A 288,358-nucleotide genomic window follows, 5' to 3' on the forward strand; every position below is an offset into this window, starting at 1 on the left:
ACCAAATATCTTGATGTTATTCATCCTCCCTCAATTTCTCTCTCGCGTAGTCATACACATGCATATTGAGTAAATGTTTACCAATTAGCATTTCAAAACAAAGGTGAATATATTAGATGCTTATCGTGGGTGTCTCATAATGGATTGTCATTTAGCTTATTCAGACAGTGTACACGCTGGTGTGAAACTGTTTAATTTCCCCACAGCGCAGTGTTGGGGTTGCATCTTTTCATAATAAAGCAAGGGGGTCAGTTAACATTCAATCAGCCACCGACCAGCCCTCATACTACTGTGCACCACCATTTCTGTTCAATAAATACCTGAGTTTTAATATCAAAACATAGCTTCTTGTTCTTGCAAAACACTTAGGTGCTTTCAGAGAGTGAGCGGTTACCACATCTGTCTACTGTTCTTTTGTTTGGCACTTTTTAAAACATGAAAATCAAGCGGGATATAGGATTCCATTTCTTACTTTACCATCTTTCTGTCCTTATCGTCCTTAGCGTTACCTATATGCAGATATGTTGGTGCATGATTCGGTTGCGGGGAAGATGACTCACTTCTCCCATTTTTCTGGGAGAGATCTCCTCCATATTCCTCGCAGAAAACATCACTTCTTCCATCACACATTTGGGAGTTCTGTATCTTGAGTGAGAGGGCTGCAGGGTGCAACTCCCCTGCTGCTTCTACTTGCTACATCTGATCTTACAACAGTTGCTGCCACCCACCTACTTCAATCACATCAAGTAGCCATATAGTGGGTTGTAGTTCAAAATAGAAGCAATGATTATACATTTGACAATAAATATTTATGGCGACAGCATCGTGCTTGCTCACTCAAAGTCCTTTACTTTGAGTGAAAACTATTTTTTTTTCTTTTGAGGCCAAAAAGAGACTTGTTGATGTAACTTGTATGCCTGTGCTCGACTAAGGAGATGTTTAATGAATGCATCTTCCAAATGTCTACACTCTTCGGTCTACCACAGGCACGGTGCTTCCTGCATTTGGGTCTGATCAAGGCCGGGACATATTCACACTACAAACAAACTGCACCAGAGTTTGTTTGGAAGCACACCGAGAACACCTCTTCAGGTGGGTCTCGGTGCACTTGTTTGGTCCGCCCCTGAGTGCGATTGCTGTGTTCACACCTGCCTGAAAGATGCGCACCGAAGGCAGAAGCGCAACTGAGTTTGTTTAACCGAACTAAACACGGCAGGTGTGACTACGCCTTTAGGGAGCTGGTCTCTCAAAACAGATTTAAATTGCTTCTTAATGAATTTCAAATGTCTGTAACCTACATGCTTTGTATATTGAAATGTTCTTGAATGTGTAAACAATGCTTTATTTTCAATATGTGCAACTGCCTATCTTCACCAGGGCTCTCTTGTAAAATAGAGTTTCAATCTCAAGGAGACTTTTCCTGGTAAATTAAAGGTTTGAATAAATAAATAAAATAAATTATCCAGTGCCTTCCATACTTTACAGTTCCCTACATTAACTGCTTACTCGATAACAATTACTCCCTAACCCTAGTTTATTAGCCATAAGCACAAGCTTTAACTAACCTTAACCATACCATAGTTCCCTTGTGCACATAACTATACTTTTATACTTACATTGGATGTAAATGTTAAATACATGTAATTAGGCCATAGGACACAAGGGCTTGGTTTGAATGTTTAAATGTCCTCTTATCACTCTTGCAGCCCTTCTCTACTACTTTTAAAATAGTTTAGTGAAGTTAAGAATTGGGACATCCAGCCAGGAAACGTTGGTGTTAATATTCCTCAATGATAAGCAGTGCCTGCTGCAGCGCATGTGTAGGGGAAGTACACATAATACACTTAAACAACTCACTAGTGAAGGTCAGAGTCATTACCGTGGCTAACAATTAATGCTAAGGTGACGATGAGGATACTGGCAGGCCCATATCTTATTTTATGCATACCAATCAGATAGTAATGGGAGGCCTGCGGTGCCCTTTCACTCATGCAGAACATTACTTGCAGTAATAAATTATTCCTCATACTGGTCGTGTTGATGCTCATATAAATGGACTGTTTGGTTCTTTAATTGAGACAAGAATTGCCTGCTATTTTGATTAGACCGGGCTAAAAACACTGACCTACCCGGATGAATCCTAAACACACAATCAAACATAGCACCTTGAAAAGTATACCCAGAAGGGGTCACCATCATTTTCTGACTTTCAAATTCATCTAACCTCGACTAGTTGGCACAATAAGTGGGATGGTTAGGGTGGCATTTATAACTATAATAAAACAATATTTTTTTTTATTATATAAAGAACACTGTAAAAGTTAACTTTTTGCTACACAGCTACAATTACCTAGCCTGGAAATCCAGACCCTGATATCTTGAACGATAGAGGGTCTGGCGACGATCAATAGTAATTTCCAACTCAAGGGGCGGCTCCTACTCGTGCATTTCAAATGCCACTGCACGCAGTTGGATAGCACTACAACCAATCAGAGCGATGCACAAGGCGACGCAAGCCCCTTTCGTTTAGCGATCAGCTGTTAAACTGTTAAATTAAACGTTTGCCGTTGTCGTCGGCAAAATAGAACATTCCACTTACTTGCTAATGAAATATTTGAGTGCCATCTTCCAAATCGTTAAGGGTCGAGGCCAAAGCAGTCTCAAACTCACACAACATATCCGCAGCCATCTCTGATGTTAACTATCACGGCTTCGACGTCGCATGCACGTCACTGTCGTCATCCGGTTACGTCCTCCCCAGAGTACCATATAAGGGGCTCTGGCGCGCCCGCCAGATTTCTGGCTTTCTTGATAAGCTTCAACGGAGCGTGTCCAGACCAACACGCGCAGCAAATTTAATTTGCCAGCGCCTAGTGGCAGGTCTGGGAATGCCAGGCTAACAATTACCAGCATCCTCATTTACATTGCCCATTATACTGCCATTACCACTGCAGCATCATGCCATTACTTAAAGCAATGATCTAAATATGTCCAGCATGTTACAGTCATTGTATTCAGGACCAGGTTTTAATGTTCAAACCAGGCAATACATACTGACATGTTTGTTTCAAATGGGCTTAAAACAGGTTCCTCCCATGATCCTCCACTTTCCCACTGTCTTCTGCATAATCGTGCTCGCATATGCGTGCCGGCACACTCTGCGAGAACCACTCTCCATCTGCTGCTTTTTAGGAAACGAACACAAGCTGTTTCCAGCTCAACACATCTAACTCTCGCACATGTTACTGTTAGACAGACTTGCAGCTCCCCAAGTATTATAAATTAGCTTACTGCTGCCTCCGCTAAATATAATAGGCTTTTTCAAGTTTACCAGGGAAATTTGCTTTACTCCTTAATGGTTCTCTGACTCTAGGTGATTGTGACCTTTACAGAAAATGGCTTGTCATTTTCGTTTTCAGCAACCAACTTTCTGCCATTTGCTCCTGGTGTGTGTTGTGCACCAAGTGAGCATGTCAGAGATCATGGAACCACATGAAAGCATTATTACCATGTATAAGGCTATTCAAACCCATAAATCACTTTCACCTTCAATGACAAGGCGAAACACAATCTCATCAAAAATGTTATGTATGCATCTATCAGCTTTACCTTTCTGTGGGAAACAGCCATATGTGACAACTGCTTCTCATGTTAATTCTGCCCACTGTTTCAGATCATTGCTATCTATTCTAATAAACCAAAGCAAGTGATGTCAAAAATAGGCATTTTCAATTCAAAGTAGTTTTTCAAAACAGTTTCACTCTATAAAGTTCTGCCCATGCATGTATTAATAAGCTTGTAGTGACCATTCAAATCAAATCAAATCAGTTTCAAAATCACAAATACATTTGTCTCAGTGGGCTTTACATTTCATACAATATGATATATGATACAATATGATACAATATGACACCCTGCCCTTACACCCTTAGCTCGGCTGAGAAAAAACTCCCAGTAAAAGCCCTTTACCGGGAATAAAAAAAAAATTTAAGAAATCTCAGGGAGAGTCGACACAGTAAGGGATCCCTCCCCCAGGACGGACATACTGCAATAGATGTCATAAGTAGAGAAAATCACGAAGGAATTTGATCATTGACCAGGTGATTACATGGTAATACTAAGTAAAGTGTGAATAGTGTGGATGCAGGAAAACTTCAGATGCTGCCAGAGAATCCACACCGTCTCGTCTCCACCAGGGAAAACTAAGGTTTCCATCGCCGGGATTACATCCCACGTCTCCAGGTGGCGTCCTTAACCACTGCAACATCTTTCGCATTGATGGTCCATTCTCAGATGTTAGCGGAGGGGGGACCAGATCCACACCGTCTCGTCACGACCAGGGAAAACTGGAAGAGGACAGACAGGCAACCAGTTGGGGATTGGAGAGCTCCTTGAAGATGTTCGAAAAGCATGATGATCATATCATACCATACCCGTTGGCCTGGCATCCATTGGGATCAGATCTCCTTATTTAGAGTAAAAATGCCCCAGTTGTAAGTAATTAATTACAATTGAGTCCATTAATGTGCCTTTGATGACATTGGAATATAATAACTCAATCAGTAAAATTGGAAAACCAACCTAAACAAACATCATTCATTATTTTGGTAAACTAATACATCAATATATAATGTGTATTTGTTTGAGGAGAAGGCTTCCTACATATTTTATTGATATATGAATTAATATATGAAGATCCTGAAGTTCCCAAATGATACCAAATATGCTGAATTTTAGGTTTGTATTAAACAATGCATAAGGGTATCTCGGATTTTCTAACTGACATAATGTTTGGCATAATAGAGTAGCCATGAACAATGTAGGGGAGAACTGGGTAGAGTAAAACACTTTTTACATTTGCTCCCCCCTTTCTCATTCATTCAGGATGTTTCCTAGCAATGGTTTTCTGACATTATCAGAATTTATTCAGGACAAAGGGCAGTGAAAATATGATTGTTTTAAAAAAAAGTTGTCTTGTGTCTCACTTTACCCCAGCTTAGGGGTAAATTGAGACAAACCAGATAAATCAAGGGGGTAAACTGATCCACTTACTTTTTCCACTCTGAACCTAACATAACAACACATGTTGTAACAGTAAGAATCCTGACAGTTTGCTTGAACTCCACATATTCCAGAACTAGTGTCGGACTAGTAACATAATCATGGGGTTTGGTCAATTAAGAGCTTTTTTTTTGAAACAGCTGAAAGTAACTCTGACCAAATACAACATATAATTCATAATGTTTTAATTAACATTCAAATGACAGATAGAACCAGTTTGATTAAAACACAGTCTGGGGGTCAGAGCACAGGACCCTTAGAGCCAGAAAGTGTCTGGGGATCAGAGCAAAGGACAATCAGAACCAGCTAGAACAGCCTGGGACTCAGAACAGCCTGGGACTCAGAACACAGGACTACACCAACCTGTCATTTTCCATCTTTTGAGTATACATATTTGTTTTATTGGGATCATTCATTGAATAAAAACATATTACAAGAGTCCATTGATGTTAAAGGTCACTCTCCTGTCCCCCATACATACCTGGCAAACCAGGCCATTGCTGACACCCCTTCAACTATTCAACCCCCACCTCCGGCCAACATTGTCTTTTGTCTTATTCAAACTAGTCTCCTTGCTACCTTAAATATAATGGATATATTCAAATAGGACACAGACACTATCTCACTTTACTCCACAGCAATTGTCTCACTTTACCCCACCGCCACAATTTGAGAAAAAAACTACCTCTCTTAGCAATTCAGGCTAATCTTCAGCAAGCATCATCACATCGTTTTATATGTTTATATGTTTTTATAAGTTTTTCTAGTTGAATCAATTTGCTTTGGCACAACAGTTGATTAAGTTGACAGCAAAAAAATTTACTTTATGCAAAAACAATATTTTTGTGAAAAAAATGCTTACAACAGCAACATGAGGTCCTCTCCTTCATGGCCAAGGGGAAATGAGAGGAGCTAGAAAACATAATTCTCAGATGACCAAAAATGTGTTCCATTACCTAGATACAGGGGGTGTCTCACATTACCCGATGTCCCATATTCCCCCGTTTTCCCCTACTTGGATTAGAATATTTCACTCACCATCTGCGTATGGAAGCATGGGAAGAAGCAGATGTCATTTGATTCAGGAGGTTCATTCAACTTCATCTTTGCACATTCAGCAAGAAACTAGCTTTGTAGAACCGGACAACTTAGCAATTAGCCGAAATGAAATGTGTTTGTTTTTTAGCTCTATAAAGCCAGTGGGAGCTTAAGATTTAGGTAATGATACTCTTGGAGTTCACATTGCTTTTAGATTGTGATTTTGTACCCTATTATTATAACAATTATAGCTGATTTAAACTCTGCACATGAAGCTTGTTCTTCCTTTTATCAACAAAAGACTAAATGCTTTCCTGCTATACTGACAGTGAACCCGAGAGCAAGATGGGCTCCGCTCTTTTATATTCATGTCACCTTGATGACGGGTACATGTTACTATTTTAAAAGTCTGTCAGTCCTGTTTTTTACATTTACTTGTCATTACTTTCCGGTTGAATCTGTCTCATCTGAGTCTTGATAGCCCTGCTAGCATGAGAGCACTCGTGTTTCTTTATTTTTCCCAAATTAATCACATTCATTTTTAGAACAGGCATAATTATTGCAGTGCAGCACAAACTTGTTATATTAGTTACACCTGTGTTTTACAAGTCTTCTGTGAGAAAAGGTCTATTCAACTTAAGTCACACTCCACATCCTCCTGTCCTGCAGTAGGACATCCTTACACTGAAGGCATGTATACAGGCTCGATAGGACTTGTGGGAGACGGTGTGGTGGATACATACAAGCCTGTAGAAATGCTTTGATAAGGAATTGCCTAATTTGAAGAGAAATTGTGTCTTTTACTTGAAGATGCCTTGAACAAAGATTATGCTGACGGATTTAGTTGATCTGTGGGTGTTGTCTGGAGGAAAATTAGGTTAACAACTAAATGGTCCAAATTAAAGACAAATATGTCTGTATGTTTTTTTCCCCTCATACAGTAGGGGAGAACGGGGTTATATGTAACACGGGTTGGTTGTCACAATCGTTATATTTCGGAACCAGAAGGCACTGTCTGTGAAATTTTGGTATGTAAATATCCAGAATTGGGATCAGAGTTCACCTACATAGTATTCTTTGGAGTTAGACTGCTGAATTTGAGGTGAGAGGACTGTGTTTTTCATGTCAAATTGAAAATATTTAGCTCCTCAGTATTTTTCTTCCAGGCTTTTACACAATGGGTTTATAACAAAACACTTGTTACCCATAAAAAAGTGTGAAGGGTAAACTAAAGTTTAGATTGTGGTTAGCAAGCTAATTAGGTGTCAGATGGTTGTTGGCCTTGATGCTAGCAAGAAGTTCAAGTTGGGGTTGGTCGTCACATTTTTTGGGGGGTTGGTTGTCACATGTTATCCAAAGGCTGCAGCCAGAAAAGGAACCCAATTAAGAAATAAATGTTCACACTCTATCCTCACTGAAACCCCAGAGAAGGACAGAATAGAGCAGGAAAAGGCAGCTAGCATGCAACATAAAAAAGGGCAACACAATCAAAACAACCCAGTGCATCACATACTAGACCAGATGCCAAGGCTACAGTAAGTTATGTAGGCCTATTTTCTCAACTTGACAATGCATTTAAACTTTCAAATTTAGTTCTGCTTTCTTGCCTTATTTTTAAGATTATTCCCATTAAGATAACATTGTGACAAACAACCCCATAGTATGTGACAACCGACCCCTTGATGGGGGTGGTTGTCACAATGTGTAAGTGTGTCTTTGATGATTAATTTCTTCTTTATTACAATAAGATATAACAAGTGAGGGGTACACATTTTAAGCCAACACCTTCAGCTTCAATTTAATGTAGGAATGAATATTGAAAGATTTTTAGGTGATGAGCAATTCTCACTAGAGTAAAAAGTGTGCCTACTTACCCCGTTCTCCCCTACAGCATGTGGTTATATTTGATGCACAGGAGGAGCAAAGCAAAGAATCAAAGGGTTTGTGTGGGTCATTTGAACCCTGGCACAGAAATGGACTCGCTAAAGGGGTCGACTGGACAGGAATCTGTCTCAGGTTATTACTGTCTTTTTGCCTAACTTGGTGCCAATTAGGGCCAATTCCTTTTTTAGTCAACATCAGACATGCAAACTTTTGCATCCAAGATGAAAATAATGGATGGTATGTCATAGAAACGTTCCGTTAAAGCTAATAGCAGCAACATATGTCTGCAATTATAAATAGCGCTTTGACTTGTTTTATGTCTGATTATAAGGAAAAATATTTTTTTTTCTTAAATCACTAACCTTAAATGACCTAATGGTATTCATAATTTACACAATATTGAATGTTATTCAAAAGTAATATATTATTAAAATGAAATGTATGTATCATGCTGACATGTACCTTTACTCTGTTTTGTTTTGCTTGAATGGTCTCTTAGGTCAAATAAACTAATAGAATCAGAATCAAATTTATTTGTCATTGCACATGTTACAGAACTACACAATTTAATTTCAGTTCGATAGAACACAGTTAAAGGAATAGTAGACATTTCTGGCAAAATAAATGTATCACTTTAATCTGCAAAAGTAAGATAAAATGATCGATACCACTATCATGTACGGTATATGTAGCTCGATTGAGTTAGCTTGTTAGCTAGTTCAACTTGAAGACTATGGAACTTCATCTTTGTTGTTGCCTTGAACAATAGACTCACTCGTGTTTAATAAACACCTTTAATTTTTTCCAGAGTGACAATTGTCTTTTTAAAAGTCAATGGAATAAGTTTCCCCAGAGAAACCTTTTTTCATCATTCCAATTCCTCAGCTTTGATGTGAGATAAAGCAATTGAGCATATAGGCTACTGTAATACCAAAACACTAGAAGATTTATATCAAGCAGCTAATGAGCCTGGGAAGGTTTCCAGTGCATAATCAAATGAAGAGGAAAATACAATACAATATTAGCATATAACAAATAAATCCTAAAACAAATCTGCCAATGCAGGTAAAAAGGAACAGGTTGAGAATGATAGAATTGGAAATATTAAATAGGATTTACAATGGCGTGTAAACACTAACGATATAAAATGTGTGTTACATTGATATTTATCGTAATTTGTTTCATGAAAACAAAAGAAAACAGCTTAGACAGTAGTTAAAGCTTGACATTCACTTTAGTGATTATTAGCAAGTATAAGTATTTTTATCTTATTTTTTAAAATTGGACGGGTCCACACAAAATGAGAGAGTCTATACCTGCGACTCTCCGAAGGGATGTTAGTGCCGTTACATGAAGAAAAATTATTTAAAAAAAAACAATAAATCAGCTGGCTAAGACATGGCACGTTTCTCTGAGTGGTAAAGGACCTTAGTTACTTCATCCAAAAAGAAAAATGTCCAAATAATTGACCTGAAAGGTAGAAATGCATTAGCCGATAACGTTAGCCGCTATGACGACCAGCAACACAGATGTGGAATAGAAAACACCCTCCATAAAAGTGCCTGATACCAAAGACGAGAGTAGAGAGTAACGCCAATACCATGTAATGGAAAAGCACCATTGGTTCGCAGATGTACTCAGACGTATTAAACCAGCATCGTTTTCAGGTACATGACCATTTAATTCATATTATTTGTAATATTGTACAGGTGTATACAATTGTTATTTTCATCACAACACAGCTAAATAAGTACTTCTCCTGATCTTATATTGATAGTTTTTTTATTTTAACAAAGAAAAGCTGGAAACCAAGAATACTTTGGCTAAAAGATTATTTGGATTGTGCGAAATGAAAGAAATCCCTGCTCATTATCATCGCCACAATTAGTTTCTCACACGTCACACTTTTAGGGTTGCAAAGTCACAGCATAGGCTTTAATGTAGGCCGTCACATCGCAGCTAACTGCCCGCTAAAGTGCAAAATATATAGCAATGATTAGATTAGTAACTATCTGAATTACAGTGAAAATGTGTCTTTCAGCCAAGCATCAAAAAGTTGCAGCCAAAACCTTCGGTATTGCAAACGACAGTGCCAATTAAGCTGTGGGTGTTGTGTGGTGCTAAAGGGTCTAAATGTAAAGCTGCTGTTATTCTACTGCCATCTTTGCACAGTGTGATTATCTAAAGCGGAGAATAGCAAATTAAAGTGTTTGTGTCGTTTGAACCAACCTGCCACAGAATTACACCGCATAGTTTATCTTGCATGAGCAGAAACAAGGAATGGATCCGTTCTTACTTTTTTTTCTGTTTCTGGTGCTTGATTAAAAAATTGGATGTGTGATTAATCTGAAAAATTCTCCCTGTGATTTATATCTCCATGTTCATGTCCCTTCGCTATATGATTCACAATTTGTGTATGGAACAAGAGCAAGATTAATGACCCTTGACAGTGAAATATTAAATGAACCAGATGCAAATACACTATATAGCTGTTGCCGCTTTTTGTAATTCAATTCAAGGGCAGAAATTAGACTTGCAAAACTTCTCCCATACACAGGGAACATTACACTGAGATCTAAGCTTGCTGTTATGGAAAACAACAGGGAAATGAAACATGCACCAAAAAGAAGGGACCATCAATCTAATGTGGTTCTATTGCAAATTCTCTGCATTTCAGTATTGCCAGCTCTCACTGGGGGATAGTCAACGGTGGAACAGCTTTCAGACACTCTAGCACGCACACAGGAGGACTGCAGCTCTGTGGATCCCGTGTAAAAAACGCCTTATTGCCTACAAAACTTTTCAATGAATATAGTTTTTTAGTTTGCCATAAAGAATAACTGTTTGGAATGGAAAATTGTGAAATCCACTCAAAACCAAATCAGCTTCATTAGACGCGCTAATAGCCTCAGTCACAATGACTGTGGCAAGCATTAACTCTGCTCATTAAGGAGATTTGAGCCTCGCTGTGATCAACACATGCCAGCATGAGATGAATGGCACATTATGACCCATTTATTTATGACATTTCTGTGCTACCCAGTAATTATGTTTTATTCCTAACCTTAATATGGTCATGCATCATTATGTGGCGCAGATATCGCACTAGGATTTATTCAAGGGAACTCTGGTGTCAGTTTAAAAAAAATGGAGGTTTGAGAAGCAAGAGCAGATCGCAGCGCTTCCTGTGTGCGCACAGAAAAAGAGAGAAAGTGGAGGGCTGGGTGACATATTTGGTAGAGGGAGAATGATTACAGGGACACTGGCATCATCACTTGTCACTTTTGCAAAGCTTCAAAATACAGCCATCCTTTTCCAAACTCCCCAACCTCTTACAAACTAGTGCACGATAGAGGATAATGAGTTACAACTGTTTACACATTATGAATGATGGTAATATATGAAGGTAACATTTCACCTTCTTACTACTTCAGAAGGTGGCTCGGTGCAGTCATGTCACATCAAGCAAGATGAAAGTCCAATAACCTTTGCATCATTCTTGCTCTCAGCTACAGAGATACATCCCGGGAATGAGATATCAGGGGAAAAGTGTGGATTGATGAGTGAAAAGATTCCACTGCAACTTGTTCAACAGAAACAGCTGTGAGATTAAGTGCAAACCATTTGGAGACTGCAGGGCTACAGCCTGAATCTGGAGCTGTGTTTCTAGCTCGAAATACCTGCTGATTTTCATTATTGTCAAAGGTTAGGTTAAATAAGAAGCTCACATTATTAGTTTCCCAAGTTTATTAATTGTTCATGCAATTCATATAATTGAAGGGTAAATTTAGATGAGCTACTGTTAGACTGACGGCACACCCCACCAAGACGGGATACCTGTGCCGTGTGTCCGAGAGAGCTGTTCGCATGCGATGGCTGTGGTCCAGCTGTGAGTACATTACACCTAACTCCCTAGATAGGGAAAATCGCACTCACCCAGGGAATCTCAGGCCCATGTTTAAAGTCTAACGCATTGAGGAGAGGCGCTAAGTTACGGGCTGGCTAACCAAGTCAGGTAAGTGTAGCAGCGTAACACAGAACAATTTTGTGTTTTCACAGATATTTGTCAGGAATTGGGACACAGTTTGAAACCAAGACTATCCCAATTCAACTGAAATGTCTGTTGACTGTAATTTAACCCTATCATTGACCCCCTGTGAGCATATTATTTGCTTGAAAGCTTTGATTTAAATCAGTGTTTGTTTCAGTGGAAAGTCTTTTTGTTGTGGTTTTGATGTCTGTGTTTACTTTTTATAGCATGTGGCTCTAACTGGAGGCAGAGATGTCCACGGATAAAAAGGAGTGAAATAAGAAGCCTTACATGCAAGGTTCTGTGTTAGAACAGCAAGAAAAAGACAGAAGGAAAATGATAGCTGCGAGCCTGAGCCTTCCACTCACCGTCCTTGTGCCGTGCTAGAGGGGCTTCTTTATTTACTTTTGGTCAGACTCTGAGACGAGTGTTTGGAATAATTTATGTAAAAAACATCTTTATTTGGAAAGATGTAGGAGGCTCGCACAGCTTGTCTGGCATGATTCCCCACATTTCTAAAGCGGAGTTGGTGAATCAATTGTTAGAATGATCCATAGAGCCAAAATGGCCACATTTAAGTGATGGGTTTGAACAGGAGCAGCAATCAGCCAGACAAACTTGTAGCTATATCAAAGAGGACAAAACTCTTTGGTCCTGCTTCCAGCAAATAAAGTGATTGTTCTCCGCTCCATTTATATCAACCACATGGCAGGATGTTCACGAAAAGGGTTAGTGTTAAAGTGTTACTTAACAGTGCATATCTTAAAGCGATTCTTACCTTTCCTGAATTTGAGAATTACAGCACATTCAAAATATCCCGCCTTCCTCCAATGCCCCACCCCCTCATTCCCCTATTGGTCCACGTCATTCCCATCCCCGGTGTTGTTTTGAAAAAACTTTATTTACACAGGCAGACATACAAGAAGTGCCCCGGAGCAAGCACGTGAGTTTTGTTTACCAAAGCAATGGATTCCGATTCAGAAGCACCGGTAAGTTATATACATAAGCCTACACATATATATTTTTCAGTTCTATGGTTGTTATGCAGTGCACTATTTACTTGCTTTATTTTTTTAGTTATCATAGGCTACATTTTTTTTGCAAACACGCTAATGTTATCTAATAAAGCGGTCTCAGCTGTTCTGTTTTCAGTGTAACGTCGGTTACGGTTTTGTCTGCTAACGGCTAGCGCGTGGTTAACTTTATTACTGTTCAAAACATTATGCTTCAATGTCGAAAGCTTGAAGCTTCTATTTCTAATGCTCCGATGCTCTATTCACCAATATGAAAGCTAGCTCCAGCTGAATACAACACTACCACTATTATTCCCGTATGACAAAAACCTATATAACCAGCAGCCAAATAATACAAAGCTATAAATACAGTGTGTTGTTGTTGTGATTTTGCTCTGCCTCACTAGGCTACATAATATTCAAACTTGGCAGAGACATTGGAAACACATTTTGCTATGCTTTTGATCTAGAATTTTAGCTTCATAAGCATAATTTCACAGAGATATGAGTTATAGTAAAACAATGAATATATGCAAAACATGTATTTTCAGAAAGTGTTCCTATGTCTCTATCTTCACCCTGATATTCTTATAAAGTAAAACATTTTCTGTCTTTGTTTTTACATGTTGGTGCTTCTAGGACGACAGTGCAGTAGATCCTGACTACAGCCTTGAAGTTTTCAAAGAGGGAGATGATGATATTGAGATGATGATGATTCTCCAGGCAAAGGCACCTCAAGTAGGAGGAAGAAAGCAAGGATTGAAAGTGGAGGCAGAGGAAGCCATGGCAGGGGAATGAAAGGCAGGGGCCGTGGTTTTCCACAACGCAAAAAAAAAAAAAAAATACATCAGGCCAACAGTGTACCCTGCCCTGTGAATTATGTACATAGTACAGTCTTATTACTGTATATTTGTCATAGTTATTGACCCATATTTTTAAATTAAAAATACATGCGTTTACTCTGTTGTGTTGATTTACATCTTTGAAATTTCATTTATAGTCAATTCAAGTCAATACAGTTTAAAAATGTCAAACTGCCATTTTCTTACATCATGTTTTTCTTATGCTTTGGTTACACTATGCAGAACATCACACACGACTTATTGCTGCTCCTGCGCTTCGTTCCCACCATTACATCTGATGTGCAGAAAATCTTAATATTATAATATTTATTTTCCCTTGATGCCAGCACAGGAAGTGTATTCTTTGAATTTCAACTGAATGCTTACAGAATGCCCCTTAGTTTAATTTCTCCACGTATTCTGTATGAACTTCAGAATCAATTTGATTTTAATGTTTTAATGTTTTCTTATGTTACCGAGGGAATTCAGTGATCCCAAAGACAAATATCGTACATTATGGAAACCAATGACATAAGGCAAAACTTTGAAAATATTGCTTTAGATCCAGAGTTCTCCGGTTATCCTTCCAGACAAGACGGCAGGTTTGATGCCAGGACAAGCCCTGGTTGGTGCGGGTTGTCTTCTACTTTTGCGGGAGTGGTTCACCTTGACAGAGAGTAATAAAAATCAAAATGTAACATTGGACAAAATTGCAAAGTCAGGTTACTAGCCAGCTGAAAAGATTTAACTTTATCTTCTACCGATAATGCGTTTATGGACACTTATAATCTAACAGGTTACATACAGTATAAGGAGAAGTTATGCTCCTTCTCCAATGAGAGATGTTATTACAAAAAACAGTAGGTGTCAATCACATGTCGACTCACCACGACCTCTGCTGCGTTGAGTCTCCAATATTTGTTCCGTTAATGGTGCAGGGACACCACTGAGAGTCCCAAGTCGTCGGGGGTCATCTGGTCTCATCGTTCTTTTCCGAGGCATGCCCTTCCCTGCCGCCAACCGGTCCAACTTGCAGCGTATGATGGCACACTGGAGGTCTTTTATGTACTCATAACTCTTCTTGGCCTTCTTTATGTACAGACAGTAGCCACCGCTTTTTTGTTGAACATTTTGTGGTAGCTGACAGAGGACACAAAAAGTACTGTTACTAACAAATAAAAATGTGGTAAGTTGATATTAGATGGGTTTCACTTTATAAGGAGAATAATCAAAAGATATATAGACTATCAAGGAACAACATAGTATTATATAGTGTGTATTTTGAATTCCTCTAATAATAAATGTTCAAACAGACTTCAGACTTAAACTCATTGTCATTGTACCCTCAACAACTATGTCACACCCAGTGGTGAATAAAAATTCATTATGACATGAGGTGGTAGGCCCTGTCAGCGGTCTACTGACTTTTTAGAGTGCAGCATGAAGTGCTGTAAAATGAAAATTGAATACTCCACATGTTCCTACTTTATACTGTTACTTATATTACAGTTATAATCAAAGCATTCAGTTCTCGACCCAGTAAACAACATGCAGTGTGTCTGATTGGCATGAAGGGGGAAAGGCTCAGACTTTCTGAAAGGGAAGTGATTGACTCAACAGGTGGGGAGGGGTCAACGCATAAGACACAAGACAATAGACAAGGCGTCGCCTGTCTGGAAGCTATAGAATAAGCTTTCATTAGATTGAAAGGAGTGCTGAGTATATGGGGGGGGGGAGTGAAGGTGGGGTGACAATGTGCTGATGTAACACTGCATTTAGGAAATCAGAAAGAGAAGTCAGTGTTACGTAATTCTAAGTTTGGATGAGTGAATAAAATGTCTGTTCACTTTAAAAAGATGTTATTTTTAAACATTTGATAACTGTACCTTGTTTGTATTGTGTGAAGTGAGGTCTCTGGTGAGCATAATGGGCATTTTTCACAACATTAGATACGTTGCTGTTGTTACCACACAGCACATGAGTAGAGATGATTTATAGTGTTCTGGAAACATCAGTTACATTTCTCATGTTCTGATGGGGGTAGGGAAACTGTTTAGCATAAGCTCTAGGCTTGATTACACACCAATAACGTATCACTTTTAACAATTTACTTGTTCACGTCATCATCGCAAAACAAAAAAACGTGTGTGATCCAAGTTGATGGGCAGACGATAACATTAACAAACAAGGCTTACCGTTCTGAAATTGATTCTGCAATGGTGGACAATACTGGCGGAGGAGGCCTCTTAAAACCACGTCTTATTGGCGTCGACGTTGTATTTCCGTAACTAAAACACAAACACACACACACACACAAATATTAACGTGAGTTGGCGGGTTGTAGCAGAAAGTTAAATTATGATAAACTGTGCGTACTGAACATGGAAACAGCGACAAACACGGATATGATATCACGTAGCCTACTATGATTTACACACATGGACAGTTAGCACCCTGCTAACTGCTGCCTTCGGTGTGTGAATGTGTGTGTCAATGAGCCAAAACAATTTAAAGCACACTAGTGCTGTGTGAAACGGTGAGGAAGACTGTAAGCGGAGAATATGTCTTTATTTCCCGAGCAAACTGCCTCATTAGCTGGAGCTAACGGTAGGTCCGTTAGCATTATGCTATACGTGATCCCGGTAAGTGGCTGCAACAAATGGTCAATCGTAAGGTTATATGAGGTTGTAGGTTAGGTTATGCAAAATAAAAAATACCTTTCCAGCACGAACTCCGCCACCATTTCGTCCGTTGTTAGCTCGGGCTGCTGCTTCATAAGTTCCCTCCATTTCACAAAAGCAGACCCGATGTTTATCCGAGTTTTTCCTCTTGCAGCATCAAGCTCCTTCTTTCTTGTGGCCTTTTCTGCTAAACTTGTCGTTTTTTCCTTCGGAGCGGCTGGTTCAGTACGCCGTGATCCACTTTGGTCTTCCATGTTCAGTCGCTACTGTCTGCCCTGCCGTAGAATCAAAACAAACCCTCTACCTGAGGACGCGCCTTGATGACGCGCGCAGAATGCGCCATACAGAAGCAGGGGAAACAGACAGGTCTGTCGGCCAATCAAATCGTTCGGTCCGAACGATTTGATTGGTTGTAGTTTTCACCTAATATTATGAGACTGAAATAATTGTTTCTTTTTATTCCTGGTGGGTCTACCATGCATTTTAGAGTGTAAAAACCTTATTTATACCATTTTAAAGTCATTTAAAATAAGTGTAAAAACCTTACAAAGGTAAGAATAGCTTTAATGTCTGAATGCAAGTGTGACTGCCATGACGGTTCTGGCAGAATACTGATTTCACATGTGAGCTAAAAATAAAAATAAAACACACTGTATTGTGTGTAATGTAAATGTATAACTTTCCATTTAATGTTGAATATAAAGTTATAGTTTCAGGCCTTTACAGAAACGTTTTTACAGTATTTTTCATAAAAAAAAAGAAACCAACCCTTTTTTCTCATTACTGTTTGGCCAGTGTGGGCTCCATTACTATGACTTTCTGTCAGCATCTGAGTCCAGCTTTGAATTCACAGCAAACTGCTGAAATGATGTCACCACCCACAGTATCTTTGAGTTAATTTGACAGAACTGAATGGAGAGAACGAGAGGTCAACTGGGGTATAAACATTCCTCCTCACAATTTAAAACTAATGAGTTGTGGTAGAAATGACTGTACAGCCAGCAATCTCATTGCATTGCTTATTTTTCCCCATAATTATGCAGAAATGTTTGACACATATTTCCAAACAAAGCAAATGCTGTCCATCAGCTGGGGTTCCATTGGTCAAAATATTGTGTGTTCAAAAAAGATCTTCTCTAGAAAGAATGTGTATATATATTTACATACAGCAGGGTTCTCTTTGCTGTGGCTCAGCATGTATCTACTAACCGGATGCTGCAGGTATGAATCTTAAATTATTGTTTGCAGATTATTTGCAAACCAAAAAGCTTTATGCTCTTCTTAGATAAGTGTAGAATTTTTGTAAAGAAATAGCTGATTGTTTTCACTTTGTGTAAACACTATCAATACATTGAAACGAGCTGGTAATTCATAATTTCCAAGAAAATAAGAATTTGTGCAAGTTATTAAAATCAATAAAACTAGTTTTAACCCATCCCAGAGATTGAATAACAAGTCATATCATGTCCTATAATTAACCTCACTTTTGTAACTTTTGAAAACAGAGTATGCAAAAGTCATATAAAAAGGGGAAATGTGAGAAACAGACAATAATCATTACAGACTCTCGCATTTTAAAACACTTCCAGATTAGTATGAGGTGCTAATTGTTGTTATACATGCATTTTGTCGGTGAGATGTATAACCAGTCACAGGAGATCGCATCCATAATTCATTATCTTAACCTATAAATTCAGATCACAAAAAAGCACAGACATACAGTACCAGTCAAACGTTTGGACACACCTTCTCATTCAATATTTTTAATTGTTTTCCTTTTTTCTCTACATAATAGATTAATATTGAAGACATCCAGACTATGAAGGAACACATATGGAATTATGTAGTAAACAAAAGTGTTAAACAAACCAGAATGATTTATATTTTAGATTCTTCAAAGTTTCCATGATTTGCTTTGATGACAACTTTGCACACTCTTGGTATTCTCTCAAGCAGCTTTATGAGGTAGTCACCTGGAAGGTTTTTCAATGAACAGGGTTGCCTTACAGCAGTACTATAAGTGTGATACGGTTGGGTAAAATGTGTCATACCGGAATGAACAACTGTGACCAAAACTGATAAAAGCGATTGTTTTACACTTTTAAAAGCTGTATATCGCAATATAATGTAGTAGTAGTAGTATAATGTATGTAGATATTCGTGTGTGTATCATGTATTACTAAATATCAGCACAGCTATCATACAGACTTAATGGTAGAAGCTGTAAATGTTGGCATGCACATCAATAACACATACACATGTCCACATTTTCTTACTACTACTTTGTTATTGTACGTCATGAACAACTTCTATATATGCCTTATAAACGCTAAACATGAGGTGTCAAGTGTTACTCAATATGTAATTGTAGTCAATCTAGCAACTGAACTTGATCTGACGGGGTGGATTGACTGTTGTTGGCAACATCCCCTGAAAATGTACATTCCCTGCCAATGGAGTCTGATCCCTCTGTTCATTTGTCAATATTAGCCATTTTTGCTTTCAAGGGCACATAAACGAAAGGTTGTGCACAGACATTGAACTTAATTATGCTGATGGTTGTGGGACTCTAAAAGCCGTGGGTCATTAGCTCTCATAAAGGTCTACATGACGTCCCCTGAGTGACGTTCTGCTGAGGACAGTGAGATGCATCTGATGCATTTTTATTATAGACTCCACAATGACTGTGGAGGGGAGGTTGGTCGATAAAACAAAGGCTTGGGGAGTGTCAGGAGTGTATTGTTTTTTCAACTGTCAGGCCTGACATCAAGCATTTGTATTGAATCTATGCTTTGTATGCAGGCCTGTATCGTATATCTGCAGAGTAAGCCACTATTATTGTTGCGGCAGAGCGCTGAAGAAATTCAATTCAGGATTTCTCCTGCGAAAGGGGCTCAAAAACTATATAAAATGTGTCTGTCTTCCTTATCACAAATATATTTATATTTCTGTTTAGGATTTTCCCTGAGAGTGAAGTTAACAAATGCACAGCATCAGGACAACAGGTTTTTAGAGAAACATGTTTCATTTATTGCCATTGAAGACTGCATCACTTCAAGACACTTCCTTTCATTTAAAATGCTTGTGCATGTTCGGAGCTGGCTGTTCTCCCACGGGACGGCTATCTATCTCCTGCACACAATAAAGCTTGATTTATTTTCAGTTTTCTCTGTGCATTGGATAATGTAGCTCAACCCAAAGGCAGAGTCCTGGCATCCAAGTAGTGAACACTTCTTGTCTACTCATGGATTCAGAACCATCTTTTTTCTCTGGGACCTAAAACAAAGCATGAGCTGGATGCGAGCCACTATACGGTAACACTTTACAATAAGGTACACAAAAAAAGAGTAGTTACCCTTTTGAAAAGGTTAGTTACCCTTTTCAAAAAGGTTAGTTACCCTTTTCAAAAAGAGTAGTTACCCTTTTGAAAAGGTTAGTTACCCTTTTCAAAAAGGTTAGTTACCCTTTTCAAAAAGGTTAGTTACCCTTTTCAAAAAGAGTATTTACCCTTTTCGAAAAGAGTAGTTACCCTTTTTGAAAAGAGTAGTTACCCTTTTGAAAAGGTTAGTTACCCTTTTGAAAAGGTTAGTTACCCTTTTCAAAAAGAGTAGTTACCCTTTTCAAAAAGAGTAGTTACCCTTTTGAAAAGGTTAGTTACCCTTTTCAAAAAGGTTAGTTACCCTTTTCAAAAAGAGTATTTACCCTTTTCGAAAAGAGTAGTTACCCTTTTGAAAAGGTTAGTTACCCTTTTCAAGAAGAGTAGTTACCCTTTTGAAAAAGAGTAGTTACCCTTTTCAAAAGGTTAGTTACCCTTTTCAAAAAGAGTAGTTACTCTTTTGAAAAGGTTAGTTACCCTTTTCAAAAAGGTTAGTTACCCTTTTCAAAAAGAGTAGTTACCCTTTTGAAAAAGAGTAGTTACCCTTTTGAAAAGGTTAGTTACCCTTTTGAAAAGGTACGTTTTTGAATTTTCTCCATCCACTTAGAATGGGGCTGTGGAGTCATTTTTGGAAAATAACATTTCAGATCCACATACATATTTTCATATATTTTCATATTTTCGGGGTCCTGGGGCCCATTCCAGAGGAGGTAATTTCAAACTCCTGAAAAAGTTGAACATTTTGAAAGTTATTAGAGGAAAAGCATTCTCAAACTCTCGACTTAGGCAAATTTCACTTAGTTCAAAAGGGTAACTAACCTTTTCAAAAGGGTAACTACTCTTTTTGAAAAGGGTAACTAAACTTTTCAAAAGGGTAACTAACCTTTTGAAAAGGTTAGTTACCCTTTTGAACTAAGTGAAATTTGCCTAAGTCGAGAGTTTGAGAATGCTTTTCCTCTAATAACTTTCAAAATGTTCAACTTTTTTCAGGAGTTTGAAATTACCTCCTCTGGAATGGGCCCCAGGACCCCGAAAATATGAAAATATATGAAAATATGTATGTGGATCTGAAATGTTATTTTCCAAAAATGACTCCACAGCCCCATTCTAAGTGGATGGAGAAAATTCAAAAACTTACCTTTTCAAAAGGTAAACTAAACTTTTCAAAAGGGAAACTAACCTTTTCAAAAGGGTAACTAACCTTTTTGAAAAGGGTAACTAACCTTTTGAAAAGGGTAACTAACCTTTTCAAAAGGGTAACTACTCTTTTTGAAAAGGGTAACTAACCTTTTTGAAAAGGGTAACTAACCTTTTGAAAAGGGTAACTAACCTTTTGAAAAGGGTAACTACTCTTTTTGAAAAGGGTAACTACTCTTTTTGAAAAGGGTAACTAACCTTTTTGAAAAGGGTAACTAACCTTTTCAAAAGGGTAACTAACCTTTTTGAAAAGGGTAACTAACCTTTTGAAAAGGGTAACTACTCTTTTTGAAAAGGGTAACTAACCTTTTTGAAAAGGGTAACTAACCTTTTCAAAAGGGTAACTAACCTTTTCAAAAGGGTAACTACTCTTTTTCAAAAGGGTAACTACTCTTTTTGAAAAAGGTAACTAACCTTTTTGAAAAGGGTAACTAACCTTTTGAAAAGGGTAACTAACCTTTTGAAAAGAGTAACTACTCTTTTTCAAAAGGGTAACTAACCTTTTTCAAAAGGGTAACTAACCTTTTTGAAAAGGGTAACTAACCTTTTTGAAAAGGGTAACTAACCTTTTCAAAAGAGTAACTAACCTTTTCAAAAGGGTAACTACTCTTTTTTTGTGTACCTTATTGTAAAGTGTTACCCACTATACAGATGAGTAGCTCAGGATATGATTTTCGGCATGCATCAATCCAGTGATGGTTCAGGTGGGGAGAGTGAATGGAGCTCGTCAAACAAAGGTGTCTGGATAGGTACTCTACGCATAGCTATGGGAGGATAACAGCATATGTTAAAATTAGCTTTATGGAGGAATGTACTGTATTTTTTAAGTTGTTTATATATATATGCAACATATTTCAAATATAATAAGTAGGCCACCATGTTTGCATATAAGTATGGAGCCACTGCATTAGACACATTGCATAAAGGTCACACATATATATTTTAATAATATTTCATTATTAGAACCAGACCCAAACAGAGATACAAGACCTTTTAAGGCACATAAAGAAGCCTTGTAATGGTGTATTGATGGTAGAATTGATTTCTTTCCTTACCTCTCCATAAGATATCCCATCTCTGTCATATACAGAAAATACCACAATATGCTGCAATCTCACACCTACAGTATGCCTGCAGGATGCCTTGAATGCCAGGTGACATATTGCACATAAAGATTGTTTCGCAGGTGTTCATGTGTTAGGAAAAATACAAGTAAATAAAAAATAAAATAAAATCGAAAAAGTACATAAACCTAAAGGTTCACGTTTCAGGCTTAATTGTCACATCAAAATAACATCCTTATTCGCAGGCCAAAGTTCTAAATGTCTCCATGGGATTCAGCTGAAGCTTAGGTGTTTTCTTTTTGTTGTTGTTGTAATTCAGATGACAGAGTATACCTCTGTGTAATTTGCACACACTTGTTTCATAAAGCATCACTCCACTGTCACTAAGAGCAAACCACATGGTACAGTAGGTCAGGAAAATAACAGATACCACAGAGTAAATAAGGGCAATATAAACATAATAGCAACACATTTAACAATTCATCTAAATGTGTCAACTCTGTCATGACCAGATCTCTCTTACAAATAGATCATTGGTCTCAAAAGGATTGACCTGGGTTACAGTTAGTAAAGTAAGTAGAATAAGTAAGGTAGTCTGTTATTTTTCTAATTTCCTTGCTTTAAGTGTGGAGAAATTAGCCTTCTGTGATATTAAATACATCTGACCTACCTGTGGGCTTGAGGTTCAAATGAAAATAAATGCAGGCGGTATAAAAGCAATTCGGTGGTCAGACATTTAGCAGTTTAGTTTAATTTACAATATCAGGCAGAGAAAAGATAGATTGTTCCATTATAAAAGTAAATAAATCTGATTCAGACAAATAAAATGCTGTAAGCAGTTTGACCTTGCTGCTGGGTTGTTTCTACTGCTAAGCACTGCCAAGCATAGCTACTGCTTGGAATCTATTCTTCTAACTTGATTGGGTCGATATAACCATGGACACTTGAGAGATATTCAAGTTAATCCTGCTCCACACAAACATGTGTACTTCCGACCAAAGGCATTTTGTTTCTTTTATTCTTTTATATATATTTTTTTCTTTTACATGTTTATGATAAGAATCGAGGACAATGTCACATTTTCCAATAGCAATCCTTTTGTTCATCTACATAACTCCAATTTTCATAATTGTATTGCTCAAATGGAACTCCAGGCACCCAGCGGCACTATTTGGCTCTCTTCCTTATGCTGCATTTAGATTCTGGCTATTGATTTTTCACGCTTGCGTTGGAGAGTGAAAATGTTTCTTTTATTTTTTTTAAGCCAGCTAGTAAAATATTCATCCCTCATATTCGCATAAATTACATCTCATTATCAGTTGTGAATACTGTACACTTGCATACATTTAAAGATATTATTAATGTTATAGCGCTTTTATCTGTGACTGCGTAATTCACTTCAAAATTCTGCACTGTGTTAAGTCTCTCGTGGGTACATTGGTACATTGTCTCAAACCTGGTTGGTACACACTAAAGATGGGTTCTATTATTTTAACGCTTTATGGCTAATTTTCTGAGAATTTCAAAAAAGGTGATGTAATGCACTTCCATATGTGGCTGGTGCAGGATAAAAATACAGGTAAGTGTTAAAAGAAAGAAACGTCCGCACAACAGATTTCAGCCCCACATACATTTGGCACAACGTAAGAGAGATTCACATGAGGAGGGTCATTTGTAGAGGAGTTGGTTAAGGCACTGGTAAAATCTCACTTCCAAAGGAGACAAACGTGTACAGTATGTACCTTGACTAAATAGATTTACACTTCAAGAGGTAGTTTTGTTCCAGGAAATATCAATAATAAAAAGAAAACATTGTTATTAATTATTTTTGCTGCTCATATAAATGAATACTGTGTGAACAAATTTGCATGGATGTTTTTTTTTCCGTATTGATTTAAAAAGGAAAAGTATGTGCAGCGTCAATTTGACACAGCAGAAAATCATTAATGGGACAAAAAAAGACAGAAAGGCACTTAAATAAAATATGATACAGTATACTGTATATGAATAGAGAGATGGAGCCACCAGGAATGACTCAGAGCCTTCAGACCTTCAGACTTGTTCCTTTTCATGAGGAACAAAAATCTGTGTTGGGTCATCTTTCCCTCCGGACCCACTGAAAGTAAAAGTACCTGCTGCCTTGAGAATATAAAATTTATTTCAATTTAGCAGGAAAAGGGCATACATTTCACTGCTATACCTCTACTTGAAATGTTAAAAATGTGCCCCTGTTTATTATAATACAATTCTGCATCCGGCCAACGCTTGCCACCTCAGCAGGTTTAATTCATCTTGGAATAAATTGTCTATAAATTTACTAATGGGATCCAACATCAAGTCGGTATTTGGTGTGATTATGCAGGTGAATAGAGACCCATTTATATGATTGGTTAAGGCAAGAGGACCCTTGGATATCATGATGTTCAGGAGAGGCCAGGGATAAACTGAAATACACAATAGAATTAATAAGGAGAGAGCTCAGAGGATCTCCACACGTATAGGAATTAATAGTTACATTTTTTCCGTTCCTGTAACTGTGCGTGCATTTTTTGATTTAGAAATTGTCATTGGTCACTCATCCAGATTAGCTGAGCTCAAATATTGGTAGTCAAGGAGAGCAAGTCAAAAGATAAACTTTACAACATCACTCAATGCTCCTCTATGCTTGTTGGGTCTTGGGACGGTCATTTACCACGTTATGTTGCGCTCGTCGCATGTATTTGATTCTAAAATGCGCTCAGTTACAGGAATGGAATTTGGAACTATTCCTTTAATGTGCACAGTTTTTAACACATCATACTTTGAACAGAACCACAAAACTAAAACGCTAATGCAGGATTTAACATGCTCCAATCAAGTCAAGGATGTGGTGTACAACACGGTGGAGGCAGTTGTCTGTAGCGGTGCTGACAAGATGATTTCCTTTATCGGGCCGCATTACTCTGACAGCTTGTTTTGTACAGCGCTGGGTGCCCATGTGTCCAAACATCTGCCAGCTCCAGCTCTGTGCCTAAAAAGACGCCAGCCAGTGCCAGGAGGGAGATAAACGCTGCAACTTCTGAATTATTGATGAAAGTCAGAGGTATCTTAATTTGAATGACTTTGGACCACGAGGGGAATTGGAGAATTGTCATTGCTCTTTTCAACCATAGCAAGGAAATAAAAAGTGTTGTCTCATTGAATACGGAGCCAACTACCAATGTTTTTTTAAAGCCAGTGGAGCACAGCAACTAAAAGCAAGGCTTAATGAGGAGACACGAAACAACTGTGTTGATTGTGGGGGATGACCAAGATGCAGCCGCCACATATAACTGTTACAGCGCTTGTTAAAAGACAATCAAGGTGAGAAATTGCATCAGCTGAATCATGAGAAACATAACCATATTGCAACCGACCTAGTTAGCATTTGTATTCAAATAGAAACCATCCATGAATGTATGTATGCAAATTCATCGAGCAACTCAAGAAATATTCTGTTATTCCCCCTTCAGGATTTTTCCAGCAGTTTTGCATCATTTGATAAACGGTGATAACTTTCAACGGTCCTCTGTGACTTGCAAATTAGCACAATTTGTCAGAAGTGAAATGAAAATGGATTCCTGAGCTTTGCCGATCCTGGTACAAACGAGAAGAAAAAGAAGAAGAAAAAATAATACACTGATGTTTTACTTCACACGTTTCTCTCACAGAATATGCTGGTATGATTGTCCTTCCATGTTGAAGGCAGTTAGCAGTTGCCATGTTCAGAACAGTTGCCATGTATTGAGAACACAGACAGACAGACAGACAGACAGACACACACACACACACACACACACACACACACACACACACACACACACACACACACACACACACACACACACACGGCAATGAATTGGTCTCTCAAGGCTTAATATCATGAAAAAGTCACACTGGGGAAGTAATCATGTTTTTCTCGTGTTTCAACAGGGGATGCACAAACACTCTGCCTTTATACACTGACGTCAAGTGAATTATTGCGGCTTCAGTACACAATATTAAACACAATGACGCTCTGACTCTATTTTATAGATTTCTCCGCTGTTAAATCATCTGTCCACGTTCTTTGCTGGGATTCGTCGCCCTCCTGTGACAAATGAATCCATTATATTCTTCAGGAGCTTCGCTGATGGTCCTAGGTGGTTTGAACAACTGCAGTGATTAATGGCAACATGAATTTTGCAGACACCCTCTACTGGCTTCAAATAGCAACTACTACAGCCTCAAATTCAAGTCATAACTCTCCTTTTGCTACGCTCACTTCTCCTTTATCCAACGCTGACCACCCAAATCTAAAACTTTGCATGTTTCCCTCGTTATCTCCGCATTACAGAAGATTATTCTCCATCCTCTAAAAATTAGGTCATCTGCAGCAACATATTAAATCATGATGGGGCCTCTCTGAATGTGAGGGTACAGTAGGGGAGAACAGGGTTATATGTCACACGAGTTGGTTGTCACAATCGTTATATCTCGGAACCAGAAGGCGCTGTCTGTGAAATTTTGGTATGTAAATATCCAGAATTGGGACCAGAGGTCACCTACATAGTCTTCTTTGGAGTTAGACTGCTGAATTTGAGGTGAGAGGACTGTTTGTGTTTTTCATGTCAAATTGATAATATTTAGCTCCTCAGTATTTTTCTTCTAGGCTTTTACACAATGGGTTTATAACAAAACACTTGTTACCCTAAAAAAGTGTGAAGGGTAAGCTATAGTTTAGATTGTTGTTAGCAAGCTTATTAGTTGTCAGATGGTTGTTGGCCTTGATGCTAGCAAGAAGTTCAAGTTGGGGTTGGTCGTCACACTTTTTGGGGGTGTGCTAGTCACATGTTATCCAAAGGCTGCAGCCAGAAAAGGAACCCGAAAACGAAGGAAAATGTCCAAATGTATCCTCACTGACACCCCAGAGAAGGAAAGAATAGAGCAGTAAAAGGCAGCTAACATGCAAAAGAAAAAAAGGGCAACAAAATCAAAACAACCCAGTGCATCCCAAACTAGACCAGCTGCCAAGGCTACTGCACCCCAGTGCACTCCACACCAGCTGGAGAAGAAGAAACAGTAAGTTATCTAGGCTGTTCCGCTTTCTTGCCTTCTTTTTAAGAATTTTCCCATTAAGATACCATTGTGACAAACAACCCCATAGTGTGTGACAACGTGACAATGTGTAAGGGTGTCTTTGATGATTAATTTCTTCTTTATTATAATAACTTAGAAAAAGTGAGGGGTACACATTTCAAGCCAACACATTAAGCCTCAATGTAATGTAGGAATGACTATTGAAAGATGTTTAGGTAATGAGCAATTCTCACGAGAGTAAAAAGTGTGCCTACTAGTCCCGGTCTCCCCTATTGCTCTGATGAATTAAGTAATTTGCACATAATATGAAACAACTGTATGATGTTGTACTGTTTTTTAAACATGGGGGGCGCTCGTGGTGTAGCGTTTAGAACGTCCCCCTAGAGGCTTTAACCTCATCGCAGCAGATCTGGTCCGAATCCGACCGGCGGTCAGTTCTCTGCATGTTCTACCCTTCTTCATTTCAATTATGTCTCTCCAAATGTACCCAATAAAAAGCGTAAAATCTTCAACAACAACAAAAAAAACCACTGTAAAAACAGAGTGGTTCTTTTGACAAACACGGTGCAAAAAGTTCAGAATTTGGGGTGATTTGTTTTAACACTGACTGCCAATTCAAGTATTTACATTGAGGGAGAAAGATGACAAATAGAATATCTTCAATAATCAATAGATGGGATAGAAGTTTCACAAAAACTGCAGAGGTTCCCATCTGCTTTTTCTCTTCTCCATCTTTGTTTTGATGGAAATAATCCATTTCAAACCCTTAATCTTTGAGAAGAAATGTGAGCAAATTCAATATCCAAGATTTAGCTAGCTGCTACAAAAATCACTTTTCACTTTGCAACGTCTACCCATTTGCTTGTCTTCACACCTTTCTGTCTGAATGATGGATGAAATTATATTTGGTAACAGACTTCTCACGGCACACAAATGCTTACTACAGGCAGACTTTTCCAAATAAATCCATGCGTTTAAACACAACAGTAACATAACTTAGATTAAAAAATGTACTCCGGCTTCATGTTATTTTCTTATGGATAAAGCTGTCTGTTGTACCATGGAGAAAGTAATGGAGACAGGGATTGCAAAGGGGGCATCAAACAACATGTAAACATTGGTTGTCAACTATATGCCAAATGCTGTATGTTAACCAGTTCAAAAAGAAGCACAATCGGCATGGTCAGTTAGTCTTCAAATCAAAACTCAGTTATTGCAATCAATCTGATATTATCATTAACAAAGTACCTTTTCAGATTTTGAGCCTGTTATCTGAGTGATGCCGAGATTCCTTATCGACCCGTGACAGCTGCAACTGTGACATTTGGTATGCCATTTCGCCGTGGTATGTCACTGCGCCCTATCGGGTTATGCCGCTAACTACATGGCATGCCCTTCTCTCGCACCAGGTCACAATGGTCACTATCGTTAGCCTAGCCAGTGGAGCCAGTCTTACTACTTGATAACTTGCCAATAGGCCAGGAAGAGGACGATTTATATTTCCAAATGTTAGGATTAGCCTTACGCTTGAAGGAAAAAACAGGGACATTGGCTAGGCTAATAAGGCTAGTTTTCAATCATTATTACATCGGCAGGGATTGGCAAAAATAATAAGTTAATTTACTGTCCATGGGGTAGTGTTGTGTAAATTTGATTGAATGGCATGCCATGTAGTGAGCAGCATAAACCGCTAGGCCGCAGTGACATAAGCCTTTGAAAATTCAACATACCATTCCTGACAGAAAGGTATGTCATGTATGCTAGTGAGCGACATAAACCGCTAGGTAGGGATGTTAGAACATATCGATACAAGTAAATACCGCGATACCTATCTTCGCGATACTGTATCAATACATAATTATACCATATACTATAAGTCCGCCTATGAATATTTTTCACTAATTAGTCAATCAAATTTCACTGTATCAACACCAAATTTCTCATGAATCCTCTGGGACAAAGATACACATGTCCATAAAAGATTAGTATGTTAGCTTTAAAAACATGGCCGCCATTGACCAAAACGTTTACGCAAGGGCAGAGTTTAGCAGCTAATTGGCCATAACACATTAACCATAGGTCCTATCATCATTAAACTTTCTGGATATGTGCAAAACAAGGATGGTAGCATTACAGATTAACCATAGGGGGCGCCACAAATGCGAAAACCTTAGCTCGGAAATGCAATGTTTGACAGGCCACGCCCCTTTCCCCCTAACTCTGATGGACTTGAAATCTACTACACTCGTACAGCTCCACAATAAAGCTCCACAATAAAGCCTCTTGGACCATAGGGGACAGCCATGATTTTTCTTCCCTAATTTGCATAAACTGAAATACAGTCATGGGACATTCACTTTATGGATTTCAAACCTATCATCACCAAATTGTGTACACATCCTTAGGGGACCATACATGTCTGTTTAAAGTTTTAGCGAGATAGCTCAAGAAAAATGGCCGCCTTTGACCAAAACGTCTTTACAAGGGCGGCCCTTTGCTGCTGATTTACCAAGTTGGCGGCCGTCAGATCGGCCCCACCTTGGGACTCGTCTTCAGAAGAACCGCGGCGCTGTTCGCAAGGCGTTTCCAGCTGGGTCGATGCAGGGCTGGCGGTCTGCGCTGGTGGGCCTGTACTTTTAAAATCTCCGCAAGATTTTCTAGTTCTTTTTTTTAATGATACAGAGCCAGGTAATTCCTTTGTTCAGATTGCACAAAAATTGTTTTATGTCAAATATTGCAGTGACCATGTATACTATTTATAACACTGTTTACAAATGTAATTTCTCATGTTTATCTTAGCCTTCCTGTATATGCAGGTTTGAGGTTTTCACTGAATGAGGCATATGTTTATTCCTCTGTTTAAACTGCACAATAAGTAGTAGGCTACTATGATGATTTAATAATAAATAAAGTTGAATCTATAACTGTGAAATACAAACGCAGGTCCAACTGTTCTGCATCTGATTGCTTGTAGATCTCTCCTGCATCCACACTATTCACTAGTCATATTTTAATGTAGTATTACCATGTAAACAGCTGGTCAATGATTGACTCCTTTATGATATTCTCTACTTACGACATTTGCAGCATGTCCGTCCTGGGAGAGGGATCCCTTACTCTGTCAACTCTCCCTGAGGTTTCACAATTTTTTAATCCCGATAAGGGTTTTTTACTGGGAATTTTTCTCAGTCGAGCTAAGGGTGTAAGGGCAGGGTGTCGTACTGTATGGAATGTAAAGCCCACTGAGGCAAATGTCTATTTGTGATATTGGGCTATACAAATAAACACTGATTTGATTTTGATTTGATCCCAATATATCCCAATATTTCGTATCGTTGCACCTGTATTGGGATGTCTGTCAAATCACAAGATTCTTGCCAATACACAGGGCGCAGTAACATGCCACGGCATATGAAATGGCATACCAGATTTCGCAGTGGCAGCTGCCACAGGTCGATAAGTGATCTAGGCGCTACTGTGTTATCTACTCCTAAAATTTGCTTCAAAAGCAGCTAGGTCACCTCAAAAAGGACAAGCATTTGTTTTTTTAAATGATGTTGTAAACCAAATATAAAAATAACCTACTTTTTGGAGGGAGTGTTTGGCAATTGACCCCATTCATCAAGACATAATAGATCACATTTTGTAGCTTGAGAGCATATTTTTCAAAAAGAAACGACAACTAAAAAAACAAAAAAAAACTCATGGCATTTGCTTGCCAGAGGCTCACTGTTGAAGTCCTCTTTGCAGTTTGAGAGTGTTAACCCTTTTTAAGGTTGAGTAGACCTGGCTGACAATGGACACTCTTGACACACGTCCTGAAAGTATATTCGGTGCACACACACGACACATTGATGTGAAAAAGTATAGAAGATGGACTAACAAAAGATAAAACTATTTGGGAAGAGTAATAATGGTAAAAATAGCTTTTGATTAAATAATTTAAGAGATTGAGAATCAGATAAATTATATATGGTCATAGCCTGAATTGCATTACATAATTGATGCACACAGTCGTACATTATGTACCAACTGTCAACATGTGAAATGTGTTTAAAATAATAATACAAGTGTTTTTCTCAAACCACTTAAGGGCAAAGAGGAGGGTGATGCGCGTGGGACAATGCGGGTGTCATGGCTGGACTGGCATGAATCATGTATGTCTCAATTTCTCTTTTCTTTTTTAATCTGAAACACATTTTAACTGTCGGAGAAAGTGTTGGGATGCCTTCAAGGTTTCCACTCCCAAAGGGTCAAATTAAAAGAAGAAAAAAAATAGAATGTCAAATGTCAGTGCACATAACAAATGCCTCGTGAAACTACTAGGAACCGCAGAGAAATAGTGTGGAGAGTGGGCTTGTTCTATTTTTTTTTCAAGGACTATAAGCTTTCCCTGATGCTTTTTAAAACACCGAAAATGTATGGTCATGATGAGTCATTTTGCACTTTAATTGCAGTGATTGCCTTTGTGTTGCAACAGTCAGAGAGAGAGAGGGGGGGGGGGGAAAGCAGTGGCACAGCATGAAAATGCATGACTTGGACCAATTGAATGCAGTGTCACCTGGGCGCATTTGTCAGACCTCGAGGTGGGATGCTATGAATGCAACTCACTTTTGGATGCAATGGAATGCATGCAGTAAGCTCTAGGAGAAAATTGAGTTTCAATAGGGGCTGAGTCTGAGGTGCAGTAAAAAAACACTCATCTGATGAAGAACTCCCAAGTCACATTTCCTTTCTAATATTCTCAGGTTACGTTTTATCATGAAAAATATGTCAAACATCCATTTTTATTATTGTTATTTTAGTGGTTTTTAGTTTTGAAATAAAATTAAACCCTGTGGAACACATCCATACTTTTTAATATGAGCCTGGATCGGGTCATGTTTGATTTCAAAAAAGTTGGATGGCAATGTTTCAGTCTCAGACTGAAAGGACAGGTTAGAGGCTTATTACTTAAATTATGAACACAAATTATGACCACAAATGATTCCCCGAATTTCTAATTTTAGCCTGTTTATTACTTTAATTTACGCTATTTGCCGACATAAAAGTTGCATATTCCGAAAAAGCAATTTTGTGAAAACTGTAGTGAGAAAGGATCCTCATGGGGAGACGCAATGTTAATGTTTTCACTAAAAGATCAGGGCAGTATTTGTAAATCCTGTATAGGCTACTTTCTAAATTAATTAATTGTTTGGTCTTTAATTGGCGTGAAAATAAATAATCCAGAGTCTGAGGAGACATCTTTAAATTACTTGATTTGTATGAGTGACAGTCCAGACCAGAAAGATATTCAGTTTAGCATCATGTTACACTAAAGAAAAGCAGCAACAATAAAGATGCTGGAACCACTGAATGTTTTGGAACTTTAAATTGATGAACGTTTATGTTTATGAAAAAGTGTAATTTTTCCCTGGAACATTCTATGTTTCCCGAAAGGTAGGCTACTAAAACAAAGTTTAATCTGCTTTACCATAATCATATAACCATTCTTAATATTACATAGTCTTTATACATACATTACCTCATCACGATGCATCTTGTTGACTCTCTTTCACTTGCGTCCTAAACAAATCCACGCACTGCTGGCAAGCACTTGCACTTGAGTCATGGAAACACTAACGCTTTTGTCCAAAGGTGCTGCTAGAATCAACAAAAACTGAAAGTCCTTCATAGTCTTTTTAAATAATGATAATGACCATTTTCTGTATAGATTGATTAATCGAGTCAGCTATAAAGGACCAAGGCTATATTCAACTGAGCCCACTGTGATAACATGTGGTTGAAAGCTCTGAACAAAAAAAGATCAAGTGGAGCTTTAGTTGAGATTTGGAGGAATCAGATTTGTTATATTATACGATTCTGATAAATGTATGTAACTCATTGCTTTTTCTGACCTGTTCACACAAGTATGATGGGTCAATTGCAGAAAGATTTCTGGAGTGTGCCTCATTAAATTCAAGGGCCATCCAGTTGTGTCACCTGACAGACCATAGCAGAGAAAAACAAAAGTGGAACTTTTTAGGTTAATTGCACTTGATCAGCTGGAATACAGCCAGGTCTGGAGTATCATTAACACAGTAGGGTTTTTTTTCTCTTTTTTCCAGTTTGTAGGTAGAGGTATTGCAGCCTGCGGGATCGTTCAAGGATCGCCCACGAGGCTGTGGGATGGGGAGGGGGCTTTGAAAAGGTAGGTATTTTGGAGAGGAAGCAGATGGCCCACATTAAAAAGCAAAGGGCCCTTGTGACTGTCTTCACTGGCCCTGCAGAGAACCCAGTAATTAAATGAGAAATTTAATCAGATTCCTCAAATTAAATGTCCAGCTGGATAGTTCTGCAAGAACACCACTAACTACACATTTACCTAAGGGAGTGTCAGTGGTGGATGCACAACTCTCCAATCAGTGCACACTCGTAGGCCACATGCTGTTCCAGGTGATGATTACTGCTAAAGTATTCCATTCACAGTTCTGCCAGCAGGAGGCAAAGGGACATCACTGTGGGGCCACAGGAGGGTCATTTTAATAATGGGGCCTGAGAGGAAGCAAGAAAACACTGCAAATGACAGGATGCGGCTTGGAATCAGTGGATCTAGCAGGGAAACTATTGTATCCCTTCTGTTGTTTTGAACAAGTCACTCAATCCACGGATGCTTCTGAAACATGTCCGACTCTATGGTAGCCAACTATTATAACATTGTTTCATTATGTTTGACGCAACATGTTTGATCATGCAAAATAAAAAAAGGGGGGAAAAAGAAAAAGAGGGAGCCCAATCCAGCCCGGACTCGGTGGCTTGAGCATGTGACATAAGCCACTGGTTTCTGGGGAGTCTTCCTTATCACAGCAGCAGCGTAGACTAGGGAGACCAGCCTCCGAGTCATTTTGCATTCAGCAAATCCCAAGAACCCGCCTCCCCTCCCCTCCGCTGTTCCCGTCCCTCTCACACGCAGCCTAGAGTGTCCGGTAGGATGGGAGCAGGAGCCAGATATCCATGCATGCCTGACCGCTAGTCTACTTCCTGGATGGAAGAATGGGACATTTCCAACACCACTTTTCCTCGCATTCTGCATTGCCCTTCGTCACGCCGACGCGGCGGATAATCGCTTAATAACGACCACGTGTGATCGATAATACTCGATCACTTTTCCCCACCCTCGCCTGTAGTTAAAAGACAACGATTGATCGCCGATTGACCCCTCCACACTTCGGGAATGTCGCTATCTGGAAGCCCGCTACAGGCACCATGGAGTCCGAGAGATCTTCAACTGTTTTTGCACGGCGGTAGTGTGCGCAGCGTTGTGTTCCTCGAAGCCGAAAGCAGCTCGGACTGGAGGCGAACAAATTCGTCTTTTTAAAAGAGAAGAAAGAAGAACAGTGACTGTCGCCTTACCGCTAAGCATTTCTTTGATGCTCTGCCTTCGTGGCTGCTGTGCCAACTTCGTTTTCAGCTTCGCTCGTTGTGATTTTCCCCCGCGAATACGAGAAAAGACTGAGAAACTTTGTCACCCGTTGCCTTCTTGTTACTCTCGATGAGTAGTCTAACATGCGGAGACTACGGGAACCGAGTTACTGGTGGATTTTATCCTTAATGTTTGTAACCTTGCCAAAACCAGACTGTCATCCTGGTAAGTACTTGGGGTTAGCTATCATGTTATGTAGCAGGGGCAGCGAGTGTCCACGGTGTTGAATTGGTCTTTTATAACCAGAGGCGGGGAGAAAGCGAGTTTCTGGTTGTCGAAATAAGAAATGTCTTATTTTCTCAGTTAAAGCGTTTAGACAGTAACAGGGCCAGTACGAGTTTGACGTCCAATGGGTTACGTTAACGCAGAACGTTTAGCCTCCTGATTTGTGTGCATGTTATTGATTAGGCAGCGGGACTATGGCGCAAACTACACCCCGCTCCTTTATTTTTACCGTTAGGTTCAATATATAGCCTAGGTAGCTTCTGTTCCCACAACTCCTCTTTGACCCTGTGTTTTTATTTTTGGAACGTTAGCTATACACGCACGGGCACGGGCTCCAGAATTCATCAAGCTCAGGAAATGTATCCGCTTTGACATTCACGTAGGCACGAGGACTTAATTGAGTTAGTATTTATATAGGCTACTTTTATCAACTGTGAAAAAGAGGAGGATTTCGCTGTTAGTTAAGCCTGAATGTTTTGCGCTGTTTTTAAGGTGTCCCAAGTTGTTTTACATGCTTACTTTAGTTGTGGTTGTGCTTTGTGTTGAGGTATAGTCTAATCAACAGGGTTTGCACGCTGTCATTTGCGTAGGTAGGAAGCAGGATGAGTACTTAGCGCTGTTGCCTCGCGGATGGATGTGCATCGATGTAGGCTATGGGGGGTGATTCATACCAGCGGAGCACCTTTTGTGATTCCCGGAGTAGGCTATTGTGATTAGGCCTATTACTGTTAATTGACTGGAATTTTTTACCCATAACATTCTATGCCACAGTAAATAATTAGTTTATATTTGTGATTCTTTTTGTATACATTTTTAAATGTAATTACATATTCAGGTGTCACATTGGGTGACCAGCAGACCCATGTTAAGGAGGGACAACCTGCCCTGGAGAAGAGGCACAGAGAACGTTTTTTTAAAGTGTTTAAATTTAAAACCTATTTAATCCAAAACATAAACAATAAATACATCTAAATGTGATTATTTGAGCAGAAGCCTTGTGATCGCTTGACAGCTTATTGGTTCTGGGCAGCTTGTGTATCTGACCGGACTGCACAGCAGATGCATAGGCCTAGGCCTACATCATGAGGGTGAGATGTGAAGTGGCAGGTAATAGTACATAGTAGCCTACAGAGATGAGCGGGCTCCAGCAAACCCTTCTGGTTGATGACGATCAGTTAACAAACTATGGGTATTAGGATTTTATTGTCTTTTTAACACAGTCAGGCCTACCAAATAAAATGTTCTTCAAACTCCTCCGATGCTTATAAAATACACATTACATTTTGGTTTTGAAAAAATAATCTCAAATAGGCCTTTGACATTCCATTCTCTTTATAGTGAAAAACGACCAAACAATCGTAAAAAGAACCAAACATTTCTGTGAAGGGTCCACTATATTTGTTTATTCGAGATTAGAAGAAAAGTTGCATACTACTGTAAACAAAATATTTTACACAAAAATAAACTTGTAAGAGCTCTCAGGTGGAAAAAAAAGGTTATGGCCAGACCTGTTTCTATGAATATTTTTGTAATTTTTGCTCTGCAAATTCTTATCACTTATAAGCCAACATACACGCTAATGATGTGAGTAAGTGCACCCCAAATATATCAAGTATTTTCTTCTGCGGTCCACCAATCAGCCTGTATAGAGAAGCAGTAGTGATGTAACACAGGAGAAGGGTTCATCTCTGAATCAACCCCCTCCTCCCCCAAATCCCCCAGTTTCATGAATCAGTCTTGCAGCAATATATATATTTTTGACTAGCAGCCCTGAGCCCTCCAAACCTATCCTGGAAATCCAGACCTAGAACGATGTAGGAGCGGCACCAACGCATGCATTTCAAAACGATGCACGCAATTGCATAGAACTACGACAAATCAGAGCAATGAACAAGGTGACTTGCTAATGAAAGATTTGGGTGCCGTCTTCATATCCATGTCAATAAGTGTCAAGGCCAAAGCCGTTTTAAACACAAATATATCCGCAGCCATCTTTTTTATTTACTATTACAACTTTGACGGCGCATGCGCAGCACTACACTGTCGTCATCCGGTTACGCCTGCCCTTATCAGATAGTACAATTTGATTGGTGACTCAGAATTTTCAAACATACCCAATGAGCTCCGATGGTTCGTGCCCAGAGTAAGCTGCAGAGCAAATAGAAATTTGCTAGCGGCGAGTCTGGATTTCCAGGGTACTCCAAGCCCCTTATACAGCGGAGTTTTCTCATGTGGCATGTCTCACCAGACCTTTGACACACACAGCAATCCAAGCTGACTGACGGACCAGCAATAAGGTGGTGGAGCATAAATCCAATTTAACTAGTAGTACACTGTCGTTACGTTATTTTTTTCATCTACCGGATGACCTCAATCTTTATGAACTAAGCTGGTGCTTAAAATAAGGATTAGAAATGTTTTCTTAAATCAGTGCATACCAGATTTAAAGGAGTTGCTGATACATAAGATGTGTACAATTTGAGAAAGTTATTGTGAAAAACCTGTTTTTCAGTTTATGAAAATGTTTTTCAGAGGCTTTTTTGTAGAGCACCCTCGTTTAGCTCTGTTGTCATGGCTAGAAGCAGAGCTTGTCATTAATTATACAAAATTCTCCTGATTGCATCACTTAAAGGCCTACTTCACCGGTTTGAATATGAAGGTGTATTGAATTCTGAGATTCTATGTAGTATAAATGTACAAAAAAAAATTAAAATCGGTTCATCCTAGCCTGAGAAAAGGCAGAAAGAGTGTTTTTTTTAACCCTATATTTCTCTTTCTCGTGACATCACAGAAAGAGAAATATAGGGTTAAAAAAACACTCTTTCTGCCTTTTCTCAGGCTAGGATGAACCGATTTAATTTTTTTTTGCACATTTATACTACATAGGATCTCAGAATTCAATACACCTTCATATTCAAATCGGTGGGAAGTAGGCCTTTAAGTAATGAGGAAAGTATTGCATGTTATGTGAATATGCTCGGCCATACAACAAAGGATTTAGGTGTAAAAGCCTTGTGATACAGCTGGGGAACGTTTGGTAGCATAGGCGATGGGACCTATATGAACAGGAGTTTGAAAAAAAAAAAATAACAATCACTTGTATCACTACTTCATAATTGTATCGTAGGGATATTCTTTTTCAAATCGCACCATCACTGTCAATTTCAAATAGGATATTAGCAGACAAACACGTTAATGCTATTAATGAGGTCCTGCTGTGCCAGCAGGATGCCAGCTGTCTGGACATCACTGATGTTGGCAACAGCATCATTATCATGAAGGTCCTTTGCCACCTTCTCTGGATAATTGGCTGAATATCTAAAAACTATCTTTCTCATGGTTTCAAAAATAGCTCCAGTAGCATATGCTTGGACTCGATCATGGATGGGCCCATCACACTGTTGTCTGTTGTTCCTCCACCAGCTTGCCTGTACTACCCACTAAATGCTCCGATGGGGAAACGTTGCAACTGTAATCACTTTTCACTCCTGAGCAGATAATTTGCTGTTTATCCTCTTTGCTAGTTGGGCTCATCCTTTGCTTATTGCTTCCAAATGTAATGACTAACTTATCTATCGGTCTTAATTAGACTGGATAGATTCACTTTTGACAACAATGCAGTTTTGTTTTAACTATGATGGATTTTCAACTAGACTGTTGACTTGAGGCTGTCGTCCTGTTTTGGAGAACATATGTGACTTAGTGTGTTGTTCATATTGTAACCATATTATGTAATATGGTGGTTAAACGGTGACTAATGTTACAGTAAGTTAGTTTCCTCCATAGATTGTAGTTACTAAACTAAACGTTTTGTTTATGCTTCAACACAGTTTTAAAAAATACATGCAATTATGTTAAATGCAGCCCATTGAAAGAACCTTTGAGGTAAATAAAAGCAATATTTTTTTAGGGCAGAGAAAGCAGTTTGCAAAATTAGACTACCTTTCACACACACTTGATTCATTTAAGGTTTGAAATGATTTATGTGAAGAGTAAATATTTTTTCAGAATATTCTATCCGATGGGAAGTGCTATTTAAAAATATTTTTTCTTCATAATTTACCTGCCGTAACCAGGGTAAGTGTAAGAAAATATTTGCAACCTTGTGTTCCTTTCAGAATTCATAATTCATTCCTTCACTTTTTCAAAACATATTTTATTTCTGATGTTTGGCTCTGACTCTGAGGCTGTTCACCCTGGAAATGTTTATTCATGTATTAAGCTCTTTAAAAAAGGCAAACTTGTTTACCTATGTTTCCATGCTATGTGCTCTGACATTTCATACATCTCAATCACTGTCAATGTATGATTACTTGGTCATTGCATAAGAAGTTGAAGTGCTTCAGGGTTGGGTAGTATTATAGAAGAAAAGTGTGTACGATGTTGTAAATCAGTAAAACTCTGGAATGCTTTGATTAAGTTAGACAACTTCAAAATTCTGTGGATTTATTTAACTTAGTATTTATTTGGCTGTGTTCAGAATCAGGTTGGATCAGTCAGAAGACAGAAGCACATACAAATCAAATATTCACCTAATTTCTTTCCCTGCAATACCTTTTGAGTAGTATTTGTTTTTTAATATGTTACATTTACAATGTAACATTTCTAACTTTGTAAAAAAGAAGAAAAATGTCCAGTGTGAACAGCGAACATTTTGGCGGTATTTTGCTCGAAGATGCCAATACGCACTAAAGAAATAAACAACCGTTTGTTCGAATACAAAAATATAACAGAGACTGACCTTACATTTGTGCAATTTTGTTTGCTATGTGCAGGTACAAATATGCAGACGGTACAAAAACAATTAATGAAAACTTCTACTGTGTCAGACACTAAATACAAATAATGGACCATACACTTAACATGTTTATGCATTTCGATGGGGGGTGTTGTGCGATTATTGTGGACAATAGGCCTACTGTGATGCGATGTACTATAATTCATTAATGGTTATTATTAGCCTACTTGCTTGATTTCTTTTTAAATACAGAGGTTATTAGTCGATTTGGAACATATATTTCCCAATTTAAAACATAAAAATAAAGCAGCATTGAAAATTCAGAAAATAAATATTGTAGGCCTACAGTACACCATGCTGTTTTACAAATAACTACAAATACAAATAGTTGAAATAAGAAATACAATGTGTTTTCCCCCTAAAATGACTGAATGCATTTCTCCAAAGGTCAAAAACAGTAACAGTGTGGAACTTCTGTAAACTTACTGAAATGTGCCTGCATGGGCCATCACTCTCATTCATTCATTAGACTTTTCTCTGCGCTGTCTGAGCTAATAGATAGGTTGTGTTGCCACGGTGATGTGGAGTCTTAAACTTTCCTAGCTTTGCACAGCTCTTCTTTCTGTTCAGCGTCCCTGAATTCTAAATCTCCCCATAGGGCAGCGCTGCATTTATTTTCGCCACCAGTTCAATGTCGGCTTGCTCCTGCTTGTTTACTCTTCCACTTGCATGCAGTAGCAAAGCCACACACACACACACACACACACACACACACACACACACTAGGGGTCGACTGATATGGTTTTTTCAGGGCCGATACCGATTATCGGTAGTCAAGGGGGCCGATAACCGATATTTGGAGCCGATAGTAAACATTTTGAATAATACAAACTCCAACACTTCATTTAAATTTAAATGCCTTTAAGAATAGTTTAATAAACACAACAGCTTATCAGATTTGCAACATAACACAATTTAAACAAATAAATGGCTCCCTAAAATGTTCCTGAACTCGTTGTGATTTACTAACCGGTTACACGTGTACCCTTGCACACCCCTAACTGGGATATTTATCACAATTTCGGGAGAGACTGCTGCCTTAACTTACCTCGAAACAAAACCAGACAGTGAGAAAAAGTTACTGTTTCTCCTCTCCGCCGTGTGTGTGTGTATGTGAGCACTGTGCAGGTAACTGTTTCTCTTCTTTTTGTTGTTGTTTTTGTCTTGTCTCTGACAGCTTGTCTTGTCCCAAACGTGTTCATGTAGTCTTGTCCCACACACAATGGTGTTTTTGTCATGTCTCGCACTGTTTTGTCATGTACGGCAAAAAAATAAAAATAAATGGCCGATGCCGATATGCGTCAAAATGCTGAATATCGGCGCCGATAATCGGCGATATTTTGCCAACATGAAGTGTGTGTCCTTGTAGCCTTACAAACACATTCTTCGTCTTTTCTTCCTCATAGAGTATTTGCCAATTATTTTGATTCCTACATTGGATACATTTGGATACTAGCTATCAATCATTGTCATCCCTGCCTTTGTGGTTGCATTGCTGTTGATCAGTGAAATAGTGTGGGACCAGTGGTAGGATGTGTGTCATGTTACCTGCATGCAAACAAAACAGGAAGCCCCTCGTAAAAAAAAACCTCTACTAGTGGTCAGAAACTCAACAGGGTACCTGTTACCACCTACTGGATCAAAGTACTTGACATCTGACCAAAGGCTGATCCACATCAGGGCAAACATGCACATACAACTAAAAATATAACCAACCGCCATCGCCCTGTTTCTTCTTGGTCATCAGTCTTATGTTATCCATAATTACAGTACAGGAGAATCAATACCTACTAATATTTTATGCATTTGTTACATCTGTAATCATCAGCCGAACATTGAAAAGGGGAATGGTTGACCCCTCGTGTCCACGGCCGCATCGATTTCCAGTTGTGCCATGGCTGTCACATCTCCTTTGTGATTTAAAAAGTGGAGCATTTTTGAGCTGCCTGTTCAGCAAGTTGTCTGGGGTTTCTTTTCTGACTTATTTCACATGCATAGTACGTGCTTGCAGCTCATGTATGAATGATCAATGTGGTTACGATGACTTTGTACCTGTTTTTCACTGCTTTTAATGACTGTACTGCAGCATGACGTCTTACATTTATTCACTGAGTATATGCCTGATTAGTGTATGTTAGCAGACGGTAACCAAGAAAAGCCTACCATCCTAGGCATAGGATAGGTCAAAGGTGCTTTGAAGAACTTTTATCATGTAACAGCAAACAAGACCATCAGAGCAAAGAATGCTATTTTTATGTAGTTCATCTCAGGGGTTTTCAAAGTGTGAGAGAGTGAGCCCCCCCTCAGAGAACAAATTTCAGCGGAGCCCCCCCCCCCCCCCCCCAATTAATTCTTTCTAAATCCCTTTGTGTTTTGAAAGATCTTTGAATTATTTTACAAATTTAAACATATTTTTGAAACATTCTAAAAAAATATATATTTTTTAATACATTTTAGCATCTTAATCCAGTGTTTTAATCCTGCTTTCTTTAAGCATGGATAGTAGTGACTGAGGGTGCAGCGGAGTGAGAAAGATAGGCAGACAGACTTGCCCAAATTATTGACTAGTTAAATGTCATTCACACACCCAGTGTTTTTTCGCTAGAGCCTCCAATGTCCTGATGGAGGAAAATAGTAGGGGTGTCTTTAAGAAGGTGCATTTCACCTTCTTAAAGTGAAATGCATGAATCTGGTGCACTTTGAGAGGATCATTAAGAGGCTAAATATGAGGAATTGTGTGTGAACAAATAATTTGGAGACACTGGGTCTGATGAATTAGAAGCTATTGAAGAAAGACACATGGATTTTCCATAAAAATAATAATTTAAAATAAAAAAAATTATGCAGGGTCCTCTGGGTTGGGCTTGGTGCTCTTTTTCTTTAACGACACCTATTTCTCTGTAATATAATGAATGCATTTAAATGCAGTGAGAGGAACGAAGCAGAAGAACTCTTGTCCAGCTATGCCGTGATTTTTCACATATTCATCCGCGCCCCCCCCCCTGCCATAACCCCGCAAACCACTGGTTTATCTTAATGCCCTTGTCATGGGTATGCTCACCCAGGAACATTAGCTGGCTTAGTAAAATTACATATTTAATAAACTTAATTTTTGCTATTATGTACGTAAAGAACTAGTAAATAACAAAACAATCCTCAATATATGCTCAGTACATTATGTGAGTTCACAAAATTAAGTTTCACACTGTAAGCTGGTCTGGCAGAAATGGCTCGGGTGTGTATGAATAGATAGCAAGTGACGGTCCGTTCACACATCTGGTGCACGTGGGGACACTGACAGCCTATCGTTTTCCTGGAGGCCGCAACTGAGCGTTCAGGACCAGCGGGCAACACGGAGGTCGTCCCGTCTGGGAGATGCAGCCATTAATAATGCAGTGGAATATTTCAGTTAATATGAGCACAACATTCCGAGAACAATCGCTTATTTTTTATTTTTTATGATGATTGTAGTAATTTGACATTAATTGTGATTAAACTGTTTTATTTGTGTAACTTATGGTAATCAAGGCAATCAGTCATCACTTCATTACTTGGTGTGTATGGTTGAGTTCACCCGCTCTTTCAGCCAAGACACTCCAAGCTGGTCACAGTAGCATTTTAATCATTTAGAGTGACTCACAGCCACTTCACTCCAAATCATTTTCACTCGGTGCTAGCAACATTCAACCCAAAACGCACTCGCATGCGCACACCACACACACACACACACACACACACACAAACACAAACACACAACACACAACGCACACGCACCAAAAAAGATTTCGACCAGGCTGGTTGAAACAACAGAGGGAAAATGCTGCTGAGGAAACTAGTGTATTTATTTCCTGTGCTTCATGACAATAGTGATTAATGTCCAGGCAATAAGGCACTGTCACTGAAGGACATATACTGCTGCACTCAAGGACTTGGCCATATCAATAAATGTCCTGTGTCCTTCAGTCACCACGTCCTCTTTCCCCTTAAACACTCTTGCGGCGATGTGATACTGTGTCAGCCTAACTTACAGCTGAACAGTCAGTCAACGCTACCCTGTGGACAGCAGACACAATGGACACTTCTGGCTCCTTTTTTCCCTTCTTTCGTCTACTGATTTGTGTTATTGTCGGTCAACAGAGCATGTGTTTGCTTTGTTCTCATTGTGTTTTTTTGGTGGGCTACACATTCAAGATTGTCTTTTTCAGAGGCTTGGGAAAAACAAAATTGAAAGTAGGCTATCCCATCCACCAGGCTTATTTTCCTGTCGTGAATTATGGCGACAATCATTGAAGATATAGGATTAGGCCGTGCGTGTTTTATCAAGCTCAAGGGGCTCCGCAGAATGCAAAATAAGCCGGATGAAAAGGATTTGTTGCATGTGATGAATGGAATTTTAACCATTGCATAAATTATACTCGTTATTTTGAGCAGCTGTATGAACTATACCTGTGTCTTCGAGCACATGACAATGATATTGTACTTTGGTTACAATGCATTTAGGTCACTTTTAGTTCAAAATGTAGTCACCACAGTCTTGTTTACAAGAAAGGATTCAGAATCAGTACCCAGCTCTTGAAATAAGTCACTTTATAGCATCACTGTCAGGACAGACAAGTGTTCTGTTTAAAATTAAGCAGCAGCAAAATGCTTAAATGAAATTTTAAATTAAAGCAATGGAAACCTGACACTCCTGACCTCCTGCACATTAATACCCTAGGGTATTGTGCAACTGGCAGCTTAAACTGTATTCTATTCTATATTCCTTTTCTGCGGTCTGCATTTAAATATTGACGTTTTAATTGTGTAAAAGATTTATTTAAATATTGGATTTTTAAAGGTCAAGTTAAAATATCTGATAAACTATGCAAATATGAACACCCATTTTTTAAAATGGTCCCTATGATTTGGTTTATAAAGAGTTGTGAACAACATATACTGAACAGTTGAAAGAAAAACCTGATCGATCTGACTACTATGTAATAGCAACTCTGTTTCTCGAGCACTGCAATCATATCTTTGGACTTTCTGTTCTCCAATTTCCTGTTCTATAAGATTATTTGGCATATGTGCAAGCACAGACATAGAAACTGGCTTACATCAGCCAGTTTTCCTTACATATAAATTGGTATGAAATGAGAACTGAAATATAGAAAATTCATTCACCTACAACAATGCTGGAATACAAACTTTGTGTTATAATGCAGCTGTGTTTTTGAAGTACAAAAGATATAGAGTTTAGTTTGGCTGTTTAGATAATTTCACAAAACTAATTTAGTCCTTTCAGATTGGATTGTTGGGAGAGAGCACACTATTGCATCCCAGTGCTGTTTAATCAGCCTTTACCTTTTTAAAATGTGTGTTTAAAGGTCACATATTATGCAAAATGCATTTTTTAAATGTGTTCTAACATATCCATGGGGCCATGGTGTGCCTAGAGACTGCCAAAATATCAAAAAAATAACAATCTCTTCTTTTCTCACTGTCCCCCTTTCTGAAACCCCCACCCCTCCCCCCCAATATACTCCAGTCAGAATTCTCGCCGACTATTACGTAATAGTCGGCACAGCCACATCCCCATATTTTCTTTATATGTCCATGCTTCCGATGCTTCCCCCCCACATTAGTAACCAGAAATTTCCACCGTGCAGTAGTCTATGATAACCCCCCCCCCCCCCCCCATTTCTTATTGGTCCACGGCCCCGAGATCCCGTGCCCGAGATCCCATGAGATCCTCTTGAAAATTTTCTGAGCGACAGCCATGTTGCTTTCCCCGCTAAGCGACAAGATGCCCATAGCCTACAGCCTGAATGTTACATACACCAACACAGAATGCGTTTGCTCATACTCCACTAATTTATCTTAACCACAGCAGTCTATGCCTCGTTTTTAATAACACAACGGATAGGAAGCTACTTGTGGGTTTTTGCAAACAGTGAAACTGAAAGAATGAATGCTTGTCCCAAAGCTATTTAGCTTTGGGACAAGCATTCAGCTTTTGCTCATAAAAACATAATTCTATTACCCACACCAGTCTGGAAATGCCTCGTTTTTAACAGGACAAATGATTGTAACTTAATAGTGTGGAAGTCAATTTTGAAGATATTTTTTTCACTGATGTGTGTGGTATTTTTAGCCGGTAGCTCACGGGCTAGCTTCGAGACAAGCACTGAGATTTTGGTCATAAAAACATAATTCTTTTACCCACACCAGTCTGGAAATGCCTCGTTTTTAACAGGATAAAGGATTGTAACTTAATAGTGTGGAAGTAAATTTTGAAGATATTTTTTTCACTGATTCGTGTGGTACTTTTAGTTTATTTTATCGTCTGAGTCTTATTTTTAGCGTTAGCGCCCATGTAGCTTCTGTTGTAGCACCAAGTTTTGCTCATAACACGCTGTTTATACTCCCCACAGCAGTCTGAAAATGACTTGTTTTTAACATGACAAAGGATGGGAAGATATTCCTGTTGAAATCAAACTTTGAAGCTACTGTTTTCACTGGTTTTAATCATGTCAGGTCATGTCAAACTGTTCTCTTAGCTTAGCTCCGGCCCGGAGCCTCCGGGTAAACACTCACGACTCACGTAGTGTCTCTCTAGTATCGCGAGAGCACGGCAGAGACGGTGGGAGAGCCCCATGGCCATATAAAGAAAGCCCGGCAGAGAGGTCAGGGTTCGACATAACGTATAGCCCGATGGCCCGGGGCCAGTAAAATCATATGCAGGGCAAGTTGATTGGCCAGTCACTGGCCCGGGCGGGCCAGTGACTGGCCAATCACAGTTCAGTATCTTTTTGTAGACTACATCATGGTTCATTGAAATGCGCGTTGAGAGTCGGAATGAAAGCAGTGTTTATTTAAGACTCAATATAATAAACCTAATATAAAATATATTTTTTTAATGAAAGGCCAGTTGACAACCGATGTGTGGGCGTTTTGACAGGCGGAGCAACAAGCGGGTGCACTCTCGCTCCGTTGGCAGAGCTGCCTACCGTCCGCCTGCGAGTCGACAAATCAATCGACTTGCTTTGCCCCCTTTCTTTCTTCCCACAGCAGAGGTTGAGGTGCAGAAAATGATAACTGCGCTTTTCCTTTATCTGCCGCCGTAATGTTGCAGTATTTGCATCCAAGCCCCAATGGTAATACAAATGAGAGGCTTTATTTAAACGCTGTGAATGCGTCTCCGGTGATTGTGTCGGTTGTAGACAGAAACGAACGGAGGGACTCCGCTCACTGTACAGTTCCTATAGTCGCGCAGTTTGGCACTGTGTTTTCAGGCTCGAGACATTCAATCAGATCGCGGAAGTCTTTCCCATAGAAATCGCTAACGGGGAGAATATCCCCGGTTATTATTTTAGCCACAAACCACAGTTCATCTGCGCGGCGGCTCACTCGCTGGCGAGATCACACGGTGAAACGCTGCTGTGATCGGACGAAGGCATTGTGTGTTTCTAAGGTGATTTAACGTCATAGTCTTAGACGAGCGTTTAACTTATGCTGCATATTTTGCACTGCATTGTTTTTTATCAATAGTTTGAAAAAAATGGTCCCACACCGGACTCTTATGTGAAGCTGACACTTCATGGAGAAGTGACACTCCTGCAGCGCACTCACGACCAGACGTGAACTCGTACACGGTGAAATCTCCCATTAAAAAAACGGCATAACCCACTGATTTTCGGATTTCTATTCTATTTTTAAAGTCAACTTGAGCGCAAGTGGAAAACCGGTCATTCGGTCGACACATTCACATCCCTAATGCATATAGAGAAAGTAATAAAAACAGCCTACCACACCACAAAGAATTATCAGACCTTCATCTCTTATTTTTTTTTTAATGTTTGAACATGACTTCTGCAGGTGAACTATTCATTAAACTGCCCAAATTCAAGAATAATAACAATCATCAAACTACTGGACTTTAAAATACTGGCCCACTCTTTCAACATACTTTCAGTTGTAGGCTTCAAATTCAATATGTTTGCCTGGTTTTATATTATGTGTATGAGCAATATCAACATTTCATATAATTAACTAAAAGAAAAATAACCAAATCTAAAGGGAATATCTATACTGTAACAGTATAGATATTCCCTTTAGATTTGGTTATTTTTCTAATACAGGTATTAAAATTAAATTATGAAGAAAAAAAAGTGTGTGCAGGGCCAGTGAAAATATACAAGGGGCCAGTAAAACTCGGATCCACTGGCCCGGCGGGCCAGTAGGAAAAAAAAGTTATGTTGAACCATGGAGGTGGGAGGGGCCAGCCAGATCGCACAAATATAGGTCATCCTGAGACCAGAGGACAATCGGGGTATAGAGGCTTGCTACAATAAATAATCTGAACGGGTTTTTCAGCAAACATCTAAAAAAATAAGTAATAGGGACTACTTAGACCATATGAAATTGACAGCAAAGTGCATAATATGTTACCTTTTTAAAAGCTGTTTGAAGTCTGTGAAGTGGCTCTGCTTAGGCGAGAAACAACGCCGCTTAACACAGGAGGATTTCTTAAAATGTTGCCAAATGAGTATAAGGGCCATGGCTCAGAAGTTTCCAATCACTCAAATTAGAAACAGGCAGTAGTAATCAAGGTATTTGGAGTCTAAAAAAACCTGAAGTATTGAAAGTTCATGGACATACATCAGCGCGTCATATTTAGCCGCTATTTTGTTTATTTCGGATGCACGCTATGCATATTATAGCCTAGAGGTTTATTATAGTTCACCACATAACATACTTGATAATGGGATTACAAATTAATGGTCGTTCATCATGAGCATATGACATTAATAGTAAGTAAATGACAATAGGTGTAATCATACAATATGACAGGCTATGAGATTAGCATAGAGTTGATATCCACTTTTCCACTCCAGTGCTAAACCCATTTCATTAATTCCTTGTCTAATGCGTTTTTTTCCCCCTGTCCCTAAATTACCAACACCCTTAGAGATTTGTCCCCAGGCCCTTTCCTGTGGGTTCAGAATGAGATTGGATTGATGTCATGTTTGTTTGTTTCTCTCACACACTTTGTCTCTCTGGGAGGTTTCTCCGTTTCCAGAATAAACTCTAAAAAGAAGACTGGAAGGGGGGAGGGAGGGGGGGGGGGAAGGAATTCATTGGTATTTAACCATGTTCCTAAAAAAGACAGCAAAGCATTTCAGGTGGTGCTTAATACTTTGCATCTGGAAGCTTATTTTGGGACGCGTTAAAGCAGTCTGTGGTATACTAAAAATGACAAAGGCAGGTAGTGTTGAGCTAAATGTAGTGTTAGTAAGTTAGTTGCAGAGAATTCAAAGGGAGAAGATGTGCTGAGCTAGATAGTTTTTGGAGGCAGAGCAGGAGTTTAGAGACTATCCTATCGATCCTGTTGACATGCTCCCCTTTGGGGAATGCAAATGTTTCTGTTCTTCAACACAAACATCCAAACCCTTAGCAGAGGCGGAACCCTAATTAACTAGGCATTTGAATACCATGGCCTTTTCCTTTTGACATTTTCATATTTCAGAAAGACGGTGTTTTACGCTTCCTCAAAAGAAAGAAAGAATACAACTTGTTTTTATGAGACAGCAAAAACATTTGTGCGACAACGTGGTCAACTGTTAAATTTGTCAAATATTACAAAAACATTTTTTTTTTAAATTTGAAAAGCTGATCCCCGGGTAATTCAAGACGTGCTGTCGTAGGTTTTCCTGCGTGTCTGTTTATCTGTCATATTCTGGTGTGAGCTGAAGGTGTGACAGCTGCTCTATATGTTGTTGTCACTACTAATCCAAACCTCACAACACAAGTGTTTTCCAGAGCAGACGAGACCCATCCCCAGGTAACCACTAATCATTCAGGGATTCCAGAGATCGTCTGCCCCACACACTTAACAGCCAGCATGAGGCAGCTGGGAGCTAGCAACTACTGTCTCTCAACAGCCTCGCAGTTCTCAAGACACTCATCTGTGCTGCTGTAATGTTAAAAAAAATGGTTGAAGCTATGAATAAAAAATGTCGAAGTTAATAGGTAGATTAAAGCATTGAGGATTTTAGCAGCTCTGGCAGGACTCAGTATTAAAAAAATAAATAATTCCCATGTCTGAGAATAACAGTGGATATATTAGCAGAGTTTTGTAATGCAGCAAAAACAAGTTGGTTGAGTAATCAATAATTGCGTGATTGACATAAAATGAATAGCAAACTATTTAAATAGTTGAATAATTGTTTTAACTGTTTTCTTTTTTTTAACCAAAAATGGTGTTCCGTTCCCTGGTCTCCGCTTTTCAAATGTCAAGATTTGATGGTGTGTTATTCGGTCTGATGTTTTATAGACAAATATAATCAACAAAACGTAGATTTTCAGATGAATCGATAATGAACGTAACTGTTAGTTCCTCCATGATTAACAGGAAACTCCAGAAACGTAAAGTTAATCTTGCACTTAAGGTTAATGAATCTAAGGCTTATTCCATTGTGTCTGTCATTTGAAGAGTGTCCCAATGGCCTCCATAATCATGACTCTGTTATGGTCAATTAACCTTCAACTGTAGTCAGGTCAGGCTCACATGAAGTGCAGTAAAACAATTAAAAAAAAGATGGAGCAAGGCAGTTGGCCATTTCTCATGAATGGAACCAGTTTTGGTGCACTGGGATGCATGCGTTTTCATCAGGGTGTCCATGAATGTTCTATGTTTTCTGAGCTGCTTTTTTCTTCGTGGCCCAAAGTAGAAAGCAATATAGATGAACAGATGCAGATGGCAGTAAACTGCTCACTCTAAGTGTTTTTTTGTTATATCAGTGACTCACATTTGATTGGGCAGTGTACCTAGGGGGCAAAACCCCTTTTTTAAAAAAAACAGACATGGGGCCTTGTAAAAGGTTGTTCACCAGAAATGATATCCAGGACCTTCCACGATCACAACCTGGGTGGACAACCTTGTCAACAAGCTGCTGGAAAGCTACAGCGGGCCGACATAGAGCAAATCAGAACCAATGTTTAAGCGAATGGCGGTGGGCTAATAGGGAATTTTTTAAACTTATATATATAATTATGAAACTTTGCAAGTTGATTACTGACATTAAAACAACAACTTTTCGTATTACAGTATTTTCCAAAAGGTTTGAATAAATATGAAAAATCATCAATATCTTACTAATGATGCGTACATTTGCATATCTGCAAAGCCCCAAAATCTAGATGTTGGAAAAAAACAGTCAATTTATTTTTAAATTTTGAAAACAAAACAAGTGTCCAACTGCCTGAAGCCTTTCCTAATCACAGTTCAAATTTGATCAATAACCCATAGAAAATGAATTTTTTACACTGTTTTTTTCCAAGGGAATGTCTAGCCGTTTCCTAAAATACCAGCTGGAGACTCCAAAAGGACACTTTAGGTCCATGGCACATGAAATGTAACTGTGTAAAAAACTCATGGCCAAAACTTTTTTGACCTCTTACGGAATGAAGGTTTCCTAAGGAATGAAGTAGAATTTGATATTTTTTCCCCCTTTTTGACTATGACATAACATGCAGTGTTTTGAACTGAACTGCGGTGAAACACCCTTGCATTGAGGTCTTGTAGCACGGTGTTTCTGTGGTGTTACTGCTTGATTAGCATCATTACCTTGAGTCGCAGCCAAGCACTGCTCAATTGAATGTTGATTTTTACTTTTTAGCCTGTGTTTTATTCGACTCCTGCTCTCATATGCATAAGATCTCATGTTTATTGGCCTTGAGGTTGTTTTTCAGAAAGTTTGACTACATGTGAGTGATGAGATCAGAGCCAAGGTGTTTTCAATAGTAGTTTGATGTGAAATTATTTGGTTTGCCTGCTGTTGATTATCCTGAATGGGATACACTTTTGCATTCAAATGGAATAGACATTCAAGGCCAAACACGAGTCGGAGTGTGAAGGTGGTTTGGTTGGAGAAGATGTCCTCATTTGTCTTGAGTTTTTATGTCTGCATAGATGATGTGATACTCTTTACAGTCTTGTGATCCTTTTTGGTTAATTAGCGGCCATCAGATTGTCACATGCCAATACATTTCCTGCGTCACACAACACCTTTTAAGTTAATCTGCAGGAGGATGTTCTTATTGTTTGTATTAGGCTACTGCAATTTCAACTATAAACTTATCCATGATTTTAAGTGTGAATTTTTTCCCATTGAACCAATTCAAAATACAGAACTGACAAATATAAGATTGGATTTTATACATTTTTGAGGTAACTTAATCCGAAGCGTGACAAAATGTAACTACTATCCTTGTTTTGTTTTAATATGTCTTACAAACAGTCATACATTTCTTGGCAAAACCAATTTAATCAGGTTTGAAATGCTGGAAAACAAATACTGTTATTTCAGTTGCTCAATGTTACACCAGTGGGAATAAAGTGAACTACAGGAGGCTGACTATCTTGGTGTGATATAGGCAATTATTTCATTTTCTAGGAATACTCGCTGTGTCATTGTGCATGATATCCACAAGAAACTTAGCAATTTACTGTGGTGAAATAAATGAATTGGGCATGCAGTAAATACACTTCTAATATCCAACTCATCACAAGGGAAACTGTTGCAGCCACATTAAATACTTTAATTTTTTCATGCACTTTATTCAATCATAAGAAGCTCTAACGCTATTGTTTCTTTGCACTAGTAATGCAATGAAAAATACAGGTCTTTGATGTCGAGCTTTTTTACAACATATACGCCTCATTACTTGAACAGATATTATACGTACACGCTGGTCTTTGTACAGTTCCTGAGACAGGGATAATGCAGTGCATACACATTACTAGCGAGGCAGTTAGAGGGGTATCAAATGCATTGCTCTTCTCAGTTTTATTTATCGTTTCTAAATTCAGCCTTCAAGTATTGATTAGAGTCCAACATCAAAAAGCATTTAAAGAGGAAGGGAGGAGGTCTGACTGCTTGTATGGCCCCGGGCAGGCATGAGGAGCCTGTTTGGAAAGTGATGCATGCTAAGTCCTAGTGCAGTGGTATTTTTTATGGATAACATTGAGTCACTTGGCCAGTGAGTGAGCTGCAGGTTAGGTATTTTTTCATCAGTACTAGGCAGATGTTGTCTACTAAAGCACATGTCCACGGGCATTTGATAGCACATATTTTTTTTTTTAAATTCAAGATTATTATAGTAGTATTTTACAACTGTACATTAGAACAAATTAAATTAACCTTACTGCAGCTCCAGTAACATACATACGTGCAGCCCAACAGCGTGTCCCCATATGTGTTCACTAGTCAGGTGGTGTCAGTGTCACGCTCTACCTGTTGAGTTAGATGAACCCATTATGCATTGCCAGTAATCAACCATAAGCATTCACTAACGGCAGTAATGTGTGAGGGGCGTAATGTATCCCACCAGAGGCAGCTGAATTTATTTCAGAATCAATAGCCAGACAATTCATGCAGGGCTGCACACCGTGTCCTGAAGAATGACTTCATAAGCCCCCGGCACTTAAGCCATCCAATTGCCACATATTGAAAATTGAAAACTTTACCCGGTAAATTTTCTTGCCACTGTCAGTGCTGTTCCGTGCAGTCCTGCCACTGTGTGTGGACACATGTTTAAGGATTGTTTATGGTATTCTGTGAAAGGAACAAGTCGTGGTGGGTCTAGGAAAGAGGTCCCTCGCCCTGAATTTGTTTAATCTTGTTAATGGTTTTCATCAGAGCTGCTAATGCACTCGATCAGCGAATGCTGCAGCTATTTATGCTCTGAATTCACTGTACCAGAATTGCCCTATTAGCACACTCAACGGCAAATGAACACAATTTAGATTTACTGTGTAACTTCAGTGTCCCTGAGAAGCAGCCATCTACCGCCTTATGTACGTGGCTGTGAAACATTGACTTCTCCACAGGATGTCATGCAGTTTTAATTCACAGAAGAGTCAGACAATAGAACAATAGTTGCGTTAGCAGCTTCTTATGAATAGAGATTAAATGCCAGGATGTGTGTTTAGCTTCCTCCTCTTCTGTTCTTTCTTTTTTCTATTGAAGGAAGACGGAATACACTGGAGACTTTCATCTAGACCTTTTCGCCCACATGCTCTATCAAAGTCTGACATTTGATGTACTGTGTTTCTCACTTATTCCTTGTAGTAAAAGGTTATGGAACAGTGTAACACATGGCACGCTGCACTGCTCAGGCCTCATCACCACCTGACTTCTGTGCTATTATATACCACATATGCTCTTTTTTTCTTTCTAAAAATGTTTTATCAGGGAAATACTGCATGGGATGTGGCTGTCTTAACAACCCTGTGAGTGGGTTTGAGAGTGGTGTTGGTGATTTGGATTTGACTATAATCAGTTGGTTTTATCCTCTTTTCACAAGATAAGTTTCAAGGAAGAGACTGCAGAGCAAATGTTGCATATTCTGAGAAAGTTGAACAAGCCTCCTTTTGCCCTTCCTCCTATTCTGCTTGTTTTGTTGTTTCTGTTCCCATAATGTGTTTATGTTTGAGAGGAGGTCCAAGGCCTTATTACACTCTGTGCCTACAATTGTGTGTGTGTGTGTGTGTGTGTTTGGCAGTTATTTTGCACTAATTTCAAAGTTAGTTTATGTGTTTGTGTAACATTACTTTTTCCGTGTATCAAGCGATGAATTTGTGCTAAGTGCCCTACATGACATTGGAAAAAAAACTTCACCTCAGCTCTGTTGTTGCGTAGTAACACTTACTTTTAATTAACATGGTGAACACCAGACTAGTCTTGACATGCACATAGACATGATCCTAGATGCAAAAGGAAACAAAGGGAAAGGAAGCGGTGTCAAGAGAAATGTTTAGTTTTTTTAAAATGTTTCTACTCATTGTATCAGTCAATGAACAATTTTAACTCTTGACTAATAGGCTTAATTTCACTGTAATGTGGCTATACTTCCTTGGCCCCAGGGTGCTGATGCCCGCTTTGCTGAAACAGCGCATTTGTTTTTTAGCTGTGTAGGCCTTAATATCTGCATTGGGATTTGAGTTGTTTTTTACATTTTTTTCCAAGCTTGATGTTTTAAACCCCGGATCCCTCTGTGTGCCGCATCTTTGGCTGATCTTGGCAGTTCTCGTTTTCCTGAAGTCCTTGGTGGGACTGGAACACTTCCGGGGAAAAAATCTAGACAAACACATGCACTCTCAATTCTGTCCCCCTTTTTTATGTACTGGTGGTAACCATGAAGAGCTCCACACACTGCAGAGTGTTTGCCATTTGAAATGGAACAAGCACTTTTGAAAGGTGTGCTTGTCATAAAATCACACGGTAGTAATTCACCAGCACAGACAGCTATAGCCAGATGCCCTTATGTGACAGTTGACTCCTTGCATTGCAGATTAGATTCTACAGACAGTAGCTGTCTCCTTCAGTATGCACACATTTGTTCCTTGAAATACATATAGCAATATCTGCATCAAGGGTCTGCTTTCTACTCACGCTCACGACGTGTGAAAAAAACTAAAACACAGCTCACTCCTGTTTAGTAGGAATTCTGACAGAATATTTTAGCAGAAGTTGTTAAGACATTGTAGTTTGTCTAATTAGAACATCTAATGACATGCATTCTCTTGCCCTCAAATTAGAGGACTAGCTGAGAAAATGGGGATGAGTAAGGTGAATGAGTTGTGCTGTCAAAAAAGTTTCTTGTGTATGTTACCGTGTGAAGGTAAAGGAGGCCGATGCTGGAGGAGAATGTCAGCGATGGTATTTTGCATTTCGCTCATTAGCCATATTAAAGTGGCATATTTAAAAAAAATTAAGGTCTTCTTCTTTGAGTTCTTATCGACATTGGTTGTGTTTTTGAGCTGCTGGTTAACTAGTGAAGGGAGGAACCATTATTCATTGTTGAAAAAGTGCAAGTGAGTTAAGTTGCATTGCCCTTGATAATTAAGTTTAAATAAGCTGTTTTCTTCTCAGTGATGCTGGCTGTTAACAACAAACCAAAGTATCCCCAGTGCTGTGTCACAACAAGGGATTCAGCTGTTCCACCTGCACGTGTTGTTCCCAGTTTAAGGTTAAAGAGCTTCTAATGATACTATAATTATCCTGTTTGCCCTTAAACTCTAAACTTTCTTAGTGTCAACTAATCCAATAAAAGGAACATGTATTGTCTTTATTTGCTTAAAGGCCTACTTCACCGGTTTGAATATGAAGGTGTATTGAATTCTGAGATCCTACGTAGTATAAATGTGCGAAAAAAAATGAAATCGGTTCATCCTAGCCTGAGAAAAGGCAGAAAGAGTGTTTTTTTTAACCCTATAGTTCTCTTTCTCTTATACTACATAGGATCTCAGAATTCAATACACCTTCATATTCAAACCGGTGAAGTAGGCCTTTAAGACCATTCCTCTGTGCCATAGATCTAAAAAAAAATGTGTCCATAAATGTACAAAAACACATAATTGAGCTCCACTATAGTTCCTCCATGACATGTTCCTTCATCATTACTGTTAACAAAGGCTTTGCAAATTGTATTGAGCCAATCTCACATACACAATTTTGCTTCCGCATACACTTGTGGCTAGAAATAGTCCCCAACTTTACTCCTGTTCCTGAATAATGTTTGCTACAACCTAGACAGCAGTTGCAAGTCTCCAGCTGTTTTTAGGTAATTATTGAGCCTTTCTATTAAATGAAAAAATGCGTCTTCAGTAGGGAATATATAAAAGTACTGTAGTCTTTTCATGGGATTTGTTGATTATGACGGAATATAGATTATCGTTAGCTTTATTTAAAGCTAAATGCCGTCGGTCAGGATGGGGGAAAATAATAATCAAGCTGATGACTACTTGTGTTGGATCCTGATTCTTTTTTGTTTATTTCCATAAAAGTTATTAGATGTAAGACATTGAGAAACCTCGCAATATAGATCTAAAGGAAGCCTCAAGGCATAGTGGCAAACTCTCCAGCAGCAGAATAGCCTATCTGCATGTGACCATCCCCAAAACATGTGGCTTTGCAAGTTCTTCAAAACAACTTTTTATCGTGACAACAGCCCCAGGGTTCTATTTTGTATTTTCAGTGTTTTTATTTTTTCATAGCCTTTAGGCACCTTTTGCTGTTTGAGGCGCACTCTGCTGGTGCAATGAGATTTGTGTAATTTTTACATGAATTGCATTTGTATGTTGAAACAATTATTATTATAATTATATTTTTTATTTCAATATATTAATAGTAGGCTAATCACTAACACATTATTGGTAGAAAGAATGTGGAACCGAACAGCAGGGTAATGACAACAATCTGAAATATTTCCACTTATTTATTTAGTTTGAATATGTATTTTGATGATCGCATGTCATTGTTAAGAAATTTGCAATGATACGTTATAATGCAAATTTATAGGAAAATGTTACTAAAGGAAATCTACCATCCCCAGCAACTTTGAGCTTTGAGCTGCATGAGGCAAACTCCTTATCAACAGCACACAATGTATAATCAACATATGAATTTTACTTTTAGATTGTACAAATCATCAGCATCATCTGACTGCCACTCATTGTTTACCCAAATGGTATGGACATTGTAACTCAGAAATGCATGATTTGGAATGCTGAATCCGTCCCCAAACAATCCCGCTGCTGACATGGACGTGCCGGCCCCAGCTTTCCTTCCCATACCTGACGTCAACATTGCTGATGAGATTGATATTTTAACTCCAGCCCCCAATGACTATTGCAAGTTAAACGCTCCTGTGGTTGTTGTTAGGCTGCTGTTTTTCAAGGGCTCTCAGGGGCTCTTGGCTTGTTGTTGAGTGTGATATTATGGAACAAATAGCAGGGCTTAATGGTGTTGTAGATGATTTAACTGCCCTCGGGGCAATGGAAAAAGGAAAATGATTTAGTATGCCTAGATATTGTACAGGATGTTTTTCTCTAGGTCTTATAAAGCCTTTTTTTACCCTCAGTGCTCCCTACAACCATATTGAGATGTTAAAATCTGAAAAAATTCCACAATGTCTAAATGTAAAAATAAACCTTTTTCAGGCGAAGCTCCCATAACGTCTTGTTTACAAATCACAGGTTGGCATTCATAATTGCTATTCACTTGTGTTTTATTGGATTCAAGATTTATGAATGTTGTTTGAGAGCATCGCGCGGCTCTCCTTCACGTCCAGCACCTAGTGTGATGTCTGCTCTCCTCTGGCGGAGACACGGTGGCTTTAATCCTTTTGCCCACAGGGGACTGCTGACATGGATGAGTGTAAACTGTTGACATGGTGCTGTCTCCTATGCTCTCTAATCAAAGACGGTGTAGCCCTCCTGTTTCACAACCTGCCTTCAAATGAGCTCCAAGTCTCTGCCATCCACACTCCTTTTTTCTCTCTCTCACTCACACTCTGTTTCGCACTGGTTGGAATCCATGTTTTCCCCCATATTGAATTGAAAGATTAGTAGATAGTAACACAGCGGCCATTAACGTCTTCACCCATGTAGCTTCTGTGACTGCCTATCGAGCAACGACGTATTTGATTTTGGAAAATGTTGTGTGCTGAGTGGCTCATACTGCAGTGGAGCATATTTGGAGACAGCAATGCGCTGACTTGTAAGTGCAAGGGAAAGCCTTGGCTCGGTATAGTACGCAGTTTAATTAATCCTTGGTAATGATGCAACTAATAGTAAGAGCTGAGCTTGTCTTAAGTGGCTTGAGGTGTGTGTGTGTGTGTGTGTGTGTGTGTGTGTGTGTGTGTGTGTGTGTGTGTGTGTGTGTGTGTGTGTGTGTGTGTGTGTGTGTGTGTGTGTGTGTGTGTGTGTGTGTGTGTGTGTGTGTGTGTGTGTGTGTGTGTGTGTGTGTGTGTGTGTGGGGAGATGCTGATCAGGCCAACTCCTCATCTAAAAAGGTTGGTTTAGTCTCTGTGAGTCCAGGGAGTTTTGCTGCTGCTGCGCTAAAGTTACATTTAACCCATGTATACAGTAGCTGCCATGGTCACAGACTTGCATTGCATGTGCATAAGAAGAGGAGGGTGCTGAAATAAACTACTTAATGAAAATAAAAAACATATTCTAAGAATCTTTATCTGACACAGAAAGCCATAAAACATAACAAAAGTCTTGGTTTCCTGGCTTATTTCGTGCTTGGGCACGGGGAAACTTTGCCTAGTGTGAGTGCGCCCTTAGTGTTCTTGTTGGTAAACGGCTCATCTTACTTGTGTGAGAATGAACCAATGCTGAGACACTTGTGAATAGATCTTTTAATGGGATATTTACTATTTGTGAGGACAATTGCGTGAAGAGTTTTCAGAACAGGGGAAAATAGAATTGAGTACATCGAGCTCCCCATATATATATTTATTTTACTCAATCCCAAATGGATTCAGAAACGCTTTTGCAGCAAGTAATGGTCAATTCTGCCTCCATTTTGAGTCGGGCAGATTGTCATCTCTACTTTTGTTTTAGTTTTTTCCTGCCATTCCCTTTTTACAAAAAAACAATCTGCAGCACACCCACTTGTTTGCATCCTTCTAGTAACAAGGAACTGATATTGTCCAATACATCCCCCGGGCTTTGAAAGCCACAGTGGGTTTTGACTGATTCAAGCAGCACAACATTCTTGTTTTGCTTGTGCACCTGACTGACAATGGCTTCAGCAAGACATTTTCTTCCCACCCAGCACAGGCTACATCCGTTGTGGATCTTTTTTCCCCCCAATGAGTTTGATTGTTTCACGTCTGGGACTATACATGCTCGAGGGAGCATGGTATGCTTAAGGACAATTTGTGCTTCCAGCAAACACTGTAATTCTTTTGACCATATTTGATTTGGCCAACCTTCCCCTGAAGAAGCTAGAGACACATTTGTGCCCTGAAGACATGGGGTCTACACTTCTGTTTACATATATTTGTATTGTAGTATATTTAAGTTTTCCACATTGTTGCATTCAGTCATATATTGACTGTCCAGTTTGTTTAAAAACAATGTGATACAGTATTTCCAATGCTAGCTGCTGCTTCACATCATTTAATTGATGGATGCCTCATGCCTGTGATGCAAGGCGTATCACAGGTGCTGTAGGAGAAGCTCCTCTTATATTTTTTTTTGCCAGATCCCTGATGGTGATGATCATTACAGCCCATTAAGGCATTGTGTCAAATGATGGCACCTGGACTGAAAGCAAGACGTTTTTATTTTTGGGTACACACAGTCACCCTGTTGCTCCTGCCTCAGTTTTCACAGGCTGGGGGTTTCAGGAAACCAACATTTGCCAGGCTGTTTGAGAGACCCAGAGATTTCAGGAGAAATAAGTTGTTGTTAAATTGTGTTTGGGTGGCTGTCATTACTTGAGGTTCCAGTCCCTCCACAGAGTAGCTAAAACAGCTGCAATTTGGGAGAAGATTTGAGGCACTTTGACTGAATGTTTATATTAAGGTACTTCAGCTGTAATCTACAATTTGGAGCGTGAATGTGTTTCCCTCATTATTTTTATGTAAATGGTGTATAGGGGAGAACGGGGTAAGTAGGCACACTTTTTACTCTAGTGAGAATTGCTCATCACCTAAACATCTTTCAATAGTCATTCCTACATTACATTGAAGCTTAAGGTGTTGGCTTGAAATGTGTACCCCTCACTTTTTCTATCTTATTGTAATAAAGAAGACACCCTTACACGTTGTGACAACCAACCCCATCAAGGGGTCGGTTGTCACACACTATGGGGTTGTTTGTCACAATGTTATCTTAATGGGAATAATCTTAAAAAGAAGACGAGAAAGCAGAACAAAATTTGAACGTGTAATTGCATTGTCAAGTTGACAAATAGGCCTACATAACTTACTGTAGCCTTGGCAGCTGGTCTAGTTTGGGATGCACTGGGTTGTTTTGATTTTGTTTTGCATGCTAGCTGCCTTTTCCTGCTCTATCCTCTTCTTCTCTGGGGTGTCAGTGAGGATACAGCTTGACAATTTATTTCGTTATTGGGTTCCTTTTCTGGCTGCAGCCTTTGGATAAGATGTGACAACCAACCCCCCAAAAAATGTGACGACCAACCCCAACTTGAATTTATTGCTAGCATCAAGGCCAACAACCATCAGACAACTAATTAGCTTGCTAACCACAATCTAAACTATAGTTTACCCTTCACACTTTTTATGGGTAACAAGTGTTTTGTTATAAACCCATTGTGTAAAAGCCTAGAAGAAAAATACTGAGGAGCTAAATATTTTCAATTTGACATGAAAAACACAAACAGTCCTCTCACCTCAAATTCAGCAGTCCAACTCCAAGGATTAAAATCATCAAGACCACAAGGGTTCCTATATTTTTGCACAGCCAGTTTTTCACATTTTATTTTATTTCATACAACCAAATACTGCTTTTCAAAAAATCTTTGTTTGGAAAACATCCCAGTACTTAGCTGTTCCTGGTAAATTAAAGACATACCACTTTTATATATTTTTTTGTGAAAGCAGAGTCAATTATAATGCCGGCTGAGAGGGGTTCCCAAACTTTTTCATATGACTGTATATATGACATTTGTATTGGATTGTTGAATAAATTGCAATAGCATTTGTTCTGGGTTTTTAATGAAACGTTTTTCTTCCCCTGTGGATTTTTCTGACCTCTTTTTCTACCTCCCACAGTTGCAGCGGATGGCCACCCTCACCATGCTGGACCGGTGCACCATGGGAGCACAGGCGTAATGAGGGCGAGGAGGGCAGCTGGTGACCCCTACTGGTCCTATTCAGGTGAGCTCTCATTTGTGCGCCGTCCGCTCTCGGTAGGAGGAGGAATGCATTTCCATGACTTGTTCACCTCTGCTCTGTCTTGCCTATCATCATTTTCCTATTTTTTCCGAACCATTTTGCCAGTAACCCCCATTGCCTCCACACTGCTGTAGCCAAAGGGCTGAATTAGGTATTTCATATACATTTAATTTAATGGTATACCTGTGCTGCATGTTGTTCATGCTTCTTATTGACTCTAATTAAACTAATGCACTTGAGAGAAGAGAAAACTGACATAAGGCAAGCATGGTTTGATGTTCAGAGTATGTTGCAGCCAACCTTGATTAACCACAGAAAGCTGAGTTTACTTGTATCAATTGTATTTATCTATTGTCAGGTTATGGATCAGACATACACATTGGATGAAAATAAAGATTCATTAATGTATGTGTATGTCATTTACAAAAGAAACAACAACTCAGAACTAGTTGTAAACCCTTACCTTATCTTTATAAATGATTGCGACAAATACAGTCAAGTCAAGCAAATGGCACATTTAGTTGTGCAGTTAGTGCAGTTGGCAGCTTTCTTCAGCATACCTCCATTTGTATTGTAGGATATTGTATCAGAAATACAGTCAGAAAAGCTAGCTATTAGTTTAAGTTTTATTTCTATTTTTTAAATTCCTGCATCTATTATTGATTACACGCATGCTCTTTTTGTCAGAAAAAAGTGCCTCTGGGAACATAGGCTTGCCTCCTCCTCTTATCTCACAGCCATCTCCCCAAACAAACTGGCAAGACGGACAGATATGGTGTAGCGCAGACTGAAGAGTCGGATATAGGCTCAAATGGATGATTCATTATGTGCTCTTTTACGCTTGTAAATATATTATCAGAGTGGTAAGTGTTTATTTGGGTGTCAAAGTTGTTGTGTGTGTCTTTAGTGAAAGTAGCAAATTGATGTTTAAAATCAAATGTCCACTGAAGTCTTTATGGGGCAGCAGTTGAGTTCTAAGCTTTAGAAAATAAACCCATATTCTAGCAATGTGGATAAGAATAAATCGTTAAGAAAAAAATGTAATATAATAATTTTTTTTTTAAATTTTGCCTGGGATCAGTTCTGATAAGCAAACATCAATGTTCATCCGGTGCACTGCTCCACATTCTGCAACGCATTCACGCCCTAGTGCAAACACAACCCTTTGTTGGCTGCTGAGCAGCTCCGGTGGGAAATAGGGGTTATGTGCTTTTTGTCGAGGGCACCTCATTGGAAGAGCTCAGAAAGTGAGCAGCAGTGAGTAAAATTATATTTACTGGTTCAAGGTCCAAAAACATCACCTAGCAAATAACTACCTGAGTCCCTCTGCTCTTGGAATGCATTGCAGCTCAGGAAATTGTATAGTGGTGTTTGGAGGAAAAAAAACAGTGTAAACTGTTTATGTGTGTATGTGTCTTTGTGTGTTTTTTTGTTTGTTCTTATTTTATATAGAGATGGTGGTGGACAAAAAAATCAGGTCAGGGAACTGGCTAACATGGGTTTATTTTGGACATTCATTTCGGGCCCATAGAGCACTAATTCGTACCAGTGAAGGAAGCTGGCTGACTCTACTGAGAAAAAGGGAAGCATTGAGGGAACACAGAAATGTCCATTGCTTTGGAAAGGTAATTAGTAGCTAAGGCTGTGAATGGGGGACCGACAAGCGTGCCTTAGCAGCTAAATGGTTATTAAGGGCATTTGCTCTGTGCGAGTGAGTGTAAAAGAAATGCACACAGAAGGGTTAGCCTGAAGCTAAGGAGTACTGGTGCAAGACAGACTTCAGCTCTAAGAGCTTGACACCCAGAGAGTTCATAACGTACATGAGGGGGGGGGGGGGGGGGAGGCATATCACCCATTGTTTCACACATACTTCCACGCCCTGCACTGTTTATTCTACAGTCTTCAGAGCTGTTTAAAGAATCTGGAGTGTAAGAAACTGGAGCAGTAGCGAAAAAATATTGAGTAACACTTTAAACAGTTTCTAAAATGTTGTCCTGATCAGATTTTCATTTCTAAGAAATTGTACAGCATTTTGTAATATTGGTGGGGAAATATACACATTGACCACATTGATTCTATGATCTGATTTTACGTTAAAAAAAAATATATATTAATATCACCCCAGTATCAAAATGCCTTTTATGCTTTTCATGATAAGAAACTAAAGAAAGATTAGTCCGTTGCATTGAAGAACGAGGATCACAGTGGGTGCAATGAGAGCTCTTATCGCATCACCTTCCTGTGTGCTTTGGTTATGAACCTCACTGTACGTAGCCTCAAAACCTACACCCTGAAATCTGATTAAAAGTTATTTAAGGTATGCTTTCTGTGTGTGCGAGCATGCTCGTGCAGGCGCATGGAGGCATTTTTCATAAGAGGGATGATATCATACTCAACCATAAGACTCCCACAGGAACAAGGCAATGCATCATTTTCCCCTTTTTATATCTCTGCACTGGTTTTTTACATCTTCTTTGTAAGTTCCTGTGGCTTCTTTTATCTGTTCTTGTATGTAGTTTGGCCAATATACTGTATAGGCGGCACTCGGCAGTTTGCTTTAATTGCACTCTTGTTGATTTATTGTTCTAGTTTAATTACAGCACAACAGTTGGAGGACCTTAATGTGCATTTGCAGAAGCATTATGCTTGATCCCGCTCCAAAAAAAGGGGGAAAAACAAGCAAAGAAATAATGATGTTAGATGATGCTAGACGATCTCTCCCTGATTTTTATTTTCCACGGCATTATGAGATTTCGTCAAAGTCCCTGAATTAACTGGCATGTCATTCTAGACTGATGTGATGCAATTACGCCTAATGAAAGATTTATGTTCTTGCTCTTCTCCCTGTGAGAATTTATGGAGTTGGTTGGGAGAAGAAAAAAAATTATAGCCTGGATGGAAAAATTAAAAATGCAGTAAAGAGTACATGCTACTGTAGCCCAAACCATTTAGACGACATGCTAGTCCTCAAGCAAATGAATAATGCAGCGATTAAAGCACTACATCTCTGTGATTTTTCACATTCATAACTTAGCTATGTATAAATGGAGCTTGTACTGTCTGTTTTCATCCAGCGGTCATGGATGTCTGGATAGAAGCCACTCTGACAAGCTGTAGCCACTAAACGAGCCTGCCATTGTATGTGGATTATATTCCCCCCTCTGCCTGACTGTTTTATTCCACTTCACTGAGGTTGCCTGTGATCATTAGCAATCTTTCCACTCATGTCGCACATAATGAAGTGAATGAAGTGTCATTTTCAATCAATTGCTATGTTGATCCAACTTAATTAGTACTTTAGAGGAGATAAAACAAGATTAGGTAACTCACTGTTCTTGATTGCCAGGGCTTTTTTGGCTTTGAATAACAGTCATTTCTACCTGTGGGCACACTTTCTGTAGCCTCCTTTTGTATTCCGTCACTACTTTTGGTCATTGATTTGTTAAAAATAGGAAACTAAAAATTGCACTGACTGATTTGGTCTTCAGCAGCTTTTGAGATATACATATCATATGATTTGTATAACCTTATATTGGCTTGATGCTTGTGAAGGCAGTGCACTTTGTCTCCTGTGGTTTGACACCTCCCCCCCAAACACACACACACACACACACACACCACACTGAGGCTGAGGCTGAGGGAAGTTAAGCAGTGCTATGTTGTCATGGTGCCCGCCCGAAGAAGCTCTGCCTCCTGGAGGTAATGAATCGAGAGGAGAATTGCTCCCGGTAGAGCTCCATGTATGAAAAGCACTTGACTTTAAAGCAAAGCTCCTGACTGTACAGGGGATATGCGTGGAGGCTAAAGTATGGACCATTCTATACAGGCCCATACTCCTCTGGGATTAAGTTAAAATACCAGCAATTCTTTAACAGGGGTTTTTTCCGATAAGAAAGATGGAGGTAATTTTTACAAGAGCTCCGGGGATCTTGCCACACTCTCATTGATGAAATTGGATTCATTGCGAATAATGATGTTTTGCTCCACATTGTTTTGAGAAAATCAAATAATGTTTTCTAAATCTATGTGGGATTTGTTTAGTATCATGAATCATGATACACACTTTTTGTGCCCCAATGGGAAACCTAAAATCGCAGCTAAAATTCACAGTTGTATTTAATTTCCAATTACATTATAGGCATCAGCCCAATGACATTACCATCAACTACTAGCCTGGTCCAACCAGACCATCGTACTTCATTTCATTTGTACAGAAGGTCTGGAAGTGCTGTAATTGGCAAACGTTCACTCACTTGGAGGCGGGTGTCTGTCGAAGTTTAAAACTATTGGATCTGCCCAGTGCCACTCTGGATTAGCCAACCAATCGCATCACGTTTGGTCGTCACGTGTGTCATGAGCTGGCTTCTGACGGTGCGTTCCAGTTGGACAGGGAACTCGGAAATTTCCGACTTCACTACATATTGTAGTCTGTGAATCTACCGGTACCTGGCAACAGTAACTTGTTAGAGCCTAACGTTTAGTTATTTGGACGAGAAAGGTTTTAGGCGTCCACACTTTCGCGAGCAGATGCACTGGAACACAGACAGGTCGGAACTCGGAACTACCAAGTCGGAAATCTCCTTCTTCCGAGTATAAAGGAACGCAGCATTCAACTGAAACTGGAGCGCGACTTCGACGTCATCGTTCTCAGCCACTCGCTCTGTTCGCTGATTGGACGATTGTAGATTCTCCGGTAAAACTGGGAAATGCACTGTACACCCAGACTGACTACTGAAGGGAAAAATGAAATTTGGCCGGAAGTAGGCGGGCGGGCGGCGCCAGGCTAATCAACTACCAGACAAACTTATAATACTATAATTTTGGTTATGTCAATTTTTAATCTTTAGCTAGACTAAAATATACATTACGTCCTTTGGTGAACATATGCTATTGTTATTATCAAACGCAATCCAGTTCAGCAACATTGCAGTCACCCTTTGCTTATTTCTGTCTGTCATGTGAGCACTGCATACACCAAACACATTCCATTGACATCAAATGTCAGTCTTTACAAATGGCCAAACCTTGATTCTTTCTTCACTATCTGATACATTCAGTATGCTGGTTCGTAAAGATTTGCCTCCACCCCCCAAACTCCATTTGCAAACATCTCGTTAAGCCTATAGAGAAAAACCAAACATCCAATTCACCATTTTTCTAAATGCTACACTATACTTATTAGAGTAAAGCAAATCTGCACCCATCATTTTCCAAATAAGGCCATACACCGACAGCGCAATAAAGAACATTATTGTAAGTTGACACATGTCAGCCCGCCGTCAAGAAAAGCAGCAATTTTATTCCTCCAGAACGTGACATCCTGGCTACTGTACCCTGGTTACTACTTCTGTCTATATTGTAAACTGGAGAGTGCTACGAGTTTGAGTTGACACAATGCTTCATGACAATGCTGACCGTTTTGCATTGCAATTTAGAATCCTTTCCCCTTTTAATTTTAGAATAGGAACTGTGTTCATTTACAGAGTCAAGCCCTTAGGATCTTTTGAACTTTGTTGTACTCACCCTGAAACATTCCTCTACTTCCTCTGTACTTTCTGGACTTGTTTAATTCCCTCCTCCTGGGAGTGGAGGGAGAGATTCATCCGTCTTACAGCCCCTACATTTGTAGTCACAGCCATTCTCCGTGATGATGGAAGCTTAACACAACATCATCTATATTCCTCCAGTCTTGCTGACGTGTTGTATCAACCTGTAGTTGTACCTGCACTCATTTTCTGATAAAATGAGAGGTGCAGGACTAATTGTTAAAAATGAATTTTGCCGGGCATGAAGATGACTCATTATTCATCTTGGTTATTGCTAGCAGTTTGAATCGGTCCTTGTGTGCCAGAATTGGTCCATTTGTCTCTGTCAGAGGCGGGCCCTTGACAGATGTGCCAATATGGCTGCTGAAGTTGTGTGCTGGGGGAGAGGCATCTTAATTCTCTGTGATGTATCACACTGGCAGCAACCAATTTAGCAGAATTGAGCTCCAAATCATCTTACTTCCCACTGCTTCTGACAATCTGTTTCCTTTCTCTAGATGAGGTAAATATATTAGAGATTGAAATAAATGAGGGATTCCTGCGCCATGAGCAAATACTATATTAGTGAGTTTGTGTTGGATTTGTTTGTTTGGATTGTCACATCAGCATTTCCAGAGAACAGTATCCTAACCCTGGCCACCAGGATACATTAAGCTAAAACCCAATGCACAGTAACTATGGTAAATATAGGCACATTTTCTGGGTTTCCTGTTTAGAGCAGATTGATGTATTGGGCCAACAGATTTGTTGTGTAAACCTAATTAATTTAATTTCAGGTGTCACATGGCGTTGGTCTGCCTTGTGGCAGCATATTAGGCCTAGTTGGTTGCTCAGGTCCAAAGTAATGGATGTGGACATGCTTGGCCTGCTGGGATTGAAATATTGAGGAAGTGTGAGATTGCCAGCCCACAGGTTTCCTCTCTAATGTGGTTATGCTGATGAGCTGGAATGAGCTAGCTAGCAGCTCAGCAAATTTTTAAACTCATAATCATGATGACTTACTTTGTAATGACTATATTTCACCCCCAGAGATGTAGAGTTAACTGCAGTGCATGACAAGGCTGAAATAGTGGCACAACAGCACAGTGTTGGAAGATGTGCTAGCTTTGCTTGACTTATCAAATGTGTTGTGGTCAAATACTGTGGGGAATGTTAGCACAAAAGTGCACTTAGACCTGCAAGCCATGGAGAATTATCTGTATCCAAGCAATTGATGTATTTATTAAGTACTGAATCACTTCTAGATCACTGTCGGTCCCAGACTTGTTGTATCGTTCATCCTGTGCTACTATCTGTAGTTTAGTGAATTACACAGCTAACTATCGATTCCTGTCTGGTTTCTAAATTATGAGGACACTTGCTGTGTAAACATGTAGCAATTGTTGTCCCTGCTTACCTTGCAGAACAACTGCAACATAGAAGAGTAATGGCTGCTGAGGGGTTGAGCTGAGCTTGAAGAGGGCAATAGCTCAGAGTGGTTCAACCTTTTTTTTTCTGTGAGCTATTTTGTGCGCTAATGATGTCTGTTGACATAAGTTATTGTTATCAAAATATATGGATACAATTTTGTGTAAATTATAGTCTTTAATATAACTTATCGTTTGATAGCTTCAAGTATGAAACACGTTGCTAACGTTGCTACCAGGAAATCCAAAACAACCTGATCCATTGACATTCTGTGAACCCAAATACATTTATGTTAATTTAGGTTGATCCAGCGTCATATTCCCACAGTAGCAGGCAGGAGGAAGATCACTCAGGCCTGCCATTCTTTGTCTTGTAGACTCTCATTACTCATTTAAGTGGGAGCTCATATACCTGCAAGGGGTAATGAATAATTTAGATGTATCATGAAATTATTGGGGTAGAAGCTGTTCTTTGCTTTCTAAAATGTGCCACTGTCTAAACCTTTTGTGCAATCTGCAAACTGCCTCCCGATAAAGAGGAAGCCGAAAAATGAGACTTTTCATTCATGGGTGGACCTTTTTTGATTATTCGAGCAAATATAATCCTCATGTTGGAAATTACTGTGAGAGTGCTTATGTGCCAACTTTTCTGAAATATAAAGAGCTATTTTTCTGTTGTTTCCTTCTTGTTTAGCCTCATGCTGCAGAGAAACTTTGAAGCCAGAGGCCAAACGACCACTTTGTCAGTCATTTATGTGCACATCACTGCCTCTGCTAGTTCAGTCGTTACGTGCTTTGGCAACATAAAAACAAGTTCATATTATAATTTCATATTGTTGGCACTCGCAGTAAGCCAGACTGATTCCTGAGAAGGCGAAGCAAAGGTGCAACAAAGGAAGGTCAGTGGAGGGGAATTAAGAATTTGTACTTTTTCAGATAACTCTTTTTCTAATTTTATGTCGCATATACCTAGTGGAGAGTGAGTCCTGCCCACAGCAACTTTAATTATGAAATGAATAACTGATCTTCACCAGCAATTACCTGTCCTCTGGAATCAATTTTCTGTTCATCTGTGCAAGTTCCCTCCCCTTCTGTCCTTCAATTTCTCTCCTCATCTAGGCTATCTCCCCCAAAGCTGGCCACATCTCAAGTCTGGGCAGGGGTCTGCATGTGGACACACCCTGTTTCCACCTGGCATTAATGTGGTTTTTAGGATCCGATCGCGCTAACTACAGGTGGAAACACGCTCAATGCGCATTGAATGCGCATTGAAATTATCCACATTCGGAGGTGGTTTGAGACCACATATCCACATACCCATTAACAGTGGAAACACGTATGTGTATCTCATACACATTAGGCCCCGCCCACTCAACTGCGGCGAGTGACTGGGCGGAAACTCGTACTCATTCACGCGACAATTCACGTCATAAAAGCGCACCGTTGCAGGTAAACACATAGACATAAAGGATCCTTTATAATGTCTATGTGTGGAACAACTGTGGTCAAGCCAGCGGTCTCTTGTTTTTGCTTGGTCAAACCAGCCGCTTCTTTATTTATTCCCCCCGTGTTGTTGAGAGCACAGAGACGGCTCGGTGCAACTGATAGAGACAGTGAGCGAACAGCTCTGGCTGCGGCAGCTTCGTGACATCGTAGCAGTCGGACACAGTGTAGCCAACTGATTCATTTAATGACGAGGAAAAACACCACAATAAACAGTGCCGCGCTCACATTTTCGCCAAAACACACTGACTCTCTTCACTCTAGCCGACGTGACTACAAGGCGGAAATGATTCTTTCGACCAACTGTGGTCAAGCCAGCGGTCTCTCGTTTTTGTTCGGTCAAACCAGCCGCTTTTTTATTTATTCCCCCCGTGTTGTTGTGAGCGTGTATTTACTACTATGGCGTAAACACACAGAGACGGCTCGGTGCAACTCATAATAGAGACAGTGAGCGAACAGTGCTGGCTGCGGCAGCTACGCAGTGGGACACAGTGTAACCAAGTGATTAATTTATTGACGAGGAAAACACCACACAATAAACAGTGCTGTGCTCACATTTTCGCCAAAACACACTCTTGCCGAGGTGACCATATGGTCGTGGATGGTCAACACTTCTTCTTCTTCTTCTTTTATTTCCGGCAGACTAGGCAAGGGCGGGGCACTGCTGCCCCCGCCGCTTAAAAACAACAGTATAAGCGGAAATGATGTACGAGCTGATTTCCATATAGCGCGGGGAATTCGAATCCGGATCGCAAACGCGCATAGAAGACGCATTGTTAAGGCCAGGTGTGAACAAGCATATCACATTTACATATAACGATCGGATTCCTCAGAACCACATATTAATGCCAGGTGGAAACAGGGTCTATGACACTATTGAGGAGGGTGAGACTCAGACTGGATTATGGCTGGATTTAAAATGGCCGCTTGCTGTGCTTAGCTCGACTCTCATCGGTGGCTGTGGTCATGTGCTATCTTTTGATTTGTGGTCTCATTAGCGGTTTCGGGGTACGGAGTGCTTAAACACCTGCGCGCTTCCTCTTTCAGACGCACTCTATTTTAATTTCTCCTACTTTAGGGATGACTCAGATGCCACACGAATAAGCAGCGGCTATAAGGGTAAGGGTTTAGTTGTGCTGATAGAGGCTCCTCAATACAGCCAATTTACCATCATCTGCTGGAGAAAAATAAATACATGTCTGTTCAGCTCAGGCCAAAGTGCAGAGCTGCAAAACGGAAAGATAATTTGGCTAAAGTTGATGCTCACCTCCACCAAGAAGGTTACGTTAAGTCCTCCTCTGACATATTTGGCTCTAATGGCTGGATTGACTTGGACGTTGTTGTGTTTAGCCGTGATCCCTTCTGAGAGTTCAGGTAACAAATAGGGAAAGCATCTATTAATTGTTGAGGCTTTGACCCTTCCAATACGATCACCATCATCTAAATTTTGGCTGTACAACAATTATTAGGGGGCCAAGCCCGAGTAGGGCTGGGACCGCGTTTTGCAGAGCAACGCGGTTCCCAAGCCCTGCGGGGCAGGGAACCCTATTGATCTTGCTGGGCCTTTTATTATTATTCTTTGGACTTACGTAAAAGTGGTGCTGCAGCCCAAACCGTAAAGGGTTGGGACATGCCACTTGCATGGCTGATCCAGGTCTGTGCCTGGTACGCAGACAAAAAAATTCAGACATCCCGGCCACTAGGTGGCGCTACAACAAAGGAAAAGGCGTTTTGGGCTATAACTTCCGCACTGAAAGTCCGACAGTCAAAAACTTTATATCCACAGATGCCCACAAGTCAGCTGCATCTTTTGAGATAGGCCACGCCCATTTGCGTATATATACATTTTTCGCTACATCGCAAAAACTGTGTCGGTCACCAAAACATACTCCTCCTACAGTTTTCGCCCGATTTGGACGAAACCAAAACCATTATGCTCTACCGACTCCCACGAGCAAAAGTTGGTCAAATAATTTTTCTACGACCATCGGAAGACCAAACGGTAGCGCTTTAAAGATTTGCGAAAATCCGTTAAAAAAAAAAAAAAGAGGGATTTTCTTGAAACTCAAGGGAGACTATCATGGGGCATACCTGAGCCTATGGCAAAAATATGGGCAATAAATTCCTATGTGGGCCGGACTTATTAAAAAAAAGAGTTTTTAATTTTTTTTGCCTGTTTTCGCCATTTTCTAAGTCTTTCGGCGGGAAAATGGGAAAATTCAAAAAAGTGTCTTTACAATGGAGAGGTTGATAATTAGGGGGCCAAGCCCGAGTAGGGCTGGGACCGCGTTTTGCAGAGCAACGCGGTTCCCAAGCCCTGCGGGGCAGGGAACCCTATTGATCTTGTAGGGATTATTAGGGGGCCAAGCCCGAGTAGGGCTGGGACCGCGTTTTGCAGAGCAACGCGGTTCCCAAGCCCTGCGGGGCAGGGAACCCTATTGATCTTGTAGGGATTATTAGGGGGCCAAGCCCGAGTAGGGCTGGGACCGCGTTTTGCAGAGCAACGCGGTTCCCAAGCCCTGCGGGGCAGGGAACCCTATTGATCTTGTAGGGATTATTCTTATTAGGGGGCCAAGCCCGAGTAGGGCTGGGACCGCGTTTTGCAGAGCAACGCGGTTCCCAAGCCCTGCGGGGCAGGGAACCCTATTGTTCTTGTAGGGATTATTCCTATTATTTTTCTCCGCGTAAAAGTGGTGCTGCAGCCCAAACCGTAAAGGGTTGGGACATGCCACTTCCAGGGCATATTCAGGTCCGTACCCCGTACGCAGACAAAAAAATTCAGACATCCCGGCCAGTAGGTGGCGCTACAACAAAGGAAAAGGCGTTTTGGGCTATAACTTCCGCACCGAAAGTCCGACAGTCAAAAACTTTATATCCACAGATGCCCACAAGTCAGCTGCATCTTTTGAGATAGGCCACGCCCATTTGCGATAGGATAAATTTTTTGCTACGTCGCAAAATCTGTGTCAGTCACCAAAACATACTCCTCCTACAGTTTTTGCCCGATTTGGACGAAACCAAAAGCATTATGCTTTACCAACTCCCACGAGCAAAAGTGGGTCAAATAGTTTTTCTACGACCATTGGAAGACCAAACGGTAGTGCTTTAAAGATTCGCGAAAATTCCTTAAAAAAAAAAAAAAAGGGGATTTTCTTGAAACTGAAGGGAGACTATCATGGGGCATACCTGAGCCTATGGCGAAAATATGGGCAAGAAATTCCTATGTGGGCCGGACTTATTAAAAAAAAGAATTTTTCAATTTTTTTGCCTGTTTTCGCCATTTTCTAAGTCTTTAGGCGGGAAAATGGGAAAATTCAAAAAAGTCTCTTTACAATGGAGAGGTTGACAATTTGATTTTGCTATAACTCCCCAACCGAACATCGCACATTCAAAAACTTGACATCCACTTGTTTGGTACATTGAGCTGCATCTTTCTATCTAACGTAGTTTTGCGAATGCCATCCATAGGGGGCGCCAAAACCAGAAAAAGCAAAGAAAACGCGTTTGGGGCTATAACTCCCACACCGAACATCGCACATTCAAAAACTTTACATCTCCGGATTCCGTGAAGCGAGGGGCCGGCGCCGCGGACGACAACGCCCGATCCCGAGTCGCGTGGGAGGCTTGGCCCCCGTTCACAACTGCTTGCAGTTCTAGTTCTTATTCTTATTATTCTTCTCCACATAAAAGTGGTGCTGCAGCCCAAACCGTAAAGGGTTGGGACATGCCACTTGCAGGGCTCATCCAAGTCCGTACCCCGTACGCAGACAAAAAAATTCAAACATCCCGGCCACTAGGTGGCGCTACAACAAAGGAAAAGGCGTTTTGGGCTATAACTTCCGCACCGAAAGTCCGACAGTCAAAAACTTTATATCCACAGATGCCCACAAGTCAGCTGCATCTTTTGAGATAGGCCACGCCCATTTGCGTATATATACATTTTTTGCTACATCGCAAAAACTGTGTCAGTCACCGAAACATACTCCTCCTACAGTTTTTGCCCGATTTGGACGAAACCAAAAGCATTATGCTCTCCTGACTCCCACGAGCAAAAGTGGGTCAAATAGTTTTTCTACGACTATCGGAAGACCAAACAGTAGCGCTTTAAAGATTCGCGAAAATTCCTTAAAAAAAATAAAAAAGGGGATTTTCTTGAAACTGAAGGGAGACTATCATGGGGCATACCTGAGCCTATGGCAAAAATATGGGCAAGAAATTCCTATGTGGGCCGGACTTATTAAAAAAAAGAGTTTATCAATTTTTTTGCCTGTTTTCGCCATTTTCTAAGTCTTTCGGCGGGAAAATGGGAAAATTCAAAAAAGTGTCTTTACAATGGAGAGGATGACAATTTGATTTTGCTATAACTCCCCAACCGAACATCGCACATTCAAAAACTTGACATCCACTTGTTTGGTACATTGAGCTGCATCTTTCTATCTAACGTAGTTTTGCGAATGTCATCCATAGGGGGCGCCAAAACCACAAAAAGCAAAGGAAACGCGTTTGGGGCTATAACTTCCACACCGAACATCCCACAGTCAAACACTTAATATCCACAGATGCCCACAAGTCAGCTGCATCTTTCTACATAACACAGTTTTGCGAATGTCATCCATAGGGGGCACCAAAACCGCAAAAAGCAAAGAAAACGCGTTTGGGGCTATAACTCCCACACAGAACATCCCACATTCAAAAACTTTACATCCCCGGATTCCGTGAAGCGAGGGGCCGGCGCCGCGGACGACGACGCCCGATCCCGAGTCGCGTGGGAGGCTTGGCCCCCGTTCACAACTGCTTGCAGTTCTAGTTAGGGGGCCAAGCCCGAGTAGGGCTGGGACCGCGTAATGCAGAGCAACGCGGTTCCCAAGCCCTGCGGGGCAGGGAACCCTATTGTTTTTGTTGGGCCGCCAAGCCCGAGTAGGGCTGGGACCGCGTTTTGCAGAGCAACGCGGTTCCCAAGCCCTGCGGGGCAGGGAACCCTATTGATCTTGTTGGGCCTTTTATTATTATTTTTCTCCGCGTAAAAGTGGTGCTGCAGCCCAAACCGTAAAGGGTTGGGACATGCCACTTCCAGGGCATATCCAAGTCCGTACCCCGTACGCAGACAAAAAAATTCAGACCTCCCGGCCACTAGGTGGCGCTACAACAAAGGAAAAGGCGTTTTGGGCTATAACTTCCGCACCGAAAGTCCGACAATCAAAAACTTTATATCCACAGATGCCCACAAGTCAGCTGCATCTTTTGAGATAGGCCACGCCCATTTGCGATAGGATAGATTTTTTGCTACATCGCAAAAACTGTGTCAGTCACCAAAACATACTCCTCCTAGAGTTTTCGCCCGATTTGGACGAAACCAAAAGCATTATGCTCAACCGACTCCCATGAGCAAAAGTTGGTCAAATAATTTTTCTACGACCATCGGAAGACCAAACGCTATCGCTTTAAAGATTTGCGAAAATCCGTAAAAAAAAAAAAAAAAAGGGATTTTCTTGAAACTGAAGGGAGACTATCATGGGGCATACCTGAGTCTATGGCAAAAATATGGGCAAGAAATTCCTTTCTGGGCGGGACTTATTAAAAAAAAGAGTTTTTCAATTTTTTTGCCTGTTTTCGCCATTTCCTAAGTGTTTTGGCGGGAAATTCAAAAAAAGTGTCTTTACAATGGAGAGGTGTACAATTTGATTTTGCTATAACTCCCCAACCGAACATCGCACATTCAAAAACTTGACATCTACTTGTTTGGTACATTAAGCTGCATCTTTCTATCTCACGTTGTTTTGTGAATGTCATCCATAGGGGGCGCCAAAACCACAAAAAGCAAAGAAAACTCGTTTGGGGCTATAACTTCCACACCGAACATCCCACAGTCAAAAACTTTATATCCACAGATGCCCACAAGTCAGCTGCATCTTTTCAGATAGGCCACGCCCATTTGCCTATGGGATTTTTTTTCCCTACATCGCAAAAACTGTGTCAGTCACCAAAACACACTCCTCCTACAGTTTTTGCCCGATTTGGACGAAACCAAAAGCATTATGCTCTACCGACTCCCACGAGCAAAAGTTGTATAAAGAATTTTTCTACGACCATCAGGAGACCAAACGGTAGCGCTTTAAAGATTTGCACATTAGCTACCTTGTACCAAACTGCTCCTAAATCCAAAACGATTCCTCCTATTAACACCAAACTTCACAAATGTGTTTATCCTATAGTTCTCAGGTTGTTTCTACTTTTTCCTTAAAGTGCTCCAAAAGGGGGCGCCAAAAACACCCTTGAGCATCTTTCTCTGCGTTTTCTTTGCGTTTTGGTCTATAACTCCCAAACCAAACATCCCACATTCAAAAACTTTACATCCCCGGATTCCGTGAAGCGAGGGGCCGGCACTGCGGACGACGACGCCCGATCCCGAGTCGCGTGGAAGGCTTGGCCCCCGTTCACAACTGCTCGCAGTTCTAGTTATCATTATTATCTACCCAGAGCAGGACACTGTTGATGATGAAGGTAACAGTTCAGTAACAGGAGATCATCAGGACCTGGTCGAGGTTAAGTGAGTTCATGTTTTTTCTTCTCCTTCCATATGTGAATGCTTCTGGCTTATTTGCACACCACTTTAAACTCTTCAGTGAGTGAAGGTTTTACTAAAAGCTTCAACTGCTACTACTACTACTACTGCTACTACTAATAACACTATTTTAGTGTTATTACTTCAGCTCAACTTCATTGAAGGTTGCAGTAACATTCCTCTGTTGACTCACTAATTTCATTTTGTAACGGTTCATCTTGTATCTTTCTTTTGTCAGTGAATCTTGTCCTAGTCTATGGAAGATTTTATTGGACTTTAATATCTGTGAAAGCAAAACAGTTTTGTAAAAGCACAGAAGACAATTGACAAGTGTGTATCATGATTCACACGTATTTCACTATCCACAAACCTGTAATTTTTGACTTGCAAATATGTAGAACTTACTCTGAAAATACAAAGTCATATTTACGCATTTACGGATCTGTTTCTGCTTGTGAAAAGGGTTTTGCATATTTGTGGATTGCCTCCTGTGAGTTTGTGAGCCACATTACATTTTTACATAATTTTGTCCAACTTCTACCACCGAGATCTGTAGAACAAGCTTTACAAATGTGAAGTGCAATAATTTGTATGTGTGTAATTGTGTTCTGTAAAGTTATATCCACACAAAGAAAAAGTGATTTGCAAATATGTAGAATTTAGGCTGTAAATGTGTATTTTAATTTTGCATAATTTTTTTAATTTTTTTTAATGCAAATAGTTTCACCACAAAAAAAGACATGTCAACTCTTATTTACACATTTACAGAACCATTTCTACATGTGAAACTGGCTCTGCGCATTTGTGGATTGCTTCCTGTGCGCTCACGGAATATTGTCCAATTCGTGCCGCAGGGATCTGCAAAATGAGACCTGTAAAATGAGGTCTGTATTTTTTAATTCTGTAACTTTAGGTGCAGTTAGACAGGTCCACCAGCAGATGGCGAACTCGCGGCGCAGCCTTTATAGACTATTTATGGGCGAACCACATGGCCCCCTTGACCAATCAAAGGAGCTTGTTTAGGGGCGGCCACCTCATTGGTTCATTTGGAGGCCTGTCACACAAACAGAGGAGGGAAAAAAAGCTGTCCACAGCTCAACGTCAGGCTCGAGTTCGTCGGACATTGTTCCTCGTGAATGAGCAGGAAAGCAGCTGGCTGCAGACTAGCGGAGCTGAGTACCGGTGATAAGAGAGGTATGTTGTGATGCTGACCCACCATTATACTATCATACAGTAGTTTGTGCGCTGGTCACCTGCGAGGGTAATCAGCATTTCTTGCTAGGCTATTTAGCGAGCTAGCTGACATGTTACACTAAGCATGATTATTTGAGTTTGTCGCCGTCATTTTTAGCACACAGACATGCCGCCGCGACAGGCAAAGCTTCTCCCTTTCACATAATATTTCAATTGTAATACAACAATATGCCAACTAATTAGATGGTCATTTAAATGCAGGCTATACATGTGTGGGGCAGTTACCTCTAAAGAAAACCGTTTTACTCTTAGTAATGTGTGTTGGTCACCTGTGTATCTAGTAACTGGTGTACAGGGTTAAAGTGATAGTATTGTGAGCTTGGTGTAGTTAAAGAATTGCAGTAACATTGCCAAAGTATTGTGATCAGATGAGTTTCATAATTATGCACTTCAGGGGAGATTGCCATTATAAGAATTTAGCATGGTAAAACATGATTAGCATCACTTTGTTTATTTTTATATTATCCATAGTTTACAACGTAACACAAGCTGTCAAAGAAAGGTACTACAAGCCTCCCCCTGTTATGGTGCTGTCAGCTGGACCTTCTTTTACATACAATAATGCTAAGAATACCAGGAGCCAGTACTGTAATGATATTTTAATTAAAACATGCATACTCATATGACACATGGTTGTGTAACCTAAAATGTTGTGGACATTGTTGTAACAGAATGTATCTTTCCCCATTTAGGAAATGCTGCTGAATCGTTTTCTGGACTGGCTGCACTACAGACCATCAAGCTCTGGACCTGGACCATCTCCAGTTCATACTGTCATGGGACCAAACCAACCTCAGATCCCTCAAGCACATGCAAAGCACTGGCTATGTTAAGGGTCATCTTTTTCATATCCCTGTTAAAAAGACCTTATAGAAATCACAAGCAAGGACTAATGACAGTGCACCAACCTAATGCTCATTAATTGGTTATCCATGAACATTTTGACTTTGTCTATTTTATGTAAGTTGGAAAATTACAGAACTAAACATGTGAATGTATTTGTGAACTCATAACTTTGTTGTACTACTCCTCAGTTGTAGTTTTCTAGAGTTATCCAACCCCACTGTCATCATGCAGTTTTATAAACGATTACTACATTCTCTGTAACTCCTATGATGACCGGCAAGCGCAGGTTTCATGTTTGCATGTGGATGAAATGGGATGTTGCCTTTGAACCACCTCCACTCACGTCAGCCATGGGAATCTCCCATCCAATTCAGAATTTGACAAGCTATTCTCAGCTGCTCTTGGGACAGTGGAAGTGAAAACGACTCAAGAACAACACTAACAATTATCAAAGCACTGGAAACAGATCATTTAATAACTGCATGCTACAGTAGACAGATGTTTTGCTAGTTTGAAAATATGGTAGAACAAAAGTTACTTGCTCTGACATGGCATTGTTAATGGGTGAAACTATTATATTGCACACTTGTATTTTATTTGTTTTAGGTGCTAATTCTTTTTTGCTGCTGGGCCCGTTTCACAGTGTTACATTGCTTTGTCGTGTACTCCTGCCTGCTTGTTTATTTGATGTATTTCTAAGGACCTATTTGTGAACCAAAAATAAAGATTGATTGATGGATATCACTTGAATGGTCACATACAGTATTTTGCTGGGAGTTCACTTAGTCAATTGGACAGACCACATATCAGTACAATCTGTGTGCTCAAATAATAATTGTGTTTTTTATATCCTATACATCCCTAGAATATGTATTGATGTGATAGACCTTTTATATTGGTAGCTTTTCAGTGGTTATCCCCTCTTACAGCAAAAGTATGGGCTACAGTAATTAAAAGTGAGACACTGAAGGGGAATAGGATTATATTTTCATCTAAAAGATATCAAGAAACTTTTTCAGTTGATTACTTACATTAAATAAACATTTCATGTATTACAATGTTCTCAGAAATGTAATACGACAACTTCATCTTTGAATGATGAATTTATTTATATATTGTGTAATTTAAAATCTTCATGTCCAAGTCCATCCCCGATATTCTCCATAATGGTCTGAAGTGCACCAAAATGTGCAAGATGCAAACATGTGACAACCAACACAGTGAGAAAGAGTCTGCTGCACAAATTAACCACAGAGTTGGATGAAGATGCTGATTTGTGTGCAAGCATAAGGAGTACATTACATACCAAGTTGACACATTTTGAATGCTGCTGTGCATGTTCATTTATGCAAGTAAAACATATTTTGACTGAAATATGAGCCAGTTTTGTAAATATTATAGTATAATTCTGTTTTACATGTTTTACTTGTTATACTATAAGTCAGTTGCCCTGACACAAGCAAGATATCAGATTGAATGAAGGAAAGAGGATCTCCACGGTAAACATTTTCCCGGTTATCTCAACAGTAGCTTTTTTACTTCTATACCAAAAATATCAACTTCTAAAACACTTCAATAAACTAAACTTTCCATAATCATTTTATTTTTGAGGTTATTACAGCATGTGTTCACATGTTGTTCATTGCCTGATTTATGAAATATTTGAAAAGGTATTTTTAAGACGGTATTTATTTAATTTAATTGAAGGCTTTATCCATACTGGCTTCATCCAAAATAAATATTTTGGTTTGATTTTGTTTTTTCAAATGTACGCATAAGTCATATTGCCCAACTGCAAATATTTCTGAGAACATTGTAATACATAAAATGCTTATGTAATGTAAGTAATCAACTGAAAAAGTTTCTTGATATCTTTTAGATGAACATATAATCCTATTCCCCTTCAGTGTCTCACTTTTAATTACTGTAGCCCATACTTTTGCTGTAAGCGGGGATAACCACTGAAAAGCTACCAATATAAAAGGTCTATCACATCAATACATTCTAGGGATGTATAGGATATAAAAAACACAATTATTATTTGAGCACACAGATTGTACTGATATGTGGTCTGTCCAATTGACTAAGTGAACACCCAGCAAAATACTGTATGTGACCATTCAAGTGATATCCATCAATCAATCTTTATTTTTGGTTCACAAATAGGTCCTTAGAAATACATCAAATAAACAAGCAGGCAGGAGTACACGACAAAGCAATGTAACACTGTGAAACGGGCCCAGCAGCAAAAAAGAATTAGCACCTAAAACAAATAAAATACAAGTGTGCAATATAATAGTTTCACCCATTAACAATGCCATGTCAGAGCAAGTAACTTTTGTTCTACCATATTTTCAAACTAGCAAAACATCTGTCTACTGTAGCATGCAGTTATTAAATGATCTGTTTCCAGTGCTTTGATAATTGTTAGTGTTGTTCTTGAGTCGTTTTCACTTCCACTGTCCCAAGAGCAGCTGAGAATAGCTTGTCAAATTCTGAATTGGATGGGAGATTCCCATGGCTGACGTGAGTGGAGGTGGTTCAAAGGCAACATCCCATTTCATCCACATGCAAACATGAAACCTGCGCTTGCCGGTCATCATAGGAGTTACAGAGAATGTAGTAATCGTTTATAAAACTGCATGATGACAGTGGGGTTGGATAACTCTAGAAAACTACAACTGAGGAGTAGTACAACAAAGTTATGAGTTCACAAATACATTCACATGTTTAGTTCTGTAATTTTCCAACTTACATAAAATAGACAAAGTCAAAATGTTCATGGATAACCAATTAATGAGCATTAGGTTGGTGCACTGTCATTAGTCCTTGCTTGTGATTTCTATAAGGTCTTTTTAACAGGGATATGAAAAAGATGACCCTTAACATAGCCAGTGCTTTGCATGTGCTTGAGGGATCTGAGGTTGGTTTGGTCCCATGACAGTATGAACTGGAGATGGTCCAGGTCCAGAGCTTGATGGTCTGTAGTGCAGCCAGTCCAGAAAACGATTCAGCAGCATTTCCTAAATGGGGAAAGATACATTCTGTTACAATAATGTCCACAACATTTTAGGTTACACAACCATGTGTCATATGAGTATGCATGTTTTAATTAAAATATCATTACAGTACTGGCTCCTGGTATTCTTAGCATTATTGTATGTAAAAGAAGGTCCAGCTGACAGCACCATAACAGGGGGAGGCTTGTAGTACCTTTCTTTGACAGCTTGTGTTACGTTGTAAACTATGGATAATATAAAAATAAACAAAGTGATGCTAATCATGTTTTACCATGCTAAATTCTTATAATGGCAATCTCCCCTGAAGTGCATAATTATGAAACTCATCTGATCACAATACTTTGGCAATGTTACTGCAATTCTTTAACTACACCAAGCTCACAATACTATCACTTTAACCCTGTACACCAGTTACTAGATACACAGGTGACCAACACACATTACTAAGAGTAAAACGGTTTTCTTTAGAGGTAACTGCCCCACACATGTATAGCCTGCATTTAAATGACCATCTAATTAGTTGGCATATTGTTGTATTACAATTGAAATATTATGTGAAAGGGAGAAGCTTTGCCTGTCGCGGCGGCATGTCTGTGTGCTAAAAATGACGGCGACAAACTCAAATAATCATGCTTAGTGTAACATGTCAGCTAGCTCGCTAAATAGCCTAGCAAGAAATGCTGATTACCCTCGCAGGTGACCAGCGCACAAACTACTGTATGATAGTATAATGGTGGGTCAGCATCACAACATACCTCTCTTATCACCGGTACTCAGCTCCGCTAGTCTGCAGCCAGCTGCTTTCCTGCTCATTCACGAGGAACAATGTCCGACGAACTCGAGCCTGACGTTGAGCTGTGGACAGCTTTTTTTCCCTCCTCTGTTTGTGTGACAGGCCTCCAAATGAACCAATGAGGTGGCCGCCCCTAAACAAGCTCCTTTGATTGGTCAAGGGGGCCATGTGGTTCGCCCATAAATAGTCTATAAAGGCTGCGCCGCGAGTTCGCCATCTGCTGGTGGACCTGTCTAACTGCACCTAAAGTTACAGAATTAAAAAATACAGACCTCATTTTACAGGTCTCATTTTGCAGATCCCTGCGGCACGAATTGGACAATATTCCGTGAGCGCACAGGAAGCAATCCACAAATGCGCAGAGCCAGTTTCACATGTAGAAATGGTTCTGTAAATGTGTAAATAAGAGTTGACATGTCTTTTTTTGTGGTGAAACTATTTGCATTAAAAAAAATTAAAAAAATTATGCAAAATTAAAATACACATTTACAGCCTAAATTCTACATATTTGCAAATCACTTTTTCTTTGTGTGGATATAACTTTACAGAACACAATTACACACATACAAATTATTGCACTTCACATTTGTAAAGCTTGTTCTACAGATCTCGGTGGTAGAAGTTGGACAAAATTATGTAAAAATGTAATGTGGCTCACAAACTCACAGGAGGCAATCCACAAATATGCAAACCCCTTTTCACAAGCAGAAACAGATCCGTAAATGCGTAAATATGACTTTGTATTTTCAGAGTAAGTTCTACATATTTGCAAGTCAAAAATTACAGGTTTGTGGATAGTGAAATACGTGTGAATCATGATACACACTTGTCAATTGTCTTCTGTGCTTTTACAAAACTGTTTTGCTTTCACAGATATTAAAGTCCAATAAAATCTTCCATACTAGTCTAAATGAGTTTGTGCCAGTGAGTGATAGTGCGCACATTTGTGTATTTCTCTTTCGATTAAAGTAGAATGACGCATACACCATTTGAATATAATTACAATATCAGGACAGTGCATGGATCTCTGTATATCTCCTGGAGAGGTGTACATGATTTTCAGAACTGGTCTCCACTCCACTTTGCGTCAAAATAAAATAAAATGACCCCCCCTCCATTTTCATTCACAATATGTATTTGAGATGCTGACTAATAATAGAGACAGGTTGTATCACACACTTCAGACATTTTTATATTACAGGTGCAAAAGCAGGGACTAATGGGACATGTTTCAGTGTTCACAGTATAAAATTGACATTTTAGGACCAAATACCTTAAATATAGTAGCTCTGGTAAAATAAATGGTACATGCAGGAGAAATAAAATAGCCGATAATGTGTCATCTGAGGGTTCACTGTGTGGGTGGGGATCTTTCATCTCTGACTGTGGCTAATGGTGTGCTTACCGGTGACTCCGTGCTGGGGGGGTCATCCTGACGCCATGATGGGCAGGAAAGTGAGAGGCCTCTGTGTCTCACAACCTCCGTCCCCCCTGGGATGCTTGTCCTGGTTTATTGCTCTGCAGTGACCTGCTCTCAGCTCACCCTCCTGCCGTTGTGTTCCTCAGCCTTGGGGGTGAGGGCTCTCTGGCAAGCGTGTAGCACCGCAACTCCCTGCGCCCTCCCTATACGATGGCCAGCTGCTGCGTGCAAGACTGGTGACACGACTGGTTTTGTAATATTTGGGACTTATCTGGCATTCTCAGTCGTGCTAGCTGCTTCAGGCGTGGCAAATATCTGACGGCCCGTCATTCCATCCACCACAGACTGAAATATGTCTTGGATGAGTCGCCATCACATTTTGTACAGATGTCCATGTTGCCCACAGGACGTATCCTACTTTGGTGAGCTCCTGGCTTTTTCCTCTAGTGCCACCTTGAATTTCATATTTGTGGTTTACAACATTTGAATTTGCCTGCACATTATTGCTTTTTATCAATCACACCAAAATCAATGAACTTCCCATCAGCCTCAGCTATAAATAGTGTGTAGTGCTAACACACTAAACTCAGACGGTGATTGTAAACATTAGCAGTAGCATTGTCTTTGTGAGCATGTTGTCATGCTGACGGGAGCATTTAGCTCAAAGCACCGCTGTGCCAAAGTGCTTCCCTGCAGCACTGTATGGCTTACTACAATTACAATATACCGTACAGCAGATTAGTTTGCCTTCTGGCATGAACATAGTTGAAGGTGGAGTAAAAGGTAACATACATGTGAGGTCACAAAGGGCACATAGCCAAATTAAAAACACCTTTTAGAAAGAGAGAGATAGACCACCATAATCACCTGTGTACCTAAAAGCTGACACGAGACCATGATAATAATTTAAAAAAAAAAAACGTTTCCACTTATACCCAACAAGAATAAAATGATTCACTGGTCGTTAAAGAGGGCATTCAGTGACCAATTTTCTCATCTCACTAACGAGAGTGCACAACTTTAATAGTCCGGTGTGGAAGTCATAGCTTAGTGGAAGTTCCAAGAGCCAAAAGACGAGATAATTAAACTAATGGAAGAAGCTGCATAAAGGGAATATGAGGGGCTGACAGTTCAGAAAAGAGGTGATGGCTTTCAGCGAGATAAGGTGCTTTCTGAAAAGAAGCTTAACAATAGGAGTAGATGGGAAAGAGCGATGTGACAAATTGGAGATGGATTCTGTTCTATTTCTAGTGTGTGTGTGTGTGTGTGTGTGTGTGTGTGTGTGTGTGTGCGTGTGCGTGTGCGTGTGCGTGTGCGTGTGCGTGCGTGTGTGTGTGTGTGCACACACAGACTGCAGGGCCCTGATGTGTTCGATTTAGAGAACTACATTATTTATTTTCTGTTTCTCCTGAGGAACATAAACACGTATTGTGCAGATGCCCTGCCCTCACACATACAGTATCTGTCTTTATCTACTTCAGCCTCAGTGCTTCAACTCCATTTTAAGGCTTCTCTGATTTGAAAAGCTATTTGAATGCTAATTATTCTTTAATATGATATTGAGTGTAATTTCAACACATATGGCTATTTCCTATATTAAAACGTCCATCATGCAACCAGCTGCAGGACATTTGTGAGTGATGAGGTTAGCGTCTGTGATTCCGACAGTTAGCTGATATGAAACAGTTGCCCTTGGACAAACCAGAGTAATGTAGCGTCACTAATCAGTGTTTCACATTGCAGCTACAGAGGAGATCTTTGTTCTGCTTGACGGAGTGCTCACCTCTGTCTCCTGTTTACAATTAGCAAGAGGTTTCCTTTACCCTGACGCAATATTGGATTGGTGTCAATATGCACTGATACACAGAGGGGTCAAAAAATTATCTTAAAAAAAAATAATATATACTCATTAGCCAGACAAACGTATAGTTTGCAATCCTAAGCTAAATTAAATAAATTACAGGGAAGTGTGGTACAACACAATATGTTCTACATCAAATATAATACTTTTGACTTTCAGAAACTAAACTCATTTAAGCTGGAAGTAGATAAAAGCCTCTGCAGGGAAGAAAGTTTGTTTCTAAACTGTTAGAGGGAAAGGATACATTCTGAACAAAGATGAAGGGTTAACAACAGGTCTGATTAGAATCTGATTTTGAAGGGATTCATTGTTGATAACCATTATTCCTTATCATTGCTGTTGTTTTTTGAACTGTGACACAATTCTTCAATGGAATGGGCCAGTTTATTCTGATCAACATTTTTAAAAGAAACAACCTACTGTTTTGATCATTGATGGAATAAAACGAGTTTAGAACTGGTAACAGTTTGACATTCTAATATTTTATCAATTTTAAATCAGCAGCCAAAGCAATGAGACTGAGCCACATTACTGTTAAATTGCAAAACTATATTGTGAGGAAACGGAAGGTTCTCCGTGAGAATGGTGACTGATTCCCTCACTGCAATCTGGTGTGTGGCACTGATTGGCTGATTGGACCCAGGTGTGAGGAGATGATATATGCCCTGAGATCCCAGTGCTCTGTGCTGCTCATTATCTCACCTTCAGAGGTAGTGAGAGGTTGTTTCAAAGTGCTCTCTGTGTTAAGTTTTTCTAGTCTTCTGTTTTACTTGTGTGTTTCCGTTCAGCTGCTTGGCAGCGGTGGTTTAGTTTGTGCTTTAGTTTTTCTATATTAAAAGGTAGCCTGTGTGGCCCTTTCTAGCCTTGTGCTTTTTGTTTTCTCCCCCTCCCCTTCTTCGCGTTAGCGATTTAGTGGTTATCCCTCCGGGGATAACTTTAAGACACCCCTTGGTCCGCACCTGTGTCCCAAACCCTCCCCCCAGTCCTCACAGAATGAGCAGCCCAATGCAGGGCACAGCGGACCCCACTAGTGCTGACAGTTTTGAGGTCCATAGGCAGGCAATTTCTGCTCAAGGAGCCATGTTGGGCTCACACGACCTAACCCTACGTGCCATTGTAGAGCAACAGGCCTCGCAGGACTGCATGCTTCGGGAGATACTGGCCCGTTTACAGCCACCTGGGCCAACCCCTACCCAAGCACAAGCACCTCCAGTTCCACCCCATGACCCTTTTGTAGGCCAGGAGACCAAGCTGGCAACCCCAGCCCGCTATGACGGGCATCCAGGGAGGTGTAAGGGATTTATAACCCAATGCTGTTTAGTTTTTGAGTTACGACCCTCTATGTTTAGCACCGACCGAGCCCGGGTCGCATATATAATATCCCTTCTTTCGGAAAAGGCCCTTTCATGGGCTACAGCCTTGTGGGATAGGCAGACTCCAGTCTGCGCTGACGCGCCCCTCTTCATGGCGGAGATGAGGCGCGTGTTCGACCACGATGTTAGTGGCCACGAAGCAGCCAAACGCCTCCTTAGGTTACGTCAGGGCTCTGCAAGCGTTGCAGAATTTTCAATTAAATTCCGGACCTTAGCTACGCAGTCAGGTTGGAACAGGGAGGCTCTAGTGACCACTTTTAGTCATGCCTTGTCTGAGAGAGTTCAGGATGAGCTCGCTTCCCGTGAGGTTCCAGATTCACTTGAGGATTTAATCTCATTGGCTATTAGAATTGACAACAGAATTCGTGAGCGCAATAGAGAGAGAAAACAAGTGTACACCCACCAGATGTCTGAGGAGTTTAGCATCCCTTGTGAAAGACCTACCCTGCCTGAAGGGTCCCTTAACAATGATGATCAGGAACCCATGCAAATAGGACACGCACGGCTTACTCCCGTGGAAAGACGGAGGCGTATGAGCAGTGGCGTGTGTCTATACTGTGGGAGTGTGGGTCACTTCATTCGCCAGTGCCCCTCAACGCAGAAACACAATAAGCAGGGAATCAGGGTAGGCGTGTCAGACCTTGGGGAGGTCTTGCAGAGTCGTAATAATTCCCCTCCCGTGGTCAGTAGTTGCACCCCTTTGCCCTTTGAGTTATTATGGGATGGACACTGGCGCACCTTCTCTGCATTTGTTGATTCAGGAGCAGCAGGTAGTTTTATGGACTCAACCCTGGCCCGAAAGCTCAATTTACCCATTTATGATCTTCCTTGTCCACTCGCAATTAATGCAGTGGATGGGCAACCATTGGGTAGGGGTAGGGTTGAGAGGGTCACCTGCCCGATTTTCATTCGCATTGGCAATCACACGGAAGAGATTAAGTTTTTTCTTATTGATACACCTCAGTTACCCCTCATTCTGGGAAACCCATGGCTCAAGGAACACAACCCTCACATCAATTGGAGGACTGGGAGGGTGATGAGCTGGGGTCCAAACTGTGCATCTCACATGATGGAATCAGACTCGGTTCAACTCCAACCTGTTGGATGTGAGCCCCCTCCTGCCACAAGTGCCTCTGTCTCAAAATCTCACAGTTCAGTAGGCCTTCCCTGTGCTTCCCCCAGCGACCGCCTGACTCTCGGGGTTATTGAGACCTTGACTCCCTCTGATTCTTCGCCCTCTGTGTCTCTTCTTGCAAATGGGGTTCCTGCAGAGTGCGCTGAACTTAGTGAAGTCATTAGTAAACATAAGGGCCGTCCACGTTCAAAAAATCAGAGGCTAAATGCCTTATCTCTACGATTCCAGTGTTCAGATAGTGACAGTTCTCCAGAGCCCATTGTGCCCCTTACCCACATTTGTGCCCCACTGACTGGGGAGATTGACACAGTGGTTCAGGGGGCTCAACAGCAGGAGCCGGACCCAGGAGGGGGGCCCCAAGGCTGTCGGTATGTTCCGGCACGAGTGCGATCACAAGTGCTTGAGTGGGGCCACTCCACACACCTCACAAATCACCCCGGTGTTCGTCGCACTATTGGCTTTCTCAAACGGAGATTCTGGTGGCCCCGGATGGGTAGAGATGTGAGCGAGTTTGTGGCAGCTTGCAAAATTTGCACCCGAAACAAGACGTCACAACAACATTGCCGCCCAGCCCCAAACTATCGGGTGGGTCAGAGGGTGTGGCTCTCCACAAGGGATCTCCCACTGCGGGTAGAGTCTCGCCAATTGCCGCCACGTTTCGTTGGTCCCTTCAGGATCATTCGAAGGATAAACCCCGTCAATGTTCGCCTCTTGCTTCCTCGGTCCATGAGGATTCACCCCGTGTTTCATGTTTCCCGCCTCCAGCCAGTCTGTTCCGATCCACTAGCCCCTCCAGGGAGGCCTCCACCCGGGGTGGGTGGGGGGTCCTGTTGGAACGTCAGGTGCCGTTCCTTAGAGGGGTGGTCCTGTGAGGAAACGGAAGGTTCTCCGTGAGAATGGTGACTGATTCCCTCACTGCAATCTGGTGTGTGGCACTGATTGGCTGATTGGACCCAGGTGTGAGGAGATGATATATGCCCTGAGATCCCAGTGCTCTGTGCTGCTCATTATCTCACCTTCAGAGGTAGTGAGAGGTTGTTTCAAAGTGCTCTCTGTGTTAAGTTTTTCTAGTCTTCTGTTTTACTTGTGTGTTTCCGTTCAGCTGCTTGGCAGCGGTGGTTTAGTTTGTGCTTTAGTTTTTCTATATTAAAAGGTAGCCTGTGTGGCCCTTTCTAGCCTTGTGCTTTTTGTTTTCTCCCCCTCCCCTTCTTCGCGTTAGCGATTTAGTGGTTATCCCTCCGGGGATAACTTTAAGACACCCCTTGGTCCGCACCTGTGTCCCAAACCCTCCCCCCAGTCCTCACATATATGTTTATAGCTGAAGCAAATAATCACTGCTTCCGATCAATTTCTCCAGAAGGCATGGCACATTTAGTCAGCCTATTTTGTGGCCCAAATGCATACCAATACTTGTCAGTTTTTCACTATCACAGTGTGACAATTTGATTATATAAATGAGTCTCTGTTTTAACAGCTTTGAATGCTTTTGGAGATGTTGAGCTTGTTTGTGAAGAGGTAATTTTTTGACATGGTGAATGCACAAAAATAATGAACCAATTTGTCTGCTTAAAACACTTAAATTTGTTTAACAAACACTCCATTTGACTAGCACTCTCCGTTCAAACACTGATCAGATTTAATCCACAACTAACAGCCCCGATGTACCAAGCGGTGCGAACAATGGCTGGATGAATAGTTTGTCACTTCTTGATTTCACTATTTACATTGGCCATTTTTAAAACGTATACCAAATTCAAATTGTGCAAACCATATGATGTTCAGAGGTATGCTAATTATTCTGTGGACATAAGTGTAGAAAAGGCATTGTAGTCTGTTGTGACATGGCGAGTGTCCACCTGTTGCTTCTTCTCCAGTCACCTGTCTAAGCCTGTCACAGAACAGCAGCTGTGCTGTGAGGCAGAACAAAAAGGAACACATAGTGCATGATGGCCCTCACGAACTGCACTCATCTTGTCTTTCTCAGGCATGCTACATAAGTTAGATTGGTAACACTAATTTTATTCAAGAATAGAAGTGTGTGTAACTAAGGATGTTGTCTAACAGGGCCTTGTAGATTTATGCCGGGTGTGTATGTGTCTTAAATTTGCAATGATGCATTGTAACAATGTATACTGTTGATTTTTCCTTGTCTCACACAAGGCAAGGCAAGTTTATTTATATAGCACAATTCAGACACAAGGCCACTCAAAGTGCTTTACAGGGGCAAGATTAGAATACATAAAACACATTATAAAACATTTAAAAGCGAATAAAAGAAGCAAATAAAATTAAAATTGCAGGTTAAAATGAAAACAAAAAAGTATTCAGACTAGATTTAAAAGAACTGAGAGTTGCAGCAGACCTCAAGTTTTCTGGGAGTTTGTTCCAGATTTTTGGTGCATAATAACTAAAAGCTGCTTCTCCTTGTTTAGTCCTAACTCTAGGGACTGTAAGTAGACCTGTCCCAGACGACCTAAGGGCTCTGGACGGTTCATAACGTATCAGCATATCAGTAATGTATTTTGGCCCTAAACCATTTAGTGCTTTATAAACCAACAGTATTTTGAAATCAATTCTTTGAGTGACTGGAAGCCAGTGTAAAGACCTCAGAACTGGGGTAATGTGATCCACTTTTTTGGTCCTAGTGAGGACTCGAGCAGCAGCGTTCTGAATTAGCTGAAGCTGTCTGATAGATTTTTTTGGAAGGCCAGCAAGGACACTGTTACAGTAGTCAAGTCTACTAAAGATAAATGCATGGATAAGTTTTTCTAAATCTTGCTGAGACATAAGCCCTTTAATTCTTGATATGTTTTGTAGGTGGTAGTAGGCTGATTTATTAATTGATTTAATGTGTTTCTTGAAATTCAAGTCGGAGTCTACGACAACACCAAGATTTCTGGCTTGGGATGTGGTTTCTAACATAACGGATGTAAGCTGTGCGCTGACTTTTAATTGTTCATCTTTGGCACCAAAGACAATTACTTCAGTTTTGTCGTTGTTTAATTGAAGGAAATTTTGGCACATCCAATCATTGATTTGTTCAATGCACTTACTCAGTGCCTGTATCGGACTGTAGTCTCCTGGTGATATGGTTATGTAAATTTGTGTGTCGTCTGCATAATTATGGTAGCATAATTTGTTCTTATTCATAATCTGAGCTAGTGGGAGCATGTAGATGTTAAACAGAAGAGGCCCAAGAATGGAACCTTGGGGGACTCCGCATTCAATATTTGTCCGCTCAGATGTGAAACTGCCTATTGACACATAGTAGTCTCTATCCTTTAAGTAGGATTCAAACCAGCTTAGTACAGTTCCAGAAAGTCCAACCCAGTTTGCTAGTCGATCTAGTAATATGCTGTGGTCAACTGTGTCAAAAGCGGCACTGAGATCCAGTCAAACTAAGACAGAACTTTTATAGGCCTATAATTTTTCATGAGTGATGTATCTAGATTGTTCTTTTTTAGGAGTGGCTTGATGACTGCTGTTTTCAGGGCCTGTGGGAATACACCTGTCTGAAGGGACATGTTGACAATTTGTAGAACATCTGAGGCCATACAGCTAAAAACAGTTTTAAAGAAGCCTGTGGGCAGAATATCAAGGCAGCAGGATGAGGAGTTCAGGTGTTGTATAATGTCCTCCAGGTTTTTGTGGTTTATAAGATAAAATTCTGTCATTGCATTGTAACAATGTATACTGTTGATTTTTCCTTGTCTCACACACTCTGCAGTATATCTTTTTGCAATGTGTTTGAAGTTCACTTGTTTTGCAGAAACCTGAAGTAACGAGTAGAGTCTAGCTGCAGCCCCGGAGAACAATACTGAGTCGGGGCGGGAGTACTGAGTCGTGCCGGGAGTACTGTGTCGGGGCTAGTAGCCTATCGGTCTCATGGACTGCGGTCTTTTTTATTGTTTGACGTGGCCTTCTCAAGATGGCCGCCGCGGTGTTCCGTTAGCCGAGTGGAGCTAGCGCCGTGGCTAATCTAATGTTCTATCTATATTCTAACCTCTCCCTGTCCCCTTGCCCTAACCCTAACCACCCAGCTGTGATGCCTGAACTTAATCGCCAAAACAATATAATTTGTCTAAATAACGTTCAAAATGTATTAGTATTTTCTTCCGCCCCGACTCAGTACTCCCGGCCCGACTCAGTACTCCCGCCCCGACTCAGTATTGTTCTCCGGGGCTGCAGCTGGATACTATTGGAAGTAACAGTTACTACTTTTATGCAAATTAATGAGATTAAATGTAAAGTTTCTGGCAAATTCAGTGTGTGCTGCTGACCATCCAGAGATCCATTCAGGAGTGACGGTTCTGAAATGTCAGTAGGCGGTTTGGCCTCCTGCCATGTTGAAGGGGAAACTGTTAAAAGTTTTTGAATTGTAGGGGAAGTTCTTCCTCATGGGACAGAATGTATTTCTGTCCCTTCTTTTTCTTTACACAAGGTCCTGGAGATTATTTTTACAGACTAGGGGATGTTGTACTTATGCAGCGGCCAACTCCCAAGAACAGGAAGCCACAGTTTCTATGAAAGTCCACGAGATGGAAGCAGATAGCGCCAAGGGAAAACAATATTTGGGCTGGAGCTCATTCTGGTGGCCAATTAGACCCCAATGCCTGTATGATTTACCACTTCCTCTACCTGCTTTTATGTGTTTGGGGCTGCTGAGTGGAACACAATGACCCCTGATTAAAGATTGAGCTCAGCTTCTGAGACGGCAGTGGCGCCATTCTTATCAGATGCCTACTTCTCAGAACTCAGCACGACCACCTGAAATCACTGGATGTATGGTCTGCCAAACTGACTTTGTCTTAATATTGTCAGTTTCAACTTTAAAAAGTAAGTCATTGTGATACAAATTATTCTGCTCCTGCTTTTACTTTTGAGTAAACAGTTTTCACAAAGGCCCCACATATGCCTATAACCAAATATTCAGTATTTGATAAATTTGCTATGCTTGAGGCATAAATGGGTTTGAAATATCAAATACCTATTGGTTACCATCACTGATGTTGTAAATGGCAATCGACAAATTGAATTCTCATTCAAATTGCATAAATAATCAAATTAGAAACTCACAGTATACCGTATTCAAGGATTTGAAGTCAGTTGCTAAATATTAAGGGTGCTTTGTCTTTTTGAAGAATTTACTGAGAGGCATTGTGTATGCGGAGAGACGGATGGATTGTTTGTCTTTTCCTCCACCCACTTCTGTAGACATGGGCTGGAAGTGAAGGCCGGATCTAGAATTGCCGGGTGGAGTGAGGGGTATGAGGTCACATCTCTAATTGCATAATGAAACATGTCTGGGTTAAGATAATGTCTTAAAGAAACCCTTATGTAACTTACAATCGGTACTGACTTCTTAAATGTGATTAAAAATGTACTGTGCAGTCAGACAATGTTAGGACAATGATATGCTGTTCATTGTTTTGGCTTCCTCAGCAAATAGGATTTCCAATTCAACAGCTCCTAGCTTTAAGTGCTTACTCTTCAGCGTCAAGGTTTGTTTTAGGGCATCCATGTTAGGTCAACTGTGTAGGATTTGGTAACCCTTTGTGAAAATAATCCATAAATTTAAGGGCAGTGGAGTAAACTATTTGTCCTAAAATGAACACACCCACAATTTGTTTTTTACATTGGCAAACAACTATTGCTTTTGACTGCAGCCCAAATGATCATACATTTTACTTGCCGATGACCACACTGAAGGCAAAAAGCAAATCAAATAAGGAAGAAGTGAAGATGGCAAGGGAGTATACCAAGTGTCTACTGATGTTTAAGGGGCATAGGATTTTAGACATTGATTAAAGACTGAGGTTTGCATTGCAACCAAATATGAACATATATACACACAACATATGAATATGAGTTTATCTGTAAACTTATTAGCTTAAGGCCATGGGGCTTGAGCAAAGATTATGTTTACTAAGTTAATTTGTCTGTAATATACAGGTGTGCTCTTCATGCTCTCTCCTTTTGAGAAAGTCCTGTAAAAAATAATTCCCAGTTTTTTTTCACAGACTCCAGATTAGATTGTTAGATCGTTTAACTTGAGTCGTATACCACACTGTTTTTTCAGGACAAACTGGCAACGTAATAGTGGATCACTCCAAAGTAAAAAAAGAAGGAAAAGAAAGTGTGTGCCCCCTGGTGCCTGTCAGTTAGTGTCAGTTCAACTAACATACTATATCAGAGGAAGATAATAGTATTCTACAGGAAAGCAGAACACAGAGTACCTCTCCAGCTGGGTTGTATCTGGTCTTTACTTTGTGTCATCTCTTGTCTTGTAGTAATGAACATGTCCTGACAAAGACCTGCAGCAATTAAAAAGGCTTGGCATTAAAACATAAATAATTGTAAAGTACTGTAGTAAACATGGTAGTGCACAGTATGTCAGGGTTATAAAGGTCAAACCGCTTGTTTTAAATCTCTGTCTCTTTCTTGGCAAGGTTATGTTCCTCCACAAACCGATTGGCTTGACTTGCGGACGGGTCTTCACTGAGCCTCCCCCCACTATAACTCCATGTTACGGCCTCAACACATTCTAGGTTGTGATTATTAGCTTTTTTGGAGATAAGGCATTTGACCTCCACTTCTATCTTTAGAACTTTTGCCTTCAGTCCTGCTAATTGGCCGTTAGATTGCCATGAAATGCTTGAGAGAGACTGCTAGAAGTAGAAAATATTTTTCTTGGTACTGGTTTGCTTTATCCACTCTGTCTAATCCTTTTTTTTCTGATTCTTGGGAGCTTGTCTGAAAAGAAGACTGTTTTGTAGAAAGCAAAGCTTTTGAGAAAGGTTGAGTTAAAACCGAAGCACTCTGTGTCTAATGTGCTTAAGAAATCTTACCGTACGAGAAACTTATTTGCCCTACAAACAGCAGCAAGCAGTACAGCTTTTGGTCCAGACTGCTAGAAGCCGAGAGTTGGTGCGGGCTATAGTTCCTAGAGATGACTGATCAATACAGCTCCTCCCGATCAATGAAGCAGATTGATAACCAACTATAAGTGAAGTAGCACTTCAGACCACCCATTGAAGCAGTCTGAAAATCACAAGTTCAGAATAATTCATCAAAACTTTTGTCCTATCATACCGGCAATCACCACATTCTAAAGTGACTGACTCCCTGTTATATAAAAACCTATTTAAACGTATGTAACATAGGTGAGTAAGTAATCCGCCGCATCAGCAAAAGAGAGTGTAACTTCAAAATGACTCTTGTGGAGTTTCATTTTGATTGTGGAGATCGCAGAGGATTACTGATGATCCATTTGATCTGAGGATTCATTGGATCATGTCGGCTTTTTCTGTCACTTTTGGCTTCGGCATTACACTTTGGGTGATAGGAGTTATCTTATCTGAACCTCCTGCCGACTATCTCCCTGAACAGCTAGACCTTTAATCACCCGTCACAGTCGGTGTCTGCAGGAACTCCAAGGAAGCAAATAATGAAGGGGTTCTGTAAAGTTCTAATTATGGTTTTTAGATAGATTTTATTTTTATAGTGTTTGTCGTATAATGTAATAGTAATGTAGAAGGTCTACAAAGGAGGGACATTAAGGAGTTTGATAGAAAAAGCATACGTTTTGTAATTTTTTTTTTGTTGATATAGCCCATTCTGTCGCACAGCTTTCTTAAATTCCACCAGACTGATTCAATGATTCATGTGCTTAAGGAAAACAATTCCTGCTTGGTCAAACAAAAGCAATACATGATTCATTTGTGACGTACTGTAATGTTTTACTTCAAGTTGTTTATAGTGCTTTCATTTTGTTTCTTGTTTGTCAAAACTGGTGAATATGTGAATATGCACAAAACCATTTGCATTCAATTGTATTTCTTCTTTCATAATCAGTGCTTTGCACAGGACTTGCAAGTACTTCAATATAGTGCATACTGAAATTCCCTTCATATTCTACCTTGAAAAACAACAAAAACTAAACTCAAATTTAATCTGTTATTTAAAATGTTAAATAATAAAACATGTTGTATGTGCATTTGTTATACTGGTGTTTATTTGCTAACTAATCAGTATTTTCAATATCCGTTAATGTGCTGATTAGAGTCTCAGTTCGGCAAACAATAGAACGATGCCCAATACAATATCCTAGCACACAAGATGACGTAAGTTTTATTTTTTTTTTTTTTTTCTGACTTAGTCATATACTGTCACAGATGTTCCGTTATATTTTATTTTGATTGACTGAAATTTTTTATTGACCTAGCGTTGCAGCTGTATTTCTCACAGTTTTGCAAAGCTAAAGAATAATAGTTCTCAATATAAAAGAGAGAATATTCAAGTGATACTACTGATGAAACCCAAAGCACTCTGGTTCCAACATGAAAAAGCTGACCTACGTTGCATGTATTGTCACCAACTTCCTGAATTTATGCTGAGGGGAATATTATCATATTATATAACCCTATGATGAAAGGCTTTGATGTCTGAAATGTCTCCTTTGCGACCAAATTTAGATTCTGACATCATTTGAGTTTATTTTATTTTTATCCAGCTGCTTTCCTACTGATTTTATTCATTTATTTTTTATAAATCACCCTTTATGTCCCCAGATGCCTTTTTTCCATTCTTCCAAACTGCACTGATATATTGAGTACCTATTTCTTTAGATCACCTTCAAGAAGTGGATGTTACAAAAAAAGCTTTTAGAAGCACTGATCCAGACTCTGCAATAATTTCCTTGTTTCATTATTCCGGGGTAAAAATGATTCGCTGTTCTTCATCGCATATTCCCTCACTTCTCTTTGAAGCCTGCTGACGCCCACTGAGGACATTATGGCTTTTAGCTTCATGGTTCAATGACAATTGAGGCTTCTATAGACTGGCCACTAAAGGAATCTGACAAAATCTACTTTTAAAGTTCAGTTCTCTATGAATACCAAGCCATACACACAGGAGCCAGAAGGCTGAATTGTTTCAGTTGATGATACACTTTCATAAGCATCCTTTCATTTACCTGAAAGCCTCCAATGGTGCCTCAGTGAAATTTCTGATGGATAACCATTTTTATTAAAAAACATTTACATGAAATTTTTTGAACTGTACATTAATGACAGGACAAAATACCATGTCCTTGGCTGTTGTTTAGTCCATTTTCCCTCTGGTGTAACAATTTATAGTTTTGGCAGCATGACCTCATGGCTGGCCCAATTTTGCCTGTACGATTTCCCTCACTTTGTCCCTGCGTTCTACTGAGCCCCACTCTAGGTTTTAGTGAATCCAAGAAATTACTAAATGATGGGCTTCTGACTGAATTTGTAAACCACAACCGTTCCTGGATGCTTGCTGAACGCGGTACTATTGGGAGTCTGTAGCTTCACAGTCAGCATCATTCAGTAGACCGAGTCTGCTCTGTTCTTCTCACAGCTGATTCATCTGTGCACTGAGCTTGCTCCCTTTTCTTCATCACATCCCAGCCATTAGGCCACATAGCTGCCAGGAAGCATGTAAAGCCATTCGAAGGACACAGTGGAACAAAGTGATGCTGGAGGAAGGTTCAATATCTGACTCTCTGTTTGCTTTGTGCAAAAGAAGCTCTGGTGTTGCAATTATCGGTAGGTAAGACTGAAATATGTGTTGTGACAGTAGCAACATGGAATTGCCATGCCTCCGGAGTTCATTTTTATTATAAGTGAAAAAACACAACATATAATGTGGCATATAGGTTGAGAATATATTTCCAGAGTATCTTAGTTACGAAAAGGGTGCTTTTGAGACCCAATGCTTGTGGATGTCTTACTTATCTAAAATTTGGATGGCGATGTTTGTCTATCTGCTGGTCCACTAATTTGGTCCAGACTGAAATTTCTCACCAACTATCGGAAGGACTTACATGACGTGGTTAAGATATTCATGGCTCAAGATGACTTTACATACTGTTGGTGATTGCTTGACTTTTTACCCTGCATCATCATCAAATCGTCATAATCAAAATGTTATTAAATTACCGTCACTCTCAGCTGCACTTTGTTTGGTGCAAACTAGTAAATGTTGGCATGCTAATATGCGTATCTAAGATGGTGAACATTATGCCTGCCTGATAAACATCAGCGTGTAAGTGTTGGAATACTTAGGTTAGTGTACAGCTCAAAACACCAATATGCCCAATAGGGATGCACCTAATGTTCGGCAACCAACATTATTCGGCTGAAAATAACAAAAGGTAATATTTTTACTGTTTTAAAAATGTCGTTGCTAAAGATATATGATTAGATGGTCATCGGGTGACTGTCTACAAACTTTGTTGACTGTTCTGGCACATCCCCTACAATGTCTAAGCCATGAGCTCATCAGTGGTCTAACATGGACATCTGATACTCCCCTGTGCTGCAATGCCTATGTCTCCCATCTGTAGTGATATTAGTGTATTAAACTGATAGCAGCAATGTTGTTAAAAATGTTATTCAATGCTCCGGCATTCACAGAAGGGATTCTGCAGCACACACAAAGGCTTGATCTCACTTACCATTTGCTCCATCTAGACAACTGTTGTGACCCTTCTCTGTGCTGCTGACGCAGTGCCTTATATCTGCTGGCCATGTTTTGTTGTCGGTGCTAGTCATACATATGGACTGATGAGTGTAGATTTTTGCAAGTGACAGTGTGCCAAATCTGGGAGGTCTGCCAGGCCGCATACAGCATGGATGCTTTCTCTCAGGGACAAAACGGAAATGACAAGGCAATCGCCAGTCTGTCAGCATTGCCATAGTAGCACAGGCATCGCTGTGTATTCCAAGGTTAATGGGATGACGTCTGAAACAGAAAGTGCTAGACTGAGAGAAACATGTGCCTGTTTTACTTAAAACAAGTAGATACAGTAGCTGTGCAGTGGTATCACATCACACAGAAGTGAGCTTAGAACAGGTCTAATTTACAAACAGTGTGGACATTATAAACATCGATCATATTACTTGTAGCATAGATCATAAATTACTAAATGGAGCCATTATTGAATTTCGCAAAATCTTTATGCAAATGTAATGTTTTGTCATTAACACTGAGCTACCACCATAAAATGTGCAATATGCTGTTGCAAAGCTGTGAGATTTATGATTTTTTTTAATAGCAGGGGTAAATGTAGGCATATGGAGTTTTTCGTATCAAACCCGCTAGAATCCATCTTGCTGAGGATATTTCTGTATTGTACTGATGTATTTTCTGGATATGGCTGTACGCTTGTTGTGCTGCCACATTTGCTGAATTCACAGAGGTGGAGGCCTGTAATTTGAATATTAATGTACAGTACAGGTATACAAATGCAAATGCAACACGTGATAGCTTAGAGGACACCACTTCACAAACGAGCCATCAAGAGCCTCATCTCTTGCAATTAGAGGTCACAGCCGAGCATATGATTTAGTCTATACTGTTCATTAGTCACTGAGGTCCTATAATTCTTGCATGACTGTTGGCGTCAGTGTCCAAATACACATCTGATTTTCATTATGAAGAACGCTACATTTCTGTAAATTAAGTAACTACCTTTACAGGGAGTAGAAAAAAATAACACAAACATAACTATGCTATTCATCACCACGGTAAGCTAAATAAAATGTAGTAATCACACACCTCGCTTTTACATTCTCAACGTACTTGTATATGATGTATTTATGTTGCAGTCTTCACAACGATCGGACTTGCATTGTGTTGTATGTGTGTTCAAGCTATTGTATCCAAAACATGTTTCTGCGCCAACAACCCAACCAGTGCTAAAAAACTATACCTGCATTGTACTATGTGCAGATATAGTCTGCGTCCACTGAGCAATCAGTAATGACCAGCTGGGCATCAAGTATAGCTGTTAAGGAAGTCTTAAAATGTTATCAATCATATTTATAATCACTACTACAAGTGGCTACTGTAGAAACCTGACTATCAGACGGAATTTCCATTAGTTTCACTTCTATCCCTCTTTTGGTATCGCTGAATCAGTCAGAGGTGATTGGGGGGGGGGGTCGTCGAGGCCGAGTTTCCTTTGCAACGTAACTTATTAATTGTGCTAAATAATGTAGTATTCCCCGAAGGTGAGCAGCTGTATCATCAGTGTAACTCCATTCGTCTTTGGTCATATAAAACAATCAGTATACTGCATGAATTACCTGATTGAAGCTATAAATGTTTTCATTAGAATAAGTGTTGTGAAGTTTAGTGTATCATCTCTCAGAGCTTGACTTGTAATGTTTTGGATAAATCAGCCTACAACATTTTAAAAACATGTACTTATTTTTTATTTGCTCACCTCAGCCTTATATTGTGGCACGGCTGTAGGGGGAAGGGCTTAACCACTGGGATTATAGTCATTCTGATGGATGGCAATGAGACAGATTAATCGACTTCTGTGCAACCCTCACTTATCTGATTTTAGCGCTGCTCCGCCATTTCTGTTCTTGAAAGGCAGAATTATCTCTCTAGCAGTAAATGGGATGTCATTTGTGTTTTAATGGGAAATTAGCGACGGATTACACTCCTCTCTAGGTACACTTTGAATAAAAGTAATCTGTGAAGAATGCATGTTTTTTTTTTTGATGATATTTATTTATATCGTATATCTATGTTTGCATATGAAAATACAATCAATAAATCTAGGCCTGATTATTTTTATACTCCTTTTCACATTCTGATTCAACATCTCATCTGTCTGCGCACAGCTGACCTACGGATTTGTTGTTGTTGTGAGATATGTCAGTCACGTTTTGGGAGGCCACGATATATCTCTAGTAACATCTGAAAAGGTTTTCCACAATTCACTTCAAAGAAGAAAAGCAAGACAATGAGGGTTGAAATTGCCCACTGGAGAACCAGAATAGATCTGTTTTTTTTTCTCCCATCATTAGTAGCGTGTATTGCGCACTTTGTCAGTGAGGGGAATGGTGAATGTTCAAAGCTACTGGAGGCATTGTACTTCAGACAGTTCTGCCAAAGAGTATCTATATTTTCTGCAAACAGAATAAGGATGGGAGTAAGTCATAACCAATTGTACAACTGCCTGTATAAATATGCACCTAAATCTACACGGTTCAGTGTCAGCGCCAGTGTTTGTCCTACATAAATTCACAGACCTCCACTGAAAATTGATTCAAATGTGTGGGTGTACAAGTGAGATAATGTAGCATGTCTCATAAGTGCCATCATGTTCATTAATACATATTATAGTTCAAACAGTAATGGCTTTTTGAGAGCACTACTGATACTGATGTTAATGTAATGTCTTTTTATAGTATAATAAACAAAAAATCCCTTTGAAAGAATTTTGACCAAGACACTGATTTTACAGTTGAAATAACAAGGGTTCTCTGGTGGAATAAATATGCCATTGTGACATGCTTCTGAATCACCTCAAACCTACTTAAGAATATCTGTTCTAGGGATGTCCATGGTTAACTGGTTAACCGTTAAGAAGATCTTTAACCGGTTAATACTAAAGGTTAAACGGTTAAAAAAATTAAATAATCTTAATTTCTCTGAAATCCGGACTCTTATTTTGATATCGCTAAACCGGATGTAAGAATGACAACTGTCGGTAAAGAATGAAAAGAGTCGTGTAGGCTACTCTCAACTTTATAATAGGTCCATGGTACGCTCCCAGAAAGATAGCCAGTCACAACTCTCCCCTGCCATATGTTTGTATAATTTAATTAACAGCGTGGGCTCCCGCTAGCTTAACATAGCGCTAGCATTAGCCTTCTTGAGGTGGATGCTGTCCTGCATCTATCACCGTCTCAGTGACAGTGAGAGAGTGACAGACAGGCAGTGAGTGCCCGCCCCCTGCACAGACGCAGGTCTGCCATGATTGTGTACCAGGATCAATAGCAAAAATCCGTCATAAACAAAAGCGTAAAGTACCGTTATGCAGTACTGATAACGCCGGAGCTTATCAATACTACGGTCTTTCAAAATGTTGCCCCGTGCTCAGCACTACTTAGCACCGGGTTTCGGTAGGCTACCCATCCCTGAGCCTGTGTGTGTGTGTGTGTAAATGTCCCTTTTCAGTCACTTATTTCACTTTCTGCTCCTACATTCGCATACTAGACCTCTTCTCACAACAGACAAGGTGCCGTGTGAATGACAAAATGTAGGCATTTAAATTGGCTGCTGGCCCCTGAATTGTTTTTAAATTAATATGCCGGTCCTTGGAACAAAAAAAGGTCGGGAGCCCTAGCTATAATGCTTCATGTATTTCACTATAAATAGGCTACATTAAATCTTAACGGTTAACCGGTTAATAACCGTTAATTCTGGTGGTTAACCGGTTAAAGAAAAAATTCTAAATGGCCATCCCTAATCTGTTCTGCTATTTCTTTTTTTACTCATCAATAAGCTTACATCTACCTTGCTGATTAATCGTTTGAGCTCTGGTTTCAAACATAGTTTGGATATTTCTTACACTATAAGTTATTTGACCAGTTAAATAGTATAAGCCATAATGAACATACGAAGCAAAATGGATACATATTGTAAGACTTCAAGCTAAATGGCAAAGAAATGTGAGTTGGCATTGAGTTGGTTTTGCTTTAAAAGAAACAAAGAAACACAGGAATCCCTGTGCAGTTTTCTTTATGTGCCCTAGTTTGGTCTATTCACTCCTCAAGCTAATATCTGCCTCTCGCTTGCTAGATGTCTGACTTTTTATATTTACTATATTGATCCAGCTTCTGATTCTCAGTTAGATTGGCCTCCCAAGCAAGGCTTAAAATATACATTAAAGGGAATAATTTTCTCCTGTGTTAGTACAATATATCTTTTCATAGAGCTTTAAAGGTTAATCAGCCTAACCCGTCAGCAAGCAAAAATAAAGTAGAATGTAAATGAATGGATAGATATGTGTTATACATAAGGGCTTAACAACATTATGCACACAAACCATTTTGTTTAAATGTTTTTAAATTAGAACTCCGTTTTATATAAACCCCTTCCGTGTTTTTATGATTGACAGCAGCTTTCACTGGTTCCAGTGTAATATTGGATTTTTACTGCTATTTAGACTTTTGGTAAGTCTAAATGCATGACTGACAATCCTCATCCTGCTTGCTAATGCAGTCATTAGTAAGAAATATAGCTCAAAATCATTCCAAGATTGATGTGCAATCCAGACAGCAGTAGTCCATAATCTGTAGTTGGTGATAAGAAGACAATTGATCCTAATTTAAGTCACTGGACAAATCCATGACATTTCCAAGGGTTTAACAGTGTTTAGGGAACTCTGTTCCTGACCTAGGGACATTTGCATTTGGGAGATGAATTAAATAATTCCTGTTTCTGTGTCTTAACACCCCACAGCCCATTGTCCTCTGGTTGATGTGGTACAACATTGGGTATGTTTCAAATTTGTCTGGAATCTTTTTGTTGAAAATAAGCACAGTGTCATTGGCTGCCAGGTGTTTATACACAGCAAATCATAAAGCTGCTCTTGATCCAGGGTATTTAAGTAAAGAGGAATTTTTGTATCGTTTTTATGAGCCAGTAGAAAAGTTGCCCTCATTGAATGGGATCATGAATATTGTGTTAACCCAGAAAAGTTAAAATCCATGCATGCTTCCTTGTTCCCCTGATCCCTCGGCTTTTGTTGTTGCATTGGCCCATTGTACCCGAGAAGAGATCAAGGGGACCCCTGTCGGTTGTGGATTATTCCTTTGTAGAAGCGCCACTGGAGGGGATAGAGGATTAAAAGAGCAGACAGTGGATGGGGATTCTACAGGAAGTTTCTTTGCCGTGCACTGCACATGAATTGTTGAAGTGGAGTGTTTTCTATTGAATAGCCTATTTGGTGTAATGTTTTTTTTGTTTTTCAAATATATCAAGTGCCCAGATCCACATTAACTCTTTACCCATTCTAGGCGGATTTCAGTAGCTGCAGCACCGTAGGAATTTGCCTCATTTGGATATTTATATCATATATGGACAATTAACGCTGGAATTGCCTGTGGCCAGATGATGAATTTTTATTGTGTTTACATGTTTTCCCAGCTGCAGGATGAGTTAAGCGGGCACTGCAGCGAGTATGAAAGAAGCATTGTTCTCTTTCCCTCAATTTCTGTTAAGCAGTAATATTGTCAGTGTTTCTAATTTCTTTGGTGTGCGTTACAGCCAGAATCCTTACACTAGTCTGGGGACGGGTTTTCATTTCTCATAAGCTCTTGTTTCTTCTATTCCTGCAGGGAGCCATGGACCTCGAGGCTGGACAGCATCATACCCAGAATGTGCTGCGAAGAACCAATCACCTGTGGACATTGCAGATGTACAAGCTTCAGTTTCAGAGGAGTACCAGGAGCTGGTGTTTGAGAAGTTTAACATTGAGTCCTCCAACCAGACCACCATGAAAAACACTGGAAAGACAGGTCAGTAACATAAAACCAGTTTAGTCCATTCTTAACATTCAACACACGAACATAAGGATACCAAAAATGCTGAATTTAAATGCATATTTGTTTTTTAATTTTTTTGTCGTGAATGTTCAAATCATTCGAGGGCGAGTCATAAGTTGGGCAATATGACAGAGATTTTGCCATACCATTAAACTGCATTTTACTTTTGGTTGTATTAGGCCAATAACCAGCCAGTGTTGCAAATCATTTATCAGGAAAGCATTATGGCAATATTGGATTTACCTGATATCTGCGCCATTGCTATGAAAGGCTTTAATTTTTTTTTGTATTTATTTCTCTTGATTAGACAATAAAAGATGTGGTCAATTTATCTATAAACTGCTTTTAATTGACTTTCCAGGAAGTTTACAGTGTCACACATACTGACAATGCATCCAAAAAATGAACATACAGTGAAAAAAGATGTAATCGATCACCCACTCCTTGTGAATTTTAGAACAATAAGAAATTGTGAATCTTAAAATCAAATTGTACCACTTGAAATGTTTTTTACATTTCAAAACCAAGCTCTAATGATTCAGTGAAGCCCTTAACAATCACACATATCATCCTTCATGATTCAGATTCTCATTCTCATTCATTGTTTTTTTTTAATCATTCTTTTGTTTCGCTTCTTTGTACTGCCACTCTTTTATCTCTCACCATCCTCTTTGTGTCAGCCTGCATGCCATGTTTAAAAAAAACATTTTGAAGCTTTCTCTATTAACTGCTACCTCATAACATTGGCACTTTGTTTTGCATTCGGCTAATCCACGGACCATTGGTCTGAAAACCCTGACCTTAATTGATCTCCCCTGCTTTTGGCACTGTTTTTCTCAGAGAGAGTAGTTTCATCTTTTTTTGCATTTGATCATAATGAGAGTTGTTTGCCTCCATGACAACCAATGCCACTGGGACAGCTGAGCGATGCTACGGACTGCTTATTTACAAAGTCGGAAATAACACGGCTGGATGTAATTTCAGGCACAAGCAGTACAGAAGGAATTTTAGATTGCTAAATGCTGTGAAAATCTAGAATATGGCACAATATTAACACAGAATATTATCATGCAAACGCTATTTAGAAAAGGTCAACTTATAATTCCCCTCACAGCATTGTAAAAATTATTCATTAACAGTCTGCCCAAAATGAGGAACTTTTTTTCTTTTTTTGTATATGAAACTAAAGCTTGCTATTAATTCTGCCCTTTAGGAATTGCCTTGACATGTCGTGAAAAGTAGACTTTTGAAACATTACATTTTTGATTGAATAATAAATTAAATATTACATCACTAATACAAAATTCACTTCAGAATATAACGTGTCATTAAATATTTAACAATTTAAAATAGCATTTAAAGGTGGAAAACAAAATCTGGAAAATTCAATCATGATGAATAAATAGATCAATCATATTATGGCTTGTTAGCTCCCCACATTGACTTGCTTTTTCTGATGCTCATTCCCACGGAAAAAAAAACTACATAGAAAAGCCTATAGCAGTGGATACACTTTCTCCAAACTCTATTTTCAGGGGTACATTTGATCACCTTAATTTGGAGGAATACAGTTTGTTGATGAACTCGATCTTTTGTGATGTGTTGAACAAATGTTCATACTCCTGAGCCATCTTTTGTCCCCCCCATCACGATGCATCCTTGAAATTTTGTGTTTGCCAACTCCAATCTCATCCATGTGCTCTCATTGACAATCTTTTGTTGTTGAATTGTACTTGAGTTGTTGAAGATGACTGAATCTTCGGTGTAATTGTGTAGCCGGAGTGTTGTGGTCCTCAGAAGCCGAACAGAGTTCTGTATTTTGTGCAATGGGGATTCAACCTGCAATGGTTCACACATCATAAATCTTTCTTTTTGCTTTGCTGCATTTACTGCCACTTTTCTGTTGCTTGAGGACCCACTCTCTCTCACATCACTCTCTGTACGTTATTATGTTACACACTGCTTTATTATTTGAAGGAGATACGCTACGTTAAGTTACTTTGAAGAATAAGTAGAGGGGGATTTTACAACGGCGGAGGGCTGCCACTGAACAAACATAGGGAAAACATTGGACTTGGACTTCTTTTTCCTGGGTTCCTCAGTCATTACTCTCCTTGGACTGCTAAATTAGACGATGAAGGGGTATGGCTATAGGCGAATGGATATGGCCAAACATATTATCAAGATAAAATTTCACAGCAGTCGATATCGATAGGCTATTTATCACAATAAATGTGAAGCCATGCGGTGTATTTTCGTTTAAACTGTTCCACTTGGCCTGGTGCTTGTGAATCGTCCACTAACAAAAATCCTTGTGTATTAACCCTTTAGGCGCCGGGTTTAATTTTGAAAAATACTTTATTTTGACACCTAAATTTCAGAAGGCTCTAGATTGAAAGTGGTTTGAGATAGAGACAAAAAGTTAATGAGACAAATATTGAGAATGTCCTGAAGTTTATCTAGGGAATAAATTTGTTCATCTAATTTGCATATTATGACGTCATATGGCGGCGGCCATATTGGATTATGTAATTTCCATGAAATACCTGATATTTTGAAATAGAGTTGAACTTATTTCATCAAGTTCACCCCCTCCATCCATTTGTTATGATGTCCACTATGTTGTAAGCCAACAGTTGTAAACTAGAACTACACCACAAAACAGGCACTTTTTATGATTTTAGATTTTTTACCCATTTTAATTTACTTTTGTCTTCTATTATTATGATTATTATTATTACCATTATAATATGATAATATGAATATATATATATGTATATATACATATATATATATATATATATATATTCATATTCAATAGTTTTTTTCTCTCTGTTGTGTACTTGATGTATTTGCATTGAATATTGTATGTATTGTTGTTTTTCCTTGAATTTGTTTGAACTCGACGTCATTGTAAATGAGGGTCACCCCTCAATTGGTCTCGAGGATAAATAAAAGTTAAATGAAATTAAATGAAATTAAAAATACATTTATATAATGCTGCGTCACATGGCTGCACCACTGCTGCGCATGGACGCACCGGGGCCGTAGAAAGAGTGCACACTAACTCCCTACTTTTGCTTGCCATATTCTCTCAATAACTCCTAAATCCAGCTTCAGCATAAATAGCTTAGTGGCACACTATCTCCGATTTCACACCCAACAACTGCGCGATTCATTTGCAGCCTGGACGCGGAGGTGTGTCACCTCTCTGCTCTGACGGCCGGCTCGGACTGCTCCGAGGGGCTGCTCCGAGACTGACCGCCTGTCAGTGCTTTTGGTCGGGGAGGGGCTCGCGGCAGCACCCGCTGCTCGTTGAGCAATGAGCACAGTAACTGCAGAGTGAAACGTGCTTTCACGTCAGAGTCTCCAAACACCACAAAAGTTTTCAATAAAACCAGAAAAAATCGCTAGGAGGATATGACAAAAAAAGTTTTGATGGGATTTTTTTTTTTTTTTTTGGGATGGGATTTCCGGATTTCCGCGAATATTTTGCATTGAAGGATGACGTTTTTCTGAGCTAAGGTCTAGGTATGGGATGTCTGCCAACTAGTGGAGGGGAGTTTGAACAAAATATAACACTCTATTTAGAGAAAACAGCTGTTTGATTCAGTAAAGCGTCTTGTCGCAATTTTGCGACTGTGGCGCCTAAAGGGTTAACAGGTGATTTAGCATTTATAAACATTACTGAAGTTGAGAGACCTATCTTCTTGAGGACTGTGGCTTTCTCCTGCGTTGAGCTGCAGCCTACTGTGTTTTCTTCAGGGTCACTGTTACTGGTTACTGATCCCACTACCATTCCGTTAGCCAATACTTTTATTCCAGTGTCATGACTGGCTATTCATCCTCTTTTTCTTCATCTCTTTAATGGCAAGTGCAAACCAGCGGTTTAGGTGCATCAGCAGTGCACACCCCCTTTCCCACTGTATGGTGGTTTAATTATATCAAACCCTTATTGAACATGTATTACATTTCTATTGAGGGAAATGCTATTAAGATAATTGCTATTGTTTTATTGCCCAGCCCTATGTATGGGGATACTTCTAGTCTCATACATCCTTTAGTCAGAAGTTTACCAGAGTGAGACCCTTGATTTAAATGTTAGTAAAATGTGTCTAGTGCCAGCAACATGCTCATGTCAATGCCATATTGCTGTCTTGTCTTTTTTGGACCATTTGTTGTGGGCAGGGTTAACAAAATGTGAACACAACATTTGTTATTTAAACATTCCAGCAGTTACAGAGAAACATTATCATTCATTTGGTGTCTATGTTTCTGGCCAACGGTACTTTATTCATGGTCTTTCCCGAGGGAAATATGCCCTTTAGCTGCTAAATGTTCGTATGTGTTCACCAGCTATAGCCGGTAACTGTGTCTATATGCTGTTTGGTGCTGAGCAGGTAGCAGGTTTAGAGGTTTTTCAATTAAAACGGCTGCATGCTGAGGCCAAACGCTACGCTATGAGAGCAGTGAGAGCGAACCAAAGTGGCAAAGTTGAACAATAAGCTTGAACTGACTATACATCTCCGTAAAGCCTAGAGGAGCTTTAGATTCATATCCTAACTCTCTCTAGGTTCATAACTTGTGAGCGACCCCTTTCACTTCGTCACATTGTTTTCACATTATCATGTTGTCATTTCAAAAATATAAACTATAGCTGCTTTAAAGTAAAACATGACATTATTATTATTGTTATTATTATTGTTATTATTATTATTATTATTATTATTGAAGTCACAAGATTGACTTTTTTCTGAATAATTGTCGGCTATTGTGTTTTTTTTTTTTTTTTTTTTTTTTTTTTACAATATGGGGCACTGAAGTTGAAATGTTCCAATGCTGCCCAGAAGGGCTTTAACATCCTTCGTACTATTTAAAAGTCAACATTGTAATTAAGAACCGAGTGAACAGATCTTAAAAGTTCATGGAGATTGATTTCCCAACGTTCCCTTGTGCCGTGATCTACTTCGAGATCGAGCTGATTGGCCGCCATTCAAGCAGTGCTCCTCAACAAAACATTTCTCAGTGAAAATTCAAACAACCCCTCGACCAAATTCATGAGCAATCGAAAGACCCAGGAGACATTTGCATTGATCAAGGATTTACTTTCACACACACTCCCCTTCTTTCGCTGGCTGTGATTCAAGGTCTTTTTGGCTTAGCTTCTAATTCCTGTTCTACTGTTGGAGGGTTCAAACACGCACTTCTAATGAAACTCCCAGGGCCAGCCAACATCCCCTTTCCTTGACTTTCCTTATGTTGCGGACGGGATTACACTACTTCAACATCAGCAGTAAAAAGAGTTTATTACCATGCCTCCCTGTGAAAATGTGTGTTTGCAAAGGGGTTGCACAAATAGAACCATGTGAGGGCTAGTTCTTTGCTATGCATACAGATTTTCACTTTGACCTGATGCTGTTGAGTCTTGGAAATCTCCTGTATCTAAGACATTTTCCTTCATTGAGTGCCATCGGCTTAAGCAGCGCGGGCACATGAATACTGTTGGCAGATTCTTTCTTGCCACACAACAGGCAGCTCAGCTCATCCCTCATCCAACAAGGTTCTCTCCTCTTCAAACCTCTCCTTTTCTCTTAATCTCACACTCGCTTTCACCACAATTTTCTCTTGCTAGCAATCGTCGGCATGGTGATCTGTTTTTAGTTACCTTGATGTCACCCATTTCCTCGCCACAGTTTGTTCATCATGTCATCCGTGTTTACTGGCAGTCTGTGTTTGCTTGTACACATGCTTATCCTTTTAGTTTGTTGATTAAAGTGGGCTGTCCTTTATCCAGAGAGGCTGAGCAAATCCCCCTGTAAAATGCGGGGGATCAGCCGACCGAGCACTGGCTCTAATCTGGCTAATGATGTCAAATGTAGATGTGGTTAAGGGTTCTAGATACGTTAACATGTAACCTCAGCCAGGACTGGATGATAATCGGCCCTGTCACACCAGGGTGTTTCAGGTGCAATGGATAGCTGGAGAACTGACGGAGCTTAAACTCACCTGTACATGACACCGCTGGAAACATTTACAAATGTTGGCTTCCAGGAAACCAGACAGGCTGAACTTTTAAGGTGAATCCAATTTGCTGTTGTCATGTAACAGTAACAGCAGCAATGTCTGTATTTTAACATCAGGCACAGTATTGAATGCTCCACTATAAATTAGGAAATTAGTTTGACCTTTGAAAACCCTGCTGGATATAAAAAGTGTACGATGATCAAACTTAATATTGTGTTTTTCTCTACCGAAATTAAACTTTTTGGAGATGCTGGACCTTTTTTTTTTTGGATGATAGCAGCACCATTCAAATCTGCAGTGTCATCCGATGTCTAGCAGCAGTTGTAATGTTTGAGGTTATTAAGGTTAACTGGTGGATTATGGCTGCAGAGTTTCATTTTGCAGAACATTTTTATATCAATTTACTTCCAAAGTCTAAGGCAACTGATATCTAAATACACCTGAAATTAATCCATATATCCACCCATTCTATCTATCTATCTGTCTATCTGTCTATCTGTCTATCTGTCTATCTGTCTATCTGTCTATCTGTCTATCTGTCTATCTGTCTATCTGTCTATCTGTCTGTCTGTCTGTCTGTCTGTCTGTCTGTCTCATGGCATTACAAATGTCACGTTAAAGAGAGAGGCTTTGCCTCCACATCTTTCTATAGCAACCCAATAGAACGTCAACATCAGTGGCGTCATTGTGCACGTGCCTACCTCTAATTTCACTTGTGATGGTGAAATGCTTCCCAACATAGAGGCTCCTTAACAAACAAACGGTGGTCAGCCCCCATTTATCGTAAGGCCCACAGGTGGATTTTGGAAAATATAAAGCTATTTATTGCATGGATCAGACTTTTCAAAGATAAAAGCAAATTACAAAGGAAGAAACCTCAGGGTGCTTCTTAAATTGAATACATAAACAAGATGATAGGATTCCTAACACGGACTGGTGTATCTGACTGTATAAAGACATAAAAAAAATAAATCCAACCTCAACTACCTGTCCAAAAGCATAAACACGTGTGAAGCAGCACCCCTTAGTGTTTTTACATCTAGGGTTGCTGACTTTGTGCATGTGTACTTAAACTGAATGATCACCTGGCCCAGTCCCTAGACAGTAAATTGAATGCCTGATGGTGGCATTCAAACAAAACTCTAATCCATAATATTATTACACTCTGAAAACAGAAAGGGTTGGAGACACAGTGGCGTGTTGCTCACCTCAAATCACAGCTGCGCCGACTGATAACTTGGATGAGAATATATAGTACGTCTGATGAAAATTGCATCCTTGTAATTGGAAAGCTAGACTTGGTCGTCTCCAGGTTTTTCATGGTTTGCAGCCAGGAAGTGGGATGAGCAGTGACATTGGGGGCAATCTCACAAGGGACCACACACTCTACAGACATGTGAAACACTGGAGAGGGTTGGTCACAGGGGCAGGGCGTCAGGGAAAACTGTGGAGCTGTCAAGAGGGATATAAGAACAGCAAGAGGGACATGTTGCTACCTGGCAACCCAAAGCCAGAGTCCAGATAATTCGATATTTTGTTAAATATTTTGTTACATTTTGTTAAATAAAAAAAATATAAATATATATATGTGTAATAATACAAATCTGTGTTCACTGCAGCCTTTTGTGTCCCTGCAAGAGGGGCAGCCCCTTAACATTTCACTTTATCAAACCCACATTTTTTACACAGCCCTGAGGGCCTAAAAACCTTGTCTTTGACGATTTGACAATTAACTTGAAAAAAATAGCCACCATAGACCAAAGCTTTGTTGCACCGGCGGGACTTAGTAGCAACCCATAGGGGGCGCCACAAATGCCAAAACCATTTAACTAAAAATACGCATTTATTGATAGGCCACACCCCTCCCCATAAGTCTGATTAAATTGACCCAATAGTCCAGTTCAATATGCTCCACAAAAAAGCTTTTTGGACCATAGTGGTTCGCCTTGATGGATTTTTACCCAATTTTCACACGTGGGTAGCTCGTGGTAAGTCTGCTTTGGATGGTTTTGACATTATGGCTAATAATCAAATCCACTTTAGAGAATATTACTGAGATTTTTACTTAAGGAACCGCACTGTTTTGCTCTATGTGCGGGCACAATGCACATTCAACATTTTCAAGGAAATTTTCTATTTTCACATCTAGTATGATAAATACAAGTTTATTTAGAAAAGGAAAAGTTTGCAAAGTTCACATATGCATCAAACATTAAAACAAATCAGAGGTACTCTTTCACCCTCTCCAAGTATCGATTGCCCTATTGGTGTTCTATACTGTATGTCGCTATCCAGTTTTTTTGTTCATACTGACAATGTCACAGAGGGAGACAATTGACTGATCAGAAGCAGGCTGTCGTGTGTGTCGTTTTATTATGGAAAACAGTTATATTTAATATTTTGAGACTACAACAAAAATCTATTAAATTAATTATTTTGTGATGATAAGATAATTCAGTTCTCATCCCCCCACAAAAGATGAAGATTAATAAACTAAGAATTAAGTTTTGATCTTGAGATAATAGGCGTAAAATAAAAAGAGCAATAGTAGAATCAGTTCTTTGACTATTAATCCCCCTTTTTTTCTGCCATTGCTGGAGTGTACTTCATTTTCCGTCTTAGCCTGATTTCATGCTATTTTTCCTAACCCTCTTTATCTCCAGTTGCTGTTCTCCTGAAGGATGACTACTTTGTGCGAGGTGCTGGACTGCCGGGGCGTTTTAAGGCTGAGAAGATGGAGTTTCACTGGGGCCAGAGTAATGGATCATCAGGTTCAGAGCACAGCATAAGTGGCAGAAGGTTCCCCGTAGAGGTAAAGCATCTTGTCACTACGATACACTTTGATAAATGTGCAATATGAGCCCTCGAGGGTCAACATAGAATGTTGGAGCCTGGCAACTTACTGTAGTGCTTTATATGAAAAATTAAATAATATATGAATATGATATTATCATTTTTTATAGAGACCAACAAACACTAAAAATAATCTAGCATTAACTGAATGCCATTCAAAATTAAAGTTAAAATTCACTTTTGCTTGTAGATCAGGTCTGTGGCATACAATAGTTATTAAAATGCAATAGTGTTATTGTTTTTTAAAACATTCTACAGGGATTTTCGTTATCACTAGCTCAATAGTGGCTAAGAGTTGGTGCAGATTAGATGCAACTCATTGATGCTTCTGAAATACATTTTTTACCTAATTGCCAAGTAGCACCATTGAGGACTAAAGATTTGCAGACCATTGTAGGACGCTATTGTTGCATTGCTTTAAGTTACACAGATCAGAATTTTAAATCTAAAGCCAACTTTTGGCTCACAAATCAACAATAATAATATCTTTAATTCCTTCCCTCTTTCGGTTCCGTGTCACGGATAAAGTTTTGTTGTTGAGTTTAAATGAAATGAGCATTGAAGCATAATATCTTACTTTTCTTGCTCTTTGAATGTTTTGTTGCACAAGGTCGCAAGCGATGTCTTAATGCCATTAGTACTAAAGCCGAGAAACAGACAAAAGAAACAAGTGTGCTGCAAGTTATAATGGAAAAGCAGGGGGGAAATGATAACCAGCTCTTGTAGGGCAGATATAAAAGGGTATTAAGTCTGAAACCTTTTGGTATTATGTATTCAGGTTCCTGGATTAATGCAGAAATCCCACACTTTTTATGTGGTGCGGAGAATTGGTTATTAGTGCCTTTCAAATTTCTGTCATTTACAATGCCATTCCTATTCATTATCTAAAATGAATGTGAAAATGTGTCCTACTCTGACATTTTGTGGTGTTGTATAAAATATTCTTTTTTTTCAACCCCTTTATTGACAAATGGTTAATAATTAGTGTAAATATAACAGTGTGTGAAAACAGGAAATGCCTGTTGGTGTGCCTCTCTGTCCTATCTCCAAACACACAGCTAAAGTCGTCCTGTGTTTGCTTCTTGGCCCTGTTCTTTGGAGCCTTCTCTGCAGGCATGGCTGTTTGATGCTGAGTAATTAGATTTATTTTTGCCACATCATTTTGTGTTCAGCGTAGTGTTAAAGGGCACCGGATTATAAACAGCCATTACAAAGCTGTTGTGCATATGGGCGCTTTGATGGTGTGCTCTTGAATACGATGAAGGAATTCTTCTTAATGACCAATTTGGGCAGCTGTTTGAAAAAAGAAGAAGGAAAAAAAAGCTGAGCATGAACAGGAAAATGATGCCCTCTAGATACGTAATTTTATAGATGTGAACTATAGATTAGTATCTTAAAACGTCTTTGTGTGTAGTGTAAGGGTTTTACATTGACCTCTCTGTCAAAGAACATGTAAGCTAATGTGCTTGAAAATTAAAAAGACAATGCTCCTTTTATAATAATAAGGAACTCAATGATACAATCCTGCCATGGGCTATGGGAAAAAAATATAAAGTTGCTAACTAAAAGAAGAAGACTGAAATAATAATTTTGCAAAAAATAGGAGATCAAATCTACACACTGGTGTATTAGTTGAAATTCTTTATTGCTCTTATGAATACAGTATGTACAGTATAACAAATTGTGCAGAACTAAAGCTAAACATTCTAAGACATTCATTAAGCTTGTGCAGAACCTAAAATATAGGAAAATAATATAAAATATATAAATGAATATACTACTGTTCATGTGACAACTGTGGTATGACGTTTTCCCATGATCAGTTTGTCAAGATAAAAAGAAACATGAAACATGATGTCCTGATGGTTGGCCACATAAGATAAACAAAAGAAAGAGATTACTTGTGAGTATTTGTGCTCATGCATGGAATCTGTGTATTTAATGCTAATGTGCTGGCACCTTAGACCGAAAGCACTACTGAATACAAAGCAGCAATCATGAGTGAAGCTCTGCCAATTGGACGCAAAGGGAGTCTGGTACATTTTTCATAAGGATGGGTGACCCACTTAAAAAAAAAGAAAGAAAAAAAAACATTTATTCTGTTAACATGCATGTCAGCAACATGCCGACAAGCTAGGATTGACTTGACATACACTAAGGTAAGGTAAGGTAACTTTATTTGTACCCGAGGGTAGATTTGGTTGCAGTTAAAAAGAATTGGCTGCTTACACACACAGACAACAGACAACATTAACAACATCGACAGACAGTGACATAAAAGTGACAACAGTGCTCCAGACATAGGAACATGGAATAAAAGCATACAAAAAGGTATTACTATCAAAAGATAAATACTGAATACAAGCCATCATGGCAAATACAAAAAACAAGGTCAGAATAAATAAATAGATGAAGAAGGCCATACAGTCCATTTAATAAATTAGTGTGTAGCTTAATTAATTACTATTTAATGTTTTGACAGCTGAGGGAACACAACTGCCTCTGTATCTTTTTGTTTTGCAGGCAGGCATTTTGTACCTTCGGCACTGTGATGTCGACTGAGGTTTCGTAAGTGACACCATGCAGAAATTACATTGAAATGGAATTAACGATACAATTATAAAATGGGGACAACAAAAGATTCATATTCTCCAGTAAAATGCACTGTGGACCTGACCTTTTCTTACAGGGAGTACACTAAAGGAATCTTCCATCCACATATCTGCAAAGATATTACTCTATATGTAGCCTACATGGTGCACCATACATGGGGATACAGCACAATGCAGGGGGCTTTTTAGAAAATGATTCGTATCTTTATCGACAAGTCAGATCACATGCATCAAACATGATGTATTATTTCACAGTCGGCAACCCGAAGGTGAGAGAGTGAAATGATGAATTGTTGAAAAGGGAATGTGGTTATGCAGGCTCTAGCCTTTGGCCATTCAACTTCTTGGTGGCATTTTCATATTTTATATTTATACCTTGACAGAGTTTGATGTATATGAAATTCTATTACATCTGACAACCATGAGCATAGCAAGAAACTCCACCTTTTCTAAATGTTTGCATTGATCTTTTACGGCAGATGTCTTTATTGTTGTTTTTTTGTTCTTTGAGAGTTGAACAGCATGACCTTGGGGGTTGAGATCCTGGGCTTATTTGTCTCTGCTAAACAGAGACGGTTTTCCAATCTGCTGTCTAATTATCCCTCCACTCCAAATGAGTCACATTCCTCTCAGAGCCGCTTGTAACATACTGCATAAAGCCTATACTCTTACAGTTGAAAACAGATTAAATATTCCCACCTGCCTGGAAGCAAAGGAAAACAAACATAAATATAGTTCACACATGTACAAGGGGTGAAAAAAAGACAAATTCAGTGACTATTATGAAGCTGCTCTCCTTTTTGTAAGTAACATGGTCATGTGTAAAACCAGCCCTATGGTGCTGCTTGGCCCATGGCTCCTGACATTGACATTATTCTAACCGGGGTCTTTTTCTGTGGGAGTGAAGTGGGGAAATCAATAGATAGACCACCTGTTCGCTCAAACAGCACAATGAAAAATGAAGCAGTGGCTTTTTTTTCTGCTCCAGGGTACCACAAGGAGATCTTTTCTTATAATATATTAGGGTGTCACCGAGGTGAGATTAATTATACATGGATTACAAATCACACCTGGGAAGGGTATATGCGTTTACACACGGTACTGCGGATGTATGAAGTGCGAGGGTGGGTTCTCGGTACAGTACGTTTTCAGCAAGGGAAAAGCTCCAGTATAGCACTGAAAGCATAGCTGCAACGGAAAGGTGATTAGGAATATGCAGTAGCAGTGTCAGAGAGAGCCCAACACATTGCCAATAGCAGATTTAGGAAAAAGTATTTACTGACAACACATATGCAATATTTACAAGAGAAAAAAAAAATTGCAAAGGCATAAAACACAGGGCATTGAAAAAATCCATTCATCATTTTGGCAACACATACCAAATACAGAGATGCATACAGAGATAAAACAAATGTATATACAGAAAAAAAACAACTACAGGAAACACTACAAAATATATGAATACGTTGCAGCTGTCAAACATGCCTGAACGAAATTACTACCATGGTTTGTGGAGCATGGATTTACTGAAGCCAGCAAAGCCATCAGTGGTGTTGGAAAGTGAGTGATTGAGGTTTTTTTTTCGTCTGGAAAAAGCTAAGGATAGGTGTACAGCAAATGTCTACAGCAGTGTTTTGAGTCTTGCAGTCTGAATTGGTGAATATATTTTTTTTGTCTATTTGCATCTTTCTTTACTGACGTGAAAACCACTGTCACCCCATTGTATTGTCTTGTACTGTCCCATTTTAATTGCCTATGACATTATCTGTGGGTAATCTGAATTGTTCAGCAACACCTCATTTACATATCAAGTGAAATTTTGTTAGTTCCAAACCAGTGTTCTAGCACTTTTGTAGGGGCTGCTGGTGAGAGAATAAACTTGGATGGTTATGTGTGATTGGAGGGAGTGAATCATACTGTTTAAAAAAAGGAAAGAAAACTACATTTGTGCTGCTGTGATAAATCTGAGATATCTCCGTGCACAACCTTATATCTTGTAGGTTTTTTTTGTCTTGCTTAAATTTCTCGCCGTCTTGGGAAATCATGCCAAACATGACTTTCTTTTCCACCTGTTTGTGTCTAAATGGAACTTGGGAATGCAGAGCAACTTTCAGCACTTGTGATTGCACTCACTTTGTTGCCGAGAAACGAGAGAGAGAGAGAGAGAGAGAGAGAGAGAAAAAAAACAATGAGGGGCTATAAAAGTAACTAAGAGTAAAGAAGGGCTCAGGAGATGTGAACTGCATGGGCTGTCTGCTCCACAGAGAGAACTGGAGCTACACTATAAAGTTCAAATAATATATTTTTTTTGTCTTCCAGTTCCCTCCAGTTACCTCTGATCTCTCGCAAGCTGTCGTTGGTTATTGGTAGTCACGATTTTCAGATTGCCTGTCACATATTTCTCCCCACAACAGTATGGTGCATTTTTCCCTGACAAAAACAAACATGCCTGAATGTCCTTTAGAGAGCTTAGAGATTGGTCAGACCACCTGTCCGTCCTTCTTTCAATCAACAACTCCTGTTGAGATATCCGTGGATGAGAATAAAGTTTACTCCACAGAGGCAGGGGGGTTTTGGGCCGGAGCTCACAAACAATGCGGGGGAAACTAAGCGTGTGATCAAGTTATTCAAATTGCTTTTGGCAACATTTGTTTTTATTTGCTGCTATGAAAGTGTTTGATAATTGAATATCAGGTTTTTCCAGTGTGCCGTTAACTAGAGCAGGTCACATGAGCCAAGCAGAGTGAATGAATGAAGCCTGAGGGGGCCATCTTAATTAGGTAATGTAGTTACTAACATCTGAAGGGTGATGAATGGTCGGAGCTCCCTCTTGCTGAGTTCTCAGACAACGAATTAGTTCAATTAGAGGCCACGGTTAAAGGAACTCTGAGAGAAACTGATCACTTAAATGATCTAGATCGACTCATTTTGTAACAGGTTTAGGCCTTTAGTACGCATTGTTTATTGTTTTTGGGTCTGTTGTCAGTACAGCTAATTGTGGTTTCTTCCTTGAAAAAAAGAATAAAGCAAGCACAGCCTTTAATTAAATCAACATCTATGACCTTTTCCATATTTTCAATTAACTCAGTTCAGTGACGTTGATACGACCCTGGGCCGTATGTTTCTAGTTCTGTTTTGTTCTGTGCTGTTTTCCTTTTGTTTTCGTCTGAGAGTGGTTTGTGGGAGTGAGACCTCTGTGCGTGCATGAGCTTTTCTATACAGGTGCAGGTGCGAGTGATTGGCTCCATAAGTGGCGGAAGCTGATTGGCTCACTATCAGCCTCCGGGCATTCAAAGGCTCCGCGGGATTCACTCAGCCAGTGGCATGATTGGCAGCAGCAGCTCGCTGATTCCCGAACCACTTCCTTTGTTATTTACTATGTGTTAATTATTATATTCAGTTGTGTGAGTTGCCATTTATTTTCCAGAGTTTGTCTCATTTGTTTATTCTATGTATATAGGTTTATAGGTCTTTCTGGCAGTAACTCACCCTGAAGCTTTGGTTGTTTTCTTTCATGACTGTTCAGTTGAAATAAAAGTAATATACAGTACAGGCCAAAAGTTTGGACACACCTTTTCATTCAATACGTTTTCTTTATTTTCACGACTATTTACGTTGTAGATTCTCACTGAAGGCATCAAAACTTTGAAGGGACATATGGAATTATGTACTTAACAAAAAAGTGTGAAATGACTCTTAAATAGGTCTTATATTTTAGATTCCTCAAAGTAGGCACCCTTTGCTTTTTTGACAGCGCTACAAACCCTTGGTGCTCTCTCAATGAACTTCATTAGGGAGTCACCTGAAATGGTTTAGCAAAGAATTCCACATGTGTTCATTCAAAGTTTTGATGCCTTCAGTGAGAATCTACATTGTAACTAGTCATAAAAATAAAGGAAACGCATTGAGCGTGTCCAAACTTTTGGCCTGTACTGTATATTTTACTTTAGTAAAGTCTGTGTGTGGTGGTTTGGGGATCGGGGAGTGGGCATTTTAGTATTTGTGTTGTGTCTCTAGGTTCCCCTAGACCGGGGCATAACAGACATGAAAGGGTGTTTCCTTTGAAAGAGGCTCCAGATTGTGAGATGATGGACGGCTCTAATTGCTACTTTTAGAATAATTTGCTGATTTTGCTGAGCACGACCCACAATATCTCTGCTTTGAAATCAGAACGAGAATCCTTTTTTGTATTTTCTTCTTTTTTTATATATATATTGGAACCCTGAGCCTTGACAGGTATACGATCTCTTCTGTGTATGCTGGTTTTCATATTATATTCACACATCTTAGGCTTCATTGTGCAATCAGAAAGCTATGTTGTGGGTGATTTAAGGTAATTGGGAGTCATGATTAAAAGCATTGCATTCTGTTAGATCTCAAACCAAAGGGAAAGCGCACAATCCTTTAGTTCTTCCCCCCTGCTCACTCGTGACTGTCTGTCTGACTGTGAGGACAGTTGCCCTGAGGAATGGGATGCTGTATTTCTCAAGCCTCTTCCAGGAGTGGCAGAACACAAAAAGGAATGACACAGATTATAGGAGATTTATGAGAGTGATAAATACACCTCTCTTTCATGCCCCTCAAAACAGCTTTTCATCAGCTCTGTGTCCCAACTGATTGATGAGAGGACATTTTGGTTCTCCTTGTCCACTCCTCAAACTGTTTATGCTCTGATGTTTCCCAACCCCCAGATGCAGATCTACCTTTACAATTCAGATGACTTTGACAGCCTCGGCGCCGCCATCAAGGAAAGACGCATCATTGCTGCCATGGCCGTCTTCTTTGAGGTAAAGTATCACCGGGCGCTGAAGGTCTTAAGACAAATGTGAAGAAAATAAAACTAAATAAGTGCACTAGTTCTAGAACATAGACATCCCTAGCTGGCAGCATGTCAGTCCATCACTTCGGTCCAGCCTTAAAGGTCACATATTATGCTAAATGCACTTTTTAAATGTGTTCTAACATATCCATGGGTCCACGGTGTGCCTAGAGACTGCCAAAATATTTTTAAAAATAACACTCTCCTTTTCTCACAATCCCCCTTTCTGAAACCACCACCCCTCCCCCACCCAATATACTCCAGTCAGAATGTTCCCCTTTTCTGACCTCACAAACTGGAAAGCCAGAAGCTTCCACTGTGCAGCCCACACCCCTATTTCTTATTGGTCCACGGCCCTGACAGACAGAGGGCGAGGCGTATCTGGCTTCGCTTCCGGACAGGGGGCGGGGGCAGCGCAAAGATTGTATATTTACGAGGGGAGCTGCAGCTCTTTTTAAAAAATAGGCCATTGTGAGATTAGCTGAACTTCAGCATAGTACAATAAATTATCTGAAAGTTTTTTTCAGCAAACAATTAAAGAAAAACGTATTAGTGACCACTAAGACCATATAATATGGTGTATAATAGTACCGAAAAGTGTATAATATGGGAGCTTTAATCATCTCCACTATAAGTGGGAATGGATTACTGTGAAATAAGGCACTCACATTCATGTCCCCCCCTAAATTTTTACAAGCTTAAAAGAAAAAAAGTGGTTAAAAGGAACCGAAAAACAAAATAGCAGAAAATGTGAATTCCTACAAAGGAAATGGTACCGGGATGGAAAACCGACATGTTGAGCCATTAGTGCCTTAAGGGGAGTCAGTTGGAATTATATTATGAAAAGGATGAAATGAACATCTTTTTGAGGTCAGTAAATGATAACTATTTATTAGAAGTGTCTTCGGCGTCTGTGTTGTGATGGTGACCGTTTGTCTTCACCTAGCAGCTGCACATTGTTTCTGTTCTGTGGCACGTTGCAGATTGCTCACTGAGATACTGCAAATTGTCCCCTGAAGGTCTGCGCACATAGGGCTCTTAATGGACAAGAATGGTCTTAATTTCTGTAAAAAAACATCTCAGAGATTTATGAACGATGAACAACCACACACACCAGCGGCACTGACCCTTCAGGGTGCCTCTCCATGTTGCACTCTTAATTTCTATTAGCAGGATCTTTGCGATTTAATGGCAGATGATCAATGCAGGCAAACATTCAGCTTAATGATACATAGTCAAGGGTCAGCTCTCAGGAAGAGGGAGGCTGGAATGGGGACACAGGTGTTTGTAATTTAGGTCCACACACACAGACAGTGATAAAACCACATGTGTATAAGGACCTAAATGCCTCCGCTGGGTCCTGACAGCCCTATTGCTTACTGCAATTAGCACCACCGTACACAATCCGCTGAATAGCAGTTTACAACGCAAAAGGTTTTTAAGCGGACACACACACACATTGGCTTAGATATACCATTTCTAATCAATGAGGAGGGTTCTTCCCGTGCTCCCCAAAGGCCCATTAACGGCCTCTAAGGTGTGCATATTATCCACATTCAGCATTCACTTCCACACAATTATTCTCCTCTGACTGACCTGAATTAATGTTGAGCAAGGGGGACTTTGGTCCCCGCATCCCAACACTGTTTTGTCCAGTCTTGTCTCGTAAGTAGGACATTGGGAATATTGTCAAGTGTGGGGCTTGACAATATTTGCCAGTTTTCAGTCAGGCTTATAGATAAAGAGGTGTGAGTTTTCTGTAGACACTATAGCTAAAGGCCAAATTGCCTCATATAGTCAGTGGATACCTCCAGCTACAGAAGGACAAAAAGCTCATAAAAGGAGATGCGCTCAGTGTCATGAAAATCAGATAAATAGATGGTGTTTATTTATAGGCCTAGTGCCATGTTGCGTACAGAGGTCTAAAAATGTAATAATTTCAATGGAAAAATGAATGTAGTCATAATAATAATATTCCACAAATAAGCATGCTATACTGTTAAATACTCCTTTATTTGGTGGCGTAAATTTCATGGACATTTTATTATATATATTTTTTTTGTATAATCTGCCGTTACAAATGTACACATTATATTTACAATATTAACAAGTAGCGTGCCAGAGACAACAGACTGAATCAAGTCTGCAGTCAACCTACAAAGTCTCACACAATTACACAAATGTCACTATAAAATGGTATTAGATGCTGCTAGATTATTATTGTAGAGATTTAGCCCTTTGTGTGTCCACCCCCCTCTATTTTGTTCATATTGATTTTCGTTAGTCATTTTGTTGGATTATTATTCTAGTCTTGTAATCTTTTGTGTAATCCTTTGTCTCTGGACATTTCCCTGCAGCTGGGGCAAAAAGACAATCCTGCTGTGGACCCCATTATCCAGGGATTGAAAGGAGTAGTGCATCATGGTAAGTAATGGGAAAGTCACCCCCTCTACAAACTCTGTATTATGTATATGTGGGGAGTACATTTACACATGCCTCAAAATATAGGGGAGAACGGGGTAAGTAGGCACACTTTTTACTCTAGTGAGAATTGCTCATCACCTAAACATATTTCAATAGTCATTCCTACATTAAATTGAAGCTTAATGTGTTGGCTTGAAATGTGTACCCCTCACTTTTTCTATTTTATTGTAATACAGAGGAAATTAATCATCAAAGACACCCTTACACATTGTGATAACCAACTCCATCAAGGGCTCGGTTGTCACACACTATGGGGTTGTTTGTCACAATGTTATCTTAATGGGAATAATCCTAAAAAGAAGGCAAGAAAGCAGACCTACATTTGAAAGTTTAATTACATTGTCAAGTTGACAAATAGGCCTACATTACTTACTGTAGCCTTGGCAGCTGGTCTAGTTTGGGATGCACTGGGTTGTTTTGTTGGTCTTTTTTCTTTTGCATGCTAGCTGCCTTTTCCTGCTCTATCCTCTCCTTCTCGGGGGTGTCAGTGAGGATACAGCTTGACAATTTATTTCGTTATTGGGTTCCTTTTCTGGCTGCAGCCTTTGGATAAGATGTGACAACCAACCCCCCAAAAAATGTGACGACCAACCCCAACTTGAATTTATTGCTAGCATCAAGGCCAACAACCATCAGACAACTAATTAGCTTGCTAACCACAATCTAAACTATAGTTTAACCTTCACACTTTTTATGGGTAACAAGTGTTTTGTTATAAACCCATTGTGTAAAAGCCGAGAAGAAAAATACTGAGGAGCTAAATATTTTCAATTTGACATGAAAAACACAAACAGTCCTCTCAAATTCAGCAGTCTAACTCCAAGGAAGACTATGTAGGTGACCTGATCCCAATTCTGGAAATTTACAAAATGTCACAACAGCGCCTTCTGGTTCAGAGATATAACGATTGTGACAACCAGCCCATGTGACATATAACCCCGTTCTCCCCTACATATACAGGTCCTTCTCATATAATTAGCATATTGTGATAAAGTTGATTATTTTCTATAATGTAATGATAATAATTGAACTTTCATATATTTTAGATTCAATGCACACCAACTGAAATATTTCAGGTCTTTTGTTGTTTTAATACTGATGATTTTGGCATACAGCTCATGAAAACCCCAAATTCCTATCTCAAAAAATTAGCATATTTCATCCGACCAATAAAAGAAAAGTGTTTTTAATACAAAAAAGTCAACCTTCAGATAATTATGTTCAGTTATACACTCAATACTTGGTCGGGAATCCTTTCGCAGAAATGACTGCTTCAATGCGGCGTGGCATGGAGGCAATCAGCCTGTGGCACTGCTGAGGTGTTATGGAGGCCTAGGATGCTTCGATAGCGGCCTTAAGCTCATCCACAGTGTTGGGTCTGGTGTCTCTCAACTTCCTCTTCACAATATCCCACAGATTCTCTATGGGGTTCAGGTCAGGAGAGTTGGCAGGCCAATTAAGCACAGTAATACCATGGTCAGTAAACCATTTACCAGTGGTTTTGGCACTGTGAGCAGGTGCCAGGTCTTGTTGAAAAATGAAATCTTCATCTCCATAAAGCTTTTCAGCAGATGGAAGCATGAAGTGCTCCAAAATCTCCTGATAGCTAGCTGCATTGACCCTGCCTTTGATAAAACACAGTGGACCAACACCAGCAGCTGACATGGCACCCCAGACCATCACTGACTGTGGGTACTTGACACTGGACTTCAGGCATGTTGGCATTTCCTTCTCCCCAGTCTTCCTCCAGACTCCGAATGACATGCAAAATTTGCTTTCATCCGAAAAAAGTACTTTGGACCACTGAGCAACAGTCCAGTGCTGCTTCTCTGTAGCCCAGGTCAGGCGCTTCTGCCGCTGTTTCTGGTTCAAAAGTGGCTTGACCTGGGGAATGCGGCACCTGTAGCCCATTTCCTGCACACGCCTGTGCACGGTGGCTCTGGATGTTTCTACTCCAGACTCAGTCCACTGCTTCCGCAGGTCCCCCAAGGTCTGGAATCGGCCCTTCTCCACAATCCTCCTCAGGGTCCGGTCACCTCTTCTGGTTGTGCAGCGTTTTCTGCCACACTTTTTCCTTCCCACAGACTTCCCACTGAGGTGCCTTGATACAGCACTCTGGGAACAGCCTATTCGCTCAGAAATTTCTTTCTGTGTCTTACCCTCTTGCTTGAGGGTGTCAATGATGGCCTTCTGGACAGCAGTCAGGTCGGCAGTCTTACCCATGATTGCGGTTTTGAGTAATGAACCAGGCTGGGAGTTTTTAAAAGCCTCAGGAATCTTTTGCAGGTGTTTAGAGTTAATTAGTTGATTCAGATGATTAGGTTAAGAGCTTGTTTAGAGTACCTTTTCATGATATGCTAATTTTTTGAGATAGGAATTTGGGGTTTTCATGAGCTGTATGCCAAAATCATCAGTATTAAAACAACAAAAGACCTGAAATATTTCAGTTGGTGTGCAATGAATCTAAAATATATGAAAGTTCAATTATTATCATTACATTATGGAAAATAATCAACTTTATCACAATATGCTAATTATATGAGAAGGACCGGTACATACATTTATAAAAATATGATTTTTTCCTTCCTGATTTTATTTATTAATTTATTTACAAAATACCCAAATCTCCTCCACACGACACAACACTGTTGAAATGAAGTTCATGCGGGATATTCAAAAGTGATTATCGCTCACTAATCACTTTGTCACTGCTGTAGTCACTGTTGTTGGCTGATCCTTGCAGTAAATTCCTTAGTGACAGTGCAAACGTTATGCTCCTCCCCACCACCGTAGCAACAAAGATTGATGATCTTGCGTTCACCTGCTTAAGCATCTGTCTTTTTATCTCCAATCCCAAATGAGAGTCTAAACACAAAAATATGAGCAGAGTTTAACTTCAAAAGGAGGCAACATTTGCAAGATACCGCCTCTCTCTTGCTAGTGTTGCTCCAAGGAGCTTCTCTCTCTGAGAAAAAAAACTTTGAATTAATATGAGGCTCATTTAGACATCACTCTGTTATATTTGGACTCAGACATACATGTATTGGCCATTGTGGCTCCTTGCATGGGCCCAGATTCACCTTTCAACCATTCATGTCTCTTCTTATATACCATTGCTTTAATTCAGCATGGCATATAGTCTTTAATGACCGCTGCTGCGCTGGCTTCACTGCATGCATGACTTATGCAGACCATAAGCAGATGTTTGAGCATGACTATGTAATCCTTTACTGTAGCTGGAGACACAGCAGCTCTGTTTACACGGACACGTGTGACATGTTTTACAACCTGCCTGAAGGTCTTTATGTACGCATAAGCATACACTGACAAGGATAAGTAAATGGATGAGTATATATAGAGGCAAGGAGTAATTGCTCTCAACCCATGCTGGTTTCACAAGACTAAGTGCAGGGCTTCAGAGTCGCTTCTAATTATAATTTCACTCCCCACACTTTGTGGTGCTGAATGTTTGATCTTGTACAATGTGTACTTCTGAGGTTATGAACTTTTTTGTTGTTGAGCATACTTGTGCGAAAAAAAAAAAAAAAAACTTTCTGAAAGAGCAGGAAAAGACCACTAGAAATTATACATTAAAAAAAAAGTATACGCTCTTACTAAATTCCACTATAGTAATTAAGAAAATAGCCTACTTCACTGATTGGTCTGTTTTCATGGGAGGGCATTTCACCTGTGGGTTTTTCAATGGACAGGAGGTATTTAAGATCCACTTTTCTCTTGTTATATAACCTTGATAAATAAATCTCCAGCCGTCTCCAGAAGTGGCTGAACCACGTTAGCTACACAGACGTTGGTTCTACTACCGCCTCAGTATCTTGTGTGTCCCACCGGCTGAAAGAGAACTCTGTGTGTGGGTGTGGTGTGCTTTTTGGACTCTCTTCCTGCTGGCTGCTAAATGCCCCCCAAACCCCACCCCTCCCTCGCTGTCAGGGTGCTTGGTTTTCCACCAGCTCGTTATCCCACAGTCATCCATCCATCAGCATCCCGGCGGCCCACGAGCGATAGGGCACGTACACTGTCTGAAGACGGGGAGAAGAAAGGCTGTGAATACGCAATTCAAATCTGAGTACAGATTAAAAAATGCATGGGGGGGGAAGGGGCAAGGCTTCCAGTATGCCAATACTCTTATCAGTCCCATCACAACAGAACCCTTTTTTGATTTTTCAGTAGTTTTTTTGATAAGGTCATGAGCTGTGAGAGATTGGATGAATTCAGCTATATTTGTTTTTTCTTTTCATGTCATTATTCAAGGAAAAACAAGCCCACAGGCACACAGCTTATTTGCAGGTGATATAAGGGATCTTTCTGTGGATGAAAAACCCGATTCCTGCATGATATTTTTGTATTTATTTTATATTGCTTGGTGGTTCTCATCATGGAGGATACAACATATCTGGTAATCATTTTTGATCTGTCCTAATCCCGACCCATGTGGCCTCTTGCCAAAGTTGTTACACGGCGCAGAGCTGGGCTACCACCTAGCCAGAGATCAGCTGTTTTAGCAGGGCCATTTTATCTTGACTCCTCTCCTTTTGCTCCTCTCTCAGCCCATCAGAGGACAGAGATCTCGCCAGAGCGATAGCAAGTGGTGAGGCTTTTAACTGCTGTCTCCGTCATTCCTACTAGTGGAGGTTTCAGGAAAGCAGTAATGAATAATAATAAAAAATGCCACTGGGAAAGTGAAATGAAAACAACCCTGTAAAAATGTTTGTGTAAATGTTACTCAAGATATGCAGGATGCTCTCGCAAAAGCATCAGTGCATGAAATATATGGCATTTTTGCTGCTTGTACGGAAGTCTCTGCTTTTGCTGTGTGTACTGACAAGTTTGATCCCCTTTTTGCCTTACCCAGAAAAGGAGACAAACCTCAGGTCGTTCATCCTGAGGGATCTGCTGCCGTCGTCTGTGGACAGTTATTACCGATACACCGGCTCTCTGACCACGCCGCCCTGCAGCAAAGTAGTGGAGTGGATCATCTTCTCCAGGCCTGTGTATCTGTCTTACTCACAGGTGCGTCAAGTCCACACACACACACACACACACACACACACACACACACACACACACACACACACACACACACTACAGTAGATTTCCCCCCACGCACGGATCCCATTTGCACACAGTCATTGGAACACTTGCTGTCCCACAGGGTCGGCGGCACAAGCAATTTTTCCCCTCATCTATCTCTCTCCTCCGTTTTCCCTCGTTCCTCCCCAACTCCTCTGCATATGAAACCATAACTGCCTGTATGGCGGATGATCAAGCAGGAGAAGAGGGGAGCCAATTACTAGCATTTGAATGATGGTCTGAGATGGTTCTTATAACTGCACATACATATTATGGTGTTTGTCAGTCGAATACCGCTGCTGGCCGCACATGGAGGCATAGTTGTATTGTTCAAGTTATTCACATGGAGAAAATGTTGATCCATTACAATTTTTATTGATCTAATTTATTTCAGTGAAGGTTGAACATATTTTTAAAATAAAAATTAAGCATTTTACAGCACCCACCTATGCGCACTACAGCGGCTTACCTCCCTATTTCTATCAAGTTGAAGGAGGACAAATCTTTTGTTCAGAGATGACTCCTGCTGCAAGAATATTGACTATCGCTACCATGTTTGTGACGCTCCCAGATAGCCTTTTATGAACCTGTAATTCATTTCTCCAAGCACGCATAGGACACATTGATTCCACAGTATCTGTAATGTGTAGTCATTACAGAGCGCGGCAGGAGATCATTCATGGCAATCAATGGCCACAAATTTGCCCCATTGAGGAGTTACAGCCCGGCAGGTAGCCAGGGCGATGATTGAGGTCCGCGCCTACTGGGGCCTGTGGTGTGAATGTGTTCTTGCAAACACTGGGGTCCATTTGTGAACAGTCAGGGAGGCTGGCAAGTTGCTCTAAATGCAGTCCTGCATGAGCTATCATATTCAACACAAATACTCACACACACACACACACAAACACACGGTAAGAAAAATAAATTCAATTTGCTTCAATCGCTGTTGTCTGTTTTTCTTTTCATCTAGCTGGACTCCTTTTACTCCATCTTCACAACAGAGCAACAGGATCATGTCAAGTCCGTGGAATACTTGAGGAACAACTTCCGGCCCCTGCAGGACATGGATAGTAGAAAGGTCTTTAAGTCGGCTGTAAAAGATGCATGGCAGAGAGATTTGACTGCGATCCTGGAAAGCCCTCATGGCACTGAGGCTTCGAGAGGTAAGCTTTGTTTTTCTGCATTTTATCCCATTCTCCCCTGCCTTGAGCACTACTCGTTTAACCCAAGGTTCTCCTGTAATTACATTCATGTAACTACAATCATTACTCACTATTTTACTAGTTCTTCTGAATCACTGCCTATATTACTCTGCTATATTATTCTCTACTCTTGCTGTAAACTAAGGACATGGTCATTGATACTACAGTACAGCCAAGTTTGGATTAGTATTATATAATGCACACTGTGTGCAGTCCAAGGTTACATCAGATGAACAAAAGCTGCCCAAAAATCTTACCTAAGGCTCTGACACGAGCAACAAAAACATGATATTTTTTTTGATATTTTGGTTGTTTACAACCTTCAGAAGTTGTTTACCATTCACTAAGCTCCAACCCCTCAGGTTGTCATGTTTTCCATTATCGCACCGTACATATAACGCTTGCAATAATAACAGTGGCACATTTACTTTTAGTTCTTAGTATGTTTTTGAAAACATGATTCATTGATTGCAGACAAAAGTGGGCTTATTTTTAGACTGGTGTCAACTGGCACTAGTGACTCTTTCTCTGAGTCAGTTAAAAATGCTGTTTCCTCCTGACCATTTCGTGTTTCCAGCTGACTTGTATTAAAAACGAAGAGCCTGTAAAGTATGGGCAGAGATTTGTGTCAGTAGAACTTGAATTTGAATTGATCGACTTGAATATGAATTGATCAACCTGCATTTGAATTATTGATACTTGAATTCGAATTTATACACTTGAATATGAATTATCCATTTGAATTTGAATTAATTATACTTGAATCTGAATTTTCTCTACTTGAATCTGAATCAGTTAATACAAGTTCAAAATTCAAGTTTTCAAATTCAAGTAGAAAAAATTCAAATTCAAGTAGAAAAAATTCAGATTCAAGTAGAGAAAATTCAGATTCGAGTAGAGATGTGCACATCTGGGTTCTTTGAGGAAGAGCAATCGAGTGCAGATCTCTGATCCTAAGCTACAGCGTCCGGGCGGTGACCGTTATTTAACGTTCAGGAAATATAAAGTCATAAATTAGGCTAGTTTGTTTAATCATCGTCTGTGTTTTTGACCTCTTGTTTTATAATCGAAGTATCTTTTAGAACACTAATCACGTTTCAGTAATTAAAGTTAAGTTATTAATTAAGTTATAATATCGCCAATAGGCTATAGGCCTATCAATGAAAACAGACGGTCAAACAGCGTCCAAATGAGCTAAAATCCTAAATACAATAAACAGTAACATGGCAAACTTATTTTTAGGTAAGCTAATTGATTATTTATTCATTTCTTCACATGTTTACATGTTTAGAGGCGAAGGATTCCTCCGACGCTCTCTGTCCGGCTTATCAGACAGCACTCACGATGATTAAACAAACTAATGTATGACTTTATATTTCCTGAACGTTAAATAACGGTCACCGCCCGGACGCTGTAGCCTAGGATCAGAGATCTGCACTCGATTGCTCTTCCTCAAAGAACCCAGATGTGCACATCTCTACTCGAATCTGAATTTTCTCTACTTGAATCTGAATTTTTTCTACTTGAATTTGAATTTTTTCTACTTGAATTTGAAAACTTGAATTTTGAACTTGTATTAACTGATTCAGATTCAAGTAGAGAAAATTCAGATTCAAGTATAATTAATTCAAATTCAAATGGATAATTCATATTCAAGTGTATAAATTCGAATTCAAGTATCAATAATTCAAATGCAGGTTGATCAATTCATATTCAAGTCGATCAATTCTAATTCAAGTTCTACTGACACAAATCTCTGCCCATAGTAGGGGTGTGCACGTGTACACGTGTAACCGTTTAGTAAATCATAACCGTTTATGAAAAATCAATAAACGAAAACCGTTTTTTTTTTTTTTTTCAAATTTCAAAGTTTTTAAATATGTTCTGGAGACACGCGTTTATTGATTTTACATCACTAATAAACTAATTGGGGAGGATAAAAGCTAGTCTGCCGAGAATCTGTCTGTCCCTCGGCGAGTGTGTGTGAGTGAGTGTGTGTATCGACGCACACACACACGGGGAGTCGCCGTGCTGGGGCTCGACTCACAGCCACGGACGAGTGATGAAAGATAACCTAAAGATTAAAGTTACCCGGTCGACGTGAACTACGCTCGTAAGTAGCCCGAACTTTATAACACCTGTTCAACATGCATTTAACTGTGGACATGTAGAAAGCGATAGGCTATATTAATCAGGAAATGAATGAAGACAGATTTTTAACAAAATTAAAGGTGGAATTACTCATTTTACAAAGCAAAACATATGCTTAGAAGAGGATTAGGACCACATGTGAAAAATAGATTTGAGTTCTGACTTAAAGCTCAGAGAACATTTTATAATCTATATTTTGATCCGTCAACACTAATAAAGTTTGACTATTTAAAGAGATGTATTGTGTTGCTTACAGCTACTGTTCTACCTGTAGTTAATTCTAACTAGCATCTACATGCATTCAATTAAAAAAAGATTAAATGCAAAAATAAAAATAAAAGTAACATTGAATTTTCTTTCACGCTTCAGTTTGAAATCAGATCAGTCTTGTGCTTGTCTTCATGAGAAGCATTCGGAAGGAAATTGGTTACGACAAATGCTAGTTTTCCAGTTGTTGTGGGGAAATGATTTAGCACAATATAAAGCATATCCACTGGGTCGTCACATCCTCTGATGGTGGAAGTAGTTTCAGAATTATTTGTTGTTTATTGCCGTCAGCAGTTCAATTTTGACCATATGTTGAACATGCCATTTATTTAGGAGCACATTCAAGAAGCACATCTTGCTCCTGAGCATAAGGACCCTTTCACAGCATGCAGCTATAATCAGTTGGTCAGTAAATACAATTGAACCATAGAAGGAAACCACCTTTCTATTTCAGTTGGGTAAAGAAATAATGAAATAGTCATAGTATGTTCTGGTGTAATTAAAATCAACACAATAATAATGATTCAAATGTTAGGGGCATAGTTTGTGCACGTCATTCTCTCATTGTTAAAACTCATTCTCATATCAAAGAACGTATTAATACAAAGCACATGCCTCACGCAGGGCCTGATCTGAGTGCTTTTGTTTGCCTTTCTCTTATGTGTGCATCTTGCACGGCTTGCTTTTAACAGAACAGCACAGGAACTATGGAGACTAATGAGAACGGCTGCTGCGCCTCAAAGTAGTGTTGTTGGTGTCTGGCGGGGAGAATTGATTGGGTATGGTTGTGATGAAGTTGGAGCACCCTAACAAGGCCGATCAGCAATCATCATTAATATGTGGCACAGCTAAAATAGAACCATACAAATTAAGTTGTGAAATTGCTTTTGTGGCATGTCGGTAGGCAAAATGAATGTGGACCAGCGTATCTCTCCCTTTTTTTCCCTCTGCCCCACCTCTCCCTCTTTCTCATTTTCCCTGTGTCCCTTGCATTTCTATTCCACTGTGTTAAAATGTAAGAATCTATACTTAATGGGAGATGCTGGGAATAAACAGTGTCAGTCTTATCTTCAGGGGTGACATGTGTCAAGGTTGTGTGAGGGGGGATATTTAATCTGCACACATTAAATGATGGCTTGGCTTGTAAATGTTACTATGAGAGCCAGGGCCACACCTTGACTTGATGTTCCATCAGTTTGGCTTTTACAGCTGCACAAAGTTGTTTGGCCATTAGAGATGCATAGCTAACCTTTTCTGATGCAATGCACAGGTCACGGGTTAGTTTGTGTAGCGCAGATATATTGTTTGTACAGGGATAATGCCAAGTGTGCCATATACGGCAGTAAGTGTTCATTTGCGTTGATTTTACACTGTTAATCTGCATGTGTGAAAACAACAAGCATTTGAATGCAAGCCTTGTTCTCAAGTGGAGACCAGGTTTCACGTACCTCTGTTTAGAATGTGGTCGGTCTGTGGTGATATTTTCCATAGGGCTGCAAAAAACTATTATTTGTATTAATGCTCACTCTGCTGATTCTTTTCTTGAAGAATTGAGATTTGTTTTCCCTATAACATGTCAGAAAATTAATATTTATGAATTGCCCATCAGAATTGATTGTTCTGTTGTTTTTTGCATTGCAGAACCTGAAACCAACACATGTATAGCACTTTTGCATGGAAAAGGACTCAAGGAACAATTTGATATTTTACTATTTGCCAATTCATTTTCTCTCAGTCGGCTTATCGATTAATCAAAGAAAAAATATTGACATTAACATTTCTGACTTTGTGTTTTCAACAAAATTGTTGTTTTTGCCATCACTCCAATGTCACAATGGCACATGGCCTCCTTTAAAACATTTTGTACTGTCTTGAGAGGCGAGAAGCAGCGGAACTGCTGTTTGTTGACAACAGTCAATTCATCCCCTTTATGGTGGAAGCTGCCAGGAGAAAGATTCATGTTCTGCTCCGAGTGGTTTTGCAGAGTGAGGTGAAACCACTATGAGGCTTATTTTGGTGTGTTGGGGTTTTATGTATTCCGAAAAAACCGAAAAATCCCTAGCAAATAACTCTGCTAGTGATTAAACATTAGGTCCTATTTACCATTCGATTCACACTGTGCGGCAGTTGAACATTTTGTTTTCAATTGAAACTGAGATAAGTGACAACAATCTAATTTGCATACACGACTCAAACAGATTAAGAGAAGCGCTAATTAATTGTTGCCAATCTGCCATTAAACGATAAAGGTGTTCATAAAAGGAACAACCGCCTCAGATCAATGAAGTCTCAAATGAATACAGACACCTGGGTTGATATTTATCTTGTATATCTATACCTGCTGTTGATTTTAGCTAGTACACCAGTGTTGATGGTGAAAAGGATGATGACTGTCGTGACAGTAATGATACAGGCAGTAAAACCTTGATTATGTCCTCAGCTGTTGTTCAGCTACTGAAGTTGACAACCCGACATCCGGCGGGTTCTAATGCATCTCACACCTGTCACACTTCATCAACACCCCATATTCTTGCTATTCTTTTTTCTGTCCCCCGTGTCCCCCCTGACTTATTTCCTTTCCAACCTGTCTCCATTTGCATTATTTGCACTTTAGCTTCACTGTGTAAATGGAGAAAAACTGTGGCGACAATTTCAATTTGACAGAAACCGTGTGTGCACATGATCAGTTGACACTGGCTCTTGATTGCTGTTGCCCTTGTGTGCTGAGAAGCATGTCCAGATTGTCCCTTCCTCATACTGACACTTCCCAGTGTTAATATCCACGCTGCAGCCTACACTGCCACCTTGAGGCTGAATCACAGCTTTTTCTAACATCCTCCATCCTGTTTAATGATTCACAGAAAAAGGAACATTTAAATCACATAAAGGGCAGGAAGTTGCAGTATTACCTGTACCACATGTTTAGCACAAAGCTTAAAGTTGATTTATATTCTACCTCTCCTGCAGTGTTGTGGCATGAGAATGACTCAAGCGTCCAAATTGACAATCTACACTGACGTGTGTGGTCCCGCCTGATCATAGTCTAGCCTCCTGGCTTTGTTATTGAGTTACTGTATTATTCCTTTACTTATTTTTACAGTGTTTTTCTCGAGTGGAAATGGCTTTTGAGTCAAGTCAGAAGCAAACAGTAGTAATAATAGGCTTGTTTAATGGCAACCTGCATTCTGCCCACACATGTCAGTTTCACCTAGCTGCATTCAGACAGTACGTGCCTGTTTGTTTTACTCCCATTCCTCTACCTCTCTCTTCCAGTGTGCAGCAGTGCCCCAGTGAGCATGAAGATCAAGACACTAAACCGAACAGCGCTGATGGTGAGCTGGGAACGCCCCCTGACCATATACCACCCACCCATCACCAGTTACATGGTCTCCTACAGCTGGGTTAAACCAGACGTTGTTGATGAAAACACCTTCACCAAAACTGGGGACCAGAGCATGGTGAGCGTTACTATCAATTGTTGTTTAAAAAAACTAGTGCAGTGCCAGTAGGAAGCAGGTAAACAAAGAAACATATTAAGGTGCGAACACACTAGGCATTTTACACGCGTAAGATTTACGTGCGTAACGCAGCTAAAATGTTGCTTGATCATTTTGTGTCAAAAATGGTTATACGCGCGTAACCTGCCTAGTCTCCCTCCCGATATTGTATTTCCCTTATCAACCATGGCTGATCAGACCCGACACAACAGCGTGCATGTCCGCACAAAAACAACAACAACACAGCCAACAACTGTGCCAAAAGACAAACTGGACAGCACAAATAGCCTAGCATTAAAACAGCATTGGATATTCACGGCAGCTACATAACAAACACAGTTACAGCAGCATCGGTGCACGGCGGCACAACATAAAGGCAAGTAGCCAAAATTACCCTACCTGGCTGTGACAGGGGACCGTGGCTGGCGTAGATCAACACCGGTGCTTCGCTCTACTTGTCGTGAAAGTCCCGCGGACAGTCGTCATGTTTGGGTTCATAATATGAGGCGCTAGCCGCCCGCACACAACAGGGTGAGTTAACTAATGCTATACGGCGCTAACTTTGTTTATCGGCTAAAGCACAGCCGCACATTGAATTAACCAGGAAGTCCATTCTCCTGGTTTACTTTCCCCACGTGTTCTAACCCCGAGCGGCTTCATACAGCACCGGCCGCCCGCAATACATTTTTCTCCTCGGTGTCTCTCATCATCAGCCTCTGTGTACAGTACACTGTTCTCCGACCCTGCCAATGTATGTGACGTCGCGGGTCAAGCTCAACGCTGATTGGCCAACGCGGCTAATCGTCTCGCGTAGGAGCAACAAAAGTTCAATTTTTTGAACTCCTCGCGTAGCTATACGCGCGTAATATTTACGCACGTAATATATACGCGCGTAAACATGTTGCTTTAGCGCGAGTGAAAATGTTGCTTTAGCGCGAGTGACGCATTTACGCGCCATGTACGCGCGTAAACCAATGGTTCCCTATGGAAAAGGGGCGGGTTTCATACGCGTCTGTACGCGTGTAAAGTGCCTAGTGTGTTCGCACCTTTAGACAGTACATTTGGCTGCTATCAGTGATGGCTAATTTTACACTGTTAAAGGTTATTATCAGTAAGTTACTCAGTAAGTTACTTTGTAGAAGTTGGCTATAGAGTAGGGCAACATTCCTTAGTGTATTGTGTAAAGATAACCACAAACTAATTCCATGTGTTTTGTTAAGTGAAATGAAACAGAAAATGTGTTAATTAAGTGTTGAATCCTAAAGAAGAATCGAGCTGTACAGGTGTTACCTATACAATCTGATATTATGGTACCTTGCAAACTGCCATCCATACGGCACAATGCACTCAAACTTACAATCAGTTGCCTATATAGTAAATGTTTGCACTGTGTATAAAAGGAGTCTATGCTGCACGCCATGACAACATTGTCAACCCCATTACCATTACTGTTAGGTATTTGAAAGATAAGACAGAGTTTGGATAACTGTCAATTAACGTTACTGTGTCAGTAGCAGTCAGCTGTGTGTGTGTGTGTGTGTGTGTGTTGGGGGGGGGGGGACTTGTGTCCGCGCGCGGGTGTCCGCATCCGAGACCGTGCTGTCAATTAACGTTAACGTGTCAGTAGCAGGCAGCAGTGTGTTTGTGGGGGGGGTGGGCTCGTGTGCGCGCACGCGCGCTCGGTGTGTGGGAGCAGACTTGTGTGCGCGCGGTCGCGCTCGGGCTTTCAGTTTAGATTTTAAACGGATATAAAACATTTTGTGGAAGCATCCGAGACCGGGCTGTATTATTACAGTGAAAATAGCGTGAAGTGCAAGAGATTCAAGATTCAAGATACTTTATTTTGTCATTGTACCAAAACAACGAAATTTTGTTGTTTTGGTACACCTGTCACCACTAAAGCGGACAGGTGGAGCAGATGAGGAGTTGTTGAGGAAGTGAGGCTGTGTCGGTCTGCTGTGTGTGTGTGTGCGTGTCCCGCTCGTCAGAGGGAGGCGGGGTTTAGTCGGCTCTGTGCGCACGTAAGCTACTATTCGCCAGCATGATATAAATATGATAACTTCTACAACTTCAAAATGAAGGATGAAGGATGCACACCTTCGTGCTGTGTTTAAGCAATATCCGGAAGCTCATGCTGATCTGACCAAAACTCAGAGATATGCGAGCCACAGACACACAGACAGACGTTTCTTGCTTTATATATATATATATATATAATATATAATATATATATACACACACACACACACACATGCGCACGCACACACATATATGTATGTATGTGGTTAAAACAGCTCTGACTGGTTTGCAGATTGTCTGTCCTTATCACTGGCGGGATCAGAGGGTGTCTTGATCAGTGTGTGTGTGTTGAACCCTGCATATGGCTGTGATATGAGGGCCCAGAGACACCCCCTGTCACTCACCTGTCTAAGAATAGACTGTGGCACACACTGACTAGTCTAGCTGATGTATATTTGATGTGTTGACTAATGCACCTGTGGCCTTCTTTCATTGAGTATGTGATGCAGGTCTGCTCAATGAGAACTTATTGCAAAATAATAATTCATAAAAAATAAAAAGATTTGAGCAAAAGCAATGTTAACCAAATACTAATGTTATACTTTGTTTATCTTATTTTAGCATTTTGAGAAAATAATCATGTTGGGAAACATCCAGTGTGTTTCAAGGCAGCGGATGCAGCTCTTTGAGCGCAAACTGTCTTATTTATGTAACCAATGCCGGCAACTGTGCAATCACAGACCTTTAGATCTCTCTAGAGACATTTCTGACACCACCAGTGATCATACAATTCTGCCCGTGGGCCTTAAGCATCGAGTTACCAATTAAGTTCACACTGTGTCTCTCCAACCGAGCATTCACTGTCTCTACAGAAATATATCCCCCACCCCTGCAGGAGGTAGCACCTACGGGGATGTTTTTTTCCACACTATATATTTTTCTCCCTGGTCTTGTATCCTTCCATTTGTGGGAATCCAACACCCAGCTGTGCATCCCTTCAAAGCCCACTGACCCCCAGCTGTCTTGACAGTCTGCATGGCTGCCTCTTTAGATATCGACAGTGCAGGGGCAAAACACTCAGCCACTGGTTGAGAGGACCCAGAATCAGTTCTCTGTTGGCATTACTACCTCCAGTTGGTCATGCATTCCAGTATACACAGTTGTCATCATCATGGGAGGGAAGCTGGTGAGGGATCGTGCATTGTTTCTGCACTAGCGGTTGATTAGAGCTACTGTACAGAGTGGCTGGAATCTGCAGGGGAATGGCTTTAACCTTTAAACACACAACAGGCTCCCAAGTCTCTCCAATGTACAGACCATAGATAGTATATAAAATGGATGTAGCATCTGGGCTGACGTCAGTTATTCCAACTGCATCCAATCGTCCTGGCCTATGCGCGTCGCCATCTTGTCAGAGTTTGACTCCACTTACTTCCCTCTTCCCGAAAAAAGGCATTGATGTGACTTCGGGGGGAGGGAGATACGCCCATCTAGCTGACGTTTACCTCCGAGGCAAAGTGAGGGCTAACGGGCGGCTAGCTGTCACTCAAGAGACCGCGTCCTAATTATTCAGATATTTTAACCTCCAATAGAATAAATACTAGCCAGATAGAAAAAAAATCCCCCCCCTCCCCAGTGTTGTCATAGAGATATAAACTAAACATACAGACTAGAATGTTTTTTTTAAACCAGGCCTTAAATAAGTTTAATAATGCTGTGAAAACGGCATATTTAACATGGGAGTCCACCAGCCCTTAGTGGCCACCCGGTGCTAATGCAATTTTTGTCACTTGCGCATTGGGTGCTGGTAGAACTCGCTGTGGTTGGGGCTTGGTACAGACGGATGTGTAGGTCACTCGTGTACAGAATCTGACACTAAGAGTAATGTTTTAATGTTCATCATTCATTCATTGTCATTCCACGAGAAGATGTGACATTGTGACACGTTCGGAAGCAAAAGGCAATTTACGCAAAAGTGAAGCCTCCAGCGCAAGCATGCCGAGTATGGGCCTTTGGGTGAATTAAGAGACACCAACAGGCTCTTCCTTGTTTTGTGCATTCAAACTTTTGGAATGAGCAAAAGTCAAACGTATATGTAATTTTTAATTTAAAAACACAATTGACCTTGGTAATTCAACTATTTTGTAGCAAACCCGCAAATCAGACACAAATTATTATTCCGCACAGTTTTTACTTTTCTGAGTCTCTGCTGCAGGATGGAAAAATAAAACAAATAGTTTCAATTAAAGAGAGAGTTTTGATTAGTGTTGCTCAACACCTGCGGCTTGTTCACAAAGCTGTCACGCCATTCTTTCGGATGTGGACCGTAGGAACCATCTCAATGCAATTGCAGTCTCCCTGCCTGTACTGCATATGTGAAGTTGAATAATTTCTTAAAACCTATATTTTTAACTTTGTAGCCTTGCAAGCTGAACAACAGTTATTTGGCTCTTGAGGGCCACTTGGATTAGACCTAATGGATTTGTATAATTTAATTATTTGTTGTTTTGTTACATGTCTTTGTAAGAGCATGGTAAGTTTATATTGTTACTCTAGATGAATTGCACGATTATTGTGTCCATGAGGTTCTCTATTTAGTTACAAGTCACTCTCTCTCTCTCTCTCTGTCTCTCTCTCTCTCTGTGTGCTGTCAGTCTTTCTTATTTTGCCCACTTCATTCCAATTTCTGCGTCTTATCTCTGGATACCTTTTTTATCTGGAATATTTTTGAGAAATACTAGCTCTCCAACACCAGAGGCAATCACACATTCGTTCCGAGAGCCATTTTAATATAAGTAAAGGTAGCTGCAAACGGCACAACACAATTAAATTAGGCAGGGAATGGAGGAATTTTAATGCATTGAACTTGTGGGTTGTAGACTGTTGTTGACAGAACAGGGGCTCTGCGCTGAATATTTTATCATAGTAGGCAATAAGATTGAACAGCATCCACAGTTCTTACTTTGTCACATTTAAACATCATTTACAATGTGTTTGCAAGTGTTTTTTTTAAGTGTCTGCATATGTGCATCTTTTCTTATGCAGAAAGCGATCATCACTAATGTGTCCCCTAAGCTCCTGTACCTGTTCAGAGTGCAGGCGGTGTGTCAGCATGACCTGCGCAGTGATTTCAGTCAGACACTTCTGTTCCAAGGTACTTGTCCAAATCATAATGAGTCATGATGTATTTTCAAATGAAATCAAACAATTTTTTTAAATGCTGGCTCTTCTCTTGTTTTCAGCAAATACAACACGGATTTTTGAAGGCTCTCGTATTGTGAAGACCGGGATGGTGAGTTGACCCCGAAGATAGACACGTTTTCTTTTTGTGTATGTTAGAAACATTCATGCGGTAAGGTTCTGTATATAACCTCCTTTTCCCTCTTCCGCTGCCAGCCCACTGTTTCTCCAGCGTCCTCGGCGGACATGGCTCCCATTAGCTCCGGCTCCTCCACTTGGACGTCCTCTGGCATCCACTTCTCCATCGTCTCCATGGCAACAGGCATGGGCCCGTCCTCTAGCGGCAGCCAGGCCACGGTGGCATCGGTGGTGACGAGCACCTTGCTGGCGGGCCTGGGCGTGGGGGGAGGGGTCATCTCTTCCTTGCCTAGCTCCGTGTGGCCCACACAGGCCCCGCAAGCCACGCAGAACCCCGCCCGCCCCTCCGCCGACCCGGCAAAGTCCAGCACGGAGCAGGCGGGCACCGAAACAGACGCTCCATCCGAGGAGAGCCAGGCCACGCACGAGGGCGGCGGCGATGAGGAGGAAGGGAAAAAAGAGGGGGAGAAGGAAGGGGAGCAGGAGGAGGAGGAGGAAGAGGAGGAGGAGAAGAAGAAAAAGAGCAAGACCGATGCACCCGATAATGACGAAACGCGAGTGAACAGCACCGTGGCCAAAGAACCATTAATCCCCACCCCCGCATCCACAGCCAAAGAGAAAGCAGACGCCAGGCCTACTACGGTCAAAGGCGCAGTAGGACCTTGGAGCAACGGCACTGATGACCGGTCGCTGCTAGACATGTTAGAGAAGAATCTGACAGATGTAAACCCAGTCTCCACGTGGGCGCCTCGTAATGACAGTGCAGAGATGCAGATTCCCACACTGGCTCCAAAGATCAGTAGTGACGGAAAGAGCCTGTGGCCTTTCTCTGTCCACACTGGTAAGCTAGACCTCCCCTCTCTCTTACACACACAGATATGACACAATATGTTGTTTATTTGTTCTTTCAGTCCTTTCATCTTTCCCAAATGGGAAAAGTCCCATTTGAAATGACAGTGAGGCTTTGTGCTTTTGAGGCCAGCTATCAGACAATGCAAGGCTCCTCTCCAAAGCAGAACGCTGCTAACACTACAGACAGTTACGGTGCACAAATATCTTGATTTAAGACAGTACCTACAATGGTTACCATCTCAGTGAAGCTCCAGGCTTTTTTCTCACTACAACACAAGAGGCCTGAAGGCACGAGTAAGCCATCTTGCCAAAGGGGTTCTGCCTCAAGCTAATCCTTTGAGATCCCTTTTGAGAAAAAGAATAATGATTAGAATGTTTGCCAGATTTTTGTACCATTGCAGTGTTAGACATAGAAGTACCAGGAGCATTGATTGAAAGCTGTAATGAGGCTCAGTGTAATCTTGCAATACTTCTGGTCCAATCAGATTGTTTTGCCATACACATTTTCTCATGAGTGTTTCACCATAACAGGTGTGTAGGTGTGTTATAAGCTAAGTATTGAGCTTACAACATAGGCACATTAAAAGTTTTAAATTAGTTGGTGTTAAGTCAGTAGAATATCTTCAGGCATGTATTTATGTGTCATTACGTCCTGTTCCAGATAGGACCATCTTGTCCAACGTGACCCGAACGCCTCACCCTGGCATGGGCCGCATGGTGTGGATCGTCCCGTTGGTGGTGGTGTCTGCCCTCACTCTCCTCTGTCTCATAATGCTGCTGATTGTGATGGTCTACTGGAGGTGAGTTCCCTATACACTATCCCATTGAGAAATGGGCTCATCTTAAATAAGTGTATCACTGAGTCCTCCATATGGAATACTATAGCAGCCCCTGTCCCACATTGACCCAATCCATACTTTGTTTCCCCCCTTGAATTTTCAGACCCATTTGGTTTGAATGTGTCTGTTTTTATAGGAGTATCTGCATGTTGTGTGCACATCAATTTCACACAACCTGGGAGTAAAGACTGCTACACCAGGCCCATCTCCCTATACCTGGGTGTGAGGGTCGGGAGACCTGAAGGCCCTGCTGTGTGCCGGGAAGGGTCCCAGCTGGGTCTTCATCTGCTGGGCTAATTTCCAGCCATGCTATTGGAGTGCCAGTAATTACACAGGCCATGCCACTGGCACATGGGGATGGGGGGGGGGGGATTTAATGAGTTACAAATAGCACCATGGACCGTTTCCTCAGCTGGTCTCATTGTTATTCACCGTCTGCATAGGTTTTTTTGTTATGTGTTTTTTTTTGTTAATATTTGCAATGTGTCAAATCATATACGGGTGTGGTAAGAACAGCCTGGTTATCAGCCCATAGACGTGTTAAAAAAACAAAGTTGGAGACGATAGGACTGTAGTGGATTCAGTTGTTGGCGGATTTTCAAAGTTGGAGACGATAGGACTGTAGTGGATTCAGTTGTTGGCGGATTTTCTGAGAGTTGTGTTACTTGAGAAGAGGAAGAGCATGGGCAGCTCTGAGATTGGAGAAGGCCATCACAGATGTTGTTGTGACAACTCTGACATTTCACAAACAATGCCTGCTTCCCCTGGGGAGGGGACCATGATGAAAGATGAAATCAACCCATTCACACTCTTTCCTTTTTCTCAACCCATTCACACACTTTCTTTTTGTCGTGCTCTGTATAGTACATCTTTTGGTGACAGTGCAGCTATTGAAACCAGCCAGTCAGTTTCTCTGCTAACAGATGTTTTGGTCATTAACAGCTATATTTATAAATGTATATTTAAAAATATGGGACCACATTTTGAATTTGAATACCCTCATGTTACTCGTTGTAGTATTGTCTCCAGTTAATCTCAGGTCATGAGTCTGTCTCCGATGGAATTAATTGCTGGCGTTACAGTATGCATCTGGAAGCCTGTGAGGCTTGAGGTGTTTGTTATAAACACACAGATGTTCAACGGAGAAAAAACATCCAATTTCATGTTAGTGACTCAGTATTTCTGCTACTGTGCAGGTGTTAAATGGGATACCACTCTCCTGTTTTCTTTTTTTTTTCTTTTTTTCTTTTTTACAACTGAAATCCATTCAGAAAGCATATTTCCACTATTATTGTATGACTAGCGAGATCAGAGAGGAGGTGTGGACTATGCTGGTTAGTTAACTACATGACATCCGCACCCACCGGGAGCCATTAGATTGAGAGGCTGTGACGCAAGCCAGGGGGGAGCTCTTCTCCCTTTTTTGTTTTTTACACTCTCTCTCTCTCTCTCTCTATCTCTCTGTCTCTTTCTCTGTCTCTCTCGCTGTCTCTTTCTCTCTCTCTCTCTGTCTGTCTGTCTATTGTTTTCCTATATGTTCTTAAATTCAGTGCAGCATTTTTATTTTTGTTCCATCCCTCCTAAAGAATGACCAACATTTGCTCCCTCCTCTGCATCAATTACAGGTAGGATTAAACCTGGAAAATGCTTACACTGAGATGAAACATGGGTCTTATATGTGCAGATGTATTCAGGCATTATTTGTAGTGTGTGTGTGTGCGTGTGTGTGTGTGTGTGTGTGTGTGTGTGTGTGTGTGTGTGTGTGTGTGTGTGTGTGTGTGTGTGTGTGTGTGTGAGGAGATGGTGGTGGCTGCAAGGTGTTCAGGACCTTAAAGATCCTTCACTTACAGAAAGTCTCTTTTTCAAGACTTTTCTAAAAATGAGGACCACTGCAAATAAGGATCTTTGGGATGTAAATTATTGTAGACAAAAAAAGGACAAAACTACAATTTGTCTTTTTCCAAAACTGTGATTGAATATCTTAAATTTTTCAGTCTATGAAAAATGTTAAGATAATGTTTTCAATTTTGGTGAAGGGGGATTGTCCTTCAGGGGGGTAACAATATTTGGAACAAGAATGTCCTATGGCTTAGTTAAACATGTTGAAAGTTTTGTCTCGTCACTGCAAATAACCTTGTCATTAAGTTATATGAACATCTGTGCGTTGAGTAGCAGCTTCTGGCAGCAATTACTCACACCATCCAGAAAATGCACCTTTTAAGTTTATTTTGTTGTCCTCAAATTGGAGTGGGATCCCTTCAAAGCATGTGTATGTGTATGTGTGTGTGTTTGTTGCCCTGGGTTTAGTTGTCTCCAGTTTGAGTAAAGAGCTAATTTAGTCTCTGTGCTTTGTGTCCCAGTGAGTTGTTTACCTGTTCCCTGTAGTCGGCTCAGACTGTGTTTCCAGTAGCTGCTCACCGGTAGCGACTCTTATCCGTGTGCCATCAGCTGTGTCCCAACTTCTCTGGGGTTTTCATTAGCACTTTACAGCCCTTCCAGTGTCAGTCTATTCAGCTGTTTAGATGCTAATGTTGACAGAACCGGATCTGAGAACAATGGGATAACAACTCCCTAATAGACTTCACTGTGGCTTCAAACTGTACTTCTCTCTCTTTCTCTTGTAGGAGATTCTTCCAGACAGCCCACTTCTATGTGGAGGAGAGCAGCTCTCCACGAGTGGTGGCCAACGAGAACATACCAATCATCCCTATACCAGGTAAGCTGTATTTCCTTAATTATATTATAATAGTACCGGAATAAAGTTTTTAAATGTCCCAGAAAATGAAAGTCATAAAACAGCAGCTTTGTACACTTAGAATTTGCATTAGCTTATTATCTGCCTGGATTGTTAACATTTTAATTTCGTATGGGAAGTAAGAATGAGATTGCTGTTAAAAGTATTACTATTGCACATATTTATGTGGGGCATGCAAGCATACATATGAACATACCTCCATTACATTTTCATATCATGTCAAGAAAAGAATAGGCCAAATCAGCCGTAGTTTATTTCAATTGATGACCCCTAAAGCCACATTTCACCCAGAACCATTCGGATGAACTGTTTAAACTTCTAAGTATCTTGGCACTAATACAAGGGAAGGAAAGATATTTTGATAAATGAACAGATTAACCAAGGAGAGTTCACCTTTATGCCGTAACCACTGGGGCAAGTCAGAGCCCTTAAGGCTCCAGCTGTGACGGCGCATTAGTTAAGACATTGGCCAGTATCGGCAGCGATGACAGCTGGGTCCCCTGCTCTATTGTCCCAGTGTAATGGTGACCAGCCTCATCAAAGAAATCCCCCATGTGTGATTGGGGGCTGATTTGGCTCGGATGAGACAGATGCTCCCTCCTATAAAAGCTCAAAATACAAAATCTAGACATTTGTGATAGAGATTAGTCTGTCAAAACAACACAAAACCCGTCTTTTCTTTTCTAATCTCTTCTCCTCTTTCCTCTTTTGTTCATTACATAGACCATCAGTGACTGATTTGGTGTCAGAAAACTATGAATTACATTTGCTGCCTGGTTGCATCAGGATTGCAACTCAAATGACAAATGGCACTGGTTTCCATGAGTGTACTGCCAACACACTCCCGCGTGTGCACTCATTATCAGAATACATGGTGGCTGGAACCAAACCCTAACCATCCACCACCACCATGAATAACACACACACACACACACACACACACACACACACACAGACACGCACACACAGACACACACACGCAGACACAGCAATTTGTACATCCCTGTTCTGTGTTTCTCCTGCAGATGACATGGAGGCCGTCCCCGTTAAACACTTTGTGAAACACATCATGGAGCTGTACAAGAACAACCTGCAAGGTTTTTCTGAAGAGTTTGAGGTACGCTTTCAATTATGCTTCAATGACGAGTAGTTGTAAAGCATAATTTACCAAAGTTTTGTTTTGTTTTTTTATGGAAAAAAAAAGATTGTTTGTGACCTTTTAGCTCTGCTCTGCTGGATGTTTACGCTGATTTATTACAAACAAGTCAAGAGGAGCAAACATGAACTGACAGGTTACTCTAGACAGATCAAATTCCAGTGACAGACAAGTCTTGCAGCACTTAACTATATCTTGTGCATTTAGTTATGTCGAGCTTATTAAGAAATAATTCATCTATCTAGATTATACGCCGTTCCTTTTATTTGGTGATTTTTACTGGACATCAGGCCGCCGTGGTTAATGATAAACACACGTCCTTCAACTGCTAACATGGTCGCATGTTTAGAAGGTAGGCTATGGAACGTCAAACGCCCCCCTGTTCCGCAACAACAAGCTGGCCGCATTTATACAGTGAGGCGGAACTGATTGTATCGGCAATCTTACAACCCCCGAGGTAGTAAAATTCCCGGAACAATCTCTCGCACCTTCCTTCCCCTGTTCCGCAACGGTCGCATTTATACAGCAGGGCGGAGGGCCGAAATTCCGGCATATTCCCGGCTTTCACTGGCTGTGTAAAAGGGGCTAACTGACTGTCGCTTCAGTCTAAAGGAGCTGAACCGATCCATAATGGAAAAAATACACAAGTGTTTGTTTGACCTGAAACAAACAGGGCAAGGTGTGAAAGCACCTTTTAGACTGTAGAACACATTAGTTAAGTAAGACCCCGTTTCCACTTGGCATTAACATCTGACTTTTGTAATCGGATCACATAAATAAAGCTTTAACTACAGGTGAAAACACTCTCAAGACGCATAGAGATCGGATCACAAAAACCACATTCGGAGGTGGTTTACGTCGCTTGTGACCGCTATGTCCGCAATCATTTGGTAGTGGAAACACGAATGTGACTCTTGTCCACTTTAGGGACCTCCTACTCAACTGCTGCCCCCTGTCTGAGCGGAAATACGTTAAAAGTGCATCACTGGCGTTCATGCAGCTTTTATAGAAGCCTCATGAACGTTAGTTGCATCCGCCAGTATTGCAAATGACAAACTTTCTGTCCTCTGGTTTCATTTCACTGCGTAAATCTGAAAACACGGAGAGCTGCAAGGCAACGACTTCCTGTTCTTATCCGCTTAAAAATAAAAGTCAACTCGCGTTTGGCTAGTAACAGGCTTTTAATGTGAAGGCGCACAGGAAATATTCTGTTCGCATATAAAGTAACTTAACTGCATAAAACCGTGTACTGGTGGTGACAAGAGTGTAGCAGACGTTAGAAAAGCCGCCCGGCAAACACACATCTTTCACCAGCCAAAGTGGCGTAATAACTTACTCGCCTAAGAGTTTTTACTTTTATATACTATCTATGATATTTCCCGCATTTGGCGAGTGTTAATGTAGAGCCCTCTAAGCAGTGTTGTGCATCGCTCCTCCATGAGACAGTAGCCTATCTCTTCAACCTAGACTTGTAATTATCTTCGCATGTAATGCATTTTAATAGCAAATGCGATTGAAACTGTGGCACTGTACAGCCCTGTATGTTTACTTGTTTGAACCCCACCGGTTAAAAACAGCAATGCAAACGGAAATGATGTACGTGTTGATTTAAATACAGCGCGGGTAAATGGAATCGGATCACAAGTAGACAGAGAAGTCACATTTGAAAATACAAGTGGGAACACACGGACTGAGAGCTGTCCACTTGTAACCAGATTCAAAAAGTCAGATGTTAATCCCAGGTGGAAACAGGGTCTTAGTACTGAGAGCATATTCTGCTCAGTACACTTCTCCTTCTACTGTGAATACGTTGCATGGAAATGGGCCTTTGGTCTGAGCCGGGCTTTAGATCATATTTTACGCATGTGTTTGTATGCATGGTTTCTGATTTTGAACAGATGGTTCAGAGAAAGATGGAGGAAAAAAAGATCAAGAGGGACGAAGGTTAATTAGATAAGGTTTGTCTGCCGGTTGACTGGATGGGAACACATTCTCTCTGTGTAACCAGGTTAAGAAATGAGGCAAAAGGCTTCAACCCTAGAGAAATTCTCCTAATTAGCTTGTGAAGCTTGTGTGCATAATTTTTCGAATGTGAATCCACGATGAGGCCGTGTTCCGAAATGATTTGTTGTATTTTATAAGGTGGGTGGGTGGGATAGCGGAGAAAGAGGAAGGGAGGGCTGTCCCGCTGGATACCTGAGTTCAAACCCCAGTGGCAGTAAGCATCTGCTCTGCTCTGCTGAAGTGTCCTTGACCGAGACACCGAATCCCTGCTAGGTGTTTCCGAGCTCCTTATGCAGATGGCAAGTTAAAAAAAAAATGTTTCCCCTTAAAGGTGCTATGAGGAACTTTCAGGTTTTGTTAATTCTTACACCCCCTTTGGTCAAAATGTTGCTGTTTTTCCTGGTTGAGCGTACCCATGACAAAGGCATTAGAAGAAAAACTATATAAATATAGCATTCTTTGCACTGATGGTCTCATCTGCTGTTACATGTCATTTATGATCGTCAGAGGAAACTTAGTCTGTTTCAGAAATATTCAAAAGTTCTTTGTAGCTTTTAAAAGACCAATAGTAGGGGAGACCGGGGTAAGTAGGCACACTTTTTACTCTAGTGAGAATTGCTCATCAACTAAACATCTTTCAATAGTCATTCCTACATTAAATTGAAGCTTAAGGTGTTGGCTTGAAATGTGAACCCCTCACTTTTTCTAACTTATTGTAATAAAGAATAACTTTACCATCAAAGACACATTGTGACAACCAACCCCATCAAGGGGTCGGTTGTCACACACTATGGGGTTGTTTGTCACAATGTTATCTTTATGGGAAAAATCTTAAAAAGCAGAACTACATTTGAAAGTTTAATTTCATTGTCAAGTTGAAAAATAGGCCTACATAACTGTATGCATCTTAACACAAAATGAGCAAGGAATTAACAAAAAGGAAATCCATATTAAGACCAACCTACTGTATGTAACAACATAAAGAACAAAACAAATAGGTCTAACAATAATAGCCTACTCAACTAGGATACACACATTCACTATCTGAGTTACAGTGATGGCAAATGTAGGGTCTGCTCACTCTAACTAAGCAGAGATTGTGTGCCCACTGGTTGCACATACAACACTTCTCCCTTACCTCCCCTGAACGGGTGCTGGGGAACGTTTCCATACAAACCAAACACAAACTATCCTCTTCATCTCATGAAGATTCCTCCTCCTGTCTCTTTATCTTCTGTTTCTTATTCCCCAGCTGGGGTGGAGCTAAATATTTTCAATTTGACATGAAAAACACTAACAGTCCTCTCACCTCAAATGCAGCAGTCTAACTCCAAGGAAGACTATGTAGGTGACCTCTGATCCCAGTTGTGGATATTTACATACCAAAATTTAACAGACAGCGCCTTCTGGTTCCGAGATATAACGATTGTGACCTACCCGTGTGACAAATTACCCCGTTCTCCCCTATTACACAACAATTTTTTTTTACCTAGGAATAAATACAAAATGCTGATTCTATATAATAGCACAGTTTAACCCTTATGCCCCGTTGGTGGAATTCTGTGTATCTGGGGTTGCATTTTTGAGATAATTTTGGCTGTGATTGTCCCCTATCCATAAAATTTGGTAAGGAGGTGTGTTTTACAATGAAGTTTTGATATTCTGAGTTTCATCCATTTCCACTTCATTTTGACTGTGTGAGATGTTTTTGTTACACTGGGACCGCTAACTACACGATTTGTACCATTGACTTCCATTATAACGACATTTTTTGACACCCCCCTTAAAATTAAAGTGAAAAATATTTTTGACTGTAATTTCCCATTTCTCTGTAGTAAACTTGATAAGGTTATGTAAAAATAAGGTCAATAAAAAAAATGCCCCGTTTTAGCCCCCCCCCCCCCTGACCTCTATGGTGACCCTTTACAACAAATTGGCATCCTTGTGTAATTCATGGCTGCAAACCAGTTAAAAAAATTAAAAAATACAATAAAATAGTTTTGATGTGTAGTTAGTGAACACATCTTTTAGTCAGAATGGTTGAAGTTAAAAAAAAAATCCAGGAGTGTGTCTGTGTGTACTCAAATCAAATACACTGAAATCCTTGTCTAAAAAGATGCCATTTCGTAAACTCATAGAAAGCCATAAAACCAGTATTTTTGATTCCTTGGCCATGCCAAGATAAAATCAGAATTTATATAATGTTGTGCATTCATTTTGAAGGTAAGGCATCACATTTTAGGTTTTAACTATTATCTAGTTGATTTATGAATTTCATATGGTGTATTACTGGGGGAAAACTTGCCTCATGACACAAACCTGAAAAAAAATTGGATTTTTCATAATTTTAAAAAATTTCAGGAATACTGGCCACTGCAACAACAAATCTAAAGAAAAATGTCAAATGTGTTTGGATATGGATGGGGGGGACTGTTGTCTGCATGTCCATGACAAAATAAGATTGTGTGTGTATGTGTGTGTGTGTGGGGGGGTGTGTGTGTTTGCATGTGTCATACGATATTAGGGCTGCAAATCTGTACCCCTTGTAATTTCTCTCCTCTCATACACACACACAAGCACACTTTCACACACACACATGCACTTACACATGCACACACACACACACAAACAGACACATACACACACACTCACACACTAAAAAAAAAAAAAAAAAGCTGTTATTTTGTAGTTTTAGTGAGTGGTTTTCATCATAAAAATTCATATTTTGATGATAAAAGAGGTGATAAAATGGGTAAATTTTACTATTCTCTTTCATTTTACCCAATTGCATTGTGTTTTCTGCAGTAATATGGGAAATCAGAGGCAAAAAAAATGTTTCACTTTAATTTAAAGGCGGGTTGCCAAAAAGTTTTCTTATAATGCAAGTCAATGGTAGAAATCTAACTTTTTTTATTCAATTTGACATTATTCAAAAAGTAATAATGCCCCAAATTCAATTGTCTCACCTATTGTTCAGATGGGTGAGCCGGTGATACTAATAATAATCAAAGTTAAAAAAAATATTTGAATATTGAATTTTAGTGTATTTTTCAAAAAAGCTGTTGGTGGTATATGATCGAAACTGGCATCTAAAGGGTTAATTTTTAATTGTGATTAATTAAATCATGACATAGATTGAACAACAACCCCTACATGAAAAATATGGGAAAAAAAATGGTGAAAAAATATTGATCTTTCATCATTTTAATGCAGTTTAAAGGTCAAAATACACAAAATGTACGAAGCGGTCCCAGTGTAACTTTTTTATTAAATCTGACATTAAACAAAAAGTAATAATGCACCAAATATAATTTTCTCACCTATCATTCAGATGGGTGAGCCGGTGATACTAATAATAATCAAAGTTAAAAAAATTATTTGAATATTGAATTTATGTGTATTTTTCAAAAAAGCGGTTAGTGGTATATGATCAAAAATGGCATCTAAAGGGTTAATTTTTATTTGTGATTTATTAAATCACAACATGAATTGAATAACAACCCCTTCATGAAAAAAATAGAAAAAAAAATTGTGAAAAAATATTGATCTTTCATCATTTTAATGCAGTTTAAAGGTCAAAATACACAAAATGTACGAAGCGGTCCCAGTGTAACTTTTTTTTAACGGGGCATAAGGGTTAAGTAAATATAACTTATTTTGATACGTTGTTTTCTCTGCCTGCTTAATAAAATCCATCCGTGTAATTGTTTCCTTCTCTCCAGGAGGTTCAACGCTCAACGGCGGACCTAAAAATCACATCAGAACACTCCAATCACCCTGACAACAAGCATAAAAACAGATACATCAACATTGTGGCATGTGAGTGAGCTATAAAATCAGATTATGATGTGTGTACTGCAGAGGAATACAGTAACTCTCTCATAACTCCCTCCCTCCTCACGTTTCAATTCTTTTTTTCTTTTTCTTTTTCGAACAAATATGTCGATACTTTCCCTAGATGACCACAGCAGGGTGAAATTACGAGCTCTGGCGGGGAAAGATGCCAAGCATTCGGATTACATCAACGCCAACTATGTGGATGTGAGTTTTAGCAACAACTCGACACATTTAGTTGTGAATGAAGGTCCTTCTTTGTTTCTCTGTGTGTGTGCGTGCGTGCGTGCGTGCGTGCGTGCGTGCGTGCGTGCGTGCATGCGTGAAAGGTTGTGAAATTCACCTGCAATGTTGAGAGTTTTTGTGATAGAAATAATTATTCACAATGTGAAATGCCATGCTTGCATTCTTGTTTAAAATACAAGTTCAGGGTTTATCAAAAATCAACAGACGAAGCAATACTTAATGGAGTTCTATTTAGAAAGGATATTGATTAATGTCTTAATGTTTTCAGTTTCTTGTTAGCTCTAGGAGTGGATTTCATGGCCTACCAAGTAGTTGTTTCAGAAAGCAGATATCGGCTGCATCCAGGGTTTGTGGGTCATTTATAGAAATATTGATCACATCCTACCAGTAAACATTTCCCACCACTCTCCTGTTTCAGGGCTACAACCGGCCCAGAGCTTACATAGCCGCTCAGGGTCCTCTCAAGTCTACGTTTGAAGACTTTTGGAGGATGATGTGGGAGCAGAACACCCGAATGATCATCATGATCACCAACCTGGTGGAGAAGGGGAGAGTAGGTTCACTTTAATGATTAAAGATATTTATAAAAAAAATCTACGAGGTATGATTGTTTATAATTCACTGTGTTTTCATTGTTGTGTCCTTCAGAGGAAATGTGACCAGTACTGGCCGTCGGAGAACAGCGAGCAGTATGGAAACATTGTGGTGACGCTGAAGAGCACCAAAGTGCACGCCTGCTACACACTGAGGCGCTTCCTCATAAGGAACACTAAAGTGAAAAAGGTAACTCGAGAGTCGGATTTGTACAAACTTTATTCTCACTGTTCAATATTGTTTGTATGTTTATAATATTAAGGATTGTCTGTTGTAAAGACACTATTCCAATTTGTATATCAGTTGCAAGGAAACATCAGTCTTGCTGTCCAATCAAACGCCTTCAACTAGGTAAACAGAATGACATTGTAGTCTCCCGGGCTGTAGCATTACTTCTAATCAGCTACTCATTTGCAGGTATGACTTTGTTTTGCTTAAACATGCCTACATGGAGAAATATGTGTGTTTGCAGTTAGTGGTTAAAAAAAGTTGACATCAATGTGAAGCAGCATTTTGAGTGTCAGGCTAGCTCTGTTGTCCAAAATCTCTCCTTTCCTCATCAATTCGAATTGGTCACATAACTACTTCTTTCAGTTGTTTGGTTAGCATTGCAACGGTTTCACTCTCTTATCTCTAATTTAAGAATGAGTTGGAATGCTACAGCCACCTTTAAACTGTATTGCAATGAATCTCCATTCAGTAAACACTTTTGTAAACATGTTGTAACACAGCTCAGTTTGTAATTAAAACATCTGACGCATCCGGCCCCATGTACAAATAAATGAAGAGCCTGCATTGTATTCCCACTAGAGTCACACGTGTTCTCTCATGTTGTAGGGTCAGAAGGGGAACCCAAAGGGGAAGCTTAATGAGCGCATCGTGATTCAGTATCACTACACTCAGTGGCCTGACATGGGAGTGCCTGAGTACACCCTCCCTGTCCTTACCTTCATCAACCGCTCATCAGCGGCGCGCACTGCAGACATGGGCCCCGTCCTGGTGCACTGCAGGTAAAGTATACTGACTGTGGAGCTCAAGTGGCCCAAACTAATGTTATTTGCTAGTGCTGGATAGTCACATTTGCGGATTTGGTTGAGAGTGCCCTCCCTCCATGGGTCTGCCGTTGTGCTTATACTGCTTTTATGATCTGCTCCCTCAGTGCAGGGGTTGGACGCACAGGAACCTACATTGTCATTGACAGCATGCTGCAACAGATCAAGGACAAGAGCTCCATCAGCATCCTGGATTTTCTCAAACATATCCGCACACAACGCAACTACCTAGTTCAGACTGAGGTAAGTAATCCTAAATCCTCCTTTTATGTTGTGTAACTATATATATATATTATATTATGTCCATGTGATACTCTCAGCTCAAGTAAAGGTCGCACAGAGGGCAAACTGTAATACACTCAGAACCAAGCAGATAAATGTATAACACCAGAATGACTCAGTAACTGTGTAGTCGTGTTTTTCTGGCTCTATTTAGGTTTTGCCTTTATTTAATTACAAAGAGCTGTCTACCTTCATTTCACAGTCTGTTGTTTATTCTTGCCTTTTCCAATAAATGATATAAGCTTGATGTGAGGTATTTTGGGAGCATCTTTATATGATGATAGGCAGTGCTTCTATCAATAAAACAATGCAAAAGTTATAACTGACACTCTGGGTGCTCTCTTGCTGTTGACACATGTTAATGAAAGATGGAGTGAATACATTCGGACCAAATGAAAATGAAACAATCCAATTACATTATGCAACTCATCGTGACATTATAAAATGTTATTTCATTATACTCAGAATAACAGTGTTTCACAGGCATTGGTATGACCTTGAGTATGTACATTGTATGCTACTTTATACTTCTACTCCTATGCATTTTGGAGGAAATATTTTAACCAGCATTATATAAAGTGGTAACAATTAGTCTCACCTTTTCCTTCTTCAACATTTATGCATCCATAGTCATGATCCAACAATGGAATAGATATGAGTTTAAAATAGGCCACGCTGCATAATAATTAGGTATATTCTGGTGCTAAATGTTAATTCAGGACTTTTCACCTGTGATTGAATAGTTCTACACTATATAATTGCTAGCTACATTTACTGAAGTGCTAATTGCAGTCCTGTTCTTTTCTTCTAATCTCTGTTTTTGTGTCACAACAACATTCTATTTTGCCATTTTATTCCATAATGCCACTTGTCATCACAATCTGTCAATCATCATGACTGTCTTTTATTGGCCTTTGCTTCCATCTGCACGAGATAACATCCAATCACATTACTACCTCTGCCCTGATGAAAATCTGCTCCAATAAAATACAAGTGACTCGCAATAAAAGGATTCCATGAAATCAAATTTCATAAACGGAAGCTGAGATAATTTTTACGTTTTATGGTTATATATTTTTGTATTTATTCACATGACTGTTGATGTCATATCCTCTTTGTTGATATATATATATTCAAATATCATTTTGAAACACTTGTCCCACCCCCATAGGAGCAGTATGTTTTCATCCACGATGCTCTGATGGAGGATATACTGAGCCGAGAGACAGAGGTGCCCACCTGGCAGCTGCACAGTTATGTCAACAGTGTCCTCACACCCAACTCGACAGGCCGCACGCAGCTGGAGAAGCAGTTCAGGGTGAGTAAACCCTCTGGGAGTGTGACTGGTCTGCTTACGAGGCGCTGTCACCGTCCAGAATTTTGTTAGCAGCACGATGCACGGTGTCTTTCCCCACTTTCAGACAGGGCGGAATAGATTAAGAGTGCTCTGATGTTGGCTGTAATAACGCCATGTCTGTGTCCCAAACGCTGCCTCCCTCCTCACTTCCTCCTGAGCTTCACACGATCAATATATGAAAAAGCCCCGCTGCTAATCCTGGATGTCAAACAACATTCTATCTTTTTTTTTTTTTTTTTTTTTTTTTTTTGCAATGTTTGATGTTGGTTTACCAGTGACTCTCAGGACTAAAATCATATTTATCTGATGTTCTGTTTTTTTGACTTCTCTCTCCACCCAGCTGCTGACTCAGTGCAACTCGCGTTTTGTGGAGTGTTTCAGTGCCCACAAGGACAGCAACAAGGAGAAGAACCGCAATTCCTCAGTGGTTCCCTGTAAGTGTCTTGTCTGTTTTACCACGACTCATTTGCAATGGAGCTGAGGTGGGAACCAAGGTCTAACATGTGAAGTCGTTGTAGTCGGTGTTTGCAGCATCAAGAGAGCTGCTTATAGTGCGTTGACATAGACACATTTGGACACTATTATTAGCATATTGTACAAATACAAACTGTTCTGTGTTGATTGATTGTCGTTTGGCAGAGAAGAAAATAATCAGACTAATGCAGGATTCTACATTTTCCTATTTTCCAGTCCGTGAAATATTAATGATTTATTACGAAACAATTCATGTCCCAACATTTTTATTTATTTCCATAATCCAATAAATTAATCTTTCTATGCGTTCACTGGGGAAAATGAGGTACTTGTTGCTATAGCAACAGCGAGGATTGGTATTAAATGTTTGCATTATCAGCCAGTGCGATATGATGGCCTGGGTTTGCGATTTTTAAGTGTTTTCTTTTTTTCTTTCTGTCTCTTTCTCCCCGCAGCGGAGCGAGCAAGGGTTGGCCTCACCACTCTGCCTGGCATGAAAGGAACAGATTACATTAACGCATCCTACATCATGGTACAGTGTGATAGTTTTGCCTCGTTCACTGTGTTCTTTACAGAACTTTATTGACACCTCCGACAGTTCCCGGTGACAGTTTCTTAGGAAATGATCAGTAGTGCATCAGCTTTCACCATCATCCATCAGTGCGAGTGAGAGGCTCACATCTCTACCTCTTGTCCCCCCCAGGGTTACTTCAGGAGTAATGAGTTCATTATTACCCAGCATCCTTTGCCCCACACCACCACCGACTTTTGGAGGATGATCTGGGACCATAACGCACAAATTATCGTCATGTTGCCTGACAACCAGGGCCTGGTAAGTAAGCCTCAAAACCCAATGATGGCTCTTGTTTTTCTCTGTTTGATTTTTTTCCTTTAGTTTTGAAATGTCTTATATAGATTAGATGTCTAGTCCAGTATAATGAGAGATAATAGAAATAGTAATAGAGTTTGATAAATAAAGGTACCTGCGACATACCTTTGCTTGTCTTGCTGTTGTTTCTCTGCAGGCCGAGGATGAGTTTGTTTACTGGCCGAGTAGGGAAGAGGCCATGAACTGCATCGCCTTCACCGTCACACTCATCAGTAAGGACAGACTGTGTCTCTCCAACGAGGAGCAGATCATCATCCATGACTTCATCCTGGAGGCCACACAGGTACCTGCTTTAGCATATGGTGTTCCATTTAGTGCTCCTCTCTTAAAGGTGCTGTAAGCGGACTGGTTATTTTAGCTAACTTCCTGTCAGTGACTGCAGTTAGCAGTCCCCTCGCTCGTCCCTACGTCACCACATTAATGCACTGCGGTCTTCAAGCAGCGAGTTATCTAGCATCATCTCAGATCCATAAGTGTGATAAAACATCATAAAAACCCTCAAAACAGACATTGGGAAGGATTTTTACCTGCTCCGCCATTGTAGTCGCATAAACATTCACCCATCTGTCGCTGTGGCGTGCACCGGCAGATAGACCATGAGTTAGACGGGTGTCGGTTTGTAGCGTTCTCTCCTGTGTCTGGATTTTTCTTAAATTTTCATCTCTACATTTAATGAATGGAAATGCTCTTAATGACAAACAATTTATTGGAATTTGGTAGAAATGTTGTCAGTAGTTTATATCATAAAACCAAAATGTTCATTCTACTCAAACATATGCCTATAAATAGTAAAACGAGAGACACTGAACATTTGGAGTGGTCTCTTAATTTTTTCCAGACCTGTATATTATCTTAAATCTGCCGAAGTATACCTGTCACTGTTTTAATTAGGCTATATTGTACTTTTACCCATTTAATTTTAATTAGAGCCATTCTACATCGCTGTCTAAATGTTTCAATTGTTATTGTGTCTTTATCAGCTTGTTGTGAATTTGATGTATTTGCATTGTACAGTATATTGCGTACGTATTGTTGTTTTTGCTTTGCATTTGTTTGACTGGACATCATTGCAAATGAGGGTCACCCCTTAATTGATCTCTTGGGAATAAATAAAGGTTAAATTAAATGAAATATAGCTGATATAGCTAGCTAGTCAGGAAACATCACTAGTAAAGGGTTCTTTGTCATTATTGGCATTTGATGGTCTCCCAAAAGAAGCATTACATTATTCTACGTCACTGTACTTTGCTCTGAGTGCTGCTTCTCTCCCTGTGTGTGTGTGACAGGATGATTACGTTCTGGAGGTGAGACATTTCCAGTGCCCCAAGTGGCCCAACCCAGATGCCCCTCTCAGCAGCACCTTCGAGCTCATTAGTGTCATCAAGGAGGAGGCCATGACTCGAGATGGCCCCACCATTGTGCATGATGAGTACGTTTTCCTTTACCTCTACTTGAAAGAAGCCAACAGCACACACTCAGGGATTTGAGACCAGGTGTTATCTCATGGTTCAATTTATTCTCCTGAGATCCTGTCATAAAATATTCCAGCACTGTAGATTATATTCCATTAGCCTTTTATCGCGCGCGTGCGTGCGTGTGTGCGTGCGTGCGTGCGTGTGTGTGTGTGTGTGTGTGTGTGTGTGTAGGGTTTTAAGGGTTCAGTAGTGGTAAAAGAATCCTGAGACGTTTAAATTACCTTGGATTTGTTCTAGTTAAGCTGTAATACTTGCACCGGTAGGACTACATCTAAATCTTTCCTTGGCATGGGGTTTGAAAGTCCTTTAGTGTGCACCTGCTCTGAGAAACTACTGACAGCTCTCCAGATAAACAAAAACACCACTCTAAAGTCTTAGTAACCAGGCAACCATAACAACTTCCACTGTTGCTCCCAGCTGATGTCTTTCCCCACAGTCCTGTGTGCCTTTAGCACAGCAGCTGCCTTGAGTGAAATCATCGGCAAACTGTTTATCACTGACGGCCCTGACAATCAATCACACTTCATCCCTCATTTTACTCAAAGCTGTAACTGAAGCTGACACAGACTAATTAATTTACGCCAGACACTTACATGATTGGATGCAACCAGAATTATTTGTGAACACCAGAACAGGAAGATGCTTTAGACGGAGCTGATTTTGAACCTTTCCACACACACAGGTATGGAGCAGTGTCAGCGGGCATGTTCTGTGCTCTCACCACACTGTCCCAGCAGCTAGAGAATGAGGGGGTCGTCGACATCTACCAGGTGGCTAAGATGATCAATCTAATGAGGCCTGGAGTCTTCACCGATATAGTAAGTTCACTTTTATGTCAATTACAAAAAGGAGGGATTTGGGCATTCAACATTTTAACATTTGGAACTATTGAACCTAAAATGTAAAGCGGCACCAGTATTTTAATAAACTCTTGTTTTTTTTGTTTTGCTCTGTTGAGAGCTGCATGACAGATAATTTTGTCCAAAATTCAGCTGTTTTTAGGTTATAGTTTCTACCAGGCTCCGACTAGAATATCCAAGGCTTTAGCTGCCAAATGTTCCACTGTGTTCACCATTAGCTTGATAACTTAGTCGATCTGCAATATAGTGCAGTTTTCTTTTTTTGTCGTTGCTAAAAACTGGTTTCCAATGTTGTCTAATGGTATTTAAATTAGACGGACAATAATTGTCTGGGGCGTAAAAGTAAAGCAATGAGTTGAAGAGGCTATCTCAAGAGAGTTGCAGAGTTGAGTGTTCATTTTGTTGCATACGTCAGTAGTACGAGAGCTCCCTTTTACATTAGTCATTTGATTCAATGCTGTATCTTTAAAAAAAAAAGTATTAATGCAGATTTCTGAGAAAACATGGTCATGGTGTTTTACAGTTGTGCTATGTTGAACCAGTTGCGTGTCTTTGTTTGTGTTTGCAGGAGCAGTACCAGTACCTTTACAAAGCCATGCTCAGCCTGGTGGGTAACAGTGAATGTGGCCTCAGCCCCATGCACATGGACACTAATGGGTTGGTGGTGATTGCGGACGAGTCGGACCCCGCAGAGAGCATGGAGTCGCTCGTCTGAGGACACTCTCACAGGCACTTAATTTGTAAAAAAAGAAAAAAAAACTCAAGAACTTTTGCAGAGGCCTTTTTTGCCAGACTATTGATTAAATAAATAACCTTATTACTTTTTATACTGATAAAGTTTTTTGATATTTATGTTTTCGTCCTTTATTTCTTTGTCTTAAATGTTATACTGCTGAGCGTTTGCACCTGTTCGAAGTTGACGTGAGAGAAAAAGCAGCTCTGTCCAGTTTGCACTATACTATCAGTGTTACTGCCTAAATCCAGTGAGTGAAAAATGTTCACCGTTAAAATCCTGGCATCACAACACACACACAACGAGAATCTTTGGAACTGCATTGAGACGAAACCTGAAGCATGAAGACCAGGATGAGTTACGGGCCGATCCACTTTCAATAAATGACTCACAACAAAGCATCACTTCACGACGTAGCCCAGCATGCATTATGTCACTTTGTCACATGTTTATAGAGGCTCCGCTCCACAAGGGCAAAGTTTTTTTGAATTTTTTTTTTATCACATGTTAACAGACTATTACCTGCTTAATATTCATATGTAGTCCAAATATCTCACTGCTGTCGTGTATATTGTACTTATGGCTTATTTTGTTGAAAGTGTGATACAACATCTAATGTGAATGTTGATTGCTTTTTTACAGGGATTTATATTGTTAAATTGTTTTGTTCATATATATATATATATATATTCTTAATAGCCAACCATTGTTTGGTTTTGTTTTGTTTTTTATCGGCGTTGGTGTAGATTCCTTTTTGTTTCTAAGCTTATCATAAATAATTCACAAATCTTCATCACTTTTTCAGGCTTTTTTTTAACCTCAGCTGTCTAAAGCGCAACTGTTAACACATTTAATGGCTCTATTTGTATTGACAGTACAATGTCTACACACAAATATTCATCCCAAACATACTTCCATTTTTATTGTTTGACAACATGAAATCACAGTGGAAGTAACTGATTTGCTTTTTGGACATGGGTCAACAAAAGCAACCAATTTTAGATAAAAACAAATTGATATAAATCAATTAAAAAAAGTTAAAAAAATTACACAGGTATTCAACCCTGAGTCGACCTGGATCATCTTTTCAAACAAAATTCAAAGTCCTGCCACTGATTTTTGGACAGGATGGAGGCCTAGACTCTGGCTTTGGCCACTCCAGGTCAGGACATTAACTTTGATCTTTTTAAAGACGCTCCTGTGTGGCTGTGGCTTTATATTTCGTCATTGCCGAAGAAAATGAAATCTTAACATTTTACCACATTCATTTGACTCTCTACAACACTGCACATTGCTTTTTAGTTCCATCAGACCATAAGACCTTCAGCTGTGTGGCTGACTCTCTCACATTCATTCATGGGATGCTCTTTTTTTTCACCAGAGGCTTGTTCTTTGAAAAAAAATTTCCATGAAGCTGTGACTTGGAAAACGTTTCCAATCTCACCCTACAGCTTCTTCAGAGCTCCCTCGTACTCTCACTGGTACTCTTGCCCTTCTTCTCAATACACTCCGTTTTTCCTTTTTTTTTTAGGATGACCTGCTCTAGGCAAATTTGTGCTGGGCTGTGTCATATTCTTTGCATTTTTATAATCGTATTAGGGAAATCCAGTGCCTTGGAAAACGTTCTTATATCCTTCCCCTGAATCATACTTTTCAGTGAACTAGTCTCCAGATGAATTTGGACTATTCATTTGTTTTCATGAACGGACAAACTACATCCAAATATATTTGAAATCTATTTGTATGCAGGCAGGTTTTTGCACCAGGGATGAATAAGCTCTCACAGCAAAAGGATGAATACCTGTGCAATAATTGGTTTTTGTTTTGTTTTTTCTCTCCATAGCTAAATCCTAATTACAGCCACTGTGTTTCAAAGTCACTAATGGATACAACATTTAAGAAATCCAAAGGAGGGTGAATACTTTCTGTAGGCAATGTAGTTTTTTTTTTTTTTTGGGGGGGGGGGGGTGTTGATGCTTTATTTGTAACCAAAGATGTGGTTCCAGTTTGTAACATAGGAGGTTTTGTCCTGAGATCTATTTAGTCTAACAAAAAAAAAAATTAAATTGTGCAGTACAGATTACCAGTGTCAGAGGTGTGATTCTAACTGTGATTAATTCTGTTTTAGCCTCAGGAGCTCACGTTTTATAGTAGAGCAAATCGAAGAACGTAAGGCTTCTCTCACATTACACACAGGTTTAAAGTTCAGACTGTCAAATGTATTTTATCGGGGCTTATATTCTGTCCACACACTATTTTGTGGCTATCAATTATAAGCCCTTTTCAACCCTGGACATTCCTTCCTCTTGTTTGATTGGTGTGTATCATCATGCTCTATGGTGAACAACTTTCCTCTGTGAAAAACCCACTTCTCTTGACAAAGGGGAGTTTGCTAAATTCAGTGAAAACTCCTCCAACATTTGGAGAAAAGTCCACATTACTGATCACTTAGCTCTGCAACACACCTTTTTTATTTGCAAGCAGATGTGTTGTGTTTCGGTTTGATTTTCTTTTGAATGAATGCCAGCGTCCTCTCTGTTCAATATTTCTACGCTTGTTGAAAAACAAGAGTGCTGTGGCTACACACAATTTACTTCGAGAACAAAAATGTCTTTGGCGTTAATGTAATATTTGTGATCATAGAAGTGTATATTTTCATACAAAGATTTGGTTCGTATAGTGGCCCTGTGACAGATTGTACTTTTTGTGGGATATGTATTATCCAAGTCCCCACAGAAAAAATCCCCCACAGTCATACCCCTCCCCCTGTGAATTCTGTGCTGATATTTAATCCAGATTTTCCTGACAATTTCTCGAAGGTCGAGGGGGCCAGTGTGTTATCCTCAGTGCATTTCAGCCAGGTTGGTGGTTAAATCTATTTTGTAAATGAAAAACTGGTTTTGTCCATCATATCACATGTTTATATGATAGTATCATAGCCTTATATCTCTATGATGCTGTCATATACCATATTATAGTGTAATAGTGTTATTTAATAGGTAATTGTATTGCTATACATTAAATAAAGTTTGGGTTTGGGTGCACAGCATCCTTGTCTTACATGAAACTACTGCTGGAAGTGTGTTGACTTAAACTGGTCGCATGAAAGGAAAAGGAGCGACATGTTCATCCTGTCGCCCCCTGCTGTCAGCCCGGCACCAAACAGCCGTTGAAATAAAAATGTACAGACTATGAATACACTCAATTACATGCTAAACTAATATAGAATTATCCGCAACAGAATACACCTAAGTAGCCTACTTATTATGCAGAATATCTGGAAAATAAATACATATAATGTGGAGTGAAAAGAAGAGTATGCTATTTTCCTCCGTAATATGGTGTGGTAGATGTATAATGTAGCAGGAAGAGGAAATACGCATGTACAAGTAACCTTATGGTTGCCATGGAGAATGAGTTACCTGTGTGCTACATGTTTAGCCCTCCTTTTTAATATATTAGTTTACATTTTGACAAATTGGAACCATTAGAAGTTATGCCTTATTATTTATAAGCACGCTGTTAGAATGTACTGTGAAAACCACATTGTGTCAGTGTGTACTTGTGTCAGCTTAAGTGAACATGACAGAGGATGCACATGTACAGTAATTTTTATTGAGAGGCCACAGCTCTTGCATATTACAACTGTTGGCCTTCATAAGGCAAAAGCAAGAATGAATCCACCAGCTAATTCACACAGAAAACAGAAAGCGTTTAGGGAGGGTGGGAACCCACGGGCATGCAGCGATGGCTCAGAATGCAATGTACAGCATTTTATATTTATATATATATTTATATAATATATACAAAACAACAGTGAGACCCAAACAAATGCCAGACATCTCATTCTACACAGTTACAGAACAAAGACAGACCAACTTTTTTTTTTAATAAAAAAAAATATTTTTGCTCTTTTCTCTGTAAAAGTGCAACTCAATTAAAATAGAACCAGTTTCAAGGCCTTTTAATGTTGAAATAAAAATAGAATCTCCCAAGTTATCAAAATGGAGCTATGAGAATATTGCATCTCTCGGATACCAACTCGTTGAAGTTCAAGATTCCTGTTGAATCATGTCTAATTAGTACTTGAGATAAGATCACATAGCATTGACACATGATAAAAATGCAGGTCTGGACTTACTGTTGATGTTAATAACAGTGAGTAAACAACAGTGTATCTGTAACAGCCGTACACAAATACAGAGGCTTATTTTTAGTTTGAAGCAGTTGGCATTCACTTAAAAACAGACAAGACAAAGAAAAGGGTCCACACACTCATCATCACGACAATGTACCATTAATGAATGTAGAATACGACAAAGAAGCGCCATAAAGGTTTGCATTGGACAGGGACACACCTATTAATCTCACTCAACATTGTCAAACAAATGGTTCTCCATATTGCTTAGTAACACATAGAAATGAATTTAGAAATGAATGACTCAAAGATAGGTGCCGTCTTTTATCATGACACAGCTAAACTGCCAATCATGGTTATTTTTTAAACATTTTCTTTTTCTTTCCCTCAGTATAAGTACTATTTGTTATAGTTAATAGTTCCTTCATAGGCATTGAGCTGACAAAGAGGTCCTAGAGTGGCTATCTGAGTTGGTACATGCATCAGTAACCAGGCTAAAGTCAAAAGTGTGAAAGGGGTTGGGGGTGGGTTCAGGGGGGGAAGGGTTGGGCGTGTCAATGTACGAGCTCTAGTCGTCGTCCTCATCCTCCTCGTCGCTGTCCTTCATGGTGATGCCCGCCATGCCTCCTTCCCTCACTGAGGCTGTGGCCTCCTCCAGGGTCAGCCTGTTGCGCACTGTGTCGTACATCTTAGTGTTGAGGGTGGAGTCTAGGACACCCTGCAGGCGAAAGTCCCGGTACTTTTTCTAGAGGGGGACAAAGACAAACGGCATAAAGTGAACATAAATACTGTAGTTTTGGGTCTTGTATTCTTTTCAAAGGAAACATATGCTGATTTCCAGGTTCAAAATTTTAATTTTGGTTTCGACTTCGAACTGTTTTCATGGTGTAGTGTCCAAAAAAAAAGTTATATTCCTAACATTACCATTGCTCAATCCCCTATTTCACCCTTTGTCTGAAACGCTCCGTTTTAGTTAAGCCCCGCCTTCCAAAAAGGCCAAGGTCAGCTCTGATTAGCCAGGTCCCTACGTGGGGGGAAAAGGCAATGCCTGCCAGCTCAATATGGCGTACTGATGGTAAGATTTAGAGAAATCTGGGGTTGTGCTTATCACAGGTAGAGGTAGTGTTAAGTTAGGCGGGTAATGAGGCGGCATGGCTCCTCCCCTTATGACATCAGGAGAGGAAAGAAATCTGACTGGTGTTTTTAAACACAGGTTTTCAGTAAAGTGGAAGTGGAGTTAAAGAGAGGGGGTTAATTTTTACTTTGGGAGTCTGTGGACACACCGCGGGAACCATATTAATGTTGAAAAATCATGAAAATGTGCAGTTTGCATAATGGGTGAGGTGAGCTTTAAAACCTGACAGGCTTTTTGTATAAACCTTTGTGATCCTGATGAGGATTTTAAGCTGGTAGACATGGAGCTGCTGCTCCATGCGTTCAGTGAGCCAGGTCCCCAGCAGGTTCATGGTGGCAGTGTACCATTGCTGAAACACATAAACACAACGCTCTCCAGCAAAACACACACTCACACACATACTCATAACATCATGACATCATTACATAAAACTAACCTTTAAAAGACGCAAATAAAGAACTACAACGAGACACATATGCTAGATGGTGATAACGTTAACTCTCAAGCACCCGTTTCTATTTTCAATCATCACTTAAATTAAACCTTCTCGTAGCTTAAGGACAAGTAAGGCCAAATGTCAAGTTGCCTGTGTGTGCAGAAGAAATACCAGTTAGTGAGGATTATTGTTGACGCTTTATCGCCCTTCCCAATCCTGCATTTCATGAGTCAGAATCAGCGATCAATGCAATATTTGTTTATTTTGACTACATTCTTACATTAATGTAGTCAAAATAAAGAAATCTTAAGGGGGCGCTCATGGTGGTTAGAGAGTCCACCTCCATGAGGCTCAGTCCTCGCAGCAGACCCGGTTGGAATCTGACCTGTGGTTGGTTCTCTTCATGTTATTCTCCATCTCTGTCTCTCTGCACTATCAATAAAAGCATTAAAAATGCCCACAAAAATCTTATCAGCTTAACATAATTACATGAATACCTCTAAAACTCACAAATTTAAATTTAATACACATTGCACTTGTTTGTGCAATGTGTACCAACTGTTGGTGCATCCGGTCAAGAAATACTCTTGAAACAAAACTCCTGTAAAATGTTGAATTATTGACTTTACACTTTCTACACTACATAGGAATTGAATCCGCTGGTAGGTGGATTTAGCTGTCACCCCCTGTCTCCAGCCTTTAAGCAGAGCTAAGTATTTTCTGGAAGAAAACGCATATTGAGCTGGCACACATGAGAGTGGTATTGATCCTCCGATTCAATTTTTAAGAAAGCGAATAGGTGTAATGTTCCCAAATGTCACACATTAAGAAGCTGCTTGGGAAAACAGTTTTTAAGGGCCTTTAAATATATCTACTTTATAATTAATAATCAATCATCAAAATTGGAAATAACACAATGAATCTACTAAAATATCCTCCTTGAATTTGGGCCTTACTGTTATGCCCGACACACACAAGCACATCCACACACAAGCACATCCACACAGAAACTGCATTAATAGCACTCTGAAGAGCTGAAAAGAGCAATTTTAGAGGAAATACTCCGAGCACTGGAACTACTGCTAGAAAATAATAAAACTGAGGGGAGTCGTAGAGCGTTGATATATTTATCCACCTCACTGTAGTTACCCATTGAAATACTCATCATTTCTCAGAGTCAATATTTTATAAAGCAGCATGGCCCATCAATTATAGGAGGCAATTACTTTATTTATAATTTATTCAAGTGGAAATGAAGAGCTTGTGTAATATACGCCCTACACTGAAAATTGAAAAATACTGTATGGGGAATCGAAAGTATAGTTTTGACCGATTTCATTAGCAAAAGAAAAATAGAATGAGAGTGAGTAAATGGTTAGCAGGCAATGTAGCAGCGGTGCTTTTTTCTTGTACCTTTCCTCTACTTTGCCTTGGGTGGTAAGTTTCCCACACTGTAGAAGTCCAAGTAACAAGAGAACAGCAGCCATGTCTAATAGAAACAGTCGTCACACCTCCAATTTCGAGAGAAAAATAAGTCAACTTTAAACATGTGAGTAGGCAGGAACGCAGAAAAGGTTTCTTGGGCCTGAATTAGAAGCGTGAGGATTTAATTAGTTTGCTCGTTGAGGTTTTGTTTTTCTCTCTTTTTTAAAATTTTTTAAAGTCGAGATTAGTTGAAAGGTTTGAACTTGAGGCGCCCCGATATGCAGATGCCTGTCCACTTCACAGTCGAGTTGAGCGTGCATGTGCATGCAGACCTCGCAGGTGGGTGGGTGGCAGAGTGTACGTGCTGAGGAAGACTGCTGTATGTGCAAATGAGGAAGAACTCTGAGGACGAGGGTCATGCTAGAAGATGTACACAGGAAGATTATTTGAATCTCAAATCATGCCAACCAACATAATGTGAGAAAACAACGCAACGCAACACTAGAGATAAGTGCCACTTTTTTTTCTTTTCTTTTTTTTCAATAGAGGAGGCAGCAGGAATGGTGTTAATTAGAAAAAGAGGAGATACAAAGGATAGAAATAAAACAGTGAAAGAAAGAGAGATAAAGTAGAGCCTATATGCAACAGCTGTGAACGTTTTTCACATGCATGCAAATGGATGGATGGAAGTGCATTCAAATGAAGAAAAACAAACATTGACACCCTTGAATTAAAAGTTTAGTTATAAAATGCTGCGACTGAAACATTCACAGCTTGGGAGAAACCTCAGAAGGGATCAACGTGACAGTGCTTGGGTAGGATTCCGGTGGACTATATGCGGCCACATAGAGGACACAATGGGGGAAAAGACTTCACACTGACACCGGACAACACAGGAGGGACACAGGAGAGCCAGTGTGGACCTCAAAAGACGAGAAGCAGACCCACTTCACAACAACAATCACTCCTCACTCCAAAACAAACAAACAAACAAAACAAAAAATCATATTTATCTGGCACAAGACTCCTTCCTCAACAGCCGACACATAAAATATCAAACCAAAGGGAGACTTCTGAGTTTCTCTGGCACATTAAAATAAATTCTTGACGCCACTTCCTTGACTCACAGAAATGAGAATCTATCCAAACACACACAAATCCGTCACACACCAGTAGAGACACAGGTTTGTAAGGTACACATAGTTTCTGAATGACATGAAGCACACACATCACAGCATTATGTGTCGTTCGAATCACACATGGAGGACACATTGCTGTCAATGCATACCATTTAGGATTATGTTTTTGTAAGACAGTGCTCTCTTTGCCCTCCAACACACTGGTTCCCAACCTTTTTGTCTTGTGACCTTTTAAAGCCACTTCATGCCTATACTCACATCCCCCTTAACAAAAGAGGCATAACTTTGGACTGTTAGCCAGAGGGATGCTTCCTTCTCTAATTGTTTGATTTGAGAGATCTGCAGGCTGTTGCACCATGTGTGTGTACAGTATGTTCAAACGTAGGTAAGCTATATATTTGTTTTTTAAACTTGAACTGGTTGCACCACACAGGTTAGTTAGGTAAGATTGTGCTGCTATTAACGATTTATTTTCATGATTGATTTATCCGCCATGTATTTTCTCAATTGAAAGATTAATCATTTTGTCTGTAAATGTTACCATCTCCTAAGGCCCGTTGCTTGTTTTGTCAGTCCAAAATGTAAGGTCATTTATCCAATTACCCCTGTCCACTGACAACATGACTGAGCTGTAGCTTTTATATCATTACCGCAGTCACTCAAGCTTTTAAACAAAAGTTTGAAAGAAAACTCAAAGATATCTGGTAGACTGTCACATAAGATAATAAAAAGAAGCAAATGCTCACAGGATACAAACTAGAACTTGGTTTTCACAGGAACGATTGATCGTTCAAAATAGCTGCCAATTAATTGTCTGATGATTTCTAAAGATAGAGCTTTGAGAAAAATTACACCTTCAGGTGTACCAGCAGGTGTAACACACTCCTTATTAACTGGAGACACTATTTAAAGGTGAAGTAAGCGATATATTTATGTTAATATACGTGTTAAATCGCTTTATATTTATACAGTGATCATGTACTGTATATAGTGTGCTCATTTAATAACTTTGATCTCTCAGTCACCCGCTCTGCATGTAATCGGCAAATAAACTTTTCTGGGATCCCACAACTGATATCCAATCAGAAGAGAGAATGCTACAAACCGGCACGTCTCACTGCCGGTGCACGCGCAGAGCGACAGATGGGTGAATGTTTATGCGCCTACAATGGCGGAGCAGGTAAAAATCCTTCCCAATGTCTATTTTGATGTTTTTTATCATGTTTTATCACACTTACGGATCTGAGATGATGCTAGATAACTTGCTGCTTGAAGACCGCAGTGCATTAATGTGATGACGTATAGGGACGAGGGAGGGGACTGCTAACTGCAGTCACTGACAGGAAGTTAGCTAAAATAACCGTTTTGCTTACAGCACCTTTAAATAGAAACAAGAGAACATGTGTGTGAGAACTCTATCTTGGGAGAGAGTTTTCTTTTATGTTGTCATTCAGTGTAATAAATCCATCCCCAACAAGTTGGATCCAGATCAAGATTGACAAATAGTTGTGTCATTAATGAGGTACAGACAAATGTGTTGTTGCATATGCTCTGCCACTCCACACCTGATACTTTACTCTTTTTAATTAATGAGTCCATATCTGGCACTACTTTTTCTCCCTTTTTATCAGATGGATTTACTTGGCAAAACATCACACTGCTCCAATGTTTTCATTACGGTTGACTAGGTTAAATTGTAGTGTAAGTCCAGATGCTGCAATGATACAAAGGAGGGTCTTATTGAGAAACTACTGACTGGACTCAGACTGGTGCAACAGGTTTTGAAACTATTTCACAAGAAAATAATTTGAGAAGAAACATTTTAAAATTGTTTGTTCCTATCCAGTTAAAGGGCTCTTTAGGTTAGTGGGGTCTTGTCCCCCGGTTGGGAACCACTGTTCTGAGGGACCAAGGGTATACGACATGTCAGCCTCCAATTCTGACATCATGCTGTCCCCTCGACCTGTCCAATAGTGCATCCTTCACCCAACACTTTCAGTTCACAGAGGAACTGTGTGGCCACTACACTGTGGACTGAGGCCGAGAGGCTGAGTGCCATTTATTCAGGAGGCTGCCATGCTTTATGTGGAAAGTATCTGAAAGCAGAGTACAGAGCTGAGCTATAAAGACAATATAAGTTGATGTGTTGTATTCTTTCCAGAGAGCACTGCTTCAGATAATCCTTTTTTTACATTTGAGGATGCTTTTATGGACTCTTTGTAAATAAAAGTTTCCTTTTTTTTAATACACAAAGGCCCAAAAGCACAGTGGCAATGCACACTATATAGAATGTAGAGGGCAGTGGCTAAGGTTCAGAGAGAAGAGAGACGGAAAGAAAGAAAGAGAAAAGTCAAAAGAGGGAAGAGGATCAGAAAAGCCTCTCCTGCCAGGTTGAAATACATTTCCTTGTCTTAAAATGGGACTTATCCCTCTCTGCCCTGTTGTTTTGCCACATTGTGGTAGGCCCCTCCCTTTTTGTGAGGAGGAGACGGCATCTTACTTACATCAAATAACCTTTCTATATACACCTCCTCATTGACCTTATCACGAAGAATATCCTGAGAGTGGCGCACAAAGGTCACATAGCCGTCCGCCACGTCCATTCCAGGTTTCTGGAAAAGAGAACAGGGTCAGGGCTCTGGAGGCGAACATTGACAAATTACTGTAATCCAACAAGGCAGAAAAATTATCACGTTGGATGATTAAAACAACATATTGTGCTCAGATGTACAGTATCTGCTTAACACATACTCCTAAGCACACACACACACACACACACACACACACACACACACACACACACACACCAGGGATGGAAATTAACACCCGCCACACGCCAAATGCGGGTAGATTTGCGTGCTGGCGTGTAAATTGTGTCACTTCACCCGCCACTGTGTCGGGTAATACTTTCCAGTCAGGTCCGATCTAATTTGCATATTTAATACATTCGTCATGAACATGATGACAGGGCGCTACACAGTTCAACAGTTTCTTTTTGCCTTTCTAGTCGAACTGATCTACGGCGCGATCCGCTCCGCGAGGAAATACTATCTGCGAGTTAACGTGTGGAGGCATAAGTCGACAAATCAATCGACTTACTTTGCCCCCTGTTTTTCTTCCCACAGCAGAGGTTGAGGTGCTGAAAATAAAGTGAAAACTGCGCTTTTCCTTTAAGCAGCAGAGCTGCCGCCGTTGTTACAGTATTTGCATCAAAGCCCTAATGGTAATACAAATGAGATGCTTTATTTAAACGCTGTCCGTGCTTAGAGGTGATTTTAATTGTGTCGGCTGAAACAGAAACTAACGGAGGGATTCGGCTCACATACAGTCCCTTGAGTCGCGCAGTCAGTTTGCCGACATGGCTTTGTATTTAAGGCTCGAGACATACAATCAGATCGCATACAAACAGGTAAGCCTTTCCCATCGATATCGCTAACGGGGAGAATATCCCCGGTTATTATTTGAGCCTCAAACCACTGAGTTCTTCCCCGTGCGGTGGCTCGCGCACTCACTAGTGATCTCACGGTGAAACGCTGCTTTGCTCGGACGAAGGCATCGTGTGTTTCTAGATTATTTAACGTCATAGTCTCAGACGAGCGTTTAACATTATGCTGCATCTTTTGCACTGCACTGTTTTTTATCAACAGTGAAAAAATGGTCCCACACCGGACTCTTATGTGTAGCTGATTACTTCATGCACGCACCTTGCAGAAGTGACGCTCCTGCAGCGCGCTCACGACCAGACGTGACACGGTGACATCTCCCATTAATAAAACGGCATAACTCCCTGATTTTCAGATTTCTATTTTTAAATTCGACTTGAGCGCAAGTGGAAAACCGGTCAATGTGTCGACACATTCACATCCCTAATGCATATGGAGAAAGTGATAAACAATATCAACATTTCATATCATTAACTAAAAAGAAAAAAGAAATCTAAAGGTAACTTCAATACTGTATTATAATTATTGACTAAATGATGAAAAAAAGGTGTCTGCAGGGCCAGTGAAAATATACAAGGGGCCAGTAAAACTCGGATCTATTGGCCAAGCGGGCCAGTTGGGAAAAAAAGTTGCATTGAACCCAGAGTATATATGGAGTTCAATTATACAATGTTTTGAAATAAAGATGGCGTGTATTGTGTATCATATATAGTAAGAGTGTACCATTTAATTTGCAACTCAGTTCCTTGGTAGCACCTACTAACAGTAGAAATGACTTCTGATGGAAAACATTTGTATGAAAAACACTTTCATTAGCTATTCTTACTATTGTATTGTTTAACATTAACGCATATATTAAAAAAGATATTGCGTATAAAAAGTGGCTGGTAAAAAAGATGAGTGGCTGGTAGATTTTTAAATCTACCTGCCACAGTGGCTGGTAGGCAAAAAAGTTAATTTCCATCCCTGACACACACACACACACACACACACACACACACACACATAGCAGTGGGGCATTTTTGCACTTACAGGTACATCCACATATTTAGAGGCAGCTTTCACCTGAAATCAGAACAAAATGATCAGACACAGATATCAGAATAATTTTTTATTATAATAAATTCACTGAACCAGCCCATTAAAGACAACTAGGCTGAATAAAGAAAAGCTTAATCTCACCGTGAATGACATGAATGATGAGAAGAGAGTGCCTTCATCATATCTGGAGATCTTTGCCAACACACTCTCCAGAATGACAACAAACTGAGAAACGAGGAGGATTCATTAATAATTTAACAGGACCAATATATACGATATTCACCAACTTTAGCATCTGCTAATTAAAGTATAGCTTTTGTTCACATGCCCGTTTACAGAGCCTAATCTGTGTTAACATCCAATTTTTTCCCAGCGCAGACACAGTAGTGGATTGTAAGGATCGAAGGAGTCATTATATGTATCATCGGGGAAACTATGAATGTTTGTGCGAAATCTAGCGCAAATCCATCCAGAAGATGCTGACATTTTTCATAAAGTGCACTATTTGACCTGCTGGTGGCGCTAAATTCAGGGGATCAGCCCACAGACTGACATTGCCGTCCACAGAGCCACTCTGCCAGCATTGCTAAGAATCCAAACTTGTAACAAGCATCAATATTCAGTTTTTGTAACAGCTGATATATGTCTCACCTTTGCAACCAGAAACTGGATCATGTCTTTCACAGTTTCCTCAATCAGTTCATCTATTGTGGTGTGGTACTGTTTCTGAAAAAAAATGGGAGAAGAAGAAAACATCAATTGAACAGTTCTTTAATTTTTTTTCTAAAATAAAACTACTCAATTGCAATTTCTTTAACATGCAGTCACCGCTCCAGGTGAGGCTATTTACCTCTTGGCCCATCTCCATTGCGCACAATTTAGCTGATTGGTCCTTGGCATCAACCATCACGTTGAACATGGTGCATAATGTTGGAGAAATGCGGAAATCGGTGGACTTGCTGCTCTTTGTCAGCTTGGACTCGAATGCCATCTTGGTGCTGCGATGCAAGTGAGATAGTTATCATGACACTGTAATATAAAATATTCAGCCAAGCATCTGGTGCCTCTACATATTTTTCTGTCAATCACACACACCGCTTGACACAGTTCTCGATCATGTTACTCGACATGAGCTGGATGCGGCTCTCGAGGTGTTTGGCAAAGTCATCCTCTGGCCAATGCAGGTCCCTGATGAAAGTCTGCAGGGCGTCCAGCTTCCAGAAGAGGTCCTCTGAGGTCCCAGAGCCGTTACTGCCATCGACACACACACACACACACACACACACACAAGTCAGAAGACAGAGGTCACCCCGCTAGAGAAAAGAGAAAGGAGGAGGTGGGGGAGGAGGTGCTGTGGCAGGTGCAGAGGAGGATGCTGTTCCTCCAAACCTTAACACATCATATTTTACTCCTGCCATATACTGACTGATGCGTCCAAATGTTTTGTTATAATTCCTGTTTGTTCAGGGTTTTTTTTCTGGACAGTCAGTGTATGGATGCAAAGGAGCAGGCAGGGTTTACTGCAACAAATCAATAACCATGCTGTAGAGTATGATTATTGACTGGGATGTGAAGTGGCCACATGCAGGTAAAGTCACTGCAGCTAGCTACAGCAGCTAATCAAACTTTTTCAAGACAAAGGAGGAATTGGAGAAGTGAGGGAGGGCATGTGAAAAAAAAGGAAAAAAGAAGGCCTTTGTGGCACGAGTCAGGATCCTCACACGCACATGCACAGACAGACAGACACACACACACACACACACACACACATGCACACACATGTTCACACAAACACACACACACACACACACACACACACACACACACACCAAATAGATTTCCCTTCATCACAGGCCCTCTCTCAACATCCATGTCCCCGGGCTGGCAGGCCCCCCTGGAAGATTTACCAAACAAACCATGCAGATCTTTGAGGGCATCTTGAGTAGAGCTCATTGGGAAAGCTCCTCTCGGAAGATGTGGAGTCGGTAGGCGAGCTGATAAGACGTTGAGGTCTGAACGCCAGCGTCCGCATCTTATCAGCTCCTATCCAACACATTTATCTCCCCTCCCAATCAGACTACTAGCAGGTGGTCAAGGTCATAGATTAACCTAAGGCCATAGAGAATCTACAGTACGCTGATAATCTCAACAGCAAATGTTTTAAGATGGGGGCATACTGTTTTTTTTCTGCACAGTCAATCCCCAAATAGCCTCAGAGTACTATTCTTTTTGTAAATATATACATATAGAAATATATACTGTATATATATATATGTATATATTTATTTTATTTTGGCCTGTATCTCCACACCTCAGCTCAACAACATGCATGTTGAGATAAATGAGAGCTTTTCAGCCTCTCATTTTAGAAAGCAGAATCCCATTTACTCTACGTCTCTCAGAGAGCTCTTGGCATGAACATGGACATAATCATGGGAAGTTCACACAAGAGAAAATGTACAGAAAAACATGTACAGATTTCTTTGAACAAACAATCTCCAGTTGAAAACACACAGACAAAGTTCCTGTGCTTACACATATTTAACAATAAACTGTTTCTTTTTTTTAATGAACTTTGGCAGGGGGGCATCTTCATACCAAGGCAGTCTGTGCTTGCTTAATATTGTCTAAAGTAAACTAGTTGAATACACACTCAGAGTCAACTATAGCAGCCATCCATGACGGGGTAGAAAAGCTAGGCATTTGTGGAAGGTTAACTGATAGTCCTGCTACTGGCACTGGCAGATTTGGTACTTTGGGAATTTGGAGGTTCACATTTGGTAGATTCACATTGGGCAGATTACTTGTTAAACTCCTGCAGAAAAGACAGACAAAAAGAAAAAAAGAATCCATAACAGTGGTGTGGGAGCTGCATAAAGCCATGTAACACTCATCATCAAAGTAACATAAAAATCTGAAATCAGGTAAAGACAGGAATGAACAATAACACACATAAACGAGAATGACTCTAATCGTCAAATAAACACATTATACGAATACTTACAAAGTAAAGAAGGCTAGACTCAGGATGCACATTAAAATGCAGTGAGACGGAGAAGCAATGTCATACCAAAAAATAATCAAAAACAAATGAAGTGCAGCAAAAGTAACTTTTTTGCTTTATAAGTCTTAAATATAACATTTGCAATAAACAATGCGAAAGCAGAAGTGTGAAAGCCGCGACAAATAGATTATAACCGCAACATAACAGACTAGAGGCCTTTTGTTCCTGGCAACATTTCAAAGCACACATTATGAAAGTTAGTACACAAAACAAGACAACAGAAATATAAGGTGTTGCCCCGACCCAAATGTGTTGGGAGAGAAATTGATAAGTCACGTACATTAGTCAAAATCTATGTTTTGAATAAATAACCCATTCTTTCACAGAAATAAATAGGTGCTTCAGCCCAATCTCGGCTCATTCTTTAAAAGGGAACCTACAGGAAGCTGGGGTGAATAATACAGGTGCTCTTCGAGATTTTCTCAGCCTCCACGCAGTCAGTCTGCCATCTCAATATAAAAGCCTTGCATCTCGGACCATCCCACAGCCTAGATATAAAGACGGAAGCTCCTTACTTTACTGGCTCCCAGGACTCTCGGTCAAAGCCCTTGTGAATTGACTGTGCAATGGAGGACTCCATCAGATCCACATATCTAACCACCAGAGGAGCATACAGATCCTGAAGGTGTTTGTGGAACTTTCCATTGCACAAATGATCTGTGCCAAAAAAAAGAGAGGCAAGAAGATATTAGGGCCCTTGTTTAAGCATAAACAAAAAATACCTGATGTGGCCACAAGAGGAATGTGGGAGTGCACCAAGAGCTTACAGTCCGTGCGGAGGAAGTCGTTGAGCAGCTGGAAGAGGGGGAAGCTGTCCCAACTCTCAGGGGACTGGATCTCCAGAGCAGCATCCATGTCTATGGCGTAGAGGGCCAGGAAGTTCTCTGCATGCTCCACCATGAGGTCAGTCCACCATGCAAACGCCTAGAGACACAGCAGGGAGGGGGAACTAACAGGTGAACAAGGGTTCCAGTGTATGACATGACACAAGAAAGAAGGGAATAATATACAAAACTGGAGCTCATCTGGACTAAAAATTAAATACCTCTGGATTTTTATATGCTCTATTTATGTTGAATACATTTTTAATGATAATTGTTTGGCCTTTTCTAAATATGTCTCTTCATCCTGGGAGAGTTGGAGCAAAAGAACATATGAGAGATACAATCCTCCAATACTTGTGTCTCAGTTAGGGGGCTGTGTTTGTGTGTTTCTGTTGTATTTTCTATTGTGGGATATATCCTGGATTCTTTGTGTTTGTTTAAATTATGTTTCTGCTTGTAGGTTTGGTTAATGTAGATATATTGTGTTGTTAGACTATGGTGGTATGGCAAGCCGGGAGGCTTTGTTTGATATTAGTTAATATGTCTGAATAATTCCATGAGGGATAGGTCAAGTTAATGAACAGACACAAACATAAAACATGAATTCATTCATATGTTAATGTGATCATACGATCAATACATGTTATTTACTTTCCTGCCGAGAGTTCGTCGACAAGTATTAATGAGAGGTATTTCCTTTCAAACATTATTATTAAAAACACACTGTCAAACTTGCCTGGACTATGTGCGAGTGTTTGTGCATTTTCCATGTAATTAGTTTGATCCACTGCTATTACTGATTAGGACTTAAAAGGATTAATTGTCCATCAAACGTATACGCAACTTAAAAAAAAAAAAAAAAAGTTGCAGGTTCATATTGATGACAGAGTCTATATATTTAAGGGAAAGGTGCTTTTCTTCTCATGCAAATGTGGAGCCCACTGCATGCTTTTTCTCTCAAGCTAAGAGGCTATGCACCATTCACATCGCTGACAAACCCGTTGCCCACTAGATGTGAATGTAACTCATTCATGCACATTGTCGTCTAGACACACCAAAGACTGCAGCACGCAGCTTCTCTGGTGTTGGGAGTTCCAATTACTTAAGTAACACGTTAGATTCGGCTGCCCGTTTTTTCTCTCACAATCAGGACTTCCCCGCCCTTTGGCAGCAGAAGTATGGCAGTTGCTTTGCTGGCAGTCTTGGTTTTGCTCATCATTCAGACTAACATCTCTGCCAAGTTCGATAATTGAGGTCCAGTCTTTTCCATACTATGCTGCATGCTTCTTTTTTTTATGTTTTTCAAGTTAAGTTCCACTGTTGGCTTAACAACCGCAAAGGCATTCAAAACCTTACTTACCTCTCTACTTACCTGCCCACCCCCAACATTAAAACAAGCTGTACAGTTCAAGTGTTAGAGAAACAGGCAGCAAACAAAGCTCTTCTCCATCACATTCAAGGAGAGATACTGCATGTTATTGCGAAACAGGAGGGGTTAAAGGGAAGGAATGTAAAAGCTTCCAACTGGTGAGGGAGGGGAAAATGCTCAAAGGTCAGCAGGCAGAGTGGCCTCCAACCTTTGATAGCGGTTAAGGTACACATACAGGACCCTAACAGCTCTATGGCAGACCCAGCGTTCAGCCAGACAGACTGTGCTGTATCAATGCAGCCGTGATAAGGGACCAATCCTAAAGGAGTGTACTGGTGCCGAGGAAGGGGGTGGTAGGGAGATGTGGCATAATCTACTGGACATGCACAGAGTATTATGGGAGATTCTCATTCCACTTTACTACATACCTCTTTTCCCTGCTTGGACAGTCACCAATCATATGACAGTGAGAACACAGGAAGATGTACAGAACAATAATGTATTTTTGAAGCATTTCTCTGAAAGGCTTAATTTTTTTCAATATTTCAAACTAAAAATAGAAAGGAGAGAGGGATGGAAGAGGAGAAGCTGGGGGAGAAATGCTTGAACAAGTGCGGACTGTGAAATTAATCGCTGGATGGAGGGGAAAGAAATGTTTATGGTGGATCAAACTTCAAAGGTTTACATGAGGCATACTTTGGGAAATTTACTGGTTCAGCATGCTTGGAGAGAAAGGAAACCTCTTCATGGCCCGATGAACATGCTTCATGATCACAATTATGTTGTGCAAGCTACAGTGCCTTTTTTTACGCTTTAAACAAGTTTGCTCTCCACTGCTGTGCCTGAAAAACCCACCCATTGCCACAGTATCTACGAGCTCATTCTCTGCCTAGAAAAGGTGCCTGCTGCCATAGTGGCGCACATGCCATACAAGGGGGTCGTGATGGGGACTGAAGAGGGAAAAACAAAATAAAAATACTGTACCGATTGATCTCCAGAACTTGTGACTGCCGCCTGTCAAGCATATTCAGAGAGATACAATGAATCTGCTTTATCTGTATATTCTAAGACCACAATGGATCACCTTCAGATCTACAGAACTGCACATGTTGCATCATGCTTTCCTATCAGCTCAATGTTACAGCAGCAAACAGGATGCAATAAGAAAATGAATTTCAGTGGTGGAAAGAAACAAATTACATTCACCCAAGTCTTGAGTACAATCTTGAGGTATTTAACATGAGTAGTGTAACAAAAATTTAGAGTAAAATAAGTGCCCAGGTTCTATAATTGTCGGTCTAAATCACAGTCTCTGATTCCATGCAGCAATGCTCTGCAGAACACCAAATAGAGCTTTCCTAAATTAAATTCATCTTTGAAAGGGTTTTTCTTTCTTTTTCCTTTTAGTTTGCCACGGATGAAAGGAGATTTTATTAATAGACGACTGACAATAAGACTGACTCCCTGTTGTGGGGCGGAGTGAGATAAGAGTGTATAATAATAGAGGGAAAGTGTTTTAAAGGAGGAGGAGAGGAGGAGACGGTTCTCACTCACCTCCGCATGGTGTTCCTGGTTCTGCTGGAGGACCTCTATGACTAACTCCGCCAGGCGAATTGTTTCCTCCAGCTTTTTGGCAGGCGTGACTAAGCCGCCTACGTTCTCTGAGACAAAAGGATGAGGGTGAGGGATGAGTGGTTAGTCAAGCACAGAGATAGGATTCCTGGAGGGTTTGGGGGGGTTATTTTTATGACTATTCAGAAGATTTGTTTCCTGTCTATATTTTTGACCATTTAATAGAAAGTATAAACACAGCACTTACACTGTGATGTTTCGCTAGCATACCCCCATAACAAGTAAAGTGTGTTCCCACTCATACTGTATGTATTTAGGGTTGCATGTCATAAAGCAACAGAGCTGATATGTTTTTGTAGGATAGTCGAACTCATGTTGGAAGAGTATCAGGCACGACAATAGTGTGGCGTTGAGATGGAGGTGCAAGGTGGCATCAGAAACATGCATATCGTGAAGCGGTACTGAACAAGCCTTCTATATTAGGAGCTATCGCATTGCATGTTACTGGTTCAAAAATACACTCCTTGAGCATACACTGTAAAAATTATTAATTTCTTCTGCATTTAAAATTACTTCTCGAAGCAGGTCATACAAAGTTTTGAGTAAAACACTCATCATGCAGCTAAATGCATAATGCTTTTGGTTCATTATGCACTTCAGTAGTGTTATTCCTCATAAATCAGCTGCTCATAATTGGTTACCAATCATTAGAATTAATTAATATGTTTACAGTGCCATTGACTACATTTTTGCACATAAACAACTGCTTTGGCCCTCTTTCACTTATTCTCATCGATCTATTTACAAAAGCTCCAAATCAGTTGCTTGTACCTCTGCTGACAGTACGATCAGGTAAGACAGTTGCACGTCATGAAATGGGACTTTTCAAACAGTACGACTATGTGAAATGATATGCATATAGTTTGAACATGGAACTGAATGACTAAACAAATCTGAAATCAAAAGCACATATATACGCAACTCTACATAGAACAGTAATGGGATTAAGTCTGCAATCGTTATCTCAAATATTGTTTAGGTATTTCTACTCAAGCCAAATGGAAACATATTTATTTTGGGGTTTCGAGGTAAATTATAGTGATCCGCGATTTTTAGGTTAAGCTTTGGATCCTCCCGTTGAGTTTTTCATCAGGGGAAATCTGAGATGTCTAGAAGAGTCGAAGTAACACTCGAGTCATTAGGGTAAGCCGTCAGGGAAATGTAATCAATACTAATGGATGGAGCATATGGATATGAATTACAGTCAGTAACTGTATATTCTGTGTTCATAATGCCCTTTAAAGGGGGAGCACTGGAGGCAGATCCGTGGTTTGGTCTAGTAGAAAAGCATACTGGGCTTTTGTGGTTTCATATGCATTACGATTAAGGCGCTATACAGTGTGTAATGTATATAATATCTCATTTTATATTATAGATTGAATTGTTCATTCACAGAACACCAATATCTAATATACTATATTTCTAACACTTTGTTTTTAATTTGCTTTCTGTGTGTATGTTTCCATATGTGTGTGTTTCACTTGACTGCCAGACACAATTCAAATATAGATGTGTTGTACCGAGTATAAGTTGCAATAAAACCATAACTTTCTGCATGACATAATATGGTTAAACTGACACTTTAAGTATTTAAATTGACTCGCACATTTTGAATGTATGATCATATAAGGTAATATATGGTTATGGTAATATCAATTAGAAAACTTATGGACATATACAATCCCCTTATCAAAAGTATGTCCTTAAATGTCAGCTAATGTGTGTACTATTTGAAGACAGGGGTAATATTCAAATGCTGCTCATGTGCCCCCTTTTTACCCTTTTACTTTTGTATGTAGGAAAATATGAATTACGATTATTTTTGTATAAGATTGTATTACTTTATTGTTCTGTATGCAAATGACTAATATACATATATATATATAGTCATGCCATATACAACCAGTCTAACGACTCAATCTGGTGATTGATATAAGGTAATACAATCTCCAAGTATATACTTCATCACAAAAATAGTTGCTTTAAACATGCCAAGACATGAATATACTGATTGTATATTACAGATGTTTATAATATACTGTATGGAAGGTGTGTTACAGGTAAATTCGGTGCAAACATGCATATTTTCTGTATGTATTCACAAAATACTTGTACTTGTGTGTGTGTGTGTGTGTGTGTGTGTGTGTGTGTGTGTGTGTGTGTGTGTGTGTGTGTGTGTGTGTGTGTGTGTGTGTGTGTGTGTGTGTGTGTGTGAAGGGGTGTGGGCTAGAGGTTTAATGTTTGTGTGCACTGTGGCTAAACTACAAGCTTAAACATAGGGTTCACCTGGATCCTTTTGATCTTTTTGACCTTTCTCAGCTTCAGCGAGAAAAAGGGGAAAGAAGAGATAAAGAGGAGATGTTAAGAATTAGCACGTTTCTACGGTTATTGTCACGTTACAGTGGGAGGGAGAGCTCGGGGTTATAATTCATCACCATGTGACTCTTTCAAAGAATCTGCTGGGACGATCTCAGCTCCTGGGAGTGAGGTTTGTAGGCAACAGACAAAATGTCACAAACGTACATACAATAAAGAATAGAAACACTAAAATATTAGCCTGTGGAAAACTGGAAAATTAAAACAGTGATAAGATGTTTGTTAACAAACAGACAAAGCTTGGACTGTCTTAAACAGGTAAGACACACAAAACAGCTGCTAGGATCATAGACAGGACACGCTGGGTGACTTGAGTTGAATTGATTTAAGACAGAACAGTAGCTTTTAAATCCATACACTCTACCACTCGCCCTGTCCTCCATGTACAATAGCTCTGTATCGATGGATACTCCTTTGCTATCTGTGGTGTCGCGGTGAAATAAAAGCCTACCTGTTATTTCGGCACAGCACACCACTGACACATGATCAGACCAAATGACTGGAGGAGATAACAATGTAAGCAATGTAAAAATGCATTCAAGTCAAAGGGATGGGCATCCAACTAAAAGAAAGAAGCTTACAGACCATACTGCACATTCAAGTCCATCACATACAGATGGTTCTAAAAAATGAGGACCCCAACTGATTCAGCGTGATACTGCTCAGATCACTCGACCGGTGCGCTACTCCACTCACTCACTCACACAGACAAAAGGCACAGATAACAAAATAAGCATGGCAGCAGCAACATCTCCAAAGAAAGTGGAGAAGCAGAAGGGAAGGGAGGGTAAGAGGGGATGAGGTGAAAGAGTGTTGGAAAGAAGGAGGAGAGAAAGAGAGAGACTGGGGAGAGGATGATGGAGGTACTCACGGATGGTTAAATCCATCACTTGAGACGCCAAGCAGAAGACAGGGTGCTCATACATTTCCCTCTTTCTCCCTATAAAAAAGGATCGGTGCATGCAAGAGTCTAGGGTCAGAGAGGTGGGAAGGCTAGAGGTAACAGGCTGATGGGAAAGAGGGCTGTCCAGGTGAAAACCACATTCTGTTGGGCAGGAGGCCAACACCGCAGAGCCGAATGTTTGGTTTATTTTGAAACCAGGGCACCTCACAAGGACAGAAATTCACACAGCATTACAAGATAGTAAGGTTTGAATGGATCCTTAGTATCTGTAGCACCCTGAGCGATTTCTTTCAAAGGCATAAACAACATCAGCTCTCTTCTCTCTGTCAATTATTTCAATGGGTAAACTAGAAGTAAGGACACAGCCAGAGAGGATGAGAAATTGGAAAATGTCTTGTCATTTACTGTGTGTCATTTTTGGATATGTAATCGATGCCAATAAAGAAACACCATGTAGTTATGTCTTAAAGCACATGCAGGTGGCTGATGCTGGTTTGTAATTCAAGTCCAGCATTCATGTGGTTGAAAGCAGCCAATTATCACATAGTCAAGTGATAACTGTGGCAAAGCCCACGACTGTGGGAGAGGAGGAGGGGTGGGGGGGAGCAGACAGCAAAGAGACAGGGAGCGTAAGTTATTGGTCTTCAGCAAGAACATAAGACAAAAGTGAAAGGAGAGGTACTGCTACTTGAAGGCAGGGGGTGTAACAGCATAGTCAACTGGAGGAATCAGAGAGCTCAAAGGTAGTGGGAGGGGGAAATGAGCCATCTACTGTGAGCTGGGAGTCAAAGAGGACATCAGTTAAGCTGAACTCCATTCCAGTCCAAATATTAAATGTCAGAAGGCCGGGGTACTGCACAACTGTAATAGTCAAGGCATAATGAGAGAGATCAGCACATCAACAGATTTCAGGGCTTTGGATTTGAATGCATTTTTAATCACACACCTCTACACAAAAGCCAACTTGACCTACAGAACAGCACAGAGCTAAAGCAGGCCTGAAACAAAGGAGAGAGTTATTGGACTGAGAGACAGAAAATGTCAGACACAAGCTGTCACAAATTATCCGGGATGCCACAAATCATAGGATATGGACAGAAATACACTATAAATACCGAGGGAATTCACCATGTCTTCAACATTAAAGGCCTACTTCACCGGTTTGAATATGAAGGTGAATTGAATTCTGAGATCCTATGTAGTATAAATGTGCGAAAAAAATTGAAATCGGTTCATCCTAGCCTGAGAAAAGGCAGAAAGAGTGTTTTTTTAACCCAATATTTCTCTTTCTCGTGACATCACAGAAAGAGAAATATAGGGTTAAAAAAAAACTTACTTTGTAAATATTACTGTGATGTCTTTTACTGTGACATCACAGTAATATTTACAAAGTAAGTTTTTTTAGGGTTAAAAAAAACACTCTTTCTGCCTTTTCTCAGGCTAGGATGAACCGATTTTAATTTTTTTTGCACATTTATACTACATAGGATCTCAGAATTCAATACACCTTCATATTCAAACCGGTGAAGTAAGCCTTTAATAAATGGCAGTGGCAAGCACAATCTCAAACTGGAGTACGGAAAAAGGAAGTCTGACAGTAAATGTGCATTACTTTGTTAAAAAATAAATAAAGAATGTTGACACAACCACTGACGGAGCATTTCAATCTGCAACCATACAGTATGATTGCATAGCATTCACCAGCATGATTGTTTAGTGGATGTTTCAAATCATTACACCATAAACAAATTCACTCCAGCAGTCATTATGTGATACTGGATTGTGTGCTTCCAGTTACCTTCAATTGTAGCGTACTCTTTAATCCGCTGGTAGTTGAGCTGAGCGGCCTGCTCCAAATTTTTGCGGATCACTCCTTTAACTTCTTCTGGCGGAACTGGGGTCACAATGTCCTTCATCAGAACCTGTAGGCCAAAATTAAAGAGGTATTATGTAACCTGTTCTCAATACATCCCAGTCGGGGTTTTTCGTGGGGTAGAAAAAGTATTTCTTTTAACATTTACAAACCCTCTCCAGCAAAGATAAAGTGGCCTTCAGCGCTCCCTCAGGACGGCCAAAGGGGAAAAAGTATCTGCGAGGGGGGGAGATGTGGACAAAAATGTAATAGCAGTGGACAAATACCCAATGGGAATAATATTGTGTGTCTCGGTGAGTGGGCAGTCACCTGAAATTTACAATGTGGTTTTCCAGTATCACACGCAACCTCTCTTTGATGTCTTCGAAGCGCTCCTTCTCGTCCACTTTCACTGTGCTCAGCCCATCTGGCCTACAAGGATCACACCCACATACTTAACCACAGTGGTAACCCTGCAGGGCTTCAAGTTACTGTATGCACCCTCCTCATCAGATTCCAACTCCGGCTGAAAGCGTCAAACTTCCAAAGGAACTGACTGCGAATAGCTTGAGATAAGTTTCCCCCTTTTGTGTTACACGTACAAATAAATGACAATGTCTCACCTTTCTTGCCCTTGAACGAGTGGTATTTTGGAATCCTTTCGCTTTCTAAACTTGAAAATGCGTGCTTGTTTAGAGGCAGTGCGAAGATCAGGGCTCTGGGAGAGCTGTGGGGACATTAGGGTCTCATAGCCCAGCGGCCCCCAGTAACTGTTGCCCTCTCTGACTTTAACGGACACATGGGAGGATGAATAATATGGACAGTAAGAGACTATGGCAACAAAAGGACAGAGAAAAGAAAACAAAGAAAATGGTAGAAAACAAGGGAATATGTAGAGATATTGATTAATAACATAACGTAACACAAAAAGCTGCAGCAAAATTGACATAACATAAAAAATAAATCAACATGAATATGGCAAAATTAAACAGATGGAAGACAAAAAATGTCTAGGACGCTTCTGATGAGACAAATGTTCTTTGCGTTTGTGGCGATTTAGTGCGATCCACCCACTCTGTATATAAGAAGTATAGGAGGGCCTATAGGAATACAATTGATATTTGCTTCAAATGAGCACTTAATGTGCTTTCAAATCCTATTCAGCAATGCAAAGCGCAAAACATAACAACACAAAAGAAGAGATGAGGGCACACCTGTTCCCATGGACATGGGAGGCACAGAAAGCGAAGCTGTAGTGAAGGAGAGTGGGGTCTATGATAGCCCCACTCTCTGCTCTTTCCAGGAGATCACGCAGGTAACACAGATGTCTGTGACAACCTCGAACACCGTTCCTGGCACAGTACTCATCCAAGACAAACACCTGGCCTGGGCTGAACCATCCCTGCACAGTGGAAAACACAGAAGGGGGGATTGAGTCACTGCAAATCAAGACATAACAAAAACAGCCCCCCTTCAATAGACGATATAAAGGCTCACTCACCAAGCAGCAGAAGGTGTCATTGAGCCTGTGGTCCAGTGTGAGTCGCTGCACCAACTCAAAAAGCGAGGCGTGGTCAAAGCTACAGGGGTTAGCGGAGATAAACTCATCCATGCCGTGTTTCTGAGCTCTGTCAGCGTCTATTGGGCCAACGGCACAGAAAAAGACAACGGTTCAGAGGAGGAGACAACACAGTGAGTTTCAGTCAAGCAGCAAGTATTCGCTACAACACAGAAACACTGGGATTTTTTTGGTTGTGCTACTTCTAAGGGCAAATTATAAACACTTACAGCTTACATTGTCAACTTGCATTGTGTCAGACAGTGTAAAGAGATTTGAAGTATTGGTGGATGAGATTCTATTGTATGTGCATGCATGCATCTTAGTATGTCACATTCCCTGATGTTTTGCAGGGGGAAATTAATCTTGAGAGTATCCGGAACATGTTGGAAAAAAAGTGCTGTTTTAGATAGATCTGATGCATTCTTCTCAATGTATTCAATAGATTCTGCCATTCGCGATTGTTGAATGTCACTCAGGTCCTGACAAATATTGGAACGTGTGCTAATAGAAAATGAAAGGGATTATGGCAATAAATAATAAATTAATCCAAACATCTGTAGAGATGGAGTATAAACTGTTGATTGAATAATAGAATAAAAGATAAAAAAGTTATTGACTGGAGATTTTCCGATTGTCTCTAGTTATGGATCCTAGAAAGTCGGATTCATTCGTTTTTTTGTTTGTCTTCTTGCTTCATAACTTTTGCCATTAACCCCTTGTTTTATCAAGAGGACTTTCAAAAAAACAAAAACCTGCTCTTTGAAAAGAACAACTTTGAAAAAAAAAACTTAATGAAACAATAGTAATGAAACTCATGAATGACAACATTGGTGTTCTTGATGCTCTAAAACCATAATAGAGAACATCCTCTTAACTGAACGGATCATAGTTTCTTGTGCTGGATAAATAGTACAGCTGTCAGGAAAACAAAGTGATGGGAATGAGGATGATTAAAATAGAGATGCAGTCATGTCCTTGGTACTGATGACGGGTATCATGTCTATGAGACACTGACATGAGTGATGATGAATTGGGGGAATTTGTGTGGGAAGTAGTGGAGGCTTGATCTTGGCTGGGCAGAGCTGAGGGACCAAATTGAGCATGAGGGACATCTTTAAATCTCTAGGTCAGTGAGAGGGCAGGGGAAAAGGGTGTACTACAGGGTACTAAACTTTCACTGAATTTAACTAAATTATATATATTATGAATAATAAAAAGAACCCACAGAGGGCTACACCTCAGGAAATGAGTTACTCCAATCTGAGGAGAAAAACCTGTGAGACAACAAGTAAAATGTGGACGGTGGAAATAAGAGATTCTTGGAGTAAGAGGGACAAGACAGGTAGAGTATGTGGTTATGTTAAAAGAGTAGGACAGTTATCACGTGATGTCTAGAGACACTCAGAGAAGACAGTCAATGGTAATAGAGGTGAACCGCGTGGCAGGATGGAAAAGGATGGGGTGGGTAAGACAACTTTTTCATGGGACAATAAAGACAGTGGTCAGACAAAGTGCTGGACGAAAAGTGATGACCACAAGAGAAAGATGTACTCTGGACCAGGAGGATACAAAAGAAGTGATGTGGTGAATCAGTGTTAAAGATAGTGAGAAAAAATACATCCAAAGAGTGAACAGAAGGTGCTTGGGGATGTGGCAAATAGTGAGTGGGCTATATCTCCTTCAGGTTGGATTAAATAAGGAAATTGAGTTTTAAGTCCAGAATACACTCAGTACTACAGTAACATTATCAGAACTTACAATAATGCTAATGACTTCAACCATTAATAAAGTTACCAAATGACCCCAAAAGTGAATAGGCAAGTATACTTGCATACGTGTATACATTATCACATGCTGGAGAACAGTGTGACTTTATCATTGAGCTTTAAACGTCATGCACATCTGCAGAGCCATTTTCAAATTTGCTTTTTTTTATCTCTTTTTGGCATTCCTTTTTATTTTTCTCTACGCATTTGCAAGTTGACAATACTTGAATATGTTGCAGTGTATTCATGATCTCTACGGAGCATACTAACAGGCATAACACTACCGGAGGACTCTAATAGGGTAGCAATACAATTTGGTGCAAGTACATGGGTAAATAGCATGAAGCCGACAGAGGCAAAACTGTATCATTCTCTGGGAGATGGTGGGGGAAATGGATGAAAAGTCCTGTGTTTGTACAAAAGTATGGACATATGACACAGGTGTTCTCCTATTCAGGCAAACAAAGGGCAGTCCAAAGAAATCAAAATGAGATCCCTCCTTGCTGGTCTAGCTTCTATCTACAGGCCCATCTACTGTAAGAGGAAGGGGTAGGGCGAGGAGGGGGGAAGGGGGTCCGGAGTATTTTATCGTAAGAAGGGGCGGCATTAGCTACTCCTTGTCTTTGGCATTCAGAATACTCCGCATACATATTTGCCAACTCTCATCAAGGGATGAAAAAACTAAAAGCATTTGGGCCCTCTGAAGTAAAGCAGGATCAACACTTAGGAAGTGCCCAAACAAATTTCACTTATGCATGAAATACATTTTGAAAGAAATCGCTGCACCACCGACTGCCGTCATCATTCACACTTTATCAACACTTATTTCTTGAGTTAAATGCATGTGATATTAGCTGCTATAAAAAATCATATTTTTAATCAGAACATAAATTCATATTATCAATTTATAATCATATTTTCGATTTGACAGGAAATTTGCACTTGCTTTCCTAATAGTATGCCGCATTTTATCATCGCATTGCTTTACTCTGAGGGATCCAGTCACCAATGTGGCTAAAGAGAGAAGGCAATTATGCAGTTACAACTATAATATCATCCTTAACTTTAATTTCTGAGTCATATAATAAGTTCTTGGAATAAAATACATGCATCCTATGCTGGCACGAATGGATGCGCATTTGACCCTCAAGTAGAGGTCGATAAAAAAAAAAAAGCTATCAACTAATATCTAAGACATGAGGCGAGACGTGAAACAGGAGTATAGAGGGAAAGAAGAAGAGAAAGAACGTTGCAATTGTCAGATAATCAGCGGGGATTATCTGAGCTGTGCCGGCTACAGGGAAGCACTTACCCTTGAGTCCAGCTAGAAGACAGCAGGGTAAGAAGGGACAAACCAGAATAACATAAAGACTAGCAACAAGGCTGGAGGAGAGCAATCACGAGAGACCCTGACCTAGCAGCTGCATTACTCAAGAAGGGTACAGGCAAAGCATGAAGAAGAAAACACAACTTAAAAACAACAACCTATATACCAACATGAGAGTTTGTGAGCGGTGGTGTGTGAGTACATGTGAGGATATGTGAACTTGACAACAGATGTTGAGGCATATAAGAGAGAGAAGGACGGAGAGAGAGAGAGAGAGAGAGACAGAGAGAGAGAGAGGGAGGAAGAAGAAGAAGAAGAGAGAAGTTACGATCCTCATCACTCCACTGCAGTTAATTTATTCTGGATTCTGGACAAGTACTTAAGGAGTCAAGAGCTTCACATTAAGTACTGTCACTCCGTATAACTGCAGATCAAACAGAGGGCTTATTTATAAAAGGGACATTGGCAAACATATACACCTACCCGATAGTAGTAAAACCCAAGTCAGGTTTATGAGCAAAAGAGGCCCATGTCTTTTTTTTTTTTAAGCCGAGAGACTATGAAGGTCCTGGACATTTTCAAATAAATCCAGTAGGGACACTATTGGTGGTATAGGGAAAGTATTTTAACCAGTCAGATAACACACACAATTTTTGCATTAAATAGTAAGTCAGCTCTAACATGATTTAAAGGAGCACTCCACTGATTACAGACAGTCTTTCAGTCTGCATAGTGCATATCATTCTTGGTAAATCTGAACTTGTGAAAACAGTGTCATGTTGTCAAGCCCTCATTCAAGTCGTCAAATATTGTCGTCAAATGTTAAAAGTGTTTTTGCCTGGCTATGTTTTTTCCCCCTCACATTCTGGCATATTTGCACAATTAAAATGAGCATGTTAAAATCTTTTTAGCTTTTAGCAGTTTTTGTTTACAATTCCCACTTATGTATACTAATGTAAAACTATTATTGGTTTACTTTTGAGACTGAAGAAAAACATCATTCAGGAGTATCTTTTTTCTCAAAGGTTGGATGTTTTTTTTGTGATAAATATTAAAGATAAAGCTGTTCTCAGAAAATGTAAGTCCAACTGCATGATACATGTTTAATTTCTGTGTTTTTAAGATTTGATGTGGTTATGACTCCAAGAGGATTTAATGACTTAAATGACAGAGGAACAATGTGAATATCTTAACGCTGATAATGTCATAGTTATGTCTTCCAGGTTAATTCCGGTTGGATTACTGCTTGGATACCACACACATTATTTAAAAAAAAGGTCTGCATTGCTGGAGGTGTGGAGTTTTAAATGTTTTGTCCACCAGGCACTGAGGGTCACACGGAAGGACTCTATTGAGTTGCAATATAGGAAATGTATAACTTTAATACGTTTTTGGTTTGGACCTATACAGGGGGGAAAATTAGGATAGCTCAGCATCTTTGATTTAGAATATGTGTCCACAAGACATGGTATGTATTTAAAACATAAAATAATGGAGTACAATATCCTCACTATCCTCAGATCATTATATGGAAAGTCCATCACAATACTACTTTTGACATTCATCAGAAAACATATTTAAGTGATCTAGTATGAAACTGGTTGTTTTGCGGAAGAAAAGAAAATTATTCACAATTTGAGCTGATAACTCAGAACCTTCATAGGACTCTCGTTTTTTGATCCACTGCAGCAGAGTCAGGAGGGCTGTGTGTATGTTATGGTCCCAGTGCCATTCAAGACCACTAGGGAGTGAAACATGTACGCGTGGTGTGCCATAATGTTTCAGGGATGGGGGTAGGAGGTCTGTGCCACTGTGAGGAGGCTTTGAATGGCAACAGCTGGCATCAGAGGAGTCAACTAACCACAAGAACAATCACATACTGGACAAAGAAACCAATGGAGAAACAACATAGAATTTATGTGATAGGATTCTGAGTAACTGATCCAATTCACGTCTCCTTTTAGAGTTTTACTCCAATGATATGATTTACAAAAAGGCTAATTAAAATCATCATAACAATTGTATTATTATTACTATGACTCTGGGTGTCCATTTTGTAGTCTTGAGTTAATAATGCCAATTATTTGGACTCCAATTTATTTAAGAAAAATAAATAACGAGCTTGTTCATTAGAGTGGGAAAAAATAAATTGTTTCTTAAACTATGGAGTCAAACGATGCACACAAAAAGTCTTGTTTTTTTCTGAATAGCAGGATCTATTATTGTGGATTGGTAAAAAAAAAGTATGTGACATTAAGTTCGGTAGAACAGAAAGATCTATGTTAGTGTAATTATGGGCAAAGATTTGCTTAATTATCTCAAATAAGAACTGACAGCACAGGTAAAAACCAACTTGTGTATATTCAGATAGTGTGAAGAAAAATGTCGCTGGCAGAATTAATGGTGATACTCACAAAAAATATAAATATTTCGCCCTTCTTTAATGAGGGGGAACAACAGAGACGGTTACAACAGAAGTTGGTACGGATGCCACGCTACTGTATAGTCTTACCTTCACTTTGCTACCTGACCTGTGGGCTGCATAGAGGTGCAAGTACAGTGACAGATTGGTTAAAACTATTAAGACATGTTGCCTGGCTTGGCCGTCATTTCTGTGACAAGGGGATCCTTCTGAGAAACTGTCTCAGAACCACAGCTGCCCTCTAATACTATGACTGGATTAGAGCAGGCCTACAGTCAGGACGAGAGCAGCACACACTGGCACTGTCAGTCTGACTTTAACTCCAGCAGGCTTGAATGTTCAAATCATATGTGTGGTGACCTATTTAGTTTTGATTAAGTTTGCAAGCCAGATCCTGCCACTGTGTGATGAAAGTCTTTTCCGGGTTGGTTGTTCCTTGTGAACAGACTGATGGAATAGCATGGGATTGCACCTTCAAAAACACTGTGGGAGTGGTGACAATGAGTGGAAGTCCTTCAGATGCTAGAGGGATCTGTGAGAGATCAAGGCATGTGCGTGCGTGCTTGTGTGTTAGTTCTACCAGCACGTTTTTGTGACTGCAGTGTTGAGCGCATGGCGTGAGACATTTATGAAGTTAGAGCTCTTCACTGCTTTGTGGCTGAAAACTGCTTTCTGCTTAAGTGACCGTGTTGTGTTTCGGTGCTACTTACAGAACTGAGAAATGGGAGCGTCCATTTGGGCCGAGGCACCCCCTTTGGAGTTAAGTTTCTGGACCTGAGTAGGTGGGACAGGCTTGTGAGACTGGCCAGTGGCCCGATACATGGCCTGGACCCACAGGATGCGGTCTTGCTCATCATCACTGGCGAAGATCACAGTGTCGCCCTCTTTCACCGCATTGAAGAAAGCCCTGCCACCATCCAAGCCTGAGGGCACAGGATGTTAAAGAACAAGTGGTCAGTGTCTTACAATGTGTGTGTGTGTGTGTGTGTGTGTGTGTGTGTGTGTGTGTGTGTGTGTGTGTGTGTGTGTGTGTGTGTGTGTGTGTGTGTGTGGAGGTTAAATAAACTTGAATGAATGAATATATCTGTAGTTATAACATGTATTTGTGCCAACACACCTGGCTGGGGGTCACTGTAGTCCACAGTATAGCCGTCCAGCTGGAGAAGCTCCTGCGGTTCTGACTTTTTCTCTCTGTAGCTGCACATGGCAAACGTGTACTGACTCACCTATAATATAAAGGATTACTAATCAGTCCAACCAGCCATAGGAAAAGCTAAGATACAGGAACACATTTCAGTACAATACAATAACAGTGCCAACACATGCAAATATCAATATACACTACATTTTGTGACTCAATAAGAATACAAATTTATATTTTAAATTCATAGTCAGAAACAGCAACAATCTAAACTAAGAGGGTCATTGCCACTTGAATTTGATTAAACGCCGTTTAATTATTTTGATGACCCACCTGCACAAGGACAAAGAAGCGCTTCTTCCAGCGCTTCCAAACATTCTTCCCAAAAGCCCACAGATACCTGTCAAAAGATAGTCCACACACAAGGAGAAATATCCCAGTCATCATGTCACATCGAAAACAAAAAATGATTGGTGCACAGAAACGGTTGATTATTCAGTATGCTATAGAAATGAGACACGTTGAAACAAATATAGATTAATAGCATAATGGTTATGGATTAAATAGGATAAGTGTTGTCTTATTTGGAGTTTTTTGGTTACATTCTGATAAAAAATAAAAAGTAAATCCAAACTACACACTAGTATCCACCAGGGGGAGTGGTGCACTTCACAGTATTTTTCCATGGTACGTGACTAGAAATGAGGCCAAACAGCTGAGAGGGCTGTAGTTCTAGAAGAAAGACGTGGAAAATGAAAGGCTCACATGAACGTCACTACATGGCATCTCTTACCCGCAGTGTTTCATGTTCTGTGGTTTGTCCATACGTATGGCCAGTTTGATCCTCAGATCTTGGTCGGGACACGCCTTGGTCACAGTCATCTTATGGAGTTCTGACTGCTTGGGGCTGTTAGGAGTTGGGTGGAGGACAACCTGCACCCAAACCAAAAAAGACAGCGATAAGTAAGACTCCATAATTAGAAAGCGTCTATATATCCAGGAGGTGTATCTTTGATCTCATCCGGTGCAACATGCAGCAACACCAATCAGCTAATTTGCAAGGGCTGCTGATTATGTGTGTGTTTGTTTTTTACTCTTCTTTTTTCTTTTTTGAAAATAGAAAGCAAAAAGTGAGTCAGGGTAGAGAAAGAGAACAGTGCTTTACTCTGCCTCCCCGAAGAGGAGGCCTAATCTCTCTTTGCTGAGTTAAAGAGCTTTGAGGAAGCTTGCCTTCCTGCCAACACTGCTGCAGTGGGAGATCAAAGAGCCTCGTCACAGCCAAGGTCACTGCCACTATAGGGACGTCTGAAGCGCCGCTGCCTCAACTCTAACCAGCAACAACACCTTTACCAACCATTCACTACAGCAACCTTACACATTTACTCTTCTGGAATATGCAGGATGGAGCACTGATACATGTTCAAGATATATATTTGAGTCAGCAAAGCTCAATATTTGATTAATGTTCAAAGGTCGGAAATCTGTTGTTAGAAAAGGGAAACGTTTTTTGTGAGCCTACATTTATCTTCAAGCACATCAATGAAACTGCAATGGGTGCTGGTCTAAGCACAATGTGAAAGTGTCTCAAATGTGGTTGCCGGAAGCACAAGCTTCACACAAAATGTGGTGTTTACTCTCCGAGTAAACAAATTCTAAAAATGTAATTTAAACATTCAGTGCCACTAGAGATGCTTCCCTCGTTGTGGAAATATTCTCATTAAGACAACCTCTTTCCCGGTATTAACTTATTAAAGGATAATCAAAAGGATGAGTCTGAAATATTAATTATTATTATTATTCATAAATTATCTGTGTTTCGATCAGAATATTTCTGTGCTGGTAAAACAACAACAACAACAACAACAACAACAACAACAACAACACAAAAACAAAATAACAGAGGCGTTACCCTGCCCAGTTCTTTGTCCTCCAGTGCCAGCACCCCTGTGCTCTCTGTAAACAGTTTCACCTTGACACCCGGCAGAGGGTGTGTGGTAGTGAAGTCCCCCTGGGTCCCCCAACTGAAAGACACAACACAACACACGGGTTAAACACTCCAGAGGTTAGCTTCCATGACAGCACAAGCAGACAGTGTTCCCGACCACAACGACCTCACCTCCAGCAATCATTGAATCACTCTAACATTTCTATAAGATTTGGAAAAGAGATATTCCACCACCTTTTTTCCAAGTTAAGTCACACATTGATAAACAAAATAAAACGGCAAAAAAAATACAGTAAACGTCACCTATACACAGCGTCTAAATAGCCGCTGACATTTTTTTTTTTTAAAGATTGAGATTCATTGTTTATACACACAAATGCAGCACACTGTATACATTTTTATACTGAAGCAAGATTATGGTCACTGTCACTAGTTTTAAATACATCCCCTATAGTTGTACACCAGACCTCTAGAGCTGCACTTGGAAAGATTTTTGTATAACAAAACACCAGTCTGTAATGTATCATTTAAAACTGGTAAATTCCCAAGAAAAATGAAAATTGCAAAAGTCATACCGCTGTACAAAACTGGACACAAACACCACTTCACAAACTACAGGCCTATTTCACTGCTTCCTCAATTCTCAAAAAATCTTAGAAAAAGTATTTGCTGCTAGACTTAACAAATTCATCAATAAACACAATTTACTAACTGACAGCCAATACGGATTCAGACCCAACCGATCCACTTAATTAGCAGTCATTGAGCTAATTGAAAAGATTACAAATTCCCTGGACCAAAAGAAATATGCAGCTGGTGTTTTTATTGATCTCAAAAAAGCATTTGATACCATAAATCATGATATATTAATTAATCAATTAGAACGGTATGGTATCAGGGGGGTTGTATTAAACTGGCTGAGGAGCTATCTACAGAACAGGCAACAGTTTGTGAAGATGGGTGAATACGTGTCAGCTTGTTTGGACATTGCTTGTGGGGTCCCCCAGGGGTCAGTGTTAGGGCCAATTCTTTTTATTCTCTACATAAATGACATATGTAAAACATCAAATATTTTACAATTTGTGTTATTTGCAGATGACACAAATATTTTTTGTACGGGAGAGGACTTGCAGCAGCTTCTGGAGTCAATTACATCTGAAATGAGCAAATTAAAAAGGTGGTTTGACAATAATAAATTATCATTGAATTTAAGCAAAACAAAAATCATGTTGTTTGGAAATTGTAATTTAAATAGTGATGTAAATGTCAAGATAGATGGTGTTAATATTGAAAGAGTGTATGTAAATAAATTCCTGGGTTTGACAATAGACCACAAGCTATGCTGGAAACCTCACATAAAACATGTTAAATCTAAACTGTCACGAAGCATCTCAGTCCTGGGTAAAGCAAAGCATATATTGGATCACAAATCATTGCATATTCTTTATTGCTCAATGATCTTACCTTATTTAAATTATTGTGTGGAGGTCTGGGGGACCACTTACAAAAGCTCACTGCAACCACTAGTCACACTTCAAAAACGAGCCATAAGAATAATCAATAAAGCTGGATATTATGATCACACCAACCTCCTCTTTTTACATTCCCGCATCATAAAGTTCAAGGACCTGGTTGAATATCAAGTTACACAAATCATGTTCAAAGCTAGAAACAAACTGCTACCAGGTAACATTCAAAAACTTTTTTTTGACAGAGAGGGGGGTTACAATTTGAGGGAACAGTTAAACTTTAAGACACTGGCTGCACGCATGACTTTAAAATGTCATTGCATCTAAATTGGTGGTGTGAAACTGTGGAATGGTATGAGCACGGAGCTAAAGCAATGTCCTAACATGATTCAGTTAAAAAAAAAATTCAAAGCAATGATTTTTAACAGGTACAGGGATGAGGGAGAGATTTAAGACGGAAAGTATGTATGTGTGGATATGGATATGTGAGTTGTACAAATATGGAGATATGGACGTATGAATTGTGTTGATGCATATGGTGGATGTATTTTTGTATGGATGTATGTAGTGGATATTTCATTTAATTTTTCGTTTTGATTTTTGTTTATCCTCAGGAGACCAATTGAGGGGTGGCCCTCATTTGCAATGGCGTCGAGTATATATGGATATATGGATTGTATAAATATATAAAAAATAAATATATATATATAAAAAAATATTATAAAGTTATTGAGCTGTGGAAAAGGGGTAGGATCAAATAAGTTTATACTTCTTCCTACTCCTTTTCAGGCATATCAATTCAATATGTTATTTGTTTATTTTTTGTTTATTTTTATTTGTGAAAACATTTGAACATATTTTTGTATTGTATTTTCATGCTTTTAATTTTTCTTTTTTTGATATGTCTGAAATAAAATTGAATCAATCAATCAATCAATCAATCAATCAATCAATCAATCAATCAATCAATCAATCAAAAAAAAAAAATCAATCAGTCTTATCAGCCAAATGTATTCAGTAGCAGAGAGATGCCAAACATTGTCTCGAAATTAACTTCTGCTGTCAAGTGTATGTATTGTATTTATTAACCCTCTTAACATAGGCAAGCCTTGAAAGCAAAGACCATGTATTTGTATGTTATCGTTAAACACTGAGTTAAGTCAAAGTACTTTAAAATTAAAAATGCATTAAACCAGATTCAGTTAAGTCCACCTGACCTGCATCTTTTTATACTTCGGCAAAAGAAACAAGAATCATGGAGGAAACTCACACAAACATGAAAAGACTCTAATTCAGACACAGAAAGGAAGAGGCTTAATAATTTGACTTTAAGAATTAACTTTGAGTCAAAGCTTAAAAGGATATGTTCACAATTGTGCAAGACAGTCATCATGCCATACTGTATGTAACTCAGATGGCTGAAGCCTCATAGGCACTTTTGTGAATTAAGTTTTTTTCGCACAGAAATAGGACTGATTTTGTCCCCAATCTCCTGCATTGAAATTGCATAAAGAGGTGATCCTTTCTTTGTGGCCAGTATGGATGGGATGGATATTTGAAGCAGCCAACAGTGCTTTTAATGTACATGATCATGTGAATAATGTTTAAAGATAGATTCCAGAAAATGTGAACCTATCCTTTGAGAGCAAACTAGTAATAAGGATGAAAGCTCTCAAAGCAACTACGCCTCCACAAGCTGAAAGGATTATAGGAAACAAAACAAAAAAACTGGAAAAATACAACTCAGTGTATTCATGTTACACAACCTACAGTATATGGGCTTTTGTTACTTGTTGTGGGCTGCCAACATGTTATGCTGCCTGGAGCAGGCATAGGCGGCATGCTAACTCTACGTGTGGTGAAATGTGGTGGACATGGACTTCGATTGGCAGCCTTGAAATCATACTTTTTCATGTAACCATTTTCAACAGTTATAAATAATTGCAAGTTGATCTACACAGACACGCTGCAGTTCCAGCTAGTGCGGAGCAGAAAAGCTGCTGACTGTCGGTGAGGAGCTGTTGGCATGCTGTATTGATAGTAGCATTGAGCTAGCATGAAGGTGACCTTGTGGATCAATCTATTTTCTATTCATGGACGTGACGCTCAAGTGGGCCAAATTAAATAATAAATAGGAAAACGACTAGACAATACGTGAACACGATCTTTGCGGTAACGTTAACAATATTGACCCCTTGATCAATTTATCAAAGTAAAGAGTGAAGTCACAACAGTCATTTTAAAGCATGTCCGAGCACACAGATAATACAAACAATTACTGTATGCAAATAATCTTCAGTAGTATGTACATTAATACATGTATGTCATGTGTGTTTCAGACCCACATTACGAAACGCCTGGTTCTCCTCTAATCCCTTCCCTCATTCATGTCCCTCCATGTCTCTCTCTCATTCTCTCTCTTCATAAAATGGCTCTTTAATTAAGGAGATCAGAGGGAGGCATTTGGGCCTTAATATAGCTCATACTTGCATGAATGTTTCATGGACATTTCTCTTGTATCTTGTGCTGTGCAACACTGGTTTATTTAAAAAAAATTGTAGATATATTAAGCAGAAGATATATTTGCCTTTACCAGGACACTATCATTCTCATGAATTGGGTCATAACTAGAACTGAGGTAGCAAAGCATTTCAAGATATGTGCAGTGTGCGCTGTTGGGAAGTAAGGGAAATTCACAAACCATGCCATTTCATGTCATAACTGACAAATTATAGGATTCCTCAATGGGGTTTGCTGTTCAGGCTCATCACAATGCTAAATCAAATGAATTTATCAAACCTATATTTTATTTAGTTAAGGTTCAGGTAAAGGTGTATTTGATTACAATTACAGATTCTGCTGTACTGAACCAAATACAAGAGGTGATTTTAAAGTTATGCACAACCCCACAAAGTAAATACAGTGTCTCACATGCAGAGTGCCTTTGAGAAGGAACAATGCTTAGAGAGTTTAGTAACAAAGGTTTACTCTATATTCTTGTGAGTGGATTTCTCACAGGACATCTGAAGCAAATCACAGGAAGCGCCAAAGATCAATAAAAGTATGGGACAAAATCTCAAGGGTCTAGGTTTTAAGATGAAAAGTGTTAAATCGTTGGAAAGTTGAAATGACTAAAATACCATTTTCCCCTTGGAAAAAAGTAATTGTTAAAATAGCCTTCTCTGTCTAGAGCCTGTACGTTACTGTTAGTAGTTGAATCACTGACTGTAGATAAAATGACAATATGTAGGTTATGTAAGAAAATGTCTTAAATGTAATCTCATACACTCAAGGCCAAATTTTCCCAGCCTGGACAGGGAGGAAGGCCTCATCCGTTACGCTTGTTACCCTTCCACAGCTCAAAATAATAAAGATACAGCTATGTGACCTTTCTAAAGACTTTGCTTTTTGCTTTTTACCTTCACTTGTCTGCGTCCTTTAAAACTGATACCAGATGCTAAGATGTCCTTTTCATGATTAATGGAATTATAGCATTCATGATTGAAATATGAACAATAGTACAATATAAGGAGTTTAGCCATGGCTTCCATTGCTGCCAAACACTAACTGGACATAATCACCATCTAACAATGATACATTGAAGAGGGATTTTTTTTAAAAATGTCCTAGTGCGATTGACTTTCATAATCTAAATAACAATACTCACCACAGTTGTTATGTACAGGAAACAGCAGCCAGCTGACATATTTGATTTGGATATTTTTTTCAATAAATAATATACACATAGATAACATTTGTAATTGTATATTTATAATTGGGCTGATTTTGCATTCATATGCACACGAATCTTCCTTCCACAGGGTTACTTTGCAGTTGGAAGCTGGGTTATATTTAAACAATGTGCCGTGGACAATACTCTACAGTAATGTAAATACATGTGAAAAAAAACAAATGTGCGGTTCTTACGTTGGCTTGGAGGCTTCTGCCTGGTCCGTCTGGAGTTTCTCGCCTCCCTCTACCTCCATGGTGCAGTAGACAATCCTGTTCGGAGCCAGAGACTTCAGCCCCACCACTTCCATGATCACCACCTAGGGAACACAGACACTTTACACGTGCAGCCGTGGCCCTCGTACTACTAAAAGATAGATTTAATGAGGATTTTCAAATCGAACAGCCCATTAACACTACAACCATCCTTCCTGTCAGTCTCTATAATGGAAATTGCCTGTAGGAAAAATCTACCACGTTAAAATCTTAAACATAGTTCTTTAAATTGAGAATTCAACATGGTACCGACACTATTGTAACTGTAAATTCCTTATGGGAACACCAAAGGCAGAAATATGTGCTGTCATGAAAGTGCACCAACTTGATCCACTGATGTCTTCATGGTGCCAATATATTGTATCTTTGACTGGCACTGTTTATATATCAGTTATCAGTCCAGTCATCAAAAAGATGCATGCTGTGGGTTGGCACACGTTAAGGAAAAGATTACAAAAACATTACATGAATGTATATTCTGTAAATGGGAGTCAATCTAAAGACTATCAAAATAATTAAGATTAAGTAAACAGTAAAGTATACAGATTCGAAAAATTAGGCTCTACCAAAGCACTGTGGTAATTACCACCTCACACAAATCACTCATTGCTGTTGCTGTACTAATACATTCTGGATTTCAACTCCATAATGGGGGGCGGGGGGGGGGGCACCTGCGTAAAGGAAGAGTGTCACACTCTCTGCACATTCCTTATTCTGAAATAACACTGCATCTTAAGCAGTGAGGTGCCATGTTCTGTTGTGACAGCTCATCTCAGAACGCTAATAACGCGATGAGTCATGTTCCCTGTTCGGAAGCAGGTAAAAGGGTGTGTGTGTGTGTGTGTGTGTGTGTGTGAGTGAGTGTGTGTGTGTGTGTGTGTGTGTGTGTGTGTGTGTGTGTGTGTGTGTGTGTGTGTGTGTGTGTGTGTGTGTGTGTGTGTGTGTGTGTGTGTGTGTGTGTGTGTGTGTGTGTGTGTGTGTGTGTGTGTGTCTCAGTCTGTTCTTCACACCACACATAGTCTGTTCAACTCTCCCGAACAGGTCTGCTGTCTGTTTCTATACTTAGTCTCGAACAGATAAGTAGTCGAAAACAGCTCTGATGTAGAAGTTGTGGTTTGGGCAAATGTAGTTTTTGCACTGAGTTAAGATATTTAATGTGATAATGTTTGCTTCATCTGTCTAAGGTTACGGCCCTGAGCAATACAAATATCAAAGTGATCTCAGCCTCGTACCTCCAAAGTGAAAGACAGGACCACATCAGACTTGGACAGCGTGTTCTCATCCTCCTGGCCCATATCGATGATGGAGGTATTGTGTCCCCTCTTCATCTTCTGGATTTTGAACTCCCCTCCCTTGGACACGGGCATGCTCTCCAGATTGGCCATCAGCTGATTCACAGAGGCCTTGAGCTCCTCAATGTACATGACCTCCATTTCTTTAGACACAAATTTGGGGAACTTGCCACCCTGTTGACGAAACATAAAAGAAAAATTACACATCTTGATGACAATTCACTTTTGATCTTTTTCCAATAATGGTGTAAACACATGTTACTACTGCAATCTTTCAACTGTGGGTAAGCTACCACTATGATGTTTACACCAGTTAAAACATATTAGTGACATATTAACCATATAACAAATTATATTTAAAACAGTCGAACTCCCCCGCACAGTCTGACTCACCCTGGCAATCTGGTCGGCCATCTGAAGACGTCCATCCAGCTCTCTTCTGATCTGGGCAGCCTGCTCATCCAGGTTGTCCAACTATTGATTAAAACAAGGAGGAGGATATCAATGAGGTCACAACTCCGCCAGGGATCCGTGTCAAAGTCATCTACATGTCCTTACATGTCCCAGCATAATTTCACTTCCCAGGAAAGTTCAGAAATCCAAGGTTAAACCTTTTTGCCTGCTAGTAGTGCCACAGAGCAATGCTTTTTAGAATGGACAACCGTTTTGTTTTGTAAGTGGACAACGATGTACATGTAAGTTTGTGAGCATGCAGATGCCACCATACACCTCCTGTTGTCAATTGCAAGCTAGCAAACATATATATAATGTTTAAATGATTCCTAATTAAAACTTGAAAAAAAATATTTATGGGGAAGAAAATGCATTTGACGTAAGTCACAGTACATGTCAAGGACACACATAATCAAGGTTTGAGATTCAATTGTGTAACGCTTACAATGCCAATCATCGAGCCTCAAGCTGAGATTTAAAAAAAAAGGGCAACAGAGGTCTGGAAAGCTCACAATTTTTGGGTTATTTTCTTTTTCAAACTTGTTTTCAGTCCGTACTGATGCGGCGTAGTGGAAGTATTGAGTGTTTGGAATGTTTCTATACTGGTTGGGTTCATTCAGATGAAAGAGAGATAATTCAACTTTCTGAATGGGCTGAGCTCTGATAGGGGTTGTAAAAATAAAGATCATACCTTACTTTAGTGAAGTGATAAAGAAAAGTGTTTCCATTCCAAACTGTTTTGGCACACTGAGGCAAGCAGTAATGTAAATTCTTAAAAAAATGCCTGCATTGGACCATATCGGTTCTTGACAAAGATGCTTGGCATCTGTTAGCCTAGTTTTTGGCCTGAAGTAATGCAAAGCAGAGAAATTCATTGCTCTCTCACATCACTAATGAATGGGAGTTTCATATTAGCTGACACAAGAAAATAGAATTGAGGGCTGATGTCTCTCTCCTGCTCACTGCTTGACTTAATTTATTCTTTCAGCCAAAACGGCTCATTCTTGTCAAACCTGATGCTGTGACTAACCGCTCAGCACCATCTCCTCTTTGAGGGCAGCAGCCTAATGGACACATTTTTCTCAGCACACCTGTACCTTGGGAGTGACAAACCTTTACAACTAGAGGTGCTATACGAGTCTTCAGTGACATTTATTTTGTACCTCGTCTCCCCAGATGTTGCAAAATCATCAACATTTTAATTGTCATTCAAGCTAGCATTGCCATCTAGGATCTCGCCACAAGATGTTGCTAAACACTACAATATTACACACTGTACCCTTACGTATCGGTGGTGATCTGCAAGTGAACTGACTGTATAAGCAATACCTGAAACAACCTGTCACCCTGATGAACACAAACAAGGCAAAAAGGTTTGATGCTCAAAGCACAATATACTGCAGAAGTGTTGTGCAACGGGTTTACATTTTTGATTGTATCACTAAATAAAGAATCATCCCCACACAGCGGCATGGTCTCTAAAACCTAGCACCTGAATTGTTTGCGTGTCAGTGCTCTGAACTCCTTTGGTCTCATGCTGCTGGGATGCGTGCCAGAGCTGACCTCCCTGTGCCTTATGCTATTTCACCCACTCCAATTACATTAACAGGCCTTGTCTTTCAGGCTTTACCATATTGATTCTCTGCCCCTTCCAGCAATCCTTTTAAGGAGAGAATGAGCTGAAGTCCCGATGCAGCTGTTTACAAGAGGGGAGGGGGGCACTGTAGAAGTAATACACAGGACATGAAGGATCGGGTAGTCTGAAATTGAAAAAAAATAACCACAGTGCTATACCATACAATACGATATAATGTATTGTTTGCATGCTTTTCACTGTTTAAGTAACTGCGCTCTTAAATCTAGATATTTTGCTGCTATGGATTTGTCCTGCATTACCTTATCTCTGTAATTGTTTCTGTTTACTGATGTGCACGTAATGAAATGATGTCAGCCAGATGACATCCTAAATGGACGAGGTCTAGTGTGTTACCAGTGCTGACCACTAAACATCCACCCTGCTACATAACCCAGGGTTCCTGTTTAGTAGAGCACATAATCAGACTGTGCCACCAGCTGCAGCAGAATGTCTGCACTTGCAGCGCAGTAGTGCTCAGCACTGTTCTGCCACACAGTGACACTTTAACAGTGGCAGATATCCTGTTGTAGGAAGTATGGCAGGTAGGAGTTGGTTTCTTCATTATTATTATTATTATTATTATTATTATTATTATTATTATTATTATTATTATTATTATTATTATTATTATTATTATTATTAGTAGTATTATTATTATTATTATTATTATTATTATTATTATTATTATTATTATTATTATTATTATTATTATTATTATTATTATTATCAGAAAGTTATGGTTATCCATAACCATAACAGTGACTGATAATGATTGGATTCCTTTCCCCCTGCTGCTGGCAATCCTACAGCTGCCTGTCAAAACACTCAAGAGATCTGGGCACGGCTGGACTGCGATGCCAGCAACATCCGACTCGTGCTATCCCTAAAGAACTGTCACTGCCATGTCTGGCAATCCAGCAGCTTGACCTGGTGGGTGTCTGACACTGCATTTTTTACTGTCTCATCTGGGCGCCTTCTCCTTGAAAACACAAAAGACTTTAATCCATACGTGCAGGTGAATTTCTCAAGTCTACAAATGCCCAGCAATACTTCCGATTCACATTGAATACAAAGTGTGACAGAAGATAATATTGGTGTCTATGAGTATGTGCAGCTTGGAAGATTTTCTGCGGAGTGGCTAACATGAGAGGAGTGACTCTGAAGCATGTAATGTGCAGGGGGATGGGGACAGCTCCTTTCATTGCTCCCTTATCTCTCTCTCTCTCTCTTGACAGTATAGTGAAAAGCAAAGATTGTCACGGCTGTGTGGGAGAAGGTAGAGAAGGAGGCCAGTGTCAATGTGAACTAAAAGCCACCCCGTACTGAGCACCACAGCACCCCAATGTTACCAGGCCTACAGCCACTGAAAGGTCACTGCTGTCAACGGCCCACAGGCACAATATGGGCGGTCGGGCAATCTCATATAAAATAGGAATGGCTAAAAGGTAAGTTTCGCTCTACGTTACTGAAGCTGACCGCAGCACTGCAGCTAAATAAGGGCGACACCATGTCAGTGTTAGCCAAGCTGACAGCAGGTCAAAGGTGACCTAGCAGAAGCAGGCGGGTAGTTAACAGTAGAGCTGATGACAGATTCACAGGTGGATGCTGGGACATTAGCAGCGGACAGCACACCCGGCTTGGATTGGAGCTACAGTAGATGAGACCTAGAGGAGACGAGGTAGCTGGTCTATATTTAGACTTGCTGTGTGAGACTATGTGTCTGTATGTGTTGGTTAAAATAGTATACGGTGTGAGGAAAAGCTTCTCTTGTGTGACTTTAGAGGCATGCTAATTGGGAAATGTTTAGAAATAGAAAATGTCAACTTCTAATATCTTAATCAATTTAGGAGTACAACCATGAGACATGCTTCTTCAATCTGGTGCATTTTTTAAGCTTTAATCGACAGAGTGGGGAAAGACATGCAGCAAAGGGCCACGTGGGCTGTAACCAAACCCGCGCTACTCCGACAAGGACTTATAGTAGGCGATGCACTCTACTTTGGTACCCTGGTTTATTATCTCTGCTGAACAAGTTTAAATCTTCCCTAATCAGGTATTCTATATGAGATTGCTTTGTACTGTGAAAGGAGTCACTTAGGGGGAAATGATCACCCCTACACTTCCCTCGGGCTCTAGAGAGGATTTGTTTTACTGTTTTCAACTTTTCTGTTTTTGTTCACCTTCCCCAGCTTCATCTCTAGATGCAGCAAGTGTCAAGTCAAGTTTTTTTTGGCAAATAAGCTTCGAGAAACGTTGGCTATGCTACATGCTTAGTATCATGGCAGACGAGGGGAACATAAAGGAGCATTCAGAAGCAAATGAGCCCTCGGGAGTCGTTGGAAACCAAGAAAGAGCTAAAAGTAGAGCCCATACGTAAGTTCATCTGAATCACAACTCCTAATAAATCTTAAAGTTGTTCTGTGGCTGCGATCTGTATGAACAGGCAGTCATTTGCTTACATAGTGACCATAATGACCATTATAATTGCTGCACTGGCCTAAACCAGCCAAAAATCAATTACTACAGGTCTAAAAAAAATAAAAAAATAAAACGACATGTTCAAAGTAATCATCATTGGCATTTTACCAATAGAAAATAAAGTTTTACGGGAACATGAGTCCTTGAAAAGATCAGAGATTTGTTGGTGGTGTATTTAAACCATGACATCTCTATCAAGGACAATTTGTATTTTTTTTATTTTTTTTATCCCTTTCTAATAAACACTTTCAGATTCCAAACCGCATGGGTGCAGTCAAGCTTTACCCAACGTTTCAACACCGCTGCCTTTTCAGCTTAGAGGTGACAGGCATAGCAAATGTCTTCATCCTTTCCCAATCCTGTGTGCAGTGAAGAGGCTCCATTACGCAATTATATTAGCTATAGGCTACAACCAGGAGAAGCTCAGGCCTCAATTCCTAACTAACAGTTGCTGACAAGACAAATTAGAGGGGAAAAGGAGGGATCTCCTTCAAAGCATATAAGATGTAAAGCTGATTGGAGTATTGTCTGTCATTCTGGGGGGCCCACAGGCCGTGATTTACAGCTCTGCTGGGGGGAAAGTCTCATTTTGATGTGTTTGACTCCCAGGTTTAGGTAATTTAAAGCCACTTGGGATTAGGGAATTATTTTAGTTAGTGGGTGTCCACTGGTGTGAAACAATATCGATGGTTAAAACACCTCAGCATGATAGTATGTAAGCACTGTTATCATTACTCCAGCTGAAATGGTTTGTCGATGTATTGATCAATATACAGGAAATTATTAAACAATTTTGACTAGCAAAAATGCCAACTGGTTTGTTTGAATTTTCTGCTTGTTCTATCTCATACCTGATAATAAATATTAATATTTAAGTTTTTGGGCTGTATTTTGGAACCAACTAACAATCTGATTATGTCTCATTAAGCAGTGAGAAATGGTTTGACTGTAGGGTATGTATTAAGAGGGATTATTGAGAGGGAGATATTGTGTAAAATGAATGCTGAATAAATTTAGGCATATTTGCAGTTAAAAAAAAACAGTTAAAGACACTCAATCAAAACAATGCCGCTATTCTAAAAAAAAAATTTAAATTGTAATGTTGGAGTTACTGTTTCAGTTTCTTCCTTTCTGTAACAACATCTCAGAAATTTCTGTAATGATAAGGACCACAAATCCTCTGTCAAAGTGTAATAAGAACCTGTGAAATGTTGTGCAGTGTCTGACAGTGCATCGTTCAGAAAGTGTTATACTTTCAGCACAATGTGAGTAACACAGAGAGACGTTTCGGTTAGAGGATTTGAGAGAGAGAGGATATCTTTTCATGTGCTGGTTGTCTGCTCGTACTCTCTCCAGGCAGTCTGAAGTTTCTGTCACAGCTGTTATACTTTAACTAAAAATAAAACCTGAACGATACCACATCCCCGGTTCTCTGACACACCATTTCTTTTCATTTTAGGGAATTTTTCTATATGCAGCAGAAAAGAATAAAATAATAAATATGGCTGGTTCAGGCGCTGGCCATAGCAGTCTAATCAGTCCTTCATTATTTCAAGGAGCTGCTGGAACGTCAGCATGAGATTGAACATAGACTAGTGCTTGCTTTCTGCTATTTGAATGTTACGGCAAAAAAATGGAAATCCCCAGCGATAACGGCAAAAAGAATGATGGCCTCTGAAAGCCAGCCAATTCATGAAAACCTTACATAAAAACCCAGCAGCCATGAGCCACACTGCCTGGATTGCCGTGACTTAGTAAGGATTTTATCATTTAGTGGAGGGCAATATATATGGGTGCTGGTTTAATGAGGAGGTGTTCAGAGTCAACGTAAGTACAGGCTGACATATTAATCATAACAGCAAAATTAAAAGAGAGAGAGGACTCTGAAGAGAAAAAGCTGGGAAAGGAGCTGCAGTAAACATGGAAATTTGAATGATTGTATGCAAATTCTGCACTATTCATTTATAGTGACTTATAAAAACTGTCAGTCCTTTTTCATAACTATGGCTTCGATCCATGTATAATTTTTTACCTGTGTATTAAGTGTTAATAATCAGCATTTCACCACAGTATAAAGCTGTACAGTACTCGTTTCTGCAGTGTACATATAGCCTCATATGCTGGTGTAATGTTCTTCTGTAGGCTCAGAGTGGGAGCTGTTCAATGGTGTTATGTTCTGCATACAGGTATCTGACCCTGTACTAACAGCTCTGTTGCTAGCACATTTAACAAAAACTAGGTTAAGCATCTTCAAAGGCTTGGGAGGAAAACAATTCACACTGGTTTTGGAGGCTACTGTGATAAAGTGTGCCTTAGCATTAGAAGCATCAGACAAATGAACACTCTGCAGAACAGAGCCTATATTGATCTTTGTCAAACTGAGGCATTTGAACAGAACTGAACAATCTCATTTGTTTAACAGCATCTCATGACACCGGAGTACATTTATTTTTAAGAAACTGTGGCAGGGAGGATGATACCTGGTCCAACGAAATTCAGCATTTTAAAACATTCATCATTGGCTACCAGGAGGTAATGAAGAGGAATATGTTTTAATGCATTTAATGATGAGCAGATCTAAAAGAGCCAGAGCTCCAAATCCCGCCGTGATAAGACTTTCAATCAAGCTCCTGAAGATAGACTACTGCTGCTGTCAGCATTCCCATAGAGAGCAGTAAAAACAGCAAGGGAAGAAGAGTAATGTCTGTCACAAGCACTGCAGTGTCCACTATTACCCATCTGTGATCCAAAAAAAACTCAACTACAGTATAATATGGGTGGCTCAGGACATATATCTTGAGTTGACATATTTAAATGTATTTTTTTTTAAATGTCCCTTCTGAGTCATAGACAAATGTCATGTTGTCCATGGCAAATAAGTATTAATAAACATAAAGCTAGAGTAATTAAATCATCATTAACCTAAGCATTAAACAAGGTGACTAAATGATAAAAGGGTGATTGTTTCTGAGCATTTGTCTGATTGAACATCCCTTTTTGTGGATTATATAGACATTTTTCTAATTTAGTCTAGTCCATTATCCTAATGTCCAACAGTTGTTTTATTCAGATTGCCTAGAATAGTGTGTTTTGCTTTCAGACTTGGGCCAGAGAGGGTTTTTTAGGCTATAGCTTATTTGCAATCACGTGACAGTTCTGACGCACAAATCACAAATGGAGGGCAGGAAGTCAGAACACGATGTACTGGAGCAATGGAGTGAATAGTTGAAAACAGTGAGGGGGAACCCAAAAAGAGAAATAAAAGTATCTTGAAAATATGTTAAAAAAAATATTAGAATTACCTGACAGGCTTGATAAAGCAGCTGGTGCTCAAACTTTTTGATGCCAAGGATATTTTGGAACATCTCATAAAGCTGGTCCTTGCTGAGGATCAGCTCGGAGGCTGCGCTGGCTGTCATGCGCTGCTGTGCCTTGCGCGGGTCCTCGTCCCCGCGGTAGATGGTGTCAAACTTGGCCATCCAGGAGCTGAGCACCGTCTCCTTGCTCAGGCCGTCAATCTCTGGAAGGCTGCGAACGCGCTTCTCGATGTGCCTCTTGAACACTTCCCTGAAATCGTTGGCCGAGAAGCCGCCACTCTGGACCATTTTAGCCACACGGTCACTCTTGAGGAACACCTACATTGTGAGAGATCAATGTCACTTATTGCAGTTATGAAAGAGATTATGGAGATTCATAAAATAGAAACACTTACTTTATATGAGTTGCATTACTTGGGTATGACTCAAGACTTATGAACAGACTGATACTAATAGTGATTACATTCTGTCTCAAACAGCAATTGCCTGTCTTTATCAGAAAAAAATAAACTCTAAAGCTGTTTTTATTTTATTTTGAGTTGAAAAATCAGAGGAATATAAGTGAGGCTGTGACTCAACACGGCCAAGGCTGTATTCTGTATCGTGCTCATCACAGTCTAACAGGGATAGAGACAGGCAAGGCTATACTGTTGCAGCATCAAGCAAAGTAACCATCAGAGCTGTCACTGACAGTAACATTATGTTCCTAGCAACCCATTATGGCTAAAAAGCAGTGACTACTGTAGTGAAACATTACAGCACAGTGGTACATACGCCTTGTCATTTGGTGTATGTTTTGGTTAGTATTGTAAGATCATATCAATCATGCAGTCATACAACCTCAGTGTTCAAGTGTTATTTTTGAAAGACCAGACTTTGGAGCCACAGTTCCTTTAATTTCCATCACGCTCCAAGCTTTAAATTGTAGTATATTTCACATTAGCTATCACAAAATAAACAAAATGTGTGGTAAGCTGTCACATACTGCAGAGGTCAAGCTGTAATTACCTTCCATGGAAGTCTTTAAAGTCAGACCTCTTTCATAATGGCTGTCCCTTGTTTTTCCATATTGGATTTGGTTTTTAACGTATCCCACTATCTGCCTTGTATTTTGTACTATACGCATGGTAAGATGAGTTTTTCATCTGTGGATTGAATAGTGAGGTTGGAAAAGATGGCTGTGTCAGCCACATGCTCTGACTCATGCAGTGAAAAGCTTCCACCACCATTTTACCACTCAGCTGTCTGACTAGAAGCATTTTGACATGAAAGCTGTACATCACATTGAAACAAATGTTTTAAAGATATTAATAGATCATGAAAATTCAGCTGGATTTTTACATTTCTGAAAACGCAGACACACAACATTCACGTATGTAACAACACACGTTCAGTCATACAATTGGAAGTGTGAAAATCCCTGCACTCAGATATACAAAATGGTTCATAGTGTGATTGTGCTGCTATGGTTATAATGTGTTGGTACCTCATTGAAGCTCTGCACAGCATTGATAAATGCCTCATCAGCCACAATTTGTGTGTCTCCATTGAGGAAAGCCTGGAAACGATCCTTGGTCTGCTGAAGCTGCTGCTTGGTTATCTGTGGAAGCAAGGGCAAACAGAGGATACCACAGCCTTAGAGACAGGACAGGAAACTGTTTTGAAACACGCATAATTTAGTTTTAACAATAGTATCCACCCATTTTTGAATAACCTATTCAGGACACAGGTTGAGCAGAGCAGGGCAGGCCAAACTTCCTTTTCCCCAGAAACTACATCAAGCTCCTCCAGGATGAACACAGAGCACTCACAGGCCAGTTGGGGGACGTAATCCCTGTAGGAGTTTCCTAAATCTACCTTTGCATCCTCTTTTAGACAGGCATGCCCTGAAACACCCAGTTTCTCCAGTGGATGTCATATAGCCATTCTTCAATGAAACCTAAATGACAACATAGTCCGTGAAAAAAAAGGATGGTGATCCCCTAAAATGTTCTACATTGTGCTACTTACAACTAAATTTCCACATGTGGACATATACCCAAAGTGGATTATTTTAAGATCCAGTAAATGGATTGGAACCAATTTTTGTACAAATGTTCATGGTCCCCTGAGGATTGATTCTACTCCCTGATTATCCCATTAGTGTCACCATGATGTCCATATTTGAGGTTTTGAGTGAAATGTCTCAACAACTAGATTGATTGATGACATTTTTTCTTTGCATGTAATCTATGGATCGGCACCAATTTGTGTACAGACACTGGCATGCTTAACTAAGAGGGCAATTATCTTCTGCTTCTATTTTCCTTAGTAGGATTGTACTAGTTTAAAATATATGTTATTTTATTACCCAACAATCTAGCTTTTATTAGACGTATTATTAAAATGATCTAATTTAATAAACCAGAAGTTGTGTTGCACACGTTTTTTTTTCTACATTCTTCTCTTTGTTTCACCTTGGTTTCTTACTCAGGGCTAGATGTCCTTGAATACATTTCACACATGGTAACTGAGTCAGTGACCTAACTGTCAATAAACGGACAATCTACAGTTCAAGCTATTGTGTATATCAAAGAAGCTCAAGGACCTGCTGGTTACTTGTGTGACTGCGTGAGTTTCAGATGCACATTGCAAGTGACAGACTTGGAGTGTAGGAGTGAGATGGAAAAGTACCACATATAATGAAGCCGTTGAGGCAATGTGAACGCCATCTGCGCGTCCATCGCACTACTCCAGTTACGTTCAGAAGATGAGGATAATGTAACATAAAACTGTCAGAGCCAAAGTGAAAGTGCCAGTGTTTGGTCTTATGAGAAAGCTTCACAAAGGTGTGTGTGTGTAATACAAACACAGGTTGATGACCTCTCTGTTGCTGCAAATAAAAATAATATAAACACAAAGTCAGAGCCCCACAAATCATTTCACCATAAAAGGCCACTATCTACTTCATCCAATTCCCGATTGTTGCAGAAGAGTGACAGGTTGCCACTTAATGTCCATACATAAAATATCCACTTACAACGCATAACAGCACATCAACATCAGGACTCATCAATACTTGCCCTTCTGCTTCAAGGTTTCAGCTTCTTCATATTTGTAACAGTTAGATTTGAGAACAAAGGAAGAGTTTGGACAAGGACTGCTAAGCTTGATAAGATCATTGTGTTCAAGGAACATCCCGACGAAAGTAATCTTAAAGCTCCCATATTGTGCAAATGCACTTTTCCGATGTTTTTGAACATAATTATTGGTCTACGGTGTGCCTACAAACTGCCAAAGTATCAAAAAAAAGAAAGCTCTCTCCTTTTCTCACTCTCCCCTTTTCTGAAACCCTACACCTCTCCACCCAATATACTCCAGTCAGAATTCTCCCCGTTTCTGACGTCAAAAACTGGAAAGCCAGAAGCTTCCACTGTGCAGTTCACCCCCCTATTTCTTATTGGTCCACGGCCCCGAGATCCTCTCAAAAAATATTCCTTCACCCCCATGTTGTTTGCTTGTTGCTAAGCGACAAGATGCCTGTAGTACGGCAAAACATGATGAATGTTGCATAATCCACTAATTTATCTTAACCACAGCAGCCTCGTTTTTAATAACACAACAGATAGGAAGCTACTTGTGCTTTTTTTCAAACACTGAAATAAATGTTTTTATTGGTATTTTTGCCTGACTGGTGTATAGCTATTAGCTTTGGGACAAGCATTCAGCTTTTGCTCATAAAACATATTTCTATTCCCCACACCAGTCTGGAAATGCCTCGTTTTTAACAGGACAAAGGATTGGAAGGTATACTGAAGAGGTCTGACTTTGAAGATAATTTTTTCACTGATTTTAGTGGTATTGTTAGCAGCTAGCTCCCGAACTAGCTTCGCAGTAGCCACCATCTTTTGCAGCATTTTTATTGTGAACATGCCGTTTCCATTAGCGTGTGGCTGTCAGTGCATCTGTATGAACATAGTCTTTCATGTTGACAAGGATAGGTCATGTCAAACTGTTCAAAGTGCGTTACTAGCACTAGACTTGGTTCTTCTCATGGGTAGGCTAAACCTAACTGTGCTAACAGGCTATACGTCATCATTGTTTACAAACAGACAGAGGGCGAGGCGTATCTGGCTTCGCTTCCGGACAGGGGGCGGGGGGAGCTCAAAGATTGTATATTTACGAGGGGAGCTGCAGCTCTTTTAAAAAAATAGGCCATTGTGAGATTAGCTGAACATCAGCATAGTACAATAAATTATCTGAAAGTTTTTTTCAGCAAACAATTGAAGAAAAACGTATTAGGAACAGAAGTAAACTGAGGTACACAGAAGTAAACCCGGTGAAACGTGTTCAGCAAAGAATAGTGCGGCTGCATAAAGTGTTTATGACTTTTAGTTCTACATGCTCTTTTACTTCATTGCTGATTGGACAAGTCCGCTGATGAGTAACCAAATTGATAGATGAAAGAAAATGCCTCCATTTTCATCAGTATGGCCAGACTCCCTAGACATACTTTCTTGCTTTGATCTTATTGATTCTCTCTCTGTGGCTCAAGATTGCAGCGTTACACAATGATTCATAGGCTTGCAATGAAGCAGGCAGCATCATTAATCACCCTTCACATATCAATGTGAGGGGATATTCACATTGCATTAGCCTGATTCACAGTGACTTCATTACAGTTCAAAATTATTATGGATTTGAGTTTATACTGATACAATATTTGAGTCACTGTGAAACATTGAATTATCTATGAATCTTTCATTCAAAATTGGTTTTATGATCAATTATATTTTTTTTCCTGTAGTCTATATCACTTACACTTCAACTAACTAGTTGAATATACGTGTGTGTGTGTGTGTGTGTGTGTGTGTGTGTGTGTGTGTGTGTGTGTGTGTGTGTGTGTGCACCCATGCGTGTGTCTAAATACTGAGTGAACATACAATACATTATATACAATAATTAAGAATATGTTAATATTTTTCTATTTGAAGTTTTAAGTCTGCATGGCTTGTGGGGTAGACCACATAGCAGCTGTCCACTCAGCGCTTGTGATGGGTGGAGTAATTAGCTAATTGAATGCAGTATACTGTAGCTGGTGTAGTTCAGCGCATTTAAGCCTTTGCTGCTTTGCTGACTCACACTTAAGAGTCCTATAGCAGTTACATAACTTTGAATTGGGAAGTTAGGTGATTTGCAAGAAAGTTAAAATACCGCAGATTTGAAGTTTCAAGGGTGGGAAGTGGTAAACTTGTTGTAGATTCATAAAACATAGACCAAAATTATACATGATAGTCTAAGGATTGAGGCCACAAATACAGTACATCTAAAATCAAGAGACTAATCATCAACATTGGTATAGTCCGCCAACCTAAAGAGGAGGGTAAACTTTACTTTCACAAGATCAAATGTGCAAAAGTGATGATGAATGGATATAATGCAAACTAAAAGTTCTTTATTGTTCTCATTATGTTTGCTCAGAAAAGAGCTGCCAAACAATGCAGCAAACATGCTATCGTTGAATCCTCTTGCCAGACAAAGCATATTTCAGTCATGTTGCAGCTGACAAGAGCGGCCCCACATCTGAGTAAATAGCAAACATGAGTACGGGAGCAAGGACTTAATGACAGCTGCACAAAATCTACCAGCAGCAGGCCTCATCAAAACCAAATCACCAGCATCATGTAGTGACTGTGGCCACAAAACTACAACTATACAAAGACAGATGCACAAGCTATTATCCTCAACTAGACATGCTCGCATAGCTTTGTTCTGAACGCAAAGCCTTGTGTGGGTAAATACTACTCTGCTGGGTTAGTAAACAGCCAGGTGTATACTCTGCAGACAGAGCCTGTCACGCGGCAAACAGGGATAAAACAGGGGAGCTCTGGCTCTATATAACCAGTCTTCACACTGTTGTCATATTCAGTAGCTGTGCCACTGCTGATATATACAGGAGAACACTGTGTTCACAACCAGCTAAGCCCCTTCTTGTAACATGTCATCCATAATCAAACCACCAACTCACTGGCAGGAGCCATACAGCTGAGCTGGTTCCTCATTATGCTCATTGAGTAACCGAGCAGAAAATAAAGCGATTACCTAGATAAAACATAAGTGTTACAAGGGCCTGTGAACCTGTGTGATATAGGGAGGATAACATCAATGGACACTTTGCATACATTTGGTTCAACACATTAAAATAAAGGACATATATTCCATTGCATTATAAGAGCTGTATAGTTCACTAAAATCACATACGAAAACTTGCTGGTTTGCTCTGCCTGATTTTGATTGCATTGATTTGATTACTTAAAATTAAATGCATTTAAATTTACCACAACACTTAGCAAGGAGCAATGTATGACCTATTTTATAATGTTCCAAATATACTGTATACCAAGAAACTCGTTGTTGAATTAATACATGTGACAAATACCTCCCTGAATGCTTTTTGTGCTCATACTCAGCATATAAAGTAGCCTACAAGTAGTGAACTTGCTGAGAATCATCAGCAGATTAATTAAAAATGTAAATAATTCAGTCCCAGTTATACTTTTTGTGAGTTTAGTAAGAATCTTTGAATTTCAATAAAAAGTATAACAATATAAGAAAGTTAATGTCAAATGTTTATCTTGTTAAAGAGAGATGTTTTAAACACACTATCTGGAAGGTTTTGCAGGTATAAATCGCCCGTCTCCCGTCACCAACCCCTATTTGCAATATGTTCAATAAAACGTAATCACGGACAAAATACGTTTGTTAGACAAACGTAATTGAGAATGCCGAACAGTTCTCTCGGAATGTAATTTTGATGAGACAGGGTTGCAACCGCAGGGCTACTAGTGTCTTAAATTAGTCCATTTTCAAAATAACACCTGCAGTTTTCCCATTTTTTTCTGAATGCGAGACAAGTGTAGTATTGGGAGCAGGGAATATATCTTATGTAGCAATGAATAATGCCATTATGAGGGCATGTTAAATATACACAATTCTGCTTCATGTCCAACTGTGTCTTTGAGAATACATGGGTTGATTGAACAAACACTAGCTAGCATTCGTCAACCCAAATTAAAATGCTGCGTTGGAAGGCAGCCATGATAGGCTTAGCAAAGAAACATAGGTCCTAGTATAATGAACAAGTGCATGCTGTCGTCTGAGGGAGAACCGTTGGAGGAGACAAACATCATTGCGTGAGATTTTGGACACACATTGGCCCCTTATGAGGAATAACACCTTACTCTGTGCCACTGTATATTCACATGCAAACACTTTTGCAGTGCGAAATTTGCATTTCTGTAGCTATTTTTATCAGAGGACACAATTGCCCTGTGTACAAATATCAGGTCACACGACTGGATTATTCAAATGCATAAGATTTCTTCCTTCAAAAATTCTCAAAAAGTTGTAATATTCTAGCGAATGAAATGTTATCCTGGTTATATTCAGACAGGAGACGTTTAATTTGTGAAGCGGTGGTTTGTTACCAGGTTGCACAGACTGTAGGTTAGTGGCTTTTTTTCCTGATGCTTTTCAGTTGTCACTCCATTTGAAATCCACTTTCATATATCTACTGTATATACCATTGTGGAACGCATATTCTTCAGCACCAGTGTTGCTAAAACATACCGAAACTGCTGATACTTTACAGGAGAGACCAACATTCCTTAGCAGCAGCTTTTAAGTTAATGAGACATCTTTTATTATCGACTCAATGCTTGAATTTAAAACTGACTATGAAGATTCTTTCATTGTTAAAAGATGCCTTTTTTGATAGGCAGAACACCATTTAAAGATCTTACATAATGATGCAAATTATGCAAATGCCATCCTTCCATACTCCATTTGCTCTCTTAAGTTGGTTTCATGAACATAATAAGCTCAGACAGTTTCACCTATTTATTATATGTGTTTGATGATCACATATACAATTGCTAAATGACTTCTAATTGTGTTCAAGAAAAACAGTCTTCACACATTATGATTTATAAATCCATTGAAAAAATATTGATCACTAATGAAAATCAATATGATCCCTTAGAGCACATGTGTCAAACTCAAGGATCTGGCCCGCGACACGTTTTGATGTGGCCCGCGAATCAATTCGGCCGATTTGAATTAATTCTGAAAAAAAAAAATAATAATAATAATTTTTTTTTTTTTTCATGGAGCCTGTGCCATATCCGCACGTCGCATACGCTCCCAACTGTTAGGAAACTTACGTGGCTTACAGCTAGGAATGTCTGCTGAAAGTTCTACAGCTCAGGATTTTAAGCCATGAATTGATGAACTTGCATCTGAGTTTCCTGAGGGCTGTAAATAGGCCAATATATGTGGCCAAATAGCATGCTAATATTGATGATTGATTGTGTCAAGTGTCTAAGGCAGTGGTGTCAAACATCCGGCCCGCGACTTGTAGAGCACTCATTTCTGAGCATTAAAAAAAAAGTAAGTTAAATTAAAATTAAATTAAATTGGGAAAAACGTATTCCAAAACAACAAATAACCTCTGTATTTAAAAATAAATCAAAACAGTAGAAGTTGCACTTTTATTTAATTGTATTTTGTACTGTCTGCATGTTTGCACAAAATGTGTCCCTGTACATATAGTAAACAAAATTGGACAACTGTAAGGTCAGTGCCTGTTGTATTTGTGTATTCAAATAAACAGTTGTTTATTTAATTAGTGCGTATTGGCATCTTTGAGCAAAATACCCCCAAAATTTTTGCTGCGGCGCTCTGCATGTAATTGCCCTAATTTCGAAGATGTACAGTATCGGGTAGAAAGGGAAAACAACGTATGATCTCCTACATGGTATTCATTTTTTACTAAGACATTTCCTGGGGGCTACAGAGATCCCTTGTGATCCGTGATAATGTAGGTTACATATGTAGGCTGAGTTATAAAGCATATAACTGAAAAACAAAGCTAAAGATTTGGATTTGACATATGTACGTTATTTTGCCATTATTTTACTGGTCCGGCCCACTTGAGATCAGCGAGACTGTATGTGGCCCTCGAACCAAAATGAGTTTGACACCCCTGCCTTAGAGCCACTACGAGTAACATGGCACGTTGGCGGCCCCTTTGGACAAAAGCGGTAGTATTTTTACGACGCCAGCTGTCGTGAAGCTGTTTTCTAGCTCGTGCCGGGCGTGCGAGATTCAAATGATCAGGAAGCAATATAGTGCATGTCCGTGTGTTGAAAGTGTGAGGGCACCGGACTCTTTTCGGCTCCGTGAGAGTGGTTAGTGACACTGCATCAACTAATGCCAGTCAGTGCTACACACACCTGATTGCAATGAGTTGATGCAGTGTCACCTAACTACTCTCAAGGAGCTGAAAGATTACGTGTCCTCACACAAAGCGAATGAACGAGAGACGGCAGTTAGTATGGATCACAATGAGGTAATGTGCTTATGTTGTTGTAAATAATGACTATTTCAGATGAATAATGGTCATCTGATGATGCTGGTGAGGCAAAGTAAACTTTGTTTTAGTAGGCTACCGCTCATTCATTTAGGAGTAAACACTGCACTTCGCTCCCGTGAAATTGTGTATACGTTGCTTGGCAACGCCCTCCCGCCCGCCTATCTCTCCCTTTTAGCTTTTCTTCATTGTATTTTATTTTTTTCTTTGATGGTTCAGCCCCGTTATCAGTTATTTTGACGACAAACAACTGTCTCAAACAAGGCTCCCGCTCCCCTTCCCTCACCTGGAGGGATAGGCTTCTCAAATCGCGTTGCTGCCACTGCGCCACACTGAAATCTGCGACCAATACGGATATGTGACCATAGAGCATGCACGCGTGAACCGAAAATCGGACTGGGTGTGCGACCAGACCAAACGCAGTAATAAAAACTATATAAAAACGTCTTTCTTTGCACTGATTGTCTCGTTTGCTGTTAAAGGTCATTTATGATTATGAGAGGAAACATGAGGCTGTTTAAAAGATTTTAAATGTTACTCGGAGCTGCTTTAAGTACAGCAGGAGTGTGTTCTTTTTAATGTTACTCATTTTACTCATGCCTCTTCCAATGATGCCAGTTTCATCTGACTCTCTCCCTCAGCCCCCTCGGTTTCCATCCCTGTGTCACAGTGTTATCTGTCCTTTTATCCACCAGCTCAAATGCCAGTTACATAAATCATTGTCATATACTGTTATCATGTCCATCCACTAAACAAATGTATAAGTCATCAGGTCAGGAAAGATTAAATAACCATGTCCATGTATGACTATTCTGTCAAACTGTGATTGTCTTTGCCAACGTCTTGCTGAGCTCCGCAAAAAAGCTTTTGTGTCATATTGCTTTTGCTGATAAGCCAAAAGATACATTTACAGTTAACTTTCATTCACATTTAAATGTATATTGTCTCTAGCCTGGCACTGCCCGCCTACCTACTTCCGCTCAATTTTTATTTTCCTTCAGTAGTCAGTCTGGGCCTGCGGTATATTAGTGGGTTTTCTCCGCCAAATTTTTGCCGGTCCAATCAGTGAACAGAGGGAGTGGCTGAGAACAATGACATTGAGGTCGTCCTTCAGTCAGAAGCCAGCGCATGACATACGTCACGACCAAACGTTATGTGATTGGTTGGCAGATCCAGAGTGGCACTGGGCAGATCCAATAGTTTTAACCTTCAACAGACACCCACCTTCAAGTGAGTTAACGTTTGTCAATTGAGCGATTCCAGACCATTCTGTACAAATTAAATTAAGTATGATGGTCTGGTAAGACCAGGCTATATTGTCTCTACATGAAAAGAAAATAAGAGGAATTGTCACTTATACCAGCACAAGCACCATCCATTTTCGGTATGGGCAGGTGTGTCATCACTAAGTTCAACAGTTTTTAATATATACATGGTGGTTCAAGGTGGTTGTGTTCAAAATGTAAGAACCGGGCAGGAAACCCAGACCATGTGAAACCTGTTCACAAAAGGACACTCAGAATCCTTCGGCAGGCTCAGTACTAAACACCTAATTAGCTAATATATCCGAATACCACGGATTTGGAACTCTCCCTCAGAGTACCAATGATCTACTGTATAGCATCAAAGAATGCTGAGCCAAGGGGCGCATTATTATCATTGCCTGCTGGCAGGTGAGTTGATTGGGTCAATAAAAAGAATTTGGATCCTCAATTTCTTGCTCGACTTCTAATGTTTGATTCCATTTGACTGCATGAGAGCATCCACTTATGATTTGAATCCGCGTAAAAGATGAATATAAGAGCTTTTTAATTTGTCTGTTTAGTTTTGCTTATTACGAGACGACTAAGAGTCTATGACCACAATAGCAACTTAGTGTGGCTGTTGTTTAGAACAGCAGGGCTTTGAGCTAATGTTTGTGGACAATGCTATCATGTGATGTTCAGCAGGTTTCATGTGTACCACCTTGACCATATTATATAGTGCAGGGCCATGAATGTCTGTACCCAATTTCATGGCAATTCATTCAATAGTTGCTGAGGCATTTCACAAAAAAACACAAATGTGAAATTAATAATGAATTTGAGGAAATGGAAGAAAATCAGAGAGGAACACCAAAGCAATTAGCATTCATTATCTTGTAACTATGAAAAATCTTGTGCCATTTTATCCACTAGATGTTGAGATATTTCATTGGATGAGTGGACGTTTTGAACTGCTGGTGGTGTTAGATGAGGTCAGGGGTTCACCAGAGTCATAGGCTTCATTCTTTGGGGAACATGAAAGTCTGTAGAGATATCTAAGACTTGACCAAGGTAGGGATCTGAACAACCTCCCAACAGACCGAACAACAGACAGAACAACATAGCAATCTACAGAAAAACATAACAAAATGTGTTTTGTCCTTTTAGTTATGTTGAAGTCATATTTGCTAACAGTAGTATTGCCATAAGTTAAAGCAGGATATTGTCTTTGAGGTCAAACCAAAATGATGCCAAAATTCTACAAGTTACACCAATACAATCTCTGTCAATAACCTCAATAATTTACTAAGAACATAAATAGGGAGGGGGGCATTAGTGTAAGTGTGTCCCAAGATAATCAGCCTTGCATGCAAGCACACGAGTCACCAGTTGAATATGCACACATGAATGATCAACATTTGTACAGTAGGCCTTTGCAACTTGTGAAGGTATGATTCAAGACTGAATAAGAGAATATCTTTCTCGTCCCTCAAAAGGAAAGCGACTGCCTTTTGCTTCCCTATTGTGTTACCCTTTCACAAGGTTATAGAAATACACTTCAAGAATCAGCAGTGGAGCTTGCATGCTCTGCAGCCTAGCCTGTTCCTCAGTAATAGCCCATCACTGCAGTTTGTGTGCCAGAGCTTCTAATAACGGATTATCATGGAGCTGCTCCACATGTTTTGCTGAGGCCTTTAAGTCTTTTCATTACAGAAATTGCTTCATCATATTTCTGTGACTAATCTACAATAGCCAAAATTGTAATAAGCTGCATATTAGATTGTGTGGCCAGCGCTGTAAGGAATTTACCTAATAAATGATTGTTTACGGACGTCGGAGGAAGCCACATTTAAAGCTCACAGAAGAGAGGGATCAATAACCAACAATATATAACTAAATATAATTAAATGAGACAAAAATTATGACTATACTGCACAATGCCTTAAAACAAAAAATGCACCTGCCTTCTAGGAAGTAATCTTACTCCTAAGTGTAAAACTAACATTTAAGTGCTCTGCAGTGTTACATTTCTCCTTATAATTCAGCGTCCACCTTCAGCGTCATTCAAGCAAGCAAATAAATTAAGAGCAATTGCGTTGCCAATTGCTCAAGGTGTATAATTTTTCTGAATTGGTTGGTTTAAGCCAAAGGACACAAAATTGGACCAACTCATGGTCTAGCGGCAGACCGTAGGCAGACAGATACCTTTAAATTTCCTGGTGTTACACAACATTGGGTTGCTTGTCCAGATATTCACTCACCCACAGCAAGGGCTTGCAGCTGCCTAATACCAGATATGAGAGTGCATTACTAAGTATACATTAGACTATCAGTTACCTTAGCTGAGACGGGACTCCAAACAAACAAATGGATAGAAACGCTGTGGTTAATGCCTCCCACATGCACTTGTGCATGAGTCAGCAGAAAATTCTGACCTTATGGCTTCAACTGTGTCCAAAGGAAGTCTGAAGGTTAAAAACAACACTCTTAAGAGCAATTTCAATAGTATTGTTTACAGTGTTACCTCGCTTGAGTGATAGACAATGGCCCATTGAGTAACTGAGCTGCTTGAACCTTCAGCAGGTACGCGGACCACACTACTGTAAATGCAATTTCTAACTTGTGAGGAGAGCTACAAGAAACTGCTACTACAGTCTCATTGAGCCATGTGACAATCAATGTTCTCATGGAATAAAGGTAGCCTAACATAATACATTGTAACGTACCTTAATTTGCATACAACATAAAACTGACAACCCAGCCTTGGAGTACACATGTCAGTGGTCTAATTCTGGTGTGACAGACAAATGAACAAATCAAGAGGAATAAAACTGGAGCCGTTTTCCCGACTAAAAAATCACTTCAACCTTCCTTTTAGTGCAGTAGGGCCCCTACACGGTGACTTTGTCAGTAAGGACACCATGACCCAAAACTGGCTTCAACATCAAAGGAGTATCACAGCAGCAACATGAAACCAGGATGTGGGCCTTGTCCCTCATAGTTACTCATAAACTGGACCTATTGTTGTAAATGGTATGCAATAAATTCCAATGTGTGGACATTTGTAATACAATTAATGAATTGTAATCCATCGAGAGGATTGGCAAAGGCGAGAGGCTATTAAGCAATCCTTCTCAAGAGGTCTGTGCCTAGAAGTCACCTTGGGAGGCCAAATTGACGGGATAAGTGATGGCGCAAGCGGGTTGGAATTGGATTGCAGGATGTAGATAGAGCCATAAGGAGCTGCATATCTAATGGAAAGCATGACTTTGGTGAGATGTAGGCCAACAAGGACAATGAAGCAGTCCTGTTTTCAAATCACCGTCCAACCATCTATTGAACGCCCTTTCATTTAATGGGCTAGCTGGGACTATGTGTGTGTGTGTGTGTGTGTGTGTGTGTGTGTGTGTGTGTGTGTGTGTGTGTCTGTGTGTGTGTGTGTGTGTGTGTGTGTGTGTGTGTGTGTGTGTGTGTGTGTGTGTGTGTGTGTGTGTGTGTGTGTGTGTGTGTGTGTGTGTGTGTGAAGGAACATGGTCTGCAGCGCCATGTGTCCTTTCACTACCCTACTCAAAGCGCCTTTATGTGCTCCTGTCATGCTCCGAGGATTTATAACATTTTGCTTAAAAAAACTAAACAAACCTTACATGCGTTGAGTGGGACGGTGCTGTATCCTGCCGGTGCTATCGGATGGGCCTATAGTGACCAAAACCACTTTGTGTTATACCTTATGTAGGTCATCAATGACAACATCTGCGATATGCGGGGGGGGGGGGGGGGAGCATTTCGTCAGCATGTGGCTATTAATTATGCCTTTGCACCGAAGGCCCTTACCTTCTGCTGTCGCCTTGCCATATCTGTGGGCTGTTTTGCATTGAATGGGTAAGCGACGCATCGCATCACAAAAACATACAACTGCAGCTTCTTCTTGCGGTCGTCTTCATCCCTCTGCAGCTTCTCATGATCCTCTTTCTCCTCGCTGGCGGCTGACGGGCTCGGGCTGGTTGGACGGGCACTGCTACGGCTGCTGCTGGGTGCAAGTCCACCCGAGCTCTCGCTGGTCCTGCTCGGAGAGATGCGAGATCCGGCCTGAGGTGCCATCGCCTCTTTGCTTTCCTCCTCCACCTGCCCATCTGATTCCTCCTCGCTGGACGACGGATCCAACATCTTGTTCTAGAGGCGATGCGTCCCTATACCCTAACCTACTAAAGGAGGTTTTTCTTTCTTTCTTCCAAATCCGTTGTCTTATCCTTGCCTCGATTTCATGTAGATTTAATGTAGATTATGCCCAAAGTTAAAGAAAGGGATTGGCCCTGGTTGTACTCGCTCGCTGAGGGAGATATCAGCAGTACGAGTGGTGCTGGAATAGGTTTAGTCTCCTTCACACCGAGCTTTCTCCGCCTGCGCCGAGCACTCGTCGATGCTTACGTTTTTTTTCTGTGTTTTATTGGCCAGTCACTGCTGCGGATATGAGAGGAGGAGGAGAGAAAGGAACGGGCGGAGAGGGTGTGTGTGTGTGTGTGGGGGGTGGGGGGGGTGTTTAAGTGCACGGATAAGGGGAAGGAGAGTGGCTTTCATTCTCGGCGAAAGCGGGCGATGGCCTCTCCCTGCCTGCCAAGCGGGGACGCAGGCGCGGGGAGCTGGCCATGGTCCTGGACAGAGAACAGAGAGTGGAGGATGCGCCTCTACCCTCTACCCGTCCTATATCCTCGTCCTCAAGTTCTGCAGTGGTACACCTAAGATGGCTGCCACATGACTTCTCTGATATTGTCACTGAAATGGGGAACATTAATTCCGTCCATGGGCTGCGCACGGGATGCAGATTCGTAGGTGTGAACTGTTCAGAATGGCTCCCCCGCGATGTGACGTGAGCTGTGTTGTTGAAGGGTGGGGTAGCCATTAAAACAGCTCGCGATAGGCTTCTGGTCCAGAAATTGATTGTTGCAGCATGTGCTACTGTCGCCGGTCAGGAAAACGCATTACGATCCAGTCACACAAGCTTTTCCTCTTATAAGTAGCCTACAGATTTATGTTTTAGGATATCGTTAGAAGTATTCTGGTATACAACTTAATTTCATACCCTAATACTGGAGTTCCTGACCTATGCAAATTTACAAAATACATTTTTTTTTGTTAAGGAATAGCAAGTTATGTTTATGTTTAAATGGGATCTTTCGAGTCCTTCCAGTGCTGCCTAACGTGGCACATGGTATAAGGCACCAGGTTAAAAAATGTTCACCCTAATTTATCACTCGAAAATATTCTGGATCAGACCGGTATTTTGTTTCGGCCTTAAACTCTAAAATAAAGGTCTTCATTTAAGTCATTTTCTTATTTATTGACATCAGGTTTCTAATCTAACACTGAGGTGGAATTGAGATGTTATTATGACAGATAACATATTGTGCAAATGAAAAGGCTACTTTGATTTGGATTTGAACATTCCAAGACAAAATCATTCTTATAATACTATGGGCCAACAGAACAGCAGGGACTGTATAGGTCACACACATCATATCAAATCAGCTTTATTTGTGTAGCCCAATATCAAAAATAGACATTTGCCTCAGTGGGCTTCACATTCCGTATAGTATACAACCCTCTGCCCTTACACCCTGAGCTCCACTGAGAAAAAAACTACCATTAAAAACCCTTATATGGGATTTAAAAAATTGAGAAATGTCAGGGAGAGTGACAGATGAAGGGATCCCTCTCCCAGGACGGACATCATGCAATAGATGTCATGTGTACAGAAAATAATAGAAAATTGCACAGGAATACAACAATTGACTACATTTACATGCTAATACTAAAATAAAATATGAATAGTGTGGATGCAGGAGGACACACCTCCTTTTTTGACCGCTAATCCTGTTAGGGGCCCTTTCGACCTACTTAAACTGATAAAGATGTGTTGAAGACAGACGCTATCCTAGACGTTCACTTATTTGTTTTTAGTATAATTACAAGAAGGTCTACATTTTAGAACATTTCAACACGTCTGTCTAGCAAACGTACTATCATCTTGAAAATATAAGTCCTCATAATGTCAACCCAAAGTATTCAAATTAAAGCACATGCCAGAGTTGATCTGTTGATTCCCCTCTGCTGAGGATATATTTTAGGAAGTGGGCTTGTGGAGCCCTTCTGATCACCTCCCTCTGTTTATTATCTTTGTCGTTCTCAACGTTGAGTTGTTGAAGTGATATTTGCTTACGACTCGTTGTTGCACGTTGCATACGTCTTGAGCTCAACCCAAAAAGCGATGCTTCCTTCCAATATTGTTGCATTTGATACAGTAACCATAACAGAAACATTTCTCTTCATGTGTTTTCTATAATTGTTACTCATCTCACGTTTCTCACTGTCCCCGCAGGTTGGGAACATTTGACAAGACCTTCCTGCAATTATACAGGTGTGAGATGAATTAATTATAATAAAATTAAGGATGCTTGAATTTCTTTTTTGCTGTTTCGGATTCAGGGTTACTGTGCATGCCAACTCACTGACCCTCTCTGTCATGACTTACTGCATGGCTGAATTATGCTGTTAGGGTTTAAATATGCTTTTTGCCCCCCTATTCTCTATAACGTTATGACATTTTAAAATTATTTAGGTGGTGGCTTCAATAAGCCCACTGGGTTTTTTGCCTCTACTTGCTCTGTATTCGTTTGTTATCTTTGTCATTCTGTACATTTTAAATTGTGCAAGTAATCAAAGAACGTAAAACCTAGACTGTACAGTGCAAGAACTCAGAAGACCAACCATTTTTCCTTTGTTGGCATAAAAGTACTTTTCCCAGGTTTTTTCATTTAACATACTGTAGTTTGAAGCCATTTAACGAAACACACTGTATTGTACTATGCATTATACAAGAAAGATATACATTAAAATTGTGAAAGTCTTAGAAATGGATTTGGACTCCCATCAGTAATTGTCAAACATTTTTAAAAAATGACACTCCAGTGGATTTTCTACATTAACGCACAGATTATGGTTAGGATTATTTCCCCTCATACTGCTCCTAATTTCTTTTTACCATTCATTGCACCCCTCTGACCCTGCATGGTGTTTACCTCCCCCACTATCATGGTACGCAGTGCCAGCACAACCTTGACAGCGTTTATACTGTGAACTCAGCATGCACACAGGATGAGCTGGCCTGCCTACCTCTGAGATGAAATGCAATCTGACAGCTGGACTGACTAGCTGCTACTCCAGATGTTGCTTACGTGTCTGACCAGCAAATTCCCCCTCAGGTAACCAAGCTTTCAAGGACTCCTCATCTCTAGCTTTGCCCTAGTGGATCTCCTGTTGCCCTGACTTGGCATTTATTAATCCCCCTGTATTTTTTTACGCATACGGCTTGAAGTCTGCCTGTGTTTCCCATAATCCTCAGCAAGTTAGGCTCTCAATAGGCTACTGCCAATTCCTGATAGCAGCAGAGACACCCCCTCAGTCTATTGTGACTGGACACTCTTGAGATCCTTTGGTCTTGCACTAAACTCAGCAACGGAAATCTCCAAACCTTTTAAACATTAATAATTGACTGATGTTCTTTGCCTCGCTCCTCTACTTTAGCCAGAGTGTGTGTACACATTAAATGTTGATGTTCTAGGGCAACACAAAGGCCAGTGTGGAATTGAAAATGACTAGTTACAACAGCTGGACTTGTTTTTGTTTGTATTTTAAGAAGGGTATGTATTCATGCCTTCATTTCATATGGAATTTCCTTCTTCTTCCCTCTTCTCATGAGGTTTAAAAAACAAAACAATCTTGTCTCAATACTGTCCAGTTCGTATCAGTCATGTAGCTTTATTTTTTATCATATCATATAATCTTCATCAGAAAAACGAATCTACCCAGTTGAGGTTCCAATTTCATCGACATATCTAAATGTTCCAAAAAGGTTACAAAATAGCCGTTGTTGATATGGTTCTGTGTTTGTAAGGTTAAGAATAAACATTGTATTTTCAGTGTGTATGCCAACATGAATGCACATTTTTAACCTGCAACTTTTTGCCACCTGAGGACAATAGAAAAATCAGCTTTTAAGTTGAACTGTCTTTGTATACCGACAGCAGATAAAGAGCACTATTATCATTCATTTGGAGTTGAAAATTCCAACTACTTTTAGCACCATTTTGAATTACACTTACTCCTGAGAGAAATATCTTTCTCTTAAGCTGCCTAATGCGCCACTATGTTCCATTTCTAACTTTGTTTACAATTTAATGAGGGGCAGGTAGTTGTTTTTCTAGGGACTGAACACAACACTGATGAGAGTATCTAAAAGCATGGCATTGTCCTGTAATCCGCGGTGGGTTCGTCACTTACTGTAAAGCCCCTACATTAACAGAAAAATAGCCGTGTGGTCAGTTTCTGACATGAAAATACTAAGTATGAAAATACTAAATGCTTTTAAAAATCTACAACAACGTGACAATTAGGAAAACTCAATTGTTTTCACCAAAGATCAAGAACATCCTTTAATTAGGTTGAGATTTTATGAAATGTCCCTTTTAAATAAGAGGACATGTGATATTTAGTCACGTGACCATTTGAAAGCAACTTCTTGGCTTTCTACAAATGCAAACACAACAAAGAAATGTTCATGGAATAGGTTCAATACATTCAAATAGGAGTACATAAAGTGACTGCAAGTTAAAATGTACCATAGTAGATACTGTATGAGATGAGATTAATGATTTGAACTTCCTTTGACTCTGACCTAGAAATGTATTATTAATTGACGTCATACTCTATAGGGACCTGCCTTAATTGATCGTCACACCTATGAAAATGTGAAATAATGAGAAACCCACAAATAGAACCAATAAAAGCACACATGGTGTGTGTTTGTGTTCTTGAGTGTGTCCTTTGCACGTTGTCATGTTGCCCTTGGAGATTTGACACTGACAGCATATGTAAAGCATACAGTGCGACGTACATAACTGCGTGAAAATGTGTCCATCACTTCCCTGAAAGCTAATTTACCCTTTGTATATTTGTAAAGAGTGTGAGGATGTTGTATGCTTTACAGATTGTTATCTTATGTTGTGATATGTGGTTTATAAATAAACTTGACTTGACTTAATCGAGAAAGGAACATGAGAAAAATGTCATTATTTATGCAGGAACATATTTATCCTGTGCTCTTGAGATCATTCATATCTGAATTCCTCTTTTTAGACATTAACTTGGTGTTTAGTCACCAGTCATGCACTTTAGGTTTTTGTCACACTGGAAGTCAGAGAGAGAGAGCGAGAGAGAGAGCGAGAGAGAGAGAGAGAGAAAGATAGAGAGAGAGAGAGGGAGAGAGAGAGAGAGAGAGGTTTAGAGCTTCTCCGGAGTTAGCTGCGGAGCTCTTTGAAATATTTAAATGCTGGGAGCGTTTTTAATGTGAGATTGATGTAATAGGGTCAGTGTCAGCATTGCAGCTACTGTAGCCATCTCGGAGTGGGCTTCACACCCTGCAGATACTGTACATGATGCTCAGCGTTCTTACCAAGAACATGTTTACATCTTGGGTAACTGACATTTCACAATATGCGTTATACGAAAGGTTTAGTGGATATATGCATTGCAGAGAAACAAGTTGCAGAAGAGTTTAAGACAGACATGGGTAGTAACCGAATAAGGGGAAGCCAATTTTGGGGAAATTACCGATCTGTACTAATCCTTTTACATAACACAGTCTACCCTGGTTTATTTATTTATTTGCCAAATGCACAAACGGAAAAGATTCATCTGATACTTTCGTTTTCCCTCTCTAACATTAATCTTGCTCTGAATTAACATCTTCTGTTCATTTTAAGGGAATTTCTCAGTTTAAGGTCCTTCCTTCCTATAATTTCCGGCAACACTAGAAAAATATATTTTATAAACTTATATTGCATACACTAAGCCAACATTATTATTTTAAGTGGGCTTGTAGCTTTGCATGTTCTACATTAGCCTCAGGCCAAAGGGGTTCTTCTACAAGAAATAACTAAAAAACACTATCAACTCGTGGACAGTACATTTTCTCAGTGTGTGTGTATTTTTTATTTTTTTTGCTAAGGAAAAAACTGATGCTGTATTTTCCTCCCTCAGTTTTTCAGCATACAGACGGGAGATGATGCCAGAAAAAGATTCATTAATAATGCAGCGAGAGGCTGGAGCCTCACCACTTCAACATGACTAAAAAACCCTTTAGTTGTCGAGCCAGTACCATCTTTTCTGATAAACTTGAATAAAGAATTTTCTCCAATCAGTGCACAAGGCTGTAGATAAGCTGAGATGTGTTTAGCTCATTGCACATGCAGGAGACACAACCATCAACTGGAGTTTGAAGGGAGGAAGAAAGACAGATCAAATGTAATGAGAAAGTAAAAAGAGCTCACTGCAGCTTCATAGGTTTTCCTCTCCATCAGCGAAGCTAAGCACTGCCCTCTGTTGGCTGAATCACTCAAGATCAGTTCAAGGTTTCTTTTATTCTTGTTTCAACCTATGGTTTCAACAGCAAAAGTTGCAAGCATAGTGAATATTTGCCTACATCACTAGGACAATTAAAGTCTCAATGGGTTACAGATGTTGTTTTATTGGATATACAGTGTCGTGCGAAAGTTTGTGAACCCCTTGAGCCTTTTGGAATTTTATTTATTTTAACCATTATTAATTCATTTTTTTCAATACCAGTATTTTTTATATGAAATAATAGATGTTTGTTTATCAATTCAACATTTTTCTTTTCCAGAAATCAATTGTTAAAACAGTTAAAACAAATTATTTGACAAATGTTGTATGTGCAAAAGTTTGTGAACCCTAAGCTGCATTGCTTAAATCGAGCAAGGTAAACACAATCAGGTGGGCCAAATTGATTGATGAAATAGACCAATGTAATGAGAGATCTTTAGGGAAGAAATTGGGCGTCACTAGATAAAACAAAGATAAAACCTTGTCAGTTTAGGCCCACCAAACTGAACCCATACAGGTCAGAGATGCTAAAAGGGAAAGAAATCTCAGAAGATCTCAGGAATAGACTTGTGATGCTGCAACATTTGTCTAGGGACAGCTATAAATTAATTTAAAAAAAGTTTGAGCTCCATCGGTCCACCGTGAGGCAAATCATCTACAAATGGAGAGCTTTACGAGTGACTAAACATCTGCCTAGAAGTGGACTTCCTTCAAAAATATCTTCAAGCGCCACAAGAAAAGTATTTTTTTAGTTAAAAGCCAACCCACACATTACATCTAGTGATTTGCAGACCTCTCTTGCAACATCTGGGACAGATGTGCATGGTTCCACAATAAGAAGAAAACTCAGTCAACATGGCTTTCAAGGGAGGGTTGCTGAAGAAGCCTCTGCTCTCAAAAAAGAACAAAACTGCTTGTCACAGCTTTGCCAGAGAGCACCTGGAGATACCTGAAGTCTTATTCTGTGGACAGATTAGTCCAAAATTGATCTGTTTGGTCATAACCAAAACCGCCATGTTTGGGCAGAAACGCAACTCTGCCTACCACCAAGAGAACCTTCTCCCAAGTGAAGAATGGTGGTGGCAAATGGTCTGCAAATCTCCAGATGTAATGTGTGGGTTGGCTTTTACCTGAAAAATCCCTTTTCTTGTGGCGCTTGAGGATATTTTTGAAGGAAGTCCACTTCTAGGCAGATGTTAAGTCACTCTTAAAGCTCTCCATTTGTAGATGATTTGCCTCACGGTGGGCCGATGGAGCTCAAACTTTTTTATACGAATGTATAGCTGTCCCCAGACAAATGTGCAGCATCAAAACTCTATTCCTCTGAGATTTTTTCCCCTTTCAGCATGTCTGACCTGTATGGGTTCAGTTTGGTGGGCCTAAACTGACCTGGTTTTATTTTTGTTTTATCTAGTGGCGCCCAATTTCTTCCCTCAAGATCTCTCATTACATTGGTCTATTTCATCAATCAGTTTGGCCCACCTGATTGTATGTGTCCAGACAAATGTGCAGCATCAAATTTTAACAATTGATTTCTGGAAAAGAAAAATGTTGAATTGATAAACAAACATCTGTTATTTCATATAAAAAATACTGGTATTGAAAAAAATGAATTAATAATGGTTAAAATAAATAAAATTCCAAAAGGCTCAAGGGGTTCACAAACTTTCGCACGACACTGTAAGACAAGTATTGGAAAACAGATTAAAAAGTAAGTGATTACAAATCTTTTTTTTTTGGGGGGCTTTTCATTTTTAGGTACAACAAAAACACATACACAAGGAACAGCTGTCTCCGAGTTCAAATTAAATCAAAATACATCATACAAAACATAATAAGCTTTCATACAAAAATGTGTACAAATACACATGAACAATTCCAAAAAACAAAAAAACAAAACAAGCAGCAACTAAATAAAGTTAGAGGGCCAGGGTTGATAGGTGTTGTAAGAAAAATTGGATTGACTTAGGTATTGATGATTAACTGTCAATGTTGGGAGATACAGATTATCAGTGTAAGAATATGAAGTCATAAGGACAACACAATGATTAATTTACACAAACTGTTTTCTGTGTGAGGTATACTCTTTCCCCTCCAAGCTCCCCCAAGTCCAGTGCAAACCAGTTCTACTTTAGCTTGTATACTTGCTGTAGAATGTGAGCACAATTTAAACTAAAATGATAGAGTTTTTCGAACTAGGATTTTACACAAGAATCCTCTTCAAGTTATGTAACAAAATGGCCTGATAATGCAGGACCTGCCTCAAATTGATATTGGATTTTATGATTGCAAACTCCCAAATTTCCAACGCATTACAGTAAAATCCCCAAACCACCTTAAATTACTATTTCCTTTTGTGGATGGAAAGTGAAATCCTGGCTGAAGGATATGTGGGATGTTACAGGCATAAACTGACAAAACCCCAACAAACCCTTTTCTTGTAACTGAGTTATTCATGGTGGAACAAATTGTTTGAATACATTAATATCAGTCCACATGCAAGCATCATTCACAAGAAGTAATTGAATGGGTATTTCAAAACTAATTTTAGGATTGTAAATGGAGCTGGTGTAGTCCTTTTTTCCGTCCAATATCACACACTGTTCTTATCTTTGACCAATGTCTTCATCTGTTCTAACCAAAGCGGCTGCATCAACCTCTATTTTTACCCTCGGTTTAATGTTCCTGTCAGCTTGTACAAAATGGAGTTTAAAATACTTCACATGAATTCTGCCTTTTGCTTTCCAGCTCTGGGTATCTATCACTAGCAGTATTGGGTTTGAAAGGTACGTGTAAAAATGCCTATTTATGAAGGAAAAAAGACCATGGAGAAAGGTGTAAGAATCCGGATCTAAGCCTCAGTATTTATTTGAGTAAATTGACAAGGCATGTTCACAGGACAGGAAAGCAGGAAGAAGAGACGTCCTTCCCTAAAACACAGTATTATATTGTCTAACATGTCTACTGATTGGTTAAATCTTGTAGTCAGGCAGATTTCAGGGTCCTCCTCTTGTTTTCTCCTGGCCGAAACCAGAGACCATGGATGTCGTCCTCCCCCAGCCTCGAGAAGTTACCAAGACTTTGTTCTAACAGTTCCTCTGCCTTAGGAATGTTGCTATCTCATGAGAAATCAGCTTCAGTTTTATGGCTAGTGTCTGACTAGTGTCTGACTATTGGTGTCCAAGCACCAAGGAAAAAGTGAGAACATTTATTCAAGTCAAATGTGACGAATATATCAATTGTTTAAATGATTATATACTGGTAAATGCCAATTAATGAGGGGGGGGCATAATATCATACAAATTAGAGTTATTTTTCCTAACAAAACCCTCAATAAATACGTTTCTAACGTATTTTTAACTAGGAAAAATATAGTTTGGGACCAAGCACTACACGCTCAGTCCGCTCGTAAATCATCCACACACAATTGGGTAAACACTAAAAACCAGACCCTCAATATGTGCTAGTTAACCAACAAAAGTAATCACCAACATAGACAACAATGAAAGGAAAATCAGTGAGTGAAACATTAGACTCAGTTTTACATTTACCAGAGTAAAAACAACACTAAACAGTTTAATTACACAATCTAATCCTCCTTGACCAGTGGCATTAGTTAATCGGCACAGCACCTAGAATGGGTCTAAAAAACAGATGACATTATCCACACTAGGCATTAGTAAATTATCATTTCATAAATTATCATTTTATCTAGTTTCAAATTGTTTGCAAAAATCATAAAACTCCCAAGTCCATGGTGGGTGTTAACAGTAATTAATCTCAGTCTGTAAGTAAAAAGGGAAACACAATATTAGACAATACATTGATTTTCAAATGACTAATACAAAAGCACCTAGAGACATCAGAAGAAGGTTCATGACCTCCCTCTCCTGATGTCCTTGGCTTAGGAGTAATTCATGTAGTGTAGTGTGATGTGTGTGAGTCTGTATGTGTATGTGTTTGTGTATGTGTATGTGTAACTCCTGGAGAGGTTGTCATAGATATGGGCAGTGGGGTGTCAGTTAGCTTACATAACCTATATAAAACTCGATTAAACAATAATAAAAACTGAAAAAGAAAAACTTAACTTATTGAGTCCCTCAATAGGAACCGACTAAAGTCCCTTAATATGAGCCAATCAAGTCCCTCTTTTTGGACACACGTAACTACATAAACCTTAATGATACCAAAAAAGAAATAAAAGTAAATCAACCTGTGGATTTATTCAAAAACCTAAAACATAAATGTGTCACCCTCCTTTCGTGAAGGGAAAACAAAAACAGTCTGCTATTAAAGTCAAACGTATCCTAATGTGCTTTAAGGGTCAATTAAGTTAACCTACAGCATCTACTCGTTATCTAATTTGTAATGGCACAAGGGCAATAACCAAGTAAGGTTCAAATAAACTTATCTCTGTCTGAATAAAACTGTATTCAAAGGGGAAACACAGGGCCAAATAATAAAATAAAACAAAACAAAATAAAATCCAGGGGAGAGATGATGGGGCCTCAACTCTAGGATGTTATGTCTCTGGTGGCTTTGAGCAGGCAGCAATTGGTTCTGCATTTTGTGGGCAGAACTGGCTTGTAGCAGGCACAGGAGATTCATCAGTCTTCCTCTTGTGATTCACTTTTCACTTGTATCGTATTAGTCCATGGCGTCCACATCGCTGGCTGTGGGATATTGATCACGTAGCACTTTCCATAGTTCATTGCGAAACACAGTGAGGTGTTTTCAGAGCTCTCTGATCCTTGCACAGAGAGAGTCACTTGTGTCTGTAGACGTCTGTGTCTTGTGGCTGGAGGCCAGATGGGGTATCTTCAATGTCTGTGACAGTGGTCAGGGTTGATTTGGCAGTGGTCAGGCACCCAGAGGCTTCTTCCTCTTATTCTTTCAGATGCTCCACAGTTCTTTGCAAATCATTATCAATATCCTATCCATCGGTGGAGGTCACAGTGTCGTTAATCATATGAGGGGAAAGCATTTAGCTGTTCAGTCCTGAGTCTTTGCTCAATGTATCCAATAATTTCCCCATCTTGTTCAGAGTAGTTTGAGCACAGCTAGGAATGTACGGGGGAGGGAAAGGTTAGGGATCATCCTGCCCCTCATCGTCTGTTTATCTTATCAATGTGGCTTTTTCCCAGGCAGGGAATGCTTTTTGCCAGGTGGAAAGTATACAAACAAAGAAATAAAAATAAAAATAAGAGTGTTCCCCTATGAATTAGAATTATTAATTAACTATAGATAAACTAATCAGCCAAAAACTAAGTTATCCTGCCTTTGCAGTGTAACTAGCTTTAAGAACCACACAGCTGTCCACTGAACAGGCGGGTTCTGCAGAAGGGATAAAAGAAAAGAAAGTTAACGAAACCTATAAAACACAGTAATATTGATTACTTTGCAGTTGCTCTATTCGTGAAACATGCATTTTGAGGACCCTAGCAGGGACGAGGCACACAGGGACTGAGTGTGTCTAACCAACTTTTCCCTCTTTTTTATTTTCAAAAGAAAATAAACAAAAATTTCCGAACCCACCTTTAATGTTCACACATCAAAAGCGAGTCTAATAACCAGACATCAATGCGTCTGTGGAGTACCTTTAATTTGAGATATTAGAACGCTTTAAAGGAAAACAAAAAATAAACACAAACAAAACAAGCAACTTAGTGCACCTTTAATTTTTCCCATCTTCTTTATCTACTATCAGGGCCCTATTGCATGAAATACCACAACGGGTGTATTTAACCTTATTAAGATGAAAGGGAACCTTTAATTTAGACCTGGTTTTACCTCACAAAAACATAGCTGAGTGCACCTTTAATCCTGCATAAGGTTAGGGCAGATTCAATTTTCTGAAAGAGAAACCTCAGAGTGTGGTCTCAAACTGAATTTACACGAGTGCCATATATGAAAAGGACACAATCGAAACAACTATAAGGGATTATAAACTTAATTTAAACCTTTTAATCTGATAACAGGCATTAGTCCTGCCAATAGTGTTACTGTTGCACATATCCAACTCACAGGCTCCGTGTGTGTGTGTGTTTGTGTGTGTGTGTGTGTGTGTGTGTGTGTGTGTGTGTGTGTGTGTGTGTGTGTGTGTGTGTGGTTAGTTGTTAGACGTTTAAGGTATTTACATGCAGATACAGAGACGTAGTGAAATGCTGGCGTAGAGAAAGAAGAGTATATAAGATGGTTTCCGCACAGTGTCCATACATAACTGGATGTAGCCACACTTGTCTTACAGTGTCCATACATAACTGGATGCAGCCACACTTGTCTTACAGTGTCCATACATAACTGGATGTAGCCACACTTGTCTTACAGTGTCCATACATAACTGGATGTAGCCACACTTGTCTTACAGTGTCCATACATAACTTGATGTAGCCACAGCTGTATTACAGTGTCCATACATAACTTGATGTAGCCACAGCTGTATTACAGTGTCCATACATAACTTGATGTAGCCACAGCTGTATTGTTCGGATGCAAAGTATGGAACGCAAATAATCAATTTAATAGTTTCTTTCATCTAGAGTTATCACCTTATTGTGTGATAACGAAGGCAGTTTATCGTACCCAAAAATTATATACACTTTAATCATTTATCAAAAACGTAATATAATGGCCCTCTGCATTAGGGAAAATATAAATAAGCCAGCATTTCACACAGGAAAGGAAGAAAACACAAATAGAGTAAGGGAAAAGAGGTAGTTACTTACTTGCCTTGTCAATTTCCTCAGACAAAAATAAAGAGTCTATACTTACTAAACATAAACAAAAATCTACAGAATTCGAGGTTATGAAAACAGAACAAACAACCACTCAATAAAATTTGAAATAGCCAATTTCAGAAACTTAGGTTTATACAACAGGCGTTTCTGCTCACCTCTTTGATTTTCCATGGAGATTGAGTGACCGGGTTCGGAGTCCAGACAGGCTGCTGACCATTCAAAACCTTCTAAAGGCCTACTTCGTTTTGTTATAAATTAAATTAACCCCTTCAAGGCATCACGTCAGGGTCACCACTTGAAAGGTACGTGTAAAAATGCCTATTTATGAAGGAAAAAAGACCATGGAGAAAGGTGTAAGAATCCGGATCTAAGCCTCAGTATTTATTTGAGTAAATTGACAAGGCATGTTCACAGGACAGGAAAGCAGGAAGAAGAGACGTCCTTCCCTAAAACACAGTATTATATTGTCTAACATGTCTACTGATTGGTTAAATCTTGTAGTCAGGCAGATTTCAGGGTCCTCCTCTTGTTTTCTCCTGGCCGAAACCAGAGACCATGGATGTCGTCCTCCCCCAGCCTCGAGAAGTTACCAAGACTTTGTTCTAACAGTTCCTCTGCCTTAGGAATGTTGCTATCTCATGAGAAATCAGCTTCAGTTTTATGGCTAGTGTCTGACTAGTGTCTGACTATTGGTGTCCAAGCACCAAGGAAAAAGTGAGAACATTTATTCAAGTCAAATGTGACGAACATATCAATTGTTTAAATGATTATATACTGGTAAATGCCAATTAATGAGGGGGGGGCATAATATCATACAAATTAGAGTTATTTTTCCTAACAGGTTTTAAGAGATAATAAAAAGGCTGTGAAAAGACTGGCATCTCACTACCTTTGAAATTCCCTTCACCTCCCATGAACCAAAAAAGCAGCCTGCAGTGATCCTTTTGCACAGAGTGTTTGAGGTAATTTTTCAGCTGAGACTCAAATTGTGATTAGTCATTTTGCCATCAACATCAAAAGCCAGCCGGAGGGAATAAGTCAATCAAACTCACCTTATTTTTTTTAAAGGTGTCGTTATTCGTTTTTCAACCTTAACTTGGCAGTTATCTCAGTCATTTTCAATAGTTTCATGCTTCCAGTGGCCCATTTACTCCTATAAAGTATATAGCTACTGTATCCTGATGATTCATAAAGTATATTCAAATATTTGTATTTGCTGTCTTGTCAGATGTTAAACCTACAGCAGCTGTATAGATCGATTCGGTTTTTCAGAGCAGACTGTCCAGAAAATGGAAATGAAAAATCCAGTAAAAAAAAAAAAAATGGGTCCATACTCCATCATTTAATCTCAACTGTGATGTTGTGTGAATCTTTTGTCTTGTGAAATTTCGACAGATTTGGCAAAGCTGCTGTTTTAGAAGTAAGAATTAACTTCCCCCATAAAATTAAGTATTTTATAAAAGTAAGAGTATGCCTGAGATATCTTTTGAATTAGATGTTTTAATTAAAGAGACCCTTTATCCCAAAAGACCAATCTGAATATTCTTTATCACTGACCAAAGTAGTCATGAAGCCTATGAAGATTTATCAGATGCACAAACTCAGATCAATGTGCAATACCACTTTAGCTAAAATCCAGTTTGCAGAGTAGTACATTATTCACTTCTCTCATGTGCACATTCCTTAAAAATAAACCTGTAATTTGGATTTGTCACCAGGAGAGGTCAGCACAATCCTTTTTATAAGACTGCTAAAGGCCTAATCGTTGGTGGAATGTTAGCACATGGCTAATACGCTGCAATGGATCATATTGAGCATTTATCTATTACTATTCCTATCACAATGTTAAAGGTGAGGTGAGCGATATATTTATCATAATTTACATGTTAAATCGCTCTATATTCATACAGTGATCACTTATATAATGTGCACGCTTCATAACACAGGTCTCTCAGTCACCCGCTCTGCATGTAATCGGTAAATAAACTTATCATGTATCCCACAACCTGATATCCAATCAGAAGAGAGAACTCTATAAACCGGCACGTCTCACTTCTTTATAGGTCCATGGTGTACGCGCTGAGAGCAACAGAGGGCCTACAATGGTGGAGCAGGTAAAAATTCTTCCCAATGTCAGTTTTGATGGTTTTTATCATGTTTTATCGCACTTCCGGATCTGAGATGACGCTAGATGACTTGCTGCTTGAAGACTGCAGTGCATTAATGTTGTGACGTAGGGACTGCAGTCACTGACAGGAAGTTAGCTAAAAGTACCATTTTGCTTACTGAACCTTTAAAGGTGAAGTAAGCGATTTATTTATGTTAATATAAGTGTTAAATCGCTCTTTATTCATACAGTGATCACTTATATAGTGTAAAGCCGATCTCTCAGTCACCCACTCTGCATGTAATCGGCAAATAAACTTTTTGGGGATCCCAATGCTGATAACCAATCAGAAGAGAGAACGCTACAAACCGGCACCCGTCTCACTGCCGGTGCATGTGCAGAGCGACAGAGGGGTGAATGTTTATGCGCCTACAATGGCAGAGCAGGTAAAAACCCTTCCCAATGTCTGTTTTGATGTTTTATCACACTTACAGATCTGAGACGATGCTAGATAACTCGCTGCTTGAAGACCGCAGTGCATTAATGTGGTGACGTGGGGACGAGGGAGGGGACTGCTAACTGCAGTCACTGACAGGAAGTTAGCTAAACTGACCATTCCGCTTACTGAACCTTTGAGTGTTGTAAGATGAAACTTCATGTTACAAATATTATCTATGTTATTTGAAATAATTGAATCATACTTGCTGCTATCCCAAAACAAATTGTGCAAACACTTAAAGCCACTACGAGTAACATGGCACGTTGGCGTCCCCTTTGGACAAAAGCGGTCGTATTTTTACGACGCCCGCTGTCGCAAAGCTGTTTTCTAGCTCGTGCCAGGCGTGCGAGTGTGAACTGAGAAGGGCGCAATATAGTGCATGTCCGTGTGTTGAAAGTGTGAGGACTCTTTTCGGCTCCGTGAGAGTGGTTTTGACACTGCATCAACTAATGCCAGTCAGTGCTACACACACCTGATTGCAACGAGTTGATGCAGCAGCGTCACCTAACGACTCTCTCTCATGGAGCTGAAAGATTACGTGTCCTCACAGAAAGCGAATGAACGAGAGACGGCAGTTAGTATGGATAACGATGAGGGAATGTGTTTGTGTTGTTGATGTAAATAATGACTATTTCAGATAATGGTTATCTGATGATGGTGAAGCAAAGTAAACTTTGTGTTAGTACCAACCGCTCATTCATTTAGGAGTAAACACTGCAGTCTAGTTTCGCTCTCGTGAAATTGTATACACGTTGCTTGGCAACGCCCTCGTCCCGCCCGTAGCCTATATCACTCTCCCTTTTAGCTTTTCTTCATTGCATTCTCTTTTTTTTCTTTGATGGTTCAGCCCCGTTATCAGTCATAATGACGACAAATAACTGTCTCAAACAAGGCTCCCGCTCCCCTTCCCTCACCTGGAGGGATAGGCTTCTGAAATCGCATTGCTGCTCCACACTGAAATCTGCGACCAATACCGATATGTGACCATAGAACATGCACGAGCGAACCGAAAATCGGACTGGGTGTGCGACCAGACCAAAAGCTGTAATAAAAACTATATAAACGTCTTTCTTTGCACTGATGGTCTCGTTTGCTGTTAAAGGTAATTTATGATTATCAGAGGAAACATGAGGCTGTTTAAAAGATATTTAAATGTTACTCGTAGCCGCTTTAAGTGTGATAGGTCATCAGACTCGGTCTAACAAATAAGTCTAAAGCATTTTCATTTTATTTTTTACTTTTTGTCTGTCCTCTGATTCAGTTAAAGTACTGTACATGGGACGCACCTTTAAATGAGTTAGTAGTTATAGTGTGTTTATTTAAAACATCTAATAAACAAGACTTTTTTTCAGCTTTCTCTCAATGCTTCCCCTCATCCAGATAATCAAAATGTTTTTTTTTAAAGTTCATCTATTTTAAGATGCATTTCCTCAATCCCCACATGGACAGCAAATTCTTCAGTCACAATCAAGCTTGATTTATTTAGAAAAAAAGATCTTATGAGATCCATGTCCTTCTTACCATAAGAGTAAACAACCTATTTGCACACATTCACTCAATCATAGTCGACACAGTCTATTTGCAGTGTTTTGATGTAGGGGTGCAGAGAATCTCTTTAGACTCCTCCCTAGGTCTCCTGTCAGCCCTCCCTCTCCTTCTCGCTCTCTCCCTCAAGTCTACATCACCTGCATTTCAACTTGATGATAGAAGCTGTCGAGACTGTGCAGAGTTGGACCTGAGATCTGTGATTTTTTTATTTATTTTTTTAAATGTGTATGGTTATATTTGCTCCGGTGAGTTTCATTTCTCTCATCTTGCTTCTGCTTCTGTTCACTTAAAATACTGCGTGTGAATTACAATATCAAGTGTGATGGTGATGTATTTGATACATTTCCTGACTGACTTAATGAAATGTGTGCTGGGTTTATAGAATCAGTTCAGTTTGTGCCACATATTCAAAGTCAATACAAATCTCTTATGGAATCTTGCAGATGGAATCTCAAATTCTCTATAGAAATATGAAGATAACATGAGATTTCTGGCTTGTGGGCTTCGCCTAAAAATTTAAACTCACTGTACTGCTGTGGCCACCCTCCAGCACACAGTGAGCAACTCTGTTAGTCGTCTTCCGACCTTTCAATTATTCAGGCTTTGTTTTCGAACCGCTTAGAAATCTAAATAAAAACCAGTCCTGTGATGTATTGATTTGTATACTTTATGCAGTTAAGATGCTATTGCATACATCAAATTAGTTATCATTACAGATTAATTATTCATTGTATTGTTTGTTTTTCATAGATTTTTGCCATTTGTGCTTTTGCAACATGTGGAGGATACTATGGTCATCTCCAGGTTAAAGTGGAATGTGCAGACAGAAGGGAGAACAACCTCAGCATCCAAATTGATTTTGGTTACCCTTTCAGGTAAAGTGGTTGTTTGTGTTTTCTTTTACATTAATCCACCTAGTGACTCTTGTTTGTAATTCCTGTAAGAGCAAAATTCCCATAATATTAATCCATTTCCAACTTTGTGCTTACTTCAGACCTTAATTTAACACATAAACTGAGGCTTTCAGACAAACCAGACATGTATGTGGAGATCACTTCTGCATATTCATTAATTCAGTATCAGTTACACTTTAACATACTTCTTTTCTATGTGTGTGTGTGTGTGTGTGTGTGTGCGTGTGCGTGTGTGCGTGTGTGTGTGTAATTCCAGAAATCACAGCATACTGAAACTAGTAGCCTATATGTTTATCACTTGGTCAGTATAGCTGCCCCCCAAAAATTCCCCAGGACTATTTTGCCAGTATTGCTACCGGTAATTCTTTATTGTTCATTTAAAACAACCGGCCCGTAGTGATGGAAAACTGTCTCCATGCTCAATATTGTCACATTGTTATTGAACTCCTTAAGGTCATACAACAAGTTGATCTAATAGATAAAAAACAGCTGTAATGCTTCATGTGCTTGAGGAGATCATGATTTCTATATTTAGAAAATGAACTCAGTCCCTAATTTCTCCCTCCTTTCACAGAGGTTTCAGATTCCTTTTCAATGAAGTACCACAAGGTGTCTTTTCTGTCTATGTTTGTTTGTTTTTAAGCTTGAACCTTGTTTTTTTTTAACCACATGTTTTCTAACGAACACGCTCTTAGGGTTTCAATGTAAAACCAGTGGATACACGTTTCCTACAGGCTCAATCTTCTCACTTTCACTGTCATCACCACTTGTTTTCCCAATTCGCTGTAAACCTCCTCTTTCTGTCTTGTAGGTTAAATGAAGTGCATTTCAAAGCTCCGTTGTGTGAGGCAAAGAGACAAGAGATCCTTTTCCTGGATGGCGACTTTTCCCCAGCTGCTCGGTTTTTTCTGACTGTGGGTGTTTTTGCTTTCCTCTACTCTCTGCTGGCAACTATTGTCTATGTCTTCTACCAGAACAACTACCTGAGGAACAACAGAGGCCCGCTTGTGGTCAGTGACTTTGTACCTCCAACAAACACTCTGAATTGGAAAAATATCATGTTTGTGTGTTTGACAATTTCTTCCTGTTCCTGCACATAACTTCCTCCCTTCATTTTTCCTTTTTGCTCTTTTGTCCTGAGCAGGATTTTTTTGTTTCAGTCGTCTTCTCCTTCTTGTGGCTGGTCAGCAGTTGTTGTTGGGCCAAAACAGTTTCTGATATCAAGACGGCCACAAACCCAACACAGCTGTTGCTACTCATCTCTTCCTGCAGAGCTCTGGAAAACAAATGTACAGCTACCCAGGAGCCTGTGTGGGCACGTCTGAATACGTCTGCGGTATGTTTTCAGTCGAAACAAATGAAGTCCCCGAAACACAGAACTGGATAAAACAAGCCATTGACTACTGTTTCTTCCTGTGTCTCAGGTTTTTGGCTTTGTAAACGTCGTCTTCTGGGTTGGGAATATCTGGTTTGTCTTTAAAGAGACAGGCTGGTACAAGACAGGTCAGAGGTATCCCACAAGGAGTGCATCTGGGAAACGTGCCAGTGAAATGCGGCAGCGGCTCTACAGCGAGAGCAGCTTCGAGCTGCCAGAGGAGAGCTTTGGTCCACAGCTCTCCAGACAAGAAACTTTCACTCAGTCAAAGAGGGGGTTCGGTCAGCAGGTCAACAGACAAGATAGCTTGAGCTTACCGCAGGCATATCACGGGCAACTGGTTTCTCAGGGGCCAATAATAATATCTGTCAATGAGATGTGATTTTACCCTTGGTATGCTATTGTATTTGGTGAACTTGTTGGACGCATGTTTTGACATAAAGTCATAATATATATATATATATATATTAGAGCTGTCAAATTAACTCGTTAATTTCGATTAATTAATCACAGAAAAATTAACGGAGATTAATCGCACTTCTATAATGCCCTTTGACCCGGTGCAAAAGTGGTGCGCAGCTGCACGAGCTGCAGCTGTAGCTTGCACACACAGCCTGCACGGGTAAAAGGGCGAAAAGTAAAGAGAGAAGCAGGGGAAAGGGGCCGAGGGCTCCATGGACGGTTTATGGGATACTTTGGGCAAATAAGCATGAAGGTAGGAAGACATCTTACTTTATTCTCCGCAGTGTCTGTGCATTATTGATTTAGTGGGTGCAACGATGGTGAATGAATCGGCATAGGCTATGCGCAGCTGCAGTGCAGCGCTGTCTGTTGTGGGAGATCGAAAGTCGTCATTTAGTCTGCTTGTTTTTTTGAGAAAATTTGGCGCTAGTTCCTAATTTTATTTCATGTAAAAACCTGGCTGAGGGGAGGAGACAGAAGTTACGAGAGACGGAGAGCGAGAGAGAGAGAGAGAGAGAGAGGGAGAAACAAACTGTAGTAGGCTATACAGCTGTTTATAAACATAAAAGTGTCATAAAAGTATGCGATTAATTTAGATTAATTAATCACAGAGCCTGTAATTAATTAGATTAATTTTTTTAATCGCTTGACAGCCCTAATATATATACATGGCTATTACCTTAAGATTACAGTTTTTCACAATTGCTTAAACACATTTCCTGATAGACTACCTCACTTTTTCAAAATCCTAAACCCAAATTTCAAAACTCAAACACAAAATGCAAAATCCTTCACTTCTCTTGCAAAAGCACACTCTACCCTCAAAACAGTGTTAACTCTTCACTAAATGGTGTTTTCTTTTCAAATGAGAAACACATACATCATTTGACTAGATATTTCTAGCACTCATTAAACACTGGTGTGCAGAATGGAAAACACTATAGTATAAATGCAAAACACTATATGAATGCTTTATCAGTAGAATTATGCCTTTGCATGTTCATACACTTTCACCCACAGTAACAACAAATACTTTACAGTTTTTGCCAAATGCTAACACACATTATGCAGAATAGTTTATTTAGCCATTTCAAACAAACACAATGAATAGGTAGGACTGCAGTTCAAGCAATTCAGTGAGTCATCATAAACTAAGAAACAATTACAGTAGAATTAAAAAAACAGCGTTGTAAGGAATTGGGTGGTTGGATTATGAATCCTTTTATGGATACCGCCTCCTGTTTGCGTCTGGCCACATCGCCTCATCAACATCACACTCAATGTCATCCTTTGAGAAGCAACAGGGAAATGATCACATGATATCCAGTCTAAATCTCCTAATTATGGAGCGACTCAGGTTTAGCTGCACTCTCTGTCCAGGCTCCCTCATTGATAGGCCATGATCTATAACATAGTCCACTATAGTGTTCCTGTTGTATGTGTGTCTCCTTCTGTTGCCTTCTTTGTCCTTGTACTCCTGTCACTCTCTCTCCTCCTCTTCCCCTGACTCTTACTGTCTCAAAAAGGAGCTGAGCTCATTTGTAGTGCTAAGGTTTAGACTGATTGGTTTTCAATTAGTTTTTTTTTTTCAAGAAGTATGTTGGAGAATTTCAAACACAGCGCAAAGCATATATCGTGTTTGTAGGGTTGGAGCTTTGGTTTAGGGCATAGTTACAAAAGTTAGAGGTTGTGATGCTGTGGTCATAGCAGTCACTTTTAGTGTTTACAGTATTCGGCAAAACTGTATATGTACCGAAATGTGCAATCTACTGTAAATCACAGCAAACAGGAGCTCATCTCTGACCCTTCTATAGCTAACTGCACAAAAGCCTTTTGAGTTTAAAAATTTGATTGGCAGTGTGTTCTGTGTGAATACCATGAGAGAGAATTCAGGAAGAGTGTGCAATATATAGAAAATTGTGTGTAATGTTGTGAAAAATGTGTGTTTTCAAATGAGAATATGAGTCTAAGGCAGGAAATGTGTTTGGAGTTCAGCAGAATTGGTTAAGCAGTTGGTAAATTAGTTACAGATTGTGCACATTGTGTCTGATGTTCCAAAAAATGTGTTTAAACAATTGTGAAAAACTGTAAATGTAACACTAATGGTGTTTGTAATGAATGTTACTCAATGAATGATTGAATAAGCAAATAGTTTTTGAGCTCAGAATTTGTCCAAGTGTTTTGTGTCTGTGTGAATTACTTTTTTATTATTGATTGTTTTAAAGTTTTTGATAATATCTTTCTCTTTTTACCTCCAGCCTCATTAACATAAAGTCATTGAAAAGAAAAATGTAAAAAGAAATGACCAGCGATGTAGTTTTTAGTACTTGGACTTGCATACTGTTCAAATGTTTTATTAACATAGACAACTCTCTCCTTTGTTCCCTTTGAGTTATACATTAAGTAACACATTTTGCCCTATCAATATTTGATGGAAATAATTTTCCGTATCAGTTCAGAACTATAGTTAATCAATGTTCTCTCTCTAAATATTTATTGTTTGACTGTATCATTAATTGTCTTTGTCTTTACTGATGAACTTTCTAATAACATAATCAATGTGGCACACCAGTTTGTCCTTTCCTGAATTAATTAATATTGACTTCAAATGGGTAGCAAATGTTGTTACAGTGAAATTTAAAATTGTGTTCGTATTTGTGTGTAAACACATGTATGTATGTTCATATTCTATTAAACTTGTGTCAAAGCTGAAGAATTGAAACATGTTGCACACAAATCAATCTATAGCACATAATTTGGATTGTGGGATATGTTATTGAAGTTCTCATGTTGCTTATAATCCATGTTACTCCTACTACTGATCATTAAACCGTAGTCTGTTACCTCGATAAAGAGATGATTATGTCTATATAATTCATAACATCTTACTACTATAATAGGAGCCTTGTCAGCGACAACTTCTCGCAACAGTTACTGGAGTTACTCAATGCGCGCAGTGCGCATGTACAAGGCTGTGAGAGTGCATGCTCAAACACACACACACACACACACACACACACACACACACACACACACACACACACACACACCTGTGGCCGCTCCTCGCCCCAAACTACCTCGAATATTTCTGAAAACATGTGTAAATATGTCTGATAGTGTTTAGCCTACATGAATGTCCCACGCCCGATTTTTGGCCCGGTGTCTTCGCCTTACCTTAAAGGTGCTGTAAGCAGAATGGTTCTTTTAGCTAACTTCCTGTCACTGACTGCAGTTAGCAGTCCCCTCCCTTGTCTCCACGTCACCACATTAATGCACTGCGGTCTTCAAGCAGCAAGTCATCTAGCATCATCTCAGATAAGTAAGAGTGATCAAACATGATAAAAACCATCAACACAGACATTGGGAAGGATTTTTACCTGCCCCGCCATTGTAGGCGCATAAACATTCACCCATCTGTGCTCTGCGCGTGCACCGTCAGTGTGACGGGTGCCGGTTTGTAGTGTTCTTTCTTTCTGATTGGATATCAGTTTCGGGATCCCCGAAAAGTTTATTTGCCGATTACATGCAAAGCAGGTGACTGAGAGAGATCGGCTTTATGAAACGTGCACACTATGTAAGTGATCACTGTATGAATAAAGAGCGATTTAAAACTTATATTAACATAGATAAATTGCTTACTTCACCTTCAAGCCTTGGGGCGACACAACACTTAGGCTACCTGCCAGCTGCCCGAAACAGAAGACCTACCTGCAGAAGAAGCAAGACTCAGGCTCTGGTAACACTTTACAATAAGGTACACAAAAAAAGAGTAGTTACCCTTTTAAAAAGGGTAGTTTACCTTTTCAAAAGGTAAGTTTACCTTTCAAAAAAGGTTAGTTTACCTTTTAAAAAGGGTAGTGTACCTTTTCAAAAGGTTAGTTTACCTTTTTAAAAGGTAAGTTTACCTTTTAAAAAGGTAAGTTTACCTTTCAAAAAAGGTTAGTTTACCTTTTAAAAAGGGTAGTTTACCTTTTAAAAATGTTAGTTTACCTTTTCAAAAGTTTAGTTTACCTTTTAAAAAGGGTAGTTTACCTTTTAAAAAGGTTAGTTTACCTTTTCAAAAGGGTAGTTTACCTTTCAAAAAAGAGTAGTTTACCTTTTAAAAAGGGTAGTTTACCTTTTAGAAAGGTTAGTTTACCTTTTAAAAAGGTAGTTTACCTTTCAAAAAAGAGTAGTTTACCTTTTAAAAAGGGTAGTTTACCTTTCAAAAAAAAGTAGTTTACCTTTTAAAAAGGGTAGTTTACCTTTCAAAAAAGAGTAGTTTACCTTTTAAAAAGGTAGTTTACCTTTCAAAAAAGAGTAGTTTACTTTTTAAAAAGGTTAGTTTACCTTTCAAAAAAGAGTAGTTTACCTTTTAAAAAGGTTGACTGACTAGAAGTTGAGCGTGTGAATACTCTAGTACAGATAAAAATATGTGCTGCAACTTGAATGTGTGGAGGAGACTGAAAGTGAGCATTTTTTTCTTTATGGAGGAAAACAAAATAGGGAATAAATGATGAAAAGTGATGCTTGTGTAGACACCAGTGACGATAGTAAAGTATGTTTCACACTGTATGCGACGGGGTCGTCTAATCTGCAAAGGCTAAAGGGATAATCTGTCTAAAACAGTTAACATAAAACCAGCTAAGGCTTAAAACCTCTTACTACTCTCACTCAGATCACAATCAGTTGAGTTTACTTACATGGATAACTTAGGCCTCCAGGCTGTTTAATTTAATCAGTGAAGTTTATAAGTACTGCTATTAAATTCAAGAATTAAGCATACATGGTTTACGGTATTCATGTAAACAGTCAGCAGGTTTCCAACGGCAAAGCAGACATCTTTTATGGAATATAAACTGTATGCATGACACTTAGTGATATTGTTTATCAATGAACTTCCGGTTTGTTTTTCATTTAAGGGGGACACCACAATTATTACACATTAAGTTCAGTTTACTCTTCATGACGAGGAGTACTGCACAGCCTGTGAAAACAGTTGGTCAAGATATTTTGTGGCTCTGCACCAAGAGAATCCCAGCGTTTGAAATAAACTTGATGATTTAATCATTGTGAGGTCAACTAACTATCAAAGCAGCATTTGGCGGTGGAAACGCAGTCAGATCTAGCTTTACCAAGCGGACTCAAACCGGGCCGAACCGAAGCACACTGCTCAGTGGAAACAAGGCGTACATATTTGTTTTCATGTTTCTACTCACTGCAAAATGTTTTTCATCTAATCCTCAATCTATGAAATGGCCAAATGTAACTACTGTGCCCTGGTATCTCAAAGTAATCAATGACATGGCAACACGCTTGGTTACCCAAATGTACCACTCTACTATGAGACACCTATTTGTTTCCTGTTTGGGAGGTCCCTCCTCTGTTTTTTCTTTGTGGTTTTTCTCTTCTCTCTGTGTTCATTCTGATTTTGTTTTATTTACATTCTTTCTTCTAAGGACTGTAAAGCCATCTGAGGCAGACATATTTGTGATGTTGGGCTATTTAAGTAGAATGTAGATGACCTGAAAGTTCACAAAAGATTCATTGTCAAATTGTTTTATTTTCAGCATCAACTGCATTGATCAAATGTACTCCAAAAAAGAAGACATTAAATCTACCAAATCTAAAAAAGACTAAATGTGGCTTCATTTTAAAATGATTGTAGTTATTTTGCCCCCAACCACCAAATATAAGACTGTAAATAAAAATAAACATAATTTTGAAGTCATAGAGCTCAAACATAATTTCATCAATACCTTGCCTCAGATAGCAGAGATAGTGCATTTGATGAAACATTCTGTGCATCCACAAGCTTGTCATTAAGACCTCTGTAGTCAGCCCTTCCTATCTAATTAGAGCAATTGGAACAAAGAGAGGCCATGCTCGATTCAGCCGGCCCCCTTCAGAGACACTAAGCACACACAGGTGTCCAGAGTAGGCTCTTTGAAGAAGATTACAGTGAATTTACCCGCAGCATGACAATTAGGGTCAGGTTCATCAGCAGGAAATAAAAGGTTACATCACAAGATAGATGGCCCATCGCGTATGGGAGAAGGATGCTTTTATGTGTAATTAATCCCCTGTGAGCTTTAACATGTAGTTTGTACAAATAGTGCACAATGTGGAGCACACTGTATGCGGTAATGGTGCAAGACCAATTTCACTGCCTGTCTTATCATCTGAAAGCACACCAACAGGCACTCCAGCTTGTTTAAAAGGAGTTTAAAAATATTGTTCAATAAGCTTTCTTTTCGTTTCTCCTTACTTTACACATAGGCCATAGTTTATTCCCTCTAGAGCGGAAATAAAGTGTAATGTAGCATTCACATAGCATGTCAATCTGTAGTGCAGTGATAATGTTGGGCTTTAATGTAAATGACATTGGCCTCAAGGGGGTGGTATAGCATCACAGAAGATATTCCGCTACACAAGCACTTCTGTTCGCTACAGGGGGAGCCAACAGCAGATGGTGTTAAGTTCATTAATTGTATCCTTTCCTGGAAAAGTTCTAGCCACACAAGATTCCTTTCTTCACTCAGTCTTAAACACTAATATTCATTGCAAAAGGAATTTTTTAACTATAATCTGAAACTTCAAGTTAGATTTATTTTATTTCATGCCTTTATAACATAAAAAGTATTTGACCTTATGTGTCCTGTGGAGGTGTGTATATTACCAAACCATATGAAAAAACTAATTATTTATTAATGTCTTCAGATGTCAACCTCCAGTAACATTTAGGCTCATTCATGGCTCATCTCTGGAAAAATGGCCCTTCAAATCTTTTATCGTCATAAAATGTATATCCGTGATTTTTGCAGTTGTCGTACAATGTGGTACAAGTAATGAAAAGAAGGCAAAGAGGTGATGATCCATGCAGAACAATACAGGCCTTCCCCGAGAAAATGTCAGCCTGCGCTCATCCTCAGTCCCAGACAGTTTAGGCTTAGCCACTCTGTGTATTAGACTAATCGTCCTGGTTTGTTTCATTTGTGGTTCAGTTGGTCGTCTTTGTCTTTGATACCCTTTGGTTCCAGTGGGAATACATATCTGTACAATCAGCAATGTTGAACAGTCTGTTTACTTATATATATATATAAGTAAACAGACTGTTCAACATTGCTGATATATATATATATGTATATATATATATACTTGGAAATATTCTCTATCTCCAATCGGATTTATATGTTTCTGTAAACAGAAGGTAATTAAACCAGCATGAATAGTTCAGAATAAAATGAAAACAGTGAAACAGTACTTTCTTTTTGTCATGCGTGCATTTATTATCTACTCCATTATAGATTAGTTTTTTTTTGCTTTTTCATAAAATACAAGAAAATTAAAAAATTAAAACATACGCTCCCACACATAATGACATGAAAATACCTCTTGCACACACACAGACATGCACACAGACACGCAAATGTTGTACAAGATAACCTCCACAGCAGATGAGTTTCTTTACATTTACATATTAACAGGTGAGATAGAATTCCGTTTGGTCCAGAGTCCGTTCATCAGATCAATAAATCCATTTGGCAAAAGTTCATGACTTTTTCTCCTTTTTTTTCTCGGATGTATTTTAAAATCTGGAAGCAATCAGAAGGGAAAATGTCCACAGATTTGAGGATGTCATCATGCTTAACCTGCAGTAGACACCTCTGTCTTGCTTGTAGAAACTGAGGTCTCATCTTCCACCATGCCGCCCATTCCAATAGTGGTCATCATGCAGTTACGGAACTGAAAAAGAGAGTACAGAGCACAAATTAAAGAACATGGTCAAAATGTAAATAAAAAATATAAATGCTAATACAAGACACTTGAGAATACATGAAACCAACCTGTTTGTTAAACAGCACGTAGATAACAGGATTATACAGTGCTGAGCTCTTTGCGAAGAAGGCAGGGACAGCTGCTGTCAAGGGGGAGAAGGCATGTCCTTTGTTCAAGAAGATCCAGCCGGCGAAAGTGGCATATGGTGTCCAAGCTACCAGGAAGCCAAGGACCATCAAGCAGCACATACGTGTGACTTCCCTCTCAGCCTTCTGGGTGGACTCTGACTCCTGTTGCTGGGCTGCAGCCTAAAGTGTTTAATAAGGAAACATCAGGCAGACAGCTCTGCAGAACTTTCAATGAAAAGTGATGGCAGAATATTTCAATTTCTTTTAGACTGGCCACAAGTTAAACATTTGACTTAAACTGAAACTTCACTTACAGCTTTGACAGTCAGCACAAGGCTTCCATAGGTGAAGAAAATGAGACCGACAGGAGTGAAGAAGTGGACAACAAACATGTAAATGACAAATGATTCGTTGTTGAAGCCTGGAGCCAAAGTGTAGTAGTCTGGTCCACAGGAGCACTGCAAACCCTCAGGAAGGTATCTGTGTGAGGTTTAAAGAAGAGCAAAATCAGTCAGACATTTAACAGTGATATAACAATCTCACATTTACTCTGTGCATCTATAGTAACCAATACAACAAAAAAGTGGTTTCTTTGAGTTGCTTAGATGTTCATACATCTGGTCTTACAGTTGTTAATAAAAATGCATGTTGAACTAAAATGTAATATTCAAAAGTATGTTTGTTACCTGGACCAGCCGAAAAGAGGGGGAGCAGCACATGCGAGAGCCATGACCCAGGTGAAACCAACTCCAGCTCCGGCATGGGTATTGCTGAACTTGAAGCTTCCCATGGGTTTGCAGACGACAATGTATCTTTCAACAGCCAGGACGACCAATGACCAAAGAGCAACTTCACCTGTAAAAGAAAGGTAAGATAAGTTATTAATTCATACTGTGCGTATTATGTTCTTCCAAACACATTGAAGACACTCAAAAAAAAAAACGTTCTTACCTCCAAGTGTCGCCATGAATCCCTCAATAGCGCAGAAAGTGGCACCCAGAATGAAGTAGCCGTTGACAGCAGATGTGATGGTGATTGTGAATCCAAAGGCGCACATGATCAGTCCAGCCACGGCCAGGTTGACAAGGATGTAGTTGAGAGGTGTCTGGAGCTTCTTGTTCTGAGCTGTTACCACCAATGTCAGAGCGTTGATGGGAGTGCCAGTGCAGATGAGGAAAAACATGTAGAAAGCTAGAAGCTTGAATACAATTGGATCTACCATATAATACTGTGGATATTCAAAAGGACTTCTAGCAATCCCAGTCTTGTTGGAAAAGGGTAGGTAGAAGTTCTTTCCTTCTGTGCCATTAGGCTCGATTCCTCCCTCCCACACCATCTTCAGTTGCCTACTTTGCTGGAGCCTCCGGTGATGGATACTACTAATCGTCTGATAAGTCACCCAGTGCTTACCATTCAACAGGCAGTCCTGGTCGTGGTTTTATACCTTCCCGAGGTCATCCTTGAAATTACATTATTAGATTACAAGAGGATTTCAGGGACTAGGACAGTTTAGGACACACTGATAATTGACTTTAAGAAAGTGACTTAAGATGACGTGTGAACATTCCTGTCTGCAAACTGTAAACGTATTTCTTTATATAGCTTTATGTTTTACGTATGAGAGAAGGAGAACATGTATTACAATATATACTACTTTATAATATAAAAAAAAGATGTTCACGGTATGTTTAAACTTTCATAGTGATAGAAACATAATATTGTTTTGGTAGAAATAATCTTTTGAAATTAAGTTCAAAATGTAGCCTAGAAATCTAACTTCTCTAGCAGTGATACTTTACTCCTTTAATTTATTTATTTAAATGTTAAACTTATTTAATACATTTGATATTTGCTCTTATTTCCAAATGCCTATTTAGCTTCTAAAAAAAGGTGACACAGTTTTCACCCAGGGATAAATGAAGTCATTCTTGTTTTGTTTCGGGGGGCGCGGGGGGGGGGGGGGGGGCTGGGAGAAGAAAATATAATTTCCTTAAATAATAAGAAGAAATAACTAGGCAAGTAATTGTGTTTTAAAGTATTTCAATGTATGATGATTAAAGACAATGTGGACAGGTACCTGCACATGCAGTGACATGGTATCAACGTGAATACAGTAGCTGATTTAAAGGTATATCTCGAACTGCTAAATCGCGCACCTCACAGCTTATTAAACGGGCAACCCACTGGTCGGCACAAGATGTATTCTCCGGACCATTCACTTTTTAATTGTTATTTTTCAACTCTAAGGTATGTTCATGACTCGTCTGATTATCGCCACAACAATCTGATGGGACACTGGGACACATTGCTGCGAAATAGGGTAAGTCCCGAAACAGGACATGGAGAATGAGCGCTCGTGTGCAGTATATTTTCCCAGCGTGAATTTACTAAAGTTCGCCTCCCCACCAGGTGGTGTACTACTCCTTGGTTCCCAATTTTGAACAGAGCATTTTTATTTTCATGCTGCTTACAACTCTATAATTTAGAAAAGTATAGTAGCCTATCTAATTAAAATCTAAATTATTTCATTATTTCTATTTTAGTCTCACAAATTATATTAGTATATCTATCTTAATTATCTTATTATATAAAGTAGCCTATCTAACTATATCTATCTAAATTATTTAATTATATTGTTTCAGTATATCGAGATTTAATAAAGTATGAAGTATGATATTCATATAGGCTACACAGCACATGGGAAATATATAATCAACAAAAAAATCAAAAAGTCAGTAAAATCTGTCAATAAGACAATTTAAAGCAAAAAACAGGGGAACATAAGTATTACATGCAAAATATACAACATGTTGACATAAAAGCATTCATAGTGGCCATATTCAGTGTATTACATTGTTAAATAAATATATAGGCCAGCATAATTGCATAGCCTAACTGACGCAAGAACACTGTAAGCAGTATTTTGGCTGTGTATTCTTTATTCTCTATTCCCTATTCTATACTCTCTATTCTCTATCTATGGCCCTGGACCTCCCCGGGACTGGTGCCGAGCTGGGGCTTGAGGGTGGGGTGCTAGGAGGCTGGCTCTGGGTCTTGGGGGCTGGTGCCGATTGAGTGTTGAGAACGGAAGAGTGTAAAACAATGTTAATTGTGTTCATACTGCTTGACAGTGTTGTTAGCGTTACTATAAAAGCCTGAGGGGCTGCCTCGGTTCTTTGTTTGTCTGGGTCTGAGTACCGGTGTCATGCTGCTGCAGAATTGTCCTGATGCAAAATGCACAACTGATAACTGTTTATAGAATATCTATTCATCCTTTTCCCTTACATTTGTGCTCTTTTGTCTATCTTTCATGATAGGCTGAGCGATCTCTCCCTCTTTCTACCAAGCACTCTCCATGCTGCTCGGAGTTCTGTGCGGAATCAGCTGTCCTAGGAACGGACGCACCCCGGCTGCTAGTGCCTCACGTTGGCATTGTTTCACCGTCCATCAGGATAGTACTCTTTCTACTCAAATGCCTGTTCAACCTTTACGTCCATTTTTGCTTCGCTCATTGGTTATCTGTTTGTCCTCTTACAGTTTTCCCTGGTGGAGACGAGACGGTGTGGATCCGTCCCCGCCTCTGGCAGCGTCTGAAGTCCTCCTGCATCCACACTATTCTCACTTTACTTTAGTGTTACCATGTAAACAGCTGGTCAATGATCAAACTCCTTCGTGAATTCCCTCTACTTATGACATCTATTGCATTATTTCCGTCCTGGGAGAGGGATCCCTTACTCTGTCGACTCTCCCTGAGATTTCTGAATTTTTTTAAAGGGTTTTTTACTGGGAGTTTTTTCTCAGCCGAGCTAAGGGTGTAAGGGCAGGGTGTCATATTGTATGGAATGTAAAGCCCACTGAGGCAAATGTCTATTTGTGATATTGGGCTATACAAATATGATACAAAATAATACAGAAAATATTTGATTTGGATTTTATTTTATTTTATTAACTATTTATATTCTGCTGGATATATACAGTATCTCACAAAAGTGAGTACACCCCTCACATTTCTTCACATTTTTCTTTATATCTTTCCATGGGACAACACTGAATAAATGACACTTTGATACAATGTCAAGTAGTCAGTGTACAGCTTGTATAACAGTGTAAATTTACTGTCCCCTCAAAATAACTCGACACACAGCCATTAATGTCTAAACTGCTGGCAACAAAAGTGAGTACACCCCTTAGAAAAAATTTACAAATTGGGCCCAAAGTGTAAATATTTTGTGTGGCCACCATTATTTTCCAGCACTGCCTTAACCCTCTTGGGCATGTAGTTCACTAGAGCTTCACAGGTTGCAACTGGAACCCTCTTCCACCCATTTATGACAGCATCACAGAGCTGGTGGATATTAAAGACCTTGCGCTCCTCCACCTTCTGTTTGAGGATGCCCCAAAGATGCTCAATAGGGTTTAGGTCTGGAGACATGCTTGGCCAGGCCATAACCTTTACCCTCAGCTTTTTTAGCAAGCCACTGGTCGTCTTGGAGGTGTGTTTGGGGTCGTTATCATGTTGCAATACCACCCTGCGGCCCAGTTTACGAAGGTTGAGTGCACGTGGTCAGCGTCGTACACAGAGGTCGGCTTTGGAAAATAGACGTATGAGTGCTGCCAGCATTGCTGAAGGGCTTGAAGGGGTGGGGGGTCAACCTGTCAGTGCTCAGACCATACGCCGCACTCTGCATCATACTGGTCTGCATGGCTGTCATCCCAGAAGGAAGCCTATTCTAAAGATGATGCACAAGAAACCCCACAAAAAGTTTGCTGAAGACAAACAGACTACGGACATGGATTACTGCAACCATGTCCTGTGGTCTGATGAGACCAAAATACATTTATTTGGTTCAGATGGTGTTAAGAGTGTGGAGCGGCAACCAGGTGAGGAGTACAAAGACAAGTGTGTCTTGCCTAGAGTCAAGCATGGTGGTTGGAGTGTCATGGTCTGGGGCTGCATGAGTGCTGCCAGCACTGGGGATCTACAGTTCATTGAATTCTAACATGTACTGTGACATACTGAAGCAGAGCATGATCCCCTCCCTTCATAAACTGGGCCGCAGGGCAGTACTGCAACATGATAACGACCCCAAACACACCTCCGAACGACCACTGGTTTGCTAAAGAAGCTGAGGGTAAAGGTTATGGACTGGCCAAGCATGTCACCAGTCTTAAACCCTATTGAGCATCTTTGGGGCATCCTCAAACGGGAGATGGAGGAGCGCAAGGACTCTAATATCCACCAGCTCCTTGATGTCGTCATGAATGGGTAGAAGAGGGTTCCAGTTGCAACCTGTGAAGCTCTAGTGAACTACATGCCCAAGAGGGTTAAGGCAGCGCTAGAAAATAATGATGGCAAAACAAAAAATTTACACTTTGGGCCCAATTTGTAAATTTTTTCTTAGGGGTGTACTCACTTTTGTTGCCAACAGTTTAGACATTAATGGCTGTGTGTCGAGTTATTTTGAGGGGACAGTAAATTTACACTGTTATACAAGCTGTACACTGACTACTTGACATTGTATCAAAGTGTCATTTATTCAGTGTTGTCGCATGGAAAGATATAATGAAATATTTGAAGAAATGTGAGGGGTGTACTCACTTTTGTGAGATACTGTATGCATTTTATTTTCTACATTGACCAGATTTCGAACATGCAATGAAATGTAACCTGAAAAGTTACTGCCACATAATGATTGTCAAGTAAAATTTAAAAATAGACACACTCAAGTAATGTACTTCAGTTAATTAACTTAGTTGACTTCCACCGCTGGGGATTGCTGTGATGCTTTAACGCTATTAGACAGTAAGTGTACAGTATGAGCTTTGTGCACCAGCATAATTCTCGCTTACTGGCTCAGACAGCACAACATTCATATCAATTTAGAAATATATGTGTTTCAGGTAGTCAATGATTTATTGTCCGTTCAATCATGCATCTGTTGCTATTCCAAGGTTAGAATAAACTCATAATCACACAGATTGGTATTTGTATACAGTGTATAAAGAAGAAAGACAGTTATTTTTCACATTTTTTTGTGCAAGCAATACAAAAAATAATAATAACAATAAAATAAATGTATAATATATATATATATTAGTGGTGGGCCGATAACGGCGTTAACGTGCTGCGTTAACGCCAGACTCTTATCGGCGATAAAAAAAATATCGCCGTTAATCTCTTATTCCTCTTATTTTAGCGCGGATGTATACCTGGCCGAATTGCACTGTAGTGCACGAGTCAGAACGAGTCCGACTTCGCACCTGTGTAGCCTACCACATCAAACGTAACGTGCTGACATGGATGCAGCTAGGAAGCCGCCGGGTTTGCTTCAGGGAAAATGTATTTTTAAGAAGCTTCCCAATGGAAACCTCGACAAGACCAAGGTTGTTTGCACCTTGTGCAATGCGGAATTGTTTTACTGTAGGAGTTCTAACAGTCTGTGCTCTCGGAAGCGGCCGGGGCATGCGTGTGTGCAATGGGAGAGCTTTGTGTGGAGAGAAAAAAAAGAGGCAAGGGAAATCGCCAAAGCCAATGCATAGCCTCGACTCATTAAAGGTTGAAAATCACTGAATTACACAACATGTAGGCTAGCCTATGGCTTAAGGCTATGGAAATCATTATGGAAACAATATTTTTTTTTATCAGTGATAGCTCAGCTGATCTCGTTGCTATAGAGACCACGTCCGTCCGCTTTGTTCGACAACTGACAGAGCTGCCAAGTCTCACCCTTTTGGCCGTGAGACACACTCATATCAACCAGCTCACACTCTCACACGCTAGCCTACAACTCAAATTTCTCACGCAGAGAAGTTAATCCCCAAAATAACGATTGTTTTGCGGGACTTTTATTTTGACAGTCTTATATTGAAAAGCTAACGGACATGAGTTCCGTGACATCCTCTTTCTGCACGCAAGTTAACTTGATGCATTAGGTGTGCACCTGCACAGGAGATGAGCCCCTGGTCTGATGCGCCACCTGGCTTGAGAAACACGTTCTCAAAGACTTACTTTGAGTCATTATTTAGGGAGCACACACATATTATGAATGAATTCAAATGAGACATTTTAATCTAGATTAATCTAGATTAATTCCAAAATTAATCTAGATTAAAAAAAATTAATCTATGCCCACCTCTAATATATATATATATATATATATATATATATATATATATATATATATATATATATATATATATATATATATATATAAAATAAACAATAATTATACATTTACATGAGCACATTTACATAAGCATAGGCCTACATATATATCAGTACACATATATTCCTTTATTCTTAGGACACAATGGAGACTTCTGTGTAAGAGGTTTACACAGAGGTTCCATCTACCAGTTCACCTAAACCAATAGTAGTCAGCATACATGTACATTTATGGAAAAGGAAAATGCGTGGAACACGGCTGTGAAGCTCTGTAAATAATGCCAAAATCAGTTTTTCTGTAATTAATAAAAAAGAGGCTGATGTACATTCACAAAGTCAATGTACTTATAAATGATAAAATCAGCATTTTGTGTCTTGTCACAACATTACATAGTGCTTGTTTTGCTCCTAATGTGTTAAGACTAACAGCATCAGAACATGTGCAGACTTTGTAAATGGATTTGTGTTTCTTAAATCCAGTCAAGCCAGCAGTGCAAAAAGAAGCACCTAGTTTGTTAAACACCACATATTGTAGATAACAGGATTACCTCTTTGCCTATAAGGTTTAAGGTTGCTGCTGATTAGCCAGTGAAGGAAGCCAATATGTTCATGATGATCTGTGGCACTGGAACATGAAGCCCAGACAATTGAAAAGAAGAGTGAACATAATGACAGACACATATATGACAGGTCACTGCTCTTTTTAAGCAGTGACCTCTTGCTCAAATCAGCTGTGAAATGTATTTAAAAAGAATTAAACTTATTAAATTCACTACAGCTTTGACCCTAAGCATGATGCCCGCTTAACAGATTACAGTGTACGGTGACTTCAGAGAAGGCACTATACACAGAGAAAATACTTTGAAACACTTTGAAATATATATATATATATATATATATATATATATATATATATATATATATATATATATATATATATATATATATATATATATATATATATATATATATATATATATATATAGGGGAGAACGGGGTAATCTGAGCCACTTTTTACATTTGCTCCCCTCTAAGCGAGCTAAAATGATTTATCACTCAAGTTTACACATTTCCCATTAATTCAGGATGTTTCCTAGAAATGGGCATTAGCAGAATTTTTTCAAGACAAAGGGCAGTGAAGATATGATTGTTTAAAAAAAGTTGTCATGTGGCTCACTTTACCCCAGCTGTGGGGTAAACTGAGACGGACCAGAAAAATCAAGGGGGTAAACTGATCCACTTACTTTTTCCACTCTAAACTACAATAACAACACAAATTGTAACAGTTAGAATCCTGAAAACTAGCCACTCATTCCAGAACTAATGTCGGACTAGTAAAAGAATGATGGGGTTTGGTCAATTAAGCAAAGCAAATTTTCTAAACACTTGAAAGTAACTCTGAACAAAATCAAATACAACATATTATAATTCAAAAGGTTTTAATAAGATTCAAATGAAAGATAGAACCAGTTAGATTAGAACACAGTCTGGGGGTCAGAACACAAGACCCTTAGAGCCAGCTTGTGTCTGGGGGTCAAAGCATAGGGAAATCAGAACCAGCGAGAACAGCCTGGGACTCAGAACACAGGAGAAGACCCAACTGGAATATAACATCAGCCTGTCATACTCTACAACTAGGCCTACTCTACATTCCAGCCCTGAAGGTTACAGGGTCGTCTTCCTGGTGTATTTCCTTGGCATGATGGCTTTTCTACAATGTGTATGACATTAAAATAAAACATATGTCATGTAATATTACATTAAAATATTTTTAAGACTAAACTTAACTTGTGCCTCATGGTGGGGCAAAGTGAGACAGTGGCTCACTTTCCCCCACAGCATTTGGCTCACTTTCCCCCACCACCACAATTTGAGAAAAAACTATCTCTCTTAGCATTTCAGGCTAATCTTTAGCTAATATCATCACATGGTTTTTATATGTTGGTAGTTCATCAACACGTATGATAGAAGTTTTTCTACGTGAATACATTTGCTTTGGCACAACAGTTGATTAAGTTGACAGCAAGAAAATTTACTTTTACATGCAAAATACCTATTTTGGTGAAAAAAACATGCTTACCACAGCACCATGAGGTCCTCTCTTTCAGGGCCATGGGGAAATGAGAGGGGCTTGAAAACATATATCTCACATGAACAACATTTTTTTCCGTTGCCTAGATACAGGGGGTGGCTCACATTACCCGATGCCTCAGATTCCCCCGTTCTCCCCCATATATATATATATATACTGTCAATGAATAAGGAGACCTAAAATTGTCTGTGTATTGGAATGCATCTTCTTAAAAAAAAAAGAAAAACTGTTTTAACTGTATCAGTAGCTGTGTATCTGAATCTTATGGCAGTGGGGGCGGGACCTGATAAGCCTGTGGCTTCTCCTGCCACCCTTCGGACGATAACACAAAGTAACATGTGTGAATATGCAAAGAGAAAATTGTGTATTGTGTGTAATTGTCCGGAAAAATAATAAATAAATAAATATATATATATATATATATATATATATATATATATATATATATATAGGGGAGAACGGGGGAATCTGAGGCATCGGGTAATGTGAGCCACCCCCTGTATCTAGGCAACGGAAAACATTTGTGGTCATGTGAGATATATGTTTTCAAGCCCCTCTCATTTCCCCTTGGCCCTGAAAGAGAGGACCTCATGGTGCTGTGGTAAGCATGTTTTTTTCACCAAAATAGGTATTTTGCATGTAAAAGTAAATTTTCTTGCTGTCAACTTAATCAACTGTTGTGCCAAAGCAAATGTATTCACGTAGAAAAACTTCTATCATACGTGTTGATGAACTGCCAACATATAAAAACCATGTGATGATATTAGCTAAAGATTAGCCTGAAATGCTAAGAGAGGTAGTTTTTTCTCAAATTGTGGTGGTGGGGGAAAGTGAGCCAAATGCTGTGGGGGAAAGTGAGCCACTGTCTCACTTTCCCCCACCATGAGGCACAAGTTAAGTTTAGTCTTAAACATATTTTAATGTAATAATACATGACATATGTTTTATTTTAATGTCATACACATTGTAGAAAAGCCATCATGCCAAGGAAATACACCAGGAAGACGACCTGGGGCAACCACACGGAAAGAGCACCTTCTCATCTTTCCCTGTAACCTTCAGGGCTGGAATGTAAAGTAGGCCTAGTTGTAGAGTATGACAGGCTGATGTTATAATCCAGTTGGGTCTTCTCCTGTGTTCTGAGTCCCAGGCTGTTCTCGCTGGTTCTGATTTTCCTATGCTTTGACCCCCAGACACAAGCTGGCTCTAAGGGTCCTGTGTTCTGACCCCCAGACTGTGTTCTAATCTAACTGGTTCTATCTTTCATTTGAATCGTATTAAAACCTTTTGAATTATAATATGTTGTATTTGATTTTGTTCAGAGTTACTTTCAAGTGTTTAGAAAATTTGCTTTGCTTAATTGACCAAACCCCATCATTCTTTTACTAGTCCGACATTAGTTCTGGAATGTGTGGCTAGCTTTCAGGATTCTTACTGTTACAATATGTGTTGTTATGGTATAGTTTCAGAGTGGAAAATGTAAGTGGATCAGTTTAACCCCAGCTGGTTCACTTTACCCCCTTGATTTTTCTGGTCCGTCTCAGTTTACCCCACAGCTGGGGTAAAGTGAGCCACATGACAACTTTTTTTAAAACAATCATATTTTCACTGCCCTTTGTCTTGAAAAAATTCTGCTAATGCCCATTTCTAGGAAACATCCTGAATTAATGGGAAATGTGTAAATTTGAGTGACAAATCATTTTAGCTCGCTTAGAGGGGAGCAAATGTAAAAAGTGGCTCAGATTACCCGGTTCTCCCCTATATATATATATATATATATATATATATATATATATATATATATATATATATATATATATATATATATATATATATATATATATGGTATATAGTATTTATTTAAACGTCATATGCTACTGATGAAAAGAAAGAAGTCACAGTGAAATAATGTTGCAACCTGTGATTTTATAGAACGCTTCATTGACAGCCAGTGTGTGTAGATTCCCAGGAAAAATTGTTAGAGGTGAGAGCATAGAGTGGCGCTGCATACATTAGTCATAGGCTATTTTACATTTTCTGGATCAATAACTGTATGCATGTGGCAAAAAGTCGCAGCGTGATGTTACAGTTCACTCTGCTGTAAGCCTAATGTCACGGCTTTGTTCCGTTCATTATCTTACTCATCAATAAGTTTACTGATTTAACTAGTTTACTCAAATAGAATGTATCGCTCAGACAATATTGTCAGGTCCGCAGGATTTCCACAGAAGTAGTTTCCTTAAAGGGCAGCGCTCACAGAGCCGAATTTAAGCTCAAACTCTGGAATAAAAACTGGTCTGAGCAGCTTTGCCGTGCAACCTCTGTTACCACGGTGATCTAGCCAGGTAAAAAGAGAGCCACCTTTCGTGATACTGAAAACTCTGGCTTTAGACTCAACAGACCTCACTCAGTCATTAATCTTGCTTCGTAGTACACCCCTCTGGGGGCTGTTTCAGAAAGCAGGGTTAACAAACTCTGAGTTCAACAATCTACTCCAAGTTGACCGACACTGAGATGAGCAACTTTGAGTTATCGTTTCAGAACAGCTGATTAGTATTTGGGTCAGTCAATACTGAGTATGTTCACTCTGGATTGAGCGCATGCCTAAAAGCCATCATCAATGGATCGCTGATAACATGATTCACCATGGCAACATGAGAAACAAATGCTTGATCCTTCCACTTCTTCACTCCACCGACTGGATTTAGAAATATTAATGAATGAAAAATATGGTACAGCGAAGAATTAACGGGAATATTATCTGAGAACTCTGATCAAATATCACCTCGGCAATTCAGAAATAAACAGGCCAAACTTTTTTTGTCAAGAGAATCAAACGCTTCCGTAGGCCTATGAGAAGCAATGTTCTACGCATATCAGCAGCAGGAAAAGTAGGAGCTGGCGCGGCACAAAATTGCTGACAGCATTTTATATTCGCTGTATAATATTTAGGCAAGTGGTTCTTTAATCATGTACAGTAAACAGACTGTCGCTCCCCTCAAATGGGGAGTGAAAGACTAACGTCAAACAATTTAGGCAACAGTTTTCATTGACGAGTCGGATTGATTTATAGCTAAATTCCATGTTCCTCAAGTGACCACAGTTTAAAATATTTAATTATTTCTATATTCATTTTAGGCTATTTAACAAGGCTTGGCCGCGTTTCCCAGATTCGTTATGAGCCTCTTTGGTCTAAGTACAGTCATATGAAAAAGGTTGGGAACCCCTCTCAGCCGGCATTATAATTGACTCTGCTTTCACACAAAAAAGATAAAAGTGGTATGTCTTTCATTTACCAGGAACAGCTAAGTACTGGGATGTTTTCCAAACAAAGATTTTTTGAAAAGCAGTATTTAGTTTTATGAAATTAAATAAAATGTGAAAAACTGGCTGTGCAAAAATATGGGTACCCTTGTGGTCTTGCTGATTTTAATGCATGTAACAGCATGTAAAACTGAGGACTTTAAACACAAAATTGGTTGGATTATGTTGTTAAGCCTTGAACCTCATATAAAGGTCTGTTTAATCATGATAAAAGGTATTTTAGGGGCCTAAATGCAAGTTCCACTTCTCTTTGACTCTCTGCAGAAGTGAGACAGAATGCGATCATCAAAACAGCTCCCAAAAGATCTTAAAAACAAAGATTATTCATTGTCATGGTTTAGGGGAAGGCTACAAGAAGCTTTCCCAAAGGTTTCAATTGTCAATTTCTACTGTAAGGAACGTTGTCAGGGAATGGAAGGACACAGACACAGTTGCAGTTAAACCCAGGTCTAGCCGACCAAGAAAAGTACAAGAGTTTTTTTTTTTGATAAATAATTCTTGAGCAGGCTACCGGGCCCTAGGCCGTGCTGAAAAGTCAGTGTACCTGACTGGATAGGTAGGAGTGGGGGGGGCCTTTAAGAGTCTGCACCCAGTGGCCCATCATCTCATAAAACTCTACAATCTGTTTTCTTTTTGCGGGAAGCATGCACAAGCATGCACAAGAAATATGTATTAAAAAAAAAATACAAAAAAAGTGGGGGGCCCCACACTAGGTCTTGAATGGGGCCCCCAGATCGTTAAGGCCGCCCCTGGTCACAGATGTGAGAAAACTCCTGTTAATAAAAAAAAAGTTCTCAGGTTTAAGTGCAACACAAATAATAATTTCTGAATGTAGAGCATGTTCAATGTGTGTTACGTGGCCACCTATATGCATGAGACAAGGGCTGTTATACTGATCAGATAATAATCGATCAAACAGAATCATCAGGAAATGATAATAACATCCCGATGGAGCTTTCTGTGGAGTCATTTTGCTTTGTAACTGTACACAGACGTGCTGTGACACACTTTCTGCAGTTGGAGCGGCAACGTAAAGTGACAACAAACTCAGAGTTGGTTCCCTCAAACCTCCCAGCGGGCAGGTTAGTCTCACTGGGTCTGTTGCCACAGTAACCGTCTCTGCGCTGAACCTAGTCTCGCAAAGCCAGACCAAACTACAGTATGGTCTGGAACCATGACATTTAGCTGGCCTGTTTTTATTTCTTTAAAGCAATCACAATCGTCTAGGGCGGGGCTAAGCCCAGGAACCAGCAGCAGTGTCCGTGCAAAACAGTGCCGGGGGGAAAATGTTTTGATTGAACGTTCACGTTCAGAGGCTGTCAGAGAAATGGCTAAATCCCATTCGCAAACGCCAAAAAAAAACAGGATGTCAAGACACCATACACTTTAGCCCTCGAGGAGCTCACGTGATAACTAAACGGGAATGAACTAGTCACGCAGTGTTTAATCTGGTAACATTAACAACGGTGGCCCTTGGTACCGTAAATCACCAAAGAAAAGGCACGGTGGCTCTTAAATCTAGCTGGTTATAAGGTCCGCTGCTCAATCGAAACCCCCACGCTTCATTGTCCAGAGTTTATGAGGGTATTTATGCCCGGGGGAAGTTGTACAATGAAGTGGAAAAGCTAGGTTAGGCTAAGCTAGGCTGCGTCCCGGACTGCCGCCTCCGCTATTATTATTCCGAAGTCTGAGCGTATCTCCACACTTTATTTCTGTCTACAGTAACGTCAATTATCACACCCTCTGTGTGTGTGTGGAAGAGCACTGCCCTCACAGACACACACACTGCAAATAATCTGGCACTTGCCTAGATTTTAAATCTTATAATTAGACATCATAGATAATTTGCCTTGTTTTAAAATGTATTTACTTATTTTGAGTTAGTCATTTTACAGTATAATCTTAAATTAAGTATAAAATATCTTTTATATCTTGTTTAGTCTAGGAATCTTAAAGCGGATTGAATAACTCTTAAAATCAGCTAAATTAGTTCTCAACTTGTTTCAAGATTCAGTGATTCTTAAATCAAGCAACTTGTTTTAAGAATCACTGAATCTTGAAACAAGTGTATAAGTAATTTAGCTGATTTTAAGAGTTATTCACTACAATTTGAATGTTGCTTGATTTAAGAATCACATAAAAGGCATCAATGACTTCAAACATGTTGAAACAAAGAGAAACTATATAACATATGATACAACTACACATTTAAGATGCAACAGATGTTCAACAATGATCCTATTTTGGTGTTTAAAATATTGAGATAGCTGATTCTGTATTATTTACATTTTGTCGGTTTTTCACATGATATGCTATGATACTTTAAATAGTATGTCGGGGACCCCCCCCCCCCCCCCCCTTTTGATCAAACCCTTTATGGAAAAGTAGTTGTGTATCAGATCAAAGGTCATGGGGTCACCACCATTGTCATCAGGGTTCATCATCTAGGGGTCAATATTGAAATAATTGAGATGAAAGCTATATTTTAAATACATTAACAGAAAGTTTGAACTGATGGTGGTAGAAGAGTACGGTGGCGCTGAGCATTCACCAAATAAAAAAAAGTTTCAGAGCAGGATCTCGTAATTACGAGATAATATCTCGTAATTACGAGATAGGAAGGGATTGGAGCATAGAGTAGCCTTTATGCTCCAATTCCGTGCGTAAATAGAGACGTACGTTTACAACGTTATATCCGTCACTGCCCTCATACTTCCATGCGTCCTTTATGTTGGAATGGACATTTAACAAATCAACCATTAGTGGGCAGCATCGCCGCTCAGAGTAAAAAGTTACTCAAATAGGAAGAAGACGAGTCAAACAGTGAATTAACTGGAATACATATTTTATAATAGGTCCATGGAAGAAACAGCTTTAGCGATATAATACCGTAGCAATGGAAGAGGCTAAACTGGAGGCTGTATTATAGACAGCGGGGTCTGAGGACATCAATCACGACATGTCAAACAAACTAGTCTCGCACGGACCTCCGGTACTTCTCTATTGCTGCCGTCAGCCTGCCGTCTAGCTGACAGCCTGCCGTCTAGCTGACATTCTTACCCGTGCGATCCCCGCTCATGCTGCTCTGTTGTAGTTGTCTGTCCCTGTGCCCCGGCCGTGTAACTTCATAGATATATAAATGTGTATATAATTTCGTACCAACTCACACAAACCTCTCCTCAAAAGTTAAGACCTTTTCTAAAGTATTATGTCTTTCGTTTGTGTTTGTAAACAAATGTACAGTAAGTAAAAGTGAACTGTTGGCTGTGCGCCCCCCATGATCTTCTGTAGTAATGCTCCGTTCTGTCCGTTTGGTACGCATCCGCAAGCTTGCAGGATACGTGCAGAAATACGCACGTAATGTACGCAGAGTACGGACAGAAGGCTCCGTCTGTATCCGTATGCGTATCTAACGTAGAGCATAAATGAGCCTTAAAGGCTCAGTTATGCTCCAATTCCGTGCGTAAATAGAGACATACGTTTACAACGTTATATCCGTCAATGCCCTCATACTTCCATGCGTCCTTTATGTTGGAATCGACATTTAACAAATCAACCATTAGTGGGCAGCAGCGCCGCTCAGAGTAAAAAGTGACTCAAATAGGAAGAAGAAGAGTCAAACAGTCGAATCAACTGGAATAAATAGTTTATAATAGGTCCATGGAAGAAACAGCTTTAGCGATATAGGCCTACTACCGTAGCGATGGAAGAGGCTAAACTAGAGGCTGTATTATAGACAGCGGGGGTCTGTGAGGACGTCACTTCTCTATTGCTGCCGTCAGCCTCCCGTCTAGCTGACATTCTTCACCGTGCGATCCCCGCTCATGCTGCTCTGTTTTTAGTTGTATGTCTCTGTGCCCCGGCCGTGTAACTTCATAGATAGATAAATGTGTATGTAATTGTGTACCAACTAATAAAAACCTCTCCTCAAAAGTTAAGACATTTTCTAAAGTATTATGTCTTTCGTTTGTGTTTGTAAACAAATGTACAGTAAGTGAAAGTGAACTGTTGGCTATGCGCCCCCCGTGATCTTCGGTAGTAATGCTCCGTTCTGTCCGTGTGGTACGCATCCGCAAGCTTGCTGCGCGCGGCACCCGTGGATTATTTAGCTAAAACTCCCTAAACCGTTTGCCATTCATTCCCTATGGTAGTGCTAAACCACTACGGATGTAGTCTCGCAAAGCCAGACCAAACTACAGCAAGTAGTAGGGTCTGGAAGCACTCTGTTTAGAGCCGTCTATTCGGGTGGGGAAACCGGGGGAAACTGGGCTAGCCTGTTTGTATTTGTTTAAACCAATCACAATCATCTAGGGCGGGGCTAACCCCGGGAAGCAGCAGCGGTGTTCTGCAAAATAGTGCCGGGGGGAGACTTATTTTGATAGAACGTCTTCACGTCCAGAGACTGTCAGAGAAATGGCTAAACCCGCAAACGCCACACAAAAACTATTAAAGACAAAAGGAATATACATAGTGTGTTGCTTTCTAACCAGCATGTCAAGACACCATACACTTTAGCCCCCGAGGAGCTCACGGGATAACTTAACCGGAGTTAACTAGCCACCCACGTAGTGTTATCTCTGGTAACATTATCATCGGCGGTTGAGAGGACGGCTACGGCGGTCGAGTAGAATTTTTAGCATTCGAGAACTTATGTCACCACCTCCTATCGCTGTAGTCAGAGCCGTAGTCCGTCTGTTTACAGGCAGAACAGGGGTTTGACGTTGTGAGCGCTACACCAACTGCAGCAAGTAGCCGTAGTTGCTAGGTGATAGTGGAAGCCGTTGGAATCTTTCCCCGTCAATAAAACACCGCTGCATAGTCCCTAATTCACCAAAGAAAGGGAACGGCGGATCTTAATCTAGCCGGTTATAAGGTCCGGTGCTCAATTCAAACCCCCACGCTTCATTTTCCAGAGTTTATGAGGGTATTTCTGCCCGGGGGTAGTTGTACAATGAAGTTGGACAGCTAGGCTAAGCTAGGATGCATCCCGGACCGCCGCCGCCAATATTATTATCCCGAAGTATCGCCACACTTTATTTCTGTCTACAGTAATGTGACTTCTCACACCCTGTGTGTGTGTGTGTGTGTGTGTGTGTGTGTGTGTGTGTGTGTGTGTGTGTGTGTGTGAGAGAGAGAGAGCGCTGCTCATAAGCACACGGGTTGACTGTGAGTGAATTGTTTCCGAATTTGAGGGGGATCAATAGGGGAAAGCCAGCAACTGGAAAAGGAGGGGGCTGCGTCAGGGCTGCGTAGCTTTTCGACGCAGGCGAATAGACGCTGGCGGAAGTGGTCATGCCAGACTACTACGGATGTAATATATTTTCGGCCACTAATGGGATTTGGGGGGGGCGCTGTTTCCCCGCCCTCTCTAAACAGCTACAGTTCATTCTCTATGGTAGTTGTTTAGGCGTAGGGGGAGCTCCACTTCCGCCTTCTCTCTGGCCGTGTCTGAACTGCCATACTAGCGTCCTACATCCTACATACTCATGCATACTCTCTACTCAAAGATCGATTGTGTATGCGAGCTGCGTCTAAACGTTCTCAGTTGAAGTATACTCAAGCAATGAAGAATTTCTTCTTCTTCTTATAAGATTCAGGCAGTTTAGACACTGTTAAGCTTCTAACCGCCCTCTACAGGTTAGATATTGAACTAGATTTTTACAGTCCTGTGTTCATCATCTGTGTTTTAGACCTCTTGTGTTATAATAATGATGTTTTGTGCTCATCAGCACTCAACTGTCTGTGAGTTGAGCTGGACGAGCCGCGGTGTGTGGAACAGCGATCTGTTCTAATCTCTCTCCACTATCAGACTCACAACACTCATTTCACTTAGTGACTCTAATGTTGTTAGGTATTTATCTTCATCTCTTATCTATTGTAAGAGTTTATGAATGACTGCACGTACAGTTGTCAGATCGCGGAACCCCAAACAATGTTGTTGCCTAGCAACTTGCTCGAAAATATTTCATTTTCCTGGGCGGGTAGAATTGACCCAATGCATTATGGGGCGGTTGAGTAGGAAAAGTATACAATCGATTCATACCCAAAATCTTCCCGGAAGTTAGTACTCATCCGGGAATTTCTCACATACCCAAACTCGCATACCCAACCGTCACATACTCAAATTGAAGTCAAAATGAGTATGAGTAGGACGTTAGTATGGCAGTTCAGACACGGCCTTAGTCTCTCACTACCGTGTGGAATTCGCTGTGTGCAGACTTTACTGATAAAAGGTGAGTTATCTACATTTTAAAGTAATACTTCGGTGAATTAAACAATGGACTATGTACGAATGTGCAGTGATACTTTCTGTCGCAGATGGCAGACGTTGTCCCGTTTACGTGAACGAGATAACAGTTGCTCGGTGGAGATGTAGGCTAATAGTAAACAAAACCGCGACTTTTAGCCACAGAAAGTTTCTCTTAACACTCTGACTAACCTTCGTGACGTTTACTGGGGTTAATAAATGTTTAAATGTGCTGGTAAAAGTTAGAAACGCTGGGTGTCTCTTTACACAAACTGTCAAAAATAACGGAAGATAGCAGACTAGACGTTGAATGAATGAAAGTATGCTTCATTCGTACCGTGTACTGTCGTCCTGTTTACATTCTAGTGTGTGTTAACTGCTTCCAGTCGCCGTTTCATAACGTTATCAGACGGTGAACAAAGCTTAGAACGCAGGTCTTCACTTTCTCTCCATTTTGAATGGCTATATCATTCATGTTTAGCTTAAATAGCAAACAACTCTGTGAGGGGGTTTCATACTGTTTCATGCTGCATACAATGCAGACCTACCTGTCATGCATGCTTTATCATACTACACCATTTACGTTTTTATAATAGGTATAGGCTGGGCGTAGCACCAAATTCTGGGCCCCTATACAAAAAGTCCTGATGGGCCCCCTGAAAAGCGGTCTTACAATACACATGTCTCTCTGAGCCAGACAACTCCACAATATTTCATCTGATGAATGACTACTTTTCTCCCCCATAATATGTCTTAGTCAAGGTGGTCACTGGGCAGGGTCAGAGGAGGCGCGGCGCCGAGCGCCGCGGCGAAAATTTTGGGGGTATTTTGCTCAAAGATGCCAATGCGCACTATAGAAATAAACAACTGTTTATTTGAATACAGATGTGCAATTTTGTTTGCTATGTGCAAGTGTAGCCGGTCTGCTGCTACCTCTGCGTTGTGTAATAACCTTGAGTCGGGACAACTGTTTCTTGCCGAGGGAGTCTTTATTTTCCTGGGTTCAGAAAAGAATAAACCAGCACGGCCATTAATGATGTGCGTCACAACACGTGCACTCCTCTCTCTTCATCATGGCAAATTGCCGACTCGAGAACATATTACAAATATGCTTATTAATGGGTAAACAATTTCACAAAAGTACTTATTAAACAAATGAAATTAATTAAAAGTACATTAAAATACACAGAGAGCTCACATACCTGGGTTCAGAAAAGAATAAACCAGCACGGCCATTAATGATGTGCGTCACAACACGTGCACTCCTCTAAAACACAGGGAGACACGAGCACATGAGACCCAATACAACAAAAACTGCCACACTGGATAAAAGAACATTACCACACTAAAACGAGCATCTAACATGACTAAACAGCAACTGCAACTTCCTCAAATCATTATTCACAAAACGGTTACAGGTTTTACCGTGTTTAATCACTTTTATACACTCATTTAAAGGAGCACTGTACATTCCTACCTCTCTTCATCATGGCAAATTGCCGACTGAAGAAGCTAGCGCGAAATAACAGGAAGTGACCTCACGGGTAATAACAGAATCACACATCCCAAGGTATCAAAATAAAAGCTCTCAAAACAAATATACATTTATACAGAAGTGTATAAAGGAAAAATAATAAATTAAAGGCATAAAAGGATTATTGGTGAAATATAATTATACACCGGTTACACAAGTATAATTTTACAGACAGTACAAAACACAATTAAAGAAAACTTCTACTGTTTTTGTGCAATACTATAGCCTGGCATTCCCAGACCTGCCACTAGGCGCTGGCAAATTAAATTTGCTGCGCGTGTTGGTCTGGACACGCTCCGTTGAAGCTTATCAAGAAAGCCAGAAATCTTATATGGTACTCTGGGGAGGACGTAACCGGATGACGACAGTGACGTGCATGCGACGTCGAAGCCGTGATATTAAACATCAGAGATGGCTGCGGATATGTTGTGTGAGTTTGAGACTGCTTTGGCCTCGACCCTTAACGATTTGGAAGACGGCACTCAAATCTTTCATTAGCAAGTAAGTGGAATGTTCTATTTTGCCGACCGACAACGGCAAACGTTTAATTTAACAGTTTAACAGCTGTTCGCTAAACGAAAGGGGCTTACGTCGCCTTGTGCATCGCTCTGATTGGTTGTAGTGCTATCCAACTGCGTGCAGTGGCATTTGAAATGCACGAGTAGGAGCCGCCCCTTGAGTTGGAAATGACTATTGATCGTCGCCAGACCCTCTATCGTTCAAGATATCAGGGTCTGGATTTCCAGGCTAGCAATACTATGCAGACACACTAAATACAAATAATAGACCATACACTTGTGTAGGCACATCAAGTGCAAATTAATCTTTTTAAAGTTCATTTATGGATGGGGGGCTGTGATTATTGTGGACAATAGGCCTACTGTGATGTGATAGCCTATAATTCATTAATGGTTATTATTAGCCTACTTGCTTGATTTCTTTTTAAATACAGGTTGTTTTGGAACATGTCTTTCCCAATTTAAAACATAGAAATAAAGCAGCATTGAAAATTCAGAAAATCAATCTTGTTGGCCTACACTAGCATACTGTTCTACAAATAACTCAATAGTTGAAATAATAAATACAATGTGTTTTCCCCTTAAAATGTCTAAATGCATTTCAAAGACAGTAATAGTGTGGCACTTCTTTAAACTTACTGAAACTTGCAGGGGCCATCACTCTCATGTATTCATCAGACTTTTCTTTGCGCTGTCTGAGCTGATAGATAGGTTGTGTTGCCACAGTGATGTGGAGTCTTAAACTGTCCTAGCTTTGCCAGCACTTATTTCTGTACAGCTAAATATCCCCATAGAAACATCGCTGCGTTTATTTTCGCCACCAGTTCAATTCAATGTTGGCTTGCTCCTGCTTACTCTCCCGCATACATGGCTTAGTCATGAGCAGGCCCCTGATCTCCTTGCAAGGGTCAGGGGCCTATCATGAGCCAGTCAATTATTTCTTTTTTTGGAATGGCATTGTTCAGGGCCTTCAAAGATCGGGGCCCCACATTTAGTTTGTTAAAAATTTTTTTTTTTTTTTTATGGGCCCCCCTCTGCCTTGGGCCCCCCCACAACTGTATCACTTGTCTACCCAGTCCGTCGGCCCTGGGTATAGGCAATGTTGAGAGGTAAATAAAGGCTGTAAATTAACTCCAAGTTAAAGATGACAATCTCAGCACAAGTTTAAAAAAACTACAATAGTGCTTTGATATCTGAGATGGCCAAAAGGTTAAGAAAATATACACATATGCCTACAGTAGTTGTTACTTAAGTCATGTGGGAGAAAGAAAGGCAGACCTGTAATTAAGATCCAGGCAAATATAGTGATAATATGCAGACTAAGATTTAAACCTTCCTAATTTATTTTTTTATTCATACATTTTAATCATGCCTGTAACATATTAAAAAGCTAAATAATTTTCTTCATCACAGGAAAATAGCAAATACATGTTTTCTTCCCTAGGAGAATCAGTGTTGCTAAATATAAATGACTGATAAGATAAAGCATATTCAGTTTAAAATGTAAACCATTCACTGATGTCTTATTGTCCTTCCCTCCATCTGCACACTCTATGCCAGCTGTGAAGACAACTCTGCTGGTACAGATTGTATTGATGGTAAATTACTCAGAATAGCTGTTGATTATATAGCTCTTCCTGTATGTCATATATTTAATTCCTGTCTATCTAATGGAACCTGCCCTAAAATCTGGAAAGAAGGAAAAATTATTCCCATACCAAAAGATACAAAATCTACATTCAGTGGTCCGAACTGTAGACCTATAACAATCCTACCTGTTTTGAGTAAAATTTTAGAAAGGATTGTATATAACCAAATCCATGACTATATGTCTAAGAATAATTTGATAAGTAATGCACAACATGCCTACAGAGAGGGTCATTCCACCTGCACAGCCTTGGTAACAATGACTGATGATTGGTTAAGGGGGATTGACAATTCATTGTTATCTGGTGATGTCATGTTGGACTTCAGCGCTGCATTTGACCTAATTGACCATAAGTTGTTGATTGAAAAACTCACGCATTATGGTTTTGGACCTATGGCAACCTCTTGGTTTGAAAACTATTTATCTTTCAGAACTCAATGGGTTTTCTTGAATGGTACTCTGTCCAACAGCATTAACATTGACTGTGGTGTGCCGCAAGGAAGTTGTTTGGGTCCGCTCTTATTTTAAATTTTTACGAATGATCTCCCGCTTGTTATTAAAGAATCCACTATGGTTTTATACGCTGACGATTATACACTGTACTATTCTGTATCTACATGCTGTAAACTTAAGACCGTTCTGTCACAAGATCTGAAAGCAGTGGCCAATTGGGTTACTGCAAATAGACTTGTTTTAAATCTATCAAAAACTGTCAGCATTGTCTTTGGATCACGGCATAATCTAGCCAGCCAGCCTACGCTTGATCTGCAGATTTCGAGTCAGCCAGTGAAGCAGGAGAGTAAGTTAAAGCTTCTGGGACTGTCTATTTGTAACACTCTGTCCTGGACTGATCATGTTAGGCAGATAGCTGCTAAGATGAGTAGAAGCATTGCTACGGTCAGGAAATGTGCCACCTACTTACCAGTTACTTTACGGAGACAAGTTGTTCAAACATTAGTATTATGCCATCTCGACTATTCTGTTATTTGGGCCTCTGCCTCTAAGACTGACTTAAACAAACTACAAACTGTACAAAACAGGGCTGCAAGACTACTTGCTCTTGATAGATCTTACAGATCAAATGTAGATCGGATGCATTCTGATTTTAAGTGGCCTAAAGTTCTGGATACGTTATCCATTAGGTCCTTGGTATTTATTAAGAATGTAATTTCCACTCATGTTCCTAGAGTTCTTTTTAACAAGGTTGGTTTCTGCTCTGATGCTCATTCATACGGTACTAGATCTGCAACAGCAGGACAAGTTGTGCTCCCACACTGTAGGAGGAATGCAATGAGGAGGACATCCTTCTATAGATCCATTTCTTTGTGGAATGTACTCCCTTCGCACATTCGTGTTATACCTGTGAAGAGGGAATTCAAGAGGCAAATTAAATCCTATTTTATTTATGGTAAATAGAAACTTGGGACTCTGGCTTGGCTTGGTGCTCAATGTATTGTGTTTTGATGTGGGTGTTTGCGCGCTCTGAGGCGCCCAGATGCCCATTTATTTATTTGTTTGTTTGCAACTGTTATGTGTAGTCTTGTAACTGTACTTTTTACTGTATTTGAGTGAATGTGATGATTTGTTGTTTGTGTGTTCAGATTTTAATTGGACCCCAGGAAGACTAGTCTGCCGCTTCTGCGTCAACTAATGGGGATCCACAACAAACAATAAACAATAAACCCCTGTCTCTCTTCCTCAGGAGCTGGTGTTTCTATTGCTGGAAACAGAAGCTCCCCTGTCCACACAGACGGTCATCACAGCTCCAGGGGCCTCATTTATAAAGCTTGCTGCGCACAAAAACCTTGCGTATACAGGCAGAAATGGCGGTAAAATGTGCGGTGGCAAAACGTTGGTATTTATAAAGAAATTCTTTGCGGAGAAGTGTGCGTATTCCCACGCCAACTTTCGACCATGCGTAGAGCTCACGCAAGGTTTTCCTGACTCGGGGAATCAGCGACCCTCAATGGCAACACCATGAAATGAAGCTAAGTCATCAGAAAAACACACACATATTACTGTGAAATGCTTGACACCCAATATATTTAATCAATTATATGTATGAGCCTACCTATAGTTGCGAATATAGACCACTGTAGTATATTGCATGCAGTTATGATGTTGGTTGATTTACTTATCAAGTAGGTCTTTACATGTTTTGGTTATATCTTTTAATTGAATCTTATAGCGCTACTCTATAATAATATACGTCGGGAGGTGTGTCCGTGAGTGGCCAGCGTGAGAGCAAGTCTATATTTTAGGCGGTGTGTCAAATAAGTTTTTTACAAAGTTAAAGCCAACAAATTTATTTAAAACTGTACATTTCGTTAGATAAAATCATGTTGTGAATTTTGCAAATCATTACATGCATCTCTTTCCTATAGCAATTGACCCTGGAAGTTTTAATTAAAAGATGACGTTGTTGGAAATGTGAGGGTCTCACGTGAGGGAAACAATGCTCTGGAATAAACTACAATGCATTATTTCACTTCTCACAACACATTTTATATAAGCCTACATACAGTAGGCTACTAGGTATGCTAATACGTGATATTTCATACAGTACAAAGTTGGGCGAAACTGCTTTACAAAGATTACTGACTGGGCCAATCATGATACGTGATAAATGCGCACGCGTGTGTATGTGTGTTTGTGTGCCAGAAACTGCAGCACATGCACATCACAGGCTTTCTTCCTTCCCAGTCGCTTTATTTGCGGCGGGTTGCCTCCCTTTTCTCCTCGTGTCAGTCAAAATTCCGTGCTTATTAAGAGCGTCACCATATTCAGGAGCTGTCAAGCATTGACCAAGTATGGTAGATTGTGGGATGAAACTGGGAGGTGAAGTGGGAGGACACGGGGAGGAGATCGTCCGCGACTCCGCGCACAATTCACAGCAGGTGGGTATTTATAAAGGGAAGATTGCGTGCATCTGTGCGCCGCACAGTTTTATAAATCTGAATAATTTTTTGCGCAGCACATTTTTGGCTTTGTGCGGACGCAATGTTTTAGGATGGTTTCTACGCACACCGTTATAAATGAGGCCCCAGGTGTGTGATATTTACCTGTATTCACATTTTAAAATGTTTGATGTACTGTCTTTATAATGTTAAAGCTTTATTGCAGACACATGACCATATAACAAATCATACAGTATACAAAAGGAAATACATATAAATTGCATATTGGCCTTTAGGATAAACAGGCTATTTCACCAATGCCGTCTTAACCTAGAAGTGTATCTATAGCAGCTTTTCAGAGGGCTGACTAGGGCTTCAATTATGTTGTTGTCCAGGCGACACATACAACTAAACATCAGTTATCTTCAGTTGTCTTGGCACAAACAATTGACTGGCGCTATGGGCAGCAAGTAACCTCATTGCATCATTGAATATACCTTGAACCTCTGCATACTCTTTCTTTACAGTTAGACCACAGCTGAGCAGTATAACAGTGTGATGTTCGAAACAGAGAGCACTTCACAGTCAGAGCACATAGAAAACTTCCTTATAAGCATGTTAGCTTGAGAATAAACTGTAAAATGTCAATTAATATTTTTTCTGTATGTTCCTGTTAAAAATAATGAAATGTTTAATATTCTTTACAGCACGTCTGTTCTACTGAGCCGTCTGCAGCAACCACTGAACCTCCGCTGTCACTAAATGCAAAGAGAGCTCAAAGTAAGTTACTGATTTGGTTGCCGAAGACATCATATGAAGTCACATACAAAATCTTAAAGGTCACATATTATGCTAAATGCACTTTTTAAATGTGTTTTAACATATCCATGGGTCCACGGTGTGCCTAGAGTTTGCCAAAATATAAAAAAAAATAACAATCTCTCCTGTTCTCACTCTCCCCCTTTCTGAAACCCCCACCCCTCCCCCCAATATACTCCAGCCAGAATTTTCCCCTTTTCTGACCTCACAAACTGGAAAGCCAGAAGCTTCCACTATGCAGCCCACACCCCTATTTCTTATTGGTCCACGGCCCTGACACACAGAGGGCGAGGCGTATCTGGCTTCGCTTCCGGACAGCGGGCGGGGGCAGCTCAAAGATTGTATATTTACGAGGGGAGCTGCAGCTCTTTTTAAAAAATAGGCCATTGTGAGATTAGCTGAACATCAGCATAGTACAATAAATTATCTGAAAGTTTTTTTCAGCAAACAATTAAAGAAAAACGTATTACGGACCAATAAGACCATATAATATGGTGTATAATAGTACCGAAAAGTGTATAATATGGGAGCTTTAAACATTTGCTGTCTTGATTCTTGTCCGACTAGGTCCGCCGCCTATCCCGGTCGTCCCCCTCCTCCACTTCCTTCCTGTGGCTGTGATGTCAGTCTGTGCTGCTCACAACAGTAGAGCATCTGGATGAAGACTCCACTGGAATACCTGGCTCTCTGGATGGCTCCATCCCTGTGTGCAACCTCATGAAGATGTCCTGCGTTCCAAATCCTGTGCACTTTCTTTTTTCTATTCTACATGCTGCAGCTGACCATAAAGAGTACATCGTTTGCATGCAGTATGCTACTATTGGGAAGTACTTTTAAATGTTGTTGTAACATAGTGCCTTGGACTTGACTGTTGCTTGTATATCACTCGAATTGCTGTTTTCTCTGGGAGGCTCAGTCCATGTGATGTCACTTCCGCTGTGTAGATTGATTGTGGGTCAGAATCTCCATAAAGCTGCTTGTTTGCACACTGAAAATTGCTACAGGTTGTAGTAGGACATCTGGGTATTTTTCGGCATGCTGCATCTGACATGTATTGGGACAAGCTAAATCTTTACACAGAAGATCTTATATTTGAAAATAGTCTTTTTTAATGTAATTAGTCTCCTTTATTTCAACCTGATGTGGATTCTTTATTTTATAGCCCCTTAATAATGTATCAGCGAGTATTTCATATAATGTGTGAAAGGATTTGATAGAGTTGATTTATAGCATTGTTGTTGTGTGACTCTTTGTTTGTTGAAATCCAGCTGTCATGTTGTGAAGATGTTTTAATAAACAACTCATTTGATCCATTTATGTCTGTGTCAAGTAAATAATGTCTATTGATCATTAAATATATTGGGTTTGAAAAAATAGTTGCATTTTAAACATGTTACACATAGAATCAAAGGTTTTTAATTTTACTGGTTGATAATTCTGCATTTAAATGTCCAGTGTAGTTTTGGTTTAGTGTTTTATGTCCATACAATGAATTTAAGTTAATTATTCTGAAGTTTTAAACTTCATCTTTTGTCTGAACTGGGATTCGAACCTGGAAACTTTGAGTGATTTGGCCCGTAAGTCAGCTGGGGACAGTGCTGCAATTTCATTGGCTGTCAGGCTGTGCCAACTATCCACGTCTTGCCGGCGCGCCTCCGCGGTGAGTGAGTGCGCCGAATCTTAACCACTAGACTACCAGGGATTCTTCTTTAAAGATAAAAATTGTTCTACTTAAACCCACCGTGTTCAGCGTTTTACTTCAGCTAAATCTATTCATCTATTTTATGAATCCTGCTAGGTATGAAATGTAACACTTTATATTTGATTCAGATAATCATTCACCACTTTTAGGCAGAAGATATCCATCACAAGTTATTTATTTCAGTTTTATGCAGCCTATGCTCCTTAACCCCGCTTCCTAAAAACAGAACATATACTATTTCAAGATTTAAAACGCCTGCGTTAAATCCGGGAAGGAATTAGAGTATGTTCTCTCCTTACAGAGAGGTTAGTTTTATGAGGTTGTGTGTGTGTTTTAAATCAGTAATGTGCCGTAGTGTGGAGTTAGAATTGTACTTACCTCCCCGGGGGGGAAACGATCTCTTTGAGGGAAAAACCTATAGGCTACCTAAAGTCCCTCTGTTCCAGCTATAAACTAATTCAAACTGAGGCTTTACAACATTTAAGGAATTTTATTTACAAAATACAAGAGAGTATAGAAATATTACATAAAATGGACAAGAAAGGAAAATAAGAGGTTTATATGCCTATAAACTCATCAAATGGAGTCTTTGTTCATTTCCCCTAATAGATGTTTTTCTTGGTATTTTTCACAATTTGCCAAAGCACAAGATCAGAGTTATTGCATGCTCTCCGATTTTAAACTTGTGCCTATCCCTATCTAACATCCCACTGAGTCTGTAAAAATGGTAAGGACTTAAGGAAGATTGTTAACGACACCAGTCAGTAAATGGGAGATCTTGTCTCAACCCAATCTCCGTTAATTCCAATCACCATTCTATAAGACCCCTGGTCTAATAATTCCCCATCTAAAGTTTTAGAATCTTACCAAGTCATCTGTGTGTCAAGAGTTTTAAAGAAGTGTTTTAAAAGACTCTGCCTCTAAGTACTTCGAAGTCCAACATCTTTCAGAGTGTTTTGGACTCACAAAGTTTTTCTAAGTTTTTCTTCTGCCTCCATGGTTGGAGGGACAGATAGAGTGTGCTGGAACAGAGCGTGACAAACTATAGAGTATATAGTAGTGCCTGCAAAAAAGAGCTCTTCTGCTCCAAATGAGCTGTTATATAGTGAACTGAGAACCAATGAGACTTGTGAGAGGGAGGAGTGAAAAAGGCACAGCTGTGCGGGGAACCCCGGTACCCCCCTCCCTCTACTCCTTCCTACTGTATGGCCATATAAGGTCCTTCCCCCTACTACTTCCTATGGCCATATAATCCTCCCCCCTAGAACAGCTGCACGGGGGAACCAGGTAGCCCCCTTCCCCCTACTATGGTCCGCTTTCAACCTGATGAGCATTCATACTCTATTCTGTTTCATTAAAAATATCCTACTTTTACCTATGACAAAAAGATATACAAATGTCACAAGATATGCACAAGTAATAAGTTGCATCAAGGTCACCTCAATCAACACTTCTTTTTTTATTAGTATACATCCCATGAATCATTAAATGTGGTACAGAGTCTTCATTCAGTATAGAGTAGAGTTAAAGACATTTCTACCAAAAAGCGTCTGGACCAAATTTCATATTAGTCATGTTTTGTGCACTTCCCTACTGTGTTTTTTTTTTTTTTGCAATAATCGCAATTCATTTTTTCAGCATTTAAGATAATTATTTATTTACACAGTGGTCCAGGACATAGGTAGACCTCAGACAACAAATTTAAAATAGGTGTTAATAGTAGTATGTAAAATCCGAGAAAATACCTCTAGACCCCAGACCAGAGGGTTAATAACTTTTTCTACTCTTTCTTAGTTTATAAAATATATACAGGTTATTATGACGGAGGCCAACAAATATGGTCACCTCTCCATGTCATAAATATACAAAGCTGACTCTCACCCATGCACTCCCACATCCAAAAATGACAATCACCATGAATACAAGAAACAGCTTCAAGCTGTGTTTCAATGATGTTTTGCTTGCTTCTCTTTGAGTTTCGGTTCAACATGTTGTAGCATCCAGTTTTGATTGCAGATACACAAAATATGTATTTCTGGATGAGAGTCAATTTGTTACAGAAGAAGATCAGCAGCTTATTTCCATTTCAAAATAGCCGTTCAGAATCAGGAAGATATCAGGTAGGAGGATGTCCGGAGTTGTAAAGTTATTATTTTCAAGAGACAGAAGAGACTTCTGTCTTAGAGGTAGATACAGAGGTCTCATCATCAACCATACCGCCCATTCCCACAGTTGTGAGCATGCAGTTACGGAACTGAAAAAGAGTAAACATACTGAGGTAAGATATCAAACCAAGTTGTACATTTGTCAGTAAGTTTAGTTGTTGGCCTATTACAAACTGAAAAACTATAGTTTCTGCTGTTTAGAGTGATGCAGCATAATAATGAACTGACCTGTTTGTTCATCAATACATAGATGACAGGATTGAAAATTGCCGAGCTCTTTGAGAAGAAGGCAGGGATAGCCATGGCTGTAGCTGAGAACGCAGCTCCCTTGTTGAAGAAGATCCATGCAGCAAAGCTAGCGTATGGTGTCCAGGCCACAAGGAAGCCAACCACCATCAGGATGCACATGCGTGTAACCTCCCTCTCAGCTTTCTGAGTGGATTCTGACTCCTGCTGCTGGGCTGCTGCCTGTTATATGTTGAATAAAAGATGATTAATAAGACAACATGCCGATATCAACACAATGTGTGGGCAAGGCAGAGAGGGAGGGACAACTGAGAATGCCTCACACACAGACTAAGGTATTGTTTATAGTAAAGGTAAGAAACTAAGACTCACAGCTTTGACTGTCAACACAAGGCTCCCATAAGTGAAGAAAATGGTGCCGACTGGGACAGTGAAGTGGCAGATGAACATGTACATGACGTATGATTCGTTGTTGTAGCCTGGAGACAGAGTGTAGTAGTCAGGTCCACATGAGCACTGCAGACCCTCAGGGATGTACCTGTGTGAGAATATAGCGGGACAGCAGAGGTGATCAATATTTAGTGTACAATGAATCAGCCTTTTGCACCCAACAAAAGATTTGTTGGGTGCAAAAATACACCACTACATGGGCTCTATCTTTTCTGGCCTTTACCGTATCCTTTTTTAATCAGCACAAATTCTAATTCTCAAACAGGAGTTTACTCGATGGCTGCAATAAGCGGTGTATTGTGTTTTTGCATCTTATTTTTATACCAATAGTTACTGATAACCTTTCAAATTAATATTTCACATACAAAACATAAGATCAATTTATGAAACATAATACATTGCCATTGATAAAAAAAACTAAATAATTGCCAATGCCAAACTTGCCTAAGACTGCACAGGGCAACAAGTGGCCAGTTTGTGCTGGCTGCAAACACATCCAAGTTTCCAACCATGGGGGTTGTTATCTTTGTATTTAATAATAAGCTGTGGTGCTTGACCTTTCTGCTCATCCCACTCAATCAGATACACAGACACACTGAAAGCTGTCCCTTCAGAAAACCAGAGGGTGTGGTCGTCAATGCTACATTCATGTTTTTTCTCCAGTGTATGTAGCAGGCCCTCAATTACTATATTGGTGACATTCAATTAGATGTTATAATTAGAGATATTTTATATTCTGGCATTTGTCTCTGAAGAAGTTATAGTCTATACATTTTTATATTTTATGTGTTTGTGACGTAATGCCAACTCAGACACTGTCGAAGTAAAGTGTTTCTTGCATACCTTAATCTACATCGCTACAGTTTTTGTTTGCTGTAATTCTTCCTCCCACCCAGGCTTACAGGTTAGAGCAACCCAAGACATCACTACAGAGACAAAGTCATCGTACATGTGGGCATGTGAGTGTTGTTTTGAGACACACTTTAAAAAAATCTAAGCTAAACTAAAGCTATTCTTTAATGTTTAGTTTATGTGGTACTGTCGGCAAAGGTGTTGATATTTGAATTACCTAGACCAGCCAACCAGTGGAGGACAAGCACAAGCTAAAGCCATGATCCAGGTGAAACCAACTCCAGCTCCTGCATGTTTGCCACCAAATCTGAAGGTTCCCATGGGTTTGCAGACAACAATGTATCTCTCAACAGCCAGGACGACCAGTGACCAGAGAGCAACTTGACCTGTTTTATTGAATATAAATTGAGAGGAAAGAAACTAAAACATCTTGTTGTATTTGTAATTGCATTTATTTTTGAATCATTACATGTATCAGATAGCCTTGCAGTAGATGTTTCAGATGGTGCTGTTTTGATACGAAATATTTTTTTTCTTGAGAAAAGCAACAGTATGCAGTATCAAATTTACAAAAGTTCATATATCTTACCTCCCAGAGTAGCCATGAATCCCTCAAGGGTACAACCTAAAGGCCCAAAAACGAAGTAACCATTAAGAGCCGTTACGAAGGTGATGGTGAACCCAAAGCAGACCATGATCAGTCCAGCCACGGCCAGGTTGACCAGGATGAAGTTAAGAGGCTGCCGAAGCTTCTTGTTCTGAGCTGTGACCAGCAGAGTAAGACCGTTGATGGGGAGGCCAAGGCAGATCAGGAAGAACATGTAAACAGCCGTTAGTTTGAACAAGATTGGGTCTGCCAGGTAGTACTGTGGGTATTCAAAAGGACTCCTCACAAGCCCGGTCCTGTTGTTAATGGGGATGTAGAAGTTCTTGCCCTCTGTGCCGTTCTCCATCTTCTTTGAGTGAGAGGACCAACAGTGTGCTGTTTGCCCAATGCAGTGTTGAATTCAGGTGTAGCTCATCAGAGGTCTAGGTGGTAGCTTTATACTTCTCTAGAAGGAGATTACAGGGAGATTAGGAAGAGGTCCTGTGCTTTATTAGATAAATTTATCTAAACACCGGATAATCCTTTATAAGCAGTAGTGTGCCGTGGGGTTTCAGTCAGGGCCTTCAGTAACAAACAACAAACCCCCCCCCCCCCACTCCAAACACTCACAAGTCAGGTGCCTATAGAGCCAACAAAGCCAAATACAAAATATATTTTTTATTGAATTCAGACACATTCAGACAAAAATGGATCTAATTTGGACGGCCCACCACTGTTTCTACGTCCAAAAGCTATGAAATCTCCAGGTCGCAATTATCCAACAAACTCCTGAGGCCAACGTGACTGATAACGAAGCACATTCTCTTTAATTGTTGGGAGAGTTTTTGCTGTTTTCTTTATTTGAACAGCTACCTGGTCCGGGTCGCTGTAAGATAGAAAACTGGTGCTTTGCAAAATGATGTACCCTGCGTCAGATCTCACTGTACGGTATATAAGGTATATAAAGGTTTTTTCAGGTCGCCTGTAACCTGCAGTAATACCGGGAAAGCCTACTATATTTGACTAATAATTATCAGTGACTGAATTAATTAAATTCAAAGGGCTTTGATGGCATGAAAAACTAAACATCCATGAATACTACCAAGTATTACTGTGAATATTCTAAAGGATTCTCCCAAGTGTGTTTAGATCGTAGAGATGTTTTGCCCTTTAAGCCCAGTTCAGACCAAAGATTCACCTCACAACGACTTGCAACTGGACGGTTTTGTTACGAGCAGTTGCATCGTTACGAGCAGTTGCATCTTGTTGTGAGGCGAATCTTTGGTCTGAACTGGGCTGAAATGCTGTTCTCTAGTACTCCTTTAGTGTGACAATAATTTAATTGGTTTGCTAACACAGACCAAAGTCCTCATTAACGACAATCCTAATAGGATTTGAGAGAGCAGGTTAGTGTGCGGTAAAGCTGTGCTGCAGCCAGACAAGTCCTGTAACGGTCTGTTATTTATTTTTAAGTGGAGAAAAATAAAAACAATACTACAAAAATGCTAATAAAAAATTGCGAAAGTCACAATTGCACTAAAAGGAGTTCATAGCATCATATATTGTTTTTTAACATAATCAGGTCACAACAAGGGGATTCAGTGAGGTGTTATGGTTCATGGGTTATTTTGAGTTCAGGAGTCTTAGTGGAAGAAGCTGTTGAAGTATCTCGCTGTTATGCACTGGTCAGACAGCGTGTGCAATGTTCTAAAATAGAAGGCAGTAAATCCCCAATTATCTTTATCTGCTGTTCTCCCCACTCTCTCCACAGTCTTCCAAATATAAATTTTTTGTCGATTGTATCATTCTTGGTCCTGTTTATATAGTGCGGAAAAGGGCAGTTAGCGTACTACTGAATTTCTTAAATGGTCAAGCAAAGTTATCCCTTTTGCCAGACCTGTAGGTACAAAGTGAGGGGTTTTGGTCCTGTGGAACCAGAAGCCATGTTGAGAGGGTCTCTGCGTGGCTCAGGTTGGAATATATTTACTTTTCATTTATTAACTTTACCTAACCTGGAGCCTGTTGACCAACCAGATGAGCAACTCTGAGTTATCGTTTTCATAACACCAGATCAGGGTGGTTGGGTTGGTCAACTCTGACCATGTTCACTCTGAGTTGAGCGTCTGCGCAAAAGCCATCGTCAATGGATCACTTGTAACATGATTCACCAGGGCAATTCACCAAGGCAAGGTCCCTCAATATTGTGATCTTCCCATGGTTCAGTCTAATGCAGAGCATAATCATAATTTGGAATGCCCCGCTTCCTTTTGCACTACTGCTTTTGTTGCCACTTAATTCAGCTTACTCCGGCTTCACTCTTTCATCTTTAACTGAGTAAAAACTTGTGCCGCTCTGTTGAAATCCCAATCCATGTCTTGCAGACACTTCTGGGACCATTCCAGGTGCCACTACCAGGAATTGTTCCTATTCTACAATTCATTGAGCCAGGCTTGAATTTTAGTGTGGCACCAACTTTGCCAGCACATTTGCCTATTTGAAAATGTGTTGTGTGAACTAGCTGCATCCCAGTAGCATCTACTCAGACTAATATTGAGTAGAGAAGCACATTTGGATCAACCTCAATGATCTCAGTATTATAAAAAATGTGAATTTTAAAATGTCCTCCTAAATGGACCCTCATCCCCTCCCACCTGACTGTCTGCTGACCTCAGATGGACTGTTTGGTTGTCATGCACCTCTCTGTTGAGCCTTGAAGAAAACCTTAATACAACCCTAGAGTTGACCCTTCTTGTCACCCGAGCCCCTTTTTATAATCACAACAGTTGTCAGGTTTTTCTGTTGGACATACTGTACATTCAATACATTCTGTCGCTTCCCACTCTGAGCATTACTTGCAGGATTAAGCCGTTGTGTCTTGACATGAACAACGCTCGTTCCAACTGTGGTAATCCCTTAAAGGGACACTGTGTAACATTTTAAGTAAGTTATTAGCTAAAATCAATATCCTCATTCATAAATATGTCCTCATTGGTGTAAAATCACCTCTGCCAATAATCTGAATTATCCTCCTGAGCGGAGAATTACAAATATTAATATTACATTTTGTACATTGAGCAGGCAAGTCGTATGGAGGAATCCATGTTTTTGGAATGTCATCAGGTGCATTGTTTAAAATTTAGAATTGTTCTTGTCCTTGAAGGCCACTGTAGCTTCTGTTATTATTCAAAAGGGTTGGGGTTACCCAGGGAGTGTTGCATTCTAGAACTTTCTAGATGATGTCATATTACACAGTGTCCCTTTAACGAGAGTGGCCAGTCTTTGTTAAGTAAACAAAGCCAAGTCAGTTAGTGAAGATGTCAACATGAAATTAGTTATCGGTTAAAACTATATAGTACTGATTGAACCACTCTGAGCATTACTTGCAGGATTAAGCCGTTGTGTCTTGACATGAACAGCGCTCGTTCCAACTGCGGTAATCCCTAAATGAGAGCGGCCAGTCTTTGTTAAGTAAAGCCAAGTCAGTTAGTGAAGATGCCTAAATTAAATTAGTTGGTTAAAACTATACTGATTGAACCACTTTGTTTGACCTAAGTCTATTACCTTTGATTGGGCCATTTTTCACAGG

At 39.9% G+C, this 288,358-nt stretch overlaps 5 protein-coding genes and 1 long non-coding RNA gene across 16 annotated transcripts; 2 read left to right on the forward strand and 4 right to left on the reverse strand.

Annotated features, from left to right (window-relative positions):
• Nucleotides 1–13,776: 13,776 nt before the first annotated feature.
• LOC307248866 lies at nt 13,777–16,816 on the reverse strand. Its single transcript, XR_013844817.1, has 4 exons — nt 16,586–16,816; nt 16,064–16,156; nt 14,756–15,008; nt 13,777–14,534 (listed from the first exon to the last, which is right to left on the reverse strand). It is a non-coding gene; the product is annotated as an uncharacterized lncRNA (long non-coding RNA).
• A 17,514-nt stretch (nt 16,817–34,330) lies between these two features.
• Nucleotides 34,331–161,092, forward strand: ca16b (carbonic anhydrase XVI b). 2 transcript variants are annotated; one of them, XM_080026019.1, is made up of 29 exons: nt 34,331–34,910; nt 61,345–61,449; nt 104,359–104,538; nt 113,253–113,401; nt 120,746–120,841; nt 123,231–123,297; nt 128,228–128,385; nt 129,416–129,608; nt 135,339–135,523; nt 140,627–140,735; nt 140,824–140,873; nt 140,978–141,740; nt 142,413–142,551; nt 145,215–145,306; nt 146,371–146,462; nt 152,228–152,324; nt 152,464–152,546; nt 153,004–153,138; nt 153,234–153,368; nt 154,017–154,189; nt 154,339–154,474; nt 155,685–155,831; nt 156,211–156,304; nt 156,800–156,876; nt 157,048–157,176; nt 157,370–157,516; nt 158,520–158,662; nt 159,391–159,526; nt 160,137–161,092. In XM_080026019.1, exons 1-29 carry the CDS (start codon nt 34,829–34,831, stop codon nt 160,281–160,283), a joined length of 4,239 nt encoding a protein of 1,412 aa, XP_079882145.1. In that variant the 5' UTR covers nt 34,331–34,828; the 3' UTR covers nt 160,284–161,092. The 2 variants fall into 2 exon arrangements, with proteins under 2 accessions (XP_079882145.1, XP_079882146.1); XM_080026020.1 differs by lacking the exons at nt 113,253–113,401; nt 120,746–120,841; nt 123,231–123,297; nt 128,228–128,385; nt 129,416–129,608.
• A 3,915-nt stretch (nt 161,093–165,007) lies between these two features.
• Nucleotides 165,008–224,708, reverse strand: cadpsb (Ca2+-dependent activator protein for secretion b; the record flags this gene model as incomplete). Of its 10 annotated transcripts, none has more annotated exons than XM_080026685.1 (30): nt 165,008–165,184; nt 165,819–165,923; nt 171,079–171,186; nt 173,050–173,082; nt 173,200–173,283; nt 173,710–173,784; nt 173,909–174,056; nt 174,154–174,309; nt 175,712–175,873; nt 176,638–176,779; nt 176,890–177,046; nt 179,300–179,329; nt 179,870–179,976; nt 182,234–182,266; nt 185,026–185,149; nt 185,253–185,316; nt 185,410–185,511; nt 186,294–186,481; nt 186,581–186,717; nt 192,866–193,078; nt 193,273–193,381; nt 193,630–193,696; nt 194,090–194,229; nt 195,206–195,317; nt 200,638–200,759; nt 201,948–202,181; nt 202,401–202,481; nt 209,877–210,209; nt 211,378–211,491; nt 224,376–224,708. In XM_080026685.1, 30 exons carry the CDS (start codon nt 224,706–224,708, stop codon nt 165,008–165,010), a joined length of 3,990 nt encoding a protein of 1,329 aa, XP_079882811.1. The 10 variants fall into 10 exon arrangements, with proteins under 10 accessions (XP_079882811.1, XP_079882809.1, XP_079882817.1 ...); XM_080026683.1 differs by lacking the exon at nt 182,234–182,266 and adding an exon at nt 183,195–183,263; XM_080026691.1 differs by lacking the exon at nt 179,300–179,329 and adding an exon at nt 183,195–183,263 and having other exon boundaries at nt 182,234–182,257.
• Nucleotides 224,709–242,111: 17,403 nt separating this feature from the next.
• Nucleotides 242,112–244,561, forward strand: synprb (synaptoporin b; the record flags this gene model as incomplete). The annotated part of the gene is made up of 5 exons (XM_080026550.1): nt 242,112–242,135; nt 242,641–242,765; nt 243,616–243,814; nt 243,949–244,140; nt 244,229–244,561. The coding sequence occupies 5 exons, from the start codon at nt 242,112–242,114 to the stop codon at nt 244,559–244,561; spliced, it is 873 nt and encodes a 290-aa protein (XP_079882676.1).
• A 7,706-nt stretch (nt 244,562–252,267) lies between these two features.
• LOC307249701 (green-sensitive opsin-like) lies at nt 252,268–253,863 on the reverse strand (the record flags this gene model as incomplete). The annotated part of the gene is made up of 5 exons (XM_080026551.1): nt 252,268–252,366; nt 252,468–252,707; nt 252,842–253,007; nt 253,214–253,382; nt 253,479–253,863. 5 exons carry the CDS (start codon nt 253,861–253,863, stop codon nt 252,268–252,270), a joined length of 1,059 nt encoding a protein of 352 aa, XP_079882677.1.
• Nucleotides 253,864–282,628: 28,765 nt separating this feature from the next.
• Nucleotides 282,629–285,139, reverse strand: LOC307248818 (green-sensitive opsin-like; the record flags this gene model as incomplete). Its single annotated transcript, XM_080025333.1, has 5 exons — nt 282,629–282,727; nt 282,867–283,106; nt 283,257–283,422; nt 284,404–284,572; nt 284,776–285,139. 5 exons carry the CDS (start codon nt 285,137–285,139, stop codon nt 282,629–282,631), a joined length of 1,038 nt encoding a protein of 345 aa, XP_079881459.1.
• Between the last annotated feature and the right edge of the window lie 3,219 nt (nt 285,140–288,358).

The sequence above is a fragment of the Ammodytes marinus genome, assembly GCF_949987685.1.
Source record: "Ammodytes marinus genome assembly, chromosome: 4".
Taxonomy (NCBI): Eukaryota; Metazoa; Chordata; class Actinopteri; order Uranoscopiformes; family Ammodytidae; genus Ammodytes; species Ammodytes marinus.

Coding starts and splice junctions, on each gene's coding strand:
- ca16b (XM_080026019.1), top strand. CDS start 34,829: ATGCGGAGACTACGGGAACCGAGTTACTGGTGGATTTTATCCTTAATG. Junction 120,842..123,230: donor CCATGGCCGTCTTCTTTGAG/GTAAAGTATCAC, acceptor ATTTCCCTGCAG/CTGGGGCAAAAAGACAATCC. Junction 140,874..140,977: donor GTATTGTGAAGACCGGGATG/GTGAGTTGACCC, acceptor TTCCGCTGCCAG/CCCACTGTTTCTCCAGCGTC.